General features: G+C 40.5%; 7 protein-coding genes, 2 non-coding genes and 1 gene segment (V, D, J or C); 6 read left to right on the top strand and 4 right to left on the bottom strand.

Moving 5' to 3' along the window:
• Positions 1-23,325: 23,325 nt before the first annotated feature.
• LOC141003940 (ribosomal protein S6 kinase beta-2-like) lies at positions 23,326-41,867 on the bottom strand. Its single transcript, XM_073475429.1, has 17 exons — positions 41,650-41,867; positions 40,660-40,681; positions 40,455-40,509; positions 39,162-39,199; positions 38,943-39,057; positions 36,908-36,976; positions 36,563-36,710; positions 36,252-36,309; positions 33,845-33,945; positions 33,228-33,318; positions 32,815-32,905; positions 31,334-31,441; positions 29,280-29,342; positions 26,275-26,352; positions 25,929-26,036; positions 25,657-25,769; positions 23,326-24,484 (listed from the first exon to the last, which is right to left on the bottom strand). Exons 3-17 carry the CDS (start codon positions 40,506-40,508, stop codon positions 24,307-24,309), a joined length of 1,413 nt encoding a protein of 470 aa, XP_073331530.1. The 5' UTR covers position 40,509; positions 40,660-40,681; positions 41,650-41,867; the 3' UTR covers positions 23,326-24,306.
• Positions 41,868-45,401: 3,534 nt separating this feature from the next.
• Positions 45,402-50,524, top strand: LOC141002467 (Ig kappa chain V-V region T1-like). The segment is given in 4 exon segments: positions 45,402-45,416; positions 46,683-46,877; positions 46,956-47,108; positions 49,197-50,524. Coding segments are annotated over 4 exon segments (513 nt in total).
• Positions 50,525-59,035: 8,511 nt separating this feature from the next.
• Positions 59,036-59,108, bottom strand: trnak-uuu (transfer RNA lysine (anticodon UUU)). Its single transcript has one exon. It is a non-coding gene; the product is annotated as a tRNA-Lys (tRNA).
• Positions 59,109-59,930: 822 nt separating this feature from the next.
• On the bottom strand, positions 59,931-60,003 carry trnat-ugu (transfer RNA threonine (anticodon UGU)). Its single transcript has one exon. It is a non-coding gene; the product is annotated as a tRNA-Thr (tRNA).
• A 903-nt stretch (positions 60,004-60,906) lies between these two features.
• LOC141003878 (E3 ubiquitin-protein ligase DTX4-like) lies at positions 60,907-100,624 on the top strand. 2 transcript variants are annotated; one of them, XM_073475361.1, is made up of 12 exons: positions 60,907-61,199; positions 62,261-62,487; positions 79,711-79,925; positions 80,947-81,842; positions 93,913-93,974; positions 94,093-94,254; positions 94,987-95,048; positions 95,187-95,353; positions 95,447-95,600; positions 95,720-95,809; positions 95,938-96,036; positions 96,661-100,624. In XM_073475361.1, exons 2-12 carry the CDS (start codon positions 62,277-62,279, stop codon positions 96,790-96,792), a joined length of 2,250 nt encoding a protein of 749 aa, XP_073331462.1. In that variant the 5' UTR covers positions 60,907-61,199; positions 62,261-62,276; the 3' UTR covers positions 96,793-100,624. The 2 variants fall into 2 exon arrangements, with proteins under 2 accessions (XP_073331462.1, XP_073331457.1); XM_073475356.1 differs by lacking the exon at positions 60,907-61,199 and adding an exon at positions 61,562-61,988.
• A 24,619-nt stretch (positions 100,625-125,243) lies between these two features.
• LOC140994877 (small integral membrane protein 26-like) lies at positions 125,244-127,138 on the top strand. Its single transcript, XM_073464708.1, has 2 exons — positions 125,244-125,455; positions 126,721-127,138. Exons 1-2 carry the CDS (start codon positions 125,332-125,334, stop codon positions 126,894-126,896), a joined length of 300 nt encoding a protein of 99 aa, XP_073320809.1. The 5' UTR covers positions 125,244-125,331; the 3' UTR covers positions 126,897-127,138.
• A 2,651-nt stretch (positions 127,139-129,789) lies between these two features.
• dtd1 (D-aminoacyl-tRNA deacylase 1) lies at positions 129,790-148,549 on the top strand. Its single transcript, XM_073477971.1, has 6 exons — positions 129,790-130,005; positions 130,386-130,476; positions 131,506-131,741; positions 132,738-132,835; positions 141,212-141,367; positions 146,348-148,549. The coding sequence occupies exons 1-5, from the start codon at positions 129,963-129,965 to the stop codon at positions 141,365-141,367; spliced, it is 624 nt and encodes a 207-aa protein (XP_073334072.1). The 5' UTR covers positions 129,790-129,962; the 3' UTR covers positions 146,348-148,549.
• Positions 148,550-155,854: 7,305 nt separating this feature from the next.
• Positions 155,855-241,318, top strand: LOC140998883 (sodium/potassium/calcium exchanger 3-like). Its single transcript, XM_073469298.1, has 17 exons — positions 155,855-156,050; positions 160,602-160,730; positions 208,955-209,031; positions 220,447-220,521; positions 221,010-221,094; positions 221,704-221,807; positions 224,488-224,562; positions 225,931-225,956; positions 226,055-226,108; positions 226,210-226,343; positions 228,497-228,657; positions 236,677-236,947; positions 237,042-237,208; positions 237,966-238,080; positions 238,241-238,353; positions 238,669-238,734; positions 241,166-241,318. Exons 1-17 carry the CDS (start codon positions 155,855-155,857, stop codon positions 241,316-241,318), a joined length of 2,001 nt encoding a protein of 666 aa, XP_073325399.1.
• On the bottom strand, positions 196,911-201,343 carry LOC140994567 (uncharacterized). Its single transcript, XM_073464271.1, has 10 exons — positions 201,276-201,343; positions 200,721-200,767; positions 199,777-200,119; positions 199,525-199,685; positions 199,081-199,217; positions 198,674-198,767; positions 197,888-198,223; positions 197,593-197,776; positions 197,321-197,445; positions 196,911-197,234 (listed from the first exon to the last, which is right to left on the bottom strand). Exons 5-10 carry the CDS (start codon positions 199,119-199,121, stop codon positions 196,911-196,913), a joined length of 1,104 nt encoding a protein of 367 aa, XP_073320372.1. The 5' UTR covers positions 199,122-199,217; positions 199,525-199,685; positions 199,777-200,119; positions 200,721-200,767; positions 201,276-201,343.
• Positions 241,319-246,458: 5,140 nt separating the features above from the next.
• On the top strand, positions 246,459-283,326 carry LOC141003775 (ras and Rab interactor 2-like). Of its 2 annotated transcripts, XM_073475238.1 has the most exons (13): positions 246,459-246,682; positions 258,146-258,299; positions 265,833-265,927; positions 266,202-266,400; positions 267,006-267,120; positions 268,428-268,500; positions 269,248-269,339; positions 272,867-274,285; positions 278,435-278,517; positions 278,800-279,025; positions 279,808-279,939; positions 281,631-281,794; positions 282,150-283,326. In XM_073475238.1, exons 2-13 carry the CDS (start codon positions 258,231-258,233, stop codon positions 282,474-282,476), a joined length of 2,994 nt encoding a protein of 997 aa, XP_073331339.1. In that variant the 5' UTR covers positions 246,459-246,682; positions 258,146-258,230; the 3' UTR covers positions 282,477-283,326. The 2 variants fall into 2 exon arrangements, with proteins under 2 accessions (XP_073331339.1, XP_073331346.1); XM_073475245.1 differs by lacking the exon at positions 246,459-246,682 and having other exon boundaries at positions 258,157-258,299; positions 281,631-281,834.
• The last annotated feature ends 5,032 nt before the right edge of the window (positions 283,327-288,358 follow it).

The following is a 288,358-nucleotide window of genomic DNA, read 5'->3' as shown; positions in this document are numbered from 1 at the left end:
GTTGGCCCTGCTGCTGTGGTCCTGCTTGACTTCTACTATCATTATTATTATTATTATTATTATTATTATTATTGTTGTTGTTGTTCTTATTATCATTCGTAGTATTGTTATTGCTATTATTATTCATATTATTATTATTATTATTATTATCATTATTGTTATTAATAATAATAATAATAATATGATATTTGTACGATTATTAATACTCATATCTAAATTAGTAAAGCTTTTATTACTGCTGCTCAGAGAGTTGGTGGTAACGTTAGCAAGATTCATTCCTTGTCTCTTGCATTGAGACAACACATGGAGCGATAACTAACTAAGATATTTAGGGCTGGGAGTGTGCCAAATACAGTCAAAGTAATGACTTAGTGTGACAGATAAACTGAGGAGAAGTTTGCTCATCGCCATTAATAAATTCTGTGACAGTGCTCCATAATTTCTCTTTATGATTTTTTTAAAAAAGTTATTTGACCTATAGGTTTTTAGATTAAATAACCAAATACATCTTCACTCCATCACTTGAAGTAGTAGAAATACTCCATGCTGTTGTGGACGAGTCCATATTTGGAAAAAGAGTTTCTTGTCTGTGAAGGCCACCGTAGGTTCTGGAGCAATCCAACTTCTTTGGAAAAAGAGGGGTGAGCGAGGGAATGTTGCAATCTAGAACCTCACCGCTAGATGCCTCTAAATACTCCATACACTGTACCTTTAAATGTTCAAAGTAAGTTAAAATAAACTGTATAAATAAAATGTTAACCATGTTGCTTGTTTGTTGTTGGTTTAGCACCTAAAAAAGCAAGGGAAATTGCAATTGAAGCAAAGATTCACTGCAAGAAAAAACACCTATGTGACAAAGTCTACTGTACTGTCCTACTATTTAGGGTCATGGAAGCTAACTGATACACTCAGACATGGTGTAATGCTGAAGACAAAGCAACAGATGGCGGGATGTCTATGACACCACCTGTCTTTGATGCTTCAGGGAAAGCAGATGTACTTCTCCACCTGAGAGAGCCTTAGAAAAGAAAGGAACAGAGAGAAAGGAAGGCCTTAGAAAGGGAGAACATCTGTGAGTAAAGAATGTAGAGATAACTGCAAGAAAAGTAAAAAAGAGAGAAAAGACAGGAGACAGGGAATAGTAGTCTGCATTCAATATCTGCCAATTGGCATTTGAATTTTGAATATTGTATATGTGCTGTAGTAGTGGCTGTGCATTGCCCCTATTTGGTCAGAACTACTACACACTACATTGTTCCTGGTTTAATCATGCAGAGTGCAAAAAGAAATAAAGATGCCAAAGACAATTAGTCACAAAATCAACTGAACAATCACTAAACCCCTTGACAGTAAAACAATAAAATGTACAATTATTAGAAGCAGAATAGTATCAAATTATATAACTTCAATTTTCAAAGGAACATGAAGAAAAGAGTAATTTCTCCAGTGAGTGTAACAGAAGAAATTGGCATGTATTCCCTCAAATATTTACTCATCTGAATGTTATGAAGAAAATAAACCAAAGTCAGATGACACAAAGCAGCTGCAAATGCCCCCATGTGTGACTGGAACACACTGAACTCTACATAGATGTCTTTTATATCTCACTGTACTCTATCAAAAGGCAGTGCCTGGACCCGTGGATTCATCACGTGAAGCTCAACTGTCATTATTCTCTATGAAGCAAAGAAATAAAATGCACCCTTGGCAAGCAGATGGTTTCTTCACATGTCTGCTGTTTGGATAAGATACTCTAATGTGTACACAAGTTCTGTGGCAGATCCTGCATCAGTGATACCTATTTGCTACTTTGTGTACTTTGTGTCACTACAACACTTGAATTTCCCTTTTCTGGCTCAATAAAGGATTATCTTATCTTATCTTACAAATGGATACAGAGAGCGGGCCCTCCGACAATTTCTTTGGTGGTGATAGGGCCCTTGTGATTGATTGCCAAGTTGGAAATGTGCCTGTGATCAAATTAGTATCAGTGCCATTTGGTATACAAATGCTAGAAAACGCAAACCCATCAATCTGTAACAAGATTGTATTCCTTGTCTACATAAACTATGAAACCTATTAATAAACTATGAAAAACAAACTATTTTATATTTATATATTTATATATTATTTCATATTTTCCATGATATTATTCGTCTTATACAGATATGGAATGGTAATTGCTGGGTAAAATGTATGTTGATGTTGTCCAATGTCAAGTTTCTATTTGAACATGTGGCGAGACAATTTGACGTGGTAGCTATAGGCACAAAATCTGTCAACACTGACAGCTGAGCACATCTGCGAGCAGAACAGGCTGTCATGCAGTTCAAAGTTCAAAGTGGCAGTAAGAAAAAAAAAAGAAAAGAACAGAGGAGAAAAATCTGTGAATCATTCGTTCTTTTAATTTTCATTTGGGGAACCAAAATTGGAAAATGAATAAACAATTGTTTATTTCGTTATTTGTTTATGAATCTGATACCAAAAAACAAATAACGGTTTGGTTTTAAATACTTCGATTTTATGCTCAGATCAAAAAAAGGGAAATGAAAAAATGTCAAAATAACAAAATAAGTTTGTCCGATTTATGTGACCCAGAAGTTATTGACTTCTTCATGTGTTGCTTGATAAGTGTGCAGCAAATTCACCCAGCAACAGTTCAGTTGGTCATATTGGAGTATTGGTTTCTTGAGACTTTATAATACAGGTAGCAGCAGGTAGAGCCACAGCAAATAGGTAGGAATAGAAATAAGACTGAAAATCAGTTTACCATGAGCAAGGACAATAAGAAAAAAATGCTAGATCTAAAATGATCAAAACTTGTAAACCAGTTACAGACTGTGTCATTGTATAATTCATTGTCATTTCATCTTCCCCATATTGATTACATTTCTCAGTCCACGACCTGGCTTGAAAATGACTGAACAACGGTATGTCACTTTTAAGGTGGACTGGAAAATTCCAATAAGAAACTGTGAATCAGACGCTAACTGCTAACAGCGTCGTCTGTTGCAGTGTGATGGAAATCTCTGCTTGTGTCTTCCCAGTTTCAAATCCGTCTTTTATTATAATAGCGTATGGTTCCAGTGCGGCCATGGTGTCGATTCACTGGCTTACAATCACTGCGTGGTTCTGGTTATTAAGGCTTTCTTTCACACTGAACTGTTGGTGCACGCTTATCAAGTGCAGCACACGAAGAAGTCAATATCTTCTGGGTCACACAAATCGGACAAACTTAATATCAAAATCAAGTTTGGCCCATGGCTCGTCTTTTCATTTCCCATTTAATGATCCAAGCATAAAATCGAAGTATGAAAAAACAAACCGTTATTTGTTTTTGGTATCAGAAACAACCCCCCTCTTAGCAGCAATGCAGCAGTTCAGCTGGCATCAGCATTGAGGCTGCCCTCAGTGGTGTGTCAACAACCATGCAAGAGATAATGTTAGGATAACAAGCTACATATAATACTGGTCCTAAAGAATTATAACTTTAGTTAGGCTTTTGTGTTAAACATACATTTCAAGAGGTTGGCTTACTTGACAACAATTTGGGTAAATTATTCTTGCTAACAGGTGGATAGCCAGCCTATCAATTATTATGGTCCACTAGCTAATGGGAGTAGGTACACTATTCCTAGCAGTGAGTGTGTGCTCGAGTAACTAGTGTGCACTGAAGCCCGTCCTTAGCCACTGCTAATTACTAATTGTTAAAAAAAAATGTAGCATATTAACTACTAGCTAACAGCGAGATTGTAATTATGTAGTGTCCCACTGAACATATCACCAGGGCTCAAATGCTTTTACAGGCATGTGGGATTTGGATGAACACAGTTCTGTGCTGTGGGCTGTCATTTGATACAGTAGGCTAGATGTTTCATAATAATAAATTGCTGAAAAAATAACCACCATGTAGCTCTGGGATGATAAATGACTCTTTAATTTGCTTTGAAAATTTGCACGATAGTCTTCAGAATACATGAGGTTAAATTGTGTACTTGACTGAAATATTCTATTATTCTGTCTGTATTGTGTGAGTTGCAGGTTTAAAGTGCACCCTTCACACAGCAGCATCCTTCACACAAAACGAAGGCCAGCCTTGATCGCAGGGGTAATTGCTCCAACCATCTGTAAAGACAGAAAAGGTGAAAGAGTTAGAAGCTGTAGGTGCAAAAATGTTCTCATGTTATATGCAGAGAACTGTTTTAAGTATGAAGAGTTTTGCAAATGTTATGCAGAAAACCCATACTGTATCTATTCCAACTATTAGATCTAATTCATACAGACTGGTGTTCATACAGACTGGGAGCATACTTGTTTGGATGAAACTAAGAACCAACTGTGTGAGTGTGTTTTCTTACCGGTGTTGTAAGTTGAAAGGCATGAGTCAACGCTGTCTGGTGACATCGCAGTAAAAAATCCCTGATAGAACCAGGAACCATCGACCCACAACCACTGGTCCTGGAATGAGACAGTGAAACATATTCAAATGGGAAGAGCCAGGCAGCTGTACAATGTTACTGTTATTCTACAGCCATGTTGAATGATACATTGGCCTTATGAGATGATTTTGGTTATTTAAAACCCAATACTACTAATACCAAAGTGAAGCATAAAATGACAATATGTTGTGACATGCCTGTTCAGTAAAGGAATGGTTTGGACCTTATATTAAAGTCTGAAAATCAACAGTTCAACACAGAAAATATGAATGTGTTGCTATGTTGTCTCACATCCAGGTAGAATCCGCCCAGCCAGGCTGAAGAGTATCCATAGTCACTGGTTTGCTGATAGAGGAAGGAATACTCTTCAAGGTTGTGGACGGAGACCAGGCTGGCCCCTAGGCCAGCACAGGTAGCCTGGTGGAGACAAAGGAGACAGAGAAGGATGATGCATGGAGTAAACAGGAGGTAGGGAACAGAAGGTGACCAAGGATGAATGAGAAATTGATGCATATCGAGAAGGAAAGAAAGTAACTGTGCAACTGTTTTAAAACACTGTGATGACTTGAAACCTGCAATAACTGATTTTTATTCAACAGTTATGGATTGTTTATTACCTTAACTCAAAGCTGAAAGTCAGCACTTGAACCTCATAAGTCAACATTTGGTGCAGGGTCCCACTCTTCCAGGCTAACATGATTTTAAGACGGGCTCAGACTACAGGAGTAATCTGGCTGATTTAACTCCATCTTGCTCCTCCCGACAATCGGAGGAGAAATGTGGTCGGGGAGATTTGTCAGTTTCGAAGGTTAAATTATCTGGTAATGTGAGGCATGTATAGATCAGCCTTAAACCTCCTGAACTATTCCAGGCTCATCGGGCCCAATAAATATCAAACGTGTTTAATGTTTAGGATTCAAAATCTGGATGACCGCGATTGTCGTTACATCAGTACTTTCACAACAGCCAATGAGAGAGACATCCTGGAGATGTTGACAGTGTTGCAAAACAACGGTAATAAACCCCAGCCCTTCAGGTTAATGTTAGCTAACATATATACTACTGCACTACTTGACTATAACAAAACTCACCCCAACCATTTTATCATCCAGACTCTTTTCTTCTGCTTTTTTAATTCTCACTGCAAAGTATTAGTTACTGCAGCAAACTGTCTCCATTTGTTTACATTTGAGATTACGCGAGACAGATCACGTAAGGTGCTGCAACTCTCCCTCTGGCACGATAATCTGGTTCTTGAAAAATAACATCATGTTTGAGATTCAACTTAAAAAGCTAACTAAGTCTGTATTTGTGCATTCTTAAGCTTAAGAGCCTGTGTCCACATAGCGTTTTTTCAGAGCGCCAGCGTCTTTTTTCAATTGTTCCCAATGAGGTATGAGCGTCTGCAGCTGTTTTGCCACTCCCAGCGCTTTGAGTTGAAATCTTTTCAGAAGGACGCAGGTGACTTCACTGTCACTCTTCTTCCTGGCCTAGGCGATAATATTAAGCGTATTTTTGTCTCCTACCGGTCATGTCATGCACCCACATCCTCCTTGCTCTGATTTCCCAATGTCAAATAAACAAACAAATAGATAGAAAAACTGCAAAGGGGCAATGTCAATCATACAGCGGCAGTTGTCACGATATTGTTGTCATATATAGACGAGATGCATGTGCAGTGTTTTTTTCCCTTCAGCGCACATCTTAGCACTCCTGAGCACACCGCCAGCGCTTTTCTATCAGAAAGAAATGTTATATGGACACAGGCCCTAAAGGTGTCATTTGCAGAAACTCGGCAGAATTTGAAGGAACCTCCAAAAACATAGGGGCCAGCATATAACCAGAGTACCCAACAACAGCTGCTCTTTGCTAGTTATCGTTAGCTGTAGCTGGCTACTGTTAGCTAATTAGCTCATGGCCCATTCAGTCATGCAGCCAGTGGCCCTAGAGTCTGTGTGTAGAGCCGGGATATTTTCACATTTTAGGAATTATTTCGACCAAACCAGAGGTGATTGTGGGTAATACAAACCAAGACTGTTTTGGTGAGTTTATTTTGTTTACGTCGAGTTTGAATGAAGTCTGTTTTCAAGGCAGTTCTCTCAACATGTTTTCTCTTATTTTATTTTGTTTACTTATAAGACTTAGTTGCAAACTCACCACTTTTACATCTCCCAGCTGAAACTATGGGGGCGATCAGACTATCACCTCTTGTGGAAAAAAGTGGTATTTCAAGACAGGTTGAGGTGGCGCTTAGCATGCTAACTTCAGCAGACATCTTTGCAACATAATATATAGCCGTCTTTGACACTGTTGTCTCTTCACTATAATAGCTCCACATAAATTTAAGACTGTTTTGAAGAACTGAAAAATATAGTTTTGTGTCATCAAATCATCAAATCCAGTCCTTAAGTACAGAGGAAAAACAGCAGGAAATGTGTCAGTGTCCTACTTGATAATGTAAATATTACAACAGCAAAATTATGTTCATTATAAATTAATGAATAAAGAATTGAATTTGTATTTCTCTAATCTGCATGTTTATCTAGTTGCATAATCAAACAATCTGAATATGAGTATACGCTCTAATGCCACTTTAATTGTATATTTACATCAGCTGCAGGCCATGTCAGAGTATCAGAGTTGTAGTAGTAACAGCGGCCCTGGAACCCCGTCCAGCCCTGAGGACACAGCATCTCTGGTGCTGTGAACGTCCAACAAAAAGAAGATTCGACATGTCATCAGTCATTTGTGTTCAAATGGCCATTTCACCTATGATAGCCTGTCTTTCTTTTCTTTTTCTACTGCTGCTCGCTAAGCTTTGGACATCTTAGACTTGTGATACAAAAATCCTCTCAAAGCAGAGAGAACTCACATTGTTTGTTTTTGAGATGTTCCACATTCAACCTAAATTGTTTCAAGCTGTTCACAGAACTCTAGTCATGTCAGCCCCATGACACACAGTGTTTGTGAAAAAAGCTTTGCAACATGAAGAATACTGTAAGTCTCTGTCTCTTTCCGAATGTATCTTCTTTTACAACTTCACAACGAACCACCTTTATATGTTTGTTGTAAAGAAAAAAGTATTTACTTACGGACATTGGAGTTCTTCATACAGATGGGCGAATAGCCATAAACATTGCATAGGGAATTGCTCCATCCCTCTGTGAAAAGAAAAGTTTTGAAGAAGGTCATGAGAATAATGGAGCAGAGAATTACGTGACTGTACAGGTAATGAAACCCACTGAAGTGTCTGAAAGCTTTGATTTTTCATTCTGAAAATGAAGTCCATGTGTGAGACAAGCTAAATCATGCTCAGACAGTCAATATTGTTTTCTGCTTTCTACTGGCCGCTGGCCATCAGGCATACTGATGTAGTCTGTAAAACCCACTTAAACAATGAAAAATTAGAGTCCCTGGACCTTCATGTGTGTGTTTTCTTACCATAAGAATTTAGCATCAGGCAGGGGTTGCTGCTGTCTGGGGACTCAATGCTCCAGCTGTTATTGTAGAACCAGGATCCATCAATCCATAACCACTGGTCCTGGAGGGAAAGCACAAGATCATCATCGGTGCTTTGCTGCAGTGGAGACTAATTTAAAATAACAATCAAAAATGTGGGCAGATAAAAATTAAATGGCAACATGTAAAAATGAGCACAACGGAAGAAAAGTTGCATTAGAGTGAGAGCCTTTTCTACAAAAACACAAAGGGAAAACACATTTCAACATTATTTTTTTATCTAATATTTGTTGGGCAAAACTCCATTAGCAATCATAACACAGAGCTGCCAATGGTGTGCTGAAAACGAGTAAAAAACACATCAGTGTGGAAACCTGCAATGATTACTTCCTAGTATTAAGCTTTTTTCTCTTTATTTTTGTGTGTGTATTGAATGAATGTGCTGAATGAAGTGAGTTTACAGGGGGTTTGACATTGAACTGTTTATTTTTGATTCAGTTTTTGATAAAAATGCAGAGGGAGTTCTGAATGGATGCAACAAGACTTGACACTGTCTTTAACGAAGAAAGAAGAAAAACAAACCTCTAAATGATAATAAAAGCATAGTTAACCATGTCAAAGGCTACACTGAGGTCCTATGGGAGTGCCCCCTTGCCCCTTAGAACAGAATTACAAGGATTGGTGGTTGAAATCTCCCTCTTTGAAATAGGACAACCCTTCAAGACCATCATATGTCATCAGTAGTCATCAATGGCGTTAGAGTTAACATGGGATTGATCCTAAAATACCTTTTGAGTTTTGTATTATTGTTTCATCACAGTGAAATATTCAATGCACAGAATTTGTTTTTGTTTTTTACAATAAGTCATGCAGTAATTAGCGAATGTCTTTGCATGGACATTATGTTCAGCATAAACATTGTACATATAACACACAGCAGGGTGTTCAGATCATCTAAGAAAAAAGTGAAGTGTAAGGTCTCTATTATTTATTGTATTGTAGTGTGTTCATAAAAGTGTCCACACAGATAGAAGAGCATACAAACATTGACAGAGACCATACAAAAATGGTCTGATTTTCCCTGACATCCTTCATTGTTATATGCCACTACCTCAGTTTTTTCTCCTGATTGTCTCTGATGCCTTTATTTCTTTATGGTGCTGCAGATTACTACCCCCATGGCTAATAATATTGCTTCATGACTGTACCTGTAGGTAGAAACCTCCCAGCCAAGCATTTTGATTGTCATTATTGATGGTGAGTTGCTGCAGGAAACCGTACTCTTGAGCGCTGTGGACGGAGGCCAACATGGACTCGAGTATGGCACAGCTCGACTGGTAGAGGCAAAAAGGACAGAGGGACAGTAAGAGACACGTTAAAGTCTTCCATTATAATGTGCACATACAGTAATGTGACCATGTGCACACGGTCAAGGTCCTACTTTATCAAGACAGACCATTTCAGATGTGAGATTAAAACAGGCAATCAGGACATTCTCTGCATTTATTATCCATTTCAAAACACACAAAACCAAAAGAAAAATATCTTTCTCATTCTAATTTTTATCTGTAATGGAAACATGACATATTGTTCTGGTGCCTTCTATTGGTGCTTCAATCAAAAATAAATTAAAATACACTGCTACCCTACTTGCACACAGGTTAAACTGAAAAATAAGGTAACCAGATACTATGGGTCCTAAAATATCAAGAGAGATGTAACACAATGTTTTGAGATCATATGCCATTATATTTTTAACTTTTTCTCTATATTATGAATGTATATTAATGTTTTAATATAATATTTAGTTATAATATTCATATTCATATTCATATTAATGGAAGCCCATTTCTGCCAGGAGAAGAAAAAATATTTAGGCGGGCAAAGTGAACCAAATACTGTATATGCTTGACACCAAGATAGCCAAATTGTCATCACCGCAACCTCTACCGAAAAAGTCCTCTCACTGAGGCACCCGGCAGTCACCAAACACACCAAACAAGGAAATAACCTCAGTGCGCCCCAGGAATCAACCAGCTCACTGGTGTGACACTATATTCCACAAACCAGAATAGTGCCATTGAATTATCAGAGATTGTGTCAAAAGTAAGACTTTATAGGTCAAAACTGACAAACAGATTGTAAATGACCATCTGACCATGAAGCAAGGAACCTCCGTCTGTATGCTATTTGCATATCTTGGAACCTTTTATCTGATCTACTTCACACTTGGCAGGTTTGGTGCTGAGCACCAAAGGACATGCAGTGTCTTATTTGGTGCAATTTGGACACACTACACATTTAATATTTTTAATAAAAAGCAAACACGGCTCGATGCAGCAGCAGGTGCGTGGCCTCAGCACTCTGGCTTCATGGCTCTGCAGACTGAAGCCGGGCTCACGCTATGGGATATCTAAAATATCTGAAGAGATATCCTAACCAATTTTGAAAGAGGGTTGTGTCACGAACATAAACAGGCACTCTGCAGATATTCTTCTCTTTAGTCTTAAACATACACACCCTACAAGATTTTAAAATAATGGCATGTCACACTCTACAGATAAGGTTATCATACCATGTAATCCCTCTCCTGTGATCTCATGGGGAAGCAGATGTACAAACAACAATATAGAGATAAGCATGGTGCAACAACTTGCTGTATAATGCAATGCAGTGAGAACAAAAACAAAAGCAGGAGAATAAATGAGCCTGGATGAGTGGGGAGACTTGGTCAACATGGATTTTCTAATCTTTAGTGAGGACTGGGGGTGAGATTTCCTGTCAACAGTAGCATGCTAGCTAACGTTAGTCTTAAGGGCTAGAATGTTTACCGTTGATTTGCAGCATCGCCACCTGCTCTGGGCTTGCCTCTCTAATCAGTTGTTGTCGTCCAGCTCAGAAAGTACTGATGTAATCATCCAGATTTTTAAATCGTAAATATCAGCCATGTTTTATGGTATTAGGGCAGCCATGATAATTCTCTTTAAAAAGACTGGATCAGTAAACCCTTCACATTACCAGAAAATCTGGGCTCAACAGTATGTTTTGAACGGGCAATGCACTAGAATTATAAATCAGAATTTTGATTTATTAATTGAAAATTATGTAAGTGAGTCAGAAGTATGACATAGTAAGTAAATCAAAGACTTTTCAAGTCCAGCCACAAATTCTCTATTGGATTGAGGTCTGGGCTCTGACTCGACCACTCCAGAACATTCACCTTGTTGTCTTTAAACCATTTCTTTGTAGCTTTTGCTGAATGCAAACTGAATCAGGTTGTCCCACAGGATTTCCCTATATTTTGCTGCATTCATTTTACCCTCTACCTTTAGAAGCCTTCCAGGGCCTGCTGCTGAGAAGCATCCCCACAGCATGATGCTGCCACCACCATGCTTCACGGTGGGGATGGTGTGTTTGTGGTGATGTGCAGTGTTTGGTGTCCGCCAAACATAGCATCTAGTCTGATGACCAAAAAGCTCCATTTTGATCTCATCAGACAAAAAAGTTGACCTTGGAGTCTCCCAAATGCCTTTGGGTGAACTCTTGTTGAGATTTAATTCAACAGTGGCTTTCTCTTTGCCACCCTTCCATAAAGCTTTGACTGGTGGGCAACAGTTGTTGTATGCAGAGTCTTTTCCATCTCAGCTGCTGAAGCTTTTAATTCCTTCAGAGTAGTCATAGGTGTCTTGGTGGCCTCCCTCACTAGTCTCCTTCTTGCACAGTCACTCAGTTTGTGAGGACGGCCTGCTCTAGGCAGATTTACGCATGTGCCATATTCCTTCCATTTCTTAATGATGGATTTAACTGAACTCCGGGGGATGTTCAGTGATTGGGAAATGTTTTTGTATCCATCCCCTGACTTGTACTTTTCAATAATCTTTTCACAGAGTTGCTTGGAATGTTCTTTTGTCTTCATGGTGTAATTGTAGCCATGAATACTGATTAAACAGTGACTGGACCTTCAGACACAAGTGTCTTTATACTACAATCACTTGAGACACATTCACTGCACTCAGGTGATCTCCATTTCACTAATTGTAAGACTACTAGGACCAGTTGGCTGGACCTCTGTTGAATTAGGTCAGTTAATTTAAAGGGGGCGAATACTTATGCAATCACCTATTTTACATTATATATTTTCAATTAATTGACATCAATTTGTAGAAATCTGTTTTCACTTTGACATTAAAGAGTTTTATTTTTTGTAAATGTTTTGTTTTGTATATTTTTTGTATGTTGAACATGATTCCATTTATAAAAGCAATACAAGGGGAAACCAATTAAGTGGCGAATGCTTTTTATAGGCTCTGTGCAGTATAGCCATAGAAGAAATGAATGCAGCAAATCCAACAATCCAGTAATTGATAATTAATTGTCCTTGGGTTTGGTTTTCTATAGACAGTGTGTTGGATGGTGCAGTCTTGTTCATTGTTTACCTGAGCCTGAGGCCAGTTCATGGCCTCATTCACAAAGTAGTAACAGCGTCCCTGGAACACCTCCCATCCCTCAGGACACATAATCTGGCTTGGTGACAGAGGTTGTGGTGTTGTTGTTGGAGATGGAAATGGAGATGTAGTCATGCAACAAGTTGGTGTTGGAGTTGGAGGGGTGGTCGGTATTGGAGTAGTGGTGTTGTAAAATCCCGTTTCTGTAGTAACCAAGACAGTAGTACTAGCCTCGAGAGAAAGAGGCACTGTGAAAAAAAGAGAGTATTTATTAGTTCAGAAAGATTTTTAAGTCAAACCCTTAAATGTACAAGATTTAAAATTATATCTGCCACACTTCAACACGTATCTCTGGCCAGTTTTGAAACTTGAAGGTGATTGATATTAGTATAAGGCTAACATTAGGCTAACCTGAGGGAAATAAAGAGAATTATATATTTTATTTATTTAATATTTATTTGTATAGGGACATGTACAGTGCCTTTAAAAAAGATTCACCCCCTTAATTGTTTTCCCGCTTCATTGTTTTTGTAGCAGACCAAGCTCAGCACTGTTATATTCACCAATAAAAAGGTACACGCAAACAAATCAATTCCTCCTCACTTAACAGCCATAGAACATCATTAATGATGCGATACAGACTGGAGAGTTTGCCCACGTCCAAGTAAGGACAGCTTTACACACCTCAAACTGACCACCACTGGCCTACCATTACTGAGCTGCTTCTAGTGAAAAGTCTGCTGGCAGACTTCCATCTCCGAACCACTGCAGGAGAAAGCTACACAGAAATGGTTTAAAGACAACAAGGTGAATGTTCTTGAGTGGCTGAGTCAAAGCCCAGACCTCAATCCAATAGAGAATTTGTGGCTGGACTTGAAAAGGGCTGTTCACGCCTGATCCCTGTGCAACCTGACAGAGCTTGAGCAGTTTTGCAAAGAAGAATGGAATAAAATTGCAGTGTCCAGATGTGCAAGCATGATTTAGACCCATCCACACAGACTCAGTGCTGTGATTGTGGCCAAAGGTGCATCTACTAAATACTGACTTGAGGGGGGTGAATACTTGCAATGCAATCACTTATTTTACACTATATATTTTTAATGAATTGACATTACTTTGTAGAAATCTGTTTTAACAAATCAAACTGTAATACAATACAATAAAACAATGTAAAACATGAAGCACCAGACCATTCATGACTAAATAAGGTTCCTATCATAGGTTACACAAAGTATAAGCATAGGAAGAAAGGACATTTAGTTGGGACTCACTCCATCTTAATGCATATTTGCTGACATGCTTAATGCCTAAAGAGAAAAACAGGACTTTCCACTTTCAAATTGTGTGCAATTGAAAGTCCAATTTTGCGTGCTGGAGATGCACCAATCCTTCCTGTTAACCCCTGTGGAGAGCCGATCGTGACCTTCATTGTCATCCATAGTCAGGTCACCTTTGTTGTAATAGTAACAAAAAAAGCACATTACAGTTGCAGTATGGTTAGGTTTAGACAAGAAAACTACTTACTGTAGATTTAGGAAAAGATTATGTCACATAAGTTAGTTAAAATAAGTCAATGATGATGTTGGGTTTCTCATGGGACATGAATATTGATATAGCCTAGTTATTAATCTTGGTGTGGACAGCTCTGTACAGTCGCTTGTCGCGGCACCAGAGGTTTGATCCCCGCTCTTCCAAACGTAGCCTACTTTATTCAGTGCCTTGTTAGAATAGTCAGCCGCACACACACTTAATACTGTTTTTGTCTGTATTTTCATGTCCCTACTGTACCTGCTATTCAAGCTCACCACAGAGGAATGGTTAAAAAAAAAAATCACAAAACACCAAATTTGTAGTGTTGCAAAGGTTCAAGTTTGAGTTTTGTTCTTTAAATAGCCACTTTTCAAAAATTAAAAATGTAGTATTTAGGAGAGCAGAGGAGAGGAGAGGAGAGGAGGGAAGAGGAGAAGGACAAGGAGAGAGGGAGTAGTGAAGAGAGGAGAGTGTGGAGATGGCTGCTCACTAAAGCAAGCAATGCTGATAATGGAGTGGACAATGCTGCCTCACATGAGCATCGCACAGTAACGTTACAGCGAACCCAGTCATTTGTTGGGAATACGTGAGTGAACACTAATCTGTGAAATAAACAACATATGGATGATCCATGTTGATATAAAGACAGTAGGTATTGCAAATGAACCGATTGTTTTCTTCATCCTGGCTCCAGGTTTTACTGGCCATACTGGATGCTGTGTGGCGTTACCTGTTGCTTTTCATTTTCGGCGTTCATATTAACAGGTTAGACCGGATATGGATGCATGAGTCGCACTTCTCACATGCATGTCAAGCGTGGCTGCTGCGTCGTTTCATCTAGAGATTCAGAATCTGGCCTATTTTTATTGCAATACGCGTGCAGCAAAAATAGACCTCAAAACGACATATCATATCAACACCATACCAGTGTTTCACAGGTATGGTGTTGAAGGGCAGGTGAAGGGCAGTTTTTTTCCTGTGCACTCTCTTTCTCTCCCTCACGCTCTTACACTGCTATTTCTCACTCTTTCAGCAGGGGTGAAGGAAAATCATGTCATCATATTCATTGATAATTATCAAAGGCAAAGTCCATGTAAACAGATAGGGCAGGCAGGAGCTGCGCTGCAGCAGCAATATGAACACAAACACGCGAGTGAGCAGCTGCAGCACAGCAACGCAGCTGCCACGCACCTAAACAAGCATCCTGTGTGGCCACCCTGTAAAACTGTGCACAAGAGCACAGTGACGCGACAGCTGTCAATCAAAGACAATCGACAGATTTCCTCAGATTCCCTATTGATGATTATTTTGACAGGATTCATAAAAGATCACCATGAATTGAAATTCTTTTATCACTGAAATGGCGTTCTAGGAACACTCCTTAAAGGTTATTTTTTTACAAAAACCTTTAGAGAACCCTCAGGGAACATTCCCTAAAGGTTCTCTGAAGGTTATTTTTGTGTAACCTTCAGAGAACATTTAGGGAACATTCCCTAACAGTTATATGAAGGTTATATTGGTAAAACTGAAATGTGTGGGTTAAGGGTTGAATTTGAACATTTTATTTCACTTCATAGTGTGAAGAGTTTTTATTAGTTATAATTAGTTTTAAAATAGCTCTGTATCTATATTTAGCTCTCTCTCTCTCTCTCTCTATGGCCATTTGATTTGCAATAAACTTTAATACTTATCATTATACACATTTTAAAAAATGAATTTGTTAACTGTTAATTTAATCAAAGTTATGAACAGCACATTCACTGCATGAGTGAGATTCTTAGACGCTCGCAAGAGTGGAGCAAGCTATCAGTGTCTGTGGAAACGGTTCAGTACTGCCTCAGGTTCATTGAACACGGGTCTGTCTGATGAAATTGTTGGCCTTGATCAATTAATAGGTAAATATTTATTTATTTGTACCCTCAAAACGCATTGTCTTTGAAGAATATTTAGCATTATTAATATTACGGTTTGAAGTGACACAGTTTGAAGTTTGAAGTTTTGAAGTGTAAAAGAGCTAGCTAGAGTTTGCTACTGATAGCTAGTGGTTTAGCGATAGCTAAGCTACAGTTAGCTTGTTTAACTTCAACATCAGTTAAAGTTACTGTCTATCTTGTTTAAAACTTGAATGTACAATGTGTGTCTAATATCACAAACAATAAAGCAACAGTAACCAATGTTAGCTAACTTTAATTTAACCTTACTGTAGTGTGTTAACATGTTGTGGGGATTAGCTAGCAGCTGCATAAATTAAACACCATCAGTTGGTATCGATTTTTACAATAGTTAAAGTTATGGACTGCTGAAAATGTAATGTCTGTGGGTAAACAGAGGTTGTAGTGTCTTTTGCATCAATCCACAAAATGTAGCTTCAAGAAGAAGCAAGAGCAAAGAAAATGAGTTGTCTAATAATAAAGCTTTGCTTGTATATGATGAACAACCATCTACCATTCTGACCATCATGTCTTTTTCTGTCTTTTGTTACAGATGGTGCTGATCAATCATGAAATTCCTCTCGGAAATGTTTTATTTGTTGTTAAGAACTGATGTTAACTGTTAGACCTCCACAGATTGGCTGTGGGTAACTGTGACATCACTATTACAGTATATGCTATCACTATACAATTAAGGTAACTGATTTAAACTGACACAAGAGCCAAAACTTGGAAACTAAGAATTGCATCCCTGCATGGAGGCCACCCCCCACCAACCAACCCAAATTTCACGTAGTCGTCCACTCCAAAGGTGATATTAGATTTTCGCCCGTGCAAATGTACGCGTATGTGACACCTCCCCTGCTACAACTTTATCCAAGGGGAAACACTGTATTCATAAACCTTTGTTTGACTAATTTATTACTGAACCTGCCCGTCGCTTTCACATTCTGTAACACACACCACCACAAATGAAGTCTCAACCTGAGGGACACACTGATCTTTCACAGCACACATAGCCATTTCCTTCATATCAATGTAATAAATACTGTTAATGCAGCTGCAAATCAGTTCTGAACTGTAGTTATAGTTGCATGTCTTATGTTAATTACATTTTTTCTTGCTAAACCTACAACATGTTTTATAGAGAGGACTGTGTGAAACAGAGCATAGAAAGGTGAGTTCATGTTGTACATACATGATGCAGCCCTGACAGACAGGATGACACCCAGGAGAAGGCAGAGGACAAGTGAGGACTTCATGGTGATGAAAGAAACGTTCCTGCCATTGAAGAAAAGGTTTATCAATTAGTGCTTGAAATATACCCCTATTATGGTTCTGATGTGGTGAAGAAGGCAGCATAGAGGCTTACCTGGTCGTTGTGAAGGAGAGATGGTTTTCCAACTTGGAGGTCCCAAACTGGGACTTTGGCTCTGGGCTTTATAGTCCCGCATCACAAGTCAACATATTTCAGTCAGATGTGTACCTAACGTGTACGTGATAAACTAATCAGCATGTTTGCATTCAGATTTCAATTTATCAGTGTTTGTTCAAGTTGTATGTTGACTTATAAGCAGTTTTATTTTTGCCATGTGGTTCTCAAAGAAACCTGAACCAACACTCAAGTACAATGTCCTTTGATTTGAGGTCAGTGGACAGTATGTTTTTTTTTTGTTTTGAGTCAATGCTGGAGTCACGGAACCTAAACTGGCACCTGCTGACTTTGGCTGCTCGGAAATGAAATAAATGAGCTGCTAATCAGTTAGTGAATATCAGAGAAGTCAGGTTGCTTAACCTTGAAGGTGCACCTGATGGTAATTACTGTATTTGTTGTAGATATATTAGTCATTTTTGTATCTTGGAAAATTCCGTAAGTGCTTAAGATTCCGTTGGCCATTTAAAGGTTTTTATCAGTTGTCCTTGACATGTTTCTGATGTTCATAATGTGTATAAACTTGCAGTTCAACTGTCATAATTAAAACCTGAAATAAAAGTCACTTCAAATGTCACCCAACTTGATTTGGATCATGTAAAATCCAACTTCTTTAATTATTAGCAAATGTCTAAAGTGGAAGGCAGCAGTTTAAAGCTGCACTAATCAATAGTTCCATATAAACAATGAATGAATTGACCATGTGTAATTTAATGGGTGAAGCACTTCGACAAAAACACAACTGTGTGACTCTGCTTGTTGCCCTCAACTAAGATGCATTTTAGCATCTTTCAGCCCATTATTGTGGTTTTATTGTCCACAACTTCACTGTTCTGGTTCAGTCTAACAGCTCTCATCAGCGTTTAATAGTGGTGTGTGTATCTACACATACATATCAATACTTCTCATCCCAGGAACACAGTAACTACTATCACCAGGATCTGGTCTAAATAATACCTGTTTGATATTAACTACTTATTTTTCATCGTATCACATTAACTACATTAACTACAGCCCGATAATGTGTCAGACGCCACTGACAGAGAGGTGACCTTGATGTTGGCTGACCTCCAACACGTGTGGAGCTTTTCCATTTCTCAAAGGTCTGTCAGGTACTGTGGCAAAACCACAAACCTTGTTAAGCATCTGAGATTCGATCACAATACAGAATATGATGAGGTTATGCAGTGGCAGTCTGAAGAGGAGGAGTAGAAAGGTGGTGCGAGGGCAATACAGACTTCAACTAAAGACGGCAAGTTCTGAAGAACTTGCGGTTGTGAATGCTGGGTGTTGAAAAATCTGACACCAAATGTCAAATACTGGCTGTAAAAACTTTGAATTATTGCAAAAAAATATGAAAAATGTGAAATATTTTAAGGTTTGTTGAAAAGCTGATGCTAAATGCACATTGCTGGCTATAAAAAGTGGAATAATACCAATAATTGATCAATGATGTGGGAAATTTTAAGGTTTGTTAAAAAAAACTACTGCCAAACTGAATTGGCGGCTTTAACATATTTGAAGCCACATCTGAAGAGTATGAGAAGGCCCAATAGTGGGAGGAGAATATAAACTATAGGCTGAGCCAAACTGCAATGCTGGCTTGAATTTGTCCAGAAGCAGATGATGTATGAAGAGATGTTACAGTGGGAATTACTCATAATGTATCAAAGATTGGCAACATTTAAATATTTAAATGGGGTTAGGCACCCCCACAGTTATGGTGGAAACTAAAATGGCTGCCATGGCTCCATCTCCAGCTATTATGAAAAAGTGAACAATTCACTTTTAACTTCTTGCATATCATCTGGACGATCAGTGATGGTAATTCCAAGGAACCGTGTGAAAAGTTAACCTGCTCCACCTCAGCTCTAATGATGCAGACAGGGTGTGTGTCTTTACTTCACTACAATCAACAATCAGCTCGTTGGTTTTGCTGACAAGCAGTAGCTTGTTCTCTGTGCGTCACTGAGGATTGTTGATGTCCTCCCAATATGTACTCTCATCGTTGTTTATAATACGGCCGATGATGGTTTTGTCAGCATACTTCACAGTAGAGTTCTCCTGAAGCCGGGTACTGGAGTCATGAGTGTACAGTGTGAAGAGGAGGGGGTTGAGCACAAAGCCCTCGGGGGCTCCAGCGTTGAGCACTATTGTAGAGGATGTGTGACTGCCAAGCTGAACTCTCTGAGGTCTGCTTGTGTGGAAGTCCAATATCCAATTGAGTGTTGTACTCTAGCCAGAGTGTTTCGCTTAGCTCTGATGCCGCTGCTTTTTCCTCTCTTCCTGGGGCGGTCACAGCGCTTTCAGTGACGTTTTGGTCTGGCCGGCTGCTCAGCAGATGCCACTGGTGGAGATCCATTATCATGCCTCTCCCTTTATGACAGTAACTGCTATCACTTAATTGTGATATAGTAGTAGTTATGAGAGCCTGCTGAGAACACTGTGAAATTTGTATGTGTGTATTGTCAAAAATGTGGCTAGTGGAGCATTTAAGAAAAGTGGCTGTGTTTGCATTTTTCCAGTTGAAGACAAGGTTTTTAGGGATTTGTGATTTTTTTTTACTGATGTTTTCAAAGAAGGCCTCTTCATGGCTTTGGGAACTTAGAAATACTGATGAACATCTCTTTGATTTCAATTCTACAAATCAGCATATCTGGTATCCACTAACTTAAGACCTTAATAACTAGAATCCTAAACAAACCTGTGTTTCCTTTATGTAAGTATTCATACATCCATTCATCAGAAATGCTTACATTTTAAAAACTGAAAAGCTAGATAAAAAAAATTCTGAGTACAAAATTTTGGCAATTAATGTTGTTTTATTCATAACACATCCATCAGTTAACAGAAGGACAACAAGACAATCTTTTTCATAGTATCCATCACTCCATAATTACTGTTAATTATATAAATAAGCATACAAAACTGAATACAACTAACAGCTGTTCCAGTTTCCCAACTGCTAATTTTGTGACGGCAACTTGGAGTTTAGACAAAGAAACAAAACAAAATAAAACAGATCCCATGTATTCGTCCTTTTTTTTTTCTTTTTTTTTTTTTTAAACTTGCATTGTACTTTGTTTGCAATTCATGATGTACCACAGTTTATATTATCACTGTATAGTTACAATGACATTACAGAAACAAACTGCAGTGTGAAGAATTACCCATTTCTCTGAGTATAATTCAAACAGTGGTGAGACAGGCATTTCACAACTCAGCATCAAAAATGTACACACTTTGTATCCAGTGTAAATGAAGGAAGGCTGGTGGAAGAAGGTAGGAATTAACTGGTGTGACATTATTTTTCCAGATTCCCACAGCTGTGAGCACAAGTGACCTGCAAACAGGCAGGAAAACAGAACGATTGCTTCTGAAAGAAAAAAAGGCTAAAAGGCTAGAACAACTATTCTGAAATAATCAGGTGAATAACAATTGGTCAAAAATTAATCTGACTCAATCAATAAATGCCTAAAACTGAGCTCATTATTATGATGTGTTTCTGGTGGTCAAATTCCAGCAGTTTTCATTTCAAAATGTCCTTCCTCAAAGTCTTATTTATTCCACAATGCCATGATCTGTCTGAATAAGTAAACGGCCAATCAATACTAGGGGTGTGACAATACACTCAGCTCACGAGACGAGACAATACACGGTATTTTAACGCTATTTTTAAGAAAACTTCAACGACGAAGTATGACTGGAAAAATAGTCTTTTATTCAATCGAAAGTCACAAAACGCAAAACAACGCAGGTCAATTTTGAAATGTTTTAACTGGTAATCACTTTGTTATGAATGTCACTTCAGTTCTACTTTCTGAATGAGTATGAGTTATCATATGCAGTAAAAGACACAAACAATATGCGAGCACTGTAAAAGGTTTTGCCACAAACTCAACTGACTGGCTTCTCTGATGTATGATTTCTCATGAGTCTCTTCAGACCTTATAACTGTGCATGAACTATGTGTGAGCTTCTAACTTCTAACTGAAGCTGTGTGTGACCTTCTAACTGATCTCATTTCCACAAATGGAGAGTAAAAAATAAAAACAGTATGAATAAAAAAGAAATTTTAAAATAATAAAAAATAAATAAAACTAAGTTTATCTTACTCTTATTAATCTTAGTAATTATTAAGTGCAAACCATAATCAAAGTAGCACTCTCTCAATACTTGAAGTGCAAACAGAGACTGAACAACTTTTTCTTCAAGCACAATACAGAGCTGAGAGCTGGCTACAACTACACTGCCCAGCCTAAGGGCGCACTCACACTAGGCAATCTGTACCATGCCCAAGCACGTTTGACCCTTCAGCTATGATTGCCTCTGTGTGGGACTTGGAAAGTGGGTGAGTCTGCAGTACAACATTTACTGTTTCCCAGGCATTTGTCAGCATTTTCTGGCCTTTCAGTGTTTTATTAACAGGCGCGGTTGATTTCAGTAGAGAGCTGTGGTGGGGTTCTGTAGGTGTCTTTGCATAGTGCTCGTGTTAGCTGCAGTGTACGGCACTATTTCCTTACAGTGCTTTCATACTGTTCGTGTCATGTCTGTCACTTTGTTGCCGTCTATCGTTTCCATCGGGTACCACAACTGCTGCAATACCAATGATTTAAAAGTAGCAGGGGCATCTTCTATGCTAGTTCAATGTCAGACTCCATCATGCTGGCTGCTGTTCTGCCTCTGTTATGTACTGCTATCGAGTGACAGCTTTTCACCTTGACGAGAAATATAGTCACGTTTTAATATCGCAAGATCTCATGGCATGAGATCTCGTCACACCCCTAATTAATACTGATGTTAGTTAACTACACACGAGTCTACAGCAGGGGACTTTAATATTTCTCAGGCCAAGGAACCCCTCCTACATATGCTGAATAAAATTATGTTGCATATAAAATTGGCGAGGTGCTGCATAGTGACTTAGCATAAAGTTAGGTTAACTTGCTCACATGACTGTATGAGGAATCCAGCTGCTCTGTGATGCTGTACTTCATCACAGCATTGCTCTGAGGTCAATGCTAAAGTCAGAATGCTCCCAATTACAATGCTAACATGCTGATGCTTAGCAGGTAGGTTTTAATGATTATCATGCTCACCATCTTAGTTGAGCATGTTAGCATGCTAACACTTGTAGTAACATTTAGACCTGATATTGGCACTAGATGAAAAGCTAAGTCATCACGAAAGTGTTTATGCTGATGGGGACATGACTGTGTGTACTGGCCAACCATTGACAGGCTGACATTGCCATCACTACAACCATGCTGCTAGTGTGGCCAAAGGCTTATATGATTATTTTTTGATTCCATGATGATTTCTTGTTTCTAGTTGTTATTTTTGTCTGCATATATTCATGTGGTTATTTATTTCATCATGTATTTATTAGATTCTTTATTCTCCAGTAAAGACAATGACAGACAGGCAACATTTTGAAGCACTGAAGCGAATGGATGATTTAGTCATTGGAGCCAATGAAACTGTATAGTTCACAGACTGTTCAACCAACAATTTAATATCTGTCATATTTTGTTAAAAATATTTTCTTTTCTCTTAAATTAATGTTTAATATTTACACTTATAATCCCTGCTTAAATCATGTTGTCTTTGCTGCCTTAAAGAGCTGCCTGTGTTTTAGTACCTCAACACTCATGCATTCTTAACCTAACATTCTGTTTTGATTGTACTGTGCTAATAAAAAATCAATTAAATTCAATTTAACTCATCTATGAGTCATTAAGAAAAGAAAATTAAAAGCTGAAAGAAGTCTGGCATCAAATGAATTGAACTGAATTGGTGTTTCACTGAGAAAGCTTGCAGTGACTTAACCCAGCATCAACATGTTAGGCAATGACAATTAAGCACTTTAAATATCTAAGATTTTACTTATCTTATTAAATACCATTTGAACTAGGTATCGTGGAAAAATAGGTTTGTTCAGTAACCCAAAATACTCTTTATATACAAGATTATAATTTGTTTTGTGAGAACACTGCTTTTAAAAGCCTGGTTTGACTGTACATAGTACTAATTATATGATTACTATATGTATGTGTTTAAGTGAACACATGTTAATACTGTAATTATTTACAGGGAGTATTTTAATAAAGGATTACAACCTCTTCATTCACCCAAATTAATAAATGCAGTATAATCCTCTTGTCAAGCACACTGCGACTGGTCCATTTGTACAATGTGACGATAGGATGTGTTAAAGCTTTGGCAGTAGACATTAAGACTCTGACATTATCTTATGTGTGCGATGTAGCATTTCATTCAGTAGATCTCTATATGATACAGTCCCATCCCAACAAATCTGAAAAAGTTACTTTATAACCCGACAACTGAAGGTCAGATTCACAGTTCAACGTTAATGGAAAAGAAATCAGGACTTCAATCAAGTGATCCTTCCTTCATCAGTTCTCTAATTAAAATGTCAGCCTGTGATAGTCAACCTCCTTGCACAAACTCTGATGAATTTATTACGAGCTGGTTAACTAATTAAAGCCACAACACTTCACATCACAGGATCTCTTTGCTGTAATTGCACTAGCATGTACATACAAAATGAAATCCTGTTACAAATAGGTCCATCATTTCCTGACCTTGACTCAACATGATAAATTCAGTAGAGTTTGTACAGAACAATCATTGGTTCTTTGTTGAAAATATTGTTATACAGGTCATTGTTTCCCATGTATTTATGCCATAGTGTAAAATGTAAGTAGACATATGGAAGCTGTACATTAAAGCTTTATGCAATAAAGTGACCATCTGAGACAGATGATAAAACTGAAGTTCTGTCTTCACAAATTAAAGCATGAAAATTCGATGTTGATCCAGTGAACCAGTGTAGAGTGATCTACCTGTAGATAGTCATACAGCAAACAGGAAGTCCTGAATAGTAGCCCCAAGTACACCTGTTATTTGTTAAACCACCTCAAAAAGCATGACACAAGCAAAAAACAAAACACTATTCAGCTCTATGCCTCAGTACTGACTGTGTACTATTAATATGTTATTCTGACCGCGGTCTTGCAGCGCACGCTGGCTCATTGAAGATTTCCTCCTCATCTCCGATGTCCCTTCTGCTTCTTGTTCCTCGCAGGCGTCCTGATTGGCTGACTGGCAGCTCCGTTTTCCAGTGGCACAGTAACAGGAGCTGCTGATGGAGAGGTGGGAGAGAAAGGGTCTGGCTCTCCGTCCATGCTGGATTTAAAGGGTCCAGCCGAGGAAAACTTCAGAGGACTGAAAGATATAGAAAGAAAAATCTGATTATTTTTATTGATCTTGTTGGTCATGTTGGTCTCTGTTGGGCCTTTATGCAACATTAATAGGGAGTTTGGGTTTACTCTGCCAATCAATAATAATGATTATCAGGGATAATTATTATTTATGATAAATAATAAGATCTAATTTACATTAGATCGCCTCAGGAGCACCAACCTTGAAGAAGGGAAAAGATAGCCAATTCAATAATTCAGTCTCATAAATGGTACTCACCTGTCAACTCTGATTAATAATTAACATAACTACAACCAAAATTACCATAACAGCTAGTAATACTGTGTTCAAACCAAACGCGAAGAAAATATTTGCATCATGTAACTTGCACAAGTTTGATTGTCATCATCCCAGGCAAGCACCATATACCAACTCTTTTGGTCAGATATTACTATCAGAAAAAGACAACACCAGGGACGACTGCTCACCGAGAGAGTCGGCGAAAAAAGGCAAGTGAGTAGCGTTATCTATGGGTGTGCCACATAGAGTAAACTCCGTAGCACACCTCAGACACAGAAGATGGCAGATCTTTCAGCGGATCGTCTTTCAACTGAACCTCCATTCACAAATGTCGGCCTGAATGTTTTCAGCCCATGGACGGTGTCCTGGCGGTCCACTCATACTTACACCAGCAACCCTCCTCACTCAGAAAGTGTGACTCAATTCTGCCCCAATCAGTGACTAGGTAAAAAACCTCCATAAACACCAGTGGCACCAGGTCCAACATCTGGCTCAAACCTTCTGGGATAGATGGAAGTAGCAATATCCTACTTTACTTCAGCCACGAAGGAAGTGGCAGTCTTACCAGCCCGACCTCCAGCCTCCATCGTGCTTTTTCAAGGACGACCAACTAAAGAGAAATTAATGGCCTCTTGGACTTATCACTCAAGGAAAAGACTCTCCAGGAAAGAGAAGACAAAGACAAGTGTTCTGTTACCGTGTCCCTTTAAGAAGAACAGAAAGTTGGCAACAGGAAGTCATGAGGAAGTCATGTTTAGGTAGTAGAGATCACCTATTGACCAACTGTCTGTTTCTAATGTAATACATAGCATCGTCGGTATGTAATGTCTCCCAGAAGTTTGTGGATGGCTATCTAAATCACCTAATTGAGGTGAAAATGGCCAAGGGACCCTTACCTGATGGGTGTGTGTGGGCTGCTGTTGTGTCTGCGTACAGGTCGTATTCTGGGTTCAAATGAGAAGCCTTCCTTTAGACTTTCAAGAACCGATGGAGCCACATAGGTGAAACCCTGTAGGAAAATGATATCAATCATAGATGGATAATGTTACCATGGTACTGGCCTTGCCTTATTACTGGAATTGAAACTGAGGGTTGTTTTCCAGTAGACTGTAGTTTCTAGAGCTTAAATTTAAAATGAACAAAAGACTGATAGGGAAAAGAATCTCACAGCGAAGGCAAGCTCTGCACTGTGGCTGAGTGAGGTATCATCTGGACTGTCCACCGGTGTCTGTCTGGTAAACCTGGTGTCAAACTGGCTCACATCCTCGTCGGATTGCTACAGAGAGACAGACAGGAGAGGTATGAAGTGATATGAAGGTCTGTAACTATGTAACAAAAAGACATTGAGAGGTTTGAAAACATGAAACTACAGAAGTTGCTGGTTGAGAAGGAAAAAATAGTGAGAGCACCAGAGTTTGCAGAATTAACTCTGCTAGCTCAGAATAACAAGTATAATATTACTGAATAAGTTATTAGACAATATAATGGGCATGCAAGGACAACTGATGACCTACCAGCTGTGGCTTGTATGGCGGCTCCACTGTCTTGTTCAGCAGGTCATCCCAGCTGATGTGCCTAAAGAATGGATGTTTCTGCAGTTGGACAAAAGGGCTAATCAATATATACTCCATTTCCATATACACCATTTCCAGCTAAATGAACATTAGTCCCTGAACACCAGTATCTGCATTCTGTACAACAATTAGTTGAATCAAATCTAATGTCATTGTCTAGCTTGACTGCTGTCTGTTCGGTCCACTTTTATAGCTCCTGTTGTGCATGTAATTTTGCTTTCATACTATGCACTATACACCAATCAGTCATTGATTATCGCATTACAGTGGCACCTGTCAGTGGGTGGGACATATTAGGAAGCAAGGGAACATTTTATCCTCGAAGCTGATGTTGGAAGCAGGGAAAATGGGCAAGCGTAAGGATCTGAGTGACTTTGAGACGGGCAAAATTCTTCTCGCCGACGGGGGCTGTGTGTTGCTTTGGCCAATGTTCTGCTGAGAAACCTCAGGTCCTGCCATTCATGCAGATGTTACTACACATGCCACCTATGCCACACATCCCATTATTGTGCTCGACTGGCCAGCCAACTCGCCTGACCTGAACCCCAGAGAATCTATGTGCAAACAACTGTTTTAAGTATAAAGTGCATGGCACAGTTGTGTCACTGCCACAATCAAGAAGAAAACACAAACTATCATCTGCTGCTAAAAGAAAACTGGTCAGGATGTTCAAGAGTCAACCAAAAACCACCAAAAAGAAAGTCTGCAATGAATTAGAAGCTGCTGGAAGACAGGTGTCAGTGTCCACAGTCAAGTGTGTTTTACAACAACATGGGCTGAGAGGCTGCTGTGCAAGACAGAAGCTCCAGACGTGGCGCCTTAAAGCTCAACTGAAGTTTGCTGCTGATCACATGGACAAAGAAAAAAACTTCTGGAGGAAAACTCTGTGGTCAGATGAAAACAAAGATTCAGTTGTTTGGCCACAATGAGCAGCAATATGTTCTGAGGAGAGAAGGTGAGGCCTTTAACTCCAAGACCACCAGACCCACTGTCAAGCATGGTGCTGGTAGTATTATGCTGTGGGGCTGTTTTGCTGCCAGTGGATCTGGTGCTCTAAAGAAAGTAAATGGAATAATGAAGAAGGAGGATTATCTTTAAATTCTTCAGGAAAACCTAAAATCATCAGCAGAAGATTGGGTATCTGGCACAATTAGGTGTTCCGACAGGAAAATGATCCCAAACACACATCAAAAGTGGTAAAGGAACGGCTAAATCAGGCTAGAATTGAGATTATGGAATGACCTTCCCAAAGTCCTAACTTGAACCCTATCGAGAACATTTGCACTGTGGTTAAGAAACAAGTCCGTGCCAACAAATTTAGGTTCTGCCAAAAGCTTGTGGATGGTTATCAAAAGTCCCTAAGTGAGGGGAAAATGACCAAGAGATATTTGACCAAATATCAGAATTACTGTATGTATATTTTTGGGCCAGCAGATTTGGTCACATTTTCAGAAGACCTATAAGACCTGCAGTATTTTTATGTGTACAGCGATCACACTGACTGTTTCACTTGCCAAAATGATCGTGACGATCAGTGTCATCCCCCACCCTGGGATATCATTTGAAAGTGGAAGTTTGATACATGAACACAATTTATTTATTTGTTGAAGTTTGGTTCTGGTGAACATGGCTTGCATTATTATTAGGATTCACAATGAGGATATGGACTGTAGAGATTGTGCGAGTGCTGTCACTGACATTACACGCATTCTTAATTTACACAATCCACATGTGCTGGTTATGAAGATGTACCGATGAGCTGACTGGAGAAGGCGGAGTGTGTGTGTGCCACAGTGCTGTCTCCAGTGCACTCAAAGTGGCGCACAGTGGGCGCCTGACAGCCCAGTCGATGGTGTTCACTGTAGTGCACTGATTTTACTCGGTTATATGGAAACTAAAATCATACTTATGTTATATGTTTACAGTATTCATTCTTTGATGATATCTGATGTAATCTCCGCTGCACTCCGGGGGTTGGAATGAGATGGTGAGACAGCGCTGAGGAAATATGATTTCAGATTTGGGTGTTTATGGAATAATCATACTTCACTACATGCGCAAGTACAAATGACACTGCTGATTTGAATGTTTACGATAACATGGATCTATAAATAACGTTTGCTATGAAGTGAAATTAATTGAGAGATGTATCATTATGCACTGAATAATGTCTCTCACGTTTCATTTCTATAGTCTGCTTCAATTCCCCACGTCACCATTTATGTCGCCAATTCCCCTTTGCCTCCAAAATGTCCGTACACATAGGTCAGAGTTTGCTTACAGGTGCGCACTTTCTCCCGTCAGGTTTGTTTTTATAGATCACAACTTTTGCATGGGAAATGGCGTACGCCTCTTTCACACCCCATTTTGTGTGTACGCAATAGAGATTTTTAACTTTTTTCCTTTGTTGAAATACACAGGCTTACATCCATTATTACTTCGTTGTTCTTTCACTACAGCACTTTTAATAATTACATGCTACAATAATAAGCATATCTAATATTTTTCTACATAGGCAGATTTCAAAAATACTATTAGCCTAAAGAAAATCTGATTAGATTGTGATCAGCAAACTATAACTAAAAGAATATTTGGTTGTTTTTTTTAATAATTTTTAATCGTTTTGACGTGAGATGTGAGAGGCAGGTTCATAAATTGATTAAATGTTAGCTTATTTTGTGATTGCCAATCATTCTGGACCCAAAATCTTGAATAAATAACAGATACGGACCTTTGAGTAATAGGCTAGAAACCATGTCCTATATGATATACACTACTTGGTTGTTTTGTGTTGTAATGTCTTCAATATGTCTTCAGATTTATTTTTAGCTTGTACAGTTGTAGTGAAACTATGTTAATACCAGGCAGAAAGCTAACATGGTCAATAGTCGTTGTAACCACTATTGGTGAATGTGAGTGAATGAAATGTTACCACAGTTAGTTACCTGAATATCAGCACAGTCTGCCTTACTGGAGCCAAGTCTCTGGGCTGGGTTCTTCTTCAACAGCTGAAAAAAGATACAGTGGGGTCTATAAAGATTCATTTTTCAAATATTCACTAAAATTGTTTTCATAATATTGTTTATAGTGAGCAGTCATACAAAGAAAATAATGAAATTAAAATAAAGAGGGAAAGATAGATACTTTCATTAGGTTACAATACAGTCAGTGGAGACAGATTAATTCATCTAACTAACTGATGTTAATTCATATGGAAGGACTAGTTTCATGTTAGTAATACCAATACTCATTATAACAATGGTGACATCATATAAGACCAAACACTGGCATACAGATATTATATATGTTCACATACAAAAGAAATCCTTTGACTTAATAATGATAATATTAATAACATTAACTAAAACATTTAGCATTTTCTGAAGAAACTGCATGGGATTGCGGTTGGCGATCTGCTGCCATTGCTCGTGGTGAGTAATGCACGCAATAATTGATGTCCTTTAAGTGGTAAAATTTTGCACTCATAGTGTAAATCACAGGGTGTTTTTAGCTAGTGGAATAATGCAACAGGTGGATCTTCCTCACTCAGAAGGAATACACTGTAATCCAGGGATTGAAGTCAACAGTGCTTTATTTACCACTACCAGGATGGAACAGCAGCCTTTAAAATAGTTAGATTACACCTGGAACATGCAGGTATGATGGGTTTTGGAATATCAGGGCTTTAAGGGTGTGGTTCTGCAGTCACATGAAAATAAGGTGCAACAGAACATTAGATAAATGCACAAATATCCATAAAAACCCAACTTACAAGAAATGTCTCTTAGACAGAAAGGCTGGCTGCTACAAGCTTAAATCAACAGTGTAGTGTGAATATTAGCTGCAGCACCAACATATTCCACAAGGTAGTGCATTAAATTGCTGCTTACTGAAGGTGCACTATGTAGTTTGGGGAAGAAATTTTAATCAGAAGCCGGATGCTGTCACTGCTCTAGCTTCAAACTGTGTTCTGGGGAGCTTATTTTGCTCTAAGAACAGCTTGTTTATTCAGTTATTGAAAAAATTGTATTGTTTGTATTTTTATCTCATTAATGTTGTAAAAATTAAAATTCTGAATTTGAATTTCTTCTCAAAAAACTACATAGTGCCTATTAAGCTATTTAGCAAATTAAATGTATGAGAAAAAATATGAATTCATAACAGTTTTTCACAATAAAAACTATGTAGATATGTTGTAAAACCTTCAATGAATACAAAAGAAACAATGATATGAAAGATGGCTGTGTGGACCGATGAAATAATAACTGTTTACTGTAAAGCTACAGTCAAATTAATGGTTATTTCAATCAACACTAAATGCAACCCTGAGGCACTTTTGTTGTCATTTCAAATCAAGATGTAAATGCAGAAGTTGGAACCCAACTGAAAAAAAGTGGTTTGCACAGACTGATCTAAATCTTCAGAAAATCTAAACTTTGATGGCTCGTGAAGTGCCACTGAGAAAAGGAGGGTTACCCTCATGTCAGTGTTGCTGCATTGCTTTAAAGAGGATTACTCTGCAGGGTTAAGGGCGTTAGTGATTATTTTATTTTGGTCAACAGCATGCATCTGCTTTGCTGTAAATATCAGAGGTTCCTATTGTTTGTCATGGTAAAATGAGAACGAGCACATTTTAAGCTCATTATTGGTGGTTAAAGAAGAAAAAGCATAGCCAGAGTAGTTTCATTGAGGGAGGAAACCTCATGGACAATGATAATTGATACACTAATGCAAATAGAAGAAATGCTGTTATTCACCCTTTTAAATTACTGGTGTAGGCATCTTATACTTTTGGACTGTAAAAAAATATGAGCATCAGAACACTTTGTACGATCATTTGAGAGTAAAATGACTCAAGGTTATTTCCATCAGTAAAAAATAACTCATTGCCATCTTTTCTGAATACTCCCTGTGGGTGACAAAACAATGTACAAAATGTTTCTCCTGCCATTCATCTATCGGTGTGTGTGTTTGCATGTGTGTGTGTATGTTATAGTACCTTCTTGATGATGTCCCTGGCATCGATGGTCAGGTATGGGGGAAGATTGAGTTTACACTTCAAAATCTTATCAATGGTCTTCTTCCTGTTTTCAGCTGTGAATGGAGGCTGGTGGAGAAACACAGGAGTGAGTCAGCAGTAACTAGGGGAGAACAGGCGAACTGAACACTTAGCCACGAGCTGCCCACTGACAGTGTAGCACATGATGCTGTTTTTATGACTTGGAACAGTTTCCACGATCTGTTTCAATTATTTAGTCGTTACAAAATACTTCTAAAAATGTTTCCTTAATCTGGCTGAAATTTATAAACTTTTTAAGTGCTTGAAGATCATTGGTTATGTATTAACCTGCGATTCTATGAGTATAGCCCCCTAAGAGTTGTCGCTAGGTTTATCCTGCGGTCTTCATCGTCCTCCTGAAGCGCCAAGAAGGCGTCCAGCCCCCGCAAGTTCTCTTCCATGGGCAGGTGTGCACAGAAGGACACGTGGCCCTGGGAATGAGAGCTAGCCTGGAGTGCTGTGGGTCAAGGCACGTCTCGCAGCGAGCAGGGAGGTCGTATTCCATGATGTAGCCAGCGGGGCAGGAAGTTTAATATAAAGTTTGGCTCTTTCAATAAAATGTCCTTTCCTCTGGGGCATTCATAAGCCTATGTTGTATCTTAAGTGCAGTGATATAGTACTACACTTGATATAGAACTACACTTGATACAGATAGTTAGAAAGGTTAATATTATCAACATATCCTAACACTGTAGTAAAAATCAACAAGTATTTTATGTGTTTGCATTGTGAATATTATAAAAACAGTGCAATGACTCAAAAAGGCCACAAGACAGCAGTAGTGTCAAAGTCAGTGTTATTAAAGCAACCTTGAGATTATAGGGATGTAAATGATGAAAAGTTGTGTATTTTTTCTCTGTAATAATGTTCAGTAACCAGTTGAAATATGGCATTCGTCATTTTTGTAGTAAGTTACAGCCAAGTCCCTAATACAACTACTCTACGCCTCACTAGTTTTCTTCCTCAGTAAAATAGATTCAGTAGGGTGAGACATGACATCACCCAGGCTATTCTCGGTTACAGAGCTGGCTGGACACAGAAAGTTTCCTTTTCTTTCCAACTCTCATTTATTGTCACAAGCTCTGAGTGCAGACCAAAAGAATGAGATCGACGATACAAGCTACTCAGAATGAGAACCGGGGGGGATTTTCTCACTCTCTGTGAAAGACTAAGCGGTTGCAGACCTCAGGCTCAGGCAGCTACTCTTTCATGATAAGAGGGGGAAATTTGGACTGGTTTATAGTCACGGTGCGTCTCTTTAGAGGTGTTCTGAGCATGGGTATGAAGGACAATGTGGAGCAGGTTCTTACTCCACAATAATCAGTTTAAAGGGAACAAAATGATAACTACGACAGCCCATCACTATCTTCAGACTGCTTCCTCACAATGAATTACTATTCTCTCACACAGTTCTAACTTACTGATCCGGTCATCATATCATACATCAGGGCCCCCAGGCTCCACCAGTCTACTGCTCTGTTGTGACCTGACCTGGTCAGGATCTCTGGAGCCCTGGCAGAGAAGAAGACATACACATCATGCACATGTGAATAGTTTGAGGATGTGTGTGGGCGGGGCAAAATGGTGGATTTGTATTTAATATTTCTAATGATTCAGAAAATACTGAAAACTCTAAATGTAATATATTATTACATTTGTTTAAATCTTTTGATTCTTATAGTCCTGCATCAACATGAGAATAACATGTTTTTATTCCAATAGAACAAACTGGCAGCAACCAGTTTCACAGGAGGACACAGATGGGTTCAAAGTTTCAGGAGTAAGAATTTGGCAGTGTGTGTGTTCGTATTAGAGCGAGCGCAGTATTACCCACATGTACTCTATGGTGCCACAGAAAGTGTGTGTGACGGTTCCATCGTGAATTGATTCCTTGCAGAGTCCAAAGTCAGTTAGTTTGATGTGTCCTGTAAAGAGAAAAAACATACTGAAGTCAGACTATTGTGGTTAACGTGTAATGTTGCTTTTTAAGAGGAAATAAAATTGTCACGCTATTGAGTTTCAACCACGATGCAAAACAGGAAACTGCACAGAGACACCAAATGGTGCTCACATCCACAGGGGCACTTACGGACAGTTTCAGTCAAAATGCAGCATTTAAAATGAAACATTCAAAACACATATTTTGGGGGAGATGAGACTGAAATTATAGCTCACACTTCAGACATTAAATTTTTTATTTTTAAATTTTAATAAATCTAGATATTTTACATTTCTAAACACATTCAGAGCTACACTATACTTTAGGGTTACAGGTCAGTTGATTCGGTCAATCAGTTTGTGCCCCAAAACTATTACAGACTACACATTTATTCCAAAAGCCAAATGTATTTACGATCATTCTGCATTTTAAATCAGAAATATGTATCAGCATTCAATTTCAATATTTGAAGACGTTGTATTGTTCACATTTACTTGCATGAGGAGTGTTACCTTGGTGATTAAGCATGATGTTTTCAGGTTTAAGGTCTCTGTAAATAATCCCATTGGAGTGGAGGTGACCTAGGGCCAATGTGATCTCTCCTAGATAGAAACTACACACAGACATAAATCATTTGAGTCCATGATATACAACAGGCAGACTGATCTGATCTAAACTGCAAAAGTGAGACTAAAGAATGTAACAATGTATCATTATTAAGGGTCATTTCATGTCAACTCCGCATTCAGAACTTTTCTAATTGCAAGTCATGCATTTTTTTTAAAAAGTTCATGTACAAATTCACTAGACCTTGCAAAATCCTATAGCTGAACTCAATTCTTTTCCAAGTTATGAATTTTTAAAGAGCCAAATGTCATAATTTCTGTTTCTCTTTGTATGTGTATTCAAGCCTCAGCAATTGCATATTTTTCACTGGATTGTCTTGAAATTTGTCCTGAACATCCAAGAAACACAAAGGATAACTAGGAGTTGCAGAATGTTAACAGTTATCAAATTAATAACAATAAATCATCTTTAAGCTGATCAAAGAAACTTTCATTTTCAAAAATTTACATCTCCACTAGGTTTCACTTACAATGTATTAATGATAATATCTATGATAAAAATATGAAATTTCTCTGTTAGTCCTTCATTTGATAAAACTAAAAAAGCTATTTTTTCATACTTTTTATTGGCTGTAATATTATATTCAGTGGTTTTATTTCATAGATAGATGTACTGTGCTGACTTCAAGGTTTTCTATCTTTGTTTGATACCTGTTGGGCCAGTTTTACATTGGGTACAGGACATTTACATGTTAGAGCTTGTAGAGGCTGTGACAGTACTGGCAGTAAAATGCTAGCCCTTTTCACACCTTTCACAAAGCCGGCGCTGCAGATCCAAAAGAGGCGTGACATTACACGTCATGATGATAGACGTCTGTGTTTCTTTCAAAATGTTTCCCCCGGTGTCCACCTGTTAATCTACAAATGTACCCGCTGACTGTTTATAATCATATTTTTTTTTATAAATACATTTCAACCCTCGCCACATCTCAAACTTTCGCACCGAGGAGGATGCAGAGAATTGTCGCAGGATACCCGCACTCATAGGGCAGTGTGAATGGGGCTGCTGACAAACCAGCCCCAACCTACATAAAAATATACACAAAAAATACGTATATCTACAGGGAATGCCAAATGTGAACTACTTGGATAATAAACAAATGCCTCTTCAGGGGATAATCAAACTGAAATGTGCTTTTACAAGCTCTCAAGTCCCCAATGAAATAAAATGGGAAAAACTGAAGGCGTATAGGGGCTTGGGTTTCCAGGGGTTCACTTAAGATAAACTAAAAATAAACAAGCAAAAGAAAACCTGCAGGAGTCAGGCCTTATTTTTGCAAGCATCACTTGCAAAAATAAGGATGGCCCTGATGCAGATAACCTAGTTTTGTGTTCACTCAACTTGGCGACAAAATAAACATAATTTCCCTCAACTAGAATGAAATGGGGCAGGAGAGAAATCTCAATAGGGGCCTAAACAGACCAGCGTTATTGGCTGGCAATCTATCGGGATGAGGTCTGCGGTGTGTCAGGGACGGATTCAGAACAAGAGTGAGTCCAACCTGGGTGCTATTCCTCACCTCTCTTAAGCCTTAATAAAAGGGTGTCATCACACCCTGATTGGCACTCATTAATTAGGAGTCAGTCTCCCCACCCTGTGCACAGGTGATCCGAATCCACTGCAATCAGTCCAGAGGGATTTTGAAATTCAGCCCAAAACAACAAAAGATAGCAAGTCTTACACGATGGGACTGCTACAAGGCTTTGTTAGTTGCATACAGATGATGTCATCTTGTCGTCTGTGGACAAAATATTAATCTTGATTCTTTAGCTCAATACCCATACAGTATTTCACAATTTCAAACTTGTCTGAACTAATTTCTGACATCATCTAGTATGCAACTAACCAAACACTTACAAGCTGTACTTCCCTGAACCCAATGAAAAACAGGCTAAATACGTATCACACAAAGATATAAATTACATTTATTGTAATCAATTTAATTGAAATGAATCCATTCTGTAAAGTATGCCTTAGGGTTTCTTGAATGATCAGGACAAATTTCAACCCAATCCAGTGACAAATATGTGATTGGTGAGGCTTGAATACACATACAAAGAATATGAAAAATGATTACATTTAGCTCAGAGGGCCAAACTTAAAAAAAATCATAGCTTACAAAATAATTGGAAGTACAGCTATAGGGCCTTGAGAGGTCCCAAGAATTAAATAGATGTTTTAACATGAGGGCCTAGGCAGGTTGATATGGGATAACCCTTGAGTGAAGAGAAAAAATAAAACTAACAACTGTTGCTGATTTTCAAAACCCGGAAGTACCGTATGAGTCCTTACCAAGCAGTATCTTCCATGAAGATGCCTTCTTTCTCTAGCTGCATGAACAATTCCCCTCCTGGTGATAAACAGTAGGGTTTGTGGGGTTAGTGGCATTAGAGAATCTTCTTCCCATGTATTCCTTAATTTCTCCATTCATCCCACTTTTATTCCCTTCCCCTTCCAACAACGTTATAGCCATAAATGCTAAAAATTAAGAGATCAGATAAAGGTGTGTAGGTAGCACAAAAGTTAGCCCATGGCATCGGTCTCTGCTCCTATGTCTTTATCATCCATAACCATCAGTCCATCCCTAAATGCCTCTGTCTTACCGCTCAGATACTCAAGTATAAGGTAGAGTTTTCCCCCAGTCTGGAAGGCGTAGAGCAAATCCACGATGAACGGGTGTCTCACCGTCTCCAGGATCTCCCGCTCGGCTCGTGTATGGGCAGTGTCTTTCGCATTACACACTATCTTAGCCTATAAACAAGTGAACAAGACAAGTGAGAAAATTAGAGTGTTAAAAGCAGAACAAGTAGAAGTAGGGGAAGAAATAAGATAAGGGGTGGTGTGGAGAGAAAAGAATGAAGAATCAATGGAAAGAGAGGAACACCTTCATGTATTGTTTATCTTCTAATTTCAGTCTTAGGACAAAGATGTGGGCTGCAACAATATACCTTTCTCAGGACCTTCATGGCAAATATTTTCCCCGTCTGTGCACCTTGAACCTTCCTCACCTGGAAAACCTGAAAAAAGACATTTCATTTAAATATTATTTTGTTTATTAACGTCAGACATTATCTGATAAACAGATATCATCATGGCATAATGTTTAAAGCAGTATTGGTATTAGTACATGATGATTAGTGGGTGTATCTCCAAGGACATTCCTACCCAGTTATAGAAAGTAATGAAATGTAACTAAATACATGCTCTTAAAGTACTACAGATAAGTACAATCTTGATTCTGGTATTTGTACTTAACATGAGTGCTTCCATTTTCTGCTACAACTTTTTATTTACTACCTTTATTTGCATGCTGAATCAGAGCCAAAGTAGCACATTTTAGAGCCCGACCCGCAACAACTTAATGGATTATATTAGCACGATTGTCAGGAATGACAAAAAGACAAAGTGCTCTCGCAGGCGCTGATCCCGCTGCTTGGGAAAGAGGAGTCTGTTACAGAGCGCTCTGTCTCTTTTCTCTTCTTCCTATTTCTCCCTGACTCATACTAGTGGGAAGATCTAAGCTAAATAAAATAGAGTGAATTAAAACAATTAAGGAAATTGCTCCAAATGGAACAATGCTCGAGTCAGCATGATGAGGAGAGGGTAACAGCGATCTCTTTAAAAGACAGGGACATTCTCCTGTCGACAGTGAAGTGACTCTGCAGGTAACACTGCTTTGTCACTCTTTGCAAGCCTGCCTGCCCCCATCCTTGAATATGATGATTGCAGTTAAACAAATGTGTGTATAATTTACTTTCACCGGTACTTTTGATACTCTAGAAAATGTACTCAGAAAAGTACTTTGACACACCAGTGTAGGGCTGGGCGATTAATTGAATTTCAATTTCGATTTCGATTTTGGCTTCCCTCGATCATGAAAACAAGATAATCGTAATAAAACGATCATTCTGCCGCACGCCGTGTCTTGTGTGGTAAATGCAGCGAACCCTTCCATCTCCACCTGTGCACTCCGCCCCACCCCCGCCTGAACAGTTTCGCTTTCAGCCACGCCGGTGCGTGTTGCCAGTGGGTGTTTGGAAAAAATGCGTAGAAGAAGACGGTAGAAGATGGCAGAAAGGAGCCTTTGGTTGGGAAGAAAGGTAAAGCGAATTCTGTGGTGTGGAAACACTTCGGTTTCGAGGAGTCTGACTCGGAACAAACGAAGATATTGTGCAAGATATGTCACGCGACCGTGTCTGCACCTCAAGGGAACACGACCAATTTATTTAACCATTTAAAGTCCACACACAGAGTAATACATGACCAAGCAGTGAAGGAACAAAAGAAATGAAAAGCTCCTCGACTCCTGCCACCGCCACACCGTTCTCAATTAAGGACACACTTTACAATACCACCGCATATCCACCCGGCTCCCGCAGGCATGAAGAAATAACGGATTCCGTCACATACATGATGCCAAAGACATGTGTCCTATCAACACCGTTAGCAAGCCGGGGTTCAATAAACTGATTAACACATTGGACACGCGGTAGTAAGTGTTACCATCACGTCACCATTTCAGCAGAATTGCGCTGCCTGCCCTTTATGACGAATGTCGCGGAAAAGTTGCAAGAGAAGTGTCAACAGCATTTTATTTTGCCACCACAACGGACCTATGGTTTTTTTATTTTTACATATTATTTAATTCATTTTATTAATATATTTTAATTATTTATTTGCATTTTTCTTGTTTTTCAGTTCAAACTTATCATGTTAAAAGAAATACCAGAGTTAAAAATTCAATAAATGCTTGTTCTCAAATCAATGAATAATAGTCTTTAATAATCGTGATTACAATATCAATCAAAATAATCGTGATTATGATTTTTGCCATAATCGAGCAGCCCTACACCAGTGTGCACAACCTCACACACAAAAATGACACACACACACACACACACACACACACACACACACACACACACACACACACACACACACACACACACACACACACACACACACACACACACACACACACACCTTGCCATAGGCTCCTTTTCCCAGAACAGTAAGAAGCTCAAAGCAGTCAGGTCCAACTCGCTCACTGTCTCTGTTGACACTTTCACTGGTCAACTCCACCTCCTCCGTCTGAACGCTGGGATGAGCATGACACAGAGAAGTAGCAGTATTGGTATAAAATAGTTTTTGTAATATATCAGCATCCTTTTTCTTTTAGATTAAATGGTAAATTCAACTTACTTCTCTGGTTCTGTCACAGTGAAGTCACAGACGTCATCCTGCAGATGGAGAACAACAAGCCAATAAGGTTAATCAAAGTTATAATAGTAAGGCAAAATTTTAAAATGGTTATAGCTAGGGATGCGCCAATCTGATATTCAGTATCGGTATTGATCCGATTTTGGCCAAAATCCCAGGATCGGATATCTGAGAGGGGAAAATGTATAATCCGATCTGATTAGCCTTAACTCTCCCATAAATGCTGAAACTATGCGTGACACGCCATAAAGAGACCAGCATGTGTCACGAGACTAGCTGGAGCAAGCTTGAGTGAGACTTTCATCATTTCAGCTGTGTGGAATTACTTTAAGCTAATGGAAGAAAAAAGTAAAACAGCTGAGTGCAATTTATGCAATGCAAGTGTTTCGAGGGGTGGCAGCACTGTTGGAAACTTGCAACACCATGAACTCGATACAACACTTGCAGAAACACCATGGGAAGAAATATGCCCAATGTTTTACAGGCGACGAGTGCCAAAAAGAAAAGTGCACTGCAACAACCAATGGCGTTTTTCCACTAGCACGTTTGGGTGCACCGAGTCAAACTAAGCCTTGCCGATTTGCTTTTCCATCACCAGTTTTACTGCGCCACGTTGAGCAGAGCCGCACCGGCAATGGACCTGCAGCCAACCCGTACTAAGCCCCTGTCTCCCCCTCACAACGAAACTGAACTCATGTCTGTGCAGGAAAACTGAAAGAAAGGCGTTTTGAAAAGTCAGTGTTAAGCTCTCAATACTTCTGTAGCTTCCAACAGAATCTCTTTTGTTCTATTGTCCTGTTTGTACTTTCAATCATCTGTTGTGTTTCACTGTTTCTCTTTTTCGCTTTCAGCTGTTTCAGGAGTCATGTTTAGTTACTGCTGGTGAAAACACAACATGCTTCCATACAGATGTACTATCTACAGCTTTGTTGTTTCAGAGAGGGAAAAGGCTGCATCGATTGATATTGGTATCGGCAGATGTTGTCTTAACGGAATCGAACATGAAAAAGTAGTATCGAGCCATCCCTAGTTTGGCCAAATATCCCACAAAAAATAAGATGTGTTCCACATTTTCGAAATTAACGCTTTCATGGCAATGTGTATAAAAGTGTGGCTTTAATCCACATTTGCAAGAATACTACAAGTATTATGTGATCAAAATGTGTTTAAACCTGAAATAAATGGTACCAAGGCAAATTAACCGTTTTCTCATTCTTGTGTATTTGAGTTATGACTATTCAGCAGTAGTGTTATCATTAACTGGGAGATACAGACCTCTGTGTCACTGACGTCCTCAGTCTCCAAGTCTATGTCAAATACTCCTGCCATCCTGCAACAGAAACTGTACAGTCACTCTGTTGTGTTTCGACCACAACTTCATTAAAACTTCCACCCTAATGAGGAATGTAGCATGGCTGGACAACTATGAAACTTACATATCCTGAGAAACAGGCAATGTACAGGCCTAGGTCATACGTACCTTGCTTTGTCTGCTATCAATTCTGTGGGAAAAAAAACATATAATCCACATAAGTGACATTATCTACAGACAATTCTCAGTTGAATTTCCACAATATATACTGTATGGATTTTGCTTTGCAAGAGGATTTGTCTTTATTCCATAACCCGTCAGTCTTTAATCTGAATGCTGATTGGTATTCATTATCCCAGAAATACCCGATTTATTCCATAAAGCAACATTGTTATTGTTTTACAGATTTGCAAATGAACTGACTGCAATTAAAGAAATTATAATGGTAAAGAGATGATTGGGCAATCTGGGATTCCGGTAAGTATTTTGTCTTTTACTGGATCTGAGATCTTTCCAAGGACCTAGGACCCTTTGATTTGCTAGCAACTGACCCAGTGATCTAGGCAATCTTGAGAGATTATACCCAGCACTAAACCAATCTACTGTAACCATGTTGAAAAGCAATGGCGTGCGTTAGTCTCAATTCAAAATACTTGCATCTAAAACCTAACGTTAGCCTAGCCTCCACCAGGTAAAAAAAAGTTGTCTTGGCAAAACATGACACAGTTAACCTTACATCTTTAAGTTTGAATGGGACCTTGACAACCGCCTCTGTGCCCTTATCCTAAAGTATGTGGTGTCAAGGGATATTACTTATCTCATGCTACTCTGGGATATTACACTTATCTCAAGTTACAGACGTCTCAGTATCAAATGCTTTGACAGAGCTGGCCTTAAGCTTTACTGCTCACGTTAGCATGCTTGTTAATCAGATGACAACCAATACTATACAAGTGAACAAGACAGCAAACGTTGTAGTTTGGGTTAATTAGACTGCTATAAAGTTAGACGGTAGGTTTGTTAGAGTGTTTCCTTTTCCCGCAAATCCCTCCACTGGTTAAAATTGACTCAGTACCGTTAGCAAGTGTGAGCTAACATCACGTTGAAAGCTGCTTTGACAGGTAGCGAGTCAAAGACATGCTAATGCTAGCTTGTCACCTGTGATAGAACCTCCGACTGTTCCTTCTCTCAGTTCGCTGTCCGATAGTTTTAAAAGCGGAATAGATATTACAAACAAACAGCAGTGTCCGTCATTGCTCTTCTTACACGTCCGTCAAGTTAACCAGCAACAACACAGAGAGCCGTTTCGGTTCCCTTCATGCTCCAATATCCAGCATGAAGGCAACGCGCTGTTGTTGTTGTCACTGACGCTGGTTGGACCCTTTAACCTCCTACGTCATTTAGGTGTCTGCTGTCCGCCTGCGTGGCCCTAAAAGAAAAACAATAACAGCTGGCAAAGTCGAGTCACATCAGTTTTATTTTAGATAACCCAAAATCACAATCACATTGCCTCAGTGGGTTGCCTCATCTGTACAGTGAACGACATCCTGTCCTTAAACCCTCGATTTGAGGGAAAACAAACCTTGTAGCAGCCAAAAAAAATGGAGGAAACCTCTGTGGGAGTCACATGGATCCCTCTCCCAAGACAGACAGACATGCAACAGATGCAAAAAATTGTGAAAAATTACACAAAATTAAAGAGTTAACAGATTCCAATGACAAATTATCATTAGTAGATGATATTAAAATATATGACAGGTGTGAATCCAGGAGGATGACTGAGCAGACCTAAGTGTCACCAAGTGATGCCCAAGCCACTTGACCTCGTTTCCACCATGGTGAACTGAGAGAGGACAGACCACACAAGATAACCACAGTCAGTCAGGGGAGAGAGGTTCCTGGCTGGATGGTCCAGCAGAAAAGAGCCTGAGTGAAAAGATACTGATGATCCCTGTGGAGCTCCATATGTCACATCAAGAAGTATTGATGTAGCCCACTATTATTACAGGAAGCACGTTATGTTCTTTCAGATAGAGGACTAGACGCTGAGACCAGAGTAGATAATATCTCAAGAGCGATACTTTCAAACTTTGGAAGAACTGGGCAGTGGCAGCTGGTGACATTTTTTGGGAAGGGGGCGTAGTATGTAAAAGTCATTTGTCAGATGTGCAATAACCAGCAGACGCACACCAGTCTATTTAAATACATTTATCCAGCAGTCCTCTGAAAACACCCAGATTTTTTGAGCGCTCACTTTCATCATTGCCACACAGCCACAGAACTTACACAGTCTATTGTTTTAGACAAGATGTGCCTGTTTTTGTCAACCTCCTGGTTGTCTTCAGATCCCTATTCTGTAGCTCACTCCATCGAGTGAATGCCCGTCTGTCCCTCACGTTTTACCTCAGTTTCTATCACTCTCCCTTTTCATCTTCCTTGCCTCCTCCATCAGCAGGGTTCTTTTTGCAATGTAGAGTTTCCACAGATATTCCAGTTGTTCCACCGTAACCTGGTGATAGCAACCAGGGAAAGCTATGCCTCGACCTGTTTTTGTTGGCTGGTGTGCTTTCTTTGTGCTGTAACGTGACCTTCATATTTGCAGGAAAAATCTATCCCTATGAGCAGAACGAATTGCATAGTGAAAGCGAGGTTTAAACCTATCTATATTCCAATGGTGTCATTTTTTTTATTATTTATTTACAGCCAGTACACTGTGCAATCAGCATTCACTTCAGAATGATAAGTTGAGGCAAAAAAGTTCTCTATTGCCAGTTTAATAGTTATTTTACTGTTGGCAAACAATAAACAGCTTTCTAAATCACTTATAAAGCAATGTAAAGTATAATTAACATCAGTTGAGGCATTACAATAACAATTACTTAATAAATAATTCATAAAGCATGTAATTGTTTGCTAACAGTGAAATAACTACTAACGAAAGTTTATTAAAGTTTAATTAACTATAAGTTTACCATTTATTAATGATGGTTATTGAAAAGATACCGTAGCAATAGTGGCTGTATTATACAGCCCATCTTCAAACAATCCTCCATATAAAGTGTGTAATTATAATGGAAGCTTTGATCATGAACAACACAATGTACTTTTTGTATGCTTATAGTGTATTTATTTGTTATTTAGGGCTTGGTTCCTCCAAATAACAAAAATCTGTATTTTCTCTTTGCAATTTACCTCCATTGTATTGAGTTGGAAAGAGACATTTCTAAGAGGCTATCAACATGGCTAGATACTGTAAAAAGTGATAAGAAGTAAGTGAAAAACATTTTGGTTGCCTGTGTGACTGTCACCCCAAAATTTAATGATGTATGTTTTGGGGTCCCCACAAAGCTGCGAGACCCAACACCTTGAGTGGGCTCCTGGTTTTGTATAGAAAAACAAGACACAAGCACAAACACACACAAACACAACTTTTTTTGGTCTGTGTTCTAAACTTTGAAGGTAAGGGGATTTTTTTTTTTAGGCCTGAAGGAAAGATGCACACCCTACTGTTAAATACAGGAAGTGGCTACTCAGACTGAAACAAGTACCTGCCACGTCATGGGGGGAAGCAATTTTTAATCAAGAGATTTTGTTTATTTCATTATATTCTATTAGTTTTTGTTACATTTGTTTAGGTTCATTGTTAAAATATGGAAACTGAGTTTTCATATTTGTTGTATCATTAGTCCCATTGGTAGTGTTTGTCTTTGCTACCACTATTTTCTAAAATGTTTTGATCAGCCATTGTAAAATTGTAAAAACAGACCTTGGCATGGACAAGCCAACTGGACAAGCTGTACTGTTTGAATGTATTGGCTCTTTGACAAGCATTTATCCTCCAGGCCTGGATGTAGTTCTTGTTCTTTTCACCCAAAAATTCAAAATAATGGGAATATTTCAACAATATTTGGAAAGTTAATACTGTCCTCTCCTCTATCATGCAACTAGTTAGGATGTGCAACCACATGCTAAGCAGCAGGAGAGAAACAGATACAGTGCAAATGCTTCTGGGATTTTGTGTGTGTGTGTGTGTGTGTGTGTGTGTTTGTTGGTTGGGGGGGGGGGGGGGGGGCACTGCTTGTTCTGGGTACAGTTCAGTGTGAAACAAACGACAGCAAGAGTAGATCATTGCAGCATCCTGTTTTCTGGCTAGCCGCACTTTCAAAAAGGCTACAGCTGGCATTTTTCTAGGATATATATTTCTTTTTTTCTTCTTAGGTGATAATCTACTGTATATTTTTTTATTTTCAGCCTGACCTAGCTTTTAAAGACATACAACATGTCTATAGTCATCAGTGGCCAGGAAATCTTGAGGTCTCTGAACACCCTCCTGTGTATCCCTGGCCCATCTTCCCGTTGTGTGTTTCTTGCTTTTGGTACCGATTCCTCGTGTTATTTCTTGTTTGTACTTTGTTTTGCTCTTGGATTTCCCCTGCTTTGTTGTTGCTACTATTTGGATTTTGGATTTAGGACTGTCAGCTTTCATTGAAGTTTGCTTTTTTTCCCCCTTTGTGTAAACCTGACAAGAGTACTCATGATAGAAATATCAAAACAGTAAGACAATTGGTGGTGAATGCTTACGTAAAAGATGAGATAAATAAAAGTGAGCTTAGAATAAAACAAGTGACACAATATTAAAGCAATTAATGAAAAAGTGAAGACAATTTAAAAAGAAACAGATGACCATATAATTATTAGACTACTGTTTATAGCTTAGTTAAATGGAAAACTTCTCTCATAGTAACACCAAAAGCCGTTACAAGTGAAGAGACCAAATTATAGAAGTGGGCTTTCAGTGGAAACTGTGACTAGGTCTTTAAAAGGAAGTCTTTGTGGTTTGTTAGATCAGATAGTCACTGCTGTCTATCACAGGAAAAAAAGACAGAAGAAGATGAGGTCGTTCTGGATTACGATGACTCTTGTTGGTGAGTGATGCACCCTATCATTTTGGATAGACGGGCAGAGGTCACATTGATTAATCGGCGAGGAAATGTCCCTTTTTACTTTATACTAAGTATAAGTAAGTGGTGTACTTACAGCACAATGACGAGCTTGATTTGTTTGACTGACTATGGTGACAGCACCATTACAGCTCTGTTTTATCTTGCTTTCCAAATGTGAAACCAGAGCACGTTGATTGTGTGATAATAGTAATCTCAAAAGGTATAATAAAAAAGGGGAACAAGATCAAGGCTACAGAAGGCTATAATTAATTTAAAAAATCAATTATAATAAATAGCTGAATATAGCTTTAATAATAATTAACTACAAAAAAGTTTGAAGAAGAGATTTGAAACATGTTGAATTGGCCAACTTTTGATGGAGTTTCAGAGTTTTGGGCAGCATGCTGAAAAAACCTTACCAACCTCGGTAATCAGGTGTGTTGATAGAACAACCAGTGTAATCCCCTGTCAGGAGCTTAAAGTACAGGGTTTCTCATAACAGGTTTTAATTTCTAATTTACATTTTACAAAGCATCCTAACTTTAATATTGGTGACATCAGATGATTAATGAGATTTAAATCTGAGAGTGAACTGAGTGTCATCTGCATAATGTTGTTATTGCATGTTGTACATACAAGTGACCCTGTGGAGGAATATGGCTGTCCCAGAAGGACACTAAAAGATGAGGAGGAGGTTCCATCAACTGCCACAGAAAACTACTGCCAGTATGGAAATATACCAATCTATCAAGAGCAGAATCTTTGGTGCCAAAACATTTTTAAGGCATGGGATTAAAATAGAGTGGCTTGCTGTGTCAATCGTGTGTGAATGATGGAACTTTTGGAGTCAGCAGCTAGTAGTTCATCATGCTAACCTTACCAAGTTGTTTTGGTGCTAATTAATCAAACCAAAAACTGGAATAGAAGAAATCATAATTTTGGGTAAGGACAATTTTCTATCGACTAATTAAAATGAGGATTTCAATTGGGAGATGATTGTTTTTCTTCAGAAGGCACCACTAACACGTACTCAAAATAGGTTAGCATTGCTGTAAAGGGAGTAAAATGATTTTTCAAGGATCCAGGTGTCACCAGCTCCAGCCCTGCTCTGTAATGATGCCAAAATGTGTTAGCTTGTAACTGACTTGTTTTCATGTAAGTTCATGGTATTTAAATCTGCAGCTAACATTTTTAAAGCTTGAACTCAGCATACAATTGTAAAGTTGATCTTCATTTCATGCACTCTAGGATTTATCACCATGACTAGTTTTTGGATGCCGTTTGTGCCTGCTGTTGATGTCCAACTTGTCAAGTTCGGTTCAACAGTCACTCTGGGCTGTAACATCTCCTACCTTTACGATGCAACATGGTTTAAGAACAACCCAGATGTCACCCCCACTATGGTTCTCTGTGCCAGCCTCAGAGAGGGACGGCCAGTCCAAGGTAGTACATGATTTCAATGAATGTTTTATAAAAATATGGAAAGATAAAAACTGATCTGCTGTAAACTACCTTCTTCAGGGTTTCAGATTGGGCCACGTTTCTCAGTGAAGTTGATGAACCGATCTCTGGCACTGAAGATCGCTGATGTTGAGGAAGGAGACCTGGGGCTGTACTACTGTATTTCTTATGTAAACACACGTTTAACAGTTGGGAGAGGAACAATGCTTCAAGGTAAGAGAATTTATCTTGCATAATGGTGCCTTTATTACATCAAAACATGAACTAATGATTATTTTACCAGCCTTATTACATATGTTCGAATTTCCAGTTATTCAGACAGGTTTACGTGCCAACTACAATCAAAGCTAATTTATATGACCTGATTAAGGCAATCAAGACCTCGATCTTTTGTCATGCTGCTGCTGACAACTGCTTGTAGGATGTATAATGACAAAAACAAAGGACTGACCACATGAGAGAGTAGTCTTTTCTTTATTCAAACACTTGCAAGTGGACACATCAACCAGTCAACAAGAAATATTCTGGCTGAAGATGTGAAAAGCCTTCTTGTGGTCTGCTTTTATCCAGGCACACAGCCTAAACTTATAGAAACACCTGTAGTTCATACATCACCACTCTTGACATAATTACCTCCTGGCTTCCCTTAACTGCACTCTTTGTCACCCATGCAATGTCCTACAAAGAGTAGGCATCCTCTGGTCTTGGCCAGCAGAGCACTCTTGTCTTGAATTTTGCGAAGGTTAATGTAGTCCAACTAATATCGGATTATGGTAAAGTTAGCTAATGAAATGTTGTTGACATTATCTAACTCTAGACTAGATTAACTAATTGCAATTTTTATTTTACAACAAACTGTAACTAAAGCTGGCTATGTAAAATACTGTTATTGCATAGATTCATGACAGGCCAATAAGTGTGCTGAAATGTCAACAAAATGCAGACATTTCATCATATTACCAGCCAGTGTGCTTGGTAAACACTGAAAATGAATGGGGTTCAGTGCTGGAACTATTCAATGTCTGGAAATGTCAGCTGGCCCATGACACGTTTCACTTCTGCATTCTTCTGCCAAGAATTCATGGAGAGGCGTGAGGAAACCATACCAGGGGAGAGGGAACCAAGGAGGAAGAGTCGTTATGTCACAGAATCTCGCTTTGGGGCCAGATTATGGTGACAGCTGTATTGAGGTCAATGGGAAACGCATGGAGAAACACACTTCAGCCTAACATATCTACGATGTTTGGCATTGTATGTTCTGATGTTCAAATGAAGAAATGTCTCCAGAAAATACCACACTTCAGAGAGAAGTTAACGACTTTTAAGCGACACGTTTTTACCTGTTCATGGTTTACATGCAGTCTGATCCGACTCTGGGAAATCAGTCTGGCCTGCCTCATTTGATCACAATTTAATCAGCACTGGGAGGAAAAATCAAGGGTTAACTTATTATCTGAAATGTGTTCTTTCATTTTCTGGAGGCATTTCTTCATCAGAAGTCACATGACGTAGATATGTTGGGTTGTAGTGTGTTTCTCAATGCATCATTGACTTCAATACAAGTGTCACCACAGTCTGGCCCCAAACCAAGATTCTGCGACGTAATGACCCTTCCTTCTTTTTTAGGTTCCTTGGAGGAAACAAGGAAATATGGGTGCATTCCAAATCGCATACTTTTTCTTTTTACTTTTAGTACCTACAGCAGCTGCCCTCACAAAGTAAATACTGTTGGCTGCAGTATGCATACAATTGGGACATACGTTTTCATCATGACAGTATGCCTTGAGCTTTGAGGAAATGGGAAAACTATCCCAGCTCTACACATAATTTTCACACGCTTTTCTGCCCCTTCATGTCTGTCCCTGCCTGCCACGTCTTTTCTTCACTGATGTGATAGTCCTGATCAGAGCCACTGTCAACCTTGCATCTGTCGGTCTCAGAGGCTGTGTTTAGTCCCAGTCTGGTGGCCTGTTATGTTCACTGGGAGGCGGATGAGCCCCCCCCCCCCCCTCATCCAAGGGTGCATTGCAGGCAGACTCCCATCAGCTACAAGGGCCACTTAGCTCCATGGATAACTGAACTACTTGCAAGCAGCAGCAGCTAATCCCTACAGCCAAGGATAGCTACAGCAAAAAGTACAATGAGCAGCAGTCAGTGCTTACACTTCACCCTGTAGTTTTGGAGATACCTTCAAATTCTGGACATTTCTTACAAATTAGACCTTTCATGTATACTAATTTTCCGCACAACTCTTAAAAAGTAGGAGTCTCATTTGCATTTCCTCTTTCTGTATTTCCTCAGTTTCATCTTCAGGTTCCTCGCAGTTTCTCCATAACCACTGGTACTGTATGGTTTTGGGATTTGGGCTGCTGATTTTGACGCTGGCTGTTTGCATCACCCACTGGAAAACCAAGTCAAAGTGGACCATCAAAAACCCCGAGCCCCACTACTGACAGCACCTAAAGAAGACAAAACCACTTCCAAACACACCATGAATACCATAAACAACACCACCAATAGACTTAATAGATCCTTTTCACAGCAAGCATTTGAACTTGTCACAGCAGGACAAGCACAACTCTCACCAATAACATTAATGAAGACCTTGAAACTGCATCATTTCACTGAATGCAGCCTTGAGTAAAGATCTGAATCACACCTGTGCCTCTTAAGATATGTTGCATATAGATCTGATCCAAGGGAGTCAGGGATGTTTCTCTCTTTAACTCAATAAACCTCCAATGATTATTGGTCATGTTCCACACAAAAGGAGGACACAGTAACAAAACCAATAACAATATCAAAGATATGAACAAGCTATGACCTCTCAGTTCATTAGGTTGTGATTTTCTGACTGTACCTGAAATATGAGTCAGATCTAATGCAGGTGCTTTTGGTTACTTTGGTCCTGCCTGCTGGAACAACACAACTGTGTCCATGTTCAAAAGCAAGGTCAAAACTTTGTTTTATTATTTGTTTTTATCTTAAATACTTATGTGTATAATATATGTGCATCTGTGTATCTGTGCCTGTATTCCTGCTTTAGGAGTAGATGCAGCTTTATTGTATTCTTGTTATATGCACCATCATGTAAAGGACCTGCAATGAAATCCACAGCTTGGTGTGATTAATGAAATATTGTGTTTCATGACATGTTGTCGTTTTTTCTTAAATGTCTTTTTGTTTTAACCTTCAAGGCCACTGTACACTGTACACATAAACACACATGTAACTTTTACATGTGTATTTCTGCTTAGAATGTAAGAATTATTATTTAATAGTTTCATATATTTCACAAAATGACCCCAAAAAAAGACCAAAAATGTATTAAGTATGGATGCACAATGTATATCGGACGAATAAATTAACAGCCCAACATTGAGGAATATATATTATCGTTTTTTGTTATCTGTATTGGTGAAGTTTTAGCTGATCAATAAAGCCAATAATAGGAAGCCAAAGTGCTTTTTAAAATAGAAAAATGTGAAATTATCAGTTATCATATTGGCCAGGAGAAGCAGGTAATTATTGTTTATCAGAACAGTCTAGTTAAGAATGAATGGAGTATTAAAAGCACTGCAAAAATTTAAATATCTTCTCTGAATGACTGATGAGTTTCCATGCTTGAATGCGATGTGAAACTGTTTGCAATACTGTTCTGATGATGTACATGTTTTCATCATTTCAGTATCTGCTTGAGTTTGCAGAAAGCTCAAATTTGCTTGACTCATGAAATGAATGTAAGACATAAAATAAAAGTTCTAAATAAACTAACAATGTTTTCTTGTGTTTTCAGTTCAGTATTTTCTGTTTCCTGTTTTATTGTGGTGCCTAACTCTCCTCTCGTTGCAAATCCCCTTCCTGTCCTTGTGTGTTTCCCGCCACTGTGAGTGTCTGCCCCTCCCTGATGTGTTACACCTGTGTCCAATCATCTCCCTTCCGTTGTATATATAGGGTGCTTCCCATTTCACCTAAATTGTTTCCACGTTCCATCCAGGTCATGTTAATTTTAAGTGCAAAGCAAACGGCATGCATCATTTTAGAGAAGTGCTCACTGAATACATGTTTTGTGCATGAATGCTAGGTGTGATTATTCTTGCTCGTTGTGTTTAGAATGTTATAGGTGATAATCAGTGATGGAAAGTAACTACAATAAGCTACACGTACTCAACTACTGTACTAAAGTACACTTTAAAGGTACTTTACTTGAGTATTTCCTGTTTATGTTACGCAATACTTCCACTCCATTACATCTCAGAGAGAAATATTGTACTTTCTACTCCACTACATTTTTTTGACTAGTCACTTCAAATTAAGAGTCTACTCAATGGATAATATAACAAGCTTTTAAAATGCAACACATTGTGCACCAAATACTTTTTATTTTAATACCTTAACTACATTTCGCTAATGATACTGAGGTACTTTTACTTCAGTAAGGCATCTGAATACCTCTTTCACTGCTAGCTAGTCCCTAGCTAATGAAAGGAAATGATAAATTGTATGTGTCTCTGCTCTCTACAGCTTAAACACTACAAACAAATTCACTACTTCATGATCTGAGGAGGAAACACTCTCTCACTTTGACTTCAAGCCCTCCGAAATCTAATGTGTGCACTTACTGTGCAGCACACTGGAAAATGACTCAACTGCCGGCTTGTTTTTTGAGCGCTGTTCGCTTTCTGCTGTTGCTTTCTGGATGGACACACAGACCGACAGATCTTTACACATCAAGAATCGTGAAGAATTACACTGGATTTTGGACAAATCTTGGTGCTTAATGAGGATGTTTCCTACTTTCATATCTCCAGTACTGTAAATTCAAGGCTTAAAGCTATGGTCTACGATCTGAGAAAGATTTGAAAAAAGCACCCCCCCACACACACACACCCCTCCCCTCCGAGCTCATATCGCTCTCCCCTCGGAGCCTCCCGCAACACACCACCTCCCTCAACAAGCACCAAGAGCAACAAGCCGGCCAGTGTCGTGCCAAGGTGCTTATCCCCGATAGGAAGTGTTCCCCCTGGCCGCGGGAGCGCGCGTGCATCCAGCGAAGGTGGAACTATGATACCGCACTTGATTTCATCTAAATAAAAGGAAACTACGCACATTTGCACTGTTTGATTCATCGTTTTAGTGTTCTAGTTTTATCAGCGAGGTTTTGCAAAGTGGCTCGTCTATCAAAATAAATGATTTAATCTGTACGTTTTATTCAACACACTATTCACTACACTGAATTGAGAACGTAGCCAACTGAAAAACCGAGGCAAGCACATATTTGTGTTACTATAACTTGACATGTAATGCGCTATGATGCACTATTTGTTGAATAAAATAAACTCCCCTTTTCAAAATCAAGATCGCTGTATTTATTTGCTGGCCTCATCTACATGATTTCACGTGATGTGATGGACAGGTGAACCCTGACCAAAAAGTGACAGTGTGACACATATAATTGAAGATCTTTTACGCATGCTGCGTGGACACTTGATGTCTTAGTCATTGATTATGCTAATTAGGTGAGCATTTCAGAGAAGGTCAGAGGTTAATAGCCTACAGACGATGGATCCGAGCGAGTTTAAGAAAATCATTTCTTATAAACAGAATGGAGAATACCCAGCGGGTTATACTAAGACAGAGAAATTTCTTCTTCGAAGAAAATCTTCTTTGTAAGACATTGAAGGTAAGATAAGCAACGTCAAACAGAAACATGGCATGACAAAACATTGCAGCACTGAGGAGACCCTGTTATCGATTAGCTCCAAGAATAGCCTACTTTGGGGGGCCTTAGGGCTTTGTTTGACCCAATCATTTCCCAATATTTCTAATTTATGAACATATGAAAATAAGTAAGTGAAGTATTAATACAGGTATCACTTCATTACAGATAAAAGTCCTGCATTTAGAGTACTACTTAAGTTAAGGTGGGCTATTAAAGTAAAATTATTCATGCAGAAATTCAGGCTGTGACTGATAATGAAAGTAGGTAATTAAAACTGATAAGTTGTTGCATTTTATTTTTGTTGATGCTTGAGGCGAGGTTTAGTTAGGCTATAAAAACTTACTTATTTCAAACTGGGAATAGTCTCTTTAGTGTAAATGCAATTTAATGCAATTTAATTTATATATATATATATATATATATATATATATATATATATATACATATATGCACTGAAACCAATAAGAGTTGTAATGTATTTGAACAAAACATATATAAAAATACACTAGTAATCTGTGTTTATGAGCTAGATAGATGTGATAGTTGCATGATTATTGCATTGAAAAATCCTTGCAAATCCTACTATTTTTGCTTCCATTTAGGAGGAGTGCTATATTATTGGCGCCACAAAGGGACTCCGAAAACAATTAAAACTAAAGTGGTCTGTGATGCCGAAGAAGCAGATAAAATATTCTGTGATTTTCATGCCAGTCCTACTGGGGCACACTGTGGACAGACCAAAACTCGAGAGAGTATCTCAAAGAGATTTTACTGGCCAGGGATGTCTGTAGACATCAACAAATGGGTAAGTCATCAATGCACAAAAACTGTAAATAATTGTCTGTTCTATGGTTCTATAATGCTATGATAAAGTTTATAATTTAATAGACAAAACAATTTCTCAGGATGTTCATTTATATCCTTCAAAATGATTTATGAAAAGTTTACCCTGGTATTTACATGTGTTTATTAATCAACTTTCCATTTTTACATAACATGCAATTATCAGGTTTCCCAATGCTCAGCGTGTCAGGCCAGTGGAATTTCAATCAAACAGCCAACAGAATTCACTCCCATCCAGGTTAGTTCATCCAAACACTGAATTTCTCAAATGGTGAATATACAAATTAGGCAGTATAATTAATCAGTGTCTGGAATAAACCAATTTTAATGTGAATATCTTTTTTTACATAAGGTTTCTCAGCCTTTTGAATTGGTTGGCATGGACCTTATTGGGAAACTGGCCGAAACAAAAAGGTGGGCATCAGTACATTTGTGTCATCATCAATTATTTCACCAAATGGCCACAGGCTTACCCCTTGAGGTCCAAATCAGCGCAAGAAGTCACATCATCAAATTCGTACATCAGTTTGAAGCCCCCAAAAGAATTCTCACGGACCAGGGAAAAGAATTTGTTAATGCTGTAAGTACTTCAGTCCTAGGCATTAATTTTCTTCATGTTCTTGATCTATTAAATATGATGTTTACCAATCTCTTTGATTTATAATCTTTATTATATATTATGTTTCAATTTAAATAGCACCTTTCTTTGGTTTGACATCTTGTTAGTTTTGTTCTGACAATATTTTGTGACTGTTATAGTTTTAACCTTCAGTTACTGTATTTATGATTCAGTAGTTCAGGCAGGCACCTCATGTTGCACCAGTCCTGATCAGCTGATTGGTCACATCCTCTGATTAGGGCAGGCTTTTTAAACTCTCTGCTTACCTGATCATTTCTGCTCTGCTGCTACTGCTGCCTGCAGCCGCTTGCTGCTGTCACTGCTGCTGCTGTTGCTCTGGCTGCCATAAAGTTCTCCATCCCACTTCCCTAGCATCCATCCCCGGGCTCTGTTTCCATGAGCCCCTGCAGGGGTTAGCTTCATTCCCTGTAATGTCTGTTAAACAGATCATTTACGACTAAAATGACACCAAACTTACTTCAGACATGCTAAAATGATTTATACCCTGCTTCAGTTATGAAAATGTTTATGCTCTCGACAATGATTTAAACCCAGAGTTGTCTGACTGAACTTCAAACTATTTTCCCTTATGATTGCAGATAAACAAGAGAGTGTGTGAGATTTTCAACATTCAAAGAAGCCTCTGCTCGCCCTACCACCCGCAAACTAACGGACTGGTCGAAAGAATGAATGGTACAATTCAGAGGTGAATCCTTTGTGTAAACACACAAGCTTTGATACTTATGTATCATAAAATTGCATGTGGTTATATTGCCTTTACAGTGAGGCTTTCCACCAGAATGTCATAGGGACTGATATAATATAAAACAATTTGAAAAATTATCTGGATCACAAGTATAATTATTTTGAAAATGTCCTTTTTTTCAGAGCCCTGAGCAAATTGGTCGGCCAGCATCCAGAGTACTGGGATGATTATCTTGATGGTGTCATGTTTGCATTACCCACCAAAAAACAGATGACCACAAAGTACTCTCCCTACTTTCTAATGTTCGGCAGAGAGGCTTGTTATCCCACACGAGTGCCAGAACATTACGAGGTTAGTTTACACACATGAAATATGTCAAGTCTTTTTTTTCCTTTTCATGTAATTCTAATGATTATGATTTAGGTACAATGATAACCCCAAATCCAGTATCTCAAGAAAATTGAATATTACAAAAGACCAATCAGGAAAAGCATTTTTAAGTATGTAAATTTATATGCACTCATTACTTGGTTGGGGCTATTTGAACTAAACTACTGAATGGACTTTTCCATGATGTTCTGATTTATTGAGGTATGCCTGTGTAATAATAACACATGCATAAAACTTACATATGTGCAAGCTTTTATTCCTTTTATTCCTAAGTTATGTTTATTCAAAGCTTGACAGCACTGTGGAGGACATAGCGGGACAGGAGGTGCTGTCACTGGACTTGGAACTCCAGGAAGAGTTGCTTGATCTTGTAAAAGAAAATCTAGCAAAGGCACAAGACAAAACAAGGGGCAAAACAAAGTTGACCGGCAAAACCACAGTCTTCAAAGTTGGGGACAAAGTTTGGAGACAAAACATCAGGAGCCAACAGAGGAAGGGTGGGAAATTGGATGCAAACTTTTTGGGGCCATATACTATTGTAGCAATTCAGGGCAAACATGCTGATCTTAAACATGAGAATGGGGCAATCTTCCCAAAGATCAATGTTGACCAGCTGAAAAAGCACATAGAGAGCACACCTAGAGTGCCTCACTGGGATGACAAAAAGAAAATGGTTGCTCCATCATCATCATCCCCATCATCTCCCCTATCACCACAACCAGCAGCCCCACCATCTACAACTTCACCACAACCAGCAGCCCCACCACAACCAACAGCCCCACCACCTTCTACCCCACAACAACTAGCAGCCCCACCATCTACAACTTTGTTTGTTTGTTTGTTTTTAACTATAGGCCATTTACCCAAAGGATAAGAAGTCCCTGTTCCTTGATCCACTGGGGGGGTCAAAACAGGACATCCAAACATGCTTGGAAATAACAAGGTAAACACAGGTGTTAAATGTAAACGTTACCATTTAACATGTCATTATAAGTAAGTAAATATGTTCACTGTCAATAACGAACATAAAACATGCTGCTGGCATTGACATCAACAAAGTTGACTTTTGTGAAAAAATTGCAATGACAATAATATCTTACTGTCTTTCTTTCTTCAGGGCATTCATGCGAAGAAAAGGATGCAGTGTTTCAAGATGGACACGGTGTGGCATGGTCCCACACCCCAAACAGCAGGATGCTACATCGTGTGGAGTGTTTGCCTTAAAAGTATGTTTGCTATCCAGTGCAGAGTCCTCACCTTCCATCACTCTTTTAAACCTGTATTGTTCAGTTAATCTGTTACCTAAAACAAGAACATAAAATGCTTTTTCCACAGTGACTAAAAGACTGAAAGACATTATTCTCTGACAGCAGATTTGTCTCTGAAAGGTGATGTGTAGGCTCAAACAGATCTCCTTAATGTACTGTAAATATCCTACAATGTCTTTTTCAGTTTGCCGAGCAACTCTTGAAAAGTGGCACAGTAAATTTTCTTGCCACAAAAGAGGGGATAAATGATCACAGGCTGAAAATCGCCATCAATCTCCTCCTACGGACTGGTAAGTATTATGCAATCAAAGAATTGTCCTTACAGCTGCTATAAGTCATCAGATATTTTCAGGTATTTTTTAGATTTACTATAATGTTACCTAAATAAAGTGGACACATGAAGAGAGAATGAGAAGGCATGTTCTTTTAATCTCTTTTTACAGATGACCTCACAGACACATGTCATTTCTGTGGTGAAGAGGAACACGACACAGACCAGAATTGGGTAATAAGATCAGTAATTGTAAACAACTACAAGTGATGAATATGAAATGTGTTCTGATATAACAATACTGGTAATTCTCTTGGCTTCTTCTGTTTTACCTCAAATTCAAATTTCTATTTAAGAGCCAACACTTAAATATTCCAGCTACACATGTATATAAAAAATGTAACAGCAATAACACTATTTTAAACCCTTTTCTTTGTTTACCAGATTCAGTGTGACAGCTGCTTGCGGTGGTTCCACCATATTTGTGTGAAAGGGCCTCCAGCTGAAGAAATATTTTTGTGTCTTGCCTGCATTTAGGTTAGGTTAGGTACACTATGGAGGAAAGTAAAGATGCAGCACACTCTACATAACTGTTGCCCCCCATATGTGTGTTTTCAGATCGTTGTTTAAAATTTGTGTTGGTTGTTTATTTATGTAGGTAATTGTTTGAGTCTGTAAGTTCTCTTTTATTATTGTTTTACTGTAATTTAATTTAACTTTATCTTTTATGTGTTTTGGATTTTATATCTTCTATAAAATCAATCTTAAAAAAAACCTGAAAGTCTGAAATAATATGTCTCCCCCCATATCTTTGGCTAGAAGAGAAGAAACTTGTTCATAATCACAGAGGTTATAGAGTAGTATCTGAAGTACACATAAAATAAATCATTCAAAGGTCAGGCTTCATCTGTCCATTTTGAAGGGGGGGGGGGGGGGGGGGGGGGGGTACAAATTCTGGCAGACAGGTTGACAGTCTGAAATAATATGTCTCCCCCCATATCTTTGGCTAGAAGAGAAGAAACTTGTTCATAATCACAAAGGTTATAGAGTAGTATCTGAAGTACACATACAATAAATCATTTGATGGTCAGGCTTCATCTGTCCATTCTATTCAACTGGCAGCCTGTTGGCCAACTGCCCTTTAACAACCTCAATTAGGCCTTTCGAACAATTTGTTAGTTGGCTAATTGGTCCATTTATTAGTTATTTCTGTTGCTAAAGATTTAAATTCTGAGCTTTACAGGTCAGAAATAGGGAAAGTCAGCTTAATGTCCGACCTCTGGGTACTTTACTTTGTTTTCAAATTTGGCCCCTCTGAAAAAGTTGCATAGGCTTGAGCCTATATGTATTAGAACAACCATCAACAACAAGAAAATTACATTGTTTGGTCATACAGTATGTGTCCCAGCCTCCTTAAAGCAACATTATGTAGAAATAGACAGCAATACCATTCACCCTTTTACAAGACACTGTACCATCAAAATGATTTTGAAGCTGTTATTTAAGGTAAAGAGGTTACGTACTGTCGCTTTAATACTTCACAGTATCATTTCGTTTTGACCACAACATATTTTTAGCCTCCCCAGCAAAATGGCTCTAGGTTGTAATGTCAGTCTGTTGGTAAGTAGGTCAGTCTATGTTTATGACTAAAAACCTACAAAACCATCAGCCTCAGCTCTATTTTATCTTTAGTGGTAATTAGCAAATCAGCATGCAAGCATGCAAACAACAGCATGCAAACAACACGCAAAACTGAAACAGTAAACCAGATAACCATCAGAGCTGCAAAATATCAGCATTTAAGCATTTTTATCATTGTTAGTAGAACACTGAGTCATTTACTTTTATTATGAGATAATATATTATCTCATTAAAAAAAAGGCAATGACTCATGATGACATAAAAAATACATGTATACATAACACATATCTCTCAATAAATCATGTTGGAAAGCCAAGTTAGCTTTTAAAAGCTAGCTCACTATGTTCAGGAATGGCCTCACAGAGTTGTTAGCATGGCTGTAGACTCTTATTGTTTATTGCTTACTTTTTTAACATTAAACATTTCAATTTATGTTTACAGAATGAAAATCACACCATTACCCAGGCTGGTATGCCTAGTTTCATTATGCTCTACATAATGTATTGCACTAATCACTAAAATGAAGCATGAAGTCATTTATCTATTTCATAAATGTTCTTTTTTCCCCTTCTATATTGTTGTTATTGTGTGTCTTGGGCCCTCATAAAATTGACATACATATGCTACCTGCTACAACGAAAGGGGCAGTCTAAAGACAGCACTAATACAAAAGGGAATTTCGCCCGAACAGGGACTTGAACCCTGGACCCTCAGATTAAAAGTCTGATGCTCTACCGACTGAGCTATCCGGGCTCACAAAGTAAGTGAGACAGCAATCAGATCTTATTCATACCGACGGAGCTGATAGAGGCTAATGAGGTAGGTAATGTGTTAAATGGACATTTTGTGTTTACATTGAGCTACCTCAGTAAATAACCACCGTACCAATTGTAAGTGCTAAAACCTTATGCTCGGAGCGATACTAACGCTTGCTAAATAACCTGAGTAACAGCTAACTGTACATGTTACATCAAATAGCCTATTAGCGTTAATACGTTAGCCAGCGTTAGCGTCTGCAACTGCAATGTGTAGCTACAAATTACAGCTCTGTTAGCTGTTTATATTAATTACAAAGCAGTACTGTAGCAATTCACATAAAGGACTAACGTCGAAAACTTCGCTTTTCTTCCTTATTTGTTTGCACAAACCATTTACAGCAGGCAGTAAAGAGATGGGAAGAAAACTCACTCTGTAAGTACAGATGTGTAAAATGAATTCATTGTGCAGGGATACTGTAACAGATTGTCACACATTATCTACAGAAAAGAGGTACTTCATGTAAAGTGTTGTCCAACTGCATGTAGCTACTTGTATGATGAGTAAACTGCTTTAATACATGCCTGAAAGGAAAAAGAAATAACCTTGTTAATCGTGACGTTATTTTATTAAATTCTATGTCCAACTTTATTTGCGTTGTATTATTTTCTCATTAATTTTAATTAACTGTGACTGCTGCTATGTGTTCTATACAGCTATATTTAAGTTGTTCAACTGATTGTTAGAGAGGCTTTCACCACAATGCATACTTTGTAGCGTTTTTTACCTGCTCTATTAAAAAAAACGAAAAGTATGTTTAGGCCCCAGCGAGATTTGAACTCGCGACCCCTGGTTTACAAGACCAGTGCTCTAACCCCTGAGCTATGGAGCCGGTGTGACATACTATGACGTCACAATTGCCTAAATTGTTGTTGAGCGGACTTTTCACCTGTGATGACATGTTTTTAATCATTGCTTGAATAATAATTGCAATAATAATAGTTTTTTTAAAAAAAGGAAAAGCTCTTCCCCGTAGTACACGCTGCGGTACCCTCCGGCACCCCGGAGTCGACGCTGTCCCAGAAATACTGACTGACAGAAGATTCGATCGCAAAATTATAAACACATCTAAAAGCTATTAGCATTAACTTACGACATGGTATTGTGTATATCCCAATAACTGCAAATGCTGCGCTTAACTTCCATGTAAACTGAGTGTAAACCACCCAAAAAATACGATTTGACATTTCCCATGTTTCCAGCAGGTGGCAGCACGTGACCACCTTCAGAAAGTGCCTGTAGCTCCCTCGGAGAGAAGCTGAGATGCCGGTTCCCCGATTACATCTGCCGGCCTGGTGATGGAAAAGCAAACCGGTTCGGTTCGTGACCTCAGGAATCATTCAGTTTAGTTTTATTACAACATAACTACCATGATTAGAAAATGCCTTCAATCATATTTTATGCAAATTTGCTAAAGTTTGGGGTGCAACCAAAGTAGACCGAAGTCAAACAAAAGCACATCAGATCTGTTGAATCAGGCCTGTTCTTGGGTCAACAGGGGGACTCTGGTTTGAAATGTGTCTGGGGCCCCTCTTTCTATTGGCTGAACCCCATCACTATGGGGCTTCTGGGCGTGGGGAGGGTCAGGCACCGTGGTGGCTGGTGTGTGTGTGTGTGTGTGTGTGTGTGTGTGTGTGTGTGTGTGTGTGTGTAGGGGTGGGGGGGCTCCTCGCTGTATCCCGGCACAAAGTTTTCACACAACAGGTTCGAAGATGGACGCGGAAGGATAGCGTCCGCACAAACATGGCAGAGTCCGTTTCAGCGCGTCATGGACGAATCATGTTCGTACCCCTGACCCATTAGAGGGAATCTACTTCTTTTCCGTTTGGATTTTTGTCATTTCACTGTTTTGTTACAAGAAGGGGGATTTTCATGTAACCACCTGGTGCAGAGGGAGAGAAAGAGAGGAGCCATGGTGGAGCCGAGAGGACGGAAGGGTAGATCCAATTCAAGAGGTCTGTGACGATCCTGGATTTGGCTCCGAGTGTCTTGGACAACGAGAGTGGACCCAGAAGTTCAGATTAGCAGGTGAATGTTTGATTCAACTCCTACACCGGAATTTCCTTCGGGATTAAGAAAAATTCTATGAAATAAAATATTATTGAGACACGTGAACACATCATATGGCCGAACCAAGTGTTCAGAGTTCTTCAACTAACATACAAGCACTTCATTTTGGACCAAATGCACATCGGATAGTTTGTTAATTACATGTGTTTGATAATGTAAAATCAAAAGCAGTCCAGTATTGTGTTCCGGGGATCCAGATGAGTTGAACCTGTTCTCATGTGACCCGTGGAGAGTCCTTACTACTGAGGTTGCGCTGTGGGAAGCCACTACTTTCTCAACATTTCGGAATGCTACGCCCCAAACTACAGGAGAAAAACACGCCAGTTATCGCTGTCCACACCCGGCCTGCCGAGGCTGGCTCTGTCGGGATTTATATGCAGACACACCTACCTAGCGATTTACACGAAATATCAACCGAAGCGTCATTTCTAAACGTATTTTCCCCGTACCGAGGAGATTTCCTCCACTGAGGCAACAATCTCACCGAGGCCGTCGCTGGAAATAACCGACTCCCCGGAAAGGCTATCGGTGTGTCTGGAGCAGGGGCTGGCAAATACAAGCCACAGTATTTAGGCCGTTTTCGTCTTCGTTTTATTTGCGGCGGCTTTAACATCGTATTACGGTGTTACGACAAAAGCAGTAGAGCGAGGACCGTGATTTCCTTCTCCGCCTGGCCATGCGAGGAGCCCGGATCTCCGTTGAAGAATGTGTCGCCGTCCCCCGGTGTTAGCTCAGCGGCAGCTCCATGTAAGATAAAAAAACTGGCTTTGTTTCAGCCCAGGGCTAATATCTGCCTTTATTCATTTATCACGAGGGAGAAGCACACTAGTACACTTCGATAGAGCTAGATTTAAACTAATGGAAACAAGAAAAGACTGTTGTTGTGTTTGCTGTGTGGCTGGCCTCTGCTTCCAGCAGACAGCCTTTATTTTGGCTAACAAATCCCTCCCTCGTCGCCGAGGACTGAGCGATACTTCTAGCTAACAAATAGGTGTTTTCTTGGTCATTTCCTTATCCAGGGCCAACAATAACAACATGCTCCTGGCTTCTGCCGTGGTGGTGTGGGAATGGCTGAACGAACACGGCCGGTGGCGGCCCTACAGCCCCGCCGTCTCCCACCAGATAGAGGCGGCCATCCGGAGCAGCGACCCCCGCGGAGGGAGCGTGGTCCTCGGCCAGGTGGACAGCCGGCTGTCGCCATACATAATAGATCTCCAGTCCATGCACCAGTTCAGACAGGACACAGGTAAGGCAGGGGAGGTGTTGAGCGTGACAGAGGGAGAGCGTGCACTGTTTGGGCTTTTAATTAAGGGTTCAGGGCTATAAACCCCCTTGATATATAGACGAGGGTTACAACTTGCTTTAAAAGGCCATTATGGCACCTTAAGGTGTCGTGCATTACTGTGCAATCTGCTTCTTTGGGATGTTGTTTGCTGCTGTTGTCTGATCACAGCCTTGGCTTTTTAACAACATCAGTGCCTTAAATCATTGTTGATCCCAAAACACACCACTGTGTAGCTAAGCTGTGTTTCTCTCTATGAAATAAGTGTCATGATTAATGAGTCATGTGAGTTATTCAGAACATTATTTGAGGTTCAGTTGAATCTGCCCTGGGATCTTGCTATTGTCCAACAGCAGTCCACCAGATGTTAACCTGAGAAGATTTATGTGGGTCATTTGCAATATGGGCAGATTCCTCTCAAAAGACTCCCAACCCATAGCGTTGCACTTTACATGTATAGATTGAGGTCGTAACATAACAACTAATCACAGCTAGGGGTGGGTAAAAAAATCGATTCACATAAGAATCGCGATTCTTGTCTCCCACGATTCAGAATATATTCACAAATGTCAAAAATCGATTATCTGAATGTCAATTAATAGCCTGATGTTGACGGAATGAAAAAGATGGAACCAAACTACGAGGGTAGTGCAGCACCTGGACAATTACAGTGTGTACATGCTAGAGTTACGTTGAAGTTCATCTTCAAACAAGGCAGCGGTTGCAAGCATTTGTTTTTATATTAATAGACTGGGTGATTACCTCTGCAAGATGAACATTGAGCAGGCCACCTGTTTGTGAAAAAGGCCTACTTTTTATGCCGTCAAGAGATGTTATGACATAGCGTTAACGGGGCGGAGCAGCGGCTAGCAGTAACACACAAGACTATCTGACAACTGCTAACAAACACACACCGCAACATTCAACACATTAAACGAACTATTTGGTGAACAAAATAACTAATTATTGTTACGACTACTACTAATAATAATAATCATTATGATTATTATTATTATTACATAATTATATAATTAATACATACAGTCGTCCTCAAAATTATTCATACCCTTGCTAATTTTTGTGATTTTCTATTTTTGTGATGAAATGACTGCATCTTTTCAAGTTTGTTTATGAGTTATACGTGACCAACAAGTGAAAGAATGACAACAATACACAATACAAGAAATTCGTCATTTCAGGGGTATTTTATTCAAGGATTCCCAAAAAATGCCATGTTCAAAATTATTCATACCCTAGTCCAATGTCTTTCTTTAATAGTCAATAGCATAGCCTTTGTTTTTTATGACTGCTTTGAGACGATTCTTGTATGTGTCCACAAGCTTCCTGCATGTCTCCTGTGGGATGTTTGCCCATTCCTCCTTTGCGAAAGCCTCAAGCTGGGTCAGGTTGGTCGGTTTCCTAGCCATCACTCTGGTCTTCAAGTGATGCCACAAGTTCTCGATGGGATTCAGGTCAGGACTCTGACTTGGCCATTCTAGGACGTTGACATCATTGTCCTTGAACCATTTCTTCACTACCTTGGCAGTGTGTTTGGGATCATTGTCTTGCTGGTACGTCCAGTTGTGGCCAAGCTGTAGTTTCTCAGCAGATTCCTTCACGTTTTCATCAAGGATCCTGATGTAATCTTCCTTTTTCATTATTCCTTGGACCTTGACTAGGTTCCCTGTGCCACTGGAAGAGAAGCATCCCCATAGCATTATGCTTCCACCACCGTACTTGACTGTGGGCACAGTGTTCTTTGGTTTATATGCTTCGCCTTTCTTCCTCCAGACATATTGAGCATCCATGTGGCCAAATAACTCCAACTTGGTCTCATCAGACCACAGGATGGTTGACCAAAAGCTGGGATCTTGCTTCAAATGACCTCTAGCAAAGGCCAGGCGAGCCTGCACATGTCCTCCTGAGCAGCGGCGTCTTCCGAGGCCTATGTCCATGGAGACCTCCTCTGTGCAAGACTCGCTCAATGGTGGACCGTGAGACCTTTGTCCCTGCCTGGTCAAGCATTTCAATTAGGGCCTTGGTTGTGGTCTGGGGGTTGTTGTTGACCTCTCGGCATATTTTCCTGGCAAGTTTGGGGGACACCTTATGCTTCCTGCCACGCCCGCTGAGGTTTTTAACAGTATTGAATTTCTTGTACTTGTTAATTATGCTCTGGACGGTTGCCACAGGGACATCATACTGCTTTGAAATGGCCTTGTAACCCTTTCCTTCACTGTGGGCACGCACAAGACGTCGACGTAGGTCTTCACTGAGCTCCTTCTTCTTGACCATGATGACCCGAAATTGAGAATGACCAGAACACTTTTCCTCTATTTATACTCTTCTGGAAAGATGCTATTTTTTTTAAATCAGTGTTTAACATTTGTTCAACAATGTTAATGGTATTTATTCCATTGTAACATTTTGAAATGACCACAGGACAAAGATTTTTGTTGAGATATTGTCAGGGGTATGAATAATTTTGAACATGGCATTTTTTGGGAATCCTTGAATAAAATACCCCTGAAATGAAGAATTTCTTGAATTGTGTATTGTTGTCATTCTTTCACTTGTTGGTCACATATACCTCATAAACAAACTTGAAAAAATGCAGTCATTTCATCACAAAAATAGAAAATCACAAAAATTAGCAAGGGTATGAATAATTTTGAGGACGACTGTATGTATGAGGCTGCTGGAAAGAGTCCTCTGAATATAGTCTCTGTGATAAAACTATCCATCCAGCCATCCGAAGTTTACATACACTTGTATGGAACTGTGTTCATTCATCACAGAAAAATGAGAGTTGTAGAAATATTTGGAACTCAAGCCTACCATGATATAGATGTTTTTTTACAAGTGTATGCAAACTTTTCACTAAGACTGTAAGTTGCTTGTGACAAGATGACTGTCATTTTAGCTCATTTCTAGCTGGTGTTGTAGTCTGGAGGGTCACACTCATTGGCTCTCCCCTGGCAGCCCGTTTTTTGCCTAGCCTACCAAACGAATCACAGGACATTGTATCTATTAAACCTATAGTTTTTTCATCCTAAAAGGTAGTTACAAGTACCAAAGTAAGTTCACTGGGTTTGAACTATTTCATACACATTGGAATCCTCCTGAACTCCTGAATAATGTCCTCATTACTGTTGTCTCTTTCTCATGTAGACTACTGAGCTAAACATATTGCAGTATTGTCATTGAGTGTCATATCAACGTAATAACAGGTTTTTCCCCCAAACATATTATTTTAGCCTATACAGTATGTATTAAAAAATGCCCATAGCATATGATTTTAAATTAGAATCGTGTAATGCACTGACAGATGTAGTGGTCACTTAGTAAGCTATATAATACACATTTGGGATTTTGGGGTCTATATCTTTGATAAGTCATCTGTAGTTTACAGTTTAATGCTGACAATGAAGCTTTACATGATGAGGGACTTCTTACTATATAGAGCCAGAAAGCCTGTCAAACATGTGGTTAATGTTCTGAAGGGTCTGTCATTTGTTCTGTTTTAACCCAAAACATCATATTGTCCTTAACCTTAACTGCAACAGAGAACTGAAAGTGATTGATTAAAATAAGTTAACAAAGTCTGAATCAAAATTGCCTAATAGCCCAATAATAGTCACACAGGACATGACCATGAGTCTCCTTTATTACAGTCCCATGTGTAACGCATTCATTACCACAATCACTCTTAATACTACCTCACCTTACTTCCCGAAGCTGAATTCTTAAAGGGCTTTCTTTAATTTTAATCTGTACCCCCTAAACAGTGGCAGGTCTGTGGCAGCTGCTCCAAACAGCAGCAGCTGCCACGGCAGGTCTGTGGCAGCTGAGCCTGCCGCAGGAAGTGTCACTGCTAGCGGCTGCTGGCCTGTTTAGATGTAATATGAGAAAGTTTCTGAGTAGGCCACCATTGCTTCAAATGGGACGAGCAAAACAAAGCAGCACCTTACTTGTAGTACACCACCCCCCAGTGGGAGGGCTTATTGGTCTGGTGCTGCACAGTGCATTCAGGTTGTTGTAGGTTTTCTAAATATTGAGCAAAATGGAATACCACAGCCTTTTTCCTCTGTTTTCTGTAGTCATCTAGCACCAATTTCAAAAATATTTGGATCTTTCCACTGCATATACTGGATACTACAGCGACAGGGTAAAGGGGCTTCCCCTTTCTTTTTCTGTTTCTCTTTTTCTACACTGATTTGTTTAGCTGAACAGCCAATCAGAGTGATTTCTCTCACCAGCCAGCCAATGGAACATGCTCAGTCGTCTGAAAAGCCCTCGACATGGGCTGCATAGTGCCAATGGTACGGGACAAACTGCGAAACCCTGGGCCACAGACACTCACCAACGACCGACTGTCGGCCTGATGTGTCAGGGTCCTTACAATACAAATGGTGTGTGTTCAGACTAACAGAGGTAAAGCAACAGGCCACAAGTGATTTTCAATGGAAATGGGTGATATGAAGCAACAAACTGACACCCTACACTTGGATGTGGCAAGAGGTACAAATCAGTTGAGCTGGCCTTAGCTTTCAACTGCGACTTGGTGACAATGTATTTGGACACGCTTGGCCATTTTGTAACTTTGTCCCTCATAGTGTGAAAATAACATGGGCCTTACCCTAACAAAGTTATTCCAATGGCTGCATCTTCAAGAGGAACAGACTTAAAAAAACACTCTGCACAGTGATTTGTGCTCTTGTTTATGTTTGTGAGCTAGGTGTCATCTTTCAAGAGGTCAACACGGGAGCCGCCATTATCCTGATATCTGCCGACAAATTACTAAAAAAACTGACTTTCCAACTGACTTTGCAAACTGGTGTGCCGAGCACATCATGTCAATCTCAGTTCCGTCTCCCAGTTAAACCAGTATGTACAGTCATGGTCAAAAGTTTACATACACTTGTAAAAAAATGTACATCGTAGCAGTCTTTAGTGCCAATAATTTCTACAGCTCTCTTTTTTCTATGATGAGTGGAATACATGGTGGAGTCAACCAAAAACCACCAAAAAGCAAGTCTGCAATGAATTTGAAGCTGCTGGAAGACAGGTGTCAGTGTCCACAGTCAATTGTGTTTTACATCAACATGGGCTGAGAGGCTGTTGTGCAAGACAGAAGCTCCAGACGTGGCGCCTTAAAGCTCAACTGAAGTTTGCTGCCGATCACATGGACAAAGAAAAAACCTTCTGGAGGAAAACTCTGTGGTCAGATGAAACAAAAATGTAGTTGTTTGGCCACAATGAGCAGCAATATGTTTGGAGGAGAGAAGGTGAGGCCTTTAACTTCAAGCACACCAGACCTACTGTCAAGCATGGTGCTGGTAGTATTATGCTGTAGGGCTGTTTTGTTGCCAGTGGATCTGCTGCTCTAAAGAAAGTAAATGGAATAATGAAGAAGGAGGATTATCTCCAAGTTCTTCAGGAAAACCCAAAATCATCAGCAGAAGATTGGGTCTTGGGCGCAGTTGGGTGTTCCAACAGGACAATGATCCCAAACACAAAGCAAAAGTGGTAAAAGAACGGCTAAATCAGGCTAGAATTGAGGTTTTGGAGTGCCCTTCCCAAAGTCCTGACTTGAACCCCATCGAGAACATGTGGACTGTGCTGAAGAAACAAGTCTGTGACAGGAAGTCGACAAATATAGTTGAATGTCACTGATTCCGTCAAGAGGAGTGGTTACAAATTCATCCAGAGGACTACCAGAAGCTTGTGGATGGATATCAAAAGCACTTCATTGACCTGAAAATGGCCAAGAGACATTTAACCAAATATTAGAATTACTGTATGTATATTTTTGACCCAGCAGATTTGGTCACATTTTCAGAAGACCTATAATAAATTCATTATTGAACCAAATTTCATGAATGTTTTTTGGTAGTAAAGTAGTAGTTTGTGTTCCACTCATTCCATCACAGAAAAATGAGAGCTGTAGAAATTCATTGAAACTGAAAACTGCCATGGTATACATGTTCTTTACAAGTGTGTGTAAACTTTTGACCATGACTGCATATAGTAAAAAATGGTTTAAGTTGGAATCCAGACTTCCAGTGTCTGAGCTCAGCTCATCTGTTCAGGCTGTAGCCTGAACATTAATGAAGCGACCAATAAAAACGGTAACTTTTCAATAAGACATTTGAAAGGACACAGAATTAAAGGGAGGCAAAAAGTTGATTTAGTATTGGATTAAGATTTAATGAAATGCTGTCAACGCCCCAACCAAAGATGCCAAAGCAATATCAAGTAAAAAGCTTGACAGATTTGTTAAAAAAGCAGTTGAAACATATAACCCACTCAGTTTCTCCCACTTGGAAACTAATAGGATGCTCACAGGGCTTTAGGGCTGTCAGACTGGCTCAGACAGTCTTCTTGGGTTTTGCATGTTGGAGTCTTTTGATAACGTGATTTGACCTCACTTTGACACAGCAAGCAACAAGATGCACACGTCTGTCTTTACAGCCATATATAAAAGGAAGTTTGGAGTGCCTGTAGTCTATCCCCCTCCCAGTGTCCTCATGAATTCTCCCATCATGCAAGTTCCTACAGCTCTTGAAGTTGTGGTTGGAAGAGAGCAGATTTCCTCATCACTTTGGGCCTCTTAGCAGAATCGTAGATGAAAGCCTTGCAGACGCTCTCTGCACTGTCACCACAGATAGCACAGGCATTAAGCTGACAACATGCAACTTTATGGAAACACTTCCAGTCCTCAGCGTCGACTCTCTAGGAAAGCTTTGCGATTTCTGTGCGACAAGTGGCAGCCCACGTTAACCGAGTCCTCCATATTTACTAGTGCTCAATAGTGTGGTGTCCCTGCCCTGCACTTCCCGGAGATCAGCTGTTGAACAGGATGGTCAGTACTGTACTCGTCTCTTGGCATGTTGAGCTTTCGTAGGTGTCACTTAAATAAGAATGTTGAGTTATGGCGGCATTCATTGTTCATTATTATAAGTAGGGATGTCAGTTTCTGTTATTTTTGCTTTCGATAAGCGGACACCCATTAACCGTTGATGAACCAAATTATTAGGAAAAAAAGCAAAACATGAAGTGAAACACAAGAGGTGCTCGCCATTTAATCTGGGCCTCAATTACACAATGAGCTCCAGCCCCCCATGTCAGCCAGCCGTTGAGGGCATCTTTTTTTCTGCTCCTGCAGCATGTTGCTCTTCTCATTCCAGCTGGTCTTGCTGAAGGAGACACATTCCCAGACCCCCACAATGCCCTGGGGCATTAGGGTCATGGTAGAAGGGGGGCAGGGGTTGAATGGGGGACTCCCCAGAGACGTAGGGGAGGGGTGGATCGTGGTGAGAGGAAAGGGGGAGGGAGTGGAACCAAACATTAATACTGACTACGTTTACATGCACACAACAAAGCAGGTTACTGGGACAATTCAGGTTTCGGCAGGAAATTACAGATCATGTTTACATGCACTACCCACATTTACATGATACTCTACAAGATGCATCCATAAGGCTTTTTGAATAATAATAAGAATAACAATAATAGTTGTCTGAAATCTTTCATGCACACTTACTCTAATCAAATCAAGTTTCTCCAGATGAAATCTAGCTGTGTAGTTGTAGGTTTCTCTGAAGTTTGGGAAATCAGCTTACATAGCAGACTGTAACCTTGTTAATGGAGTTGATGGAAACCTGCTGCCTGTAGGAATGCTCGCTGATTTGTCAGTCCCAGTAGAGTTTTGCAAGATGTTTTAGTGACTAACAAGATGTTGAAATGAAAGATGTATACAACCCTTCCATGACTCCTCTTTAGTTTTTATTGGAGATCAAGCCAGGCATTGTTTTGTGATAAGTGATTTGGGCTGTGCAGAAAGTGTTTGCTGTAATGGTGTTCTCATAAATTCAAAAAGAATTGCGTTACTGTAGTTAAGCAGCATTTCACACATTTAATAGGGGCTATTCAAATGTACGTGAATGATTGCAATTGCAAAACCAGTGCTTCCCGGAGTGGAGTTTTTGATCTTTTGTTTTTGGTCTTTGACCATTAAAGTTAGGGTGTCTACTTTTGTCTAGAAAGTCTCATACTTCCTCTGGTCCACCGGATGTGTCTCTCACTATCTTTCTCTTTTCTCCTCCATCACCCTTTTCTCTGCTTTTGTCTCTCACACTCTGTGAAGCTGAAAATTGACTCTGAGCCCAAAACTCAGGGGACTGGACTCTTTCAAGGTGAGACAAAGTAGAGACAAAAACCCCATTCACACTGCCTTTCCAAGGTGGGAATCTTGCACCAATCGTCCGCTGTCCGAGGCGGAATCGTGGGACAGTTTAGTTCCACCTCTGATCCGCCAGCGGAGGGCGACTCTTCGTCACATTGCGCCCGATAAACAGCATCTGTCCCGGGCAGCAAGAGCCAGGCAGCTCCCGCGGTTGACTAGCGAGGATTATGTGACAAGATTTGGAGCAAAAAACCTCACCATCTCTTTGTCGCCTTCCACTATTGCATTGTTGCAGTTACTGACTCTGGCAACGTGTATAAAAAAAACCCACCAAATTTAATATGGAGGAAGTTACCGCGACGGTCAGCCCTCCTGACCAAGTCTTCAGTTAACTTCCTCACAAAAAACAGCATCCCTCTATGGAGTGAGAGCCAGACAGGGTCCGCTTTTTACTGATGATGATTATGTGATGTAACTTAAAACACTTTATAACAGCATCCATGTGATTATAAGCAGTTGGCAGGTACATGTTTTAGATTAACAGCCGGCATGCTGTATGAAATTACACACTTGAGCGGCTTTATGCTTGCACTGCTTGGTTCAGTGTGAACAAACAAAGGCAGCGTAAAGGCGAGCCTTCGTTGCGGTGATATTGCGGAAGCTCTGTGTGAGAAGGGCTAAAGACAGAGAAAGAGCTGAAGGGAGTAGGCGGCACAACAAGGTTGGAGGGAAGAGAGGTGGATAAAATGTGGAGAGGGCAACAGAAAGTTCAACTGCAAGAAAGAATATTACTGAATGGAGATAGAATAAGAAAAGATGTCTGGAGAATCAAACGGCTTAAGAATCAAGACATAGAAAGGAGTAAGATAAAAGTGACAAGACCTGAGAGAGAAATTTAACATCGAGATGTTTTTCAGTCTCTATAAAAACTTTGTTCCATTGCTCTAAGTAAGCAGGAAACATTGTTTCCATCCAGCTGGTATGACAGATAAATGAAACTGAGAACCGAGAACCGTCATCAACATAAATCAAACCTTCAGAAATTGCCAAAAGTAAAACTAACTTAGCTTCCAGTTAGTGTACCGCAGGCTGCCTGTCTTGTCTGCTTTCTACATGGACACGTCATAAATCACAAGACAATAAAGGAACCCAGAGTAAGGAAGATGAAAGAGGTTTGTGTTTGGGTCAGAGGGTCAGCATAGTTGATGTTGTGAAACTGTGCGTGTTGGGTTACTGTGTAGGCCTCCTGAGGACATCATTTACTGCCTGTGCCGCAACTACCACATACAATCAACAGACTTATAAGAAAGCATGTGAAGGCATCAGTAAATATATATGTCACTGTGTCATTGATCCCACAGTTATGGGCAACAACAGCTTGGGTCAGAATTTCTTTGTTCATGTCCCTCGACTTTAAACACTCCAAACCTAAACTTTACTCTCTGCCTAACAACCTCACACTTAAACTAGACGAGTCAAAGTTTCTGGCCATAGTCAGGTGAAACTGACCAAGCATAAGCATTAAACACACAAACACACACACACACACTCAGGATTACCTTTGGCTGATGAATCTCATGTGATGCAGTTTAGAGGGGCTCACAGGGAGGCAAAGAATTAAATGCAACACGTTTTAGATACATAGTGTGGTGGTTTGAAGCTCAAATATTGCCTTGGCTTGACTCGTATTTTCACTTGAAGAGAGAAAAGTCTTCCACAGGACTCAGACGTGAAAAAGGATAAACAAAGTATATTTATTCGACAGTTTTGTTGTATCTTCTCACAAGAGCATTCAAAGTCAAGTTCTCCTGATCAGCAAACTGTACTATAGTTTACCTACCATGTGAATGTGATTTATTTTTTCTTTATGAAGGGGGATGTAAAATAGGATGTAGGATGAAAATATAGGTGTATTGAAGTAGATGGAAAACCAGAGGAAAAGGTTTCCAGGAAGCAAACGATGTACGCAAGAGAAGACAAATAGAGGAAAGAAGAAAAAGTGACAGTGACATGGGAGATGATATCAGACAGAAGGCGGGTGAGCCATCAAGATAAACAAATCACAAGAGAAGAAGAGGAAGGACGTGAGAGGATGCTAAACAAATGGGAAGTGAAGTGACAGCTGAGAGAAGTTGATAAAAAGAAAGAAATGGTGAAAGATTTTGCGTTGCTGACTCTCGACCAGCTTGACCTTGTGAGTTCATCCACTGTCTCTACATTCTTCTCTTATCTCATTTTCCTACTTCGTCTTTTGACTCTATTTTCCTCTTCACTCCTATCTTCTCTTCACATTTAAGAAAACCATTCCCTGCTTTTGTAAATTATTCAAGTTGAAAATCTTTACTGATGTACATTGTATAATTTATTGAGTACAAAATGACATGACAACAGTCAGTGGAAACCAAAATCTTCAACCCATTGAGGGCTGGATTCAAAATCACACTGAAAATCAAAGTAAAAAATGTAAATGGCAGGCTGATCCAACTTGCGTGAATCATGGCAACTCATAATGTGACTCAATAGTGTGTAAGGCCCCGGACTGCCTGTATGCACTCCGACAACGTCCGGGCATGCTCCTAACAAGTTGGCGTTGTCACGGTGCTGAGCTGTGAGCACAGGTCCCATTAGAGGACGTCGGGCCCTCATGCCACCCTCATGAGGTCTCTTTCTGGCAGTTTGGTCAGAAACATGCACACCAGTTGCCTGCTGGAGCTGCAAGAGCATGCTCTTGAGACTATGCTGGGAGACACAGCAAACCTTCTTGCGACCACACATATGGATGTTCCATCCTGGAGGAGCTGGTCTACCCGTGCAACCTGTTTGGGTTACAGGTACCACCTCATACTACCAGAAGTGACAAGGACACTAGCAGGACACAGAACTAGAGAAGAATCAGTCAGGAAGGATAAGGAGAGAGAGCAATTGTCTGTGGGCACCACATGCAAAACTATTCCCTTTTTGGGGGTTGTCTTGCTTTTGCCTCTCCACTGCAGCTGCTTCAAGTTATCATTAGAAAAATAGAAGCAATTTTATCCGATTTGCTCTGGGCTGGGTTCAAACAGGGACACATCAAGTTTCAGGGGTGAGAAATGGAAAAGATGGTGAAGTGTGTGTGTGTGTGTGTGTTTTTTTGTGTGTGTGTATGTGTGAGAGAGAGAGAGCCTCTCCCTACACTATCGTCATCATGAGCAGGGATAAGCGCTAGACTCGCTCTGCCACTTTGTTCTCACATCAGTAGCTTCAGAGATCTGCCTATCTGGTGTTCATGAATTGTTATAGAAGCTAACTAAGGTCCATTAACTTGACTCCTTCCTGAAGCTCTGTTCAGATCAAAGTTTGCGACAACACTAGGACTGCTACTAAACATTATTTTCAATAATCTCTGGATTATTTTTTTTCGATTAATTAATTACTTTTTTGGTCTATACTGCCCTACATAGCCAGAGCGCAGTGACTACAGTTTTGGTCAAAATTAAGCATTCTACCTCTTGTTGTTAAAATATTTGGTTGAACTCTGGAATCTTTAATTTTGGTGAATATTATTTTAATCTGCTCCTACCCCTAACCTGGAAAAAGACTAAATCAAGATAAAGTCAAGATGTTAAAGAATCTTTTTGTAAATTACCACAAAACCAACGATTTGTCAAGATACAGTTGTCTATTAATAGCATAGCCGTCAGTGCCAGAGAAAATGTGTTAAAACTGAATGGTGACCTTACAATGTAAAGTCAAATTGAATGTGATTAGGAGTCAAATTTGAAACTGTGGAGAGTAAATATCCAAAAGTGTCTGAGCAAATACAAAGAGGGTGTGTATGTGTGTGTGTGTGTGTGTGTGCGCGCGCGCGCGTGTGTGTGTATGTGCGAGTGTGTATGTGCGAGTGTGCAGGGAGGGGTTAGTGGTAGAGAGAACAATAAAGACCAGATGGCTGGTCTTTTTCTCCACCTGCCTCAGGCCCCTTTGTCCTCTCTCATTCACTTCACACACTTCAATTTCTCACACTCGTGCTCTTTCCCATCTACAACACACACATAATGAAAAGTTGTTCACCTTCCAGATGTATACAGTTTATTCAGCTCAAGTGTATATGTTCTTGGTTACAACTAACAACTACCTCAGTACTTTCAGTAGATTAAGGATATACCACAGCAGGCGCCCCAGTAGCTCAGTTGGTAGCATGTGCAACCCATGTACAGAGGCTGTATCCTCGCTGAAGTGACCCAGGGTTCGAGTCCGACCTGCATACCTATGCTGCGTGTCATCCCCCCTTATCCCATCTCTTAAGCTGTCCTGTCAATAAAGGCCAAGAAAATACTTTGAAAAGGGTATACCATGGGTTCATTTTTTAAATGTATTTATTTCCATCCCTGCACTTACACTTGCACACAGTTTGACAGGTGCTTAAATCCAGTTTGGCCATGCCTAGACATGTTGCACTTTATTTCAGCTGTGACTGACATATGAAAGCAGCAGCCCGCCTTCTGTTGATCCGGCTCTGACAGGAAAAATTCAGAAGGGGTGTGGTACTGTGAGAGAGCAGCAGGATTAAGGCATTTGCTGTTTGCTGTTAGTTCTGGTGAATATTATTTAAATCTGCCTAATCCTAACCATATGCACCCTCTTTGTGTTCAACACAAAAACACACTTTACTACAGCTGATACTGTAGCCAGTAACACTGTTTATCTGACAAGTGTTGGTTAATCTGTAAGCATGAAGCACACCTTAGCATACAAGTGCTTTTCTTTGCCACATTTAAAATCTGTATAACAGGACCTCATTGGGATTGAGTTGGTGGCCTGCCATCGTGAGGCTGAAAGTGGAGACGCAGATTTTTATGAAGACATTGACAAAAACTGCAGCATCGGTTTATCTGAATCGGTCATGTCACGGCATGTGTTTTTGACCTCTTAAGGTGTACACCTTTATTGTAATAGACTGTGTTTCCACAGCAAATCCATCAGGATAACCCTGACCCTTGGTTCACACTGCCTGCTTGTTTTGTGTGTGACGGCTGCGTTGCTGAGCTGCTGCAACTCACTCACACGTGTGTCCACGTAGGCAGCGTTGCTGCTGCAGCATGGCTGCTGCCACCCCTATCTTTTTACATGGAGTTTGCCTTTGACAATTATCCATAAACATGATGACGTGAATTTCCTTTAACCCTGTTGAAAGAGTGAGAAAGAGAGGGAGGGAGGGAAAGAAAAAGAGAGTGCGCGGGAAAAAAACTGCCCTGTGTATTCTCTTCATGTCTGTGACGTATTCTTTAGACACCATAATTCACACTGTAGTGAAATGCTTGTATGATGTCAATATGACTGTCTACAGGCTGTTTTCAGATCTATTTGTGCCGAGAACTGCACGCATGTCACAGTAAAAAATAGGCGAGACTCTGAATCTCTGGATGATACGTTCCTGCAGCCTCACTTGGCACGTGCATGACCCGTGCTACTCACGCCGGCAGTGTGGCTGCCCTTACCTGTTAACATGGATGCTCAAATGAAAAGCAAGACGTTCCATTTGTTACATCTATATCTGCACATCATACCAAAATTACCCAAAATTAACTATTTTATCCTTTTATCCTTTATCGTTTTGAAGAATTCAGAGTTTGAAAGTCCGTGTAAAATAAGTCATGAGTCATTCTGTGTCACTGTAGTTTAAACCAACCTTGAAGAGACAACAGCGTGGCATCATGTAAACTCTCTTGTAAATAAACAGCCTCTGTTGCCCATATCAGAAAAACAGACAGACAGCAGTGCAGCTTGGCTGCAGTCTGCAGTTTGTCTGGCTGTGAATGAACTTGTTCACTCTGCAGTTTGAGAAAGAAATAAAAAATTCACATAGTAATCAGATGGTCAACTCCTCCCTGCCACTAGAGTCATTCCACAGAGAGAGACAGAGGAGGAGGAGGGGGTTGTATACTTTCACAAACACTCTTTTTGACTTCATCTCATATACATTTTAAAGCCTCTTTGTACATGTATATGTCTTTACCTTTCACATATACTTTGTGCTTCAAAGGAAGTCAGTTAGGATCTTCTTGTTGAGTATTCCTCTAGCAAATGACAACTATAGACAACAAACGGTAGGTGATATCTCAGTTTATTTATTCACTTCCCACTCTGTCTCTGTCTCCACACCAAGCAAACGCAACCCCCCGTCCATTCAACCCCGTCCTTTTGATGTCTGTGTGCCGATGCCACGTTGCCAATATCACCTCTTTGTCCTGGTCTCTCACCCACTCTCAAACACACACACTCACATATGCCTTCCTCTCCTCTCTTGTCCTGGCATTGACTGAATAGCCTGTTACCCCTGAAGACTGAGGTAGTTTCTGGTTGGTTGGTTTAGGGACCCTCCTCCCAACCCTCAGTCCCACTGGGAGACAGAGAGACATTGTTGTGGTCAGGTTATTTATTTGTGTGTTTAATTATTTAAGACACTGCTTAGATTGTTTAGCATTGGGCTGAACGTTAAGACATATGTGTATGAGTATATGAATGTGAGTAAAAGGGCAAGGTGGATTTGTGCTCTTTAAAGTATGTAACTAACTGCCCTGCATCGGCAAGTATAACAAGGCTGGCATCCTCCCTCATTGGTGAAATTATTGTGGTGGATGTGTTTACCCACTCGTCCAAGTATTTTAATGAAAATAATGCATCTAGTGAGAAAGGCTACATCGTAGCTCTATCACAGGGGTGGGCAACATCTTTTTTCAGAGGGCCACACTGACTCACAAAATGTAAGCGCTTGGCCACAAATTGGGAAATTGAATAAAAACATTAAACATAGTGCTGAAGTATGATAAACTACATGAAGGATGAGGATATTTGCCAACGCAGAAGGTAACATGTTTAAAAAAACATGATCTTTTACAGCTGTATGTGTAAAACTTGGGTACTCTGAGGTTACAACTTAAGTGCAATACAAACTTTTAAATTGCGTATACCTTGCCAATTGTCTGATATGTACTAATGCACAGGTCACTAATAAAACCTGTTGCATTACATAATAGGTATGGACTTGAGGCAGACTGTGTAACAATGGTCAGAATGTAATGCTCACCATTAGAGGACATACTTACACCATTAAATGCAGAAAATATTAATATTCACAGACAGTATGAATAAATACATGGTCATATTCATTCATTTTACTCAAATCATTTATAACAGTCTAAGACTGTTGTTATTTGTGCAACTGACTCGAACTTAAGCACCACATGCAGAACAGACCTGCAGCACTGAATGAAGAAAAGACCAGGCTAATATTAACTATTCCTGAACAAGTGTGTGTTCTTACACTTCATGTAGAGACCATATTAACTTATTTTCAGTGTTACAGATGTAACTGTAACTAACCTATGAGAATGAATTATGACTGTAAGATATTTATGAATGGCAACATGAAAAGCGATGCCTACCCAGGTAATTAAGCCTGATGGGAACAGTTGAGACGTCACCTCTGTTTGCAAAAGCATCAAAGTCGAGCTTCATGTCTGATGTTGAAATGCTCAGGACAGAGGACAGATGTTTATCAGTCAGTCGTGATCTGTAATGTGACTTGTTGAAGTTCATCACAGAAAAAGTTTGTTCACACACGTGTGGAGCCAAACAAAACATCATCTGCAGGTTTTGAAACTGTGTTTCCTTCAGTGAGCAGTAAAAGTTGTCCAGTATGGATGTAGTGAACTTTTCTTTGAGGGCAATGTCGTACTGCATGTCAATCAGCTCTAGTTGCACATCTGGGGGCGTTTTCTCTCTGTCGAATGACAGGGGAGATGACATCAGCTCCAGTTCTCCTTCAATCTTAGCAAAGTCAGAGAAGAGGCGGTTGAACTCTGTATGGAGGTCTGTGTGAGTAGTGGGGTATCTGTCAGTGTGGCATGGTGGCACATCCAGGGTAGCCAGCGTTGTGCGACGCACTTGTTGGCCATTGAGACCCAACTAACTCACAGTGGGCCTCATCCAGCGACATTCTCTTAAATTTCTCTTATATAATCTTTTGTCAAGAGAAAAACTCCACTCCATATGCACCAAACGTTCTTACCATGCTACCGTGCTCCCCCTGGCCAATGGGCCATGACATTCAGAAGGTGGCAGTTTGCATCTGATATTATTTGGACGTTAATAGAGTGATACAGCTTTGAGGGATGGGAAGGGAGGGATTTTTGGCGCGACAGCAAAAAAAAGCGTTCTTAATCTCTACCTGCTGGTTAGCAGTGTACAGGAACGATATGTACTGGGGCATGAATGATATTATCACTGTCAGTACTCTCGGAGGCGCACGGCTCAAAGAGGACTGTGAAATGCCTGGCCTGTCTCCTATCTCTCTCTGAAATGAACTTGTGGCCACAACTCCGAGCTGGTACTTGGGAGGTGTGAAGGCAGGGGATTTAACCGGCGTGTGTTTCCCCTAAGTTGAGATTTGCCAAAGCATCTAGTAGCAGTAGGTAAGCCATGATTCAGGTGCTGAACGCATGCAGTCTTCCCAGGGTTTTTATAGTCTTAATTAGTATAGTATATTTAACCACAAATTAAATAATCCAATCATTAAAATTCCTCTAAAACATATAGGCTGAAAAATTTAAATATGATCTAAATTTGATTATATTAAGCATTTTTTAATGTTCCTATAATTTCAAACATGTTTCCATGCACGAGTTGATTGTTGAGTCTTATCCCAGATCGTGGGATACACTTTGGGTTGGTGTTCAACCTGCACTGCCACCCAAAGCGTCAGTCTGTCCTTCTTAGATTCATTTTTAAAAGCTTTTTTTCAATTTGATATTAGTCAATTGTAATTCTTTACTTGGTTGTCGTTTTTCATTTGTGAAGCTCTTACCAAGCTTTACATAAATATCGTGTTGTTACAAGTTTTGCTTTGCTTCTAAAACCTTGTGTCTTTTACATGGTGAAGAGGTTCCTGGTTAACTATTGTAAACCTAGTGGGACAAAGTCATTAACTAACACACATTTTTTTCTTCCACTTTCTAACTCAGGAACCATCCGTCCGGTGCGTAGGAGTTTTTATGACCCAGCCTCAGCCCCAGGTCAGGGCTGGCAGTGGGAGTGGGAAAACGATGCTGGTACGTGGACACCCTACGACATGGAGGTGGCCATTGCCATCGAGAGCGCCCACAACCGCAAGCAGCCCTGCCTCGATCTGACACCACTCGGCTTCTGCTACCTCATTGATTTTCAGAACATGACACAGGTGAGTTTAAAGTCTTTACACAGACATCAGTGAGATTGTCAATACCTTTAATACCTTTAATTCTTCTACCAAATGAGTAGGGATGCAATGATGTACCGAATTTCGCGATTCCGTCGTCACAGTAGCTATGGAAATTTTCAGTGGTGGTTCAGAGCTGTACCAACACTCAAGCCTCCCTCTTGGTCTTCTGCTGCTCCTGTATCCTCCAGAGCAGCACTTCGCTGCAAGGGGGTCTCTAGGCTCGTTAGGTGGAGTACACAGGCTGGCTGTCCGCAGGGCCCATAGGCACTGCAGCTGCGACAGCCAGTTGTCACTGTTATTTGTCGGCTGGGAAACTATGGCTCACAATCCGCTGCATCAGCTACGCTGCTGGGTGTTTGTTTTTACAAACCAACCATGACAAAAACACATCATCAACCCATTAACACCAGACAGCCACTGAACATGCATAAGGAAATAATAATGTGTCAGTTACGCTAACAGAGATTTTTGTGGGCCTGGTCATCTGCTGGAAAACAAGAGGGAGGAAGATAGGTGGGACCGGCGGTCGAATGCCTGTTCTCGGCTATCCTTCCTTGCTACATCCCCCTGGATGCCCTGGTAGTCCTGCTGTACAACTAGAGGGATGGAGGGATTGCTAGTGGCTACTTTTTACACATGCTTAGGTCATGGCAGGGTACTTTTATTAAACTACAGAAGTAAAGCATAAGTACCTTGAGTAAACAGTAAAAACAAAATTGTATACAAACAATAAATGCTGTACACATCAGATTTATCATCAAAGGGCATTGTTCAAGTCATTTTTTTTCTTTTCCTTTTTTAAATATTGTGATAAATATCGTATTGTGGAGCATTTATCATGATGATATCATACCGTGAGTTTTTGGTATTGTTCCTTATCCTTACAAATGAGTGATATTTAGCTTTGAAGCTGCAACATGCTCCTCATGTGATGACCCCATAAGGAAAGTTAACAAGCTACCAGAAATGTCATAAGCTCATGTTTTGCTCTGTCATGCAGGTGAATAGACAGAGCCAGAGGTGTCGTAGGCTCCAGAGACGTGCTGACATGGCGTACCCTTTAGTGTCTGGTCCTCTCCCAGTACCCAAAGGAGGAGGTGGAGGAGGGGGTGGAGGCCTAACAGGAGCCCTGCTTGGTGTTGGGGTGTCGGGGACCAGTTTGGGGATTGGAAGCTCTGTCTACCCCAATGGGGGCTTACCAGCTATTGGACTGGGCCAACCTTGTTCCTGCCAGCAGTGCATGCTGGTCCTTAGTGTGAAGACCAACACAGGAGGAGCAGGGGGAGGAGGAGCAGGCATACAGACTCTAGGTAGACGCTCACTAACCATGCAACGAACCAAGAACACAGCAGCCATCACCTCCAAACCTCTGAGTCCATCAAAATCAGCCACTCTAGGACCAGGACAGCAGCAGAACTCCAATTCCAACTCCAACTACTATCAGACGCTGCCGCACGGCCTTGCCATTTCCAGAAACACTGCCTCTCCGCGAAGGAACGCCCAGCTCTTCGCTCAGTCGTTGGCTGCCCTCACTGCCGGCACCTCCTCTCTGGGTATCTCCTCTGTTAACAGGCCGCCTCCGCCGTCCCTACCACCTCCTCAGCCTCCATCATCCAACCCGAATGTGAATCCTCCGTCCATTCCACCCAAGCACTCCTCGTCAGCCAATGAACCGGTGCCAACAGCCACATTAATTTCCCCTGCCAACAGTGTGACCACGCCCCCCTCTCCTGTGCCCTCTCCATCACCAATGGTGATGAAGCCACAGCGCACGCCTTCATCAGCGGCAAATGTGTGCCATGCTCCATTGCCACAGAGATCGAGCTTAGCTGGACTGAGCAGACCAACGTTACAGAGGATTGCAATGGCCCAGTCCAGAGCGCTAATAGCATCAGGGTGAGTAAATCAAACACACACACAAGTGACCATCTGACTGTAGAATAACACACACACACTGTACCGGGAGCTTCATCAGAGGTCTTCTACAGTTATTTGTACCAATATATAGGTTGGCAGATATTATTGCCTGATATTAGCCTATCACAGATATATCGGTATCTGCGTATATGTTGTCTGATATACACAGATAACACTTTTTTTCACAGATTAAAGATGCTTGAGGTTATTACTAATTATTAAATCCCCATTGTTACTCATGCAATTTATTTTTAAAAAGTTGATAACCACATTTGAGGAATCATTGCAAAACTATGCTGGGTATATGGGCTGATGTATTGATATTGGAATTTGTACTACCTAATATCAGTCATGGCATCTCAAAAATCAAGTATCGGTCAGGTTCTAGTTATTTGCATGTTCTGAGGAAGATGAAGGTGATTGTGGTTTGCTCCAGGGCTGCATAAGTTACTAATTTTTTTAAATTTATTTTATTTATATGAATTTCCACAATAAACATCACAAGGAGCTGTAGGATAAGAACAGTCGAGGTTCATAAAGCTCCTGCTCTGCGTTGCTGTTTCTTAATTCAGATTTAGCATCAACAACTGTTGGTGTAAATTTAAAGATAACCAACATTTTGTAGCACAATTTCTTTTTATTTTGATTAGAGCAGGATGCACATAATAAAATACTGGAGTGATGTGATGTTATTATTGTTAATCCGCATTAAAGTTAAAAATAATTGAATTACACAGCAGTCACTTTCAGGGATTTCAAATCTGAGACACTGAAACTTAACATTTATTCTCAGTTCATCACAATGTCATCACAATATCCAAAGTGTATCTCACACTGGATATTCTCCCATATCGTGCAGTTGTGTTGCAGTCACAAACATTTATTAAGTGTGTATGGACATGCAGTGAGAAATGCTGTTGACAAATGCTCATCAGCCTGTTGACATTTGCAAGCTTGCATGTTCAATCACGCAGAAACACTCACACAAGAATGCACGCCTGGGCTTGGAACCCTAAATATGTACACACATACAAACATGCATACATCCAACCTTTATAACGTGGGGTAATGTGGGGTTGAACCGCGGTTTGCGGGCAATTTACTAAGAGTGATTGCGTAAATGACAACAGGTGCAAACGTGTTGGAGACACGCCTATTTAAATGAGGGTTTAGCGTGTTTCATGGTTTTCAGCATGGCGAGTTTGAGAGAGCGAAAGCGCAAAGTGAAATTCGACCATTTGGAATTAGAAGTGTTGGTAGAGGAAGCGAATAAACATTTCAATGAGCTGCGGCAAAGGAATCTGACGGTCGCGCAAAGGAACGCCGTGTGGGAGAAAATCGGTTGAAAAGTTAATGCTGTTCGAAAAAACAGGCGAACAGTGGATGAAGTGAAAAGGAGATACCAAGACATCAGAAGAAGAACAAAAGAAAAATTGGCGTATAATAAAAGGTCAGCAAATAAAACAGGCTTCCATTGTTTCGGCGTCTCCTTCTTGCAACAATAACCGCAGCCATGTGTGCGCAATTACGCATACAAACCGTTTGCACCTCCCTTTGAGACGTTTTAAATATAGAAGCAGTTTCTATTAGCAAAATTGCTTTCAGGTTTGATAAATCACTTTGCGTGTGCTAAATTAATATATTTACATTTTCTCCACCCAGAACACGCACAATTGCGTGTAAACGCCCCATATTGCATATTCATTGCTGCAAACGTACTAACTGGATGCAGACGCGCTATCTTGCACCTTTGACAGACGCAACCCTTTTTGCGCACTGTTAGTAAATCAAGTAGTAGTAGTAAAGTTTGTACAATTTTTTGCGTGTGCAAGGAGTTCGCACATGTTTTAATACACGCAAACCTTTAGTAGATCTGGCCCTTGGTCTGTTGAGGAAAGTGTACCAAACAGAAGTGAAAGTGATGTTGCATGAGGTGACAGATTAACAGGCACAAAGCAGTGAAGAAGAATGTTACATAGTGAGACAAATGAGATTCTGTTGTACCTACCGTCTATTCACATGTCTTCTGTCAGCTGCACTGGAAGGCAGTGCATTCTGCTGACCTTAACATTGAAACACTTATACCCATTTTCCACTGGTCAAATCCCACTTAAACCCACTAAGATCTGGCTTTTCTGTGCAATGGGAATGTGTAAACTCTGCATTTACACCCGGGTCAAATGACTCTGCAGTAGATACAGGTTTTTATCACCTCAGCTCAGCTTTGATCTAAACTTAAGACCCAGGTGAACAAGCTAACTTCCACCGTGCGAAGTGATGACGCGTTATCAACATCCGAGCTGGCTAACTTCTGGTTTAGCACCCGGCTAACTTGAATGGGAATAAAATAATTTAATCAAGCTGCTCTTCTAGACTTTCCAAATGATATTGGACCGAATGGCTCAAATTATGATAGTGAAACGAGTTATTTCACGGGGGTTGTGACGCTCAAAATAATTTATCCACCGTTTTACAGACGCTTCTTTCACAATGGGTCTATTGTTGTTTTCTCTTCTGTTACAACTGTTTCCGGCGCATTCGTACCGTGAAACATGGCGTCAGTGACATACAACGTGGCGCCTCAGATAAAAAAATCACAGACTGGCTGCCTTGCCTGTGGGAAGTGGGAATGGGTTCAATAGATTTTTAGCGTGTTTAAAAAAACGTGTAGACCGGCTACTTTTGGTGGAAAAGCGGTATTACAATAATAAATGTAGATTAGGGACTAATTCAAAGAATCTTCATGACAAATGGTAGCAAGGCCAAACTAAAGTTGTGAAATGTTAAACTAACCTTGTTACAGTTTACTTGGAGTGTGTGTGTGTGTGTGTGTGTGTGTGTGTGTGTGTGTGTGTGTGTGTGTGTGTGTGTGTGTGTGTGTGTGTGCGCCATTAGTGTGTGTCAAAAGTCAGCCGAGGTCTCTGTGTGCTCTGCATCTGTGAAGTGGCATCTCTGGAGCAGATTGGAAGGGGATGGAGGGATTGTGGGAGAGGCCATGGGTCAGCCATGCCCCCCACTCTCTAAAGCTATTTTATGCATATAGCAGTATGCATGGAACAAAGGTCTGAGTGAAGAGCAGTTTTGTTAGGGGTCCACATAAATTGGAGGCCACTGTGGAGACCTCAGGAATCATGCGGACACAATTGAAATGTACTTTAACGCAAGAGGTGGACAAACAAAAACAAAACATTTGCAAACCTATAACCATGAGAATCACATTATGTGGAACAATTATGGTGAGATGCCCAAACAACACTTTCTAGATAACCCTGTCTTCCTCTGTCTTTCTAGGAACGCCTCTATCAATCTTTAACATCTTAAACTATGGGTGGGTGGTATCACCTAAAACTTCTATCACAATAGTTTATCTTCTGTAATACGGTTTATAATACCGTCACTGCAAAAAACAAAAAGGGATACTCCACTCCATGAGTTGTATGAAAATGATCCCAAGTTTGACATGTGTAAATACACCGGATTAGATTTAGTTTGGAGTAAACTGCCAGCCTGACCCACTCTCCTCCCCCACCGCTCTCCTCTCAGCCTGAACACACTCTGGCTCTCTTTCCCCCATGTACCCTTGAACTCCTGCTTCTTTTCTAATCATTCTCCAGCTAGCACCTCCTCCTCTTCTTCTCTGTAATCTCACTTTTATCTTGATGTTTTTCTCATAACACTGCCCCCACAGGCTTGTATAGTAGGCACTAGGCATGATGGGTGCATCACTTCATCCACCTCTCTTCTTACCCTGATGCCCCCATCACTCTGGAACAGAGTAAATCTGGACTCAGACCACATGACCCTTTTTCATTGCTCCAGAGTCCAATCTTTATGCTCCCTAACAAACTGAAGTGGTTTTCTTAAGGTTACACAGCGGTTTAGTCCCAATCCCTTGACTTCTCTTCACATTGTGTGTGGAAATGCTCTTACTTTCACTATTAAACATAGCCGTGAGTTCTACCGTTCATTTTTTTATGATTTGATTTCATCAAACATTTAAGTGATCTCCGATCACGATCATTCAAGGTTTTCACATTTCTCCCTCAAAGATGATTGTTCACCACTGTCCTTCCAGGTTTTAATAATGCGTTGGTCGTTGTTTTCTTTGCTTGGGCAATAATTTGACCCTTCTGAAACAGAGTAACATTTTTTCCACGACCACAGGAAATGTCTTAAAACATGGTTGTTTAAGAAATGAGAAGCAGCAGATGTCCCAGGGGATCTCCTCCCAGACCTGAATCAGGGCATCAGTGAGCTCCTAGACAGTCTGTGAGCGGTACTTGGCGGTGGCGTATGCACCGATACATAACGTCCCATAGGTGCTCAATTGGATTTAGGTCAGAGGAACTAGAGGGCCAGTCAATGAGATCAATGCCGTCATCATCCAGGAACTGCCTACACACTCTGGCCACATGAGGCCGGGCATTGTCCTGCACCAGACTCCTTCACGCCTGTCCCATGTGCTCAGTGTGAACCTGCTCTCATCTGTGAAGAGAACGGGCCGCCAATGGCGGACCTGACAGTTCTGGTGGTCCCTTGTGAATGCCAATTGAGCTGCACAGTGCTGGGCTGTGAGCACAGGTCCCACTAGAGGACGTCAGGCCCTCATGCCACCCTCATGGAGTCTCTTTCTGACATTTCTGACAGTGCAGTGCAGATACTGGTCCTGTAACAGCCGGTCTCCTGGTATCTCCTCCATGCTCTTGAGACTGTGCTGGGAGACACAGCAAACCTTCTTGTGACCGCACGTATGGATGTTCCATCCTGGAGGAGCTGGACTACCTGTGCAACCTGATTGGGCTGCAGGTAGCGCCTCATGCTACCAGTAGTGACAAGGACACTAGCAGGACACAGAACTAGAGAAGAATCAGTCAGGAAGGATAAGGAGAGAGAGCAATTGTCTGTGGGCACCACATGCAAAACTATTTCCTTTTTGGGGGTTGTCTTGCTTTTGCCTCTCCACTGCACCTGTTGTCACTTTCATTTGCACCAAAGCAGGTGAAAATGATTCACATCACTTGTGCTTCCTAAATGTACATTGATATCCCTGAAGTTTAACTGACTTGGTGTTGTACTGTGATGATTAAGTGTTCCCTTAATTTTTTTGATCAGTGCAAATATAAACAGCTAAATGCTGTTTACATGAGGACAGGTCCACAGTGACTGTAGACCCAGGAAGTGCTGACTGACATAGAACAGTGAGGAAAGAAACTTTTGTTTACCCAAAGTTTAAAGTTTACCAACTTTTTGGTTGAAGCAACAGGTGTGTGTGTGTGTGTGTGTGTGTGTGTGTGTGTGTGTTGACTAAAAAATGGGATACTCGCAGATAATCACTTCCAAACTGAAAGCAAGGTCAGATGGTATTGAGATGAAGATTTTTTGGCAGTGCCCCCCTCCCTCAACCCTGTTGCTTATTCCCTGCCCCCTCCTCTCCTTCCCTGGCTCCTCTCCTCCCTCCTCTCTGGTCGCGTCTCAGCAGCCTGTGCCCCTCAGAGCCTCATTGTTGGTCCACAGTAACCTTTGTTGGATTACCCAAGCCTGGGCCACATTAGCAGCACAATGCTGAGCCTCCACTAGTTTTCTCTTCTTTCTGCTCGCTTCTCCTTCCCCCTCTGCCCAGTACTTTCCATATTCTTTTCCTAAAATCTATTTCTTTTTCTCTTGTTTGCTCCTCTCTATTTCTATATTGTTTTTGTTTTTTTCATGAGTTCTCTCTCTGACTATGCTTCCTTTTAGCAGTCTGTAAAGGTTCTGAGCTGTTTAAAACATAACTCTGCAAGTTAGTAACAACACCTTTACTACAATCTTACACCCACAGCAGTATTAGGGTAGGTGGGATTTTGGGGGTTGAATGGGTGTGTTGGAATACTATATCATATTGATGTCAGTGCTGATCTAGCAGCATAATTATAATGAGAATATTTTTTGGATGGGGGTAGAGGTAGACAATGGTGCTGGTCCAGTCAGCATTGTTGCTAGCCCCAGACAGTCAAAGTTCTGTAGAGGGGAGGGGTCTGTAGATACATTTAGATATATATATATGCGTGTGTGTGTGTGTGTGCGTGTGCGTGTGTGTATGTGTGTGTGTGCGCGTGTGTGTGTTTGGTGTATTGAGACACAGTTTCAGACTCAGACAGCACCCAAGACAAAGCCTTATGGGAATGGAGACAAAGAAACGAGTAAGCAAACTGTCAGAGATTGATGACACAGTGGTGCAAGAAATCAGGCCAACACCAGAGAGAGAGAGTAAGGTGACACACACAATAAAACGATATCCTTGAATGTATGGGAAGAAAAGAAAAGAAAGAGAAGGTGAAAAGCACAGATATCAATTGTGACGCAAGACACAAATAGACATGAGTAAAAGTTCCTAGAGTAACTGTCTCCACTGTCTGTTGTCTTTGTTTTGGGAGGCTGATGGCTGATAAAAGAGAGAGGCAAAGTCACGCCCCTTCCAGTGGACTAACATCGGACCTTATTTCAGAAAAAAATATGTATGGTAGTGAATGAAGAGAGACAAATCATTTTTTGACCCTGTTTGAACTATGCTGTGAATTACCCATTTGTTTTTCAATTAAAGTAAACTTTTTTAACTCATGTTTAAATCAGCTTCCCACAATGCCAAAAAAACAGCGTTCTCATAATTTCATAATGAATCCCCACAGCTACTGTTGAACTGTTGCAGTGTTTATTCGTTATCCACAGAACAAACTTCCCATCTCTCATTTAAAAATTTAGTATGGTTTTAGGAAATGTCACAAACTTGTCTACCACTTTGTCACATCAAATTATGTTTTACTAAGGCAGAGGAAGTCTGCTTGAAACATCTTTATTAAGTGTGAGTAACAGTGTGTGTGTCCATAAGAATGTGTGCGAGGTGGTGGGTGCTACTTTATGTGCATGTGACATTATGTGTGTGAGAATGTGTGGGAGTGTGTTATTGTCTGGTGTCTGGCTGACATGCATCTGGGCCTGGGGTAATGAAAGGAGAAGAGGGGGACAGAGGGACTGTGTGAGACAAAGCTGGGGGAGTGTGTGATCTGGTGGGAAGTGGGTGGATGGGTTTGAGGTCGCATGGGGTCAAGAGACTGGAGTCCCATTCAGGCCCTTCCCCCTATGGCATAGACGGGATCTTCCTCTTCCTTGTGTTCTTCTTCACTCGGCTCATTTTCTGTCAGAGCTGCCTGGCTTCCTGCTGCTCCCAGAAAACTTCTTCCTTTTTGGGTTGTGCTTTATGGAGGACCAAAGGTGCCATATATACAAATACATGTTAAGATGTGTTGCTATGTAAACAATTGTAAATAATTTTATAAACAATTTTTATTTTGGAATAGTTGTGAAGTGGAAGACGCTGCTAGTTCCAAAAGTATTTTCTCCACTGTTAATTCCTGTTTTACAGTTTTCTTTTAGCCATATCCTCAATGCTCCCTGACATAAAATCATGAGAGTCCCAAAACAATATCATTTATTTAAATCCAAAAAGTGTAATGGTTTTTTAAAATCATTTCTGCATCAAACTGTATTCAGTAATTTTGCAATTATTTATACTTTTAAACTCAGGGTTCAATCAATTCCTAGTTTCAATAATAAATTCAAGTACTTCTCTAGCATTTTCAAGATGCATTTCCAAGCTTTTCCAGCACTGTACAGCTATGGCATATTACATATTATGTACACACAAAATAATTATTTGATATCCATCACATTAAATCAAAAGTTATTGTGCTGTCAACAACCAAAGTACACTTGGCACTTGGCTCAACTTCAACTTTATCCAAAATGTTTCCTGCTAAATTTGTATTTCCTACCAGCGGCGGAAGAGGAACTGTTATTGTTGCTGGGGGCTTCTTCAGTTAACGCTCCTTCATTGCTTTCCTTATCCAACTCCGCCTCGATGACAACTGTTTCAGTCGTTGTTGCTGTTACTGTCTTTGGCAACTTTGGCAAAATCACCAAGTTTAATAAGGAAAAGCAACGGTCAGCCCTTCCGACAGAGTCTTCAGTAAACTTCCCCCGCTGCAAAGCAATGGTGCAGCAAATTACACTATGGTAGGGCACCAGAGATTCTTCTATTAATGGGAAACACTGTATATATATATATATATATATATATATATATATATGTACGTATGTATGTATACACAAACACACACACTAATTGTGTGCACCAACATCTGAGATAATTATTCCTCTCAAATCCTAAGTCACTGTGATGCCTGACACACCTAGTGAGTCAACTGGATTAGCAAATGAGTGCGACACTAAGCTGTGTGTATACTGTATGTGGGTGTGTCATCAGCACATCAGTGGGGCAGCTGGAAAGTATATTAATGAGCGACATGAAGCTGACAAGAAGTGATTAGTGAGTGTGTGCGTGCATGTGTGTGTGTGTGTGTGTGTGTGTGATCCAGCACAGATTTAATATGGGTGTTTCCCATCCGTCATCAGCATGCAGCCTATCTATAACAGAGATGTCTGTCTGTCTGTTGTCATAAATAAATCTTCATGACAAGTTTAAGATCTTAACCTACTTTGACTGCATACGACAGCAGAGCACTACAGAGCAATGCTCGGTCTAATCTGGTCAATGTAGATGGACATCTGATGTGATGAAGATGCGATGGTAGCCACATTCAGCCATGCATTCTCACTACCTGGCTGTTTTGAAAGCTGTGGACGAGGCCAGAGCCAATCTTATCTGGGTAGTAGTCTGGCTAAACTAGAAAAACTACTGCTGCTTATCAGGGTTGAGATTTTGTAAGTGACAAGTTGTTACATTTGACATTTGAACCGGTGCAACACTGTGATATGCAAAGTGATTTTTTTATTTTCTGAATAAAGTAAAAATGACTGCTGTCACATACCTGCTATTAATGTGTGATATTCTGATGTGCTGGAAAAGTGGTGACAGGATTTGCTGGGTATCTATGGGACCACAGTCCCAGTGTTAGTGTAAGTGTGATATACAGTTTAGTATAATTATGTACACAACATAAACTAAACAGACACCACAGATAATTATCGGACATACCTTGGAGCGCGATGTGTGTGAAGGAGCACTGTATGCTCCTAGTCAGCCCTGAGTCAGCATCATGGAATATGTTGTGGATGTTGTTGTGGAGGGTACATACATTCTGACACACTAGTCTTTTTGTCGGGACTTTGTGAGGGCTGCAGCTAACAGTTATTTTCATAATCGATCAATCTGCCAATTATTTAATATAATAATTAATTTTCATGAAGAACCAATCGATCATTTTGTCTGTAATTGCAAAACAAATGTGAAAAATGCTGATAACTTACCAAAGTGATATCTTTAAATTGCTTCTTTTGTCCCACTAATCAACTAATTGAATAATCGTTGCAGCTCTAGTTGGGAGGCGTCCCAGATGCAGCATCGGATGTTGTCCTCTATGACACACTGCACAGGATAAAAAATTAATTGACACGGCCTGTTTTTGTTCTTGATGCCCTTTGTCTGCTCAGTCAGGCTATTATCAGGCTGATATTGTGTAGTCCGAACCTGATATAAACCTGATAAAAAAGACTTCCCAAGAGTAACAGGTAGAAACCTAGACAAGACAGAATTAAGCCCAAATGATACTTTCTGGATCCATATGACCACAAGGGCTCACATGACATCAATTTTGTCCTTTGCCCATGGCCATGAGGATCTGTGTGGACTGTGTGTGCAAGCCTAAAACACATGATTGTGTTTGCAGACATAAAATGTGTGAACATGTCCACCTATGCAGGCATCCTATGCAGGTACTGTGATTCTGTGGTGATCTGTCTTCACCCTGTGATTACTCTTAAGTTATTGGCGTATTATGGAAGCACACAATGTACCAGCATCACCTGGTGACATTATTCATTTGTATTGATTTGATTTGATTTAAACACGTTTTCAGATTTCACATGTCTCCACACTGCAGATCAACTGACAGTTTTCTACCCAGAAGTGAGTGTTGTTAGCACAATGTCAGAGTGATTCAGTCTATAAACTTTGCAACAGCCCTGTGGCTTTCTGCTATTTTTCCTGTGTGATTTTACTTTGTCTAGCAGTGAAGAATGAGTTGGACTTGGGTGTCTGACTTCTGCTATCCACTGGTGAAGCTGTGGCTGCATGGAATTAATCAGGATAATGAATTAGAAATGGTCAAAACTGATGATAACCGTGTCCTGAATTAATAACATACATACTTATTTTTGTAAGGATAATGAGTGTTACGATGACCTGACAACGTCAAGACAGCGGCATTTTTAGTTTGGGCCCATCAGCATTGCAGCCAGCAACAGTATGTCAGAATGGACTAATATTAGGGATGCACGATATGGATTTTTTGAGACGATACCCATAACCGATAATTACCTACTTCTCACGGCCGATACCGATAAGCGATAATAATTTCACATTTTTGTATTTAAAAAATAAATTCAGAACCTTTAGTTGATGCACTCCTGAGGATAGAAAGGCTAAGATGTAGCAGGCAAAGGTGGATGACTTATTATTCATTGCTTCCCTCCCCTCCGAACACTTGCTGAACACGTATTGCAAGTTATAATTGTGTTGTCACTCCAGCGACAATATGTGTGGCTCTTGTCTACATTGCACGACAACAGCATTGTTGTTGATGTTCTTCTTCTCTGTGTTGGCGGCTGGCAAACCAACTTCAAAGGTGCATGCCGCCACATACTGTGTGTAAATGCTGCACTTGTTAAGTCACCTGGAGCAATTTGGCTTGGTATTATCGGTTCTATTTATCAGCTATGATTTCATTATCTGCTGATAACCGATACATTTATCAGGACAATAATTTATTTATTATGACATAATTACCAGTAGCAGCAAAGTTTGTCCAGGAGCTTATCAATATTTTGGTACTGACCAGTCAGGATCCAGTTCCAAATTAGTACCAATCCTCCGTACCAGTCAGTAGTTATCAGAGACTTTAGTAGCTTGAACACAACCTCCAGACAGCCTCAATGTGTGTGTAGTCATTTTATGACTGAAAGACAAAGGATAGTCCTATGCCATGAAGACTGCAATGCCACACACAACCTCAACCTACAATGTGTGTGTGTGTGTGTGTGTGTGTGTGTGTGTGTGTGTGTGTGTGTGTGTGTGTGTGTGTGTGTGTGTGTGTGTGTGTGTGTGTGTGTGAGTGAAAGGCCTCTCATGCGTATATGTATTGTATATGTTCTATAGCCTAAGTAGCCTCAGGGTCTAGTGTAACTAGCGTGCCACTGACTCTAGCTGACTGGCTGTGTTGGTGCATACAGCTGTCAGCTGAGTACTTTATTAGCACCTGACCTCAGAGTTGAAGTGGGAGAAATCTAAATGCACAGAGATGCATATATAACCATAAACTGTACATATCATATCTGTAAGACTAAGACCATGACCAGCTGTATGCTCTGAATATAATAGGTATGCAGACATCTATCATCAAATATTCTAGTAAAATTCTACACAATTCTATAAGAAGTAATGATGTTAGTCTGTGTGTATGACACGTGTGTGTTTGTCACTTAGAGATTATGATGATGATGATGATAAACTTTGTGACGAGGCAGGTAATCTCCAGCAAGCAGCTGTGTGACGTCAGATCACTGAGCCGATGGAAACTCTGTGGATTAGCCCTCATAAACACACACACTGTCGGACTTAGTCATTTATACACTCTCTGGCAGCCAGGCAGAGTAGCACACTGTCAGACGAGGAGATACTAACAGAGGCTCGGAGACATAGAAGAGAAAAACACACAGAGGAACTGAGTCGCTTTTTGTGTCTTTTGATTATTATTTTTTTCTTGAACTTTGTCCCTTTTGGAAGTTTCTGCTTTTTGTCTTGGTGTGAAGTTTGGTTTGCTTAACTGGGACCTCTGTCTGTGAAAATGACAATCATCTGTTTTTCAAAGTGAGCATCTATTTTATGGATTCTCCAGGTTAACTCAAAGTATTTGCAGACCTCTCACGTCTGTTGGGATCTAACAGTCACTGAAGGAAACACTCTGAATTTAAAAAAAGTTTGTGTCCTCTCTTGCAGTGTGCCCACCGTCCCAGTGAAGAACCTCAATGGATCCAGTCCTGTTCACCCTGCACTGGCTGGTAAAAACACACAGTAACCATGAGCTGTTACAAGTTACAGATAGAAAGGGTTGAGAACTGTTCACGAGAGAGGCAGATCTATTTCTCCTCTAACCAGATTCACTCCGCTGTATTTCAGGGATCACAGGTATCCTGATGAGTGCGGCTGCTCTGCCCGTGTGTCTGACCAGACCTCCGAAACTCGTGTTGCACCCTCCGCCTGTCAGCAAGAGCGACATCAAACCCGTACCAGGCTTTGGCCACTGCTGCAGGAAGACCACCAAGAAACAGGCTCGCAAGGGTAAGCACTCAAGTGAAGATGAAACACAGAAAAGACACAGTTATGCTTCCACAAATGCATTAGTTTGATGAAAGGCCTCTGTTTGTACATCCCAATGTGCCCGGTATGAGTCAGGCAGGGTCTGTTTGTTTATCATCAGCTCTACAGAGTATGATGCATTCATGCTGACAGGTGTAGAAATGATTCACCAACAGGTGTCACTCAAAGAACGGTGACCTTTTATTTTATTGCTTAGCCTCTCTACATAAACAATCACTCAAAGCGTTGCCAAGTCTTCCGGAATATGTTTGCTTATTTTTATGGAGCCTCATGAAGCGAATCTCAGCTTTTCCATTGTAGGCTGTTGCGTGACATCATCGACGTAGTGTAAGTGGGAGGCCTATTTCCAGTTCAGTAAAAATTAATCTGCATGCCAAAAAGTGTTATGAGCCTTGGCAATGTGGAGATGAGTCCTGGGGACTGTCTTCTGCCAGTACCACAGATACAGCCAACACTGGATCAGGTGTCCCAGAATATCAGGCAGAATTTTAAATATAGAGTCCCTCAAACATGATCATTTTGGGCACAGCTAGAACATACGCCCCAGCGAGGCAGAAAATACCCCACAATGGTCACACACACGATCTATATTAGGATACATTTTGGAAAGCTTTACCGTTTACAACTCTGACTTTCTCTTTCCCTTTATCGTTTCCTCACTCTCTCTCTGGTTCCGCTCCGTTCTGTCTGTAGGTAAAACTCCAGAGGACGTCGTAAAGAAGTACCTGCAGAAAGTAAAAAGTTCACCAGAGGAGGTATGAACAGTATTTGTATCTCTATCTTTCACTCATATGACAAATAATGTTGTTTTCACATTCCATGATAAAGACCGACATGGTCTTCATAATGTTATTTGTAATGTTAATGTTATTTCCCTTTCTTGTCTTTCCTAGGACTGTACCATCTGTATGGAGCCGCTGGGGGGTCCGTCTGGATATAAGGGTCCAGGGGTGGGGCCTGTGTCTCGGGCGGAGTCAGTCGGGCGACTAACACAGTGTGGACACCAGTACCATTTCCAGTGTCTGGTGGCCATGTATAATAATGGCAACAAGGATGGCAGGTAAGTTAATATAGAGGGACAGTTTCTCTTTTTTGTCTCTCAGTTTTCCAGCAAAAAAGCTGATAATCAGTCAAGCTTGTCCTCTCTTCTCAGTCTTCAGTGTCCCACCTGTAAAACCATCTATGGCGTAAAGACAGGCAACCAGCCGGCAGGGAAGATGGAGTACCACGTCATCCCTCACTCTATACCAGGGCATCCTGACTGCAAAACCGTACGCATCATCTACAACATACCACCAGGCATTCAGGTACTCCAAGAGGACTGACAGCACTGTTGGTTTGATTCTCAGTTATGGTGTTACATGGTCAGAGTTAGGTTGATCAACACTAGTGCCTGCTAAAGTTAATCTCCTCTCTCTGTTTTCAGGGACCAGAGCATCCGAACCCAGGAAAGCCCTTCACTGCCAGAGGCTTTCCCCGACACTGCTACCTCCCAGACAGCGAGAAAGGACGCAAGGTGAATACAATCCACCATCCTGTTACAGACACCCTACATCCTGTGATCCATTCTTAATACAGCTACATCTTAAAGGTACCTTTTAAAATTAACCCTTTGTCCTTACCTCTACCCTAACCTGCCATCAGGTACTCAGACTGCTCCTGGTAGCGTGGGACCGCAGGTTGATCTTCTCAGTTGGTACTTCAAGCACTACAGGAGAGTCTGACACCGTCATCTGGAACGAGGTACATACAGAATACCATTATGGGGCTATTCAGTACACATGTGCTGGCTTGCCTTGGTTTGACTCGGCACATCAGCCCAGCACGGCACGGAGTTGCATTGCCATTAAAACAGGGCTACCTGCTCAAAGTTGTGCCTGTAGCTGATGATGCGCTTGTGAATAGTAGTGGCCAAAGGAGTAGCTGTAAATAGTCTCCCTCCTTGCATTACTATCAAAGAATAGCCACTAACATAGCTCTGCCAATTCGGTGTTAAACACATTTCATTTCCTATCACTTCTTCACAATAAAAGTTCCCAGTTATTTATTTATTCAAAAGATTTTATTATGAAGCAGCAAAATCGGGGAAATGTTGACTTTTTACCAGCAGTGAGTTAACACGACTCCTGAAACAACTAATGTGAACACGACTAAACAGTACAATACAGCCAATATCTGAAAGTGCAAACGGGCACCTGTAAAATTGGTAATAGAGAAGCAAATCAGCACGGCCAAAAGTGCCTGTGAAAAAGCCCCAGCAGAGACTGAAACTCAAGAATGAATTCAATTGACTATAGTTTTGTGATAAAGGCACAAAAAGTTTGCGGATATTGAAACAACAGACAACATTCTTTCTCTGTCTTCAAGGTCCACCATAAGACCGAGTTTGGCTCCAACCTGACGGGCCACGGCTTCCCTGACCCCGGACACCTTGACAATGTCCTGGAAGAGCTCCGAGCTCAGGGCATCGAAGAGGATGATGGACTGATGGAAAAGTGAAAAGACAAGCAACAAGGAGGAGATATCCATGTGAGAGCAGTAAAGGGTGGCAGAGAGAATGAGGAGTAGAGGAAGAGAATCTGGCCTAACCATGAAAATATGAGAAGCAGGAGACCCCAGACTGAGACACACTCTCTCTGCCAGCACTTAAAAGGGGGCAGGGGGACATTTTGGGTTATAGAAGATGTTTTCAAGCAAGCACATCAACAGAGGTGGGAGGGAGTCTGAGGAAACTGCAGCACAGAAAGAAAAGTCCCATGGAGCACGAGGAGGCGAAGAAACCAGCAGCAAGAATAATGACACTCATGGTTTTAGGTACTAAACAGCTAGGTACTAAATCTGGACAGGTGAGAATGAATCGGTACTAACCGTTAGGACAAAAACAAGTTGGCTTGACTGAGAGAAAGACTAAGCAGAAAAGAGATGGCAAGATTTTAGAGCAGTTCAATGAAAACTGGAAAAGAAAGGACAAAGAGAGAAAGCATTTGGAGCAGTGGGGGAGGGGACAGGAGAAAGGAGAGCAGGAATGACGTAGCAGAAAGAGAGAAAGATGGTGTACGAATGTAGCCTAGGATAGGTATAGAGGAAATCTAACTTGTATGGTACTTTAGCTATCACTAAAACACAAGGAAATGAAAAAGAATGATGAAGGGACAAAGAGACAGTCAGTGTGCTCATGTTCTGACCACCTGCTTGTTTGTGGGTGAAGTTTAGTGCTGCTACTCCCTCTTGTGGTGATAGTGGTGGACTGCACCTCATCCTGCACGCTACTGGGACAAATCAAAATATTACTATGAGTTATCCACCTGTGTTACTTTTTTATCATGACTATAATCCTCATTTATCATCATTCCATATGTTACCACTTACTTTTGACTTGATGGGTTTTATATGACCTAGACTTTGTATGTTTTTGACCAAACGAAGGCTTGTTATTTGAGCCTATTTGGAGTCTTATTATTGAGCCACTGTGGTACAAGTTAACATTAGATACACAGGTACCAGTATTTACTTGCATATCTAGATTTTGTTTTCTTTTTTTGTCTCTTTTGATGGTACATATGGTTTTCGGTGGATGGGGCACCATTGAGAGAGAAGTGAGATGTGAATAAAATGTGGCGAAGGTGGGCGGTGTGGGGGTTGCCTTGAATTTAAATGCTGAGGATTTGCTTTAAGGCCTCAGGTGTTTAGTTGTAGTCGAATGAGCTTCACTGTCAGTGCTTCAGAGAAATGAACCAATGTGCTGGTCTCACAGCAAGAAAGTCCCTCAGATTGAGCAGCGGGTCGGACAGTCGGGGAGGATGGAGAAGATAAGATGTAGATCTGAGGCAGAGGTCATGGCCTGGTCTGCCTAAACACACAGAGGAGAAGAATGAAACCCCTCAATTTACAAATACATTTTAGTTGGTCAATCTTGACAGCTAGTCAAGTCACTGGGATTGTCTGTCTCTACCATGTATCAATTTGAGAATTGAGACCACCAACCCCACAGCCAGCCCCCCAGACCACGACCCTGCCACCTATCAAATTCTGAAAAACATACCTAAACAGGCCTTTATTTAAAGGAACAGTTCACTCAAAACTGAAAATCCAGTCATTATCTACTCAACCCCATGCAGATGGAAAGTCGGGTGATGTGTAGTCCACAGAACATTTCTGTAGCTTCACGGCAAAACAGTGTTGCAACAGTCTTAAAACATAAAAAAAAAAAAAAAAAAAAAAAAAGATAAAGATAAATGGCTCCATACAGCTTCACCAGCATAGTCTAAGTCTCCAGAAGCCCCGAATTGATTTTGAAGGCGTTATGTATTTTCAGCATGGGGGTGAGTAGATAATGATAAAATTGTACTTTTGGGTGAACTTTTCCTTTAAGGTCCCATCTTATGTGTCATCAAATATGGTTAATAAGGACCTAATTGCTCCTCATTCTTAGCTGAGAATTTAAATTCCAAGTTCACTAAACCAGTTTTAGACCACAGGAGACGCATCACAACTGGAATGAAATCTTTCCAATCAGATTAGCTTGAAGCATCTGAACCAGAAGGCCAACATTCTGTGGATTTACCTCAATTAAATCAGATGAGCTGCTGTGTCGGCCAATTAGAGACAGCTAATGGGATTTCTATCTATGACGATGTTACAGTCCCTGTGATAACATTAATTCAATCAAGATGTATTAAAGTGGATAAGCGTTTTTAGGACTAAATACCATGAAAAGCATGATTGTGTGTCTGCACCAAAGTTTAAATACACAAAGCCAGATTGTAAAAGATGCACAACATGGGACCTTTAAATTGCCTCAGGAAGTAAAAACCTGGCATCATTCTGATCTCAACAACTCTCCTCTTCTTATTTTCAACCCTCCTGACTGATCAACACACTGCTCAGTCTCTAAGTTGGGTCTGTAAACGACCCCGTTACAATGTTACGAGACTGGTGTGCGTGCATGTGTGTGTGTGTGTGTGTCTGTGTATGTCAGTGTGTGTGTGAAAGAGAATCTGTGTACTGTGTATACTACCAACATGCTCCTGGTTTAGGGTATTATTTCGGTACTCCATGGGAATCACGTCATCCTTTAGCTCTGATGATGGTGAGTTCTTCATTTTGATTTTTTAATATGAAATATAGTTACATCTTTCCTTTTTAGTAGCATTTGTTTCTTGACACTATCATTGAGAAAAGAAAGAGCCTTTTTTTCATTTTGTACATGTATGTTTTATTCTATGCCTTTTTTCATTTGTTACAATTGGTTTAAAGACAGTGTTATTACATACAGAGTCTCTTTTTTTCACGTGTACAGAAGTCAAGCTGATTCACATCATCTTTTCTTTGGAAAAGGAATTTGATGGTAGACTTTTATCTGAGTGTGAAATATAATGAATTTTAATAGAAAGTCAAACCCTTGTACCCTTGCTTTTCTGTGAGGTAAAGAGTACTTCCATTTTCTACATATCATCTGCACTGATACTGTTCTGCAATAAGCCCTTTCTGTCTACTGGAGTTCTCAATATTTGTGACCCTCAAAGGTTTTTTTGTGGAAAATTTGGTCCGAGTCCATTGACCACCCTGAATTTAGCAGCAGAATTCTTCAAGTGCAGGTGGCATGGTGAAAAATGATTGTTTTAAATGTTGTAAAATATAAAAAAAAAAAAAATCACAAATTCCTCGTGTTGTAGCAGTTTGCTCGCTCTGTTGGCTCAAACACTGCACAATGAATTAGGAAAACAATAATTCTGTATGATCACTGACTTACTTAGGTTGGTTTCAATTTGTCTTTTTGTTATTAAAAGAATGAAATTGATTTCCAAGCAGTGAACAACAAAATTTGAAATAAATGTCATTGCTAGTTTAATTACTATTTTCTTGACATGCTGAATTGGATGAATTAAACCTGATGTGGTGATGATATCGCAGTGTTAAAAAGAGGAATTATTAACCTTGTACCTCAAGTGTCTTTGGAAGAGACTAATGTTTGACTTAAAGGTTATATGATCGATTGTTTGCAGTATCTGAAACCACGTGATCAATGTAGCGTACAGCTGCAACTAGTCATTCACCGTTTCAGCTCTGTACCATCTTTAAATGTCAATTTCTTTCCCATCACTGGTTCTCGTCCCTAGTGAAGGCAATATCTCATCCAAAATGTGTGTGACTAAGGGCCCTCTGTGTCTTCTTGTTTGTGGGGTTTGGGTGGGAAAGAGGTGATCATTGGTGCTGGTGTGGGAGAGAGTATTAAAACGTGATGAAAAGAAGCAAAGAGTAAATACTGCAAAATAATTGCTGGAGTATGAGTGATTAATACATGAAAAAAATAAAGAATGAATGAAACTTATTTACCTGTTGTGGTGGTCTGATTGTAATAGCTATAGAATGGGGGGACTGGAGGCCTTCATGGCAGTAATCCTTAGGTCACTAGTGAACACGAGTCTGTATATACATTTTATTTTATACATTTTTGACCCGCATCGATTATCTGCCATTACACCGATTATATTTAATAGCATGTTTGAGATATCAAGATAACCTCTGCAAAAGTAGATTTATAAGTCATTGCTTCAGTTGGCAGATTACAAAATGATTTCTCCGTAATGTCCACTTGGCGAAACTGGAAATATCCAATGATACCAGTATGGAGGACACCAAATTACTTAAGAATTAATAAATAGATGATTACAGGAATAAATAAACATAGATGCAAAGGCTTAAATAATGAATTGATTAATTATTGCATTGATTAAAAACTAAATACATGCAGAGATACATACAGAACCAAATAAATAATTGCTGTAATAAATGATTACATGCATTAAAAACAGTTGGTAAATAAATAGTACAAAAGTGAATGTATTCAGTTTATTTATACATTTTCATAAACCTAAATTTATCTATCCGGTCCACTAGTCCACCAGGGCTGATTCTATCATTGACAAGAAAAGCAGTATTTCAGTGAAATAAGCTTTTTCCTACCAAGGAATGTGTTTAGTTGGATAAATATTATGGCAAACATGGTTTCAATTGAGTTCCACTTCATGAGTGTGTAGAGGACAGTCACGTCAGTTTTGGGCTTATCTCTGTGAAATAAGTATAAAGTCTTTTTGCACAGTAAAGTAAATGAAGCTATAATCCAGTGAATAAAGGTTTTTCAAGCACGTTTCCTATCAAGGAATGTTTAAAGTTGGATATATAATTATGGCAAACATGGTTTCAATTGTTGTTTAATTCATTTTTGGTCCAAAATCACTTATAACAGCTGAGGTAGGAAAATCATCTTAACCGCTTTTTTTGCTGAAATAAGCCCAAAATGGCCATATTTATTTCAATCTCACCCAATTAATATTCCCAAAAACAATTGATAGCCTGGGACAAGATGATCTCTAGATTCATTTGGAATTGCAAAAAGCCAAGAACAAGATTTACAACACTGCCGAAAAATAAGAGAGGAATGGCTCTACCCAACCTGAAGGAATATTTTTATGCAGCCCAACTTAGATATCTGGCCTGTTGGTATAGACCTGATTATGAGTCTCAATGGAAAGAAATGGAAAGGGAGATACAGGGTTATTAGACCCAGATCCTGGTGGGGGGCAACTATCTAATAGGGGCTCTGAGACATGCTATGGACCCTGTAGTAGCATTTACACTAGAAATATGGAATGTTATAGTCGAAGAATACAAATCAAAGCTTGGGGTTCATACTCTGAGGTTGTTTGCCTATGACTCGAATTTTAAGCCTGGGGTGTATGACCCAACATTCAAAGAATGGGCACAAATAAGCATAACAGCAATATATACAGTCTCAGAAAGTAGGGAATTTATAAGCTTCCAAGATTTAAAGTATGGTCTAGAAAGATTTTTTTCGATACATGCAGTTAAGGGACTACTTTCAAAAAGAGATAAGGGAAAAAGCAGTTGGAGTTTAATTAAGGTGAATGGAGTGATTGTGGATGCATACAAACAGAAGACTCATTTCAGCTTTCTTCAACGCTCTATATTAAAGCAAAATGGAAAGCAGAGTTAGAGACTCAAATAACAGACAAAGGATTGTATCAAATGTGCAAGACACAATGTACACACACAAGTTCAGTAGTATGGGGGGAATTCTGCTGGAAGAATTTAACCCACTTTTAAAGTGGCTTTAAAGTAAACACCCCAAAACAGGTTCAGTGGCTGGAAAGTGTCCAAAAAGTGTTGTTATGGAAAAATTGACACACGGAGTCAGAGAGGATGCACTTAATAAGAACTGGAAACAATGGAACATCTAAATGGCTTATGACACAGACTTAATAAACGTCTAATTATAGTATAATAGTATGAATAATGAAATATCTCTTGTCTGTTGTTATTTTTGTTCTACTTTGTATTTGTTTGTGCATCTTACTGTTTATGTGTTGTCTGTTGCTGTTTATAACCTTGTGAAAATGCAATAAAAACGTCATGTATTAAGTATACTAATATCAGTATATGAGTAATGTACATGTAGTGTACTATTTCAATACTCCTATGGACTAAATTGACCCACTTTTAATTTCTAAAAGTATACTTTAAGTGTAAGAGTAGTAAACTGTTGGTCTTTCATCGTCCTCTTCCACATCATTCATCCACCTACTGTCTGGCTTTGTCTTCCTCTTGACTGTATGTCTCCAGATGTCTTGACCCTTGCTGCATTCCTCCCTCTTCTTGCAGAGGTCACTGTAGTTGTCTATGTGAAACAGTTTTGTGTAATGTAACACTGAGCAAATGGACTGATGCTATGTGGGATCCCACAGCTGAGCAAGCTATCTGATGACTCCTCATTTTTGGTAGTTGAAAATGGACCATCTTTCTTTTTCCTGCCTTTGTCCCACTTGACATTTATCCACCATCCTCAAGGTTGGGGCACTGTTGAATCATTTTTGAAGATGCTTGCTGGTCTTCACTACTCATCCAGTCATTTTTCCCAACTTCCATGCTCTTGTCCTTGAAATAATATATGGCAAATGCCATTGTGATGCATAAATATTCTTGCATTCCCTGTTATGGAAAAATGAAACATCTATATGGCTTATGACACCTCTTTCAAAAAGGCAAAGGTGTATTTATGCTGACGTCCCATCTCTTAAGGCATAATTTAACCGGCAAAGCACTTACTGGAAATGTTTAACAATGTTTCCAGGTCTGGAAGCTCAGCTGAATTTGAAGTTCACTTTTATTGTGAGAGCTGTTTAAAATACCTTTAGAGCAGACTGCCCCCCTCAGTGTGACTCCTGCAACACAGTATTTGACGCCGATGCAAACCTAAAGAATGGCTTCTATTTTCTTGTGTTGCCCCTGTATGCGCAGATTAAGCAACTTTTGCAAGAATGTGGTGTCAGTCTTAAAGAAATAACCAAAACCTTGGGGATTCTCTCTGACATACAGTCTGGTGAAGAGTATCATGTGACAGTGGAGTTCTTGGAAAAGATGACTTGAAGCTAACATCTGCCATACCAGCAGCATTGCGCGAATGAGAATCCACCACTGCATACTCTCCGTTCTGAGAAATGAGTGCACGTGGGCTATTCCCCACTGTCAAACACGTGTCATACTTAGCAAACATGTCTTCCAATCCTTTTAGGAGAGATGCATGTACACCAGTCGCAATAAGCACGCCATCGGTGTTAAGGTGAGGTTGTATCTTAGGACCCAAATGCAGACACACACACAGGAGGCAGGAAATGGGGGAAACAAAAGCAAGCTTTATTAACAAAAGCTGACTAAATACAAAAACCAAGGAATCCTAGACCCACAAGAAAACAAGACAAAATGCAAAGTAGCAACTAAAAGGCTCAAAAAGCAAAGTGCAAAGAAAAAGCAAAGTTCAAAATCAAAACAAGAAGTAGGAAACCAAAAACATACCAAATGGGAGACACCAGGAACAGACAGACTGATGGAGTAACAGGGGACATCACAGACGGAGGCTGACGGATGATGGAACGAACTGACAAAGACAAGAGGGAGGACAAAGACTATATACAGACACACTAATGACAAGTCGAGGAACAGGTGAGGAGAGTGAGGAGGGAAGAGGACAGGTGAGGTAACGAAGGCAAAAACACAGAGGGAAGAACACACAGGAGAAATTGAAAAGGAAGAAGAGACACACCAGGGCCTGATTCAAAATAAAACACAACAAAAAGACACTGAATCATAACAATCGACAACACCACAGACATAGTCACTACCATATTGAAACTGAAAATGCTGTCCAGCGATATCGTGCTGCTTTGGCAAATCTGGAACACACAACATGTCTGCTGAGGCACTGATGAGACTTCTATTTTTCAATGATGTGTACAAGTTGTCGCCCTCAACTACAACATCTTCTAGTGTCTTACTATCCCATGAAAAAACACTATCAACTGTATGTACTGCTAAGCCTACCAAACTTACAGCCATACACTGAAGCTCTGCATATGCAAACCTAGTACTCCCCTGATGAAATGTTTCTGTCAAACAGGATCGAACATTGCCTGATGTATAGTCCTCGGGGTCAGCTGCAACTACATTGTCATTGCTATCTGTACACACTGTAGCACTCTTCCTATCAGGATCAACATGACTTGTGTGCCCAACACTAACAGGCAGAAACAAGGTTTCCACACACACGTTAGCATTGGCATTAGAATCCATTTCAACTGTGCATGGTGGTGTGCGCAGCATGAAGCCATCGTCCATCAGAACCACGTCCAAAGCACTGGGAGATGCTGGCTCAGAAGAGAAGAACTCCACCACGGGTGCTGCAGCCTTCACCTAAAAGCAATAGAGAAACACAACACTTCAGTAATTGCATCCATATACATTTTTATTGTGTCACAATTATGGACTTGAGCCAACACAAAGAAATATCATAGAAACCCAACGTAAACTAACTAACTAACTAACTAACTAACTAACCTTGCCCTCTATCACTGTCGCAGCACTAACAGCTGACACGTTTGCAGACACCTCCAGGACTGGTGTTGCCTCCACCTGAAGAAATGCACAACAATTTAAAAGCAAACACTGTAATATGTGAACACAAATGGACAGCATGTACATATTCGACAATTGCGCAAAAAAAAAACATAGTCAGCAACCAATGTCCATCAAAATGATTAATAAATCATCATTATGATATCCATACCTAATGCTTGGCTATATGTCATTGTAATTTTGCCATTACATTATCAAGTGTCTTCACATATATTAACAAAGACAGGTCTACAAACTAAGTGTTGCATTATTATTAAGCAACAATAATAATGAGGTGATGTGTGTACATGCTTCCATACAATTAGTGATAATTGAATGGCTGTGCTCTTCACTCTTACAAAGTGCACAAACTGTAAAATGTACCAACCTTGCCCGCGATCACCGTCCCAGCAGTAAGAGCAGATATGTGAGCAGTCACCTCCAGGACTGGTGTTGCCTCCCCCTACAGAAAAGGAATAACAATTTATAGCAAACACTGTTATATGTGAACTGAGAAGGACAGCATTAACATATTTAGATATTTTCTTGACATGTATACACCTATATACATAGTTTCAGTAGTAAATAGTGAATGAACAAGTGACAATGCAAGATAACACATCATAAAATTCAACAAACCTTAGGCTTGCTGCTCTTAGTGGCTACAGCACAGGAATGTTCAGTATCACCAAGCCGGGTAACCTGTAATGTAAAATAGCTGTTAGACTTAGGCTAAAGAAACTAGGTAAATATAAGCACACACATCACAAAATGACAGAGTAAAGATTATATCCATATGTGTTCTCCAAGAAGTGTTCACTGTCTTTATTTTTAATGTGAATTTACCATACAACTACAATGTACAGATAGTCACCTTACATGTCACAATGCACAGTAACAAAAGGCATCAACTAATGACATCTACAACTTATGTCCTTCAAGTGCTGTACAACAATTGTCCGATAATGTGTTTATTTTGAGTGTCAATGTTATACATATACATAGACATAGACATGTAAAAAAAAAGTACATAAATTACATACATACGTCAGTGTGCAAACTTAATGACTACTGCATCACATCATATATCACAATGCACACTACCACATAATACACAAACCACATACCTTATGCTCAACAACTGTTGTGGCCACACCACACTGCTGGTGCTGATCAGGCTTCTTAGGTTGGGACACCTGTCATGACAAACAGGATAGCTTGTCTTAGACAATGAGAAAGCCATGATAATTATAAAAGTTGTTTTTTACACTAAAAATACTTTCTAAAACACACCCGGCACAATGACAGTGACATTATGTCTTTCTTCACTGTCTACAAATGTCCCTTCCATTCTTTTGTGTATACAAATATATGTACACACAATAAATTACATTAACAAGAATGACATGTCATTTTAATGTATAACCACAATGCATAGTGATGGCATATTGATTTCCCAAAAGGAAACAAGATACAGATCATATACATACCTATCACCATAACAATTACTACATAAAAAAAAAATTACAAACCTGATGGAAAACCATCCTTTTCGGCGCAGTGCAGGAATGTTGGGTTTCCCCAGCTTGGTGACCTATAAGACAATTGGCATACTAGGATATTAAGATAATTGATGATCTGCGATCATTATTATATTACAGCACAACAAATATCACTATGACTACTCAAAAAGGAAAAGGGCACCATTATAGTGTGACAGTATTCCCTCTTTGCCTGTCCAACAACTGTTTAGTCATTTCTTACACTACTGAACTTACTTATGTACATTCTACAAACGACAATAACATTTTATGCCTTTGCCATTTCTCTACGTGTATTTGGGGCAAGTTCCTTGACTATTCATTATGATCTGGAAAAGCCACAAAGTTAACCAAAGGCTTCAACCTGCTAAAACATTTTACATAACACTTACCCTTTTCCTTTGAGAGACAGCAGGGCCTACCACAGGCTCAGGAGGTGATGCAACATCCGCATCAGCTGCAGCCAAAAATGCGTTGTCAAATCGCACAGGTGATAGTGGAATGAAGCACTCTTGCAAAACCACTTGCGACAGGTCCACCTGTGAGTTAAATCACAATGACAACTATTACTAACAATGTATTTGTCCAAAAAAAATCTACACACTAATCCGTCAACATATCACAATGCTACTTTACACAAAACAAACAACACTAACCTGATGCTGGGCCCACCTTTTGGGTGAGGCGCTGGACTGTTCAGGTTCCCTAAGCTGGGTACCATTTAAAGAGAAATAGCAAAGTATGTCTTAATGAATACGTACTAATACTAGTCACACTGTCTACAGAAAACACTTTTTCATCAATTCATCAACATCAACTTAAAGAACTACAGTAAACATTTTATTACCTTTTTGTTGCCTCCAACAAGTGTCCACTTAAAAGGGTCTCGTGGACGTGACACCTTGACTTCCCAGGTCACAACGACTTTTGGCCTTACGTGTCTAATGGGTGCTGATGGCCTAGGGGACACCTCTGCCTTAAGTGCAGGTTCCTGCAACTGTATAGCTGCAAAAGAAGCCAGCAAAGACACGAGTCTCGGCATCCCCACATCATCACTCAGGTGGACATGCACAGACAACACATTTCAACAGACTTTTACAAACGATGTCCTATCAATGTGATCGGTCATGAATTTATCTTGTGATATTAATTATAACAACAAGTATAATTCCCTCTTCCACATATGCCTCTCATATACAATTTCTGTACTTACACCATCTTTGCTCCATAGGTCACGCTCGCCAAGAGGGTAGTGTGCTGCAATGTCATAGTACTTCACACCTACACAAGAAAACCAGCATATTCATTACAATGCTCATGTATGTAGAAAGTAGACAATGACAAAACCATTATGGCAATTATGTGACCTTGTAGATATAAAATAGTAAGCAATTCTATAGTAGTTATATAATTTCTTCAACACAGATTGTCTACATCAACATCACTTGATCTACATGCAACAGATGTTTCTCTTATACACATACCCCAAGTATGAGCGTGACTACGATAGACATCACTAAGGTGATCCTGCAGCTTCAGGTCAATGTTCCGACGTCGAGGAAAGTCGACAACATAGACCTACAAAACACAGAAAATTATTACAAAACTACATTCCTGCTTCAATGTATTACTTAATGAATCAACATAAAAATTTGTTCTACAAATCATACATCCAAATCACCTACAATACAAAGTCATATGGATATTTTTTCAAATAATAAAGAATAAATATATGTCACAAAGGTCTACCTTAGGCCACCGATTGCAGACACTGGCCAGGAGCCTGCCAAGATCTTCCCCTGCCTCGAAGATGGTCCTGCTCGCTGTCAGGTTGTTGCCCGGAGCCAAAACACAGACTGCGTCAGGGACCACAGGCACAATTGCCTGCTCCACCTCGATCCTCAAGTCAGCTACACTGGCGCCTGGTGTCGACATGAAACCAAAGGCAACACGACCCTCTGGAAGCTCCGCAATGCCATCCACACAGCTTCGCAGATGAGAGTCACCAACAACCAGCACAAACTAACACAACACAAAAAATAATATTAAAATTGCCATCATGGATCATTCACAAAGGATTCTGTTCACAGTTTCGCAATAATTCATACCTACTTATCAGGAGACAATGCTGGAATGACCAACTTGTGGGGGCATAAGACCTTTCACGAGGCATCTGGAAATGTCCAAATCAATGTATTACTTCTACATGCATGCTGTGTTCAAAATTCTTTCCAAACCAACTGTAACAGCTACATTTAAGAAGTAGTAATGTATACTCCGCTCTTACAAAAGGTAACATAGTGCTTACCTTGCCAGATTGGTAGATGAATGTCATTCAATGAAACAGCTATGCAGGTTACACCAGCAAAACAAAAGGTCCTTGGTCCTTGCCAGCTTTATACCTTGCTCGTGTATGGGTGGAGCATTTTTAAAAACAACCAATCAGAACTCTCTGGAGTCGACAGACGCGCCAGCGCGTCAGACTCACATGACAGATTTAAGGTGAGGTAGCAGCAAGACGCAGCCTCGCTGAGTCTTCGTTCCAACTTGTGTCTAAAGTGCAGACTTCAAACTATATACCAGTTTTTAAATTGTGTTGATAGGCCAAGTAAAACCAGACTTATGATAAATAATTTACACCATGCTTTTTCCTGAATATTGTCGTCACGTTTGGTGAGCATTTGGTGGAGGAAGAAATGGTAAAAACGGGCTATTCTAAGTGCTCGCAAGCGAAAGCGCATGCAGGCAAAACAAGATGGCTACCCCCTTTTCTTATTGGTGGAAAAATGCACTGTGTTCACAGTAATAAATCAAACTTTTTCCTACTCGGACTGTTTTTTTTTTTGTGTGATTTTAGGTCCAATGTGTTAATACCGTATGTCAAAATGAAACCAAGAAATAACTGGAAAGTCACACAAGTGAGGCTGTGCTGAAAACAATGACCCAAACAAGGCAAGGTAAACAGTTTGTAAGGAGAAATATAAAGTTGACTTTATACTTATAATACTTATGCTACAGTCCAACATCACAAAAATTGAGTTCCATCTTTCAGAAACACAAAAATAACTAATGGCTAACACATCTGGAATACTTTTTTTATTTTTGCCATACAATTTCAAACACCCTCAACACCATAGAACATTTATACAAAAGGAAAGAAACAGGCATCCAAATACTTTACAAGTCATGGGGAGACTCCATCTTCTGCCACACCTTGTACTACTACAACAAACAACATAACCAACACAGTCCAATAAATTATTACACTTCAGTTACACTCACATATAAAGGCAGGGCTTAAATGTAACAAACTACCACATTTAAAATTTACCATCAGAAGACACCTCCATGGCATCTTCTGTCTCCCTCACCATGGCATTAAGGTCGAGATCGCTTACATTTGCAAATTGCCACAATCACCATGCTGTTACATGAAGTCTTTGAGTTTTCCCCACACTAACTTTCCATATACTTATACTGCTGACTTGCACAGTAACTCAACGTACCAGCTGTAACAGGCTGTAACTTCAGCTGCAGCTGTTTCACTTCTGACCTCAACTGTTCAATTGTTCCGTTCTGCCTGGTAACCACCGTGCGCAGCCAGGCTTCCTCTTTTATTGCCGCCCTGCTTCTCCTGAGGAGCCGCACCGCAGTCCTCATACTCCTATCCCCCGTCCTGATGCTCTGCTCATAGCGCTCCTGCGCGGGGACAGCATCATCTAAGCACGAATACTGCAACATACACAACATACAAACATTTACGTAACAATACTCACAACTAAAACAACTTGCACACAAAAACAAGTTACATGACACCACTCTCACCAAATGCAACATTAAATACTTACAGAGAGCAGTTGTAACCCCTGCCTCATGTCCATTAGCTCAGGGTCATTCGATGGACACGAATTTGGCGGGTGAAGAAGAAGAAGCCATCGTCTATAGAAACACACAACCCATTCACAATCATTACATATCACTCAATCACAGCACTAACAACACAAATATTTTTACATTACTTGTAACATGCACTTTTTCATTTGTGTATTCACCCAACACTAACGTTGCCAGGTTGTAGCTGACGTTAGCTAGCTAGCTAGCTAAAAAAAACCACACACACGCTAGCTAACCAGCAATAAGTTACAACATCAGAACACACTTTCAACACAATGTCTGAATGCTAAAAAAGCTAGCTTGACAGCTATCAGTGCTAGCAATGGTTTGTTGTTTACGTTAAATATGAACATATTAGGTGTTTTCTTACAGGTGAGTGAGACATGAGGTAGTTATCTGTTGTTGCATCGGAAGAAAATGCTGCACTGGTACTCCATCGGCGGTATTCGGTAGTTGACCATTTAGCCATTTCAAAACAACCAATCAGAACTCTGGAGTCGACGGACGTGCAGGTGTCGTGCCAAAAAGTGATTGTCTGCCAGAATCTGACTTCCGGCCGCGGGAGCGCGCACAGCAGCCCGTTGAGCGGTAGCGCAAAACCGTCTGCTTTTCTCTGGATTAAACGGTCATAATATGCAGAAACACACAACTGCATTATAATGTAGGCCTAATTATAGCTTCGAAAGCTTAACGTTTATCACGTAACGGCAATTACGTGATAGACATGTCTCTGTGCTTGATATGTCTGATGACTTTGTGTAGCCCTGTCTTTGGAAATTAGACTGTAATGAATATGATTTAGGCTATTGGTGGGTTTTCAATAAAGATATAACTTTTGCAACGATCCTCGTGACTGCATTGTTTTTTATCTGATCTGGGCCCTTCATAGTATTTGCTTCCCATGTTTGGATGTGTTTTGCAGTTTTCAATCAGTTTTCACCTGTCAAAAACGGATTGAAGGCATAGTATAGTTACTGAGAGGTGATTTCTGCCTAAATATGACTTGATCTCATTCATAAGCTTCATAATATAAACATTAGAGCTCACAGGACAACTTGAAATTCTTTTAAAGGATCATTACAACACAAAACGGGCTTTTTCACCTGCCAAAAATTGATTGAAGGCCAAATACAGTTAATGAAAGGTGTTTTCTGCCTAAATATGACTTGATCTCATTCATAAGCTTCATAATATAAAGATCTGAGCTCACAGGAAAACTTGAAATTCTTTTAAAGGACCATTACAACAGAAAATGGGCTTTTTCACCTGCCAAAAATTGATTGAAGGCCAAATACAGTTAATGAAAGGTGATTTCTGTCTAAATATGACTTGATCTCATTCATAAGCTTCTTAATATAAAGATCTGAGCTCACAGGACAACTTGAAATTCTTTTAAAGGACCATTACAACAGAAAATGTGCATTTTCACCTGCCAAAAAGTGATTGAAGGCCAAATACAGTTAATGAAAGGTGATTTCTGTCTAAATATGACTTGATCTCATTCATAAGCTTCATAATATAAAGATCTGAGCTCACAGGACAACTTGAAATTCTTTTAAAGGATCATTACAACACAAAATGGGCTTAACAATGGGCAAACAAAAAAAAAAGTATTTTCATGGAGGGATTGCCTGTATGGTCGATCCGGCCATGCTCACACTGGCCCTTTTCACAGTTTACAAGTAGTGACAAGTAATGGTTAAGATATATTCTTCAAAATATAACTGATGAGTGATATGAAGTGACTTTGAGGCAGAGCACCCCTTTCAGTCCTACATCAGGAGCTGGAAACAATATTTGGCAAGTGTAAAAATGCTATTTATGCATTGCATTGGCCCTTTAACGCATGCAGGCTGCACATGCATCTACTATGTGCACATGCACACTTGATGAATTAACAGGCCTGCTTAATTGACGCGTGCATGCATAGGCTGCTAGATCCACTTGAGTGACTTGACTTTATTTCATCATTCATCATGGATCCCTGTCTGTTTGACCAGATAAAGGCTTTCTTGTATGATGGAACCCTTCCCCCAGGATTATCTACAGTCAAGAAAAGTAATTTTTGCCGGAAGACAAAGGCTTTTGAAGTGCAAGGTGAGATGGGTCCTCAAGCTGTATTCTTAGACCTAACCTGAGTATACATGAGGGGCGTCCGAGGGGCTTATAAATTATATTAATCTGACAGAGGTGGCATACATTAAATATATCATGTATAGTAAATATAGTAAGTATAAGTAAGTAAATTATATTAAGTAAGTATACTAATAAATATAAATGTATATATGTATAAATATTACGTTAAAGTAACTAACTAACTTAATTTACTTTATTTAATTTACTTTATTTAAGGTCAAACATTTTGGATGCTGCAGCTCTTTGGGCTCTATTTTGACGCAGGTGTATTTTCTAGTTTGACACCGAGGCAGTTGTCATTTTCTTGCTCTGCGCAACTATGAACATCAGTGTCTATAAGTGCAACTGGGCATGTTGGCCTAAGACTTTTTCAGTGTCCTCTTCTCCTTTTTTTATCAAGACATGGTCAGCTTGACATAGGCTATTTCGTATGTGAGAAAATATTTAAATATTAAATAGCTTCCATAGTAAATACACATCCATATCTTATTTGTAATTGCTCATAAATCTTCATTAACTTTTTTTAACTTTTTCATTTTTTATAGATGATCACTTGTACTATCTCAAACACAAAGGACAGCCTCATTGTCTGAAGGTAAAGGTGCTCCGTGGGAAAGAGGAGGCCGATTCGGTTTTTGTCGACTTCCATGCCAGCAGCACTGGTGCACACTGTGGCCAGAAAAAGACCAGAGATGCAATCTCAAAGAGGTTTTACTGGCCTGGCATGTCAGAGGACATTAATCAGTGGGTCAGTATGGACAGTCAGTATGTGTGACCTATGCTTTCCTATCAGATAGTTGTTGGTGTAAGTCACAGATTTGAAAGATTTTATATATATACATATATATATATATATATATATATATATATATATATATATATATATATATATATATATATACATATATATATAATGATCATAATAATAATACTTTGTTTTTGTTTTTATTTCAGGTGAATCAGTGTACTGCATGCCAGGCCAGCAGTGTCATCATAAAAAAGGAGGTGGAATACACACCAATCAAAGTAAAAAAATACATAAACATCTCATCGTTGTTATTGTATTATCTGTGTTTTTCGACTAAAATAACTTATTAACAGAAATTACAGGAAATTTGACACACCTTTAATCAGTAATATTTTGTGTTACAGGTTACCACACCCTTTGAACTGGTTGGGATGGATTTGATTGGCAAATTAAAAACCACTCCATCAGGAAACAATTACATATGTGTAATCATTGATTACCTCACTAAGTGGCCCCAGGCATATGCCGTTAAATCAAAGACTGCAGAGGAAGTAACTCAGTGCATCCTCAAGTTTTTTTACCAATTCGAAGCCCCAAAGAGGATTTTAACTGATCAAGCCCGGGAGTTTGTCAATGAAGTATGTATGAAAAACCACAAAAATTAAATATATTTATATATATATATAACATTTATCATATACTGATTTTTGGTAATCACCATTTTAACACCGCATAGGCTATCTCAGTCAAATTTTTAATTTGCTGTCTTCATTTCTTTTCAATCCAGATCAATTAAAAGGTATGCCAAATGCTTGGTATTAAAAGAAGCCTCTGCTCACCCTATCATCCTCAGACAAATGGACTGGTGGAAAGGATGAATGGGACAATCCAGAGGTATCACTTTGAAATATTAAATAATATATATTTATTTGTTGTCAAACCAAAAAACATTCAAAACATATTAAGAATTGTTCTGTCATTTTTTCTTTCTAGGGCACTGTCCAAATTGGTACAGGACAGGCCAGAGGAGTGGGATCAACATTTGGAAGCAGTCATGTTTGGACTGAGGACCAAGCGGCAAATAACAACAAAATTCTCACCTTTTTTTTTTATGTTTGGGAGAGAGGCGAGGTACCCGTCTGAAATTCCAGACGAATACAGAGTGAGTTGCACTTTGTACTTTGAATAAACAGACACACTTAGAAATAGTCATAATGTAATAATAATGTCACAATAGCCACAATGTAACATTAGAATCATATATGTATTAGTGTTTTAATTTAATTGTGATATAATTTCAAAGGTGGACAGCAGTGTTGAAGAGAACCTGTCTGTTGAGGAGCTTACGGAGGACGTCCTCAAATTAGATAGTGCTCTCCAGAGGGCTATTACCAACATTGCAGCCAAACCTCACAAAAAAAAGGAACAAAACCTGCTATGGACTTTCAGGTGGGAATGAAAGTTATGAGGCAGAATGTGCGAAGCCAACAGAGGAAAGGTGGTAAATTGGACCACTTACCTTGGGCCCTATACAATTTTGGCCATAGTGAGGAAGAGTGTGGACCTTCTAGATGGCCAAGGAATGTTGGTTCCGAAAATTAATAAAGACCACTTGGTTGCTTATGCAGAGGAACAGCCAAGGGTTCCCCGTAGACTCTCTTCCACTACCAGGCCCTCAGGCTCATCCACCATCCCCTCCACTGCCAACCCACCCTCCACTGCTGGTCCACCCTCCACTGCTGGTCCACCCTCCACTGCAGGTCCACCCTCCACTGCCGGTCCACCCTCCACTGCTGGTCCACCCTCCACTGCTGGTCCACCCTTCACTGTGGGCCCACCCTCCACTGCGGGTCCACCCTTCACTGCGGGTCCACCCTCCACTGCCGGTCCACCCTCCACTGCGGGTCCACCCTCCACTGCCGGTCCACCCTCCACTGCGGGCCCACCCTCCACTACCGGCCCACCATCCACTACCGGTCCACCATCCACTGCCGGTCCACCCTCCACTACCGGCCCACCATCCACTACCGGTCCACCATCCACTGCAGGCCCACCCTCCACTGCCGGTCCACCCTCCACTGCCGGCCCACCCCCCTCCACTGCCCTTTCAGGTTAGATGCATGCCTCCCCTGCATCCACAAACCCCAAACAATACACTGTATTTGCAAGCTTTAAATGCTGAAGCTGAAAAATTCAAATGTATGTTTGATAATCAAATAAGGACAGAAATTCATCCCTACAACTTTAAAACTTGTTTTTATAGATGTGAAAGATGCATGGGAGGGGAAGAATGTTTATGTGCTCCTCTCCAAAGTCGGCCCGTACAAGATATTCTTTCGGGACATTTTTAACACGGGTCCCCAAAGAGAGTTTGAAAGTGAGGTGAGGTGTTAACATTATTTTCTTTGAAAATGTTTTCCCTATTGGCCATACTTTTAAGTTAGACAAACCAAATTCTTTTAATTTCTTGACATACAAAATGTGTGTCTAAACATTCATTTTTAAATTACAGGTTATCAACGCATATCTGACCCTCCTTGTTCGAAAATATAATGAGGTGAACACAGAGAGGTCATTTGCAGTGGACTCCTTTGAAATGACCCACATGTGGGAGGGAAAAAAAAGGTTAAGGTATTAAACAATATTTACTCATGTTATTTTACTAATAAATACAGCACAACATATTATCATCAGTAGGCACTTTTGATTTGTTATCTTACAGATTGTCCCACAGATGTTCAGATACATAATGGGCATTGTGAATAAAAGTCATCACTGGATGCTGGTGGTAATTATTTTTTTCAATATGGTTTGGTGCATATGTACACATGTTCACATGTTCACTGAGCTGCACATGCAGTCTGCATACTATTGCTGAAGAACTGCAAAGCTACAGCATTTTGATTAAATTTTAACTCCATATGTAGGTGATCTTACCAGCTGAGGGAAGAACAGTTTTTCTTGATCCATTGGGTGAAAGACTAACAGCTGTCAATAACTGCAAGGATATCACAAGGTAATTTATTTTCCATTCTTTTAGGGTGGCACTGTAACTACAAAAGGTTAAAAATCATGGACAGCAAAGTAACATTTTTGGATTACAGTAAATTAGACACAAATAAAACTATTACTGCAAATACTGGCCAGGTCAAGTCAGTACAGTATAATGTTTTTTTACATCAGTGATACATTAATAACTTAAATGGATGAGTTAATACATTTAGCCTACTTTAGGTAAAGTATTAGATGTGGAGGTAAGCAAATAAAAGAAAAGGGTTATAGATTTCGAAAGAATTATAGGCCTGTCAGCAGCTGTGAATATGTGATCCACATACTGCTACATTACTTAAATAATAGAGACCTATCTTAGGCTGTTATTTCAGCCCATAATTTTCCATCATCCTTTCCAGCTATGTTCAGAACACTCCCTTTCCCTAAGTCTAACTTTATTGTATCCTAAAATTTGTTTTTCCTATCACAATTGTTATGCAAATGAGAAAAAGGTCAGTAAAAGGTTGTAATAGTATTTTTCACTGTACTATACAAAAAATGAATGCATTTTCTTAAGTCTTCTTAAGGTGCAATTCCAAGGTAATTATCCTTTCCTTTTGAATCAGGTTTTTACTTCCTCTTGCTCCACTGTCATGCTTTATTCCACCAGCAAAAGTGGTTGGTGTCACAGTTCATCTCTGCCTCACCACTCTGCACCTGCCTGCTTCAATCTGCCAATCAGACACACCCCTCTCATCAAGCCAACTCCACTCACCTGTGCTCTCTGCTCTGCTCTGGCTGCATTTAAGCCCCAGCTCCACTCTCACTCATTGCCAGATTGTTCTCGATGCTTGCACCAGACTCTCCAGCGTTTCTCTGCCTGATCTCCCGGTGTCGACCCTGCTTGCCTCTGACCATCCTGCCTGACCGATCCCCTGGTAATCACCTCAGCCTTCCGTCCCCGACCACGAGCCTCGCCTGTCCCTTTCTGGATTCTGCCTGTCTGCTCCCTGGGCTGTCCGGTGATTACCTGATTCAGCTCTGCAGAGTGAGTGTTACTCCTGTCTCCTCTGTGGCTTCCTGCAGCTCTGTGACTCTGATTATTCCTTCACTGAGTGAGTACAAGACTGAGCTTCACGGACGTTACTCACCAGTATCCTGGTTTGGTTCGGCTGAACCTAATCTACAATCCCCACCAGAGACTGTTAAAGGCCAGCGGCCAGAAGACAGACTGTTTTGCCTACTGCCATTAATTCCTGCAAAATAAAGCTTGTTACCAACGATACCCGCCTGTCGTTGTGCTGCTATTGGGTCCAAACCAAACCCTTTACAGTTGGAACCATTAAGAAACTGTTCATACTTTAGTTCTATCAAAACTGTAATGACCTTGATGCAGTGGACATTTTGAATGTTTACTTTATCAGAGGACTGTAAAAGTAATGCTGGACCAATTTATACTGCATATGTAGAAAATATGTATTTTTATTTTAGATCATTCATGAGACACATGGGGCTCAATCCTTCCCGATGGGGATGTGACACAATGACTCACCCAATTCAACAGGATGCAACATCCTGTGGGGCCTATGCATTGAAGGTACATAGCATGATTAAGATTAATGTTAGGACTGGAATGAAAGTAATTGTGTTTCTCCAGCAGCAAGGTACAACTCTTGTATAATCAAAATAACAAATTTATTTGGTACACTGCTACCCAACACTGGCTGTAATGATTATAGCGGCAATAAACATTGAATGTAATATGAATGAATACAAGATAATGTCAATCACATTTACTACTTCGTTGATTAAATGGTCTAAAACTAAGTCTGAATTGTTCCTTAAATGTTTGACATTCATGTTGGATAACATGCATGGATGCAATGGCATTACAAATACAAATTAATAAAATTGCAAAGAACAAGTGCAATGCCCTTTTTGGTCAAAGTTGAAGTACAGCTAAGAGTATTACTCTAAAGTCTGATTATTTGATATGTCTGCAGAGGAAGAAGGATGAAGAATATAAACTAGTTAAAAGTGTTCTGGCATGACATGTTTACTTGCATTGGGTTACTTTAATTAACTAAAATTACACAAAGACTGATGCTACAGTTAATTTTGGCCATTGGGTGCTTCAATAACTTTCCAACATTTCTCGTAAGATTACTGTTCATTATCTTAATGAATCCATTCCTACACCTCTTACTCACAGTTTGCAGAGTGCATCTTGGGTGGATTCCCTTTGGAGTTTGACAATTCCACATCTGGTGTAAACACCATAAGAAATCACATTGCTGTCTCTCTTCTTGAGAATACAGGTGTTTTTTTCTTCCTTTTTATAATAATGAATATAATAGGCTATCATTTACTCTGACAAACATAGCTCATAGTTAAGGGAAATTATTGTTGTACCTTGTTTTGCCAGATGACTTGAGTGACCTGTGCCATTTCTGTGGGGAGCAGCAAGGGGACACTCTTTGGGTAACTGTTTATGTTTTATTTTTCTTTCTGATTTATAAGTCTGAATTATATATATATATTAAAAAAACCCTTAACATTATTTAAATCTTTTTTTCTTGTAATTTAAAATTATGTTATGTGTTGTCATAATTGATTAACAATTTAATTATAATTTTTGGATTTCCTGTCAAATTCAGATCGGATGTGACATCTGCCCAAGGTGGTACCATAAAAGCTGTGTAAAGTACCCACGCAGAGGCCGCAGGAAATATATTTGTGCAGCATGCAAGTAGCAACTGCAGCTGCTATTGGTGGTATAAGTTTGGATGCACGTATGTATGTATGTAGACGCATACTTACGCATGAACAAATAAATGGTATCTGTGTGTGTGTGTGTGTATGTATGTATGTATGTATGTATATATATATAGATATAATAAAAGTATTTTCTGCCAAAATATTTGGCAGGTGAAAATGCACATTTTGTGTTGTAATGGTCCTTTAAAAGAATTCCAAGTTGTCCTGTGAGCTCTAGTGTTTATATTATGAAGCTTATGAATGAGATCAAGTCATATTTAGACAGAAATCACCTTTCATTAACTGTATTTGGCCTTCAATCAATTTTTGACAGGTGAAAATGCACATTTTCTGTTGTAATGATCCTTTAAAAGAATTTCAAGTTGTCCTGTGAGCTCAGATCTTTATATTATGAAGCTTATGAATGAGATCAAGTCATATTTAGGCGGAAAACACCTTTCATTAACTGTATTTGGCCTTCAATCAATTTTTGGCAGGTGAAAAAGCACATTTTGTGATGTAATGGTCCTTTAAAAGAATTTCAAGTTGTCCTGTGAGCTCAGATCTTTATATTATGAAGCTTATGAATGAGATCAAGTCATATTTAGGCAGAAAACACCTTTCATTAACTGTATTTGGCCTTCAATCAATTTTTGGCAGGTGAAAAAGCCCATTTTCTGTTGTAATGGTCCTTTAAAAGAATTTCAAGTTTTCCTGTGAGCTCAGATCTTTATATTATGAAGCTTATGAATGAGATCAAGTCATATTTAGGCAGAAAACACCTTTCATTAACTGTATTTGGCCTTCAATCAATTTTTGGCAGGTGAAAAAGCCCGTTTTGTGTTGTAATGATCCTTTAAAAGAATTTCAAGTTGTCCTGTGAGCTCTAATGTTTATATTATGAAGCTTATGAATGAGATCAAGTCATATTTAGGCAGAAATCACCTCTCAGTAACTATACTATGCCTTCAATCCATTTTTGACAGGTGAAAACTGCAAAACACATCCAAACATGGGAAGCAAATACTATGAAGGGCCCAGATCAGATAAAAAACAATGCAGTCACGAGGATCGTTGCAAAAGTTATCTTTATTGAAAACCCACCAATAGCCTAAATCATATTCATTACAGTCTAATTTCCAAAGACAGGGCTACACAAAGTCATCAGACATATCAAGCACAGAGACATGTCTATCACGTAATTGCCGTTACGTGATAAACGTTAAACTTTCGAAGCTATAATTAGGCCTACATTATAATGCAGTTGTTTGTTTCTGCATATTATGACCGTTTAATCCAGAGAAAAGCAGACGGTTTTGCGCTACCGCTCAACGGGCTGCTGTGCGCGCTCCCGCGGCCGGAAGTCAGATTCTGGCAGACAATCACTTTTTGGCACGACAACTGTCTATCTGTTCACACTGGTTCGGTTCACCAATACTGCGCCTCTGATACTAACCCCGGAGGCACATCAGAAGCCCCATTCACACTGCCGTTTGTATGTGGGGATCCTGCGCCAATTCTCCGCATCCGCCTCTGTGTGAAAGTCTCAGATGCGGTGAGAGGTGAAATTTCGATGCGCCTCCGAAGGTAGTATCAGAGGTAGTATCAGAGGTAGAGTCAGAGGTAGAGTCAGAGGTAGTATCAGAGGTAGTATCAGAGGTAGAGTCAGAGGTAGAGTCAGAGGTAGTATCAGAGGTAGTATCAGAGGTAGAGTCAGAGGTAGAGTCAGAGGTAGAGTCAGAGGTAGAGTCAGAGGTAGTATCAGAGGTAGAGTCAGAGGTAGAGTCAGAGGTAGTATCAGAGGTAGAGTCAGAGGTAGTATCAGAGGTAGTATCAGAGGTAGTATCAGACGTAGTATCAGAGGTAGAGTCAGAGGTAGAGTCAGAGGTAGAGTCAGAGGTAGAGTCAGAGGTAGAGTCAGAGTTAGAGTCAGAGGTAGAGTCAGAGGTAGTATCAGAGGTAGAGTCAGAGGTAGTATCAGAGGTAGAGTCAGAGGTAGTATCAGAGGTAGAGTCAGAGGTAGTATCAGAGGTAGAGTCAGAGGTAGTATCAGAGGTAGAGTCAGAGGTAGAGTCAGAGGTAGTATCAGAGGTAGAGTCAGAGGTAGTATCAGAGGTAGAGTCAGAGGTAGTATCAGAGGTAGAGTCAGAGGTAGAGTCAGAGGTAGTATCAGAGGTAGAGTCAGAGGTAGTATCAGAGGTAGAGTCAGAGGTAGTATCAGAGGTAGAGTCAGAGGTAGAGTCAGAGGTAGTATCAGAGGTAGAGTCAGAGGTAGAGTCAGAGGTAGAGTCAGAGGTAGAGTCAGAGGTAGTATCAGAGGTAGAGTCAGAGGTAGAGTCAGAGGTAGTATCAGAGGTAGAGTCAGAGGTAGTATCAGAGGTAGTATCAGAGGTAGTGTCAGAGGTAGTATCAGAGGTAGTGTCAGAGGTAGTATCAGAGGTAGTATCAGAGGTAGTGTCAGAGGTAGTGTCAGAGGTAGTGTCAGAGGTAGTATCAGAGGTAGAGTCAGAGGTAGAGTCAGAGGTAGTATCAGAGGTAGAGTCAGAGGTAGAGTCACAGGTAGTATCAGAGGTAGTATCAGAGGTAGAGTCAGAGGTAGTATCAGAGGTAGTATCAGAGGTAGAGTCAGAGGTAGAGTCAGAGGTAGTATCAGAGGTAGAGTCAGAGGTAGTATCAGAGGTAGAGTCAGAGGTAGAGTCAGAGGTAGTATCAGAGGTAGAGTCAGAGGTAGAGTCAGAGGTAGTATCAGAGGTAGTATCAGAGGTAGAGTCAGAGGTAGAGTCAGAGGTAGTATCAGAGGTAGAGTCAGAGGTAGTACCAGAGGTAGAGTCAGAGGTAGTGTCAGAGGTAGAGTCAGAGGTAGTATCAGAGGTAGAGTCAGAGGTAGAGTCAGAGGTAGTATCAGAGGTAGAGTCAGAGGTAGTATCAGAGGCGCAGTATTGGCGAACCAAACCAGTGTGAACGGATAAGCCAGCGTCGCGGAGTGAGGATGTGTCGGTCTGATGGTGTTCACTGTCTGATAACTGAACAGATCCTTCACTCAACAAAATAAAGAGAAATGTCCCACAAAGCAACGTTACAGGACCAAACAACAGTAACATAGTAATGGTGTCTTTGGCAACCTATATGAGAAAAAAAATACTGCAGTTATTCGTGAAGAAGTGTCTGTCCGACCGACTATTTCTGCCCCAAAAACAGCGTCTGTCCCCGGCAAAAACTTTAACTCACCAACTGTTTGTCGTGGTGGAAAAAATCCCCGTGATGGTCAGCCCCCCCGACCGAGACTTCAGTGAACTTTCCCCCCTAAACAGCCTCCCTCCCCGCGAGTGACAGAGTCAGACAGTGTCCCGTTTACTGATGGCGATTATGTAATTATGTAATTAAGAGAAAAATGTAACTTTGTCATTTTCCAGGATGTTTGATGGGTCAGGATCTCAATCACAACACATTATAACAGCATCCATATGATTATAAACAGTCAGCGGGTACATGTTTAGATTAACAGGAGGACACCGGGAAACACGCTGAAAAAAACACACATGTCATCTTCATGACGTGTACCGTCACGCCGGCGCCGGCTGCTGTGTGAGTTACTCTGGTTCGTCTTTTACGCCGGAGCTGCTCGGCTCTGTGTGAAAAGGGCTGCTGATGCAGCGAAATTTCACCCCTCACAGCATCTTCAACTTTCACACAGAGGCGGATGCGGCGAATTGGCGCAGGATCCCCGCATGCAAACGGCAGTGTGAATGGGGCTAGCGATAACGAGCAGCTAGCAATAGTGAGATTTTAGAGATTTGTGACATTTAGCATGTTTGGAGTGTATAGTTAGTGTGTAGTGTGTTTAGTGTGTAGTGTAGTGTTTTTTTTGTTTGGCGTGTCAAAACAATGAGGCGAAAGCCACACACACACGCACAAATTTAAGTAACTCCTACAGATTGAAGATGAAAAGTGTCACTGTTGTGTTTTGGGTCAGATGTATCCTATTTAGCTAGGATGTGCGTGCCCTTCCACAGCGCCACAGCCAAAGCAAGAAGTCATTACAACTTCAGCATACAATTTCCTATCTACATCAAATTGGTCACACATGTAGAGAGGTTCGCCCTTAATGCGTCTATGCATCAATACTGTGTCATATCCATAGCGCCACCCACTGGACACAGGAAATCACTGAAGATGTCACTGTTGCGTTTTGGGTGACACGTATCCCATTTAGGTAGGAAGCTTTCCACAGGCAACGGGCGAGCAGACATCTAGGCGCGTGCCCTCCGACGGCGCCATGGCCCGACATACGTGGGTCGAGGGCCCGTTCATCGCTGCTCGCAGCTTTAATTCATATTGTTATTATATCTCATTTACATGATTTGATTAAGTTCTACTTCATGCTCGGCTCAGACAGGGCGAGATTTAGCTGTTATTAATCACAGTGGAGGACATTGTGATCAGTATGTGTACAGTAAGGAGGATTTTAAAATGCATGAGGCTGTACAGAGGAAAGAATCAGTCCTCCTCCCTCTGGGGTCAGCATCAGTTCTCACTGATCAGCTGGAGGCACCGTGGATACAAGCTACCCAGCACAGCTACTGACAGCCCTGTCTTTCTACATGGAGTTTGCCTTTCATAGTGATTAATAATCAATAAAGATGATGACAACAACTCAGTTTGACTGTATATGAATAAACGCGTGCATTAATTATTCACCCTCAGTGGTGTAGTGATGAAGAGAGAAGCAGAGACCAAATCACGCACAAGAAACAAATTACTGATGCGATGTCTCAACCACAGAGGGTCTGCAGGTAAAAGTGAAGACATGAAGTCAGATGACTTGTCTGATATGAGACATTTTCAGAGAGATAACTGATGTGGACACATCTCTAATCTTACTGTCTTCATGTGATTGGACAGACCAGATGTGGGGGGTCACACTGCGACTTGGGACATCTGGACTGGATTCATCAAAGTTTCAGGACACTGTAACATGTTGACTCTCTTTATATTTATTTTTTTTTGGCTGTCAGACACGATCTATTACGCACATGACACAATTTGCTCATTTATTTTCCCGATCAATAGAAAATATATAATCCGATCAGTCAGATTCACATCAAATAAAACACAGTATTTTTTAAATTACTCACGACTCAAGTCATTTTTAGTACTGTCGTACTCTACTTGAAGTAGCTATTGTGATCACTACCTTTATTTCTACTTGTTTTTATAAAGTAACAGTACTAATACTTGAGTGCAGTGTTTGGCTACTCTACTCCACTGTCTCTGCATATTAAACTGACACAAGTACAAGACAACAGAGTCTTAACACATATTAACAGATAACAGCTCCATAAAAAATATAGCTCTATAAAAAAACAACTTCATTAAAAATAAATAAATAAATAGAAAAACATATCTGGACCTCACTAATTTCTAAACCCTGGCTATGGCCCTGGTCATGAGAACTATCATTCTGATTAATGGGATGGGGTGTGGGTGGGTGAAATAAGTCCTCTTTGATAAGGAACCCAAGCATGAAGTAGAACTTAATCAAATCACGTAAATGAGATATAATCTCATCTCATTTTCTTCACCGCTTTATCCGTGAGGGTCGCGGGGATGTTACCGCTTTTTTCAGGGGGTTGTACAATATCTATCTATCTATCTATCTATCTATCTATCTATCTATTTATTTATTTATTTATTTATTTATTTATTTATTTATTTATTTAGATAGATAGATAGATAGATAGATAGATTGTTTGTTTAGGGCTGTACAGTAGTTTTCTGTGTAAATACACTGAGATCCACAGGTACACACACTTGACCAGCAAAACTGACTGTGATTTCTTGACCATGAAAAAAAACGTCCCGGAAGTTTTAACCAGAAGCATATGTACTTCCGGTTGACTGTCATGGCGGCGCCCTGACTGCACCAGTCCGCTCCAGATATCCGAACACGGAGAAACAAACACAGCCGTCAGACTGCCGTCAGACTGCCGTCAGACTGCAGCCATGACGTTCAAAGATGTGACGAAGTGGAACACCAGGATGTCTGCAGTGTACGCTGCTGGCATCTGGACCATGATCGGTTCTTACGCCTACTTCAAATACACAGGTCGACTTGACGGAGTGCCAGGTGAGTGACTCCACACTGTCGTTTAAGAGGATGCTGTAAACTGACAGTACATACACATTTTTTATTTTTTTTTATTTTTATGTTTTTGTCAGTTTTAGTAGTTCAATAACTAAAACCAACCAACAGTTATGTAGCCTGCTTGTTTTCAGAGACAGTCACTGACACGTTCACTGTTGTACGCAGCTTTGCCTTATTCTCTATTCCAGTGTTAATGTTGGCCTGTTAAACACTGGCTGTCTATAGATCCATGCTAACAGCAGCTCCAGTGTTTTGCCTAGTAAAATAATAACATGTATTCAAGTACTGTACTTAGTACAGTTTTAAGGTACTTGTGCTGTACTTGAGTTTTTCCATTGTATGCAGAGAGTATTTATTTGACTTTTCACTCCACACATTTACATTTATCTGACAGCTTTATATACTTTGCAGATGAAGTTGCTGATATCTGATAATCTAACACTGACAGAGGCCATTTTGTCTGCATAGTAAGAACTGTAACTTCAGATACTTAACGTATAGAACATTATTCTAATACTTATGTACTAAAGTCCTATGTTGAATAAGGGACTTTTATTAGCACTGGAATTATTTCACATTATATTTCTAGGCTACTTTAAAAAGGAATCTGAATACTTCCACCGCTTGTAGTCAAGCCCCCTGGTAATCGCGTATCCTGCCGATTATTCTAGTAATTAATCGAGTAATCGGATAAGATATATTGCATGCTCAGCAATTAATATTTTTATTCAATAGTAATATACAAAACAAAAAGTAAGACAGGTCTCTGAAGTGAACAACTTTCCTTTTTTTTTAAAAAAACTACATTTTCATTGCTTAAATAGCAACATTCATGTGTCAATGCAATGTTTTAAATATAACTATTGTTTCTAGAATGGCAACAATAATAGTTTCACTGAGAAATTACTGTAAAAATAATAATTTCTCAGTGGAAATAGACTTAAACTGTCAATAAAATAATAATCCTGACATCAAAATACCGAGTGAAGCAAAGAATGAAGAAGACAGACATGTAAGTCAGTATCAGTGAGTCCTCCTCCCTCATCTCAGGTGATTCACAGCCCACAGGTACCGCTGGTAGAGGGAGGAGGGGCTGGTTTGTCTCAGCAAGAATTTGCTCGATGCTCTTTAGCAGTTGAGTTAGTTGAATTACTCGTTTCAGTCCTCATATTAACTGCTTTGTACCACGACTACTACTCAGTAGTACTAAGAGCTAAATCACTCCTTTCATTTCCCCTCAAAATTAGTGGAAAAAGGAGAAGAGGTCCAAGAGCCGGAAGATCCGAATCAAGTTGTCCACCAGACTCCTCACAGCAAAACTGTCATCATCTACAAGAAAGACTTTGTCCCTTACACCACGAGAATCTACAATTTTATCAAATCATTCAGCAGCGAACCTGGGAGTGGAGACAACACCAAATAAGACAATGGACAGAGAACATGTCGAGCTTTATTTTGATAATGCACTATTAATGCTTTTGTGTGAAGACATTATTTTTTATTTGTAAAAGAAATCCCAGCGCTATATCCACCTGTCCTGGTCTGTAGGAGATGCCATTGTGATTGCAGCTGATTATTTATTAAACTCGCAACAATTTTCAGTAATATTCCTGTTAGCTTTATCCACACTGTCGTCCAACAATACAAAGTTGCCACAACCACTAACGGTGTCGACTCATGTTCAAGCTCAAGTTTCCTCTAATTCTGTGAGCACAGCAGGTTTTGCACCAAACTACAGGAAGTTCGCTTAATCTCTTTAATGAATGACAGGCACAAATTCTCATAAGTATTGCAGTGTTTTGTTGTTGTTGTTTGACTGGTGTTAACATATAACAGTTCATTAATACATGCTGCTGGAAAGAACAGCTGGTATAATGAGTGAGGACTGAGACATCTGGCCTGAAATAAGGGGTACCTTTATGAAACTTTAAAGGTACAGTATTTAAGAATTTAAGTGAAAAAAAAAGTCAACAAAGTTGTTATCACAGTGTGAAGAAGTAACAGTTCTGATGTTTGGATGTAAATGTATTGTGTTTCAAGATATCTGCCGAAGTCCAGCTCACCCTGGCCCGTCCCAGTCCAAAGCTACTGTTCTAGCCATGTAAACAGGAACAGCCCCCCGGTGCTTCGAGCGCCCAGTCCCCAGTAGTGCTGAGATCGAAAAGTGGCCAAAGGTATGTCGATTGCTGCTCAGCGGCATAAACCACCTGCTCAGCGGCATATACCGATCCCTAGACTCTTATACTGTTCCTTGGAGTGGTATGCCGCTGATATTCCACTGACACATGACAGTATGTGCCGCTAGAGACTGTTATGCTTCTGAAAGACTGTTGGATGGGTACCGCCCCCTGATGGATATGCAAATATAATGCCACTGGGCTGGTTTTACGACAAGTACTGCTGTAAATGTATACATTTTTGTAGTCTTTTTTGACAATGCTAACTTAACACATTGCCGTAAATAAAGGAACGTAGGCTATGTATTTCTTTTGGATGTTATGTTGGTGGGATGTAGGCATATAGACAGTAATTACACGTGGGATTCTTGCGATATGATGCCAAAGTAATATGTCTAAATTTGTGCCTATAAACTACTTAAAGCTAGATAGAGAAAGAGATAGCCTTAGCTAACATGGCTACTGTTAGCCCAGCCACCGTAGCCAGTCTGACTAATCGATAGCAGAAACTTTGAGCCAACCAACTAAACAATACTTACTGACAGGTTTCCTTTATAAGGAGAACACAATAATACATTACTTGATATAAAATCTACTTCGCCGAACATTGACCATTGTGGCATATTATGTATCATGTTCACTGTACATTGAGATATTTTCTAACTATTGTCAATCTGTGTGTGTGTGTGTGTGTGTGTGTGTGTCCAACAGTCTTTCAGAAGCATAACAGTCTCTAGCGGCACATACCGTCATGTGTCGTTGGAATATCAGCGGCATAACAGCGGCATACCACTCCGAGGATCGGTATACCAGTCTAGGGATCGGTATATGCCACTGAGCAGCAATCGACATACCTTTAGCCACTTTTCGATCTCGGCATCACTCCAGTCCAGACCGCTAGCTGCACTTCTATCTGAGCTAACCAGCTATAGGCAGCTACAGATAGCAGTTACTCTGGTGATATTTTGTTTCCAATGACTCGAACAGGTGGCCAATTCTTACATATTGCCCCTTTAAAGTATTTCTAACACATTTTCAGACAGGTGTTTTAATTCTGTGGCCATATTTGACGCATTTTTTTCCTAGTATGTTTCTTTCATCGGCTATCACAATAGTCAATCATTCACAATATTCATTTTGACAGGTTAGGAAAAGGTATTGCTACATTAATAATGGGTCCGCTATGTTCGTTTCCCAGTGAACCATGACTCAAGCAACTAAATTGAATTTATCCATCATTCATTTTATTATTTACACCTGTGCTTTTCCTACTGTGACATGTGAAAATGTTTCCCATTATGAGATGGAAAATGTATTAAAAGTACTGTTCAGTATGATGCTGAATAATGCAGCACCAGCTGAGAGTTCAGCCCCAAAATGCACAACACAGTTGAGTCTAACAACATAAAAATCTTAATAAAACTGAACACTGTAATAAAAGATATATAATTTGCTTGTGTATTATATTTATGTTTTTCTGGTCAACCAGCCTTTCAATTAATGCAAAACCTGATACCTTCACTTTGTATAAAGTGAAGGTATCAGGGAAGGGAAACTAGGACTTATGCAGGCAAAATGACCTTTGTCAGTTAATATTATATACTGTACTGTTATCATTACTGATGCACATGTAGGCAGCATTTTAATAAAGTGGAGCTAATTTGACATGTTTTAACTGGTGACCTTCGGCTGAATGCGCCTGTGGCTGTCGTAGCCATAGACATATACATAAACTCTTTATATGTCTATGGTAGCTACAGCAGGAGTTAAAAACAGGAAGAGAAGACGTAGCTGTCCACGTTAATGCCTGTTTGTTTGGATTTTCATTAACCCGGTCATCTCTGGAGTCTTGTTTGAGGAAACGTGTCACTAACACTGTTAATTGTTACGGAAGATGGAAACGGGAAACAAGAAAGTTGCTCTTTCTGTGAATGTGTGTCTCCCTAATAACGTTTTCAAATGACACCTGTTTGTCTGTTGGAGTAAACATGTATAACGTAGAAGAACCATACAGCCATCATAGAAATAAAAAATGCACAGGTCCATATATTTACGGGATGTGTAAATATATTTCTAAAAGGCTGCCAGAGCAGCTTGTGACCACCCTGTGTCTGCACTGAAGACCTTATTTACTGTTCCCGACACAGATACGTCGTCAGTCAACATAGTCGCGTGTTAATCCGAAACACCGGCGAACCTCCGGAAGAAGCACAGGACGTGTGCTGCATATCTGGGCCGCTAGCGACGACGTCCCGTCCACGCTGTGAGTCCTCGGAAGTTGTGAGAGCGTGCTCCCTGTCACAACCAAAACAATGAGAGCCATTATTCAGAGGGTCACCAAGGCCACCGTCACAGGTAAGCGGCTGTCTTGTAATGAGCGGAGGGAGCTGCCATGCTTTGACGCCTTTCTGACCACGAATCCTAGCTAGCTTAGCTGGGTTAGCATTAGCACTCCCAGTGAAAGGGAAAGAGGCTCCAGGCACAGCCAGGCGTGTCTCTTACCGGAGTCCACATAGAGCACTGCTGCTTGTGTTTTTTCAAGCTCGGACGCAACCAGTGAAGGTTATGAAATGATGAGCGTGTCCTGTGGTACTGACAGCTGAATGACAGCCCTGACTGCTGGTTCCTTTGACCAACCACACACACTGATGTCATTCAGTCTGTCACCTGTCAGTCTGAGCTGCTTGTCACTCAATAGCAGCTCACTCACTCAAACTGTTCCCCTTTTCCTGCAGTGGGAGAAGAACAGATCAGTTCAGTAGGACGAGGACTGTGTATACTGCTGGGTATATCTGTGGAGGACACCCAGAGGGACGCTGACTACATGTGAGTGAGTGTGGGAGGGACACAAACATGATCTGAAATGACTGTTTAAACATTTGTGTTAGGAAAAAAAAAGAGTTGTTATGTGCAGGACCACACTGATGAATTTGAAATAATTTATTCCAAAGTTTATTTCTAAGTTTAATTTTAAAAAATAGGGGAAAAACAGCTCAGCTGGTATCAAAGTTAGATGAGGTGCTGCAGCTGTGGGAACGTCTGTGCTACTGGGAAACCATGGGTCCTAGTATTCATGTGAACGTCCACCCACCCATACACGGTTGCAGATTATATTAAAATACAAATTACAGTAAGTGTAAATAAGATCAGAAAAATCTAAATAATAATGGTACATTAGCTATGGCCCCATTTACATCAAAGCCATAAAAACACTGCTGTGTTTTATAACATTTTATGATGTAATTTAATGCTTTTCCAGTCAACTATTAGCTTCCATTAATTTCTGCACAGTATGTGAGTCTTTTACCACAATCTCAAAACTTGTTTGAATTGGGTAATCCAGCACACTTCACATCAGGTCTGCATTCATTTTTCTTAAAGTTACAATCCTGTAACGGGTAATGCAGCACAGACTATTGAGGTCAGTCTCAAAGAAATGATTGATACATGTAAATCGCTTCAAATTGTTACATAGAGCCCCTTTAATGTTCACCCTGATGAATTACAGAACTTACAAGTCTGCTTATGACATCCTGGAATTAACGGAAGCCAACGAGTGTTTGGAACAAAAATAAGTACAAGACTATATAGCATGCATTAATAGTGATCAGCAAAGACGTGAAGTCTGCACGATTTGTAGTCAAGGAGCTAAAACTCACACCAGCAAAATCATAAACTGCATTACTACACAATGATATTTTAACTGTTACACATCTCAGTCAAATGCAAAAGCCCAGCGTGGGCTCTTCAAATAAAGCCAGTTAGTTCTTGGCCAGAATCAACAAGATTAATCAGAGTGATTGACACGGCTACCGATGGGTTGATTTGTCACTGTTTGACTTTGTGTGTTTCCAGAGTACGCAAGATCCTCAACCTACGACTCTTTGAAGACGAGAACGGCCGAGCATGGAGCAAAAGTGTCATGGAGAAGGACTTTGAAGTGCTGTGTGTGAGCCAGTTCACACTGCAGTGTATACTGAAAGGCAACAAGCCAGACTTCCACTCAGCCATGCCTGCAGAGCTAGCCCAGCCCTTCTACAATAGCATCCTGGAGAGCATGAGGAGCGCCTACAAGCCAGAGCTCATTAAAGGTGGGTGAACAAATGACTTAGCCATCTTATCGTCCCACTTCAGAGTCCTGCAGTGGTGTGTTCCTGCTACTCTTGGACCTTAGAGGAAAGCTAATTAAAAACATTTTTTTTTTTACCATTTTTGCAGTTATTGCTAACCATTTTTGATGTCAGCCCTAGGTCAGATATTGAGTATCTGACCTAGGGCTGACATCAAAAATATGATAGGCATTGTTTATTTCTTTGAAGATGATGGATTTTGTGAAATCAATTGGAAAAACAGCACACATTTAAAGGGTCATTGTAAAAACTAGAAAGTCAAAACGAGAGGCTAATTTCCAGAAGGTCAAAGACAACATGGCTAAATAATGCTTTGTGATTTATAGCTTCTTCTTTCATAGCTTATTAAAAACAAAAGTGCTGAGGGTCATCGTTATCGCCACTCACTTGTAAGTCTGAATCAGTGCCCTGTCCCCCTGCCTCTCTTCCCATCTCAGTGTAAGGTTATGGCTTTTTTGGGGGTGGATTACCGGTGCTGTGACGCGCCGATGGTGACAGTGAATTGGGTCAGCCCACCGGGGAGCAGGTGCAGAGAACACCTTGTCCCAGCAAGGGAGGCATAAGGCTTCCTAATTAGTCCCCTTTCCTCCAGAGAGGAAATGTGATGATGCAGCGCTTTTCCACCGTGGCCCACAGCTTCATTGTGCAGATGGTGTCATTAATCTCGCGGACCCAGTGGAAGAAAAGAGAACATTTAAGTTGAAACTTCCTGTCCTCCTACAGCCCCTTTGTCTTTTGTCCCCAATGTCTCAAGGCGCCACGTTATCTTACATCCTTACGAAACATCGACTGCCAATGCCAAACAGATTCCACTTGTGTTTACTTCCTGTTAATATTAGAAGGTGTTGTCATTTAGGATGAACTTGGATAAAGTAAACTGTAGGCTAACTGTGGCAGTGATGGTCTTTGATTTGCAGGTCTCATCTGGCTTGTAAGATGTCTGTCTTGTGTTTCTAGATGGGGAGTTTGGGGCCTACATGCAGGTCCATATTCAAAATGACGGACCTGTTACCATCGAACTGACGTCACCTAAAGGTCCCACAGACCCCAAACAGGTACTTAATAGAGCATGAAGGTTTGGACAAAGTGGTTTGATGAAAACAAATCTTAATTCAAGATTCACCTATTAGCTCTTTGCTGGAGCTTTCAATTGTTTCACTGTCTTCAGTGGATGGTATTTCTCTGTTGTCAGATGCAATTAAAGGCTCCAAAAAAAGCTAGTAAAGGGACCTTAAATTTAGATGGTTTTGTCTAAGGTACATTTTTTACTGGCTAGTTACAAATGTAATACATTTTCAAAGTAAATATGTGAATTAAACTTTGGTTCTGACTCCACTACTCTGTACTGCTGGACTATAGAAACCAGAATTAGCTGCATCTCTCTACCCATCATTCCACTGTTCAAGGACTAATTTATTTCTCATTTTGAACCACTAGATGGTGATATTTACACTTCAGTTGTGTGCAGTTGTTCCTGTTTTTCATGTAATATGTTATATGTATATGTACATGGATTGTCTCAAGACAAAACACCTTGAAATTCTGGTTTATTTTCGACTACCACTGACCTAATCTATTTAATTGTTATGTAGGTCATAATGATGCATCATATTTGAGTCCATCAAATTTTTGAGGGGAATACCAATATTGATATGTCATAGTTTATAAAAACAAAAACCTTCATGAAAGCATTTTACAGTTGGAAAGAGAACCTTGGGTAACACTTTATCTAAACTATCTTTAATAAATGATAAATGGTAAAGTTGGAGTTAATTAATCTTTAGTTACTAGTTAGTTCATTGTTAACAAACAATGAAATGCTTATAAAACATTTACAACTGCTGTTTATAATACTTTGTAATGGTTAATAAATACTGTGTAGTTCATTTATCATTATTATTTCTATTATTATTATTATTATTATTATATATTATTTGGGTGGCCAAGTTGCAACTAATGGTATATAAACTATTTCATTGTTTGTAAACAGTCAAATAACTATTAATTTAAGTTTAATTAACTGTTAATATACCATTTGTTTATGATGATTATAAAATGTGACCAAACCCTGAAATATAACAGTAAATTTTACACTGTAAACTTGACTAGAAATGTAAGATGTATCCATAATCACTATAAACAACACAACAAAAACATCAAACACGTATCTAAGCTGAGATCTTAGACAAATGAGACCCAGGAATGTAACAATGGGCCATTCATAAAACAATTATCAGAACTAACTCTGCAGTTTCCTTCAACCAAAAACAGCTTTGTAGACTCTCCTCCAATCAACTTTGTTCACAGCCTCAGAATGCCGCTGTTGTTTGCACTAAAGCTCTGTACCTGCCCAGCACTTAAAATCAGATGGACAGAGTGACCAGCTGGTGAACATAGTGGAGCATTTAGCAGAAAGTTAGACATTATTTCAGTTAGACAGAGATAAAATGAGAGTGAACGTTGGAATTGGGCTTGTTATGTGGCCAGGGACTCCAAATAAATGCTAATATTGCTCTGTCTGCAGGGTACTTAAAAAGGCAACATGTTTGCCACAACTGACATGTGTCAATGCTGTACTTTCAATTGCATGCAGCTTTAAATACATTTTAATGGTTAGAAAGGCCTGTCATTGATAACAGATTAATTTTTAAGAATTTATTTCATAATTAATTTAGTTGTATTCAATTGTTTCAGTTCTATGAATAAGAAAGTTTTCCAACCATCACTTACAGTATGTCAGCACATATCTTAGAGTATCTAACACAATCAGAACGTCTTTTTGAAATGCATCCCATTTCACTCTTGCTTTTTGTTACTTATCAGTTTATCTGTGATGATAAGGCTCAGGCACATTTCTTCTAAAATAAATGATAAGTTGACTGGGAAGGTGGTTGGGTGTTGTCTGTTGTGGAGTCATAAACTCAAGGCCTTATTGCTTGTTTATTTTTTTGTTTACTTACCTATGACTGCATACAGTACTCGATACTGCAGACCTAATCCTTTGCATTGGCGCACACTGTCCCTTGGTGTATTTGCCCCTGAGATCAATAATTGAAGGCCAACTACTACAAGCTTAATACTGAAAAACCCAATAAATGTTGTTTTGGGAAATTTAGACTAAAACCAACTTTAAAAACCCAGACAGTGACCATCATGTCCTTGCCAAGACTGATGTCTGCCATTGCCACCTCTTCCGTAGCCTCGTGGCGTGGGACTGATTCACTGACTGTTCTCAATCAGTCACCCCCTTGTGAAGCTGAAAGCACCCCCGATTTGACTTGGTTGTGTGTGTGGGCGCTTGTGCTTGTGCTTGTGCTTGTGCTTCAGATGATGGGCAAAACAAGCCCATGTGCACAGGCTTTGGGGAGCTTGCTGTTACCACTTGCTCCCCCTCTGCAGTACCCGTCCTTGTGGGAGCCCACCAGGCCTGCCTGCTCCCAGCATGCTTGTCCTCTTCCTTTTTCATCTCAATATACTGTACGCTTCAGTGTCAAACCAGAAGTCCTCATTTTATATTGACCTTTTTTATTCTGAATAGGTGCACTGCAGACATGCTAGCTGCTTTGTGAGGCTGCTAAGGTGGATATTAACCATTTCTGATCTCAGTGCATGGTTTCAGAAGTTAAAAAAAAGCCAACATAAAAGAAGAAATCCTGGTTTTACACCAAAGCAAACAGAATATTGAAGGAAACAGAGAGATGAGCATGCTGGGAGCAGGCAGGCCTGGTTGGCTCCCACAAGTACAGGTACTGCAGAGGTGGAGCATGAAGTGGTAACAGCAAGCTCACCAAAGCCTGTGCATGTAGGTTTGTTCTGCCAATCATCTGAAGCCCTCATATAACACCCTGTCAGCCCCACACAGCACACACACACACACACACACACACACACGTACACCCAACTGAGGCAAGTTGGGGGTGCTTTCAGCTTCACCATGGGGGTGACTGAGTGAGAACAGTCAGTGAATCAGTCCCACTCCACGAGGCTACGGAAGAGATGGCAATGGCAGATGTCGATCTTGGCAAGGACATGATGGCCACTGTCTGGGTTTTTAAAGTTCTTTTTTTTCTACATATGCAAAAACAACTTTTACTATCCTTCATCAGTATTTAGCTTGTAGTAGTTTGCCTTCAATAATTGATCTCAGGGGCAAATGCACCAAGGGGCAGTGTGTGCCCCTGCAAAAGATAACATCTACAGCACTGGGTACTGTATGCACAGTTGGAGATGGGTAAATAAATAAACAAGAGGCTGGGAGAGGTGTATCCCTGTTATTGAGAGGCTAGGAATATTTGTCTTTCGTTTGCATGGTTTAATGTACTCATTACTAAGTTCCTGGTACTGGTGTGTTCAATGCAAAAGAATATGTAGCTTTTTAGCAAAAAGCTGTATACAAATGGCGGTTAATGTAGCTGGAACTAACTGTTATTGTAGTTTGCTTTTATTCTCTTAGTGACAGTGGCACTTAACAAGCAAACAGCTCAGTCAAATCTAAAATATGAAGCAGTTCATCTTGCTCTGGAGTCAACTGTCAATGTAGCAGGAGAGCTTTGTGTCTGTTGAGTGTAACACACCAAGGGGACATGGCACAAACTGTTTGTCAGTCTGTCCGTCACTTTACTCAAGATTGAAATGTCTTATGCATTTTTTACAATATTTTTGACTTTGATGATAAAAGATTAATTGATAATGAAAATAGTTGTTGGTTGCAGTTGGATCTGCACATTTAAAGCAACATTATATAACTTTTTTACCTGAAAATAACAGCTTTAAAATCATTTTGATGGTACGGTGTCTTGTAATAGGGTGAATGGTGTCTCTGTCAAAGCCACTCTGACCCCCTACCAGTGGTGTCTGCACTATGTAACTTCAGTGAGAGGGTAGGATCACAGCGTTACATACATGTTTACTTCAGCAAACAAGTTTTCAAGACATAACATTGTTATGACGTAATAAGTTTTGATTGTAGTTAGCAGCTATATTATGTCTGAGAAATTGTTACAGACCTGGGATTTGTTTTTCCGACAGTGGTGTTGCCAATTTCTACATAATGTTGCTTTAATCGAAATATAATCAAATTTGCAATATGACCAAGTGCAAAATCCAAATTACAAGATGCTGCAATTTTTCAATGAAGGTAAATTGTGTGACAAACGGCATCATGATAAAGTACTGTAGAGCTGCAAAGATGCCCTGGCCCACAAATCGTGTTCCCTCTAAGAAAACATGTTTGTTTAGTACAGACCACAGCATGTGTTACATCATCATGATTTTTATAATTTTCAGTTTTGTTTTTTTTTAAATTGTGATGCAAAAATGATCATTCCCACATATTGTGAATCATACAGCAATATCTGCCAAAAATAATCCCAATATTGACTTTTTTACCAAATCAAGCAGCCCTAGTTGCAGTCCTACTTCAAGGATCTTGGTTATTTGTAACCAATTTCATAGCAATCCATCCAATAGTTGTGAAGACATTTCACTCAAAACCACAAATGCTAGAGGATTAGTCAACGGATCACCCAAGACAGTTCCTACTTAGTAACCGTGATACACCTCTCTCAGCTTCTTGTTTCAGCCATTTGAAAGAAGTTCATATATCTGTCTTCCTCAATTCTACTCCCTTCAGCGAAACCCAGCCAACGTCCTTATGCTTTGGCTTCAGGCCGGCTTTGGCTGCTCTCCCCTTGGTAGGCTTGGTTGCTCGCCCAAAGGGAGGGCTTTTAAGCAGTCCTCAGAATTTTAATCTTGTCTGTTTGCGATGTTGTGCTGTGGGGGCAGAGGAGCCAAAGCCAAGGCTGAACATGAGGGATAAAAGGGCAGCCAATAGGCTAAGCTTGGCGGGGGGGGGGGGGGGGGGGATGAAGAAACAGCCAACCAGCAGTGTCCCTTTCTTTCCATGAATCAGGGATTTAGTCTACTGCAGGGTCAAGCGGCCAGTAAACAATGGTGTTATCCAGACCAATGAAAATTTTCCTGTTTGGATGTTCTCATTGGGACGCTGAATGGTCGTGATCAATGGCAGATGGCTCCTGACTTTTTCTGTTTGTTCACCTGACTGCATTTTGTTTTGGGGTGTGGGCTGAAACCCAACATACACAGGAATTATATAATGTACGATCATGTTAGGTCAAGGTTTTTAATCTGGTTGGGATTCAGAGTTTTGGGTTTGAATGCAGCTTTAACAGAGTTTGAAATGTTGATTGCTTTATGGCAAAAAGAGAAACATTTACATTTGTTGACAGTGTCCGGTTTGTATTCTGAAGTTAAAAGTACCAGATGTTATATCATCAACAGAGACAGTCAGCCTGGTTTGATACAACAGCGTGTTAATGGGTTCAAATGGGAATAACACAGACTTTTTTTGTGCTCTTTGAATAATGTAATGTCTTATGCAATGCTTTGGATCTTAAGATGACATTTAGTTCATAAATATTTACCCAGCAGCCATAAAAGTTTGAGCATCTGTGTATACAGGCCTTTTTCAGTTGACGGCTAGCATACCTACTTTATCAGTACTGTTGTGGTGTGTTATGGAGCGTAAAGAATACAATGAGAAAAGAAGTAGGGAGCAGATTTGATTAGAGCAGTGACTAGTCGTGCTGAGTGGCACTGGGAAGAGCTTTGGAGTGTGTGAGAGGCAGTGCATGCAGTCACAACAATAGACTCATTGAAGTGATCATATGACAGCCTAGAATAGCTCTAAATGAGGGGAGAATAGAAGAGGTCGTGTATCTACAAAAACAAGTGTTGTCTGTGGCGCTGACGTGTTTCTCCTTCTTTGTTAATTAATTATTCTAATTCGCATGCATTTTCAGACCTTTGAATACTGAACATACTGCAAAGGTCATGGTGCAGCATGTTTGTGGTTTGTGCCTCAGCTCACTGAGCATCCAGGAACCCCAGACTGTTGAGGTTTCAGTTAAAGTTCTGCCAGAGGTTGTATTTTCAGTATGTTTTACTAGTTGACTTGTCTTAAAGGAAAAGCAAGGAATTGCACACTCTTAACATGAGTGTCACACTTATTATTTGATATTTGCCAATATAAATTTAAGTGTTAAATATTTTTAAAAAACATGAAATAGTCATGACAACAATGGTAACCAAGTAACATTTTGAAAAGAAAAATTCTTTAGGTTTTATTTATTTAGCATTTACAACATGGTCTGGCTCGATTCTGATTGGCTGCAGGGTGTCAGTGGAACATGCAGAAGTAGTTAATGTAGAACTACTCAAGTAGTTACAGTGAAACGGTCTGTTTACCTTTCTAAATTAATGTGCTATAGCCTGTTTCTAAAATGATTAGCATTGGCATCAGCTGGCTGCAGAAACTTCAACATTAGAAAAAAAAATGTAATTAAAAAAATCTGAATATCTTATTACAACACTGACAATTGTCTTCATTTTTTTCTTTGGTAAGCGACTGTGGTGTGAGTGGGACAGGCCTGACGAGGTGTTGATTGTCTGCGGAGTTCATTCATTCCTGATTATTCACATCCAAAAACTCAGCTTATCTGATTCAGCAGGACTGTGTGGGTGTGGTTTCACTTTTTGCCAAGTTTGCCCTGCCCACTTCAAACCAGGGTGGATGCTAATTGACGCAAAGGTTATAGGGCCTATCATCATCATTATTATTATTATTATTATTATTATTATTAGTATGGGCTCTTATTTAAAGCAGAACTATTTTACTACACATGTTGGCTGACAAGGTTTGCATCAAAAAGCCCCCAATGTACAAATCTTGCGTGGATGCCGGCTTTTTTCCGGAGTTTAAAAGTATTATATAAAATGGATCGTGTAAAGATTGGGTTTCCAGCAATGGGTAGGGGATAAGATATTGGTTTCAAACAAAATGTGGTTTAATTTGTTTCCAAATATGCAGCGTGCTGTGAATCATTACATTGCAATTCTAAAGAGATTTTTCAATGGTGTAAGGAGACAGAAGAGTGGCTCCTATAGAGTAAGGCTGGCATGGATCTGCATTGTCATCTAGCCAGTTTGTCATGATTCTGATATTTGAGGCTCAGTAATATGATAAGAAATTTGGGAGCGTTAGACCCCCTTCTCTTTTAGATTTGCAAAGGTGTTTCCTGCCAATTCTGTGAGTTTTGTAGCCCCACAAAAAAAGAACTACAATTGCGTTTAATTGTTTGATGAAAGATTTGGCGAGAAACACCAGGACATTTTGAAATAGATACAATAATTGGGGTAAAAAGACCTTTTTGATAGCATTAATCAAATAATGACATTGGGAGTACCTGCCAGAACTGTATGTTTTGCTGTAATTTAGACAGCAAAGGAGGAAAATTTGCTGTTTTTGCTAAATTCAAAATATTTCTGTTTTGTGTACAAAAATGCCTTGCTGACTTTTGCTGAGAGTATCTTATTATATTCATATTTCAGGGATGATATTTTTGTATGTAGTTCAATAGATTAGGTCCGGCCATTCTCTTTATCTAGTTGGTTAATCTGGTGATCTAATTCCAATAATCCTGCCTATTTATCTGAAATCTAGGCATAACAAAAACACGTAACTGCTAACTGTACAGAACAAACAGTTCAAGTATGAATCACAATCGCTTCCCCTTGACTTGTATGTGAACAAGGCTTCATTCATAATGCATCAATGATCACAGAACGGTGACATGGTTACAATAGGCCAAGGCTCTCTGAGAATCTCATTATATTATGACAACAGTGGGGTGAAGAGCATACCTTGGTGGGTTGAAGAGGCTCAGGCCGCTTGAAAACAAATCAAACCAGTAGGTTAATAAAAATTAAACGTTGTTCCAGCTCACTCGGTTCACTTACTCAGTTTTTTTTGTATGATTTTGTATGATTAGTCTCTTGAGTGAGTTACAGACAGAGCATTCCTCGTCATATAAGAAAGGAGAAGAGAAAAAAAAAAACATGAAAAAGAACACAGTTCCCTGTTCAGCTGGTATTTCACCGATGCGTCTGTATCCATTCATCCTTTTCCCCAGTTGGAGTGGGGAGTCGAGCCGGACATCGCGTTGTCCGGTGAGAGTTTGTTTAATCAGTTGGATGCGTCTTTTTCATTATTGCAGTTTACGGTGGCAGACCAAAGTGGCATAGCTTTGAGCCTCCTTCGGGTCGGTAAGAGACACCTTCACATTTCCATGCGTTATCATCACTCTGGCAGGATACACCGGTCCTTATCTGATGTCTCGTATTCCTTGTAACATCTCTCTGACTTTGGTGAATACAGCTCTCCTTTTGACCGCTTACGGGGGGAAGTCTGGAAATATGTGTGTGTTTTATGTCTCACTCCTTCATTGTTCACCAGCGATTTTTGTCAACCTTTGACAGGTTTGTACATGTTCAGGGCAAAGATAAGTAAGATGAAGCATTTTTGTTTTTTTTTAATGATGAACCAAGCCTTCCTGTTTCTTGTGTTTCCTCAGCTGTCAAAGCAGGAGAAGCAGCAGCAGAGGAAAGAGAAGACGCGCTCTAAGGGCCCCTCAGAGTCGAGCAGGGAGAAAGGGGCCCAACGTTACCGACAGGACCCCAACGCCAGTAGTGGAGCTGAGGGCGATGTGTCGTCAGAGAGGGAGACTTAGGTCAGATGTTCTCATAAACACGTAGAACATGCTCATACACACGCCTGGTGTCTGCAGGTCCTTAAAACATCACACGTCTTCTGTTATTTCTTGTGTTTAAGAGTTACATTTGTGACCTTGAATCATTCACCATGTCAGACGGACCAAACTTCTCATCAGCTTCATTTTTGTGCATCTGGAAACTTTGTTTTATTCATTATACGTGATGATATTTAGGGTCAATACAAAATACCGGGTATGGTGTTTTTTCACTCCATCTGCTTTATTACCTCATGAAAATAATGTGTGTTTATACACTTTCAGAGCTGCTCTTCATTACCATAAAGGGATAGTTTGGGCCTATTGATGTGGGGTTGTATGAGGTACTTAACCCTAGTCAGTGTATTACCTGCATGTGATGACCGTCAGTTCTCCCCTTTGTGGAGAAGCAGCACGTAGTACTGACAGAAAAGCAGGGCATTGTACTGCTGTAAATGCTACTGGCAGCAAGATGTATTTTAGCCACCTAAAAGAAGGCCAACTTTAAAATGTGTATCCGTTTTACATGTACACTATGTTTTGAACATTTTTGGCACTTGAGACAGCTGCTCAAAGTCTGACCCAAACAGCTGATCTGCGGCGTAATACAGTGCACAACAGGCACAGTTGAGTTTGTGCGTAGGATTACAGATGTTGTCAGTTGAGGGGATGTAGTGCCAAAGGAAAGGCCTCTCTGATGGCAGTTTAAAGCACCAAAAATGTTCAAAATGTAGCGTACACTTAAACGGATACATGTATATTTTTAGGTAGGCCTTCTTTTAGATGGTTGAAATACGTCTTGTTGTCGGTACTGTTTACAGCAGTACAATGCTCTACTTCTCTGCCAGTGCTACCCGCTGCTTCTCCACACAGGGGGAGAACTGACCGTCATCTACTTTAGGTAATACACTGACTAAGTACCCTCATGCAACCCCACATCAAAAGACCTGAACTATCACTGTTACATGTGTAATATGTCAGTCTCATGTTTAAAACAATGCCAAAGTCACATTCCACTTGCAGCTAAAGTCTGAATGATATGTCTTACCTTTAGGGACAAGGCTTCAGTACAGATATTAAAAGTGCATATACAGTTGTGGTCAAAAGTTCACATACACTTGTAAAGAACATGTATATCATGGCAGTCTTCAGTTCCAATGATTTCTACAACTCTCATTTTTCTGTGATGGAATGAGTGGAAAACATACAACTACTTTCTTGCACAGCAGCCTCTCAGCCCATGTTGATGCAAAACACACTTGACTGTGGACTCTGACACCTGTCTTCTAGCAGCTTCTAATTCATTGCAGACTTTCTTTTTGGTGGTTTTTGGTTGACTTTGTGGCATTGTGGCAGTGACACAACTGTTCCATGCACTTTATACAATCTTGGAACCTGTAGCCACTTTGAATTGGCTCCAAGTGACTTTCCTGACATGTTCAAATCAATAATGTGCTCTTTCAGATCAATGCTGAGCTCTTTAGACTTTCCCATTGTAGTGTTTGTGGCTGAGTCTAATAGGTGTTCCAAATAGGCTCTATTAAAATGGGCCCAGTCAGAAGTCATCAGCTGTTATCAATCAGAATCAGTCAGAAGAAGTTAAGAGGCCATGCTACAAAGAACATTTGATTGACACAACTTTCGATAATCACTTAAACTGATCGTTCAAGTTGCTGTATGTATATTTTTGACCCTGCAGATTTGGTCACATTTTCAGAAGACCTATAATAAATTCATTATTGAACCAAACCTCATGAATTTTTTTTGTGACAAAGTAGTATGTGATCCTCTCACACAGACCTTCCATCACAGAAAAATGAAAGTTGTAGAAATCATTGGAACTCAAGACTGCCATGATATACATGTTCTATAGAAGTGTATGTAAACTTTTGACCACGACTGTAATTTTACAGGTCTCCACCAGAAAGATATGTTTGATGATGAGCAATTTAACAGAGCTTTATCGCTGAGAACATCCGGCCGCTTGAACCAGGTTTATGAGAGCTGCAAGAGTGAACCAAAAGAGTAAAGTAGTTGGCCATAAAACAGAAAAACATTGATTTAAAAGACACTATGAAGTAGGGCTGGGCGGTATGGCCTTACAATAATACCACACTATTTTTAGGACTTATCACGATATACAATATTTACCTTGATATTTTGAAATATACTTCATTGGTGTCAGGACTGAGTGACAATATCTACTTATTATTGTCTCTCTCTATTATTTTTTTAGACTTACTCTTGTGCTGCTACTTATTTCCCTCTGTACTGCTGTGTTACCTGTGAATTTCTCCCAAGGGGGATCAATAAAGGAACATCTTATCTTATCAAAATCAAATATCACAATATTTTTGACCAAATACGCCCCGCTTCTCGATATCGCATTAGTATTGTATGGATGACTATTGGTACTTTCACAAAATACTAACACCATGAGATTTTTATAAATAATCATCAGTAATGTGGATATAATGAAGAGGCTGGTGGGTTCAGAAAATGACATCACTTAACTGCAATGCAGCCTTTTAAACCAGGAAAAGAAAACAATTACGCCATATCACAAAATAACAATATCCAAAATCTAAGACAATTTATCGTCTTATATCATGATAACGATTATATATCGTTAATTTTGCCCAGCCCTACTATGAAGCTCCATAGAGCTGAAAGAAGAGGAGAGTTGGGTAATTATCTGTGGGTTCATTATTATGAGCAACACCTGGATTTCAGCATGAAATATTTTGCATACAGCATTTTAACACATAAGACTGTTACAAAAGGTAAGGGCTTCACTATAATTTTATATGTTTGTTCTCCATGTTAAATCTGACAGTTTGATTCTGAACCCAGATAAACATGAACACCTGAGTAAGAACAGTATTCAGAAAATGTACAGCTGGGCCCTTTTGCATGAGATTGCACAATTGTTTTGGGGATTTTGCACTGTCAACAACAGCTGCCCTCAAAAATAGTTCTTTCCCATTTATTATATGAGTGTGTTGTGTCAAGTACAACATGGCAGCATTAAATGTGCAGCGAGAGGAAAAAGGCAGCATCGTTCACATTCACCTCAGCATCTCTGTTTTTCACTTCTTCTGTCTTTGCCCGTCTGTTCTTTATTGTTAACATTGCAGTGAAACTCGGCAACGGACCTGTTTGTTTCTTGTCCTGTGGTTTATATTGCAGGGATGAGGAGGGAGAGAGGAGGGGTCGGGCTTGCTGTTTTTTGACGTCATTATTTGTTTACTGGTGCAAAAACAGGAGTTGTGGGAGAACGGAGAAGGGGAGGCATTGAGTCAGCTCCCTCTGTTCTCCTTCAGCCCTCCCTGCTGAGGCTGCTGCTGATGGCTCCTGTGGCATAGCCCTCGCCCCGTGTGAACTCTCTGGCAGCCACACACATTTACGGATATGCCGTCAAACTGGAGCTGCAATGGCACTTAAACAGCAGACATACTTCCTGTTCCTCTCATTACACGAACTTTCAGAAAGTTGCAGACAGACAGAAGCATGCCTGACATCAGTATGGACATCTGAAATTCACCCCTAATGCTAATACACAGTTTTGCCTGTTATATACAGCACAGAAACACTGTCCCATGTAGCCCGTAGTCCTATCCCAGACTCTTCTACAGCAGGGGGCCCTGCACTGTAATCCCCAAGTGCGTGTTGGATAAATATGTGCCCCAAGACATGGAGGCTTCAGTACCTCGTTACATAAGACCTCTTTGTCTGACAGAGAGCCAGAGCAAGGGAGATGGTAGAAAGAGGGGGAAATGAGAAAGAAGATGAAGACGAGAGTTATTTGGTTTTTCATCTCTGGGCGTGCAGCAGGCGAGTGCACGCACAGCACTTGTGGAAATGTGTGCGCTGTGGTGGGAGGAGAGATGGGAGAGGGAAATTTGGATGTAAGAGAGATGTCAGACAAGGGGCTTGCTTGCTTGGCTCTGTCGCTGCATATTTTAAAGAGGGAATTGGTGTTCCCAAGGTTTGCTTTGCATGACTTAAACATGAGCAGTGTGTGTGCTTTCCTCAGAATGCGCAATTTGAGACAGTCCTCTGCCATATCTTCTGTTCGTCCCTCTGTCCTATCTGTCGTATTCTGATTATGATATGACCAGCTTAAATGAAGGTTTCTGCTGCTTGTCATGCAGCTGCGAGCAATTTCTAGCAAACATTGCCAACTGATGTTGTAATTGTTTGCAAATAGGCTAATGCAGACCCGTCAGAGCTATATTCAGAATTATTCCCTTGGCTGTGGACTATTTTAGGCCCAAACCCAATACACCCCTTGCCCCTACCACTTAGCCCTACCCCTCCGTTTTGGGCCTTCACGGTCAAGGGTAGCGTGTCCTGATTCTTTTTGAGATAGAGGGTTAAGGAGAAGTGTTAGGGCTACACGGCCCTCCAAATGGAGATTTTTTTCAGAGGCAGTCTTCAAACTGAGGTTATTAAGAACTTAGAACTTAGGTGTTTTTCTTTATAACAAGCATAAAACAGGTGCTACTTGTTTGTTGATGTCGTGGTAGCTCACTAGATAACTAGTCCTGCATTTTGATGTGTTTCAATGTTGTATCCCTTTGATGGCATATGCCGCCAGAACACATTATTCCTCTTACATATGAAATGTTGAATTTACAACCCTTTTTTTTGTTTGTTTGTATGTTTTCACTTGGTTATTTGTGTTTGTTTAAATATTCAATAAAGAAGCAATAAAATGTTTTGAGTGCTACAGCCTTCCTTGGTCTGGGATGCCCAGTAGCTTACAGTGGCTAATGTTACCAAACTTTAAGTAGCTATCGCTGTGTAAGTGAATAAAGTAAAATTTTAATGAAGTTAAAGGTAGTGTGCCATCATCCTTAAAAAAAGTTGCATAGTTACACTTTGAATTGTTAATTAATTATAACACGAATGTGAAGAGCCAGAGACCAAACTGATTCTGTTCTGTTTGCTGTCATGCAGATTTCCTACCAGGGACATGACGGTGAGCTCAGTTTCCTCAGGAAGGCCTTAATCCTCAGTGACTCTCACACCTGATCGTGGACTGTCCTACCTCCTGTTTGGAAATCTGCAGGATTCTTTCGGCCTGTCGCAGAACATCATCCCCTTGCTGGTGTCCTTGGCTTCTCTACTTCACAATTATACAAGACTGGCTAGGTGTAAACAAAGTAGCTAAGTCTAACTATGAGACAGTGCCCAGTTTTCTCTGATGGGTGAGGGGAAATTGAACAAATGTCCATAGGAAGGGAACATGGGTTATATGGGATGGAGCAGACATCAACAGCACTGCACTGTGTGGCTCAGTAGCTTTCTGTGCTCTCTTACCGTCTCTTTACCACTGCCTTTTTTTTTTTCATGTTGTACTTCAATGTTGCTCTGTCTCTGTCTTTCAGTCTCCCTGCCTGCCTGTCTCACTCTCAGCCCGCTGTTCCCACTTAATCTCTGCTAAGAGACATGGCTCTGACCCTGAAGTATAACTCTGCTCCAAGTCCTTGGCTTATAGTACAGGCACAAGAACATCAGGACAGTGATGATGTAACACCCTTTCCATATTTATTGTACCAGTGACACCTCATTACTGGTGTATTTACATGTGTAAAGGTTATTGTACCTGTATGAATACACTGTTTCAAGGTCCAACTGAAAATTCTAGTGCACCCTGTCTGCTGTTTAAATTAACATGCCCTTTATTGACTATTGAGTAAAAATCAAAAGGTGAAAGGGAGAATTTGATATTTTGCAGCAGGACAGCAACTGCAAAAAACACAACAAAAAGACTCAGACTTTGAACACAACCTACATTAGCTTTCTAGCTAATGTCTACTTTTCCTTATACAAGAATGGACACATGTCCTGTGTTGCACCTTAGCTTGTTAATTTGCCAATCTAGCATCATCTAGCATGGGTATAGTGCACTGCTAACGTCAGTTTGAAGGCTAGATAGCTCATTAGCTGGTTAGCTGAACAGCTTTAAAACATACCTGCAAATTAAAAAATTGAGACAGTTGAGATGCTAAATGTTGGGGTTCTTTGTTGCTAACAAAAAGCTATCTGTCCTCAGTGTGCAAACTACAGATACCAACACAAGTTTGTTTACATTTTATCTCATCTGACTTTTGTCTTCAGTAGGAAACAGTACAATCAGCATTCAAATCAAATCAAATCAATTTTATTTATATAGCCCAAAATCACAATCACATCGCCTCAATGGGCTTTACAATCTGTACAGTGAACGACATCCTCTGTCCTTAGACCCTCGATTCGAGTAGGGAAAAACTTGCCATGTTGATGGAAAAAAACCTTTTAACAAGGAAAAAAAAGAAGATGGAAGAAACCTCAGGAAGAGCCACAGAGGAGGGATCCCTCTCCCAGGATGGACAGGCATGCAATAGCTGTGGCATGTACAGAAAGAACAACAAAATCACAGTTTACAAGTTGCATTGACAGAATATCTGATACAAATTATAATATATGTAAAATGTGTGGATCCAGGAGACGACTGAGCAGGCCAAGGTGACCTGGAAGAGGGCAGGCCACACAAGATAATTAGTAATAGAGAGATCAGAGTGAAGAGGCATCAGATTTTACAGAAATACAGATGTAAGGAGATAGTTAAACAGAGGAGAGCAATGATCCAGCGGAGCCCAGGGTGTGATGATCCGGATCTGTCAGTATGTGAGGCAGCAGGAGCCAGGAGAGGTAGATGGTCCCAGGGGCCCGTGGTCTATCAGAAGGGAGCCTGTGTCAAATGACTCTGCAGTAGTCTAGGGTGTTTCTCGCCTCCAGCTCCGATCGACTGTGATGGAAACACAACAACCAGGTGGACAAGCTAATTTCTCTGCCCTTTTCCAGTGTGATGCTATGACGTAAATAGTTTTTCATTTCGTCTCCCTTCCAGCAGAGCTTGAACATTGTTCAGTCGATTGTTGAGTTTGAAAGAGAGATCTAGGCAAAAGATATTAAAAAGTAACCACAGTAACATTATCACTGGCCTCCATGCTGCTTTCCACTGTTTCCTGTTTTCCAACATGTTCGTGATGTCAAATGTGACACACCAGAAAAAAAACCAGAATTAATTTTGGTGTAAAAATTGTTTAAAAGCCCTGATTTTCTTCCTTTCATATGATCTTAAACTGCAAAAACTGATGATTAATTGTGATTTCTGATCCTGAAAGATGACCTGTATGTCTCCTAAACGTCGTTAAGTCGCCCCAGTGGACCCACACAGAAGAAGTGATGGTTTGACTGCAGGGATGCTGCCATGCTGCTCGCTTCAGCTGCAGTCGATTTCTTGTCTCAGATCGAGTAGCTTTGGCTCAGTGACTAAGAGTCAGTTTGTCTCAATTACATGTACTGTGGCTGTGGAGAGGCCCAGCTGTGCTTTACCATCATTGAACACTGACACCAGCGTGGTCGGACAGACTGGCCTCACAAAAAATATATCTACTATTTATTAACGTTTTGGATTATTCCACTATCTTACCGTCCCCTCACAGATCTGAATGTACATGTTGTTTTATAAAGATGTTAATAAAAAAAAAGCAATCCATGCTGTGTATATGTGTGTATTTCTGCTTGTTTTATGTGATGCAGAAGCAGGGATGCTTGTCCTTATTTCTCCTTTCAGCATCTCCACCTGGTCTGTCTATACTGTCCCAACTCTTTTTAGTTCTGCAAGCTATTCCTATCCTCCCATACCATAACCCCCACCTATTTCTTTTCTCTCTCTTCAATGATGCTGAGCTGAGGTTTCTTCATGTTGTGGTGTAGAGCAGCAGGAGAGGGAGAGGAGATGCTGTAGCCCAGACTTGGGAGTTCTCAGAGGAAGACATGACCCAAATATGTCTGCTAGCTAGTAGCTAGCATTAGTACTGCTTGAAATTGGGCTGGAACTGCAGCTCTCCTCTGCAATGTCTGCATCGTGATCTCAATGCCAGGCAGGCTTTACAGTAAGAGGGGAGGAAGTAGACCACGGGGCCTTTGAGTATTGATGCACGGTACCAAACAAATGAGACGACTGCAATTGATCACAGCTGGGTGAGAACAGGGAGTGTTGAGCAGGGCAGATGTTTGAAGTTTGCCTCTCTGTGAATTCACCTGTGTATAGTTAAACTAACATGGCTGTTTGTATGTGTAGTGTGCGGGGCTGCAGGGCAGGGCAGTGGGAGTGGGAGTGGGCGCGGTGTCAGGCGGACACGGGAAAGTGGGTTAAATTCCAGGCATTCTCATACATCTGAAGGCACACTGTGTCTGGTTTGTCTTCTCTACAACTTATTGACCCACTGGCTATGGAAAAACAATTTAACTGGATTTAATTTGTTGCTCCCCCCTTCCCCCTTTCCTCCTTCCCCTGCCTTTGTGTGTGTGTGTGTGTGTTTGTGTGCGCACCTCTGAGAGGTTGGGAATTCATCTTGTTTGGTAACTCCATGCCCAGTCCTTTGCAAATGAGACAGACCAGGTTTCATGGCAGCTTTGAGCTCTCCAGTCGTGTGTGGACTGTCACTAGGTTTGCTTGCCATGTGTGATGCTAAAAAACTGTGTTTATCTTATTCAGGGGAAAGAATTGGATTTGGATTACATGGATTAAACTTAGATTATTTTTCTTCATAATATATTTGGGCAACTCTCAGTCACATCTCTTTCTTTCCCTCCCTTTCGTGTGTTATTTGATCAGTCTAAGCTCTGTGCTCCAAAGGGTTAAAAAGCACAATGAAACCAGTTGCCTAGAGCCCTGACCACTTTTTCCATTCTTGCTGGAAAGTTTCCAGTGCTATTTATATGAAACCTCAGGCCCGACAATCAAGAAACCCTCTTGGCCAGGATAGAGTATTAAACATTATGATAAAGTTTGTTTCACTCAAATTGTTATGTAGAATACATTAGAAATGAAAGACATTAACATCAATGGTCTATCTCTTGGTATACAGTGAGTGAGTAGTCAAACATGTTCAAGCAGGCTCAAGTGAAATCATTCCATCCAACACTGTACATCTGATTCATGTTAAGAAGGAATGGCATTCTTTTTGGCTGAGATTTTGACATATTTTAGAATGACAACATAACTTTTGTTATTGTTTGTTGAAGATGAAGTTGGCCTGGAAGCCAACAGTGTAGTTTTTGGCTGCAGCCCACAGGATATGTGTGGGTTTGAATGGCTGAGAGGTCCTAGTCCAACATCGTCGGGTAGGTTATTAGAAAGCCAATAGAGTCTCACAAACAAAACTTTATATTATGACTCAGCGATATAGTAAGATATTTCCTTCAAGTACATGCTGCTCCACTGTATATCAATAAATGACATTCCCAGAAGAGGGCAGTGAAAGACACACATCTTTTTTTCACATTAACCAAACAACAGTTTTTTCCAGTTCCACCTTACTTTCATTTCACATCATTCAAACACACTATTTTATGTCAAATACATTGAGTTTTAAGAGCCAGATCAAAACAAACTAAATGTATCAATGAACATCTGTTCTCAGGTTAATAAAAGGGCAGTTACGTTGATTTTTATGCTCAAGACTTGCTTTAATTTATTGAAATTGAAAATGTTTCAGGTATTTTTAGAACAGAATGGAACAGACTAAATCTTGTCCACCAGGGTGGAAATATGTCATTGGCTCTCCAGCAGGGCTGGACTGGGCCATTTTTTTAGGCCGGGCATTTTTTACTTAGGCCAGGCCACCACCTGTTTTTTTTTTTTTTTTTTGGGGGGGGGGGGGTATTTATTTATTTATTTCATTCATTTATTCGGGGTGGGTAATTTCATTCAGCTTCGATACTTACATCTAAGAATAAATAGAAATTATATAATAACATTGGTTATATATAAATACTGTAAATGATATATAATTGCAATCCAATTCATCATAAAACAAGAAATGGCTCGATACAAAAGGTGGAAATTTGATACTGCAATACACAAAAACGGTATGTTCACTATAGACAGTAGTAATGATATGAGTACACCGTACTTCACACCCATAAGTACAAATATTCCATCACCCCCACCTCTGCCATCTTAATGACAGATGTATGAGTGACCCCGGTAGACGACACTTCACCCCCTCTTAATGACAGATGTGCGAGAGAACTTAATTTCAGGTCAGAGGCGAAATAAATCCATCAAACTGCCAGTCCAACTAGCCATGATGAAACAACCTGCCTGCTAGCTAGCATGCACACCATTTGCCCAGGTTGCATTGCTTAATGGCTAGGTTACATGACTGGCAGAGTTAGCACCAATGAAATTAATATCCAATTATAATACATATCTGAGTGATGACAGAGACATGTGTGACAGATGTCCATCTCTGTCTTACACAGATATCTGATTTATGAACCAGTTAGGTTGCAGTTTATCAATTATACTCACAGTGATCATGGCCGTAGTGCTCCCCGGGTCCACCTGTTGACCTTCTCCGCCCCTTGAAGCTGCCGCAGATGTTGAATCTCCGCGTCCAGAAGATGCAAACATATCGAATATTTTTCTACATTTTGCAGCATCCACCTGGAGGGCCATTCTCTTTTGGTCCCTAGCTCTTTCAGCGCCACCCTTTCTCTTTTTGCCATCCATGGTCAGATAAGCTACTATAAACTACTTTTTATCACGCTCGGTCTTAGCTGTTTTTACAGGCACCTTGTAGCCCGAGAGTGAGGGGACCTGCCGGGCAGACCCTGCCCTCAGCTCATTGGTCCAGCAGCTACATCAGTCATGAACAATGGGCCGAGCTACCAGTTTATGCACCAATAGGAGGGCTTATATACCGTCATTCGCCTACAACGGTATGTTAAATTGTTATTATATTTCACGTCGTAAAATAAATAAAATAAATAAAAATAACGCAGGCCAGTAGGCCAGAAAGCCTCGCAGGCCACCGGGACAATGCCCGGTTTGCCCGTATTGCCAATCCGGCACTGCTCTCCAGATACAGATAACGACAACATAAAAACAAAAACTGCCAAAATATGACACTGTTTTGTAAATATATTTTAAATATTATATGTGTGGGTTGGCAGCTGAACTTAAAGGGTAACTCCACAAATTTTGCACATTAAAGTGTGTTTACAGATTTTGGGGAGTACTACTGCATATGTGAAAAAAATAGTAAAAAGCCTCTTGTGGCTCCAGGGGAAGCTGCATGTAATCTGAAAAATTGCCTCCAGTGATGTCACTCAGTGGCAAAGTTCCATTGTGGGTAATGTAGGCAGCAGGTTTTGAAAAGGAAGAAGAATGTGTGGAATATAAAAGGTGCTATCTCTGCTTCTGTTGTATTGATTTTGATCATTTGTTTTTAAAGTGTCCATAATGAGTTCAACAGTGTTATAGGAGTGCAAATGCTAGACCAGTGGACTGCTGTTGAAAACCTGGTGCTTACATTACCCACAATGCAATTTAGCCATTGAGTGACATCTCTGGAGCCGATTTATCAAATTAAATGTAGCTTTTTCTGGAGCCAGAAAAGTACATTGTTAACCAGTGAAGTATATTGTTACAACTGTATAATTTGAAGCTACTGAGTGTACTTACTGAATGCTTACATTATAGTAAAGCTGCACTAATCAATATTTTTGTATAAGCAATAGGAAAATCGCTACATGTGATGTGAAACGTGTTGCTCATAGTTGCAAATACAAGAAAATGATCACCTGACTACAGTTCCCTTCAGCTCTACAGAGCATCTTTCAGCTCATTGTTGTCAAGTCAAAAGTCCAGTGTGTAGGGTTTAGGGGGATCCATTGGCAGAAATGGAGTATAATAATTATGTTTTCATTAGCCTAAAAGCACCTCAAACTGGTGTGTTTTCATTATCTCAGAATGAGCCTCTTATTGTATATCTACAGAGGGAGTGGGTTCTCTGCCATGTTGCGTTGCCACCTTTTTCTACAGTAGCCCAATACGGGCAAACCAAACACTGGCTCTAGAGAGGGCCTTTTGCTTTTTTAGCAGCCACTGTAGGGAAGGGTGAGACGAAGTGTATTGCGTTGGTTGTAATCTGCAACCTACCTATATAAATCCTACAGACTGGACCTTTAAATGGCTCGGTCTCAACGCCCTCATCCACATTGTGTCCTGCTGTAGCAGGCAGCTGGTTTTGGTGAAAATGTTCAAATAATCTCACTGTACCAAACAGAAGACAGAGTTAACGCCTCACTGGTGAACAGAGTGGAGCATTTTGCTAAACAGCTATATGCTGAAAGTAGATAAGACTTAACTTAAGACCAGTAATACAACTTCAAATGAATGCTACTGTTGCTTCATGTCTGCTGGATGTATCAAAGGCAACTGTCTGCTTATATGTTCACCAAATAAAATGTCATTGTTGTGTTTACAGCTTGTTCCACTGCCCCACAGCCAAAAACTACACTGAAGAGTTAGGTAAGTCATTTATCTTAACGTACCAGCTTCATAATCACTTTAATGTGACAGTGAATTGTAACAGATTGAATGGTGTCTCAGCCATTATCACTTGTTCCTGCACTATGTAAGTTCAGTGAGTGGGTAACATCACAGTGTGTAATGCTTTATAGCAGCTCATCACACACAGCACCACTGATATTGGTGAAACTGGATCATATTTTATAAAGAAAATGTTGTCTGGTTTTCCCTCTGATCTCCTCCAGCTTCTCTGCCTCAACTCTGTGATTGTGTAAATGCTGCGTGTTGTAGCTACAAGTTAGCTCTGTTTGTGGACTCTGCTTGGAGCACTGCCTGATAGTGTAAGCGTTTACACCGCAATCACAGCAGCTTTGGACCACTGGAAAAGGGGGTTTTCAGATCAGGGGCCTGAATTGGCTCTATAACCAGAGCAAGGCAAGCAGTTTGTCCCAAAAGCACAGAGACAACATTCCACAGAGTAACATGTGTACTGTTTCCATCACCAGTTTTTCAGCTGTTTCGGGAGTCATGTTTAGTTACTGCTGGTGAAAACACAACATTTCCTGTAATACTGCTTCGATTACTAAATAATGGGGCTTGTAACGTGTTTCTAACTGTAACTGAAGAGAGAAGCCACTCAGTCAGCAGTGATTCTTTGATAGTACCGCGTCATTAGTTAAAGACACACCTTCAAGCAGGTGGCTCAGTTGTGGCAGAAATGCAAATCCCCACTGTGCCGAGTGAAACTAAGTAGAGCCAGGCTGCCAGTTCTTTATGGAAAAACGCCATTCGACTGCCGCGTGGCAAAAATGCCCGAGAATGCGCGTTCACTTCATGACATTGTTAAGACGTACTGAGTTTTGTTTGTGATTAGCAGGTAATGTTACCTGACATCTGACAAAACGTTACAGAAACCTGCAATTTGTATTCATGACAATTGTGTTGCACTCAGAGACAGTGGGGATGCCAAATCACACAAAATACTTTTTTTTTTAACATAATGTAGCTTTAATGGTGAAAATGAAAATAGATAACTCATAAAAATGAAAATAACAAAAAGTAGCTACATAAGAAGTATAGTATGGGTAGAAACTGACTCAGACACAGCATCACTTCAGAAGATGTTTCAAAGTTGTGTCACTTTACTCCCACCTCACCCAGTCTCTCTCTCTCTGACCCCCTCCCTGTCTCTCTCTGTGTCTCTCCATCTCTGTCTCTCCCCCCTCCCCCTCTTCCTGTATCTCTCCCCCCTCTGTCTCTCTCTCTCCATCTCTGTCTCTCCCCCCTCTTCCTGTGCCCCCCTTCCTGTATCTCTCCCCCTCTGTCTCTCTCTCTCCCTGTGTATCTCTCCCCCCTCTGTCAGCCCCTCTCCTCGTCTCCCCTGTCTCTCCCTTATCTCTCTCCCCCTGTCTCTCTCTCTCCCTCTCTGTCTCTCTCTCTCCCCCCCTCTCTCTCCCTGTGTGTCTCTATGTCTCTCTCTCCCTCTCTCTCTCCCCGTCTCTCGGTCTCTCTCTCCCTGTGTGTCTCTATGTCTCTCTCTCCCCCCCTCTCTCTCTCTGTGTCTCTATGTCTCTCTCTCTCCCGTCTCTCGGTCTCTCTCTCTCCCTGTGTGTCTCTATCTCTCTCTCTCCCCCGTCTCTCGGTCTCTCTCTCTCCCTGTGTGTCTCTATCTCTCTCTCTCTCCCCCGTCTCTCGGTCTCTATCCCTCTCTCTCTCCCCTCTCTCTCCCTATGTGTCTCTATCTCTCTCTCTCCCCCTCTCTCTCCCTGTGTGTCTCTATGTCTCTCTCTCTCACAGACGTCTCCATGGAGGGCTCGTGCAGCGGTCCCGTCTTACTACTTCCCAGAGCACATTTCAACATGACATAAGAAGCACAATCCGGCTCTTCAGCAAGAGGCTCAGCGGTTTTGCCCGGCATCCCTCGCAGCATCCTAGCGGCACCAATTTACAACTTTTTTCTTTTTTCTTTTTTTTTTTACATTCCCCTGTTACTCCCCCTCCACCCCCCGTACTTCTTCATCCGTTCCCGGGACACAAGTCAGTTTCCTCTGGAACTAAGGGAGGTTTTATCTTGTTCTTCGGGGATCCGCATGGATGTGGCAGCGGTAGAGGGGATGTCTCTGCCGGGTATCCGACCCTGGAATCGGCCGGCTCAAGTGATACCGAACCAGAGGAAGGTCAGAGCGAGACGGAAAAGACGAAAGGAGTTGGTGTTGATCCAGATATGCTTGTTCGGCGGCTTGCTGCTGGTCGTGAAGGGGTTTTCCTGCCTAGCGGAACATTCAGGTGAGGGTCTGTGTGCGCTGAGCTCCTGCTCCCCGGCGGGGCAGCCCGGTGCTTCAGCGCTCTTCATGCTTCCATCTGGTCCCTTTCTACTGGACCGTGTTCATGTGCTCCATGTGTGCACACAGGCTCACAGCTGTGCTGTACAGTGAACATTACCATGAACAGTGTTGGCTGCTGTAACGTTAACGTGAGGCTGCTTCCTGTCATCACTTGTTCTGCTCAGTGTGAGTGAAGGGACTCAGTGTGACACTTCTTAGACTTAGAGACTTACATGTCTGAATGACCGGTGTGCTCACGGGTTCATTATAAAGTGTGACACAGTGTATTTGTATTGGAGGACTGAAGGTTTGGCTCTGTTCCCAAATATTCCTGTAGTCATGTGTTTGGGAACATTAAAAAAAGTGTGCTCCGTAGCATTTACAGGATGTCATGACTTTATCAACACCGCTCCATTTAGTTATTCTGTTAAGACATATCAGAACCAGTGACCTACATCCACTAAACCTTTAACCCCAGTTTGACCTGAACAATGACCGTCAGGGTGTCTTCTGTTACAAAGGAACACAGGAGGCTGTGAGCTTTACCTCAGGGCTGAGGGATGCAGAGGCACCTGTGGGTGTAGGTGTAGGTGTTTTAGCTGCAGAGCAGTGAAATCAGGGCAATGAGCCCCAGGGTATAGGCCTACACCGCTCGGGGGCTACTGCAAATGGTTACACAGTGTCTCTTTCACTCTCTAACTTTACTTAAGTGCTGTACTGCCATGGTTGTTCAGTGATTAGTATTGCCGATGCATCCAAATGAAATCAGATGAAATCCTGATAATGAATGAGGGCACTGCTTCCTAACTGCAAACATCTGTACTGCTTGTGTCACTGCCTGCATGTTCCTCTCTTTCTCTTTGTATCTATCTTTGACTTAGCCCCCCAACACTTCACTTGATTACTGAGTCAGCGTCAGCTAAAGTGAGATGCATTTATCACTTTCCATGGACAGAAGGCCTGCTTGAATATTCATACTCTCATGATTTGTGCATCATCAGTGGGACAAAATATTTTTTTTTCATCTTTGCCTCCCCTCTGCATATCCTGGTTACATGGAAGTGCTAACAGTGCTGCTCTCTGCATGTGTTCGAAATTATATGCGAACAAGAGACGACACTGGGACGTTTAATGCACTTCCCTTGTCCCCATTGTGTTCTTGTCGACTCTTAATCAGCTTGCCGGAATATCAATTAAAGTTGATTATTTATGATGTGCTTAATGAGGTTCTGCTAAATTGGGCTTGATGTTGTGGAGCTGGAAGCAGAGCACTCAACGCCTCCTCACGGTGGCACATTAACCATTCCCACACTCCTCTTCTTCTCTCAGTGTGTAAGATAGCAAAAGATAGAAGGAAGGAGGGAGCAGTACAGCGCTGTCACGCAAACTTCACTGCTGCTGCTGCTGCTGCTGCTGTAGCTGCTGTGTCTGGTGTAGTGAAGGTGAGGCCAGGTGAGAAGTTCAGCCATGCCCTGAGGACTACTGAATAACTGGGGTTTTTAATTCTATCTGAATCCCTCTCTTTGGCCAGACTTGTGGTTGGCAGGATGGAAAGGGCAGAAAGCTCCTGCTGGGCTCTCTGAAGTATGAAATGAATTCATTGGTGTTGCTGCTTTCTTGAAGAATGTGCAGATGTAGCCACAGTAGAAGCCCCACTTTGTGCGCTGCGCTGTTGCCTCCACCCCCCCACGACTTGGAATCATGGAATTCCCCTTGAATGTATGAATTGGGGGGGGGGGGGGGGGGTGTACCCAACTGATACATCTGTGGTGTATCAACAAAGTTTTGTTCTCATCCTACTTTCTCTTTCTCACATGCTCAGCAAACACACACACACACATACACACACTGACAGACAAACACACAGAGACACACACTGACTGACTGACACACACACACACACACTTTACCTCGGATCGAGTACAGTTGCGATGCAGTAGAGTGTTTTTTTCCCGTGTCAGTGAAACGTCATTGTTTTGATGCCATGGTCCTCGTCTGTTTCTTTGGTCAAAAGTCTCTAAAGCACAGTCACAGCAGGAATCACATATGATGCCAAAGCATCAGAGCTCACTTTTTGAGTTAGTTCCTCAAACGGTTCCAGAACAGATAGTCAAGAAGTGTCCACTGGTGAGCGGTGAGATTGTCGGGGAGCTCATATTTGGACCCAAATACTCCCAGAGCCCACTTCTGCTCGATGAGAGACTGTAGCATGTAGTACGTAATACGTATTATTCCAGCGGGTCTGCACGTCTTGCTGGAGTCTTCTCAGTTGCTGGTTGAGCTGCACCTGAATGTCTTCCAGGCGGGAGTAGGCTAAGGCAGAACGTTTAAAATGTCCAACTATTTTATGTACAACTGCCAATGCATCAGCTACACTTCTCTGAGCCAGAAGACCCTCGTTGACAGCCAGCTGAAGGGTGTGAGCAACACACGGCAGGCTAGGGAGTCCAGCATCACTCATGGCCTTGATCTTATTTTTGGCGTTGCCCGGAGCACAACAAGAACAGATCTTTTTGGAATGGCCCGTCTGTAGCATATCATCAAACGCACCTGCTATGGCATGGCTAGTGTGCGAACACCGTAACTGATTTGCTTGTAGAGCGATTCTCTGCAGAGTAAAATCCTCATCAATACACTGTGCAGAGAGACATTGGGCTGACCCTGCTAGTCCAAAAATCAGTGGTGAAGCTGAAGGCCGAAATGTCCTGCAACAGGCTGTTGATGTGTCAAAGTCATGAACTCACCTAAATACACCTGATTTTTTTCATCAAGATCCATGCATTCCTGCCCAAGTAATGAATAAAAATGTCAAAAAACAACAACTCGCTATGTTATAGAAAGTGAAAAATTCCTGAATTCGTCCCTTTATCTAGATTGACACCAAAAGTTAATGGGGTTTATTCTGGGCCAAGTCCAGTCCTACACCCATTTTTTATGGAAATCCAGGCAGTGGTCAGTAACCAACAAACAAACGCACATGGATGAAAACATAACCTCCTTAGCGGAGGTATTTAGCTGGCACAGCTATCTGCTACACAAATAAAAGTCACTTTGCATTATGACTGGGTATCAAACTTCATTGGTCAGTACATTTTTGCTAATGACCAAAATGTCTCCTTGTAACAAAAGCTGTTAATCTTGCAAAATGCCGCAAAATTCATGTTTAGATTCATACTCTTCTTAAAAGAAATGTGCAGAGTTTGTAGAGCTGTAGCGACTAGTTAACAATCAAACACTCTATTAACAAAAATATTTTTTTAAAGGCCGGTTTTACGTCATTTTCCACCCAAAAATGCCAAACATTACGCTTCAGCTTTTAAAATGTGAATATTTGCTGCTTGTCTTACTCGTCTACAACCATGATTCCAAAACAATTAGTATGCTGTGTAAAACATAAATAAAACAGAATGTGATCATTTGCTAATCCTTTTTGACATATACTCAATTGAAAACAGTACAAGTACCTCATCACCTTCATTGATTTTTGTAAATATATGATTATTCAGAAGTTGATGGCAGCAACATGTTTCAAACAAGTTGGGACAGGGGTAGCAAAAGACTGTGAAAGTTGTGGAACGCTCCAAAAACACCTGTTTGGAAAATTTCACAGGTAAACGGATTCATTGGTAACAGGTGATCAGTATCATGATCCTTTTGAGGATGCCCCTTTCATACCCAATCAACTCAGCCTTTCGAGGCTTAGTCATTCACAAGCAAGGATTGGGCAATTCCCCACCTTGTCAAACACATGATTGTATAAAGGATATTACTACATGGGCTCAGGAACACTTCATAAAACTGTTGTCAATAAACACATGACTGAATTCTGTTTTTATTTATGTTTTACACAGCATCCCGACATTTTTGGAAACAGGGTTCTATGATGGTAAACTGAATATCTTTGGGTTGTTCATGTTAATGTTCAAACAGACATCACCTTGAAAAGCGAAGATGGAAATATTTCACTATTTGCTGAGACTTTGTACCCTAAACAATTAATTAAAAAACTGCTGCTATGATACTGGTTTACAAACAAACAGAGTACCTCGTGAAATGATGCAAAAGTGGCAAGCTAGCATAATACTCCTTGTCATCAGAATTTCATGTTGCCCTCTTCTCCCTGGCTGAGGAATGGTCAAAACTGGTTTATTGTTTTGTATTTTAGACACGTGAGAATGATGTAGTTGGATGGGGCGTCTTGATGTCATGATGTGTAGATGTTGTAAGATTGTTGTTATCGCAAAGGTTCGATAACAACAATCTTGATCGGACAGTTTCTTATAGATATCTTGATCGGACAGTTTCTCATAGATATCTTAATTTGATAATTTCTGGGCTGTTTTATTCATGCATGCTCATATTATTGAAAGTTATTGATAAAAATCAGCCATCATACAACAGTATCAGACTCAAGTGTATGACAAGGCCCCATCTAGATGCAGTCATTGCTGCACTGAGACGTCCTTGAACCTGTTTTAAAAGTACACTTTTCACTGTGACAAACATGTTCCAGGTTTCGATGTCTCCAGCCACAGCAGCAAGGACCAGGAGAGATGGGGAGGGAGGAGGCTACTGCAGGAAATGGACAACAGCAGCCTGGAGGAAATGGAGAGTGAAGGATCTAAGAACTGCACTGCTCCAGGTAAGACAGAGACAAGATGAAAGAAAGAGGACATCCAAGTGTTCTCTCCCTCCCTCCATCTTTTCCTCCCTCCCTACATCCAGAACAGAGAGAGGGAGATGGAAAAAAAAGTGTGAAACAAATGATCACCCCACATGTTCTGTCTTTCTACCCTCTCTGCCCCCCCCCTGTTTTCACTGCCTGATGTGGGGTAACCCAGATTGTGAGGTCAGGTGATTTCCCACGAGCTCGGGCTATAGCAGGCGGTGACATTCTGGCTGTCTCAGCGGTTTTCACTGTGGTTCTCTGTCACGTGTTTCTCGGATCCTGCAGGTTTCGTTCTCACTCGCTCTCTCCTTCTCTCTCTGACTCTCTCTTCATCACTCCCATTCCCTTGCTCTGTGTTTCCCTCATGTTTTTCCCCCATTGTGGCTAGATCGCAGGAAAAAAATCCCTGTTTCCATGGCGACCTTTTATCTTATCATCAACCAGCAACTTCTGTTTGAAGCACTCAAGGATAGCGTGTGAGGATGCTGAAGACTTCTTGTTTGTAGAGTTCAAAACCACTCAGTCCAAATAAATCAGATGAAATCAGGCATGTGTAGGTGACATTCAAATTAAGAAATATTTTCACGTCATATTAAACCATGTCTCCATGTTGTACTCCAGCCTGTTTCTCATTGGAGCAGTCCTAACGCATGCATGGACTCTCACCATCACCCATATCTGTTGCTATTTTTAGATTTAGATGGGAAGAAATTTGCTCCTGTTGTAATTCATGTGTATGAGGTAGGATGGAAAGAGATGACTTTGCTGCATCTCTGTCACTCGTGACATCTTTTTTACCCTGAGCCTGAGACAGTTTACCTCCCCTCAGAGGGAGGGGCGGTTCTCTTGTGAGCTCATTAAGCAAAATGGTCGTCATCAATCTCCCTTCTCACCCTCCCAAGGTCACTGCAGTCATCTATAAAGGAAGCCGAGGTCAAAGTTCAACTCATTCTCTTATCCTGCTTATTATACAGTAGCTGCTCTTTCCTCCTCCCATGCTAAAATTAACGCACATACCCCGGTGGCTTCAGCCCCTGTCACCCTCTCGAGGACTTTTTTGCTAAAAAAAACCCCCTCTATTTTCTGAAAGTCTTGGCCTGCTCTGGTGATTTCTTCTCCTGTCCCTGGCACAAGACACGTAAAACATACCTCTAAAACCTACCCTGGGGAGGTGGGGAGTCATTCTTCTGTTGACCTTTGAGAGGTGACAATCTTCTTGTTTTAAAAAGATGGTAGATGTGTGAAGGAAAGGTTGTCGGAGAAGTATGCATGGGCATGTGCATTTTGTTGGTTAAGAGCTGCAACTATTTGTTTTTTTCATTATCAAAAAAATGTTTGTTCCCTCACAATTCCCTCACAACATCCTCACTGGGAGATGAACTGTTTAAGTGAAAGCCTTATCTGGCTTGTGTCTGTCAGTTCTGAAGACTATGGGCTCTAGGCGGCGCACAGCGCAGTGTTAGTGTCATTGCTAGCTTCCGACTGAAGCAGTTGTCATTTTCACTCCCAGCACCCACGTTGTGTAAATAGCAAATGTACTTGCGGCCACCTGTGCGCCCTGTGCGTAAGATGCGCCTACACAGGTGGGTTCACACCGTGCATACACTCTGATATTTTTTATCTGAGAGGCTGCTTTTAGTTATTTAAAACATTTCCATGACCGCAGTAATGTACTGTTACAAATGTCGTGGCACATTTAATCAACAAAACTAAAAGCTGGAGAGGAAACTCTACAGAGAAAACAGAATTAAACTTTAAGCTTCTAAAATAAATATGTTGAGACAGGATCTCAGGATTTATCAGGACAGCCTCTTCACTCCAAACTATTTTACTCTATGAAACTGAACTGTGTGTGTGACCTTTCGATGTGTAGAAGAACACAGAACATAAATTAACATGAAATTGTGATAAACAAAGTAGCAGAGGGTCCAGCAGCCAAGGACCACATCCCTGTCCTTTACTGAAGACGAGTGCTACTCTTAATATGTGCCAGGCCCGGGCACACCTGACTCTTAAAGGGAATGGGAGACGACACTCTGATTGGTTTAATTTATGTGCCGCCCAAAACACACCCATGACTAATACATAGTCTAAATACAACCCCTTTGCTCCATGCACTGCACTTTGCACCCAGATTATACGCCGTTTAACTGGCAAAATGGACTTGGACACGCCCTAAATGCACTAGCGTTTTGTGCTTTAGACCATGCACTATAGACCGTTTAAATAGGGCCTTATAAGTTTGAAAGTGAAACAAATTTGGTGGTGCAGAATTAGAACAAAGTGAGCTCTGACCTCCATAACCTGCTCTGCTTGAGGCTTGTGGCTTAAAGCTACCTTAGCCACTCCAAGCATAGCACACCCAAATCTCCGATCAAACTGCCAGTAGTCAAGTTGCATTGTGGGCAATGTAGGTGCCAAGTTTTGACAAGTAAGAAGAACGCGTTTTACAACAACAACAGCCTCTGAGTGAGCAACCTACAAGCTTAAAATGGCAAGTTGCTAATGGCACGAACCTAAACAGGCTAGCAGCTGTTACCCTTTCTTTTGTCGGGATTTAACCATATTAATGCCAGGGTTTGCCACCCACATGCAAAAGAAATGCCCCACAACAAGATTTTGCAGGGATGTTTCTGCATCCTGGGTTTAGTGCTGCCCAAAACCATTGTGATGGGTTTTAAGAACAAACAAGCCAAAGGATTTTTTTCCCCAACACCAAAAAGAGAGAAGACCTTTCTCCAGCTTTGACGCAGCACTGTGAAAATGCATTGCCTATAAAAAGTATTCACCCCCTTGGATGTTTTCCTTTAATTGCTTTTATAAATGGAATCATGGTCAGTATAATTTGACTTTCTAAACAAAAAATGTACAAAAAAACTCTTTAATGTTAACGTGAAAACAGATTTCTATAAAGTTAGTAAGTTTAAGTTAGTTAATTAAAAATATATCATGTAAAATAGGTGATTGCATAAGTATTCGCCCCCTTTAAATTAACTGACCTTAATTCAACAGAAGACCAGCCAATTGGTGCTAATAGTCTCACAACTTGTGAAATGGAGATCACCTGAGTGCAGTGAATGTGTCTCAAGTGATTGTAGTATAAAGACACCTGTGTCTGAAGGTCCAGTCACTGTTTAATCAGTATTCCTGGCTACAATTACACCATGAAGACAAAAGAACATTCCAAGCAACTCTGTGAAAAGGTTATTGAAAAGTATAAGTCAGGGGATGGATACAAAAACATTTCCAAGTCACTGAACATCCCCCGGAGTTCAGTTAAATCCATCATTAAGAAAGGGAAGGAATATGGCACATGTGTAAATAATCTGCCTAGAGCAGGCCGTCCTCACAAACTGAGTGACCGTGCAAGAAGGAGACTAGTGAGGGAGGCCACCTAGACACCTATGTTTACTCTGAAGGAATTAAAAGCTTCAGCAGCTGAGATGGGAGAGACTCTGCATTCAACAACTGTTGCCCAGATTCTTCACCGGTAAAAACTTTGTGGGAGAGTGGCAAAGAGAAAGCCACTGTTGAAGAAAGCTCATTGAATCTCACAAGAGTTCACCCAAAGGCATGTGGGAGACTCCAAGGTCAACTGGAAGAAGGTTCTTTGGTCTCATGAGACCAATATTCCGTTTTTTGGCCATCAGACTAGACGCTATATATATTTTGGCGGACACCAAACACTGCACATCACCACAAACACACAATCCCCACTGTGAAGCATGGTGGTGGTAGCATCATGCTGTGGGGGTGCTTCTCGGCAGCAGGCCCTGTAAGGCTTGTAAAGGTAGAGGGTTGTTGAGTTGGTGCTCCCAATTATTAAATGTTTATGTGTTATTTTGTGTTTATGATGGGCAAACTTAATGTTATGTTATGTTTATTGATTGATTGTTTGAGTTGATTGAGGACTGATTGATTGACTGACAGGCCAGCTGTCTGATATCCATTGTGGGCGTGTTTAATAAAAGCCTTGCACCCGCAGCTGAGTGCAGTTGTGTGTAGGTGACCTGGGAAACAGCAGAGCGTCTCCGATTCATGTTTATTTCTTTCAGTATATTCTTTCATCCTTGTATTCGGTGCTTGATCTTTTAACTTTTGGGTTCACAATGCTGTGCCGCTGTATAGCCCTACTCTGTCAACAGGTTACGGGCCCAGAGTAATCCAGAGACAGTTTAGTGTGTTTCCACCGTGTGTGATGATTAGACGCTGTGATGAATGCAGCAAAATATAGGGAAATCCTGTGGGACAAACTAATTTAGTCTGCATACAGTGAAAGCTACACAGAAAATGGTTTAAAGACAACAAGGTGAATGTTCTGGAGTGGCCGAGTCAAAGCCAAGACCTCAGTCCACTAGAGAATTTGTGGCTACCTTGAAAAGGGCTGTTCACGCCTGATCCCTGTGCAACCTGACAGAGCTTGAGCAGTTTCGCAAAGAAGAATGGAATAAAATTGCAGTGTCCAGGCCTGATTTAGATCTATCCACACAGACTCAGTGCTGTGATTGCGGCCAAAGGTGCATCTACTAAATACTGACTTGAAGGGGGTGAATACTTGCAATGCAATCACTTATTGTACATTATATATGTTAATTGATTGACATTACGTTGAAGAAATCTGTTTTCACTCATTAGGGACACTAGACTCAGACGAAACATTGGTTTCTTATGATGTTACGTCACTTTTTACATACATTCCCACTCGAGAAGCTGTAAAGATGGTGAAGAAACGCCTGCTACAGGACAGCACTCTGTCCAGAAGAACCAACTTGATCCCAGACTACATGTGTGCCTTACTTGACCTCTGCCTGACGACCACCTCCTTCCAGTACACTGAAGGTTTCTACAGACAGAAGCATGGCTGTGCCATGGGCTCACCGGTGTCCCCAATAGTGACCAACCTCTACATGAAAGAAGTTGAGAGCAGAGCCTTGATTACCTTCACAGGAACTGCTCCTAGCCACTGGTTCAGATATGTGTACGATACCTGGATCAAAATCAGAACAAGGGAAGTGGAAGCCTTCACAGAACATATAAATGGTGTGGACAACAACATCAAATTTACACGGGAAGATGTCAGAGGAGACAGTCTGCTCTTCTTGGACTGTGCAGTACACACTGGAGAAAATAGAAGCCTCAACATTGAGGTGTACAGAAAACCTACACACACAGATCAATACTTGCTGTTCGACTCTCATCACCCACTGGAGCACAAGCTGGGGGTCATCAGAACCCTAAACCATCGGACTGAGACCGTGCCCACAAAGACAGAGGGGAAGGAGAAGGAACAGAAGCACATCAGGGGAGCACTTAAAACGTGTGGCTACCCAAACTGGACCTTTGTCAAAACCTCTAAAAGATCCAGAGCAGACAGAGAGGAGGAGACGGTTAAAAGGGACAACATTGTCATTCCTTATGTCGCAGGAAAATCTGAAAAACTCAGGAGGATCTTCAAACATACAACATCATATCCCGGTTCACTTTAAACCTACCAACACACTGAGGCAGAAACGTGTCCATTGTAAGGGCAAAACACCCAGACATAAACAGAGTAATGTAGTTTATGCTGTTCAATGCAGCCAGGACTGCACAGATTTGTACATTGGGGAGACAAAACAACCTCTCCATAAACGAATGGCACAACACAGGAGGGCCAACTCCTCAGGTCAAGACTCTGCTGTCCACTTACATCTGAAGGAGAAAAGAGTTGTTGATGTTATTATTGCAATTCTTGCTTGTTAGACAATCAGCTGATCAACAACAAACATTAATTCATATCACGGATGAAGTTACTGTTTTTCATGATACATCTGTTATTTCTGTGTGCCAGAGAGCCTAAATATTTAATCAACATTTAGGTAAATGTACGTATTGGAACACATTCACTATCAGCAGAATATTTAGAGGTCCATATCGCAATCATGGCCAATAACATACCTACAAAAAACCCAAAATGTCAACCTCGTGATGGCACTAGGGGAAAATCAGGGGATCACCAAGGTCAGTGGGATTCATTGTCTGGGGAACCATGAACGACTAAATATCATAGGCAAACCATTTTATAATTTTTGAAAATTTTCAGTCAAGGCTAAACTGATTTACTGCCTAACCGACAGACAGCGCCACCTGCTGTAATAAAGGTTCAACTATTTATAGGTTATCATATCAACATTATTTTTATGTCATTTCTGCCAATTGTCAGTTTACCTATCGACTAGTCTTGAGTGAAATCCCGCAGCACTTAAGCTTGCGCAAGTATTTGTGTGGGTGTGTATTTCCAAAGCTTGCCAGTCACAGAGTAGAACATAAGCCTGGCTGATGAGGAAGTATCCCAACATGAGCTCTGTGTTCTGGGGGGATGCAGCACGGCGGAGGCACTCACTGATTGTTGCCTGAAATTAGAGGCCTGCTGATCAAGAGCTTGAAAGACTGAGGATGAGAGACAGTCAGAAACACAGAGAGGAAGAGAGACAGGGCCTCGTTAGCTAACCCCCACCCCCTGACCCATCCCCCCCCCACCCCCGGCTACACATGAAACAAGCCATCATACCTATCATTACCTCGCCCTCCCTGATTTTAATTTGAGGACCCCACTGCTTCAATTAATTCCTGACACTTGTTTAGTCCTCCCACCCTCTCCCATCTCCATTGCTCTGTCATTTTTCAGTTAGAGGAAAAAGAGGGGAAGCATCTTTGTAACTTGAGTGTGTGTGTGCGTGCGTGTGTACAGTTGGGGAGATTTATATATATATATATACATGTAATCTTATACAAAAAAAGCCCTCTCTGTCCTGCCCTTGACCTTCCTTTTATCATGGAAAAGAGGAGCAGCCCAGATCTTGTGTGCAAGGCCACGCTGTGCTTTGATGCCCCAAGTTTATGATGGAAAATAAGGAAAATCCATTACTTTTGAAGATGTCTGAGCAATGGGGAGATTAGTCATACCTTAGTCTTCATCTGCAGTAAACTGATAAAATGCATTTTTTAACACACAGCTGTGCACACACACAAACACTCTTTCTACCTCCTCCATTAGCTCCATACAGATACACATACACCCACACACCACACAGATCCATCTTTTCTCCCAGTCCTTCTCTCCAACACATTTGCAAACACAGGTGGTTAATGTAACCCCCTGAGCAGCTCTGTGTACAGTAGTGAAGGCTGTGTGATTAGACAGGTAGCGGTGTGGGTACCCCGTACATGCGAGGGCTCTCTCCAGGGGTCTTTCCCCAGAGGCTCTCCTCCTCTGCTATTAAACATCCTCGCCTCTCTGCTCAGCTCAGCTCAGCTCCGACGCAACACTCCATTTTGGGAAAGGAGGCTGCTATGACTTAATCAGGGCTTCCCTGTGAGAAATTTGGTGTGTGCGGTGCATGCGTGTGGTTGCAAGTTGAACTGTTAGAAGGTAAACCTCGTTAAGAATAGTATTGATTAATGCGAGGGTGCTGGCCCTGGTTTCTTCAGCGAGTAGGTGTGTGTATGTGGTGGTGTGTCACCCTGTGTGGGTACTTATGTTTTTGTTCATGCCTGCCTCACTTCACGTGGGCAGCCTTCTGGCTCCTCCCCTTGTGCCAGACGCAAGTAAGTAGGCATCGCCATAATACAGCTGATGAATTAATCAAATCAGAAAAAATGATCACTCCCTAATACCTCGACTATAGACCTCCACTAATCAAATGCAAAATTGGCTAGGGGGGCTCCCACAATGATTTCCTCTGAGAAATTAATTCTTCCATATTACAATATTAGCTGTGAGTGGGCTGCTGCTGCCTTCCCAACACAACAACAATAACTGTATTAACAGTTGCATATGGTGGCAAAGTTCTTTCATAACTGCCTAACGTGCAGATTGGCAAAGTCATCTTGTTGTGTTATTGCAGGAGCCGGAGCTCAGCGCTCAGGGGAATAAGACCAATCCATCATAGCAATTAGCTCAGCGAGGCCAAGAGTCCCTTCTACAGCAGCTCCTGCTGATTCTCTACCTCTTTCTCCCTCAATTTCTCATACTTCTCTGTAGGTAGAACATTTAGCCAAAATTACTTTTTGTTTGTCTCGTTGCTGTTGTCCTTTATTTCCTTGCTCATTGATTGTCATGTTTCTTTGTCTCTCTTCTATCTCTCCCCACATACGGAGGAAATTCTTCCCAGTTCCCCTGCTGAATTATAGAGGTCAGGATGTTTGCCAGCCACAAAAGTGGCTCGACACACCTTTAAAGATTCATCCTGCTGGTGTGACTGTGAGTGATGTTGAGGCTGTTTACTGAGGGCCACGAACATCCTCCTTTACTGCCGCTTTCCACAAAGAGTTTGTAGGACAAAGTATTTTTCTGAACAGCATCTTTAGATTACAGTTAAACTACTTATTGGGGTGCAGGCTCCTCAGCATATCTCACTTGTTACCATTTAAATTGGATTTCCGATTATTGCCAAAAGTGAGCTCTGTGGCAAACACAAGCTTATGATACACGTTACGTTCAGCAAAATAATCACAGATGAACACCACTTGTGATTTTCGAAGCCTAAATTAAATCACTAGCATTAAAAGCTAATGTTAGGCTATAAACAGACTACACTGGGGTCACATGACTTAAAAGTCACCGCCACTAAGTGTCTTACTACACAATTACTATACACGTTTTCTGTTTAATTGAATTGATTAATTGAAAATGAAAACTGTGTCATTACCTAGTCAACCTAAAACCGATGGCAGGTCTGGTGAAGTTTTGCAGTCCACGAAACATTTCTGGAGCTTCACAATAAAACAGAGTTGCTGGGGACTTAAAAACAAAACAAACAAAAAACAACTATAAAAAGAAGCCACAAGAAGTGGGTGCACACTTGATTCAGGATCTCAGGGCTCATTTTTTATGTTTTAAGACAAGTCCCCATCTCCTTTAGTTGTTAAGGAAAATGCTGTAACACTGTTTTGCTGTTCAACTCCAGAAATGCTTTGTGGACTAAGAAACCTCGTCCAACTTCCCATCGCCCCTGCCTTTGCATGGCTAAACCAGCCAACATGCATGTGTTGCACAGTAGAACATAAAAGGTTTAAGTGCACACGAAATTGTGTTAACACCTGTCCAATAAAGCAACTTTATGTAGCTACTTTACCTTAAAATAACAGCTTCAAAATAATGTTAATGTTACAGTGAATGTAATAGGGTGAATGGTGTCTCTTCGGTGAGTGAGTAGGATCACCCTGCGTAACGCTTTACAGCAGTACATCAAACACCAGCAACTTTCAGTAGTTTTGGTGGAACTGGATAATGGAGAAAATGGTTTCTGGTTTTCCCTCTAATGTTCTCAGACTGCTCTACCTCATCTGTTAACTATAATAATAATAATAATATAATAATAATAATTACTAACCACGTTGGCCATTCCCACCTGAAGCTAGTGTCTGTAGCCTGAATAAGGAGGTGCTGTCACCTTTGCCATCCAACTGTGAGAGAGGTGTGTGCAGCCGAGTCATGTTTGTGATATTTGACACATTCAGTAAGTGCACTGTCTTATAGCCACGTGAAAGTGGTATTTTTGTAGATGTTACATGCTATCCCTCTGCTGGCCAGGACGGGCAACTGTGGCTGATGCTTGGCCTCCTGCCTTTCCAGGTGAAAGCGGTCTGGCTGATTATGGATAAACAATAAGAGGGGTAGGGCACTAGGCTCTGTCCCTCTCTCTCTCTCTCTCTCCATTCAACCTGACCAGAGATTTGGCCTGGAGGCCAGCTGTGGTATTATGTTCTGTTTTATGTTTATCTGATGGGTGCGGTAGTTCCGTTTTCGTGGCTTTGTTTCAGTTAGGTTTAGTAGTTTCTTTGTGTTAGGGTAGTGGTCTAGTCCCCAGCTCTGACGATCCTGGTGGGTTGGTTTGGGAAGCCGCCCTTCTTTTGTTTATTTTGGCCGGCCCATCAGTTTGTTTGTTTGACTGTTTTGGGGTTTCTCCCTTTGTTTGGTTGCTGTTCATTTAATAAATTAATCTTCTTTTAAACTGCAACTGGACTTGGTTGTTTGTGTTGGACCTCTTTAGGTGTACCTCCTGAAGGGAGTCGTGACAGTAGATTACAGCACACACATGTAATGCGCTGCCGACAGATTCATGTTTTGTTTCTGTAATGTTTAAGTAGCCTACTGAGGTGGGTCACACAGATACTGGTGCTTGAAAACATGCAGTTTCTATAATGTAGACTGTTGTAGTAGGGGTTGGCGATATATATCGTTTGTGATAATATCGTCATTGTTGTTTTGACGATGTGCAAATTTCCATTATCGAGTATTTAAATTACTTCAGCAAAAATATTGAAACGCAAGCGGAAACTCCTCACATCCACTTAATACATGGTGCAGCAACGCTCTCTGCAGCATGGAAGGGTTCGCCCCACCCCTCGACCTCTTGCCCTCGACCTCTGAACCCCGCGACGTCTCATAACAACAACAACAACAATGGCGGACTACATGCTTGTGTTCGTGTTTCTTGCAACTTACTCACCTTGTAGTCGAGTGTGAGTCGCAACAGCAGTTCGACCTCGTTATCGGTCCACACAAACGATTCTGGTTTCCTTGCACTAGCCATTTTTGTCTTCTTCTTGTTGCGTTCGGTTTCTCCGTCTACTGTCTGTTTGTTTACAGCGCGCTAGCTTTTTGCGCATGCTCGCTCCGTCTCTTCTTCTCGGTTTTTGGTGAATTTCAAGCGCCACCTATAGGCCTGGAATATGAACTGCAGCATTTTCAGTCGTTTTCAGTAGATCGGTCTGGACGCAAATATTCTTGAAACGATGCCGTGGAAGACGGAGGAAAAAAAGATCGTTTTCGTTTTTGCTAAAAACGCGTTTGGTGGACACAAGCCCTAACTCAGACAATTCCAATCACATTTTTAAAGGATATCGACTGATTATCGTTATCGCCAAAATCCCAAAAAATATCAAGATATTATTTTTTGCCCATATCGCCCGAGCCCTATGTTGTAGTCTGATTATTGGAACAGGAATATATAATGAAAAAGTAGCCATTTGCAATAATATAGAAAACTGATGATGCCGTATATTAAGATGCATCGAGAATCATTGACAGCCGTATCGTAATCGAATCAAATTGTAAGGCCAGTGAAGATTCACACCTCTAGTTTCTTGATGAACAGAAAGCTTTACTTGTTGCTAAAGTAACGTGTTACTAATGCCAACTGTATCTGCCAGTTAGTGCAGTCGCCATGCAGCTAGCTGAGAGTGACCGAGTAAGAGACAAGAGTAAATCTCAGGCTGCAGACAGACACCAGGCTGGACTTGTTGCTGTTCTACTAAGTAATATTAGCTGGCTTGCTATGTCTTGTGTTGCTGCACTTCCTCAATTTTTGGCTGTTTGCTAGGTTTAAATCACAAGGCAAGTCAGCCCTTTTCTACAGAGGTTTAGCCGGTAGCATGTTTTAGCCAGGTGTTTGTCTCTGGTTCATGTTACGTTAGCTTAGCATGCTGTTACATTTCTAAGTTGTATGCAAGATTTGTGCTGCACGGCAACAAAAGGTCTGAGCATGCATGTTTACTTCAAGACAACATTTTTATTATAATGCCACCAAGTTTTGTTAGTGGTTATCACTTACATTACACCTGACAATATTGTTACATAGAAATACAGAATTTGTCCGTATGACAGTGGTGTTACACTCAAAAACCAAGGAGGTGCCGCATTTTACAAAATGCCCATTGACCATAATGCTGCTTTAAATGCTACTGCTGACCTGATTTTACTTCTTGCCATGGAAAAGCAGAGCTGATGAAAAACACATGTCTTTGGCTGTAACAGGAAGGGATGCCCCAGTCAAATTCTTTTGGCTCCAGTGCCGGATCAGAGTCCTTAATTATTGGGTACCTGCCCATATCAAGCCCTGTCTGATACTTAAATTCACCAAGTGTTCATTAAATATGTATCTGACACATGTGTAGACAACTAATTCTGACACACCTTACTTTTCACCAGCTGCCTCATCCAAATATGAGGGTCCTGTGAGAGAGGTAATATTAAGATGCAAAATGTAAGATCCTAACTTCCCTTAATTGACTGACTTCCTGCACAAGGTTTCCATCTGCCCGCCATGCTCAGATTATGGAAAATAATTAATAAATTGCGATCCTGCATATTTCAAGAGCATTTTTATCTCACAAAAAATAACAGAACATAAACATTATTACTTGTTTTTCACTAGAAACATCTGGTGGGCCAAACTGAACCTTGTAGCGGGCCAACTTTGGTCCGCTTGCCCCACTGTGGGCAGCACTGAGGTAGAGAGATGTGTCACTCTGTTGGAGTTTTTTGATTCTCTTTTATTTATTTATGTATTTACTTATTTAACTTGCATTGGTTTAAACATGATGGGGAGTTTCTAGTTTGGCTACTGTGGGTTTTAGAAGTTTTTCATGCTTTTCTTTACTTTTCTCCTCCTCACTTTTTCCTCTTCCAGTTTCTTTTAGGGTCATTTTGCTGTTATCATTTTCACATTAAGCAGATGTGTCAGGTTCACCTCTAGAAATGATGTGATTGCATGATTTGTTCTCTGTACCCTTGTACGTATAGCTCTAAACTGAAGTCACAGGGCAGGTGTTGAGTGGTGCCCTCTGCACACGGTGCCTCACATTACAGCTTAAGAGCTCAACTGTGTTTGCAGCAAGAGCTCCAAGACACTGGAATATGTCAGCGTTGTCCTTGGGTCTTGGTTCTGTCCCTTGGCAATGCTCTTCTTGCTTGATCCACACTTCTCATGTGAACTCATTCCAATCTCTGTTCTAGGTTTAAGCTTCCTTATAGTTAAATCTCTGAATTTTAATGGTGGTATCAGATGGAAAACGTAGTAATTATTTTGCCTTGCATAATTCAACTGCTGGACCATTTATGTGTTTACCCGCCCCAAGCAACAAATGTACGGTACCAACTGTACAGACGTCAGCTGTAAAGGTACTAGCAACGGACGCACTTACCATGTGTATTGGAGTGTGTCTGTGTGTTTTTGTGTTCAGCTGAGCCTCTGGCTGATCTCAGAATTCACTAGGATCTCCATTTTTTTTTCTGTTACTTACCTCCAGTCTCTCCTTTTCTCTCTTGTCTCTTGTGGATAGATATACAGTTATATATGCACGTAGATCTGTGCGTGACAAATAAAGTTGATAACAAGAAGTGTTAATTCCAGGAGTTTGTTACAATTAGGCAGATGTTTTTTTAATCATGGTGGATACAGGCTGTTACACCATAACATTCTGAAAAAGCTGACCAGTTTCAAGAAAATTCATGTTAATGTAGTCAGCATATATTTGCACCAGCTGGATTCACATATCCAAACATTATCAGTTAAGTGGTGTGCTCGCCACCTACTTCAGCATGAGTTTGACTGCTGTATCATTAGCTTAGCTTGCATTAGCTATATTAGCTTGAAGATAGCAATGGCACGCACCAAGGGTGTGTGTGTGTGCGTGTGTGTGTGTGTGTGTGTGTGTGTGTGTGTGTGTGTGTGTGTGTGTGTGTGTGCTCAGGTCAATCAGTGAAATCAGCATTCACCAAAGACTCCGGTACTCTCCCTTTTTTCCCTCCTCTCCTCTCTGTAACATTACGTTCATGAAGTAAAGTACATTTCCCCTCCAGCTCCAGTCAGCAGTCAACATTACAGTACATAACACCAAACAATGGAGCTCACCCCCCTCTTCTCCAGACCCGGCCCGCTCTGAGCAGCAGCTCTGCCACTCGCTCTGCTCGGCCCTTTTCACAGAACTCTTTGCAAACGTCTTTTGTTTTGTTTTGATAGAGAGACCCCTAGTGGCAGAAATGATACAATGTGCAGTTTGATCATATCCAGATTTGCTTATTTAAGCGTACTCTTCTTAGGACTATGGTAAATACACTACAGATAATTTCAGCACACTTTGTCGACGGTGAAAGTGTGGAGATGAAAATTTGATGACTTGGAGATTTGTGATCTCTCAAATAATAATTAATAATAATAATAACAATTAAAACGATTAATAACAATGGCTGTAACAACAAAAAGTATCATTTGCTGAGAGGCTGTGGAGAACTGAAGTAAAACGGTGGTAATATTCCTATCAGTTTGGGCCATTAAGGCACAGTGTTCAAACCTCTGATGCAGTGCTGTGTCACCACACTGCAGATGTGAAAAGATTTTCTATTCACTAAGCTGGCCTCCTGCTGAGCTAATGGGAATGTGGGTACTTTCTATGGCTACAGTCACTCACATGACAAACGTCAGTGCAGACTAACAGTCATTCATTATTGATATTCAAATCATGTTCAGTAAGGTGCCTGCTATTTCTCGTAAGCAATATTTTATAACCGGAGAGGGCAAGTGTTATGGAAATGCTACAAACATGTATTCCTTCTATAATAAATCACTGTGTCCTGTCACACAAACACATTCTCTCATTCATCTGATCTGAACGCAGCACTGATGCTATTTTTCCGCAGAGACGACTCATGAGGAGTTGAGCTTTATACATGCATTCAATAGACTGAACTTAACCTGCTCCAAAGTAAGCTGCGCAGCTTGTGTTACCATGGTGATGTACACTCTTTAAAAGTGAGTCACCAGCATTTTATTGAAAGACCAGGGTTATGCCCAAACTTAGCCCCACGAGTTTGGTCACACTCATTGACCTTGCTGTGACATGAAGTGCGACACCGGATGTGATTACTGTCCTGCAATCGTTGACCAGAAGGGAAAGGCTTTCTGATATGACCACCTGTTACTGAATCATCACCAATATTCCAGGTCATCAGTGAGTCAGACGTGATAATTTCCAATTACATATTACCAGCTATTCACTAATAAATTCCCTGAATCTTTCCCTGAAAAAACAAGTTATTTTGATTTTGCAACATTACTGTGTCTCCTTCACCTTCATCTTATTTTTGAATCCCATGTATGGGTATATCTGTCTTTTTTTTTAGCTTTATTTATCCAGCAATGGTGAAATGAGCTTTTCTTTTTTAGCAACATCCAGCTCGGTGCATCATGTACATATAATCGTACAATCACACCTGGGAGCTGCCCATTATGACCTCAGCCTTGTACAGGAGGCCAATGAGCAGCTACAGTGATTTAACCCACCTGAAAACACAAGCTACTGTTAATGTATTCTACATTACTGAGTCATTTTTAAATCAGGGTGGACTAAATATTAGAAACACCTCTCATTGTAATGCAATACAATTCAACAGCACCACAAACAGCCTCTAAAATGACCATAGAATTGAATTAACACATTAACACAGTTTCAACATAAATGTATTTATGAAGAACTTTTGTGAGACTACTGTATATGTGGCATGTATTTCCAGGGCAGCAACAGTGAAATGTATCTTACTTTCTCAAATGATTGATGGTACTAAAATAACAGCTGGTGTGAGTTAAAATAAGTAAATGCTGCTCGCTAATGAAGAGCATTTAAAGCATCAGCACAAGAACAAAACACTCTCAACCAGGCATGATAACCTGTACGCATTTCGTGTAGCAGGTACACATTTTCACATCCAACAATGTAAAAAGCTTGTGATGCCTTTTGAATGACCAATTGTGCAGCATTACTAATGTCTAATAGCAAGACGCAGCAGCAATACACCAACAAGTGTGTAGCCTACCGAAAACCAAAAGAAGAAGAAGAGTTCGACCAATCATAACACCGGATTCTTTCCCTTTGCCTTCACGGGCCTACAAAACAAATATTTGTAAGCAGTGACGATTGACTAAATGCATATTGTAAATTCAAGAGACTATATGCCAATCGACAGCAGCACATGCCCCGGGGCTAAATCATGCTATATTATTAAAGACTTTTAGTTAGTGTTAGCTCTGTTAGCTCCAACGTTAGCAGCTCTTTTATCAGTCTTTTAATGTTTTGTGCGGCAGCCTGGGTTGTTGTCTCTGACACAGACTCCTCTGCCCTTCCTACCAGAGTGAAAAGCAATACATCATCAATACACCTGTTCAACGAGCATAAACATGTAGAGATATACGATATTTCAATCTGGTGTGTCCGCACCGCAAGCCGGCTTGGCAAATTGTTGTTAAAGGCAAAACAAAAGCTGTCTGTGTGTGGTCTAACTGTTGAAACTGATGTTTGTGTGTTCTTCATTCACTCAGTATTGTGATATTGAAAAATATTTATTTTGCTGACATTAGAATTGTTTTCCAGTGATAGATATTATTAGGCTAACTTATTCTGGTCATTATGCTATAAACCACCTACTCTCTCTGGCCAACAACTACTGCTTAGTGAACGCGCCACTAACTCTGCGCCGTTTGTGATATTTTCCGTTAAAGTCACCACCAACACCCAGTGTACATCTTTGGTATTACAGCAAATGCAAGGGCTTTCATCAGCAGGCCATAGGCTCGATCATCATTGTTTCACCTCATTCGGCGATAGATAGAACTGTTCAAGGTTGGCAGGTCTGCTGTCCACTAACAAAATACTGTGTTTTCTCACTTTTATTGTTGGAATTACGAAAAAAAGAAGACCCAAGTTGTAAAAAAATAGAATTATCCAATTGTGGAATCTGAATTTAAAAACTTCCTTCATAAGTCCAGTCTAGGTATTTCTCAGTCTCACTGTTCACTCACAATCCCTCCTCTGTAACCTCTGACTGCAGCTGTGCTTTCATCAGTGTTGTGCTAGTTACTGAAAAATATATATTAGTTACAGTTAGTAGTTGCCTTGTTAAAACAATAACTAAATTACCCGTGCTGATTACTTCTACAGAAACTACTGTGTTGCCTTGTTAAGTAATGTTTTAGTTACTTTTTAAATGTCTTCTTTGAAATGCTGCCATTGGTAATATCCCTCTAGCTCTCACTTCAACTGTAGTTGTGGACAGACCAAATGCTTGAGGTGGCCTTGAAGGTTTTCTTTAGCTCATATTTTTATTTTTGTATATTTACTGTGTAATTAGTAGGAAAGAGTTTTCTTGGCCTTTTTCTGGCCATCTGGACACTGCGTCTTGCTAAGTAGCTGCCTGAAAGTGGGTGACTTGACCGTAAAGAGAGACTATATTTTCCACAACATACTGTGCCATTACTGTAGTTAAAGAAACATTACATACAAATTGGCATTTTGTGCAATTTGGCGCCCCCCCACATTTTTTTAGTGCACCACTGTCCTAAATACAAAACCCAGGCCTGTGACAGTTTGTCAGACATGATGTAGGTGCTAACTACAAACAAAACTCACTACGCCATAACACTGTTATGTCTTGAAAACTTGTATCTTGAAGTAAACATATATGTAACACTGTGATCCTACCCTCTCACTGAAGTTACATAGTGCAGAAACAAGTGACAGGGCTGTGAAAGAGACACCAATCATCCTATAACAACACACAAAATCAACATGAAATTGAAGCTGTTATTTTAAGGTGAAAAAAGTTGCATAATGTTGCTTTAAGTTGTCTGTGGGTCAGTGAAGCTGAGCTGAACGATTTAATCTAGCCTCAGTCGCTTGGTTGCAGTGGCCTGAATGACTTCAGATGTGCCCGAGTCTTTAGTAACTAGCTTTGTGCAGGTGTGTTGTTGCCCAGGTAAAAGATAACAATGTAACAAGCCTTTCAGTATTGGTAATTTAGCTAATTAATTAAAAAAATAATGCATTAAAGTACAATTTGCTGCCAAAAGTGATGGAGTTAAACATTAGTTTACAAGGTCCCAACACTGGCATAAATAATGACTCTATTGTTATTTGTGTTTAACACAATTCATGTAAGATTTCCTGATTTTTTTTTTGTAGCAGTAAAACAGCATTAGACTCATATGTGTCTGCGTGCATGTGAGCACATCTGTGTGTTGTTGATGTTTGCTGGGCTGCAGTGTGTGTGTGTTCTCCAAACTGTGCAAAGATGGAAAAAAGCGCGAGTCCTTAAATGTCACATTACTCAGCACAGCAACTACGCTCACGACATGCAGTGTGTCAGCCCGCATCAGCATCGGCCACTGAGCATGTGCAGAACAGGCCCCCAGCCCTCCACGTGCGCCGAGGAAATGCACGAGATGAACACGGGATGAGCTTGGACGGATCCCTGCGGGTGGGAAATGCAACTTTAATCACCTTTTTTTTTATCCTTTGTTATGCTGAGTGCCATCATCCCCCAAGTTGTTTTTGTTATTGTCCTCACTGTTTGCTCTTTGTTGTCCCAGCGCCATTAAAGCATCGACAGCCTCACGTGATGGCTGCAGTTCCCAGGGGCAGCTGGGACTCAATGTGATATCAGTGAGAGTGAAACCTACATATCGTCTGTGTGAGAGACTGTGTCAGTGTTGAACTTAACATTAAGGTTCTCATCGCTCTCTCTGCTGTACCTCCCCACCACAGTCAAGTCAAACTCCCAGAGTGCTTTGCTTTTAGCCATATGGTTGTTGGCTGAAGCTATTTTTAGGTACTATAATATTTGTCATTTTCATCCAGCCAGCAGTGCCCACATCTCTTAGTGTACGTTTTTCTATCTTGACAATACAAGATGCAACGACTGAAGGAGCAGTGCCTAGTGTTAGTGATAAACAGCTGATCCCATAAACAGCCTCCAGCACACTGCTCTCGTGCAGACAGGTTCAAGGTCTCCCTGTTTTATAGTTCCGAGCTGAATGGATTTAAGTGCTACAATGTGTGCCGGATTGTCATAGACGTGTTTGTTTGCCCCACAGCTGAGCGGCTGTTCATCTCACAGCTTTAGGACAGCCATTTATAATGCTGTTTTCTAAATCAGGAGAAAAGTCTTTTTTTTTTTTTCAGGGTGATTACTCTACGCTTCAGTGAACTTATTGCCTTTGACGAGATACAATTTAAGTGTACACGCCAGCTGTGGCATATCTTTTTTTCCCCATTACCTAGAGATTTGAGCTCAGGTAGTGATTAAATGTAAGCAGACAGATACTGATTCTTTAAAGAACTGTTAAATAGCAAAACAGATGTAAAAAGATGGTGTTTGGAGTTTACCCGACTGATTACTCCCCTAAAGAAACAGCCTCCCCTTTTCTTTATCCCAATATCCTCAATCAACCTCAGCCCATCTCATAAAGGAATCTTCAACCATTTTTTCACCACTATGACACACACACACACACACACACACACACACACACACACACACACACACAGACACAGACACACACACACACACACACACACACACACACACACACACACAAACAGGAAAAGAAAACATTTCCCACTGTGCATAATTAGCCAGACGTGTGAGATGCAGAATCATGGTATTCATAATGGGCTGGATAGCTTCCAGTTGATGGTAGTTTGACAGGAGAGAACAGAGGGAGATATATTGCAAATCCATAGTGCTTCACACCCCTGTGTAGAGCGAGTTAGCAGGGAATTCATTAATGGCATATTTAACTGTTATTTATCACCGCCGCGGCACTCGCAGATCTGCTATTGGCGTTCCACTGTGGCTCTTTACTGTATAAAATTGTCCCCTTGTTTAATTCAACTTATCGTGGCATCCAGAGTATTTGTATGACAGTCTGATACGGTAAATGATTAGTTATGACAACAGGGCAACCCTGCAGGACTTCAAAGATAATTATGGTTTATTACAGCCTGAGTCTTATTTTTAGTTTACGCCATCATGTCTGTTGGTAATATTATAGACCATCTTGTGATGGGATCACACCAGCCCGTCCATATGTTGACATTCTGACCGGGGACCGATATGTTTTTTTTCAGGGTTGATAGCAATACTGATACTGTTGCCCATTATTAGTAATCAAGAAGACCAATAACTATATTTGGAACCAATATACAATTTGCAGTGTCAAAATGTAGAATGACCAGTGATGAAATGTAACTAATTACAGTTTACTCATGTACAATTTTGAGGTACTTGAGTATTTCCATTTTCTGCTACTTTATACTTCCACCATCCACTACATTTATTTGTTAACTTTAGTTACTAGTTACTTTGCAGATTCAGATTATTCATTGTTGATAGGCAACTACTCGTGATGTGTAACCAGTCAATCCAATCAGGCAGTGTTGAGGGCTATACACTGAGTGAGACCACAGAGTGGTGACTAGAGACAGAAGAAGAACCCACAATAGTGCATTTATAATAAATAAATCAATTTTATAAGACAGCAACCATACACATAAAACACAGGTACTGATAATTAAAAAAATGCTGAATAACTGCCCCGATACTCGGCCAGGCCTGTAATTGCTCTGTCCCTAGTTCTGACCCATGAGTGATGGTTCAAACATATTTCCTCGGTTTTCCCGTGATAATGAGTTAGATTTAATTTGTTTTCTTGAGACCACAAGTTATTTATGTCATTATCACGAGATAACAACTGTTGTTTTCCAGAGATATCGAGATCATTTTCCCAAGATCATGAGTTACTTGTCATGATCATAGCATAACAAATGTTTTCCGATAAAGAATAAGATAACAAGATAATTTATCATCAGAAAATGACTTCAAAAGATTCATAAGAATGAACCATTACTTACACACAATGTTCTGTGGCTTGGGTTTGAGAGTTTCAAAGCAAACCATATCAACTTTTTATGAACAAATGTTTTACCTATTGATTTGATATGAGGGTATTTACATTATGGCTAGAGTTTTTGTTATGCCATGTATGTAAGCCTTTGATGGATTTAATAACAGTCTAAGCAGCTAAAAATGCTTTAAGGTAATACAATAGTCTTAGATACAGTGATCAGCTCAAAGCAGATGGGTTATTGTCCAGTAGGCTATAACCTCTTGTTGGCCTGTGGAAAATAAAGTACCAAAATTGGTGCGTGTTTGAATGGTATGCCTAATAAATTATGTGTAAGATTAATGTTCAGTCTGATGCATTGATCAAAATTGGATACTCCTTAAAACAGTTGCTACTCTTGTCAAGACATATGCATGCTGGCATGGCACTGCTGATTTCTTCGACATTAGGCTTCAAGCAACGTTTTGTTTTCTCATGGTGACTGGTTAATGCATCTCCTTATCTCGGGACAACAAAGCTTGTTTTCTCGAGATTGCAATTATGTTGTTATCTTGGGAAAACAACATTTGTATTCCGTGATAATGACATAAGTAAAACTGGATCTCGACAACAAATAAAATTGAACTCATAATCATGTGAAAACAGAGGAAATAATATGTTTGACCCATGGCTGTTAAGGGCTTCCGTACAGGAGAAAAACAACAATGGAATGGTCTAAGATGTCATATTGACATTTAAGGTGTGTTGATTGATTCACGATGTCAAGTAATGCTGTAAGTAACATGCATAGGTGTCATGCTGCTGGAGCACACCAGAGTGCCACTCAGGTCATACAGTTTGCATAATCAGGTTGAATGTTAAAATGTGAATGTAAAAAGTGATGAATTGCTAAAACTACTTAGTTGTACGGTATGTTTTGAACAAAGGTATCTTCCTGGCAGCTTAGTTTTCGAACTAAGCTTGATGAAAAAATATTTGGTATACTCATGGTAAATCATAATTTTTAGAGAAAAAGCCATAATCATGAGATTAAAAGTAGAAATTATGAGATAAAAGTCATTATTATGAGATAGGAAGTCAAAATTATGAGATAGGAAGTCAAAATTATGAGATAAAAAAATCACACTCATGAGATAACAGTTAAAATTATAAGATGAACAATCATAAAAATATAAGATTTAAGAAAATAATGCAATTATGAAATGAAAATCATAATTATGTCTTCCATAGGAAGGATCATATCAGGGCAATAAAAAAGTATGCTAGAGAAGATAGTCTCTTCTGGGTCATTCTGCTGCTAAAGATTTTCTAATTCCTTTTTAATGCTGCTTCTTCTAGTAGGCCTATGTTTGACCTCTGTATTTATAAAATCCTGGCAACAGCCCTGCAAGCAAGAAATTATTCCACTTTAAAAGATGCTGGTAGTCTTTATGAATTAATTTTCCCCCCAGTTTATAGCTCGCTAACATGACCTAGTAAGAATGAAGGCACCCTTGGATTTTTTTAAATGAAATAGCTTAAAAGGGTAAAAGTTCACGATGGTGTTGTTAAAAATATCGTAACTGATTGCGTGCACTCGCACATGCTGGCGTGCACGCAATCAGTTACGATATTTTTACACACAAGCATGCATTTTAGGTGTGCTCCTGTACCTAAACAAATAGCACTCCACCCTTGGTCATCGATATAAAATTCAGTTCTCAGTACTCTTGGGTCAGACCACACCCAAGGCAAAAACAATACTAGCCGAACCTGTCACAGCTGGTCAATAACATTGAACTCACTAATTTAATTACTGAGTTCGGTCAGAGATTCGTCAAATAATTGACCATTTATTCCAAAAAGTTGCACAGTAAGATTGGGTGGAAAGTATTTCAAAGAATCCAAGTAGCAAGGAGGATTCTACTGGAAGAACTAATAAACACATGCATGAACTGCCCCAACGTCCCGAAATGTCAACTTTTTATGGCCCTGTTCCTGATCCAAGTCGAGGTATACAAGCAGCTGTAACACCAAACAACATTGACATGAACATATCATCAGATTAATGGTGATTAATGTCAGGCTACAATGACTGTGCTGTACAACTCAAAATGATTGGGTGTTTCTAGTTTCAACAGCTGGTAGCTTAGAGCTGCAACGATTATTTGATGAATCGAGAAGTCAATTGAAAGAAAATTAATTAACAACTATTTTCATAATTGATTAATTGTTTCAGTTATTTTTCAAGCAAAAATGTCATTTACTGGTTCCAGCTTCTTAAACATAAGGATTTCTTTGTAATTTATGATTTCTGATAGTTAATAAAGAATCTTTGGGTTTTGGACCTTTAGTTGGACAAAAAGAGCAACTTAAAGATGTCACTGTGGGCTCTAGGAATACATGATGAGCATTTTTCACAATTTCTTTTTAAATTTTGTAGACTAAATGATTAAACAGTTAATCATGAAAATAACTGACAGATTAAAAAAAATGATTGTGATTCACTCATGTGATTGAGGAGCCAGTTATTGTGAAGCATGAATTCAACAGCTGATGCTAATCACAACTTCAGAGCTATGTCTGAACTAAGTCTGGGAATCCATCCATCATAATATGCAGCTAACCGTAACCTCCCGGTTTAACTTGAACCTACTCTACTGTGTTGCACACTTTTTTTTTTTTTTAATAATGAGGGATTATTACTGACATGTTGTAGAGTGCTTACTTTTGGCTTTAACTCCAAATACATTTTAATCTGGTTAAAATAATTTTTTTCAGAGAGATTTTTTTCACCATCAGACTGGTTTTATATATTAGCAGTTACACTTACGAGGACAATGTTATCATATTCGACAGAAACAATGGTCAAAACTATGAATATAAGACACCAAAATGTAATAAACTGGAAAAATCTATCAAGGTGATGGCCTGAAAACATCAGCAATATTAATAACAGCTGCTCGGCGAATCAGGTTTTGTGTTCAGCCGGTGAGATGTGTCACCCAATAAGTGTAATTCATATTTGACTGATAGAGCCACGCTGTCTCACCTATTATGGCAATAGTGTTTCATCACATGGCTTCACATGGATCATAGTGTTTGTGCTGCGCTGTCAATCACTCTCTACTTTCTTTGTGTTTATCTTCTATCACACACACACACACACACACACACACACACACACACACACACACACACACACACAAACATGCACAGTGAAATCCTCTCTTGAGCCTTTACACCAGAGGTCGGCTCTGGTCTGTAGCAAACTGTATATAATATGCTTAGTCATCAGAACAGCAAAACAGCAACTGCGTGTACACACACACACGCACACGTGTACACACACACACGCACACACTGCAATCCAAATAAGAGCCTGCCATCCAAATCTCCAAATGCAGTTAGACAACCCCTTCCCCTTCGTCATCTTACCCCCAATGCCAAATCTAGCCAGTGGTGCCGTTCGTTTCCATGGCAACGACCTGAAAGTATTATATCATCAGTGAGAAGGGAGTGGGGCAGAATTTTGCACGCATGCACATACACACACACAAAAGTGCCCTCTCCCCAGCCCCCCTTGCGGAGCATACAGAGCCTTGCCCCATGTTATGTAAAACTCCCAGGCTCTTACTCGGGAGACATGACATCATTATTGGTAAGCGATGGCGAGAAAGGTAGGAGTAGAAATTTCTGGGGAGCATTTTCACTGTTTATTGCAACTCTGTAAAGTCCAGTCTCCTAGTTTTTCCCTCTGATGTTCTTCCACAATGTTCACAATGAGGTATGTGTCGATTTTTAACTTACCTTTGGGATGAAAAGCAAAGAAACATTAACAGCGGCCGCTCACATTAGCAGTTTCTGCTACTTGTTTTGACAGCTTCATTACAGTGAGTGAGAGGGCCTGCCTAGTCGTTTGCTCTCATTAACCAGCATATGAAGTGAGCATCCAGATATCACTTTTGATTATCACTCAAATATGCAGTAGCCAATTGTTTCAGCCTTCTTGCTCTTCATGGCAAAAGATCAGCATTGCAGAAGCATTGAGTAGAAAGTGGTGAAGGGAGGACATACCCGGGGCAGGGGGCTTCCTGGATGTATATTTTATATTTAAACAGCAGAGATTGCAGGAAATCCCTTAAGACTCTCAAGCACTACTCCACCTTTCACCCCCATCTCTGTGATGGTTATAAATAAATGTGAAAGATGGAGGGAGTGAGGGAATGTTAGGTAAAGATGACGAGAGTGGTTATCCACTGGGATTTGTACAGGAGATTTGTTCTAGTCAAGAGCAAATGTAAATCCACCATATGCATGTGTGCAGTCCTCCCACTTCACATCTCTATTTCCTTCTCTATAAATAAAGCCATGCCCTCGCCCACATACATGGTGGGTTACTTTATATGATGACCTGATGATCTGTAACCTCACTAGTGCTAAAGCGACTAGCCAATCAACAACAATTTTGATTGTTTGGATATTTTGCCATCTTTTACAACTTGTGTGACATTTGGAAGTTACTGAAGGATGAATGAGAGTCCACACACAAACACATTTTTATCAATCAAAATGAACCGTCAGTAGAAAGAGGGTGGTATACAGATGTGTGCAGAGGGCAATATTGCAACCACAGGTGTGACTGATTGGGTATAATGCTCCTGACTAGGGATGCAATGATAGTTAGCCCAAGGTTCGATATGTACCTCGGTTTTTGGACCACAGTTTTAGTTTGGTACGCATAGAGGTCAGGAATAACTTAACTGCTGAGTAATGTACAAGAGGGCACAATATTACATGGATCAGTTGTTTGGCATTACCTGCTTGACCTGATGACTTTTCTGGGCCCATTTTAATAGGGCTTGATTGATACACCCATTAGACTGAGCAACAACTACTATGGGAAAGTCTAAAGAGCTCAGAATTGATCTGAAAGAGCGCATTGTAAATTTGAACAAATCAGGAAAGTCACTTGGAGCCATTTCAAAGCGGTTACAGGTCCCAAGATCAACTGTGCAGACAACTGTTTGTGCGTGCATGGCACAGTTGTGTCACTGCCACAATCAGGAAGAAAACACGAACTGTCACCTGCTGCTGAGAGAAAATTGGTCAAAGTCTGCAATTAATTAGAAGCTCCTAGAAGACAGGTGTCAGTGTCCACAGTTAAGTGTGTTTTGCATCGCCTTGGGCTGAGAGGATGCCATGCAAGAAAGAAGCCCTTGTTCCAGATGGGGCTGTTTTGCTGCCAGTGGATCTGGTGCTCTAAAGAAAGTAGATGGAATAATGAAAAAAGGAGGATTATCTCCAAATTCTTCAGGAAAACCTAAAATCATCAGCAGAAGATTGGGTCTTGGATGCAGTTGGGTGTTCCAACAAGACAATGATCCCAAACACATGTCAAAAGTGGTAAAAGAATGGCTAAATCATGCTACAAATGAGTGGCCTTCCCAATGTCCTGATTTGAACCCATCAAGAACATGTGGACTGTGCTGAAGAAACAAGTCCCTGCCACGAAGCTAACAAATTTAGTTCAACTTTACTGATTCTGTCAAGAGGAGTGGCTAAAAATTCAAAAAGAGGACTACCAGAAGCTTGTGGATGGATATCAAAAGCACCTAGTTGAGGTTAAAAAAATGGCAGAGGGACACTTATTAATAACCAAATATTAGAATTACTATACGTATATTTTTGACCCAGCAGATTTGGCCACATGGGCAGCATGGCGGTGCAGTTATGTTCGGTTAGCGCTGTTGCCTCACAGAAAGAAGGTCCTGGGTTTGAGACCTGGCTAGGGCGGGGCCTTTCTGTGTGGAGTTTGCATATGCTCCCCGTGCTGTGTGGGTTCTCTCAGGACACTCCTCCCTCAATCTAAAGACATGCATGTGAGGTTTGACTCGGTCACTTTAAATTGCCCGTAAGTATGAATGTGAATGGTCCCTATATATCTGCCCAATGATGAACTGGCAATTTGTCCAGGATGTACCCCGCCACTTGCCCAATGTCAGCTGGGATTGGCTCCAGCCCCCCCGTGACCCTGCAAAAGAATAAGCGACGACAGAAGATGGATAGATAGATATGGTCTCATTTGATTACAATAATAAATTAATAATTATTGAACCAAGAATTATAGAATGTTTTTGTAACAAAGTAGTTTGTGTTGCTCTCATTCCATCACAGAAAAATGAGAGTTGTAGAAATCATTGGAACTCAAGACTGCCATGATAAACATGTTCTTTACAAGTCTATGTAAACTGTGTTAAGATTCGTGGCACCCCAACTCCTGACACCCTGACCTGAATGTGATGATTAAAGGTTTGACATCATTCTCTTTCGCTTTCGTATGTTTATAATTGTGCACAGAAAAGTGTTCTGTGCTTGTGTGTTTCAACATCACAGAAAATGCCAAAGAAGTTGTGAAACTAGGAAAGAAAAGGAAAAAAACTCTTTTTGTTTAAATGTCATCACTGGCCAGATAACACATTGTTTGTCTTCACACTAGATGGGACAAGCTAGACTTTTCCTCATACACATTGTGACGGAAATTCTGTAGAGCTCGTGGCCTTGTGGTTATGAAGAAGATGCCAAGACACCCAATGTCATAAGAAGCAGTGTTTCATTGACAGGCTTGATCAGGGAGAATAATAGAGACTGTTACAGTGTGCCAACCACTACCATGCTGAAGAGCATTCCAGTCAGTAGTCTGTTTAATCTATCGCTGGATGTTTACTGAACCATATGTTGGAGGCTATCTTTTGGTTGACGCACATGCATTCTGTACTGAGACAGAATAATCAGTCTAGCCTGAGATGTGCTGCTTAGTGAGAGACAAATGTATCCAGGGACTGATATAGGGGAATTTACTTCAGTCTTATCAGAGGTAGCTGCACTCAGCTGACAGACACAGCATAGAAGAAGGTCACCAACTGTGAAGGGAAGTTCCTTCACACACTTCATTACAAAAGACAAAACTATGAACACACATTTTACTGAGCATCTTAAACTCTCTGGGGTGTCTTCATGGTTTGAAAATGTTATCAGTTGTGTCCAACAAAACTTTAAAAGCCTCAAAGAGTCTTATCAGTTAGTTATTTGATTTATATGTTTTGGGAGCCAGCAGGCTAGAGTAGGTCTGTAATGCATATCCTCGCAGAAGCCTTCTCCAGTATATGCACCTGTGAGCAGCTTACCTTTGAATTATTGGGTCACAGTCTTGAATTGAATATTTCATGAAGCATATGCCATAAACATGTTCTCTTTTCCTGGTTTCTTTCAGTGCTGTGCATCCTACTGCACACTACTAGTGTCTCTCTCCTGGGCTGTGCCCCGTAGACTTCACACTGACATGACATGCCGGTAGAAAGCTATTTTTCAGCACTGGGAAAGTTTTACATTTATTACCTCCGCCAAGGAGGTTATGGTTATGTGTCCATTTGTTTGTTGATTGATTGGTTGGTATGTCAGCAGGATTACAAAAAAATACTGAACGAATTTCCATGAAACTTGGATTGACGATGGGTCTTGGCCCAGAATAGACCCAATTAAGTTTTGGTGCATATTCGGATAAAGGGATGTCCCCAGGAATTGTTCTCACTTTCTTTAAAGGTGCATTTTGTAAGATCTGGACATAACTTTAGTTTAAAAGATTTTAAAAAATGAACTAACCCTATCAACAGAGTGTGCAGAGAAAAGAAGCGACATGAAAAGAAGCTAAACAGGAGTACATTTTGTTGAAGCTTTCTAACACTGGAGACCGCTGTGGACAAGTTAAATGATGAACTCACAACGTTTCTTTAGACTGGTAAGTAACATCTAAACATGTCTTTAGTGTAACTAATGACAGCAAAAAGTGTAACGGTTAGCGTGATGTGACTATTTTCTAGGTACTGTAAGCTATAATGTAAACGTACTGTATACACAAACGCTACATGTGAAGATCATAAGATAGCAGTCTTATTTTGATTGGCTTTATTCTTGCTCTGTTGTCAGTTATTAGTTGCTTTTATTTGTGACAGCTGACTGTAAAACTGTGATTGTATGGACCCAGTAGCAGACCGAATATTGTCATTCAATTAATTCTTGCAACGACTTGGCATTATGGTTATGAGACTGTTATGTAACTTCGCTATACATTTTTGAGGACATTATAAAGTTAATTAAGTGTGTCTAACTGTAGCAGTGACACTGGTAGATATTGTGTACAGTTAGTAAATCATTAACTTCTTACTCCAGGAAAGAACAAGGAGCAGCTCTGGCTTCTACCCCCATGAAGAAACAACCAGGCCTGCAGAGCTGGTAGATCCTGCTGCATCAAGCATTGGACTGAGTGACAGTGACAAGTACGTCTAAAGGGGCTGAACATCTCAGTTAGTTGTTCTTTGAAAACCGTGTGTCCTGTGAAAACCATATGGCTGTCTGAGGAACACGTTTTTCTCTGCAGGGTTAGGGCTATATGACAATATAAAATCATTAGTCTTGTACACAACTGTTCCTTACTTTCCTCCTGAAAGAGTGCAGATGGCACTATGATGTATGAGTACTGACATCATCAGAGGGAAATAATGAATAAATCCTGTCTGTAATATTAAAATTAAAAATCTTACTAATCATATCTTACATGTACAGAAGGCTTTACAAAAAATATTCAAAACACTACAGAGTTCACACTGTATATATCTTAGCCTGGTCACATCACTGTTCACACTGTATAATAAACACAGTGCTAACATGTTCTAATAAAAACAATGTGTTTCAACTAAACTAACTGTCCTGCCACACCTGTGTCTTTTTAGGAGCAGAATTCCAGTCCAGTGATGAATTACTAATCTGCGCTTTATTCTCATCTGCAGCTCGTCTCATCAACAAGCCCCCCCAGTGAACGTCTGTCTCTATATATTACATCAGCTGACATTATAGACCATCATTCCATGACATACACTCTCCATACTGTGAACCTTTGCACAAAACTGTACAGCTTTGTGAGTCTAAAAAAAACATACATACTTGCTGTAGTATTTGTTTTAGTTTTTCCTTTTATTTTCATTGTAATTTTTGTGTTCTGTAATTTTGTTCTCGACTGTTGCAGTAATAAGCCTTCATTTTTATGCACCAGACACCAAGGCAAATTCCTGCCCCTAAAAAAAGGAATCGCATTTCAGTGTCTTTTGTAAACTTTGTAATAAATGTCAGAACATGAAAGGCTTTTTGTGTTGACAATATCTGAAATGAAACATTCAAACCTCCTGGAAAGGCTTTTGTGCCAGCTTTACTCAATTGTGGTGTACAAGGGTTGTGTAGTATGTCTGCTTCCACAGACCTGTGTTTGTTACACCCCTAGAATGAGTTTTTCTCAGAATTTAGTATCAATGTTTACCTCCTAAAGTTTTATTTAGCACTTATTGTGTAATAAAAGAATACAACTGAGCAATGGTGATTAAATTGTTACATAAATACAGACATAGTAGTCATTATTTCGGTCTTTATAATTTTAAAAATGTGCAATAATGAATTTGCATAGAGACAAATGAAATATATAGTATAAATAGCATAAAGGGTTTAAACTAAACCTTGAGAAAGGGGGAAAAACTGCCCCCTATTTGTTTGATGCAAGTGGCTGGAAATTACAAATAGCTCCTTTAACATTGTGAGATAGGGCGTTTTCTGACACTTTCATTAATTTCCCAGGGAATAATGCATGGATCTTGACAAAAAAGCGTATTTAAGTGCTGGTATTCGGGAGTGAGGACAATTTGAGGCAGATCCCAGATCTGGTGAGCTTAATTCATGGTAAAGAATTATTGGTTTAATATGATTTTGTTGTTGCTGTTGCAGTACCACTGTTGGCCACTGGAGCAATTTGGCAGCGAGGAAAAGTTGCTGTGCCATATCCAGCTCTTTGAATACATCCACACACTCTCCACAATATTAGCAAGTCAACTGAGGGTGACCTAGAACAGAGCCACGACCCCTAATATCCTGTACCTTACTTTGGTGATATGGCAATTCTGCTTAAGAGTGGGGGGCAATCTGAAAGGCTGGGTAATGTTATCATCATTATTTGTTGTTAAGTCTTACCTGTTGTATCTGCTGACCTTGAAAAATGTAATAAAACTGAAGGTAACATGACACAGTTGTTTTGTCAGGGAGAAGAATCAAATGAAGTAGCAGGATCAAACATAGTTCACATAGTCTCTCACACTAAACTGCTAGTAGAAATTATGCAGAAGAAAGCCAGAAAGAGCAAATATGAAAATAAGGATGCAAAAGACAGAGAGCAGAAATGTTGGAGCAGAAATGCTACAACACAGCTCCTAGCGTGCAGCTTGTGCATCCGAACATGTTCAGTGAAGCATAAAGGAAAAGCAAAGGTGCCACCGATCCCCAGCACAAGGAAAACTAACCAAAGAGAAGACATGCTATCTCGATTCAGATCCCCTCAGTGGCTCACAGTGCCTCCTTCCAAATTGCCTGCAAAATTAGACTGGCATGGGATGGTGCAGGCAGGCAGGCGGGCAGTCAGCTCCAACAGGAGAATGAAGCAGACCAAGGCAGAAAATGTCCCCCAGCAAGCCGAATTCTGATTGCTGATTGATACATTGACTGCCACTGATTGTACATAGTGAGGCAGATTGGGGAGACCAGGATGATTGCAGAAAGGGAAACAATGGAAATCTCACTGCCCTCTATGTGTGTGTGCGTCTCACATCTACATGTTCAGTGTGTGTGTGTGTGTGTGTGTGTGTGTGTGTGTGTACTGCAACTAGCAGGAGTAATTGAAGCCAGAGCACTATCAGCAGCTGTTAAGGGTTCATCCAAGTGACCTTACTTACAACTGTACTAATTACCAGGGCAACTACATCCCTTTTTCTTTCTTCATCTCTTGCTTCCCTTATGTGCAGTGTTCACACCAGCCCTCCTTCCTTCCATCCCTCCTTTCCTTATCCGTCCATTACCCCCTACACACCAACACCGTTCCCGTCATACATCATGTATTTTTTTTCCAATCCCCAAACATCATGCATAATGAAAGGCATCTCGGCCTGCGCTCTGCATGTAGTACATCAAACGTCATCGCTAATGGCAAGTGTGCCACGGAGCAGCGACATCAGCAGAGGAGTGACTCCCCTCCGGTTAAGACTAGCAGTCTATTATTTTTGCCCACCTCTCTCTTCTGCCACTTTAACACACTCCGCCTCATGGAGACACTCACTCTGTTGTTATGGAGTTTGTGTTCAAATGGATACAGTTGAGCACACTTTACAGGCACCCAGGCAGGAGTGCTGATATTGATGAAACTGATCAAAGTGGACTGATGTGATTGCACGCATTTGATCGTGCTAGTCAAACAATTTCACCTGCTCCGTAGACAAATTTGTTAATTAACTGATAGAGTATCCTAACCACAGGTCCAATATTTATCAGATCACCATCTCTAGTAGTTTCCTATTAAGTAACATGTTCAGAATTTCCTATTCAAAAAGATTAACTGAGCCAAAAGCAGCCACATTATTCTCTGTGCGCTTATCTAATCCTGAATCTTGAATTTGTGAGTGCTAACTGTACTTTGGTCATCAGATACAGAATGGGTAGAGTAATTTAACCTTGACAGTGGACGGAAGGTATCTCTGGGCAGTATGCATCTTTTGTTGAACCTGAAAGCGCCCTCCCTTCATTGGTTGTCTTGTATGAATATGTTTGAATAGGGTGAGGGTGGGTTGCTTCTGAAATGCAGCAGTTGCATAAAAGGGGATTTTTAGGTATTGTTGAAATAAACCTTTTATGTTTTTAGATAGATAGTCATGTTGGTGATCATATGCCCATGTGGTAATGCTTTAAGAGATTCAGTGTACTGTGGTATCTCCTTGCCTCACCTCTTGCTAAAATTAAAATTGGCAAAAACAACCGAAGAATGATTTATTTAATCTTAATTTTTCCAGACTTTTTATCTCCATATGTTTAAGATTTAAAGTCATCGAGCCTTGGGTTGAACTGTTTGTGCGGACGACTTCAACCTCAGTTTTCCTGCCACACTGCAAATTTGAAATCGCACATTTAACACCCTGAGAGTTGAAATTAACACTCCCCCAGAGTTTATATGTGAACCACTGTAAAAGTGTTAAATTAACACTTTCCAAAGAGTTATTTTTATTAACACTATGACAGTGTTATCTAACAAACTCTTATAGTGTAAAATATTAACACTGTAAAGGAGTACAGTAACACCTAACAGTGTTAAAAGTTCACTCATTTGAGACACTCCTGGAATAACTAGTTAACACTGCATTAGTGTTAACTTAACACTGGATGGTGTCAATTATACTTAAAAATTACACTACAATTTAACTCGTTTTGACTGATACCCTCTTAAGATTAACATTGTATGAATTAAAATGTAATAACCGTTAATCTAACTATCCTTCAACGCATGTGTAATAATCACTCCAGAAAGTACTGCAATGAAAGAAACATTTATTTTTCTTTAAGTAAGGGCTTCACATACAATTGGACAACCAGAGCACTCAAAACACTCTAAAATAAAACACTGTCCAAAACATGAGGTAGCCTGTAACTGTTGTTGCCCTAAATCAATGGTTCTCAACCTTTCTGAGTGGTGACCCAAGGAAAAACAGGCTGGTCATTCAGGACCCCTGTCCCCCCAGCACTGAGACTTCTGACTCTCAGTTTTTAATTGCAAAACATGAAGAGGTTTTTGCACATATTCAATCAGAATTCATGTACAATTGTACAAATCAACTCAATAAAAATGATTTTAAGGCAAATTATATATATGTTAAAGGCATTTTTCCTCAACATCCATTTGGAGACTCCTGGAAAGAATTATGTTTTATATCAGAATTAACTTTAAATGTCAGGATTGTGACTTTTATCCCAGAATTGTGTTTTTTTTATTGTAGAATTGTGACTTTTTATTCTTAAAATTTTGACTTCATCTCAAAATTATGAATTTTTTAATCTCATATTAATTTTTATCTCAAACTTGTAAAAAATTTTAATCTCAGAGTAGCAACTCCTTATTCATAGAACTGTTATTTTATCTCAAAATTGTGATTTTTGTTTTTTGTCCCAGAAAAATGATTTTTATCTCAAAACTGTGACTTAGAGACCCCTGAAACTTATCTTGGGGCCCTCTTGGGGGACACAACCCACAGGTTGAGAACCACTGCCCTATACAATGCAGCCATCGGGCACAACATAGAAAAATGAGTCAATACCATAAGACATTTGAATATCAAAAGGCTTAAAGTATCTCAAGTCATCAGGTCTGACAACAAAAAAATTGTGCATGTTGTCAACAACATGAAAAGCATGAAAATGTTCTACAAATGTAGTCTCCATCTCTGAGACCAAAAAATAAACTTCACTTCTCAAAAATATGCTAACAATCTTATTGAACACTGGCATTTCATCAATGAAATCTGTGCAAACAACAAGACCTGTGTGATATTCAGTGCCATTATGTTTAACCCAAGTAGTAACACTTATTTCACTTGACACATCAATTTGAAAATGCTTTGAAATCAAATCACCATTTTCAACATCAGTCAGTATTTTGGATTTGACAGGCCCAGACTCAATACCTTTGGCAGACAATGATTCCCAGTGATAGGCAACAGCTATCTGGTGTTTTTTTGCAAGCGACTTGGTTACGTTCTTGAAGTTTTTTATGCTTGACTTAAAAAATTTATGCTTGGCTTCATACCTCATACTCCAAACATGTACTAAGGGACCAATCTGACGTATGCATTCAGGATAATGGATCATGAAATGATGTTTTGGGATTAAATTATTTTGAGGATACAAGTCTGTGAATAACCTGTGATGCTCTTCAATAAGATGCTTCAAAAATACAGTCATGCCCTCGGTAATACTTGGAGCAAAAACAATGTTAATGATGTGCAACAAAAGCAACAACAAATGCCAATGTCTGTCACCTTCAGGAACAACATCACCAAAGATCAGAGGGAGATTCCGAACGAGGCATAACGTTTGACTAGCATTAAGCCCAATGCCACTACCAGTACATGTCATGTTTACACGTGTTGGACGATTCTTTTTATCCATGAAGCCATAGTTGAATGCATATACACGCTGGAGTATGTTTTCATGAGAGATGAAGTTTTGATTCATATATTCAAAAAGTAACTTAATTTCGTACTGTGCCACACCTTCTAAGATATCGTGCATGATGTCAAAAACAAAGTTATCTGTTACACTGAAGTATGACAAAGAATTGAGTATACTATCACGTTTGATCCCAAAACAAGAATTTTCCCTTGGATTTTCGACAAGATAACTGTAATGCTCCTTATTGGTTAATGCGGTGCGTAACGACACCCGTGGATCATTTCCGCTGAACACTGTTTGAGCTGAAGCTTTGTCAATGAGACACATCCTACAGTAGTAGTTTGCACTAAAAGACTCCACATACCCAAGAATCGAATTTAGACCTAAATTGTCACCTGTTACTTGGGCAATGGTGCCATAGAGAGGTTGTTCAGTAAATGACACTTTCATTCCATTTTGTTCTAGAACCTTTACATCGTCAACAAACGGAGTGAGTATTTTGTCAATGCCGTACTTTTTTGCATCATGGGAATGAAATAAAGAAATAAGATGTATATTCATGAGGGATGAATTTAAACGTGGCGGTAAATTGCGGAGTGTAAAATATAAACATCCTAGCTTATGAATGCCTTGTTTCGACCCTAGTGGATTTGATGTTTCAAAGTCATCATAATAAGCTTGAAGTTGCAAAGCATTTTTTGATTTGGAAAATAATGGGTGATGTTGGTAATATTTTCCATCAGAGAAATCCTTATACAAGTCACCAAGAGCAGCAGGGTTATTAATATGACGACATACTTCACCATTCTTGAAAATGAACTCTAATGTTTTGAACAAAGGTATATAAATGAAAGTGTCATTCACTGGCACCTGTTCATATAATCCAGTTACTTTGCTCCTCTTTGAATCATATCTGACCCCTAAATGAATTTCTATTGGTTCAACAAGATCCCATTTCTCACTAAAATACTTGGTCCATTTCGAGTTGGTGTTTAAGTCACTAAAGGGATTAAAAGTATTGCTGAAGACTTCTTCCACTGCATTTCTACTAGGATTATCAGCAGGCACTGCATCCAACACTTGCTCTTTAAGACTTTCATGAACTTGTCTAGGGCCATGTCATTTAAATTTTCTTGTGAGCTCTGTTCACCCATGTCTGACTGATGTGGTGTCTGGATATTAACATCGTCACTTGTGCCCATGTTAACAGCAGTATGACAATTATCTAAATGCTTTCTGAAACCTGCATAACTTTTAAACTGCAGTGAACATCCTTCTTGAACACAAACAACAACAAATTTTTTGCCAGGATATAACCCATGAAAAAACTTAAGGTGCTGAATTAGTGCACTAGGTGCATCATGCAAGGATTGGCAAACGTGGCACTTGTACATTGTTTGAGAACTTTGCTCTTGGATCACAATGATGAATGTGGCTCTTTGCTGTTAGGCCTTCTTTTACTGTGGCAACACATTTTTGACTTAAAACCAAATTTTTTTCGCGCCAAAATCATAAAAAAAAGAAAGAAAAGTGACCAATTAGGTACATTACGCAATGAACTACAGTTGTTGCACATTGTAGAACCTGGCCTTTAGCCGCTATTCATGAATTTGGCTCTCAGTTCCTTCACCTTTGGACTTTCTTTTGTGGTGTCAACATCAATACCGTAGACTGTTGTCTGGAGGAATGTGAACATGTTGTGGAGAGCGCTGTCGTAGGTTACACTAAAAACGAAGTGCAGTTTAAAGAGTTCATCAACCGCTGCTAATGATGTGGTTCCCTGGCAGGGGATGAGCTTCTTGTCCATTACCGTGTAGTAAGTGCTGATGGCCCGTTTGCTGGTCCCAGAGGCAAGAAGGTATGGCTGGCGATGACCGTCTTGGTTCTCCAGGTGTTCTTCTAGGCTCTTGCATGACTATGGGACAAATGATATATCAAATTACATTGTAATCTGGGGTTTGAACAATGGTTCCCTCTGACATATTGTGGCCCAGTATATACCTTGTGAAACACAACAAGATGGCCCATAGCCTGAGCTGCACTGATCTTCTGCGTTTTCTTTTTTGTAGGCTGAGGTGGCAGGATATGAAGGAGCAGTAGGAAAGATGCCATATCACTGTCCCATTCTGAAGAAAGAAAAAAAAAAAGAAAAAAAGAAAAAAAAAATTGTATAGTCACATGTTTCTTCAGTTGTGTAGTGTTAAGCCACATTTTCAGTATTATGTATAACCCAATACACTGGAAAACAAATGTTTTGGTCATTAACTGAATACCTGGGCGATCTTCAGAGGCTTCATCATGCCGATTCCTGGCAGACTTCAGCAAACTCTGGAGAACTGGGGTAGTCACAAGGCTCTCAGCTTCTCTGATCACCTTTCCTTTAAATGCTGTATGCCACTTTTCAAGCAGTTTGGCAGCTGTTTCTGGTCCAAAGAGGAGGTTAAAATCTTGAGGTATCTGCAGTACCAGAGATGAAACAGAAATATTGGTTCACTTTATATTTCTGACTACCAAATTGTAAGATAATGGCTATGGACTGCGGTCACGGAAACAAATAACAATACTTGCCAGCCCCTTTGTGTCCAGCAGCCTTGGGAACACAGAGAGTACTGTGTGTGATTCCTCAGAGTTGTGGATGAGACGCTGTCTATATTCAAAGGTCTCCTTCATTTTCTGCAGGATGATTTCTCTGTCACTGGTGTGGTTCATCAAGGATACAACCTCTTTGCAGCGCTCTTCATCCAACTGACCACCAATCTCAGGCTGGTTCCTCTCGTGTCTAGGTCCACCTCCCTCTGCTGTCTGTGTTTTCGGCTCCTTGAATCCAAGTTTTGTCTTTCGCTGAATTGTCTTGAGTCGCCATGCCAGAAATCCAGAACCACTTTGGCTGTCGTAGAAGTGCTCCTTAAGAAGGACAGAGAAATAACCGCATTCAGCCTAATGAGTGAATAGCAGGAAATGAGCAGAAACCCCCTGATCATAGTACACAGTTATGGTCAAATTATTTGAACAATTTTTTAAAATCTTTTTGCCATTTTACACAGCCACAATGAATTTGAAATTAAACAATCAAGAAGTGGATTAAGTGTAGACTTTCCACTTTAACTTAAAAGGTTACACAAAAATATAGTATTTGCCATTTTATGCAGACTATCTCAATTTTCAGTGGCACACAGGTACTTTGTAAAATTTATAATGACATTGGTTATCAGAGGTTTTTAACACTTTTTTAACACACGTATATCAATTAAGATCAACATAGGCACCAACTCCAGTATGAATAACCACTTCTCAAAACAATTACAACTGTCACAAAACAAAATAATGCTGTGTATTAAGAGACATAAAACTTACATATCCTTTCTTGGAAAGGGGATCTCTTAATGCAGGGAACAAGGTAACAATGCCCAGTGCGTATTTCTCTTTAGTTACACGCTGAGGGATTCTCCTGAAAACAGAATAAGGAGTATCGTTTGCTCACATTCAAAAGCACCTATGCATTATGGGGTTAGAATTACTTAAGTAATGCAAGTCAGCTAGTGCTGAATTGAGCTTAATATGACAACTACTGCTTTTCTCAAAACTCATTTAAACAACCACTGATGTCCTTCCACTATCTGACAACATTTTTGGAAATAGAAAATTGGTAACTTTGTCTCAAAATATTCACCTGCCATACGTTTTGCAATTATATACCCCAGGGAGAAAAATACAAGATGCTGAATGGCTGCCACCACACAACTTTTCAATCATAAACTTACCCTTCTGTCTCAACCATGTGAGCTGCAAGAATGTTAACCATCTGCCTTCGTCTACTGTCACAAAGAGTCCCAGTCTCATCATATTCTTCAAGCACTGTTGTCCCTCCTGGTTTGGTCTGCAGGATCTGCTTTATCAGCTTAACAAAATATGACCACACTGAATTAGAGCATTTATTGTTACAATGCAGAGATGCACATTTTTTTCTAAAAATAAATAAAATCAAATACGGCCAAGTGCAATATCCATACTGCAAAAGCTGCATTTTTTGGATAAAGGTCAAATGAGTGACAAAACAGCACATGAATGAAGTCCTAAAACACTACAGATTTTAAAATGACATCAAACCACTAGAAGAATAACAAAATTAAATAATTCAGAAAGGCGAGAATTACAACTCACGTGATCAAAAATATCTACATGTAGGAATCTGACAATAAACTCACTTCTCTGGCTGAAAAGCTGTGACAATCCTCTTCATCTCTTCTAGTTCGCTTGAGTGGTGGTCTTGATGTTTCACTGTCACTGCTAATGGACACAGAGAGGAAACTCCCACTGGGTGAAGATAGTGGCGTGGATGGAGATGATGAGTGAGATACGCCGAACTCTAAAAACAAATGACGGAATAAACAATTCAACTTACTTGAAGCATAATTATGGGTTAAAATAATAAGGAAAATAAATAAGCAAAATAATACCATCATCTTGACAATCCTTGATTACAAAGCAAATCCCCTCCACAGTGGACAATTCTGCAAACACTGTTTCGTCCACCTCAGTGCCAGAATCATCTTCCACAGAGACTTTCACAGGAATGGAGAACTTTTCTCTCACTGAGTAAAGACATTAAAGACAAAAATTGCAAATTGATGAAATTATAAAATATGACATCCTCTCAATCTGAGTTACTGCTTATTTATAATTATTGAGAAATCTGCCTTCAGAGATGAATTCATTGAAATCAGCAGCTTGGAGTTTGATGTATTTCTTCCGATTCTGATATTGCACTTTAATGATCATTTTGCCATACTCAGCAGGAGCCTGCACAGAGAGGGACAACAGGGCATATTTTAGATTTCACTTTTATGCTTCTTGAAAATATAACTTCCATTTTGTTTTTTAATTGCTTAAATGACAATTAAAATCACTACTCTGACATGCTCTCTGAAAGATCAAAATATACTTTTTGGAACTGGAGGTGGTTGATTTGTAGATGTTCTCTTTCTGCCTGACTGGCCTGGAATTTAACATACTGCTCTTCACACTTCTTATGATGACTGCGATATCTTTGCAGCCTGTCAAACATACGAACTGAAAAACACAGAATATGCCTCCCTTTATGCTTGCTCTCTAATTATCAGTTACTTGTGTGATTTTACTACTCAGATCCAAACAATTGTTTCACTGTAGCCAAAAAAGAGAAAGAAATCAACAATCCAACCATGATACCACATCTGCAGTTCACTCAAAACAAATACTACTCAGTCTGATTGGAAAAAATATAATTTGTTGTCATCTGAGTACTTACATAATTTAAAATTAATGCAGAATACAGGACTCTTTCACTAATGACCTAATCTTACAGTCACGTTTGCATAAGGAGGCTTTATAAGATGAAAAAATGCAGCTCAACTTTAGTCACCTGCAGGATGAGATTTTAAACAGGGACCCTCTGTTTCATGTGGATTGCTACAAGTCAAGACACACACAAATTAATTAAAACCACCGGAGAAGCAAATTAAAGCCAACAAGTAGGTTAAAGTAAAGTTACGTTGGTAACATTTTGAATGTGAGAGCAGCTAGCTGCTACAAGTATGAGATACAGCCATAACTGGCTTACACGTTTTCAGTGGGCTAATATTAAGTGCTCACTGAGGAGACAGTGCGCGTTTCTGCCGCGAATGGACGCAGCCACAGCTCAAAAACGGTTAAATATCAGTTAAACTTTCTGTCGGACCAAAACTCTGTTTTTAAAAAAGAGGTATGTTAGCTAACACGTCTCAAAACGGGCCAAGTTAAGCTAGTTCACGATCATCTTTATCGCGCCTGCCTGCTTGTAGATGCACGGCGTCAGGAACTCGTTACTAATGCCACAAATTTTCATCGTGTCTCCAAAATTTGAACCAAAAACTCATTACAAGCAAATTTTAATGCAATTCAGTTGTAAAATATCGAGCATTAAGTAAGAAATACTCACCAATCTTCTGTTTTCATGCTCGATGCGAGAGGAACAAAATGGCGGCTCTCACATTTCTCAACGAGCTGTCTGCACCTGCCCAAAGACACGCCCCGGATGTTGAGAAAGTACCACTGTAGGTGTTGAATACTTGAAACTCTGAAGATTAACACAGACAATGTCCTGCCCTCACTGTTTTTAACACTAATGCAGAGCTCATAGTAGCACAGACAACACCACAATCTCAACACTTAACTCTACAATGGCCCAACACTAGAATTTTAACTCTGGCGAATTTGCTGTGCAAGAGCAAATGTAAGACACTATGGTCTAAAACTCAACGTGCTAGTGCGTTTAGGGTGTGTCCAAGTCCATTTTGCTAGTTAAACGGCGGATAATCTTGGCGCAAAGTGCTGCACACGACACAAAGGGGTTTTATTTGGACTCTGAATTAGTCATGGGCTTGTTTTGGGTGGAACATAAATCAAACCTATCCAAGTGTCGTCTCCCATTCCCTTTAAGAGCCAGGTGCGCCAGGGCCTGGCACATATTAACCGGTGGCACTCTTCTTCGCTGATGGAAAAGGATGTGATCCTCGGCTGTTGCACCCTCTGCCCCGCCATTTCACAATCATCTGTCCCATCAACAACTCTGTGTGACTGCATATGAAAAAATACACTGTGATTTAACTGAGGAGGAGGAGCGCTGCTGTGTCCCTCTTTGTGTGTGCGATTCTCAGTCTGTGGATCAGGCAGGACAGGTCATAAAAGTCAGCCTGATCAATAACGGTGGGATGAGGGGGAAGGCAAATATTAATGATGTTACCTGCAGCATCCTCCAGCAGCAGAAACGATATTTGTATCTCCACATTAACATGCAAATTCGCACACGAGCTGATAAACTTTATTGATTATTAAAACTCCTGACTGGCCGACAGGATGGGTTAGTATGTCACGTGAATTAATGTTCTGTGTTCTTCTACACATCAAAAGGTTACACACACAGTTCAGATTCATACAGTAAAATAGTTTGGAGTGAAGCAGCTGTCCTGATAAATCCTGAGATCCTGTCTCAACATATTTATTTTAGAAGCTGAAAGTTTAATTCTGTTTTCTCTGTAGAGTTTCCTCTCCAGCTTTTAGTTTTGTTGATTAAATGTGCCACGACATTTGTTACAGTGTGAAAATGTTTAAAATAACTGAAAGCAGCCTCTCAAATAATAAAATCAGAGTGTGTGAACAGTGTCTTACTGTCTGAATAATGCACTCTTTAAATAGCAGTAAACAGACTGCGCCTTTGACTTTAGAGCAGCTTTTTGTTGGTATATGGTGCTGTCACTTTTCATTGCCTCAAGATAGCAGCCGCCATTAGTGCATCTGACCACACCTCACTTAAGACCAACACACCCAGGGGCGCACAGGTGGCTGCAAGTACATTTGCTATTTACACAGCGTGGGCGCTGGGCGTGAAAATGACAACTGTGTCGGACTGACACTAGCAATAACACCTGCGCTGCACTGTGCACCGCCTTGCACCGAGCTTAAGATAGAGCGCCCTGTACTTTTGCATCCACTTGCATCTTTTTATTAACTCTAATACAGATATGCCACCTCAAGAATCTGCTTTGCTTTAAGTCTGAGCCAGAGTTTCTGTTATCCAGTAATTAACCTATTAAAGTTCAAGTTATTTAAATGTTTTTGGTCACAATGTCCAGCCTTGTGTTCACATTAAACATGAAAGTGTACACAAAGTGTACACTTTCTCGCCAAAGGTGAAAATATTAAATATGAGCAAAAACTAAATTTGAGCTTCTGAACTGAACGCAGATGCAGACACATGGACTGAGCCAGCATCAGAATAAGACTTAATCAACTTAATCAGGCTTTTGACTCTCTTGATTTGATTGTTGAGTCTCTTTCCCAGGTCATCAAATACAGGCAGTTGTTTGGTGCTGCATGGCATCAGCAGTCTCCATGAAATGTTTTTACGTTCAATAAACACAGATGATATTTAACCGGAAATTCTCCCATTTGTCCAGGACATTTAAAACATTCAGAATATATGGACCAGCACCAACTTTTTCTCATGGAAAGACATGCAGGAAAACTCTGCATAGTGAGTGTATGAGGAAGGGTCTGCTCTCCCTCAGTTACCTCCAGTTTCCTACGGGCCCGTCACAACACGTGTCAGCAGCATCCCAGAAGCGGCTCTCTGCAGACAGCGCAACGTCATAGAGCTTGATTTTCAAAAAAAAACACCCGGTGCCAAAGTCAGAAATATCAACACTAAACACACTTAAAACAGACACATAACGAAACTATTTAACTATGTAGCCTACTCCATCACAGTAGAAGCACAAAAACCAAGGAGACAACAGTCTGAGCAAGTCAACAAAATCAGGCAGCCATGACGCTTCACTTCTGAAACGCTCCCGGTGGGATATGAAGTCACGTAGAGGGTGGAACAAAGCAGTGGCGCATATGCCAGGTAACAGAGACGTGCCCAGTGGAAACAAAGGGGTTACACCTGTCAGTGTGTCTGAACTGCTTCAGCCAGGACAGTGTAGCAGCTCACTGATCAGCAGTACACCATAAATGGGAGGCTCTCAAGAGTTAGTTTGTGTAACTGTATAACTGTGAGGATAAAGTAAGAACAAAAACAATAAAATAAAAACAATAGTGTCAACTGCTCCTACATGACTGAAGGTTTAAAGATGTGCAAGAGTAGAGTGGTTGGAGTGTTAGTGTATGTGTGTGCCAATGTAGGGTCAGTGCATTCTAGGTTCAGTTAATTTAGGGGATCTATTTACAATTCACAAACTAGAAATTTCTATAAAATCCTGCATACATGCATAATGAATTTATCAGTTTAAGACTCAGTGAACTGAGAGACTTAAAGACTCCATTCCTGAAACATAGAAGCATAGGGTTAAGCTGTGAGTAGCAAGCGTAAGTGAGGCAGGTGCTTGGTATGTGTCTATGCATCCTTGTTTGTGTAAACCAGATGAGGCAATGGGTTTGAGTGCATCTGCTGCCTGTATCTCCCCCTGGCACAGAGAGCATCAGTCTGGACATGGTTGTCTCCATCACCGTGTCCACTTGACAGGACTCTGAGGCCCCTGAGCCCCTTGTCGCACCTGCTTATATAGAGCGCTGTTAACCTCAATCTGGCTGCTTCTACCTCCTCTCTGACTGACCACCTCTCCCTGAGTTGATGTAAGATTTCCATTTCAGGGTGACCGCAGTTGTTCAGGTTTCGAAAATTGTGTTTAGAGGCCACACATCTGTCTACATTTCTTCTGCTACTCTGATCCTTGCACACAGCAATGTAATCTTCTGTCTGTTGCACACCTGTTATTGTGCTTTTACAGCTGTATGTAAGGTCATCATGTTACCTTTTTACTCAAGGTAACATATTGACCCTGTCAGCTATCGACCATTAGCTAAGTTCCTGTCGTGATTTGTTTGAAAACTCTGCTTCCAGCTGTCATTTAATTGTTTTTAGCTGACTGCTTGTGAAATGAGAATTTTGTAAAGGCGACTTAAGTAGCAATAGCATTGCATGAAATACTACATGGTGAATGCGCCATCTTAAATGTTTTGATGTAACTTGTAACGGCATAAAATGTAGTTATACTTCTTTACCTTGGAAGTACTGCAAAGTTACTACTAAGATACTGACTGAGCTAAGATTCCTTGTCAGAAAGACACTACTGAAGATGAGTGTTTCACTGATTACTGTACAAAAACCCAAAGTAGAATTGGGTGAAACTGGATCATATTTTATGGAGAAAATGTTTTCTGGTTTTCCTTCCTTTTCCTTTATTTCCCTGTGGTCTTTCCCTTCTCTGGCTGCTCTGCCTGAACCCTTGGTGATTTACGAAGTTTCCTGATGAACACATGGCTTGACTTGTTGCTAAAGTAACCACTAACAGCAGCTAACTGTATCGTACTCCAAGTGAACACAGCTGGTGTCGGGAGAGAACAGAAATTCCAAGACCAACGCAGACAGGGAATCCAGTACCGAGGTGGCTTACAGAGTTAAGCTGATGTTAGACAGTTAGCGCTTTCTTGTTTATGCATGCAGCTAACATTAGCAGTCCTATTAGCTGACTAATATTGGGCCCCAGCTTGTCAAAAGCCAAACTTGGCTTCCCTGTTGTCAAACTGGCAGCCGTTGGTCTCGGATGCCACCTCAGGTCCCACTCAGGTCATTCTTGGCCGGCTCTGTCATCACTTAATTGTCTGTGTTCACTGAAAGCTGCCGGTTATATGGACTTGGCTACTTTGACATGTAGTTGCATGGCAGAAGGCATGACTCACTAACACGATTGGCTACTGTCCATTTTCACAGGAAACACATAAATATAGAGAAGTAAATAACAGTTCGCCTTCTGTTTCATGTGGTTTTAAGGCCTGCCATATGCCAGGATATGATGGTGAGACAGTCACTGTTCAGGGGAGGGGTTCAATGAACAGTCAGTGACTTTGGTCATAACTAATGACCAAACCACAAGATCCAAGTAGTAAACTGGACTTACCCTTGAAGTGTATAATTCTGTTTGCTTTAAACAAACCAGTGTGACATGATGGACATGTTTAGTTCAGTTCAATTTTAAAAAGGGCTGATGCTGTGAAGCAGAACCTTTGACTGTAAATGTGTATAAAACACCTTGTTTACATGAAGGTTCAGTGGTCTTCTTGTGGGAGTGTGCGGTTCTACATCACATTTGCACATGTACACACCACCTCTCACGGGATATTGGGCTTCATGCTTCTTGGAACAGTAATTAGCAGTCGGGGCTTTTATCTGCAGGCTCTTTGAAGACTTCAGGACACAGTCAGATTAATCATTCTGCTCATTTTATTAACAGCCTTTCTGATTTAGGCTTGTCATTCACTCTAATGATGTATCACTAGCTCTGGTGATCTTTCTTGGAGCATTATTCCTTCAGACAGGCCTTATTGTGTTTTTCTAATCTACATTGAGCCCTAATTCTTGTCATGAGTGTTGCTTGTTCTTTACCTGCACACACTAGCCTGGCATTTTGGCTCAATCATTTGGATTGAGTTTGAGCTCGCTGACACCGGCTTGTAACAATAAATATTAAACACATCCAGCTGTCGCAGTGAGATGGCTGTCTGCTCTGCTGCTTTGTAGCCTCTGTGGCTTTTTACTGGCTGCTCTGCATTGTGTTAGGCTTAAGAAGTTATAGCAGCCAGTGAAACATATTGTAGAGGAGGACTGCAGCCACTCAAACACTACAAGATACTGTAAAAGCAAATAGGTCAACAGAGTACATGGGGGAGAGTGGGGGTGGGAGAAGACAGTGGGAAAGTAGTGAACTATTGTTTTTCCACAACATGTTGTGAAGTAATTGAGGCTGAAATAAGACAAAATGTAGGTGTAATGATAAACTAGTCAACTACTCCTAACTAACTAACTTTATTCATTCATTCTTTCACCCACTTATGGTTAGCCTACCTGCCTCTCAAGTGAAGAGCACCCTACGTTCTGTGAGATTTGACATTGATGTTCCTGTTTGAAACATTTGTCTCATGTCATACCCACTCTTTCTCTGACGTATTTCCTGTATCTCAGTACGGTCATATCATCAAGGTACAAGATACAATGTACAAGGTAGATTTACTGGTCAGCAAACCAGTTACTGGTCCTGCTAGCATCTCCATACTGTATATCTCCACACACCTGCCCACAGTGCCAAAACTACTAGTTGTGAGAACCAGCTATCTCTAGAGGGCTGTTTGTGTCTGTTCGACTGTATGTGTTTGTGTTTTCAGCTTTCAATTTATTTTCCAGCTAATCCAACAGGGTGTTTAAATTGTTAATTTAGTTTAGGGAGTAGAATAATTTACTCCATAAACCCATGAACACTTAATTCTTAGGTTTATCAGAAGACTTCAAATTCAGAATTACAACATTTGGACATTCATGGTTTTCACAGGACAGGAAGGGTATGGGAATTTGTAACTGGAAAAGAAACTAGTGACTAAACCTATTAGCTAAATGTAGTGGCATAAAAGTGTAGTATTTACCTCTAAGATGTCGTGGAGTAGAAGTATAAAGTTACATAAAATGGTACCTCAAATTTGTACCTTAGCACAGTACTTAAGTAAATGTACAAAACATCAGCATGTTAGCATTCTAATTTTATGTTAGCATGCTGAATTTGTTTTTTAGCTTAAACCACCACTGTGCTTTGCTCCATTAAAATTAAACCTTTTTCCCATCACATCAAACCCCTGCTTTAAATGACTTGTGCTGCCTGATGTGTTGTTGATAATGATTCATCAGTATCTGCAATTGCCTTTTTAAAAACAGTTGAACCCTTTTCACTAATTTGTTCACCATGTTGAATATATATATATATATATATATATATATATATATATATATATATATATATATATATATATATATATATATATATATATATATATATCTGTTGCAGTTACTGAGCATGCTGTCTGTGTAATCAGAGTACTCTTCTGAATACTCTTTCTTGCTTGTGAAGACAGACTCATTTCTTCACAAACAAGAATGGGGCGTGGTTAACCACTTGATGAAAAACATGATTGTATAAAGGATATGACTATATGTGCTTGGGAACAGTTTAAACTGTTGTCGTTAAACACAATTAATTTTATTTATGTTGTACAGTTTACCAACTATTTGGAATTGGGGTTGTACTAGACCTTTTTACAAGTTGTCAGTTGTTACCTCACCAAGATCCCCAAGACAATCTCTCCATGTTTATTGTGCCAGTCAATTAAATATTTCTGATTCTGACTTTGCCTTTTGTTGCACCACATGCTAGCAATCATTAGCATTAGCCCAACTCTCTGCGTGGTGCCTGGCTGGCCTTTCCCACTGAATAGTGTATGTTCTGAAATATGTAACAGATGTCAGTGGTGGCATGTGAATGGGCTCCTGATTTGTGTGGGAGGAAATGACGACAGTGGTGACTTGAGATGCAAAGGTTCCTCACTCAGCCAAGCACCTGTCATTGGTCTTGGCACTCAAGGAGGGACTGAGGGGCTGAGAGAGTGGAGGAAGTCAAGGAGCCATGGAGAAGGGGCAGAATCACTCAGGCCACCATTTAAAACCAAACTCCCTCTTTTTCCCTTCTTTCTGTTTTCTTTCACACTCTCTCCGTCTGCCAGCTTTCCACAGTTTTCTCAATCTTGCTGTCTCTGTCTTTTGCTCACACATAGCTGCTCTCTGTTGCTCAATTGAACCCGTTATTTCATGCAGAGAAGTAGAGTTTGCAAATTGCAGTTAAGCTCCCACCACCCATTCTCTCTCCTTTGCTCTCCATCCCACTTGCCTTACCCTAAATATCCCTTGCTCTATTTTTAAAATGCTCTCTCTCCTCTTTGCCCTCTCTTTGTCCTCCTAGTGCTAATTTTTTCTATTTCCTTATTCTCGTCTTGTCTCTCTCCCAGGAAGCATGCTCATACACAGTCCTTGGAAGGGCACAGTTAAATTGTCGCACACACACTTGGACAAGGTACTCGCTGGGCAAGGTTCTTTGTCCTTACTCATGAATTCGATGGGTTTCTGTGCTCTCTGCTGGGCATTGGAAAAATGTTCCCTGTAAACACACACAAACATATACAGTACACACACTCATATACTGCAAATGAACCGTTGTAACCATATGTGTCTGTCTCTTTCAGCCCTGCACGAGTTCCCTACAGACCTGTTCACACACAAAGAGAGAACAGAAGGAGCTGTGGCCCTGCACGTCCTGTGTGTAAGTCTACCTTTCCCTACACATTTCTGTATTCTTGTGCGTGTGTATGTGTGCGTGCATGCGCACAATTTTGTTACCTATTGGGAAACTTTTCTAGCATAAACACTAGGGGTCGACCGATATGTTTTTTTAGGCCAGATACCGACTATTAGTTACCAAGGAGGTCGATAACCAATATTTGGAACCGACTTGGAGCCGAACTCCAACACAAAGATTAGACTTTAATGTCGCAGCAGGTTAAGGGGGAGCTCATATTCATCTATTTTGTACTGCTGGATAGCTTAATCTATAACAGTACATCAACTTATTAGTTGATTTTTATTTTATATTAATCAGAATCCGCAAAGTAACTAATAACTAGTTAACAAATACATTTAGTGAAGTGAAAAGTACAATATTTGCCTCCGTAATGGTTGGGTCATTTATTGCAGTTCCGTCACTGTGGAGAGCGAAGGTTCGTTTCTCACTGGATTTGTCATCTATAAAGGTTAAAAAAGAAAATTAGCTGGGGTGCCCCTCACAAAAATGTGGGGAAATTTTGTGAGAGCCCTATATCCAAAATGGCTATCGTCAGCCAAGCTGGAAATTATCTTTTTAATGGTTTGGCCCACAGTGCTGCATAATACATGGTTTCTGAGACTAATTGGGTCAAGAAATTCATAAATTATGTAGAATTATTGATTTGACCTATTTTTGACCTTTAAATTCAAGATGGCCGCCAATCTTTGGCTCTTTAAATGTCAATTTTTCAAAATCGTCATAGAGCCTTAATATTAGGCTCAAATGAAAGCTCTGCTCATACTGAGTTCAGTTAAGGACAGTAAATTACAAGTAGGCCACGCAGAAGTCATCTCAGAGGTCAAAAAGATCAAGGTTTGTGGTTTCCATTAGTTACCTTAACTTTGTTGATCAATTGGTCCCATCATTTCATTGATGATCCATTTTGGATCATCAAGTTCAGGAAAATCCATTCTGCCATCTTCCATGAATTTTTTCACCTCTGCTCTTAACTCAAAAAATCTCTTCAAGACAGTTCCCCTACTGAGCCAGCACACCTCAGTAAAGTACATCACCATATGCTGACTGGATTTCTTCTAAAACAGCCCGGAACTGGCAGTGCTGTAAACTCCTGGACCTGATGTAATTGTTATATTTCTGGACAACAGACATGGCATGTTCAGATTTCAAGCATTTGCTGCACAGTGCCTGTTGAGAACAACTGCCAGCTCTACATTTTCCTCCTCTAACTTTCTTTGTTTCAGCGCTACCAGTCTGTATTTTTGTAGCCTGTCATTGACAGGGCTCCAGCAGTGGTAATGTCTACCAGTCTGTTCTACGGCAAACCAGCCCGCTCAGTTGCGCTCGCAGCTGCTGAAATATATCCTCAGCTGTGGTACAGCCATGCATTACACACAAACTCAGCAACTCTTCTGTCACCTCGGATTTGTAATTAATGCCACTGATGAAAATGGCTAGCTGTGCATTGTCAGTACAGTCTGTGCTTTCATCAAGCGTCACAGAGATGGCTGTTGTCCCGTAATTGTTCATAAATCAGTTGATAACTCGTTCATCTGTTCTGCCACTGTGTTTGTCAATAGAGAGATCTTGTTGAACAAGCTTTTCTTTTCTCGACATAGAATATACGTAAGTGATGTGCAACATGCAATCCTTCAGTGAATGGCTTTCCCGCTTTGCCGATAAATTCACTCACCACATGACTTGCTTCAACTGCAGCGTCAGCGTCCTTCACTTTATGGAAAAGACCTTGTTGAGAAGATAGTCCTCTATGTAGCTGTGTGGCTCGTTTTTTCCTCTCATCTCCCTGGTACTTCTCATATTGTTCTCCATGTTTAGTCGAGTAATGATGCTTGACATTATATTCCTTTAGAACAGCAAGTTTTTCCTTGCATATCAGGCAGATAGCATTTTCACTGAACTGTCTGTGTTCACCATCCACTTTTCTTTTCGGTTTGGAAAGAGACGTCTTTTGTTTTCACAGCCTAGCTGAATATGTTGTCAAGTCCCTGGATAAGTTCAGCTTCCTAATTGATGAGAGCACATTGACATCCAATAAAAACTGCCTCATTGTTTACATCCCCATCCCATTCCAAAATCAGGCCCGTAATTTTTCTTTTCAAACTTATTGAGCTGGAAACTGGAACCAGTGAGACAATCTGCAACACACAGCTACAATGTTACTATGAGCAAGGAATTAATGAAGATATTCTGCGGGCTTGGCTGCTCAGATTCAGTATGGATGGAGCTTCTGTCATGATGGGAAGATACAGGGGGTTAGCCACACTGATGCGAGAGAGAACCAACTCCGACCTGGTGATAATTCACTGCATGAACCACAAGCTGGAACTTGCTGTCCAAGAAACAGTCGAGAAAATGCACTCAAGCAAGTCACTTCCAGATTTTCATTGACTCAGTGTATGCATTCTTTTCTCAAAGTCCCAAACACATGAGAACTAGAAGCGATGGCTACAGAGTTTGGTGCCCGTGCAAGAAGGGTAGGAAAAGTATTCGATGTTCGCTGGCTGTCGTCCTAATGCATGTCAGTGACAGGTTTGTGAGAGAGCCACCCAGCACTGGTTAAACTGTTTCAGAACCTGCCTGAAAACAATACAGGGTCGACCAAGGAGAAAGCAAAATGCGCAGGAAATGACTGAGCAAATGACTCATTGGCTGTTCGTTTTGGAGATGACTTGTGTGGAAGATGCCCTAGAAACCCTGAAGGCCTTGTCTCTGTTTCCACAAAGAAGGGATGCTATGGCAATCACAGCAAAAGCAGAAGTTGACATCGCGCTGATATCCCTAAAGTCCACGATTAAAAAGGATGCCAGAACCCGTACCTTCAAGGGAGTGAAGTGAAACACAACTCAAGAAGTCTGAGGAGTTTCGATCAAACATCTTTCCGGCACTAACTGAAAACATCACGCAGAGACTGGTGGGTGCGAATGATGCTGCTGCAGAGCTGAATCCTAACACCTGGCCCTCTGAAGAAGACAATGCCCTGTTCAGTGACACTGAGGTACTCAACCTGCACAGAGTCCTTCAGATTTGCTGTCCCCACCTACAAAAGACCTGTACTGTTGCAAAAGGACTTCAGAGAGTACAAACACCAAGGCAGCATAGATGAGCAGCTTCAAAAATTGATGTCTACAGTCTCGACACTTCCTGTGTCCACAGCAGAATGCGAAAGAGGATTTAGTGCGATGAACGCTATCCAGACAGACGAGAGGAACAGGATGATGGGGGAGACACTGAATAGCCCTTTCTTCATCTCCGTGAATGACCCAGAAGTTTAATTCTTCCCCACTGAAAAATATGCAGAGATGTGGGTCAGAGAAGGGCGACACGCTGTTGGTGATGCTGCCACGGGGAGGAGGTAAAAATGTTAGAATATATTTACTGTTGAATAGAAGAATCTAAATTATATTCTAAAATCTAACAGTAAGTATATTACAATTACTGTTAGATGAATGAATGAATTATTTAATAGGCCTATTGACGTTATTTTACCTGTTAGTGACGGTTGTTTCAAGGAAAAAATGTATTCAATGATGTTCAAGTTTACCAGAATCTGACTTTATCCATTAAATTTTCTTTTTGATAGTGTCCCTCCCTTTTTTTTTGCAAAACGCACACTGCTTATCGGCAGTCGGGAGAATTAAATGCTAATACAGATAATGGGCAAAATGCTGGATATCGTCGGCGATAATCGGCCAGGCCAATAATTGGTCAACCCCTAATAAAACCTGACCATGTCAGGACCATAAGTCCTCATGGTGAGAAAAGATCAATCCTAATGTGGAAAAATGTGATTATCTGAGGTCCTGGTTCAGGGATGATAAGGTATGAATTGTGGTTAGGTTAAGGTTAGGCTTTACATATGAATAGAAGTCAAGTCCTAACAAGGTGAGCTGGGCAAACCTCTGTGTGTGTGGAAAACAAACAACCAAAAAAAAGCATTCACGTACGTTCATTCATAGGGTTGGGTATCGTTAAATGATCTGCATTACCTTGAGGTCGATACAGGCTCCTGAACTATACTTTTTTCATAACCAATTTTAAGAAATACATTTCAACAAAAAATTACATTACACATAACCGTGGTGAGCCTGTCTCTGGGAGTACCCTTATGTTTTTCCTGCATGTCTGGTGACAGCCAGTCACCAGCACTATAAGATCTTGTGTAGGACCTGAAAGACAAAGTTTAGAACTTGAACTTCATAGCATTAAAATAGTATAAATGTGAGCCTCCACCTGTGGCTACTGCCCTTTGATATTAATTAGACTCCTACCAACCTGATTATTTTCTTGCTCCTCTACAGGTTAAAATATAAATGATAGATCATAAAACATCTCAAAACCTTAAAAATACTACTCCAAAGTAATTATATATTCAAAAACGAAACAAACAACAGAGCAAATATCATGTGGTTTATGTCATCTGTATTATGCTGCACTGGTTGCAGCGTATGGTCTTAATTCAGGGATGTTGATTTGAACACTGGATTAGTTCCTGCTGTCCTTTTCTCCTTGAGTCCCATGTGATCACAAGTGAAGCTGCTGTGAGCTGATTCCACTCTCCCATCAGTCAGAGATCATCATTGATCATGTATGTTTCTGGTTTTGGTTTCAGCTTGGAGCCAGAAAACTGAAAAACACTTGTGTAAGAGTTTCAGCTGTGAATTTTAATATCAAAGTGTTTTACTTCCAACTGCTGTTCTCTTGATAGCTGCACTGCTGACGCCCCTCCAATTCAGCACAGCTCATTAATGCTGCTGGCATCATCACTTCTCAGAAAAACAAAACACAAAAGCAAACACAACTCAAAATTTAAGGACTTCCTTGTCTATTTGCAACATAAAACATGCACACATGTGTTCAATCACAGCTACAGGAAGCTTGAGATAGTGATGATGGTTTCCCTCAACCTCAAACCTGAATCAAGATTAAACCCAGTTATCAGGATTACATGTGAGCTTTGTGTTTGCCTTGAATTAACACATGCCTCTTTACCTCAGTGACTGTCAGCCTGGTGCTTATGGCACTCCAATTCTTCACAAACACACACGCACGCACGCACGCACGCACGCACACACGGACACACAAACACACACACACACACACACACACACACACACACGCACACACACACACTCCGTAAGCCACTTAGTGTGTGGGCTCTCATGATGTTCAGCTCAGCCTCACCTGCCTTTCAGAAACAGGAAATAGAAGAACTTTTGCGAAAGGTAAAATGTGACTCAGTGCTGAGCACAAAAGCAAAAAGGAATATTCACTCTCCATGCCAATTTTGCTGTAAGCAGAACTTTGAAAGGCTTTGTTATTACAAAGTGTAAAAATATTCATGCCTTTCCTTTGTTCATTTATACCCTATCAGTCTGTCATCACCACCTGACATTTTCTCTCTTGATCATCGCAATCTGTCTTTCATCTCAGCCCGGTCTCTTCTTCTCTCGGTGCTTTGTGTTGTATGTATTCAAGATTCAAGATTCAAGATTCATTTATTTGTCCCATTAGAGATTTGCCTTGGAAAGGGCTGCCACATTAAAATAGATATAATACAGTACATACATAGACAGACACAAGACATAAGTGCATAACACAAGTGCAAACACATGTATACAATACACTGAGTGCCAAATCATTCCACCCCTCCCCCTTGTCATACCCCCGCCTTATGGCCTGAGTTGAGGAGATTCACTGATATGGGGATGAATGAGTTTTTATATCTGTTGAGGTATCTCCTCTTATATGTAACTGGGACCCTATAATGTCGACCTGATGCGAGCAGCTCATATTGAGAGTATAGGACATGTGAAGGGTCAGTAGTAATATTCTTTGCCTGTCTGACTACTGCTTCCTCAAAGAGTTGTTGGAGGGTTGGATGCTCCATCACCACCACTTTCAATGCTGTGTGGACTAGTCTATTAAATTCTGATTTCAGCTTCACTGACAGATCCCAAACCAAGCTGCCATTCCATATCTTAGTATGCTCTCTATCACTGCATGATGAAATACCATCAATATCTTCTGTTCAACTCCAAACACCCTGAGTCTTCGCGAAAAATAAAGTCACTGTTGGATAATACTGCACACAGAATTCACATGGACATCCCAGGACAGATTAGAGTCAATATGTACCCCCAAGTATTTGTAAGAATGAACCTGAGTGATACAAGCATTATGGACCCATAGTAAAGAGTGATCTCCTAGTTGACCTAGATCAAAAATAGTTTCCTCTGCTTTCTTAACATTTATAATGAGATTACGGTCATCACACCATTGTACAAACTTTTTAACCTCTGAACTATGAACTGAAATGTCGGTGTCTGTGTCCATTAGTCCCAAGATGGCATAGTCATCAGAAAACTTAATGATAAAAGTACTGGGATGACTGCTTGTACAATCATTTGCCACCCCTACCTGCTGAGAGTGGACGGCCTTCATCCTACTGGAGTCGGCGCTGCTGTTTTATCTAGCAATATAGACAGGTGTTCGAAGCAAATTTGACACTAGGGATATAGCACTCATCAAGTCGATTAGATAGCCTGCTAGTGATACAGTTAGTGCTGTTGGGGAGTCTACTAGCCTAGTTAATATGGCTAGTCAGGGAAAAAGTGCAGAATACCAGACTGAGAAAGCTTAGTTTACAACACTGACACTGTCTCCTTTCTTTGCCACTCTTTCACTGAGTCATCCGCTAAATGTGTAAATCACAATAATCTAATTTGGATCTCCACCTCTGACTGTGGGGAAATGTCTCAGCAAGCACCTTACACAACATCATACATAACATTGTAACATTACATAACAAAATACCAAAACTAATCACAGCTGCATCCCATCATCCCTATCTGCATAGGCCAACAAAACATGCTATTACTAAAAAGGTACCTTGTTCCAGTTAAGATTACCATTACTGTTATCTACCATAAGCTCCACTGAACAGCCTATCATTGAAAACTGCAGCTCCAATGAGCTTAAAAACCATCAAATTTGCCTTCATTAATATTAGATCTTTGTCCACTAAAGCCTTGCTGATTAATGATTTGATAATTGAACATAAGCTGGACATGATTGGCTTATGTGAAACATGGCTGAAACCAAATATTTTTCTGCCATTAAATGAAGCCTCCCCTCCTGACTATAACTAAGCCCGTGTTGCTTGGGCCTCTAAACAGGGTGGAGGTGTTGCTCTAATCTACAAAATTTATTTTCAGTTTAACCTCCAACCACGATATTAAATTTACTTCATTTGAGGCTCTGGCTTTAAAACCATCTTCATCAAGTAGTAACAGCCTTGTCCAGGGAACTGGCTTTCACCTGGTGGTCATCTACAGACCTCCAGGACCTTACTCCAAATTCTTAGAAGAATTTGGTGAATTTATTGCCGATCTTGTCACTCGTTCAGATAAGATCTTAATTAGTGGGGATTTCAATATCCATTTAAATAAGCCTTCTGACCCCCTAAGTAAAGCTTTTCTGGCACTTCCTGATATTTCTGGCTTCATTCAGCTTGTTCATGAACTGACTCACTCCAGTGGAAACACTCTGGACTTGATCCTCTCCCATGGGATAGATGTGTCAGCCCTGAATGTCACTGCTGTCTCTTCTGCAGTGTCGGACCACTTTCTTATTACATTTAAAGCGTCATTAGCCTGTCCTTGTACTGGTGACACAAATATTTTTACTTCTTGTCATATCATCCCGGCAATCTTAGCGACACAGTGACGGAATCTGTTGAAAACTTAACTAATGATTGATTCTAACCTTGATTCTGTTGCACTGGTCTCTACCAAGACAAGATGATCAAAGAAGTCTACACCCTGGTTTACAAATGAAACCCGAGATCTCAAGCAGGCCTGCAGGGAAATGGAACGTGCATGGTGAAAATCTAAATTGAAAGTTTTCTATCTTGCATGGTGTGATAGTGTACTTAATTATAAGCATGCTCTTAATGCTGCAAAAACAGCATATTTATCTGGCCTAATATGCAATAATAAACACAACCCTAGATTTCTCTTTGACACTGTGGCTAAACTTACTCAAAAAACACAGTCTATGAGCTGTGCACCTTTACTGCAAATTATTTGTTAGATTTCTTTTGCAATAAAATTGATGACATTCGAATCAAAATGATCTCTTCCTATCTCTGGCTTCCTTGGCAAAGTTGATTGATTCACAGTTGGTCTTAGCTCTTAACATTTTTGAAAGTATCTCTCTCGAGACATTGTCTATACCGTCTCAACTTCAAAACCAACTACCTGCCTCCTGGACCCCTTACCGGCAAAACTGTTTAAGGATCTTTGGCCATCACTGGGACCTACAATGTTAAATAGTGTAAATTTATCACTCATGGCCAGTGCTGTCCCTGCTAGTTTTAAGTCTGCTGTGGTTAAACCTCTACTTAAGACACTACATCTTGACCCAGGATCTCTAAATAATTATAAACCAGTGTCCAACCTTCCCTTCTTCTCTAAAGTCTTGGAAAGAGTTGTGTCCCAGCAACTTTCAGGCTACCTACTTAATAATAATCTTCTTGAACCTTTTTCACTGAAACTGCACTTGCTAAAGTGGTAAATGACATTCTACTGACTATGGACCCAAACTCTACCTCAGTGCTTCTGTTACTGGATCTCAGCGCTGTATTTGATATGATAGATCATGGCATACTGTCAGACCGACTTGAGAGTCAATTTGGCATCCCTGGCCTGGCTTTTGCTTGGCTAAAGACTTACCTATCGGAGACAACACAATACATTTCTTGCAAAAATACTACTTCAGTATTTACTGATGTGAAGTATGAAGTTCCATAGGGCTCTGTTCTCTGCCCTTTGCTTTTCTCTTTATATATTTCACCTCTTGGCCAAATTATTTGTAGCTATGGAATACATTTCCACTGCTATGTGGACAATATTCAGCTGTATGTGCCCATAAAAGCTGAAGATAATTCTCAAATCACAAATTAGAGACCTGCTTGTATGAAGAAATGGATGTCAGAAATCATTTAACTTATATTATATAATTACTTAGATATTCTGTTTTCAATTCAATTTGTAAATTGGGATTTTGTTGTTCTATTTTGTACTGGCGACATCTATTGCATGTATGTCCGTCCTGGGAGAGGGATCCCTCCTCTGTGGCTTTTCTCCTTGTTAAAAGGGTTTTTTTTCTCAACATGGTAAGTTTTTTCTCACTCAAATCGAGGGTCTAAGGACAGAGGATGTCGTTCACTGTACAGATTGTAAAGCCCACTGAAGCAATGTGATTGTGATTTTGGGCTATATAAATAAAATTGATTTGATTTTAATGATCAGATTTGGACAGCAGTGGTTTGGCTCCAGCTGTATATGTTGATGAAGGTTCTCAGTCATCCAGGTCATGGTGATTCTAAGTGCTGTATTGAGGTAACTGGACGTGTTTCAGGTTCTTGAAGACATTTCACCTCTCATCCAAGAGGCTTCTCAGTTCTAACTAACTGGAGGGGAGTTGCGGGCTTTTAAACTCTGTGTGGGAGTGTCCTTACAGAGTTGTTAAGGACACGTGTGAGCTCTGAGTTTCAGAGTCGTTAGGGCCACTTGTGGGTTGTTGATCCAACCGGCCTTCATGTGGGTTGTTAAGACTTGGTGAGCCCAGGTGTGAATGGTTTTTAAGCTGTCTGGGGAGGCAGTTCAGTACTGCATTGTAGGTGGGTGATCGATAGTGTCGTAGGCCACCTCCTCTGTTCAAAGACGGTTGTTGCCTCTTGGATGAGAGGTGAAACGTCTTCAAGAAATTGAAACAAGTCCAGTTGCCTACGATACAGCACTTAGAACCTTGGCTGTATATGTGTTCTGGATATTTCCATAGCATTTGTCAAGTATTTTACTGTTCCTAGTGTCACATTTAACATAAGACCTTTCAAGTTTACAATGATTGAAGTCCCCCAAAGATTAACATGGGAGCATCAGGTGTACATTGCAGCTGTCTATGCATGTAGTCAACCACTCGAACGGCAGGTCTCCCTGCATTTCCACTGGGCAGCACATAAACAGAGCATATCACAATGTTCCCAAACTCCCTAGAGAGGTAAAACGGCCTGAGAGTCAAGCATAATAGCTCAATGTGAGGGTTAGAGGTGGTTTCTTGTGTAGTGTAATGTCTGCACTATTCGTCCTTGATGTAAACACATACTCCACCCCCCTCCTCTTACCCGACTCATTGCTCCTGTCAGAGCAGATCAGATCCCTCACTCGTTCAACTCAACAAGTGAGGGATGTCCAGGTGCAGCCAAGTCTCTGTGCTACCATGACACATGATTCACTGGAGCTCCTCGTCTGCCCCTCCGCTCCAATGCTTCTCCCCATTCTTGGGCCAGTTGTATCGCCATCATCTGGGTACTTTGTAATTCCTCTTGCAGGTTGTCCAGAAGCTGTAATCTTCCGCTGCTTGAGTTTTGCAGAGACAGGAGTATTTCCCTGTCATAAACATGCACTTCTAGGTAACCGTATGCGAAAAGCAGCAAAATCAGTCCGGCATAGAGGAATCTCCAAAAAATCTCCATCATGTAGTGTTACATAAGTTTAACACAAACGAACATAATCAGGGACGTTTTAATCGCTCAATCACAATTATGCAGCAGCAGAGCAGCGCCATGGGAAGCCTAGTTCCTGTGTGTCTGAATCAGGTATTATGATGTGATACCACGAAAAGGTGTGTGCAGTGGGTGTTCCCAAGGGTCAGTGTTAGGCCCATTATTGTTGTTTTGCATGTAAATGATACAGTTGTATTTATTTCCATGGTTTCCAGAACATTAACATTGAGGTTATTTACGTATGGTACAAATCTTATTTTGTTTGACTTTTGTAGTGTCATTCCATGTCAGAGATCGTGTTGCTTGTCTGTTCCGACAGTTTATTTCAGCAGGTGAATATGAAAAAGCCATATACATAACCTCCCCTCCTAAGCCTTTTCAATGCCACTATGTTTAAAAAGTGAAAACTAACTTCCCTGTTTAAAAATGTAAAAAGTATGGTCCCACAGTTATGTTTTTCATGAATTGTTAATGACACATCCGTTAATGTACTGCATTTGCATGGCATCAGATCTGAATCTTTCGCCCTCAAATATCAGACTCACTGTTTCATTTACATCTAAATTTAATGTAGCATTTAGAGCAGAGAGGTGCACTTTCTGTACCATTCAGGGTACATACAGATATCTGTCCTTAATAGCAGCTGAAATATCAACTGATAAATCACAGCTGGCTGTACTTTTAACTTTGCAGCTGGAACCCATCTCAGCATGGACTTTTCACCCTATGATATCATATGTATAAATCACATCACGCAAAAACTTCATACTTGACTGATCTCTATAATATTTATCACTCTCTCTTTGCAGGCCATTTACATGTTCTGTGCCCTGGCCCTCGTCTGTGATGACTATTTCGTCCCCTCTCTGGAGAAGCTGTGTGAGGTATGAACATGAGCTATTAATGGTCCTAAAATAAAAATCTTAAATATTTCTTCAGAAAAATACATCTTAGTTATTAAGAGATTTACACTCGAAAATGCTCACATGGGATTATAGTACACTGCTGCATATCAAACATAACAAAATACAACATCATTCAGTAACACAACTACAAATCAAACAGTAAGACATTGACTATGAAATCATATATGAGTCTAGATGATGTCAGGTACTATATGTCTATCTGCAAAAGCTCAAACACATTACAAATACCATACACAGAAAGGAAGACACTGCTTTTTTCCTCGTCTCCCATGCTTTCTTCAAGTAAGTGAGTACATGGGACATTATGTATTCTGATTGGGCGATTATTTTGATTTTTAGTATAATCAGCCACAGGTCAAGTGGTTTTGCTGTGTATTATCTTTTTAAAGCTGGGACATCCTGTTCCAATATGATCTTTTTATATGTCTCTTACTTCTTTCTCACAGCGTCTCAATCTCAGTGAGGATGTAGCAGGTGCCACGTTCATGGCCGCCGGCAGCTCAGCCCCTGAGCTGTTCACATCCATCATAGGTATCCACCACAAGCACTTCTTTACCTTCTCAGTGGAAGTGGAACACATGCTGTAGCACTGTAGCTGCATTAGGGAGGAGGCATGCATTCCTTTTAATGAATGCTGAACAACAAAGCTTTTACTCAAAGGCACGTGCAGTCAGCAAACATGGCTTTGCATATACTGAATCACATTAGAATCACATTAAAGTGGTCTCATGTAATGAACACTAGAGAATTGCTGGTGATGAATAAAGGCCATATGTTTTTTTTTTCTTTTCTGTTTTTTTTTTAACTTTATCATGGTTGTAAATAGAAATGTAATTACACATAGAGCCTTAACAGATTCAACTTTCTTCTGATTGGTATAGACAAATTATTTTCCATGTGTGCTCTTGCATGTGTATATTTGTTTGTGTGTGTGTGTGTGTGTGTGGGAGAGAGAGGGAAATCCATGGCCGAGTCATTTACATATGTTTTGACAGTTGTGTGACATCTGTTTGTCAACACTGCAGATGCCGTGCTGCAACTGGAAATGTCAAGTAGTGTACAAAACATCATCTGTGCTCTCTCCTAATGCTGTGTGTGTGTGTGTGTGTGTGTGTGTGTGCTTGCTCACTCTCTCCCCAGGGGTGTTCATCACTAAAGGTGACGTGGGTGTGGGGACCATTGTGGGATCAGCTGTCTTCAACATCCTCTGCATCATCGGTGTGTGTGGCTTCTTTGCCGGGCAGGTATGATGTCATAGCAGCGTTACACTGTTGCAGCTGACCTGATGGCATTTTCACAGAGTCTGACCAACAGCCTAATGTCCCCTTTAAATAAACACAAAGTGCTCATGCATGCATACATGCATATTTTTATGCAAAAATATGCAGGACAAAGGACACAGTGTATTTTTTTATTTCATAGTGAACCCACTTACATCATACATGTAAAACAAAACAGAAATATATTTACGGTAACACCCCCCCTCCATCCCAGTCCCATCAACCCAAACAACAACATTAACAACAATTAAAAAATCATTACAAATAAATACAGACAAATTAAATGCCCAGTCAATGCTCTGTAACAAAAACAAAAGCAAGTCCCCCGCAAGACGAAAGATCTCCCTAATGCTAAAGCAAAGCTTAAAAAACAAAAAAGGAGAGTATTTAGGTCATTGCCTTCTTTCATAATAAACAATCTTGATATATATAATAGAATATTTGGTAGAAAATTAGTCAGTCGAGGTCTTTCCAATCTCTTGTGGAATGTGATTAAAGAAAGGATTCCATATTTGACTAAATTTCATTTCATTGCCACTCAGGGCCGTAGACAGCCTTTTCAGGGAAATAATTTCAGTGTAGCCTACCGTATATTGCAGTTGTCCTTTATTGTAAAAAACTGGAACTATGCACTTGAGTCTTAAAATTCAAACTTCTTGTATATGTATAAAACCACACTCAAGATGGCCAGACTCTAAGCACAATTCAACAGTTTTCACTGAAATACCCATTCAAAATTACATTTCTGTAAAACTCTAAAGACAAATCACATCATTTAGTAAACTTTGTTCACCTGGAAAACACTGGCCTTCAAAATGCCACACCCCCATTACTAGTTGCGCCCCCTCAAAACACTTAAATCACCATTCAGAGTATAAAAAAAGGCCTCAGGTGAAAAAGATGGAGTGTCATAGAGAACAGAGAGGAAGAAGAAGAGTGATAGCAAGAGTTTCATTTTGCAAGAGATTTGTGTGTTGTGACAAAATGGTTAACTGTTCTCAGTGTTGTGTCTAGAGTTTTGAGAAACTCAGCTGTAAGTTCAGGAAATGCGTTTAAACAATTGGAAAAACTGTAACTGTAGGGGGCACAGACTGAATCCATTTAGATAATATGAATTTCCTTGCAAGTAAAGTTCCCCTAAAGTTTAGTTATATTATATTATACCAGTTATATTCACAGGTAGATGGAATAGAATAGAATAAAATAGGCACTTTATTGTATTGTATAAAAAAACACAATGAAACTTTGTTTGCAGCAATCCCGTTGTCCTCTCATTAACATTAAGAAGATAAAGGGATGGATTAATATTTATTTAAAGTAATAATCTCGAAGATTTTCATGTAAATAAATGTGTGTTAAGTTAATATCTATCGCTGAATGAGGTAACACAATGATGATTGAGCCTATGGCCCGCTGATGAAAGCCCCTGCATTTGCTGTAATACCAAAGATGTACACTGGGTGTTGGTGGCGACTTCCCCGGAACTGTGCACCGAGTGTAAGATAGAGCCCCAAGTGTGTAACTGCACCAAAATACTGCCTCAGAAGAAATCTCTTTGAGTGTTGGTACGGTCATAGTTATCTTTAATGTGACTTTCTTGTCTCATGAAAAATAACAATAATGAGTTCAGGTTTTAAACTTTTCATACCACAGTCATCCAGAGACCTGAAGACAAAAAAGTGTACAAAAAGCGAACCTTCTGTCGCTGGTACACATTGGAAACTTTCCATTCTATCTTTTTCTTTGTGTGGCTGTTCCTCTTATGTTCTCTCCGTGCTCCATCTGCTCAACCAGCCACATGTCTAACATCCCATCAGTCTGAACACAGTAGATAGTTTGCCTCTACTTTGTACTTTACGTCCTTAGTGCTGTGTGTTGCATGAGATACAGAAATAACATAATACAGTACAGCACTCTGTGATGTTATCTGACATGCCAGGGACATGGAAATGAGCGGTGTACAAGGATAAGCTCTCTGCTCTGAAAAATATATACACTGGACTCCAAACAGTGATGCGATCCCAGATTGTGCATTACATAATCATAGTGGGATAATGAGGCAGAAGGGCAGGCAGGGTGCAGTGAAATCATCTTCAAGTCTGTCCATTGCATCTCACTACTGTTTGTTACCTTTGGCTGGCTCTTCATAGCAGGCTCCCTCTACAAAGCAACATTACACTGTGAAACGGAGTACAAGCAAACATTTCAGAGCTTTGTTAGGCTCCGACTCTGCCATCTGCCTCGCAGCGGCAAACGATTCACAGCTGGGAGTGGCACATACAAGATGTGACTCCTGACCCTCCACTTACGTATATTCAGTGTGAACACTGTGTGTGGGTGGGTGTTACTCACCGTATTGTGGGCTCCTGCATTGTATCTGATTACATAAAGTAGATAAACATACGGGCACCTTTCGTACGTAGGATGGACCTTGCAATTGGCTTTTTCAGTCATTGTGATTCAAGAGGTCAACTCAGGAGCTCCTGTGTTTACATCAGTATGGTAATGATGTCAAAGGCATTTCTATAGCACAGTGCTGCATACACTCCAGCAAAGATAAGTGTTACTATAAGAGTGTATGAATTAAAGCTGCATACTTGTTTCTTGTGAGTGTGCTTATGTGTGTTCTCTTTGCTCTTTGCAGGCAGTGAAGCTCTCTCATTGGGCTCTACTCCGGGACTCAACTTACTACACGTTTTCTATCACAGCCCTCATTGTGGTAAGAGGTTAAAGACTCGCATGTGATACACAGTTCAGATGATCAAGTGTGGTTATTGCAGAAACGCGCAGATATACTCATACACTGTCACTTACAGCAAAGCACATAAGGCCAGTTTGAAAGTGCAGTTTATGGCCCTCAGCTTTCACATCAATACCCATTCTGCACTTTCTGCCTCAGCAGAATTGCCTGGGCAGTAGAAAGTCGATAAAAACACACAGGTAGTGTACATCCACTATAAAAGTGGGGTGTTTTTTTAGCAGTTTTTAAATCACAGCAGTCCCCCTAATAGTTAAGTGTGTGTTTGGTTGTGTAAAACATGTTGCACATATAGGGTATCATGTGGCTGTATGCTAAATCCAGAATACACTCTAGGTTTCAGCAGGTTTGGAGTATGCTCTTTATTCACAAAAGAAATGTAGCCGTGGTAAGAAGTAACTCAATATGTTTAAGTATTGTCCATCCTCATCCATCCAAGTTTTCCTGGAAATCCATAGTTTTGTCAAACCAACCAACAAACAGACATGTGAAAACATAACTTCCTTGGCATGGATTTGGATGCATGGATTTTGATGACAAAAATCAGGGTTATTTAGGTGGCTGGTGTCTATGACTGAGTTCAGTTGATCCTAGATCTGATGAGCTTAAATTATGGTTAAGCACTTACGGGTGGTTTAACTTTAGAGTAATACAGGGCTATCGAGTTTGATATTGGGTTAGGCATGATCGAATTAAAGGGGACTGTTGGACCTTGGCGGAGGTATGCGCTCTACTGAGTGCCATTCTAGTTTCTTTATGAAGTTTGATTGGCAGTGACATTCTAAAGTTGTTTTAAGTCTGGCAGTGCAAGTATTGTTTTATTTCCAGTTAATTAATTATGCTTATTTATTTCATACCAACTGCAAAAATAGTGTACTATAAATAACTGTATTTTGTACATACTGTATGCAGGCAGTATGTAGTGTGGAACTGGGACAAAGCATATGTCTGTGATAGAGATAGAACATGGGCTAGCCAATGTTTTCCTTCATATCATGCTAACCAAAACAGCGCAGTCAAGCCACAGTGAGATGACAGTGTGTCACAGTACGATTCATGATTTCACATATTCGGTTTTTGCAGCATGCAACAGAGGATACCTCACGAGTGATTTCAGAATTTAACAACAGTCTAAAACAGTTTCCTCAGCGCCGTCCTGTCTTTAAATGAGCTATAATGAAGCAAAAGACCATGTTTTGACCTTTGCTGGATGTCTGAGATCTGGATTTGTTATGCCCTCTAGTGGGGTTGATGTTAAATGTAGAATTAACTTTCAATTATTGCTTCCACCCTATGTCCTTTTGTGTCTTCTTCATCTTGCCTTTTTAGTTCATCTACGATGAGAAGGTGTGCTGGTGAGTAAAGATATTTTCTGTAGCAGCTTCAACATATTGTATATATATGGTTTTTGAAATACTGAAACACATTTTACTGACCTTGTGTGTGTGTGCAGGTGGGAGTCGCTTGTCCTGATCCTCATGTATGCAGTCTACATCCTCATCATGAAGTGAGTCTCATCATCAGACACTGTTAGTGCCTTTACTTAACTGATTAGTTGCATTTAGATGAAGAAGTTGTGTCCTCTTCTTATTCATCTGTCTTTGCCAGGTTTAATGGCAGGGCACAGCGCTACTTTGACCGTCGAAAGAAGAACTCTATGAATCTGGCCAATGGGCTAACAGGGAGCACTGATCTGGAGGATAATGTCACATGCGATGCTACTGCAGTCCTACTTAAGAAAGGTACGTAATCTGCTCCATTTTATACAGGCCGTGTCCTCTAACAGGACTCTGTAGGTGTTAGCTGCTCATCTCTGTGCACTGAAATTTACATAAATATAAAGCAGCTGGGGCATCACTCTCATCTATTTTCGTTCAGCTCCAGGATAAGACAGTCACGGATGACTTTATGGACAAAGTTCTGTCTGTTTTGTCCTTGGATGATTGTCAGCATGGATCCTCAATGCTAAAGCAGAATTATACTGTCTATACTGGGCTGTGTATGCTGACACAATGGCCACAAACAAATACCTGACTTACTGAAGCCCAACGCTAACATACTGGACACTGTGCTTCCAACACCCAGCCCTTCATACCGAAACTATTAGAGGAAACCTACAAACCACCTGCTGGGGTGTGTAGATGGGTCAGAATTCATTAAGTAGAATTAAGGGCAGCTACTCAGCGACACCTGCGCATTTATCTGCTTATTTGAGTGGTGGCTGCCCACCTTGCTTCTTGTTCTGCCAACTGGTCTCATACAGTATCTGACTGTAAATCCTCCTTGGGATCAGGAAGTCCTGCATATCATGATGCCCTACCTTTGATGTTGCCTCTGGCTATGCCATGGCTTTATTTATGGTCTGCAGTAGATTCTGTAGGGTTCAGTGGGGCCGGCCAACAGAAGGATAAGTCAAATCTCCTGGGTCCTAAGCTGTCTAAGGGACTCTTCTTATCATCCAGCATGTCCACACATTACTCTAGTGTTTGCATCTTCAGTGCTTCCACCCTCAAAATGTAGTATGCAACACAACAACACCTAACAGCAGCAGAAGATGCTGGCTAAGGCCCACACAAATCCATCCAGCTTCCAACTTGCTTCAGCACAGCTTGCGCCGTCAGCTTGTTCTGCATCTGGATCTCTGAGCGCTGCACCAGACAGAACCAATCACCCTGCTAATTTGTTCCTTGGGGTCTGCTGAGGTGGTGATGAAGAGAACCATGGTGGTAGGAAGCAGTTGGTTCAGCAGATGGTTGCAAGGCGGATGTCTTTGAATGTGCAGTGTCTAAATGGTCCCCACAGTACCCAGCAGGGAACCGGACTATTGGACGGCTCTTCACACTTTTGCAGAGGAGACACTGCTGTGGGAGATGTCCGTTTACATTTCTGTGTTCATAGATACCTCTGTGACAGGACTTTGGGATTACATCCTACCATAACTAGGTTGGAAGATGGTGTATAGTCTTGGGGGGAGATAATGACATGAACATACTATAGCTTACAGTACAGTTACAGCTATTGATACAAGGAAAAAATGCATTAGTGACAACAAAGGGGAGCTGTTGACAAATGTGAACCGACAAGGTAGAATCGATACTGCCGCTGTTGCAGACTTCTGAGAACATATGGGCACTGCAGATATTTCACATTTCAAGCCTGAAAAATACTCAGATCACATCGGAAAGTGTAACCCTGTGGATATATTGAAATTTTGTCCTGACGATTGAAAGTCGCAGATGTGTGAGAAGGTGAAAATGAGGCACTGTGCCTGTTAGAATATCCTTTGTTATGAGTGGTTTTTGCTTGAGGGTCTCGGGAGACACTTTTGCTCTCTAGCCTCCTTAAGTCAAAGGACACACTCAGAAGCCCTTCAAGCTTCAGTGTCTAAAGTCATGATCAGTCAGGACTGCATTCTAGCTTATTTTGACCTCAGCTGAGAGAGAAATGCTTTTGTGCACAGCCACAGACCATAACCCATATTCACTTCTTATCTTCAAACAAGACCACATCCTGTGTTCCACATTGGCTTGTTGAATATATAATATAGAATATAGCCACGACAAAGCCACAGCAAGGGGGATAGTGAGCTTCCAATTCTGACCAAATTACACTTAAAAACCTTTTACTACACAGTGTAAACTTGGAAGCTAGAGTAAGCAATGCAAGCGGACTAAACTATCAATAAAGTAAGTACTGAGAAGCTTGGAGAGTAAAGGAAGGTGCAGTTGCAAAGAAACTTTTTATTCCTTTCAATAATAAGCTTAACTTAATCAATACATATGTGTGTGTTCAAAATCACAGTCACGTGCATTTTGAAAAAGGTAATTGCTGTTCCTTAAAAAGTAATTAATCAGCACTGCAGTCAGATGAACATGTTTGTGTTGTTTCCCTCCAGCTAACTTCCACTGTAAGCCGTCGGTGCTGATGGTGGACGAGCTGCTGTCTGCATACCCCCACCAGCTGTCCTTCTCTGAGGCCGGCATGAGGATCATGATCACCAGTCATTTCTCCCCCAGAACCCGACTCACCATGGCTTCACGCATGCTTATCAATGAGGTACATAGACACTAAATGGATTCACATTTGTGTACACTATGCTGGACTCTCTGTTGAGTTATGTTGTTTTTCCTGCTGCAAGTCATTTCATATTGGAAAAAGTTGTAAAAGCAGCAAAGCCACCGTCCAAAGACAATAGTTTTGTCAAGTCTTGTTAAGTTACTTTAAAAGACCTGTGCCAAACTGGAGTCTTAGCATAAATACAAAGCAAACAACACTGTCTGCATTAAAAAGAAGAATGAGTGCAATGAATACTTATTTTCTGTTGGATCACACAGCCTACACTGTCTGTCAGGCATCTGTCTCCTGCAGACTCCAGTCTTGATCTAAATCCAAACCAAACAACCAGAAAGAAGGCATAGAGAAGAAAAAAGAACATTAACTTCTGCTTCAGACAAATATAAAGTGCTTTTTCTGATTTCTATAACATAACTAAAAAATGAAAACAAACCTGAATAGTTAACTAGGACTCGTAACGTTTCTTTCTTTCAAAATAGTCAAAATATAGCTGCACTTGTGGGTTGTCCAATAAAACCATAAACAGTGTACATACATCAACAGCAGCCCAAAAAAGGCAATACAGCAAAATATAGAAAGAACAGACAGAATAGAAAACAATAATCTTAGATAATCTTGCCCTGGTCCAGTGGACCCTGTGGATGACCTTACACTGAATGAGACAGTGTCGGGCGCAAATAGAAGAGGTACGTATCCTTTTAAGTGCCTGTTCCCATAGATCATCAGGTATTGTCTCACCCATTTCCTCCTCCCATGCAGCTCTAATATGATCTAAAGAGGTAGTTTGTAGAGAGCTAATTTCCCTATAAATTGATGTCATCATGTCTTTCAGAGCAGGAAGCAGAGTAAGAAAGGTGTCAAATTGTGTTTTGCCTGGGAGGGTGAGGAACTGAGGATCTATGTCGAGAATATAACTCTGGATCTGTAAAAGCCTAAAAAAAATTATGTCTGGGTAGACCAAATTTAACTGATAGCTGCTCAAATGTGCTAAACACAGACACAGACACACCATACACAGAAACAAAACAGACATAACAGAGGGGGATAGAAATGGGGAGGCCAGCCCATGAGTCCATGTCCATCAGGACCTGATCGAGAGCAAGTGAATAGTTATGTTTGACAATGTTGGAAAAATTTAAATGCCTAAGTATTTAAAATGTTGTACTACAGGAATCGTAACTGGTGATGTTTTGGCTGAGTCATTCGGGTGTAAAAGGGCAGATTTGGACCAATTAATTTTAAAACCTGATATATTTCCTAACTCATCACAGATGGACAGAAGATGTGAGGTAGTCTGTGCACACTTTTCTAAAAATGCTAGCACGTCATCACAATATAAAGACAGTTGATGTTGTGTGTTATGGATAGAAATATGTGATATCAAGTTGGATTGGTGAATTGACTGGGCTAGCGGCTCTAGGGAGAGAACAAATAGTGCAGGACTCAGCTACTCTAATCGATAGAAAGCCTTCAATAGCATCAAGTGAGAGCAGTAGATCTAGACCCCCAGCTGGTTTAGATCTCCGCAAAAACTGTTTTCGAATCCTTTCAGTCCATCCCATATAAAGGGCAGAATTAGGCTATCGATTTTTTGATTTTTTGATTTATTTTTTATTTTCTTTTTTAAAGGTACAAAGCCGGGGAGCGCACCCCTACATTCTGTTCACAAAAAAAAGGAAAACAAAAATAAAGAGGGCAGATTCACACAAACCATGAGTATAGTCATATAAAATCAGCTCTGATTGGTTTTACATACTCAGACCATTTGGTCCAGATCTTATAAAATTGATCTTTCTCGACCTTGAGGGAAAAAGAAACCTTTCCATAACATAAATCTCATAAACAATTTCAATCCATTCATCGATAGTGGGAGGTTCCACTTTTAACCATTTCCTAGTGACACATTTCTTGCTGGCTGCCAGCAGTATGGTCAGTAGTTTCTTGTCTTTTAAGTTCCACGTTTCAAACATTATATTTCCCAAAAACATAGTTTCACATTTTAATGGAATGTTCACATTAAATATATTTGTAACATGTTTGTGGATCTCTTCCCAGTAGGATTTTATTACTTGGCAGTCCCAAAAAATATGGAAGTGGTTGGCTCCATTAGACCCACAGAGTCTCCAACAAGCGTCCCCACTGCCCTGATGACGTTTCTGAATGGGTGTGATAAAAAATCTTGTTATACTTTTCCAACAGAACTCCCGCCAAGAGATTGACCCGGTTGAGATCCATTGTACTTTACATATTTTCTCCCAGTTCTCCTGAGTAATAACTATTCCCATTTCAGTTTCCCATTTCCTCTTGATGTATTCTGTATTCTCTGGTTTGGCCAATTGTATGGCATTATATAATTTGGAGATAATTTTGTTGCAAGATCTGGACTTAATTAATGATAAGAATACCTCAATAAATCCTGATTCATCTTTACTTTACTTACCTCTTTAATATTTTTGTTATAATAATGTCTCACTTGTAGATACCTATAAAAATCATCTTTCCCTAGACCATAATCCTTCTGTAGGGCCTCAAAACTCTGAAATGCCCCCTTGTGGATAAATGAATAATAGGTAGTTAGACCTTTTGTGATCCATGTCTTAAATCTACCGTCGGTTTTATTTGGCGTAAAGTCCGAATCATAGGCACACCACCTCATAATCTTAGATGTATCTTTTAATCTGCAAATTTTGACTATTTCCTGCCAGGACTTCAGGAAATTGCTTGTTATGGAATCCTCTGGGATCTCCTGTTCCTCTTGTAGTTTATTGTCACTTACTAAAGCTATTATTGGAATTCCCTTTAACATCGTTCCTTCAATTTCCTTCCATGCTGCAGTGTATGTAGGTGAGCATAGGCAGACTAAAGGCCTCAATTGAGCTGCATGGTAATAATCGTGTAAGCAAGGAAGCCCCATTCCCCCTTTTTCTTTTCTTAATTGCAATGTTTTAAATTTGATTCTGGCCCTTTTCCCTTGCCACAGATACCTCGCTATTAATCTGTCCCACTCCAAGAACTGTTTAGATGGAATTTTGACTGGTAAACATTGAAAAAGGTACAACATTCGTGGAAGAATATTCATCCTGATTGAATCAATCCGGGAACTTAAACTTAAAAAGGGGATAACATTCCATCTTTGTATGTCAGTTTTTATCTTTGAGTTTAGTGGGCCATAATTTATGTTATACAGTTTCGTGAAGTCCCTAGGTAATGAGACACCCAAGTATTTAATGGACTCCGCATCCCAATTCCAATTGTACGTGACCTTAATTGAAGGTGGAGGGTCATAATTAAATGTTAATGCTTGGGTTTTATTAATATTAATTTTATAACCAGAAACTAAACCAAATTCTTCTAACAATTTCATCAGTTTTGGGAGTGTCTGAGTAGGTTGTGTTATACTTATCAATAAATCATCGGCGAATAGGGCCAGTTTTTGTTCCCCAGATGGCATCGTTATCCCCTTTATATCATTCCTCTGCCTAATGAGTTGACTCATAGGTTCTATAAACAAGGCGAAGAGGAGCGGCGACGCACAACATCCCTGCCTCGTTCCTCTTTCTAAAGTAAATGAATCGGTTAAGTTTCCATTGATTTTGATTCTAGCTGTTGGTTTGTTATATAGTGCTGCAAACGTGTTAATTATAGTTGTATGGAAACCAAATTTTGAAAGTACTTTATATAAAAAAGACCACCTCACTGAGTCAAATGCTTTCTCAGCGTCCAAACTCAATATCAGTGTCTCCAGTTTTTGATCTGTGACTTGTCTCACAACGTGCAGTGTTTTCCTGATGTTATCTTGGGTCTGTCTTTGTCTGACAAAGCCAGTCTGGTCCTTGTGTATTAATATTGGTAATAATAATTCAATTCGTTTGGATAATATGGAGGTGAATAATTTATAGTCATTATTCAGAAGACTTACAGGACGGTAATTTCCACACTCCAACTTATCCTTCCCCTCCTTAGGTATGATTGAAATCATTGCCTCCCTCCATTAGGGGGGGATATTTTTGTTCTCCAAAATCCAGTTAAATGTTTTTAATAATGTTGGAATTAGTTGGTCTTGCATTGTTTTGTACCATTCAGTGGAAAAACCATCTGTCCCTGGACACTTGCCCCCCTTCATTCTCCTAATTGCTGTTTGAATTTCTTCCTTTGTTATTTTGGATATTAATTTTCCATTTTGTTCATCAGTGATCTTTGGAAGATTCACCTGGGCCAGAAAGGCATCAATCTGATTGTCGTTGCTTATCTGTGGTTGTGTATATAATATTCTATAGTATTTTTGAAAGCATTGTTGTATTTTCTCCGGGGTTGTTTCTATTACATTCGTGTCGGAGTTTCTTATTTTATATATAGTTCTATCTGTTTGTTGTTTTCTTAACCTATACGATAGAAGTTTCAGTGATTTCCCACCTGTCTCATAGTACTGTTGCTTTGTAAAAAGGAGCTTTTTCTGAATTTCCTGAGTATTTATCTCATCTAATTCTTTTTTTAACTCTTTAATCTTACATTTGTCGTCATCTTTGTGAGACTTTGCGTGTTCTTTCTGTAGTCTCTTCAGATCCTCTTCTAATTTTTTGAGTTTTTGCTCCCTAATTTTCTTCTCGTATGAGGAGATGGCTATTATTTTGCCCCTTAACACTGCTTTTAATGCATCCCAGAGAATGGGTGGGGTCACAACTTCATTATCATTGTTTTCCAAATACAATTTAATTTCGTTTTTCAATTTATCTTTAATAATTGGGTTATTCAGAATGTTAGAGTTCAGTCTCCAGAGAGTGGATTTCCTGTTATTATTCAGATGGATTGACATATAGATGGGGCCGTGATCTGAAATAGGACTAGGTCCTATTTCACAGTTACCCACCCTAAAAAGATCTCCTTTAAGCATAAAAAAGTAGTCGATGCGTGAGTAAACATTGTGAGCGTGCGAGTAATGTGAGTAGTCACGGCTAGTCGGGTTTTTCTCTCTCCATACGTCCACAATCCCCACTTCACGCATCCAAGTATTTAATCTTCTGCTAATGTTTTTTGCGTCAGATTTCCCGTTTGATGAGTCAATTCTGGGATTTAATCGGATGTTAAAGTCTCCACCACATATTAAAATCCCTTGACTTTTTGTTGTCATTAAATCAACCACATGTTTATAGAAGGACCAGTCACTGCCCGGCGGTACATACACGTTAAGGAGACTTATCACAGTACCTTCTATTTTCCCTGTGACCATAACAAATCTACCATCCTTATCCCTATGTTCTGATATATGTTCATAATTTACCGCACTGGATATCAGAATCGCCACTCCTCTCCGTCTCCCCGATCCATGTGAAGAAAAGTAAACATGTTTAAATCCTGATTTATTCAATTTAGCATGTTCGGAGTCACTGAGGTGTGTCTCCTGTAAGAGAGCTATTTGAATTTTATCTTTCTTTAATTTTGATAAAATTTTCCACCTCTTAACTGGATTGAGTACTCCATTTATATTAAATGACGTTATTTTTAAAGAACTGTTTTGCATCTATGTGATTTCCCCCTCCAACCCACTCAAAAACCCGGTGCGCTTCCCCCTCCCTGCGAGAACCAGCAGGGAATAAACAACTAACACACTAAACAACATCAAACTGAACACAATTTGTCCATATGACTCCCTATGTAGGGGTCTGATAGTCCGACCCTGTTGAGCCTCTCGAGGTGGCTCGAAGGAAACAGTCTCCCTCCTCAGTCCGGAGGAAGAGGTCCTTACCTGCAACAGCCGCATGTCGGAAAAGAAAGAGAGAAAGAAAAAAAACTCCAAAGTGGAAAAATTGGCCCCGAGCGAACCAACATGTATCTTCACCACTAGTTATAGTCAGTAAATTGTAAGAAATTTAACAATTTACTCCGCCGTCCTCTGGCGTGAGTTAAGACCCTCCAGTCCCGGAGGGGGTCGGTGGTGGTCTCCTGAAGGCTCGGAGCTTCTCCTTGTAGCTTTGGTCCCGTTCGGCTGGGCCCCTCTTTGCTCGTCTGTCCACTCTCGTCCAGGTGAGCCGCTGCACCTGCTCCATGAGCGTCTCCGGAGGTGCGGTGGTTGTCACAGCGTAGCCTCTTCTCAGCAGGTCCTCTGAAGCCTCCTCTACCGTCTCGTAGGTTCTGGTTCCGTCCTCGTGTCTCACGCGCAGCCTGGCAGGGAAGAGGGTCTGGAATTGAACTCTTTTTTCCTTCAGTATTCTGCGGATCTCTGTGTATTCTCTCCTTTTCTTGAGTATCAGCGGTGGATAGTCGTGATCCATGTTTATGCGGTTTCCTTGCCAGGTGAACCCCTTTTTCTGCCAAGCCTTGCGGAGTAATGTCTCTTTTGTTTTAAAACTTAAACACTTGATTACGATGGAGCGTGGCGGCGCGTCCCCCGGCGGCTGCGGTCCCAGCGACCGATGAGCCCTTTCAATCTGCAGGTCGGGCATGTCGTGCGTTAGCTCGAGACCTTCGCGGAGTAAATTTTCCACAAATGAGACCATCGTAGTTGATTCCTTCTCGGACCCCTCCGGCACCCCGTAGATCCTCATGTTCTCACGCCTGGAGCGGCTTTCCAGATCCAGCAACTTGTCCTCTAGCTTGGTGTGCAGCTTTAGCATGGCCGTGATGACGTCTTCTGTGTTTTGAATCCTCTCTTCTGATTTCTCAATTTGTCCCTCAGCCTCGTCCAGTCTTGTATTCGCCTTTATGATTTCCTCTCTTATTGTCTCTAATTGTCCTTTGTTTTCTTGGCAAAATCCTCTTAGTTCTTGCAGAATCATTTCCAAGTCGGCCATTTCTCCGCACTACACCGTGTTGTTTGCTAACGTTAGCTCAAACCTGTTAGCTGCTAATTGTTGCTGCGCTCCGTCTTTCTCTCCCACTTGTCTTCAGACGACGTTTACTGCTCAAAGTGTTGATATCGCTTCCTAACCCCTTTCTCTACGTTATTTGCGAAATGATTTGTTTGGTTTATATGGGCGGCTGTAGCTCAGTGGGTAGAGCAGGTGACCAGTGACCAGAAGGTCGCTGGTTCAAACCCCGGCTCCCCTGGGCGGAACTGAGCTACATACCGAAGTATCCTTGAGCAAGATACTGAACCCCAAAACTGCTCCTGGCGCGCAGTTGGCACCTTGTGTGGCAGCCTCTGCCGTCAGAGGGCCCTGCGATGAGCTGGCGACTCATCCAGGGATATACCCTGGCCTCCGCCCTATGTGAACTGGATTTGGCCCCAGTAACCCGCAACCCGCAATCCCCTGAAAGGGGCGATAAAGCGGCAACATCTCCGCGACCCTCACGGAAAAGCGGTAGATAATGAACTGAACTGAACTGGTTTATATGGGGTTATTTCTTTAATTGTTCTGGTTCAATCGGGAGCTCCCTCGCTATGCGGCCATCTTGACGGTGTTCCGACCGGAAGTCCAGGCTATCGATTTTACTAACAAAAATGTGTTAGTAAGAAGAATTGGTGGGCACTGAAAAAGGTATAAGAATTGGGGAGGATATTAATTTTAACAGAATAAATTCTTGCAACTAAAGAAAGGCAGAGCAGAGACCAGCCTTCCAAATCGTTCTTAGTTTTGCAGCCATAATAAATGGCATAAGCTTACTTTTACTTAAGTTTAATTTATACCCCTGAGAGAAAATCAAAAAAGATGTGAAAGTGGTAAGCAGCAGGAACTGAAATGGAGAGATCGGATGCATATAACAATAAGTCATCCGCATATAAGGATCACTTGTGTGGCATGACCATCTCACTCTACCTTTAACAAGGGGATTGAGCCCCAGAGCTATTGCAAGGGGCTCTATGATGAGAACAAACAACAAGGGACTTAGTGGGCAGCCCTGGGGTGTTGACCGTTGCAGAGGGAAATATCCTGACCCAAAATGTTTCTGACTGACTACAAATGATGTTACAAAACAGCAATAGAAAATGTCCAAATGTGTAAATAGAAGTATTGTAGTCAAAGCTTACTGTTGTCTATAATGATGTTTTATAATTACTTCCAGAGACAAAGACTGATCAACACTACTGAGACTCGAGTCAACCGCATCACCAACGGCGACTCTGACTCAGGCGCCAGGGCTCAGGGGAGGCGGGGCTTAGAAAATGGGATGGGCGGCGCTGAGCAGGGTCTGAACGGGAGGAGCAGACTTCAGCGACTGGAGTCTGGGAACGAGACAGAGAATGAAAATGAGGATAATGAGAACAATGAGAACGACGAGGAAGGAGAGGGAGAAGATGACAGTAATGGCCCCCTGGTGCCTTTCAAAGTTCCAGGTACAGATCAGATGAAATGAAATCATCACTGTTAGTAAGTGTTTGTAATCAGTGCTGTTACTGAAATCACCTTTGTTCTTCCTTCTCCTTCCAGCTGGGGCGTGTAACAAGCTAAAGTGGTTGACCATGTGGCCGCTGTCCCTGCTTCTGTTCTTCACTGTGCCCAACTGTGCCAAGCGTCGCTGGGAGAGATGGTTCTTGGTCTCCTTCTTCACTGCCACCATCTGGATCGCTGGCCTGTCCTACATCATGGTCTGGATGGTCAGTTCAGTCGGTCTCACCCACTAACATACTGAAAACACACCGTGATTTTTAAATTGATCCATGAAATCAATAAAACTAGGAGATGTTATCCATGAAGGCTTAAATTCTTGTTTTAGACTGTACAAAAATTATTTGAGCTTTTGATTTTTTATATATTGTAAAAAAAGAAATGATTAAATAGTTACAACAAAAAAACGTGTAATATGTGCCATATGCAGAAGACAATAATCAATAAATTAAACAAGTTGCTAATGCAGGACCAATGTATCGGTTTGAGAAACAAGAGAGATATTTATATATTTATAGTTATTAGCGGTTCAACATAATCCTTACATAATCCTTCCAAACTAGCATACAGCAGCTCTTACTTAAAGGTTAACTCTAAAAAATGTACACATTAAAGTGTGCTGACAGGTTTTGGGGAGTACTACTGCGTATGTGAAAAAGTAGTATAAAGCCTTTCGTGGCTCCAGTGAAAGCTGCATGTAATCTGATTAATCGCCTCCAGTGATGTCACTCAGTGGCTAAATTGCATTGTGGGTAATCTAGACAACAGGTTTTGAAAAGCTGTCCACTGGTCTAGCATTGCCCTCCTATAACACTGTTGGACTCATTATGGACTGAAAAACAGCAAAAGCAAAGATATCGCCTTTTTTATTGCACAAATTCATGTTCCTTTTTTTTATTTGGTTAACTATACCACTACTAACTACATATAAAAAAGAGTATTGAGACTAAATCTGTTTGGTTGCAGGTGACTGTGATAGGCTTCACTCTGGGAATTCCTGATGTTATTATGGGAATCACCTTCCTCGCAGCAGGCACCAGCGTCCCAGACTGCATGGCTAGTGTTATAGTGGCACGGCAAGGTGGGTACAACAAGAGGAAGTTACCATCAGTATTTATGTTAAGTGAAAAAAACAGAAATGCTGTTAAGAGAATGAGCTCCACAGCAGAGTATTGCTTGTCATAAGTGACTTGTCTCCTGACTGCATACAGACCTTGACAGTGTTGCTCTCCTTGCCTCAGGTCTGGGAGACATGGCCATCTCTAACTCCATAGGCAGTAATGTGTTTGACATCCTGGTTGGCCTGGGCCTGCCTTGGACACTGCAAACACTCTGCATCGACTACGGCTCCATCGTGAGTGCTTCTCAGCTCAGCCTCAGGAGATGCTGCTGGACTAAGACCAGAATAGAACAGAGCTGTGTTGAGGGGTGGCAACAATAGTCTGCAATATTCAGTGCAGAGTACAAATACAGCCACACAATATTTGTTGGGGCACTGCACAGTTTATCACCTTACACTGAGAAGATATTATGTGTTAATTGGCCTGCTGATTACTCTTCAAACTTGAAAAAGACATTTGGATTAGGTGTAATAAAAGTCAGTCCCTGGCTCCCTAAATACAGGAAGGGATTCTGTGTGTGACTTTGATCCTTCTGTTTGTCTCCTCAGATTCACCTCAACAGCAAAGGACTCATATTCTCTGTTGGACTTTTACTAGCCTCTGTATTCTTCACAGTAAGTCCCAGACTGTTACTGTTGGGGGTAAAACACATTCATATAACGTCTTTGTAGTTTTGAATCCACCCACAGATTTATGGTGAATTTTTGCTTTGATCACAACATACTTTTGATCATACAGTTTTTTTATTTTAATTCAATGAAGTCCTATCTGCACTGTTGTTTGCTATAGACAAGCACACAGTCAGCACACCGTGAAGCAAAATCGCAACACTGGAATAGTGACTCAACATCACCTTGTGACGTGATTCTGTTTGGCTTTTTAGCTAGCGAATCTAGTCTAATATGATGGGAGTCAAATCTGCAAACAGTTTGAGAGAAATGATAAAAGTGATAATATAAGTGATAATAGTTCATCGAGGTCAGGTGGAATAGCTGATCATTTGAATGCAATATTTGGCAGTGATACTTGGGGTCTAGGATCCCACTTCATCACTCCCCAAAAAAGAAACACCAATCTCAGCAAAGCAAGGAATGGGGAGTGTTGGTGATGATTATCGTTCTTTTAAGCCTCTGCGTCAATTTCAGGGTGTTGATTATCAACTGAGTGGGGAGTGATAATTTTAAACAGTGGGGTTAGCAGCAGCAGCTGTTGTAGCAGCGAGTGACAGTTTAGATTCCAGCGCTGTGGAACAGTAAGAGGGAGTAGAGCACTGACAGCTTAAAGGCGCAATGTAGAGTTTTCTTGTAAAAACACAAAAGTTTCTATTTAGTGTTAGTCCCCAAAATGCATTGTGTGAATCCTCGAGGTATAACCAAATGTGTTAAGAGCATTTCCATCAAGACATTTGCTCAGCATTTTATGTATTTTAAGTCTAGCATCCTTAACTTCTATGTTTACTAGCTTGTGGTCTTCTTCCCTGCCTTTGTTGATGCATTACCACCACCACGATGGCAGGTAGTGTAACAGAAAGTGAGCTTTAGTGAGCTTACAGTCCAGAATCCAAAAATCCCAAAGTGTGATCCATATAAAGCAGGCGTGGAGAAACACACTGAAACCTACGTCGTATGACTTCTGATGAAGGAATGCCTCCAGAAAATAAAATGACACTTCAGAGAGTAGGTTAACGACTGTTTTTTGATCTACACGTTGTTCTTTTCCTCAAATTCAGTGGTTAAGCTGCTCACTGAAGTGTGTTCTTTCATTTTCTGGAGGCATTTCTTCATCAGAATCATACAACGTAATTATTTGGGGTTTTAGTGAGTTTCTCCACGTATCTCCCATTGACTTCAATACAACTGGCACTGCAGTCTGGCCCCAAAGCGAGATTCGGTGACGTAATGACCCTCCCTTCTTCTTTAGGTTCCTTGGACGAAAACAGGTTGACAACAGATAAACCAACAAAGAGTGACGGAACAACATAGGCTTGAATACAAACTAAACTAACAAATGGATGAGGTGCAGGTGGAGAAACACTGGGAACAGGGCAGACTTAACAATCACTGATGTGAGACAGGTGCCGGGTAAATCATACTGGGGAGGAGCTAAGGAACACGGGTGAGAAGGAGGCACAGAAGGAATTTCTTCAAATTTGGCGCAAATGTCCACTTTGACTGAACTGATTAGATTCTGGTGGTTAAAACTCAAGAATTAATGCTCAAAACTGACAAAATTCCACACAAATGTTCAATAGGATAAAATGATGGAGTGATAACATTTTATATTGACATCATAATGTTCTGAACAACACTTTTCTGGCCATTATTCAAACCCATAACTCTGGAACAGAGGCAGAGATTGTGAACATATTCCACATTTGGTCAGATACTGAATCAGTGATGCTTATCTCCACCTTCAAACTGTGCTGATTGTAGAGCTCTTCTGTGCTGCTTAGTTGAACATGTGTGTGAAGCATCCATGTTTTAGGATTCTGATCTTCATGTTCTGTCAGAATCTGCTTCATTGACGAAACGTGAACACCTTGAAGGACTTTGGCTGTTTTTTTCCTCTCAATGAACTCAGTGAACGTGGTTGTCGTTGCACCATGTGCTGAAGCTGTCTGTCAGTCCTCTGTAGAAATAGTCTCTAAGTGAAGGCAGCATGATTCTCACTGGAAATTATCCACTGGAATCAAACGTGTTAATTTCTCCAAGGAGTACACTTCATACCTTTTATTAAAGTCTTCACTTGTACATACTGTATATTGAATGAGTTTGGACAGACATGGATGTAAAATGTATTTTGACTGGTTGGCGGAGGTGTACAACTATGAGGTGGTAATTGTAGTTTAACTTTTTGCCACCTGATAGTGCCTGCCCCGTTTTGTATTCCACCCTATCCTTGTGTCCCTACCAACTTTAAACCGCTCATGAAACAGAAATTGCTTAAATACAATGCTGCTTACCTCTAATTGTTTTGATAGCACAACATCCACAAGCTAACGTAGAGTAGTTAAGATGTCACTGATTCGCTCTCTCCTGTCTGCAGGTTCTCGGTGTCCATTTGAACAAATGGACTCTGGACTGGCGACTGGGCTTGGCCTGCCTCATCTTGTACGCCATCTTTCTATGTTTCTCCGTCCTCATCGAGTTCAACGTCTTCATCTTCGTCAACCTTCCTATGTGCAGAGACATCCACTGACCTCCCTTCTCCTCCTCCTCTTCTTCTACTTCTTGTTCTTCTTCCTCTGGTTAACGGAGGAAACCTCACCTGGCTTCCAGTTTGTCAGCGCTTTTTTTCCCGAGGTAGGAGTTTCTCAACTCCTACCTTTTATTTTTTTCAAATAGGAAGATAGAGCTCTCTATGATTTATCTTTGGTGCAATACACACAAGAGAAGAATGAACCAAAAGGTTGGCTGGAGTGAACTCAACAGTATTAATGCTACCAGTTAGGCTACTGTTGGTGAAGAAGCTGCTACTGTAACTGACTGACTGACTGACTGACTGGTAGAAAGAGAGGAAGCCTGTGCTAACAGCAATTTTTAGCTGGATTGTTTGTTACTCTTTGTAGAAGTTTGGATATAAGCACATTATTAAGATATTTTTAAGTATAACAGGCTTTCTCTGTATATATTTGAGGATTATATAAGTACTAATATTAGTTAATATATGCAGAACTGGATCAGTCTTGCAAAACTGAATGATCCAATGCCAGAGACAATATTTTATGTTTTACTGATTTGGTCTGCCACTCAAAATGCTTCAACATGTCTCCTATGCTCAGTACCAGCCAACATAGCATGCTGTACTAGCCACGGGTCAACTCTAGATATGCACTGTCCAGATATTAACACTTTTCACATAGAGTCTTGTTTGTTTTTCTCTCTCTTTACAGGTATATCTGAGTAGATGTGGGCTTTATTTTTTCTTTAATACAACCCACATAGGAAAGGGATCTCCCTGGAACTGACATCCAGCACTGTCACTTTATTGATTAGAGATATTATTCTATCATTACAAAGCCTCTACAGGTACTCTAAACATGTAACTACTGAATTTAAAGTTTCCTCTAGATGGTAGAGCTCTTGTACGGTATAAAATTATTAGTTTTTAGCCTCTGAGTTGAGTATAACTTTGTTACTTCTTGAAGCCAAAAGTATTTTTAGTATAGGAGTAAGAGTTGTAAATTTGGACTTTGTCGAGTGCAAAGTGTGTGTTTGTGTGTGTGTGTGTGTGTGTGTGTGTGTCTGTGTGTGTGCGTGCGTCCGTGTGTGTGTGCAGTCTCGAGGGGAACCAAGGACACCACTGTTACTGGGAAGACATAATCATAATTTATTTATGAATTAATTTATTCAAAGATCATGTCTAACCACCAGTTTCAGCCCTTTGGATCATGTACAGTGTATCAGATGGAACGTTCTCCGCTCTCTGACAGCAGAGTTGTACAATGTACTGTACCTAATATATAATCTAAGTACTGGAAACTGACTTGATGTTGTTTATATTTAAGAATAGAACTGAAAAATTTATAAGTTTTGTATAGTTTTGAAAGATATTAGAACATTTGTATTACCGGTACAAACACGGTGGTTTTTGACGATGACACACGGCAGGGGTACATCACAGTGGAGATGTTGTGATTGGGTGAGCTGGACTGAAAGTGTAATCCTTATCATTGTTTCTTACGTAGGTGGAAGAATGTTGAGTTAAAGTTGAATCTCAGAGGTAAAAGATTCACTTTCAGATTTAAAAAAAGGAAGCGCAAACAGATGGCACACCACCCTTTGAACTCTCACAACATATTGTCTCTTAAACACAGTGCTTGAACTCTTGTGCCGTCCCTTGTATTTGAGGCTTCAAAAGCAAAGCTTGTGGCCATTCTCCTGCTTGCATTTGAGCCAAAAATAACCCACCTTTGTCAACAGTATTGCCACTCTGTTTCAGCATGTGTTCAAACAAAATGTGGAAGTATTTTTATTTGATTTAAAGAGATGCTGATATATTAAAAGTATCCTCTGGAGGTGTTGATGGTAATCCTGCAGCCACGAGAGAGCGCTGTAGAGCTGTGCTACATCCTCAGAGGTGGCTGTAATTTTACACACTCAGTTGAAAGTGGTTTGCGTATATTTTCAGGAAGGCTACATAGAGACAAATACTGGTCGGTTTGCATGCCTCTTCATGATTCAGATTATTTTGTGTGTAATTTTAATGAATTTCCAAGATCAAAAGGCACTGTCTTGATTATGTTGTACATATCAGAGGGATATGCTATTATAAACACGGATGTTGGATAACTTCTGACGAGTAGTTAAATCTGAGATATATACAATATTTAGAATGTAGGTCTACAGCAGTTAGTTTTCAGCCAATTAATGTCGTTTTATGCTCATGTCTTTTGAATTGTTTGTAAATCCTCATTTTTGTTGATGAGGACCTCCGGGCAGAGCTCAGAGGGAGACAGAGATGTTGGCCTTGTTCCCAGTGGTCTTCTTGCAATAAACTGATTTACACAACAACATGTTTTCCCATGTCTTTTTAGACCAGTGACTTCATTATTACTTCACTGTTTACCTAGACAGCAAGTAATCTTAACAATAAAGTGAGAAACAGGCAGTATACTCAGCATATTTGACTTTTTGAACAGACTGGTATCTACACACTTTATTAATTATTCACAATGATTGGTACCAATCATGGCCAAAGCCAGTATTAAAATACAAGCTGCAGCAGGTGGATGGTTTTCAAATCCCACTGACTGCTAATATTTACAAATGAGTTAGCAGTACACAGTACAGCAGGCTGCAGAGAGCAGTAAGTGTGTCTGTTGTATTAAAACTTATAACACGTACATGCTTAAAAACTACCATTACGCTTGCTTTCTGCAGTAATGTAGTGAAATATTCAAGCTAACGTGTTCATTTTATCAGTCACCCTCAGTGGTGTAGTGATGAAGAGAGAAGCAGAGACCAAATCACGCACAAGAAACAAACTACTGATGTGATGTCTCAACCACAGAGGGTCTGCAGGTAAAAGTGAAGACATGAAGTCAGATGACTCGTCTGATATGAGACATTTTCAGAGAGATAACAGACTGATGTGGACACATCTCTAATCTTACTGTCTTCATGTGATTGGACAGACCAGATGTGGGGGGGGGGGTCACACTGGGACATCTGGACTGGATTCATCAAAGTTTAAGGACACTAACATGTTGACTCTCTTTATATTTATTTTTTGACATAACAGACACGATCTATTACGCACATATACACAATTTGCTCATTTATTTTCCCTATAATAATAATAATAAATAATAATAATAATAATATAGGAGATAACAAGCAAACAATATCATTTTAATTTTATAGAGTTGAATAATGATGTAATATTTAGTTTGCAGCCGAGATAAACTGTGAATATTGTCCTGATGTATGTGAGGCATTTGGTCTAATCAGGAGATGATCATTTGTCATTTCATCACAAATAAATACAGACACCTGTTCACCTCTTTACCTTTACCCATAGAAGACCATCTGTGGTTGAAATAATCAGATTCACATCAAATAAAAGACAGTATTCTTGAAATTACTCATGACTCAAGTCATTTTTCATACTTATTTTTGATCACTACCTTTATTTCGACTTGTTTTTAATACAGTGACAGTACTAATACCTGAGTGCAGTTTTTGGATACTCTACTCCACTGTCTCTGCATATTAAACGCACACTAAAAGTACAAGACAACAGAGTCTTTGTTACACTATGTTAGACGTGAGAAGAGGACCCAATTGCAGACATCACACAGGAGGCAGGACAGGGGGAACAAAAAGCGAGCTTTAATCAAATAAAAGCTGAAAATACAAAACACAAGAAATCTATACAAACCAAAAGAAACCAAAAATGAGTCACTAGGACCAACAACAAAGTAGCAACTAAAAAGCTTAAACAAAGTTCAACCAAAAGCAAAGTACAAATCAAATGAAAAATCAAGGAACCAAAATCCAAACATACCAAATGGGGATACACAGGAGGAGACACTGGAGTTGACACTGGAGGAAACACTGGAAGGCAACAGGGGGGAAGATGGACCAAGACAGAGAAACATCTACCAACACGGACCTCACAGAGTAACAGAGTAACAGAGTAACACAGAACACAGAAGAGTGACAGAGTAACACAGAGGACTGACGGAACGAACTGACAAACACATGAGGGAGAACAAAGACTGTATACACAGACACTAACGAGGGGATCAGGAACAGGTGGAGTGAGGAGGGAAGAGGAACAGGTGAGGAAACGAGTGGAAAAACACTGGGAGGGAAAAAACACAGGAGGAACTGATAAGCAAGAAGAGACACATGAGGGCATAATATTAAAATAAAACAGGAAAAACAAGAAGACACTGAACCTTGACAGTCTTAACACGTATTAACAGATAACAACTCCATTTAAAAAATATATATATCAAAAATAAATAAATCTGGACCTCACTAATTTCTAAACCCTGGCTATGGTCCTGGTACCAATTACTCTTTTAATCTGATTTGACCTGTAATACTCAGACAACCATGGTGTACATGTGTTAAAGTAGATAGCTCATCATGTTTTCTGGTTGGTTTTATAATAACATCAAATATTCAGTATCACTTTCTAATAAAGAATCAGTTATAAAAGGTTTTCACCATGGGTGCCCAAACATTGTCTCTTGAAGGGCCAAATATTAAACGACCACAGGCCAAAGCAAGCACCTATGGTGTATTGCTAAGATGTGAAATGGTACAATACAGAAGCCCAGGGAGGCATGTGATGAATATGATTCATTTTCTAAGCTCTAAATGGTTTCTCTCCTTTGTTTATGATTGAAGAACAGGTGTGCCAGGATAATCTTTCAATGTTCCTTAATTTTGTATTCATCTGGAATGAGTGACATCACAGGAGGCAGGCCTCTGGAGCCACAAAAGACTTTTATACTACTTTTTTAAATAAATGCATCTTAATATAATAAGTTGCTTATGAGCAGTAACACATGTACAACTATGTTTGAATGTATAATCTAAAGCTTTTAATGCCAACGCTTGACAAACTTCAGATTTCTGAGGTGCGTCCCATGTCTCTTCACACATGTTTCCTCGTTTCCTCTCTCCTCCCATGGATTCCTCGCGGGAGGAACTAGGAAAGGACCCAAGTGAGGGAAACATGGATGCAATTTTTGGTGAAATCGGATGAAGCCAAGGTAAAAACTCTCCACTACCTCCTCAGGCAGCCAGACAGAGGAGTCATATTACCGCTGCGTCTGTCCTCCCCCTCCCTCCCTCCCTCCCCCTTCATCCCTCCCCCGGCTCTCTCATCTCAGCGCTGTGGTCTAAACCCAGTGTCTGTCTCTGTCCGATATTAAAACCATGTAACCGAGCGAGTGGAGACACTGAGGCGCTATGGTTTACACCCGAAAACTACATGAAACGACGACAAAGCAGCGCAGCGGCCGTGAGTTGTGTGAGCGGAGCATGACGGGAGCACAGCCGAGCACAGCGCCAGTCCGCTGGTGCTGAAGGAGACGACTTAAAGGTGAGTCCAGCTGGCTTTTTCTGACCAGCACCTCCCAAACTTTGCGAGGACGAACGTTGTCCTCCGTCTGAAGGCTTGTGTTGTGTCTGCAGTGAGAGTCGAGCACAGAGAAGAAAGTCCCTGTAGAAACCACGGTGACTCCACAGAGAGCACAGTGTTCTCTCAGTAAGAGCTGGAGTCTGTAGCTGCAGAGGCTTTGTCCCAAACCCAAACTTTTTGAGACAGACTGAAGACATCAGAGACATCAGACAGAGACATCCCCTCTGATCCGTGCCAACTGTTATTTCTGTGTAGTTTGAGTGAGTCCATAAGACTACTCCATGACTCCTGGACCTGCAGGAGCTGTAGTGATTTGGCCCAAATACTTCAGAAATGTACTGATGACATACAGCTTTCAGTTAAAGTCAAAACATGTGTACACACAAAGTTCTGACAGGGACTTCAAAGTGGTGGGGTTCCCTTGGAAATACGACTTCCATATGGTTATATACAACCTGCGGGCCTTATACTAGAGTTTTGTAGTATTTTAGGATGGGTACAAAATGATTGGGTGTGGGCTTTTAAATACAGACTCTCCTGAACATGATGAGTATTTTCATTTGACCCTTTGATTTAAAAAAAAAAACCTGTCACATCCTTTTCACAAACTCTTGCAGAACTGAAACTGAATTTGACCAGTTCCTTATTCCTTATAACGTTATCAACAACCAAACGAGTTGTACCCGTGCTTAAATTGTTAATGTGTATGATGGAGCCAGCAATGTGGTTTAAAATATTCAAACAATGAACCAACATTATCAACAGAATGTGAAGAAACAACAGTGTGGAGGGCATTTCTACTGAAGTTAGCATGCTAACAAGGTAGCCCAGGCCTGTCCAGGCTGAGGAGTTTCAGCCGGATGATGAATATCAGTAGAAGTGGCTGGGTTCTGGGTTGCAGTGAGACAACACATGGAGCGGTAACTAACTCAGATATTTAGAGCCGAGTGTACCAAAGACAGTCAAAGTAATGACTTAGTGTGACAGATAAACTGAGGAGAAGTATGCTCATCACCTAGTTAATGCATTTTGTCAATATTTTTCACAGTGCTCCATCATTTCTTTGTATGATCCTATTTTTTTTCTTTTTTGAGTTATAACCTGTAGCTTTTTAGACTAAATAACTAAATACATCTTCACCCCATCACTTGAATTAGTAGAAACAGACCTCCACCAATTAGGCATAGGTTAGGCTCTTCCCCTTTTAAAAATGTCCATATATTGAAGGTATGTAGTGGCAACATGTTCCAGCACCCCTCCACACACACACACACACACACACATGCACACAGCTAACCCTAACTTCTCAGCGAGGTGAACTTTTTTTTTTCCCTCAGAAGCATGCAGAACCTGTCTGAACCTGATTATAGACAACACATGTTATCCTCCTCTGCAGCTTTATTCTTTCTGTAGCCCTCTATTTTTTTCGAAATGGGCACTACGTTGATGTTTATCAATGTAATGAAGGGGTCAGTTTCCTCATTTAAGCTTCTGTGGAATCTGTTAGAGAGATTAGCTTCAAGGATTTTTGGCACAAAGAGCCCCAGTTACTGCTGTGAGGAAATAAATCAGCAGAAAGGTATTTTTAATGAAAAATAACTTGCAGCTTGACGGTGGTTGATTAGCGTTATGAGGATGATGTTATTTTTTTCCACAGTGGCCATCTGCTTTCTTTTAGATGCTTTTATTTTTAGCATTTCAGAGAGATGTTTCAGATTTTTCTGCTTTACTTGTATGTGGTTTCTGTAACCTCAGATTTAAAAGTAAACTCCAGTCAGAGTCTTCTTCTCTCTGCAAGTTCACAGCAGTACAGAGAACTCTACAAGTTTATGAACAGTGATGTCATCCTGGCAGGATGAGGAAGCATCCACTCAAGTTACCGTTGTGAGAATAAACTGTCCCTGTGGGGGATGTTAACACTGAGTGCTTTCAAAGGAGCCACACTGATGTCTGCTGTAATCCTGCAGCAGGCCATGAAATTACACACACTGAATATGAGCTTTATTCATGTGTTCAGGTTGTGTTGGTGAGCTATGTATCTGCCCCAAACCTAAATTACAATAAGAGTTTAACCGGCCAGTGTGGTTTCTTCCTTTCCTGCCACATTTTGGGATTTAATAGTTAGGCGGTTGCAGTAAGGGTCGGATTCACCGGCTAGGGACCCGGGGGGCGGGGGCGAAAACGGGCTGTGGGCCCCAATTGAACACCCACTCCTCCCACTCTCAGTGCAGGAGCTCCAGCATCCAACTAAAAAAGTACTTTATGTGTCAGTTAGTTTGTATGTGATTAAACACAACTTTATTTAAAAATATGCATTATGTAAGTGAAATACCAACAGAAATAATCAAGGTATTAAAACTTGACCATGAAGTAGTGTAGAGAGTTAGAAGAGCCTTGAAGAATCGCGAATTGTGCTTATGTTTGGCGCTTACAGGTTAATCATTTATTGAGTGAAATTTTCAAAGAGGCGCACCCTTAGTTCAGCAAAATAAAATGTCAGAAATAGAACAAAATATCGACTTCAACAAACCAACCGGCGATGGGTTGAGCCTGTCGCCGGTTGACGATACATTCGTCCAATCACCCAGCACTAGTATCAATCATGTCTTCTAACTCTCGGCAAGAAAGCAAATAAACATATTTACCAACATTTCAAACCTTTTCTTTAAGACCCTCAGCATTTTTGTTGGTATTGTTCATTTGTTGTGCATAAACAAAAGGAATTTCACAATAAATCAAAATACCACAATCTACTTGTCTCAGAAACCTGAGGATTTGTGGTCCCTCAGGGTGACAGTAGCTCAGTTTGCCTGGCCGGTAGTCTGTCCTTGGCTGCAGCCAGGCTTGGGCTACTTCCAGCTGTATGTTTATCCTCTGCCTGTCCTCCGTATCTCCGCCATGACTCTACATGGTCATTATAATACTTTCTGTTCATTTGGAATTTCCCATCCTATCGGCACTGACTTTCCTCCCTCTCTTCCACTCTTCCAGTGTTCCTGGTAATAATTTAAAGGGGAGTAGCCCAGTGAAAACAGCCCAGGCTTTTCTCGGCTGACCTTGCATGTGGAAAGTTGGGCTGGGCAGTGCTGGTGCCTGACACAGTTTCTCACCATGATTTAGACCAGAGACACTCTTAACTGTCTAAGTTTGATTTATTCAGTGATGGTTTTTAGTGTTTGCATGTTGTTGGTTTGACTCGCAGAAGGTCCATCAACATTTAATGGAAATTTTTAAGTAATCGTAACCTTCTGTCCTCTAATAAAAGCATGTGAGTGATCAGATTCCTGTATGTTATAATTAGCCAAATTCTTTCCTCTCTAACCAACGTGGGCCAGTCGGTTCAGCTGAACTTACAGGGAACCACTGACCCAAATTCTAGTCTTGTGGCTGCACACACACATACACACACACGCACACACTTGTATGTCTGTACTTGTGAGGACCCGTATTAACATAAAACAGGGCCTCTACCAACCGCCAAGTCAATGCGGACCCAGCCCACAGCTTGTGTTATGAAGACAACAATACATCATGAACGTTCTCTGTTTTTTAATTACATTTTTTATTGATCAGCAAATTGGTAGAGACATGAAATACACAGTGTACAGTAGCTGGAGAGCTAATGTGGCTTATTTGCCAGTTGTTGACATTGTGTTGAGTTCACAGCTGGAGAGAGTGTTGTGTGTTGTTGCTGCTGAGTTCATGCACGTTACACCAGAGAATATGCTGTCGGCTACTAAATTGCAGATGATCTCTAGTTTTCTCAAGTTTCTACAACTACTGTAAATGCAGTTAGGCTATAAGAATATGTCTGAGTCAGACAAAGTCCGCCATGCTCCAAATGTGGGCATGTTTTCCGTTACAGTGCTCGTTGATATTCTGTCAATAAAGACTATCCACCGCACTGGCAGTGACCAAATGACCCAAAGGCATTTAATTAAAAATTCTTACTGCCACATTATGGTGTCTCCGTAAATTAACTGTCTGAGTTTGACACACTCAGAGGGACTCCACTGGCAGCTGAAAGCTGATGAAACAGTCAGTCAGAGACATTACAAAAACAGGACAAAACATAGAAGCTAACAAAAATGCACAGGGATAACATCTCAATGAGGATAAAATGAACCGTAAATATACTTTTATATTAGCTGTTGCACTAGTGACAAGCTGTCCCATCCATTTCTACATAGATTTTAAAGATTCTATCAGAAAAATCTCATCAAATTGTGTTTAGCAAACTCAACCATATTCTTGTACTACAGGCCCCCAAGAAGCCTATCATTTTCAAGTGGTTTTACTGCAGCACTTATAAATACTTAATTACTAAAGAGGTGAGATGTGAAGCTGTGACATTAATTAATTGAAAATTAAATGTTATTTCGTTATTGCCAATTGTTCCGGACCCCTGACCTTAGATACAAATCAGATGCAGACCTTTGAGGAATAAGTCTGAGACCCCCTTACCCTAACCGTAACCATCACAACTAACTCAAACCCAAACCTAACTGTAATGGTAAAAAATGCTTTGTGGTTAAAAACTGTCACTATGTAGCACTAAGTTTATATATATACACACACACACACACACACACACACACACACACACAGATTTGTGGAGCTGTTGACACTTCTTAATGAGTCAGGTCAAAACATTTTAAAGGAGTCTCTTTTAAAATAAACAGTCAAAGTCAGTGTATAAAAATCAAATACGCTCTTTCAATCCCTCCCTCTGTCTTGTGGACACACACATGTACACACACATCATCATGTTGCGTTGCTCAGGGCAATAACATGACCGACGTGTGGGAGTTCTTATCTGCTGTGGGTTTGTGCAGCTGCCTGCAGCCCCCTCTGACAGCAGCATGAACCCTGTCAGCCGAACACTCCTCACTGCAGGATCTCACAACTGACACAAGAAGCAGTGCTTCATGTTGTCTTGACTGTTTAAACAAATAGGGTTAAAGTTTGTTGGTTTTGCTTTGTTTTACAAGGTGGGACAGAGAGACTGTTGGGGGTTAGCAACAACAGCAGTCAGTTCAAAGCTGGAAGTCTCTCAAGTTTCTCAATTTAATAATGTGTGATGGAGGCTTACAGTAAAATGATGTGACAAATATTGTTGTAATTGTTTGATAAACCACCATCAGAGCAGGCTTTAAAACATGAAGACCACAGAGGTTAATGAAGTCCTGCTGTGTCTCCTCATTATTATTATTATTATTATTATGCAAAACACAATGAAGTCTGAATGTGTGTGTGTGTGTGTGTGTGTGTGTGTGTGTGTAGGTGGTGTATTCTCATCCTGTCTCTCTCTCTTTATGAACAACAGAATTTACTTACATAGGTGTCTCTTGCATTTTAACTGTTTGTAAATGTCTCATATGCTCGTTTCTAACATCTGAGGTATTAATATATGTGTCCGTGTGAGTGTGTTTACTTTATGAACAATGTGTATCTGTGCTGCAGTGGCAGGGGGCTCGTCTGTGGTTCTGTGAGGGAGGGCTGCACACTCAGACGTGTCTTTGTTTATTTGCAGCTGAGGCTCTTACACACAAACACACATAGACTACACACAAAGAGACACACACGGCAGTTCGTCTACGGAGGAAAAACTTATTTTATTGGTTGAGAGGTCGATGTGATTTGAGTGTTTTGTTGGGGGTGAGGGTGTTCAGGACATTCCCATGGTTGGTTTTGCCAAGCGCAAATAAAAGCTGCACTGTTGGGAGGTCATGTGTGTTACAGTACCCAGCATGCTTTCTGGTTCATCTCAGGTTCAGATGTTTATGCATGTGGAAATATTAGTTACCTTACCGTCAGAGTTTTCCTGGGTGCTGTCATCAATTTCAGATCTTTTACAGAATCAACAGCAGAAGAACTCACGGAGCTGTCGCTAACTGATTTCCAGGAAATATTCTTGGTGGGTTTCATAAAGCTCTTCTTTTAAAATCCCCCTCAGGCCCTCTGTGTCGTTGTTTCTCCAACTTTCATCAGTCTGTGGAAATGAAACCGTGGTGCCAGACTATCAGTTCTACTTTCAGACAGTCAGGAAATGGTACAGTCTCTGTACAGGTTGCCAAAGATGTTGCAGAATCAGAACTTACTTGTTTGATTGATTGAATAGATTTATTATTTGTCCTCTTTACACTCTGTGAAGGCTGCAGCTAACAATTATTTTCAGTATCGGTTAGTTGGTCATCTGTTTTTTTTTCTTCAGATTACTTTGTAATTAGTTACTCTATAAAATGTCATGAAAAACTTTCAAAAATGTCAGTTGTTTTTGTCCGACCATTATGGACAAATGACAGCATGACAGAAGCAAGTCTCCACATATGAGAAGCTGGAAGCAGAGAATGATTGAGATTATTGCTTGATTAATGACTTCAGTGATTGATCAATAATTCAAATAATTTCTGTAGAACTCTGTTGATCAACTAATTGATTCATTTATTAGTCCTTTAATTTCTACAGTTGATTTTTTAAGGCTTCCAACAGACGGCAATGCCAATACACAATGGCATATGTTAAATATTTTAGCTAGGACAGTAACATCAATGTTATGTTTTAAGGTATATTAAATGACCCAAGTGCAGACACACACAGGAGGCAGGATAGGGGGGAAACAAAAGGCGAGCTTTGAATAAACAAAGCTGAACTACAGACAAAGGAATACAGAAAAACTAAAATGAGTCAAGTATACAAAAAGTAACAACTAAAGGCTAAAACAAAGTGCAAACAAAAGCAAAGTACAAATCAAAAGAGAAACCAGAAACCAAAACTACAAGCATACCAAACTGGAGACAGGAGGAGACACTGGAGGAAACACTGGAGACGAAGCTGAGAAGCAACCAAGGGAAAGACAGACCAAGACGGAGGATGACGGACACAGGCTAACACAGGCTAGGTCGAGCGAAGTAGGGAACCAGGAACGGAACATCAAAGGATGGGGAACAAAGTAACACCGAACATCACGGACCAAGACGGAGGGAAAACGATCTGATGAAGACATGAGGGAGAACAAAGGCTATATACAGACACACTAATGACGGGACGAGGAACAGTTGGAGTGAGGAGGGACACAGACAGGTGAGGGAATTAACGGAAAAAACACACAGGAGGAACTGACAAGCACGATGTGACACACAAGGGTACAATTTCAAAATAAAACAGGAAACGAACAAACAGACACTGAACTATGACAATCAAGTTCACGCGGGACGATATCAGAGGAGACAGTCTGCCCTTCTTGGAGTGCGCAGTACACATTGAAGAAGACAGAAGCCTCAACATTGAGGTGTACAGAAAGCCTACACACACAGATCAATACTTGCTGTTCAACTCTCATCACCCACTGGAACAGAAGCGCATCAGGAGAGCACTTAAAAGGTGTGGCTACCAGAACTGGACTTTGTCAAAACCTCTAAAAGAGCAGAGCAGACAGTGAGGAGGAGACAAGAAAATGTAACACGGTCATTCCTTATGTCGCAGGAACATCTGAGAAACTCAAAACACCCAGGCATAAACAGAGTAATGTAGTTTATGCTGTTCAATGCAGCCAGGACTGCACAGATTTGTACATTGGGGAGACAAAACAACCTCTCCATAAACGAATGGCACAACACAGGAGGGCCAACTCCTCAGGTCAAGACTCTGCTGTCCACTTACATCTGAAGGAGAAAAATCATTCCTTTGAGGACAACAATGTCAACATCTTGGCAAGAGAAGACAGATGGTTTGAACGAGGAGTAAAGGAATCCATCAGTGTCAAACTGGAATGACCGTCTTTGAACAGAGGAGGTGGCCTACGACATGACTTATCACCCACCTACAATGCAGACAGCTTAACAACCATTCACACCTTGGCTCACCAAGTCTTAACAACCCACATGAAGGCCGGTTGGATCAACATGTAATAAGTCTGAGATCCCCTGGGATAAAGCATTTCTTTGCCCCTGACCCTAACCGTAACCATCACAACTAAATGGCTAACTCAAACCCAAACCTAACTAATGGTAAAAAATGTCCTTGCTTTGTGGTTAAAAACTGTCCCGAGTGGCCCTGATGACTCTGAAACTCAGAGCTCACATGTGTCCTTAACGACTCTGTAAGGACACTCCCACACAGAGTTTTAGGTCTGCAACTTCCCTCCAGTTAGTTAGAACTGAAGAAGCGTGAGAATGAGAGATGAAATGTCTTAAAGAAACTGAAACAAGTCCAGTTGCCTACGATACAGCACTTATAATTACCATGACCTGGATGACTGAGAGCCTTCATCAACATTTTGGCTAACAGTTTCTTCTTCACACATCCAGTAGATACAAAAACATTCAGAGCTGTGTTTCTGTCCAATATAACAATGGTAATAATGGTAATAATGACTCAAAGCAGTAAAGTGGTGGGACATGAAACCAAAACAGTGCGCTAAAAGAATCTAGAACAGGGGTCTCAAACTCAAATGAGCTAGGGGCCACTGCTGGCATTGTTATCTTGTAGGAGGGCCACTTCAGCGTTCCAGTACTACAAGTAACCCCAATATTTCTTTAGTTATATTTCTAGAGTTATTTCTGTTATTAACTGAATGATACTGTGCAAATGCAAACACCATTTTGTATACATTTTTTATTTTTTCTCCATAGAAATAACTTATTTAAAGTAAACCTTGCACTGAACTAACAAATGAAATCCCTGAATACATTTGTACTTTATTACATTTGCATTTCTGCTCATATTTTCTTCATACATAACAAAAACAATGCAAACAGCAGTTTCTACCTATTTTCTTTTCAATTCAGTTCAATTCAGAAAACTTTATTTGTCCCCGGGGGGCAATTCAAGGCAAGGCATGTGGAGCAGTTGTACACAACACAACACAACACAACACAACACAACACAACACAACACAGAACAGTCAGCTGGTTAAGATAAAAAAATAAATAAAATAAATAAGATTAAAATAGAGGAATATAAATGTATAAATAGAATAAAAAGAGATATAGGCAGTATCTACAGTTTTGATTGTCCATATAAATACTATAAATAGATAAAGATAAAGTGGGGATGTGCTGTCAAGAGTGTAGATTATTGTCCATTTTTTCCACAAGAGATCTGCATGTTGTGAAATGACAGAGGTTGTTTGCGGACAGCTGAGTTTTGTACAGTCTCAGTTTTGTGGAGACAGCTTTCACACTTTCATAAGCTGCTGTGATGAGATGACCCGGGCCCTGAAGCTTCAGGTTAAGGATGTTCAGCTCCTGTGTTATGTCCACTAGGAAAGATCCATCATCCATATTGGATCATCAAGTTTGGAAACATCCATTCTGCCATCTTCCATGAAATTTTTCACATCAGTTGATAACTCATTCATCTAGTCTGCCACTGTGTTTGCCAATAGAGAGATCTTGTTGAACAAGCTCTTCTTTTCTGGACATAGAATATACGTAAGTGATGTGCAACATGCAATCCTTCAGAGACGGCCCTTCAGTAAATGGCTTTCCCGCTTTGCCGATAAATTCACTCACCACATGACTTGCTTCAACTGCAGCGTCAGCGTCCTTCACTTTATGGAAAAGACCTTGTTGAGAAGATAGTCCTCTATGTAGCTGTGTGGCTCGTTTTTTCCTCTCATCTCCCTGGTACTTCTCATATTGTTCTCCATGTTTAGTCGAGTAATGACGCTCGAGTTTCTGTTCCTTTTAGAACAGCGAGTTTTTCCTTGCATATCAGGCAGATAGCATTTTCACTGAACTCTGAAAAATGTCATATCCACCTGTTTTGAAACTGTCTGTGTCCATCATCCACTTTTCTTTTCGGTTTGGAAAGAGACGTCTTTGGTTATCACAGCCAAACAAGTACAACTCCGAGCCTTTGCGATTACGTATTTTGCGTCATATAAAATACAAAATACAATACAATTGAGTTTTTTATTTTAACTGCATATGAAGGGGTAGTTCTAAGTGCTGTATCATAGGCAACTGGACGTGTTTCAGTTTCTTGTAGACGTTTCACCTCTCATCCAAGAGGCTTCTTCATACAGCACCTGACCTGGATGACTGAGAACCTTCATCAACATGAAGGGGTCGTATACATTTGTGTGAAACAACAGCAAACAACAGAGTTTGGTCTAGAAAATGTTCTGTGAGTTTGTCACTATGGATGAGCCCTTTCACATTACATGTATTCATTTGAGCAGTTGTTTATGTGATAATAGTATTAGTATATGATATAGTAACCTTATTTTGAATCGATTTGAATCAATTCCAGGCTTTTGCACTGTTCTTTAGCTGTTTACTTGTCTATAGAGAATATCATGTATTACTGTCACCCAGACATGTTGTCCTCTCCTGTGATGTTTCGAGAGACAAAAATGGCAGTCAGTGTGTCAGGATTTTGCTGACATTTGAATACAGTTGTATACAATTTCATAATAATACAATCTTTATGCAATGACAATGGCAGTATTTCAGATATGACCCAGTCATGTCCTATACTGTGTCCTGTTCAACACTAACCAAAGTAGACAGTTTTGAGTTTAACTGGTGCTTTCATTTTGCGAAAGGTTGTTTATAGAAATAGTTACTTTCACATTCAGTTGTCTGAAAGTGTGTCCTGCCTCCTGACTCTCTGCCATATCTGTGTTTTGTTTCTTTCCTCCCCCTAAGCCTGTGCTGGTGGGGGTGATAGCTTCCCTCCTGTGTCAGATGAAAGTGCATGTGTGGACTGTGACTCTGCCAGGCAGGGAAGGCAGGTCTAACAGTTATAACCCATCTGGAGAGAAAGGGGGAATATAGTGAGACAGAGGGAGAGGGCAGGGGAGGGGAGGGACGAAGACAAATGAATCACAGATAGACAAACAGAGATAAAGATGTGGAAAGAAAAACTGAGTTAGGAGAGAGGGAAACAAAAAATGAGCAGGCAAAGACTAGAGTACTGCTCACTATGGACTAATTTGGCGAGTCACCACAGCCCTAAAACTTTTTGTTACGATGTGTGGTGAGAAGGGCAGCTGTGCTGGCACTGAGGTTCCCCGAGATGGAAAATTAATTATGTATGTATGAGGACATGCAAAAAAAAATATAGGGAAAGAAGAGAGTGAAAATGTGAGAGAGGGAGGAAACAGGGTAGACAGGTAATGAGAGGACAGAGGTTCAGGCCAAGAATAAGATGAGGGTTGTCATGAGATAAAAAGGACTGAGGCGATTATCTGAGCTGAAGGGGCCGGTGGAAGGGGGGAGGAAGAGAGAGGAGGCAGGAAAGTGAAAGGAGATGGAGAGGTGAATGTGTAGAAAGCAAAATGAGAGGGGGAGAGGAGAAAGAGAGACTGAGAGTCAAAGAATTCTAGCAGACCAGCACCTCCATAATACTGGCTGTGGCCAAAGCAGGAATTTCCTCTGGCTGCACCACAGCTGAAGTGTGTTTTTTGACCCACAGAGCTCCGGCCCCTGCAGACGCTGTCCCATACCTCAACACACACCCAGACGGGAGAGTTACCCAGTCCTGTGGACAGGAAGACAACATGGCCTCCAGCACACCACCCAGTAATCCTCCCTGTGGCCTCACGGACAGGAGCGGTAGCTTCTTTAAGGTAAGGGAAGATGGAAGGAGGACTTTGCTGATTTTCCAAAGTTCGCCCAGACAAAGTAAAAGACATCACTTACTTCTGTGTACAAAGTGTTTGTTTTTTTTCTGGGAAAGGCTGACTCAGCATGTGTTTAAAACAGGAAAAAACTCACAAACAGCAGGGTGAATCACTTGCGTCATTAACAAAGCCAAAACCTAGTAACGTCATGTCTAGTCAAAATTTAGCCTGTGAGATAATCGCACTGCATTTAGCTTAAATGGCTAAATGTAAAAGTAATTTTTCTCTAAGTTGTTTTCTCTAGTTAACTGAAAATGATACATTTTGATTATCTCAGGTTTGTAATTTAATTTTCCATCCCATATAACGGAGGCAAACAATAACAACAAACTGTACAATAATCCTGGTAAAAGGAAATTATCTTGGTTTAGCTGAGTAGCAGTAACTGTTATGGGAGACTCTTGATGGACTGCTACGACCTGCAAGGAGAGGGTCACAGATGGAGACAGCCGAAAGCGTTGGAGGCTAGTTTTTGGTAGCCATGGTAGCTTGTCTACTTGTGGCCTACTGTATAAGAAGCTAAACGATGAAGAAGATACAGCAACTGTCTCTGGGAAGTGAGAATAACTCTCAACAGCAAAAGATCACAATGTACCTGACATGTTTGTTTTATTCTCTCACCTCTTTTTAGTTTTGACAAAATGTGATTAAAAAAAATGTGAGTGAAGCAAACTAAATACTGGTAGCTACCCATTCTCCAAAATCCCTCCAAAATATGATATTGTATCCATTTCAACTCTTCATGACAGTACCGTTAAACCACTTAAAAATCCTTTTAGAATTTCAGTATTACAGTTGAATTTTCCCTCACATTTTCAAATGTGTATATCTGTCACCCAACAACAGGCTCGTGAACTTCATACAGACTGTCTGTTTTTCATTTTTAAACAAATTCTCATACCCACAGTGTGGGACAGGGTGGGAACATTTTAACACCTTAGGCAACCAGTTGTGGTGAGAATACAGTAAACAGACAGACAGATTAGCTTGTTAGCATTAGTGCTATCTTGGCTACCCCGACTGTAATCATGGCCTGTTAGTTGAGAGATATTAACATGACTAGTGATATATAGTGTGGTTAAGCTAGCTTTACATGACATTCAAATGTACTTATTGTAGATTAATTGGTCACTTTTATATAAATCAGCTGCACATAGTCAACACTTAAGGTAAATTGATTAATCAATCTCTGTCTTTGTGACAGGTAGTATAGCTATTATCAGCTGCAAACATTACTCATATTAAAATGTCATGTTATACGCTACAGTACCTTTTAAATAACAATAATGGCAATCTTTGAACTCCTTGTCTCAGGAACTTTTTAAGCATCCATAAGAGAAATGAGAAATTCTTCATATTCTTAGGAAATACAATTGATATAACTGGATTGATTGATGAAACATTACAGTGGATTTGCCTTTGAACAGTTTTCCTTCTCTTTTTGCCATCAATTGTAGGAGTGTTGAAAATAAAGACTGGCAGCTGCACTTGTTGGCAGCCTGACAAACATACTAACAGGAGTAATAAAACTCTCTCTCTCTCTGCCCCCCCTCACTCCCCCTCATCTCTGGCCCTTCCCTCTTTCTGTCCTGTCTCTTCAGTTTCCATTCTTTTCCACTATCACTCAATATGCTCATTCATATCATAATGTTGTTTTAAGACACTGTTGTTTAGACACTTTGTTTTTGGAAAATTGTCTATTTCTATGTAAATAATGAGCTAAAGCTGTTTCCTCTTTGCAGATGCTGTCTGAATGATCCTTTCATTATCACACTACAGATTGTATGTAGCTGTATACATGTATTTGCTATTTGCAATAGCTTTGGTCACAGTTAATTAATCTTTTACTACATCGGTGAGAACCCAAAACAAAGCGATTTTGCTGTGATCTGACTGCAGTAAATGGATCAAAAGGAAGCCGATATAACAACATCATAGTACCGCCTTGTAAGAAGCCTGAATTCATGCTTCGTCAGGTCTGTTGGCTAGACGACAAGCAAACAACTTTTAAAATGCTTGTTCCCTGAATGGAGTTTGGATGAAACGCGGCTATGCTGTGCTGAGACATATTTCCATGACTTACCAGGTAGTCTGACTTTCTTGCTCACTTTCCTCCACACCAGCTCCCTTTTTGTCCTGTCTTGGTATGAGTAGATGTGTTATCATACAGCTCTGGGTGTCTGCAAACGGCCACGATTAGTAATTATTAACCTCTCCCCACTGCTGTTCATGAATGTCTGGATATCAGGGACGTTAATGCCATGATGTCAGTGTGAATGTCAATGCTGACAGGCTTTTGCAACACAGCATCATGCGAAATCCTCGCTTGAGTTCAGTATTTTCAGCTCACAAGAATGAGTGAATTTTGTGTGGTCACGTCATTCACGTCGTCCGGATCAAATAAACGCAAATTCACGTCTATTGTTGTATACCAGAAAAGACCAGCTATGATGGGAAGCTTCCACCCTGCTGCAGTATTCTTGAGCAACACAGTGAATTTTTGCTAGTTGGATTGACTTCTTGTTTTCATTTGTGCTATTTAGAGGCTCCAGCTGATCCTGCCAGGTTCAAAGACAACGCCAGTAGTCTTTAAGGAGAACATTGGTGATTTGTGTTGTGGATGCTGTAGCTCCTATTTTTCCACAAACCATGATGCATTTTTTAAATTTCAGAATAATGAAATTAAATGAGTGGTTAAATTTCTGTCTCCTGTCCATCTCTCATAGGCACAGAGACGTAAATAATATACTGTGTTACATGTACATTGCAGTACATTCATAAAGCAGCTACAGCTCTCATTTTATTGTGAAAAATCTTGGCAAGCAAGTGACCTAAAACTAGTGCTTCACACTGAGTCTCAAGAAGAGTTTCTAGCTTTCACCTGGTTGTGTTGTCTCAATTCACTCATTGTCTTGCCGATTGAGAAATTAAACCCACTTTTAAAGCTAAAAAAAGACACATTTAGACTTGGATCAGCAATAAACTAAGAAACAAACACTGAAAGCTGTTAATTTGCTGTTAATTTCCTTTCCAGTTTTTTCCATCCTCACTAACCCTGTGAAAGCGCTCTCTGCATGTGACTGTGCGTCAAAACCAAACACATAGTTTCCCATTGACTCCATCCATGGCTTTAACATCAGCCCATGCCGAGAATCATTTACCTCTACACACACGCGCACGAACACACACACACACACACACACACACACACACACACACACACACACACACACACACACACACACACACACACACACACACACACACACAAAGCTTCATTATAACTCTGCACCCATGTGTTGTGCAGAGAGAATAAAACCAACCAGATCAATGATGCCAGGGAGCTTTGTAAAAGTTAAACACAGACTCTTTTTTTTCTTGAATGTCAGTCATTTCTGTCTAAAAGTTATCAGTGTGAAAACCATCAGAGCTCCACAAGGCACTGTGGCCCGAGTCAGTCACTCAGCAACTGTTGTGTTCACTGACCTTCATTTCATTGCTCAGGAATTTCCCAGTCTTCTCCTCTGGCCCAGTTCCCACATTTTCATTCATATCATTCAGTGTCTGATGCGTAATAGAAGGCAATAATTATCTTTCTACTTCTTTCTATGGCCGGATTAAAACCCCTTCATTGGGCCCCAGGGCAAAAATAAGCTGCTGGCCCCCCTCCTTGTTCTATGTGCACCCCTTGTGTACAGTATTCATATGCAGAAATTGCATTGACTGTATTAGGAAAACAGGAGGATTTAAAGGTACTGGGTCTATTAAGAGCATAGCTAACTGTTTTTTCATGACATCTTTATGTGGGAAGTTTGTCAAAGCTGTAAGCTAAGCACAAGGTTAGCATTAACTAGCTTTGTGCTGTTAGCTGCTGTTAATGAATGTTACGGTCCTTAAAATACTTATATTATATATTGTAAGTATTATAAATACTTTTTATTATTATTGCACTGGTTTAAATGTATTGAGATTCTGTGAGCTCACACCAGCTGTGCTGCTGCACAACAGACTGAAACACAGATGTTAAATACAATTTAAGACTAAAGTTTGAGCTAGACATTACTAACCATTATGCTTAGTTTACAGCTTTGACAAACTCCACATAAAGACGTCTTTCTGTTTGTCCCTATGTTTCAAAAAATGACCCAGCATTACAATATTTAGGATCATTTTCCACAGTCCCTCTTCTAAAAATAGCATTTCTTACCTGTGCGCCTGCACCAGCAGGTTGTCCTGGTGAGGAGGACTCCATTGTAATCCAAGATACTGCGCTTCGTTCACAGTCTTATGTGGAAATCATAATTTCATAAAAACATATTTTTTTAAAGCATGGCTGTTAAACTTCACACTCTGGGATATTTTACTGCTCTTATTGATAATTGCCAAGAGTGGTTCTTAAACAGCTTGTTAAATGTAAACTTGTCCTGGGCATCACTTAATTCACTGCTAATTAGGTGAAAAATACAGCGTTGAATCAAATTTCTCAAAGTACACACATTTCCTGAAGGCAACATAATTGGGGGAGGCCCTGAGCCCTCTTTAATACACTGTCACTCACAATCCCATGCCCCTCTCCGTTGATGGCACGCCCCCCACGCCAGATCAGGGCCCAAACTCTGAAACTGAGAATATCCTCTGAAAACACAAAAATAAAGATAAATACTTTAGAATTGAATTGAAGTATTGATTTAATTCTGACATTCTTTTGAATAAAGTATTTAAGATCAAAACTTCAACTTTCACTTAAAATTTTATATTTCAATCAAATTTTATTTTTCTTCAAATTAACAAACCCTTTTAGCCTTGATCTGGCCCCATACACCTCCACATTAAAAACTTTAATGTTAATGTCATCAGAGAGTGAGGAAGGAAGTTGGCAAAAATGACTAAATACCTGTACATTACCTCATCCTTAAACATTTCTGCCTGAGTCTCATCAGAAACATGTTTCTCTGCAATGGTGGGTGTGATGAAGACAACAACTCCCATGATCCCACACTACCTCACATGGTCATCAAACTACATGTTTTGTTTTATTTGATCTACCACAAGTTTATTTAAGATTATGCATAATATGTTGACACACAGTGAAAGTGATGTTGGCGAGGGCAGGTTGGCAATCCAACCTTGCTTTTGTCCCTCAAATGACTCATAGAGGTCCAACTGCTTGACTTTCAGTTCCTACATCAGAATCAGCTTTACTGGCCAAGTATGTGACACGAACACAACACTGGACTAGACATAACTGCTAAGGACAAGGACAACAGAGCGAAACAAATGAAGGCAAATAATGGACAAATATGTGGAAGCAATAGATGTGTACATATGTATAAATGGTATGTGATATAAAAGTACTAGTGACCAACAACATAAATGAAAACTCCAGGTGTTCCAAGTGTTCAGAGAGCAGTAAAAGGCACAAATTATCACTCTGTAATCCAAAGACAAATCTCTGTCAACAGCTTGTAGGATCCTTTTTTGTTTGTCTAAAGGGGCTAAAGGACAGAATTTTTCAGATGTTTTCCCTCTTTGGGATGCAGCCATAGTGTAGCAGTACTAATTCAGGAGTTTACACTGACACACTGGCTGTTTGTGGCCTCTGGTTTGGGGTTTTAACTGCTTCTGATGCTAAATATGACACTGTGCTGCCTGAGAGTGCTGGCTGTTCCCCTAGTGTTAGTCAGCCGTCTTCACAGAGGTTCAAATTGAGCATCCCCGGTGTGTGAAGTGCAGTTTTCAGTGCTCCAGTAACATTGGAGCTAACGTTTCGACTCAGGCTGTGGAATAGAGTTTTGACCTGACACAAAGCTGGAGAAGGCTGAGGCTTTAACAGAGCTGGCTCCATTTAGTCCTGTGAGGGGGGATGAGAGGGGCCTGTGGTGACTGTGGTCTGGTCTGGAGCTCAGCTGGTGCAGGAAAGTTTGGAGAAGGATGCCTCCTGCTGGTTGAAGTGTATTATGAAAGCAGAAACTCTTAAAACTAGGATTTGTATTGAGTTCTTTGTGTTTGTGTGACATGGGCGGAGTTTACTACATCAAAGAAACTCTTTTCCATTTTCCATGTATAGTTTATATTGACATACTTTTCCTTGATGGCCTCAGATGCAATAATAGAATGCATAAATAGACCTGAAGAAGCCATCTTGTGTGTTTGACCCAGATCTTCAGTGTCAAGCATTCAGATTTCAACATCCCTGCTCAGATATGTTTGAGGAATCCCTGAGAGTGCTCTAAAATGTGGAATTACAGAATGTGGAAAAGGGGAAAACAGAACGGCAGGAAAGCAATTAGTGGCCTTGTTTATGCAAGTGAGCCATTTTTTGTCTTTGTTTTTAAGAATTCCTTTTGGGGCTAATTGGATACAACTGTGCTGTTGTAGGTTTAAATCCTGCCAGAATGTGCCCTTATATCTCAATAGCTCTAGAGCAGAGGTTTTCAGACTGAGAGTTGAAGGGAGAGTGGGGGGCAAAGTAGTGCATAAAGTCAAAGGGACAGTTGCACATCTAAAAGCAATGGGAAGTAAGTTATTGTCGGTTGTTTGCTGATTTAGCTGCTTATCAACATGGCTGACAGATCATGTATAAGATTAAGATACTTTTGCAGATTGCAACAATTTGTGTAGAAAAAAATACACTTCTTTTATAACTCAACTCAAATCTGGACACACAGACATGATGCCCATATTTTTCACTTCCAAAGGATATTATTATCTCCAAACTAACTTCTATAAATATGCATAGAAATCATAGAAAGGTTATGCTCCTGAGTTGTTGTCTTGATTTTGTCTACTCCACAGTTTGCTCCATCTTTAGTGTGTTACTTTTCTCCGTCATTCTCAAAAAAGAAACAAATGTCAAGCTGATTGGGCAGCCTTCTACAAAAGCTTTTCCGTATGCTTCGTGAGGTTGGTATCAGAGATTGTTCAACACATTCCATACCTGTGTCATCACAGTTTGACTACTACTGAGTAATACTATAACTTAATACAGCATCAAGACACAATCCTTCATTGTTGTTATTAGGTGTCCAGTCATCATCAACAATTCACTCTGTTGACTAATCGTGTTTAACATAGATTTAAATGACAGTACAACACCTTTATCTCTGTCAGCCTGAAAACAGTCCACCAGGATATTTCCAGATGTTTATAGTTGGGACACGTTGGGAAAAGAGTTGTCTCTGCAGTACAACTGTTTGGGTTCACTTCAGAAGTTAATGTAGGTCATTTTTTGACAAAGCTTTGTCTCTGTGCTTCCTGCCTGTAGGAAATGAGTTCCACGCACAGGAAAAATGACTAACTGCTTCCCTGCCCTTTGTTCTAGATGTGACCAGTACAGTCCCTCCATCCCCCAGTTTCATTTTTCTTTCTTTGAATTTATGTTTGAGCAATGCATTCTGTTTCATTTACTGCTGTTCCCCCTCCTCTTCTTCTTCTTATATTCCCTCGTCAGTCAACGCGACTCATTCTCTTTTTTTTCAGCTGATTGACACATTTGCGTTGGAGATCGGGGAGCTGAAGAAGGAGATGGTCCAGACCTCTGTAACAATGGACACAGAGCCCCTTGACCTACGAGGGTAGGACTGTTTTACACATTTGTTTTGCTTTTCCTCCCTAAAGTCTTACACTCTTCATCAAAACCTTCATCAACCTGAGTGGTCTTGGTGTTTATTCCTGATAATATCTGAAATACTATGTCAACTTGATGATTGTTTTGTCATCTGCTTGTCCTGTATGGCTTTGCATTTTGTTAAATCTGATTTCTTTTAACAATGTTTGTAAATGCTCCTGTAAATTAGTACTCATTGTCACCTGTAGATGGCAAAAGTGTTTCACTCTCTGTCTCTGCAGGCTGGAGAGTGAAGTGAGTGGTGTTTACCTGCAGTCCCCCCTCTGTGGTGGGGCTGGGGGTGAAAGGGATTCTGGGTACGATTCCTTATGGAGGAGGATGAGTGTGTTGGACAGGCTGACTCAAACCCACCCGGTGTGGCTGCTGCTGACAGTCAGTGAAGAGGAGGCCAGCCACATTCTGCTCAAACAACCACCAGGGGTGCGGGCTCACCATCCTGGACACAAACGTTAACATTTAATATTATCTAAGATTTTTTTTGCACAGATCATTTGCACTCCGCGGCTGTTTTTCTCTGACGTAATGCTTGGGTTTGGGAGGCTCAGATGCTGGGATAATGTCATACTGCTGTATATCAGGTTGCAAATCTTTACATTTGTTATCATTTCACCACCTCCTGATTGATCAGCAACTGAATTGATTGAATTGATTAGCTACCTGTGTTACATTAAGTCAAGCTACACTTCAAGCTTGATTACATCCAGTGTGTTTTACTCCCAGGCTTAAAAATCTGTCCAAGATGTGCGTTAATATTTCAGAATTAATTTACACAGTTCCTGTTGTATCGTGTAACAATGTCAACGGTAATGTTAGCTAGTAAGTGGTTAAATGGTAAGGTCAGCTGTTGCCTAACGGTAGCTAATGTGTTTTGCCTTGAGACGTGGCCCGATATCCCTGTGTTTATGTGACTTGCAACCTGAAACCACAGTATGACATTACCCCAGCAACTGACCTTCACACCCTGAGCATGTTGTCAAAGGAAAATGTTTCCCATTTGAATACAGTCTATTTCATGACTTCTGCAGGTGTTCCTGGTCAGGAAGTCAGTCGCTCTGCAGAGAAAGGTTCTGTCTGTGCGTCTCAGGGAGGAGCAGTCAGGAACTCCCATCAGCCACTTCGCTGTCAGAGAGAGCCAGTACAGTAAGTCACATGTTTGTTTTAACTGCTTGTACCTGGACTGCTGGATGGGTGGAGTCACAGAAAACAATTAAAAAAAACAAACCAATACACGAATGAGAAATGAGAGTAGTATGCCGCTGTGGTGCTCAAATGAGCTATTCTTTTAAAGTAACGGTGCCAGTTGATTGCTGTTATAAAGCAATAAAGTACTGGTCTGAACGTGATGTGGCAGCAGTAAAACCTTCCCTGCTCTTTGATGTCTCTTCTCGTAGGAAAGGTTTGCTGAGTAAACATCTAGCCAAACATCATTTGCTGAACATTAGGCCACATGGTCACGTCTTTATTTACACTGCCTCATGAGTGACATTGAACTGTGAACATACTGTAGCTTTGTGTAAGTATAAGTGACTTTAGGTAATGAAAGTCATTCAAAAAGGATTGTACTTGTTTAATTGTTAACCACTGTGATTGCTATAACCAAGACTGGCATTTAATTTGTAACCCTGCTTATGATCTTACTATAACAAGTCCTATGTTGAGGTGCTGTGCTTCAGTATTTGGCAGTAGTTAGGAGCTGTGACATTGCCAAAGTGTGATGACATACCAGCTGTGGATTTTTCCTGGCTGAAATGACAGCACACATGGGAAGCGCCTTTGGCCTTGTTTGGCCTTTCGATTTGGGTCAGCTGCGCTCCAGTTTGCCCCTCATACTGCACAGATTACTGTATGAAGCTACCTTTGTGCATGAACAGTTTGAGCTTAAATATATAATATTTACCCTAACCCTGGAGGATAATTGAAGACTTTGACCTGCTGATGGTGCTAGATTAAAAGTCTGGGGATCACCAAAGTAATTAGAATTCATCCTCTGGGAAGCTTGAATGTTGTACCAGGGTTACATTGCAATCCATCGTATGTCCGTCTAGACATTTCACAAAAAGCCAATTTTGATATGCACACCTACAACAGCAGATGTATGTATGTTCATGTATAACTTATCATGTGCAGAACCTTCATACAAATACATAGACACATCAATCAAAACAACATCATAAAAATACAAATACTGATGAGAAGAAAATGTATTCAGTCATTGTGCATTCGGTTGCAACAACCACATACATGCCCAATTGCTTTTCATGGTAACCATAAGCAAACACATCTATGTGTATATGTAAACTCATCAATCCAAACATCATCCAAACACAAATATTAACGTATATAGGTATATAGGTTAACGTATAGTATATGTAAGAGTAATAATGAAAATCACAGCGTTCCAGACTATGAATTATAATTCAATCTGCACATATTTACTTTGTTTGCAGCCTTTTCCCTCGAGGGATCCGGGATCAGCTTTGCAGATCTGTTTCGCCTGGTTGCTTTCTACTGTATTAGCAGGTAAACAGCCAAGATTTGTTTTTCTGTCTATCCATCTTTCACATCCCCAGTGTCTCCATGTTTTGCACTGTGAGGAGAGGGTCATTTTAAGATGGAAACTCCATGGAAGAAAAATGTTTGTCGAGTAAGCAGCCAGCTCTGTGCACAAGGCTCTCACTTCTTGTTTTAGCTCATGTCAGCTCAGGAGACTCAGACAGACGCAGGAAGTAGATTGAAATTGTGCTGAAGGCAGGTCAGCACTGGATTTCAGTAGAGGGATGACCGCTTGTCAAACAGGCCTCCTTACTTTAGCAGATGAATTATATTTTTGGAATGTTAACTTTTATTCTCAATCCCACCATGAATGTATTGTACATCTATATTCATATATGTACAGTATATGTCTTTTGTAATGGAAACACAGGATGTGTCAGCATGTTTATATTAATGATGGTTGAAGGTATTTTCACTTCTCTGTATGTCAGTGTCCAGGCTCTGTTGTGCCAACCAAACATATGGCATCATCACTTTTGTTTGGGGATATCACTGTCAAATGAGGACAATGTGCATTATAACCCTGACCATAAAGCTCTGCGTATTGAACAGTATTGATGATGCTGAATCACTAACTCTTTTGTCACAAGTATATAAACATACATAGGTACATAGATATATCAGCATTTTAAGTTTGTTTTCTCACTTACAGAATATTGTTTATTTTCTTGTATCTGTTTTCAGTCACATTTGTTGCCTGTTCATCTTTCACAGGGATGTCCTGCCTTTCGCACTCAAACTCCCAGAGGCCATTGCATCTGCTACGACTCGGAAAGAACTGGAAGAGGTGGCTCAGCTTGGAGCAGGTAGTCTCATTTATGACTTGACTGGTTTGAAATTCTGTACAAACACACAGCTAAATTAGACATCTAATAAATTGGATGAGAAACTTGTTGCTGCTTATGACTGGGCCTTACGTGCAAAGCTGACGATCCGCCTTCCTTAACATACAGACTGGAAGCAGGGGGAAAGAGAGAGCCTGGTTCCCTCCAGTGTTTAAATGCTCCTTCTAACCCCTCTAAAGCTCACTAATTATCAAGTTATATGTCCTTAAGTTAGTTAATACAGAAGAGAAATTAAAGATTGCAGATTACAATTTGAGGTTTAATGGTGAGCTAAGTGCTGTAACTGTTTCTTGGCAACATCAGCTGGGCGCAGCGACCTCCTGGAGTCATATATGCGATAGCCAGGTCTGGTACCTACATTATAGGAGACACTAAAGCAAAGTGCTGGGTCAATTAATAAAATGTTTTTCATTAAGTGGGCAAGTTACATTCTTTTATTATTCTTTATTTTATTTTTGTGTGTACAAATCAACCATATGAGAGACAACCTTTCAGTCAGTAAGTTGATTTGTGAGTCAGTAAGTTTTATGAACTGGAGAGAGTCTGGCTAGGTGTTTCTGACTTCCAGTCTTTATGCTAAGCTAGGCTAATGACCTGCCAGCTGCAGCTCTATAGCAGAAACTGTAATGCAGAAAAATGATCCATGCCTGCTACAACATGGAAACAGTCAGTCAACTAAGCAAGCAGGTGGAGATAAAGCAGCCAGTGTTTGTGTGACCAGGTTTTGTTTGATTTTCCTTGTCGACTCAGGCTGACTACTCTGGTCTGTTTTCACATCAGATTCAGTCACTTAATTTCTGTTAAGTTATTCCAGACTCAGCTGCTGTGAAGCTGCAGTGAGTCAGCTTCCTACAGTAGAAGCCTACAACATAGCTCAGTGCTCAGTGTGGGGGAGAAGGGAGTGGCGAGTGGAAAGCTACAGTAAGCTGTGTGCTATCTGAACACACACATACCATCACACGACATTGAGATATATTTGAAAACACACAGAGCTGAATGCTAACATCACATGTACAGTATACTGTGTCATAAACACCTACAAACATGAATTATGCTTTTGTATTTGCAGCCTGAGTTTTTTCTTTGCTAACTCGTACAGTCATTGAGGGAAACTCCCCTTCTCCACTGGCCTCTATTTAAAGATAAAAAGCAGACTGCCATATTCTCTGTTGTGGAATCTGGGCACACACATGTGAAACATAAACACGTGCTATAGATACTTCAGAGACATTTGAATATTGCGGTGACTTTGCGATTGATTTGCCCTCCCTGCAGGCATGGAGACGGTTGTTATGCTAGAGAGGCACACTTTCAGCATTTTGTATAGGCAACTTTTACTTACCAAGTGTGTTGTAGTAGTTGATAGATCATTATCATAAATCATAAATGATAGATCATTCTGATGAGAGAATAGGATTCAACTCGTGTTTTTAGCCAGGCGAGAATTGTGACTTTGGAGTTGTTTGTTCAGTCTGTTTGTGTGTCGATGCGCCACTCTGTTCTAGAACGGCATTTCAGGAGTTATTGGATGGATTAACATAATATTTTGCACACATATACCCTTCCACAGGATGAACTGTAACTCTGGTGATTCTTTAACTATTCAAGTGCCATCATCAGGTCAACATTTGAATTTCCCATATACTGTACGTTGGTTTACAAGTAAATTCCTGCAAAACTACTGACATTCCCATCAGGCTTATTCTCTTTACTGCCAATTTGTGATTGTTAGTATGCTTACATGCTAAACTAAGATCGTGAACATGCTAAATATACCTGTGAAAGATATCAGCGATTACATTGTCCTTGTCAGCTTATTAGAGTTCTAATGTTAGCTGTCTCTGTCAGAATGTTGTCAGTGGACATCACTGGTATTGTACACTTTTTATGATAGTAACCTAATCACCAGGGTGCCATATTACCTGCAAAACTACATCTTGTAAACTGCTGAAAAGAAACATTTCCAGAGCTATTGTGTGTTTTAAAAGTTTGAGTCAATCATAGAGAAAGCAACTAACAAAGCCAGCCAATCAGAAGCGGAGTAGGGCAGGTCTTGCAAGAACATAAGTGGGATCCATAATAACGCTTCATTATCAAACTGTCATCCAGCAGTTGTAGACTATGTCTTTCCTCCATTCTCTCCTCTGCTTAAGAAAGTCCTCCTCCCTTCTCCTAAAATAAACTATAACAGTTTTTCAGCTTTGGAGCTCTCTGAAGGGCTATGATGCACTGTGAATAACTTTTATCCTTACCACGATCTAGGGAGGGGAAATTCTTCCTAGAACTTAATCGTCTGTTTGGAGCAGAAGTGTCCAGCCTCTATTGGTTCATACTAGTCACAAACATGTCATTTTTGAGAAATTATTTGAATGATCTAGCTTTTATCTGAGAATTTATAGCATGTTCTTTTCCAATCAGTTATCACTGATTAATATTAACATAAAGCACGGCATGCGTCTTTATAGCCACTTTATGTCCCACTTGGAGTAAACAGCCTGCTGCAGTCTTGCTGTGCAGACAGACTGCACAGTGTCAGGTGGTCATTGCTCACATGGAGCAGTGAGAATACCACAGGCAGATTTCAGTCTCCAGACACTGGGGTATCATCAGACATATGAAACTGCTCCATCAGCTGGACCCTGCTCCTTCACTGCCCCAGGAATGCCCGAGTTTATATTTTTAGCCTGCAGGAACAGTCATCACTGGGCTTACGCTGCAGTCACTGCATAGATATTTTAAAGTGGTATTCTTTGTTGCCTGTTCTTTACAGTTTGGTAAAAATCAACTGCATAATTATGCTTGGATACAGTAGAATCTTTGTTTTCAAGTGGTTATTAAAGCTGGTGTGTGTTAGCATGAGAACTCACTTGCCAAGTAGCTGAAAACAATGGGATGATTCAATGGAAAAGACCACAAGAACTTCAAAATGGGAGCACATCCTCTACATTTGCACTGTAAATATAAAGAAAAAAAGAAAAGAGGAAAGTCACATGAATAAGATGTGAAGGCGGCAGTAGATTCATTTCACAGAAAATGCTGTACACGGAAATACTGCACAATGTAGAAGTGTGAGAGAGGAAAACAGAGCAGTAAGAGGGAGTGGAGGAACTGGAGCTGTGTGTTGTGTGGTGCGTTTAGTGCCCTCCCACTCTGAGATTAGCATGGGTGACTCCCTCTCAGTGTCTCCGGTTGTGTGTCGGCAACCAGTGATTCAGAGCAAAGAGTTGCAGGGCTGAGCTCACCGCACTTCTGCCACCAGCAAGAAGAAAGACATGTAAAGAGAAAACTTTGAGGGAACATCTGAACTGCTGGTGAGAAATACGGAGAATCTTGTCTTTGTTTGTTTTAATCTCTTCTTTAAATGTGAAGACTCCTGATCTCAGTTGGTGTCTGAGGATATTCCCTTTCAGGAAACCGTGAATTGACCAAGGAGAAGTGTGTGTTTGAGTTAGTTAATATTTGCCTCTGAGTGTGTCTTTGTGTTACAGGCTTTTGGGACTCTGCCCTCTGCAGTCAGCGTCACTCCTCCCCCCGTCCCCGTCGCCCTCTGAGTCGTACCCTCAGCCCCCAGCGAACTAACAGGAACAGCGAGGTCGAGGGGTCGCAGCAGAGACACACCGGGGTTCACTGTGACAGTGCACCCCCAACCCTACGCTCCCACGCTCCTCCACCTTCCTTTCACCTAGAAAGGAGACATTCCAGCGGCCCTCTGTGCTTCCTTAACCCCTTGTTTCTCCAGACTCATCACCACCACCACCACTGTGAGGACGATCCACTTTTGCATGCTGTCAAGTCTGATACCAACCCAGAAAATGCTGGGATAGCATCCGTGGAGCCATTAAGCAGCAGTCAAGGTAGCGAGAAGCACCTGGACAAGATAAAAGTGAACGGCAAATCACGCTCCCCTCCCCCTCGCCCCCCTCCCCCACGCTCGATGCCACGCCGGCGCCCTGCCCCGCCTCCACCTGGACCTCCACCAGCTACCACCAGACCCAAAAGCATGCTGGAGACCGTTGCTGTGTCTGCAAAGCCACAACAGTGCTCCATCAAGCGCCCAGCACCCGCTAGACCACCAATGGGTGCCAAGCAAAGCAGCCCATCCAAAACTGCCAGCTCACCGATCCCTGTGTCTTCAAACCCACCACCTCCGAGGCCTAAGAAGCCTGATCTGGAAGCTCATCGCTGCCACATAGCCCTGGATGATGAGACCATAGCTAAGGCTCTGTCCCGTGCCAAGCTTTCACCCTGCCAGCCTCCACCTGCTGTCCCTGCTGATGTGCTACTGGAGAATACCGCTGGGAGTCCGTCCAGTCCTAATGAGAGGGGACGCCAGCGACTCAGTGACATGAGCATGTCCACTTCCTCTTCTGACTCACTGGAATATTCTCAGTCTCCTGGATTCTCCCTGGGACTGGCCCCAAGTCCATCCCGACACCTTAATCATCAAGACCCAGTGGAGGACAGCAGTGACGATGATGAGTATGGGGAGGAAGACGAGGAGGAAGACTACGGCGTCGGCCTAGAGTCGGACCTAGAAATGCGCCTTCGTACATCCTTTAAATCACGGCGGCAAAGGGTCGGTGTGAGCCTGAGCGGTGGCTCTTTTATCCTCCCCAGGGCCCTGAAGGGACGTTTCCGCAAGGTGAGCGGCATGCTCAGCTCCCTCATGACCCCAAAGAGACGGGTGGTGAAAAGGATCACCGAGGTCTCCAGGGACAAAAGCTCATACTTTGGCTCCCTGGTCCAGGACTACATCAGCTTTGTTCAAGAGAACCGAGGCTGTCACACATCAGGGATTGACTTTCTGCAGACACTCAGGCAGTTTATGACACAGATGAAGGCTTACCTGCGCCAGAGCTCTGAGCTGGACCCCCCAATAGAGTCACTTATACCCGAGGACCAGATAGGTAAGTTGACTAAAAAGATTCTTTAAAACCATGAAGTTGAAGATACTCATGAGATTTGTTGTTTGCATGGTGGCATCCTGTGTCCTGGCTTTGTGACACATCTACTCATTCATGTGTGGGATGTTTTAGTCATATCCCATCTCTGACAGCATTTAGTTCTCTACATGTTTTAATTTGAGAAGTAAAACCTCTTTAGTGTTGCTTCAGGAAAGGATTTCAAAATGACTTCATTCATTCACAATGTTCAGTGAGAGCTCAGGCGTGCCATTGTCTTGGGAATCAGACATACTAGTTGAGGTTTTCCATATTAGTCTTTCTCATTACTGGTGTTGAGTTACAGAAATGTCAGCATGCTGTAGTCCATTGAGGTATTCTTGGCCTCTGTGTGGTGGCATTAACTAACAGTGCAGTTGAAGCTCCTTTGAAAGGCATGTATTTGTATTTTTATCCGAGCTGTTTTGCATTCAAAGGAACAGTTCACCCAAAAACAAAAAAATCTGAGATTATCTTCTCACCCTCATGCCAATGGAAAATAAGGTGAAACTGAACAACTGAAGTAGATGGGGACTTGTTTGAGAACGTTTAAAATCACAGCCGAAAAAAAAAAAGGCTCCATACAGCTTGTCAAGTGTAATCCAGGTCTCCAGAAGCCCAAATTGGTCTAATATGATATTATTCATACCTTTTTTGTAGGTCAAAATCTTCACTGTTGCTGTTAAGTTGAAAGCCTGTCTCGGGGCTTCTGGACACTGGGATTGAGCTGTATGGAGCAATTCATGTTTTTTTTTTGTCAGTTGTTTCTCAACGTTTTAAACAAGTCCCCAAATACAGTAAATTCAGTTGTTGAGGAGAATGCTGCAATGCTGTTTTCCTGTGAAGCTTCAGAAATGTTTTGTATGCTACGAACCTACAGCTGACTTTCCACCGGCATGGGAGTGGGCAGATAATGACTGAGCTTTCATTTTTGGGTGAATTATTCCTTTAACCTCAATTTGGCATCTACCAAAACAAGTCTGTAGCACAGAGCAGAGTCAGGAGCCAACAGCTTGCTTTGAATGATATCTCAGTTATGTCGTCTCTTTGAATTTATTGAGGCAAAATTCCTGTGTGGATGCTTGTATTAAGACAACAATTAATATTTGAGAAGTTAAGCTTCTTTAGTTGCGTGAAAAAGGGGTTTGTGGAAATAAAATCAAAGTATTGTTATTGTATTAGTACTGACATTCGTACTCACTGAGGTCATGATTGTAAAAATAAAGTTTGCAGCCTCGAGCAGCTCTATCAAAGGGATGCTTCGTTCCAGTCAGATTATTCTGGACTTTGCATGAATATGTATTTCGGTCTTTGCACCCGTCTCACTTCCCTCGTTTATTATAAACAACCGACAACAGCGAAGCCTTGTTGAGAGACAGAGAAGTGAGCCATTCTGGTTGTACTCACAGACCACAGATACACATAAAACGTCGCAAATGTTCCCTTTGGAGAGAGGAAATGTGAAGAGATGTTTTTTTATGCAGCGACCACAGAAGCATAAGGTTTGATAGTTTTATCTGAGACACTGTCATTAGAGTAGAAGTAGTAGTTATGTAGAGTTTTAGAAGTTTAGAAGATGTGTCAAAATTACAGCTGTTTATTTTTACCCTGGAAAATCAAAATAGAAGTCAGGACTACACAGCACAGTCTTACTGACATCATGTAATCCCACATAATATTTTAAAAGGAAAGGAGAAGTGGAGTGAAGCTGATGTCTGTGATCTGTGTTTACAGAAAGATTCAGAGTGTGACTATGTAATGACTCAAAGCTGACGTCTTGGGAAAGAAATGTTGTAGTTTGACATTTTGTGTTTGTAGCAAAAGAGGAGCTAGAAGTTCAAACTTTTAGAGTATTTGCAGTGACAAATGCTAAAATCCTTATTGAGAGGTCAAGATATAGAATGATCAACTGTGTGGTGTCAACACACATCCTGACTTATGACCATGATTAGATTAGGAGCAAACAGACGGAGGATGTGGATGATGAACCAGAACACTGCACTGATTTAACATTTCACTTCATGTACATTACTTTGAAAGTTTTTCAGTGTATGTTGCCAGTGTGTACGTGGTTTGTGTGTGTGTGTGTGTTTATATACACTGTTTATCATAGACTCTCCTACGGTTTATTGCATTTGAGGGAAGTCTTTGAACAGGTTGTATTCGAGATAAAGCCCAATAACAAACATTGCTCAATATACAAAGGAAATGAGGCAGTCCAGAGGGAATCAGGAAGTCCACCGTCCAAAAATGTGCGTGCGAGTGTCTGTTTGTGTCTTTACATGTACATACAACAGTGTCCAGTTTTGTTTCAAGAGTAGCCTTTGTAGCCCTCCTTGTGTACACATGAGGATCTGACGGACTCCTCCAGCCTCTGTAAACACTCCCCTTGTTCATGACTTCAGATTTATTAGTTTTAGCAGTGTGCAATAAAGGGCTGCCAAACCATTACCTCAAGCGACCCACAACACTTGGACACTCGGCTCTTAGATACAGTGTGGAGGCTTGTACTGTAGTGTAAGTGGGACACATTCACAATGTGCCGTTCCTCTGACTCACCATGAAGGCAAAAATGTCTCCACAGGATTCTTGTATCCGCACGCTCGCATGTTTACGCAAGTGGCAAAACATGCATTTGGTTCTGTGTTGCTCATTTCATAAGCATGGTATGAGCACTGGGTGAAAGGCTGTGCATGAATGGTTGTGTCAGTGCTGCCAGTGGACAATAAGACACAATTGTGTAAATGCGGCATTCTGCACATAGTTGTGGTAGGCAGGGAATTATTGGTAGCATATGTATGTAGGTGAGGTACAGATGAAGCCATTGTAGAGGTCCTGCACGTTAGCTGAATGAATGGTATAATTATGAATAGAGTTGACTTTCACGGTTGATCAGCGCCCAAGTTGGATCTATCAATGTCAGACTTCAACAAATCTGTCACTCTTTAACTCTTTAAAGTAGCAAATATGTAATCTATCTGCTAACACCTGACTGAGTTCTTGGAGTGTCACACTTTGAGGTCAGTCAAAGTCATGTCAGCACCACAGTTGCAGTTAATAAATCCTGTACTTCCTGTACTTGGCGTTTGGGGATTTTTGTATTCTTCAGTCAGACAGATAAGGTTATGTATTTTTAGACGATTGTCTTTAAATGTATTGATTACGGCAGAATCACTGTGTAGTGATGCTGTCCTTATCATGGGCAGCAAATTGTGAATTGTATCGTGTCGTGAGTTACTCTGTGATTCTCACCCCTACTGTTGATTAGAGCCTGACTGATATATATTGACCTGTCACAGATATGTCTGTATCTACGTTTATGTTGTCTGATATGCGCCGATATAAAAGCTTTTTTTTTTCTTTTTACATAACATAATGTAGAAAAAGTTGATTGGAGTAATTTGTAATTATTACATTTCCAGTGAGGTTTACTCTTGATACTGGCGCCATTTTGGACGTTAAAGTTTATTGTTGAGATTTTAAATGTCCTGCCTCCATTACGTACATATCTTAGTGAAACTGTCTTTATAGAATATCAGCCTAAATATTGGTAACAGAATTTTGTACTTTTATTTTGGTATCAACATCAGCCCAAAAAAGTCTAACTTGCTTATAATTACTTAATTACATTTTTAATAAAATGTAACCATTTACAGTATGTTTTCATAGAATGACATCTTAAAGAGGCCTGAGACTGAGAGACACACATGAAGTTAGAAAATATGAATCGATCCACTAACACATTATTGTTTTTTGGTGTTTTCATGGGACTTAAGTTGGACAGTTAGAAAAATCTGAATGACAACCCTATCTTTTAACGGTAACTGTTATAAAAGATTTCTTCTTCATCTAACAGATAAGACTTTGGTTCTCTGAAGTTAATCACACTTGTGTTTCTGACAGTGCTGTGGTTTGATTGAGGCTGTCAGCAGACTTTGTAAGACATAGTAAATGTAATTTATGATGCTGTACAATGATGCTCATTAAGCTATAAAATTTGACTCATTTGTTTGCTTGAGAAATTAATGATTTATTCATCTATTGTTGCACTTTATGGGTAAATGTTGTCATTAACCCATGGCCTGGGTGTGTCTGTGTTACTGTCATCTGCTACAGACCAGGTGCTGGAGAAGGCCATGCACAAGTGTGTCCTGAAGCCTCTGAAGAGTGTGATCGATGCGGCTCTACACGACTTCCAGGTAAGAGATAGGCAGGATCTTGTTGTTTATCTTTTTTAGGTAGATAAGAATCGCTTTATTCAAAACAAATGAGACACTGTGCACTGTAGAAGAGAATTGACTTACACAATTTCCCAATCTTCCTTACTTATCAACAATATCTAAATAAAAAAGAATAAGATCAGATTAGACGTAGACGTAGACATTAAAGATAAAGACACAATATTAATGATCTCTTAATGATCCTACCTGGTCTAGTGGTTAATGAACCTGACCATTAACTCAGTCTGCTGCTGTCTGCAGGTGAGCAGCGGAGCTTGGCAGCAGCTGAGGGAGAACTTGGCCCTTGCTAAGACCAAGAAGCCCCAGGAGCTCGGGGTGGACGGAGCTGTGCCCCCTGACCCCGTGGCCATTGAGAAGATCTGCCACAAGTTCCTAAACATGAGGAAGATGTACTCCCCTGAGAAAAAGGTGTCAGTGCTGCTGCGTGTGTGTAAACTCATCTATACCATCATGCAGGATAACTCAGGTACTGTTTGAATAAGTGTTGGATAAAAAATTTTTGCCTTGCATATATTAACAGAAAACCCCATTCACACTGCCTCGCCATCTGTGTCAGGCAGCTCCCGCAGGTCACTGCTGGCATTTATGTGATGTGATTTTGAGCAATAAATATATAATCACCACATCTTAGTAACTACAACAACACAATAGTGGAAGGTAACAGTCTCTGGCAATTTATATAAAAAAAAAAAAATCACCAAATTTAATGAGGAAAAGTCACCGTGACGGTCAGCCCTCCCGACAGAGTCTTCAGTGAACTTCCCCCCAGAAAACAGCCTCCCTCTCCAGGAGCGAGAGCCAGACAGGGTCCGCTATTTACTGATGACGTAATGTGATGTCCTTTAGAGCAAAAAACTCAACTTTGTCACTTTCCATGATGCAAAGTGGGTAAGGATCTCAATTACAGCACTTATATAAAGTCGGCAGATACATGTTTAGATTAACACATGGAAACTGGGTGAAAACACTAAAAACACACAGATCTCAACATTATGATGTGTACTGTCACACCTCTTTTGGTGTTGCAAGCTGTATAAAATGACACGATGGAGCGGCTTCATGTCGGTGCTGCTTGGTTCAGTGTGAACAAACAAAGGCGGTGAGAAGGGGAGCCTTCGTTGCGGCGATATTGCGGAGTCTCTGTGTGAAAAGGGCTTCAGTTTCAGTTCACAGTCATGTCTGCTCCCTCTGTCTAATCTGTGTGACCAGAACACCTACATCCTCTCTGCTCCGTCTGCTTCCTTCCAGGCAGGATGTATGGTGCCGACGACTTCCTGCCTATGCTGACTTATGTTGTGGCTCAGTGTGACATGCCTCAGCTGGACACAGAGATCCAGTACATGATGGAGCTGCTAGACCCATCTCTACTGCAAGGAGAGGGTAGGTCCTGTCGGTTTGCTCCATTTCAGATGATCCATGATTCATGACTATATACAGTGAGTCGAATTTCACAGCCTGGCTGTCCATAAAGTTAAAAATAAAACTGTTAAAACCTCTAAAGCAGTAAGACATGTAGATATATAGATTCTTTGTCACCCCCATGAGGAAATTCAACCTGTACTCTTTGCCTGTGTAGCTCATGTTAAAGTAGAGAGGATAAACACTTCAGAGGAGAGGACATTCACCTTCACTTCCATTTATCAGGCCAGGCAGAGCACAGTGTGGTGTGAGGTTAATGAACATTCCAGTGTCTTGTGTAACCTGGTCAATGGGAGGTCTGTCCAGGAAAAAGGGACTTAACTCGATGTCAACAGAAGGCACGCCTCCGATTTAATGGCTGGAAGTGGTTGATATCAGCAGAGATCAAGGGTGGGGTCAGTTACAGTATAGGAAGTCTTTGCCATCTGAGGATTTTTTCAGTTGTTGTCGTGATCAAGATCAATATTTGTATCCAAACAATGGTTTGAATTATAATGAGTAACGTCAAAGGCTCTGCTTGTCGTGACAACTCCACAGATTATTGTCTCCAAATTCTACAGTTCCCCTCACACTACCTGCCCAGCACCAAACAACAGAGAGACAACATTAGCAACTAGCTGGTGGACATAGTTAGCATTTAGCCACTAAAGAGGTTTTAACAGTTTTATATTTCCCTCAGGAGTTGGTGGAAACCCAGCAGAGTTGACAGGAGAGTGAATGTTGGACTTTTATTCATAAATCTGACACGAAGATGACTTCAAATGGATGTTGCTCCATGTCTGCATGATGTGTAAATAAGCCCTTTTTTGCTAACGTGTTTGCTGTAGCAGCTTTATAAGGTGATTATATATCAATGTTGTGCTGTCTGATGAAGTTTCGAAAGTTCAAGCCAGAAAGTTTAGTTTTGTATATTTTCATGCTTTTATGCTTCAGGTCGAACGGACATGTGAAGAGAAGCTTGCATTCCCTTTCATTTCTTTTGAGATCTGACTTACACACAAACTACTCTGTTACTACAGAGGTACATCATTAGTCAGCTTAAAGCTAATTAATGTCCAATGTAACCCTAACCCCCTTTTTTGTTCCTAATCACTGCAGTCTAGCCTCGATTAAAGACTTGACTGTTACTACTGCAGAATCATGTTCAGCAATGATCAACATCTGCTGTAAACCCTAAGAAGACCTTTCTTTAATCTGCTGATGGAATAAATGCTTGAGAGTTTCCTTGTGTGAGATGAAGTCATTTTCACCAAGAAGGTTCAGTGAGAGCACTTGAGAAATGTAGACATAGGAAGGGAAGTCCTTGCGACACTGAAGGAAATTCCAGTCGGTGTTTGATATGAATGGGCTGTACAAGGTTCAGAGGAAAAACGAGGTGGAACCCTCCCAGAATGAAATATTTTCCTACCAGCGTCAACCTGTCTGGCACATAAGCTCATTGTAGAACCGCTCATTCAACAAGACGTATGTGCGGTTCTACAACAAGTGTTCCCTTGGAAAAATACCAATTCTTGTTCTGACTTAACTCTGTGAAAAATTAGGTGTTTAACCCTTCTCAATAACTTCACGTGAGTCTATGTAGTGCCAGCTGGTTTCACGTCTAGATAACTAGCCCTTTAAGTTCTGTTTCATTTTCTCCATCTGTCCCCCAGGAGGCTACTACCTGACTAGCGCATATGGAGCCATGGCCCTCATCAAGAACTTCCAGGAGGAGCAGGCAGCCCGGGTTCTGAGCTCCGAGGCCAGGGACACGCTGCACCAGTGGCACCGTCGGCGCACCACTCAGCGTTCAGTGCCGTCTGTGGACGACTTTCAGGTATCACGCCTGACCTGAGCCCACCTTGAACATCCAGGCAGTGAGTCTAAGTTGTACCAATTCCAAAATACATCTAAACTTCAGCATTGGAAAGGTGCATGAACAGTGCTTTGACCCTCGTCAGTGAAAAATAATATATCTACAATTTCTACTAACATCCCAGCATATGGATCTGGATCTTTGGTTTTATATTTTTGGTAGAGAGTGCCCACTAGTGGAACATTTAACAACTGCATGTGGTTTCTGACTATGGAGAAAGCTGTTTATGTTTTTTCTGCCTCCCAGCGTGACTCACCAGTAATACAGAGTTTGTCCTGCCAAACGCTAACACATGACTTTTTGTTTCTCTCTGTAGAATTATCTCCGTGTAGCCCTGCATGAAGCAGACTCAGGCTGCACGGCCAAAACCCTATTTGTCCACCCTTACACAACCACAGAGGAGGTCTGCTCTCTCTGCGCTTACAGGTTCAAGATCCCCAACCCTGAGAACTACGCACTGTTTCTGGTGACTGAGGACACCAGTCAGCAGCTGGCCCCGGACACTCACCCTCAACTAATTAAGGCCGAGCTCCACAGCCGGCCCTGTACACAGATCTTCCACTTTCTCTACAAGAAGGTGCCTAACCTTAACCTCTGCATCCCTGCTGTCGCTCACAATGGAAACTGTCTTCAAGTTGAATAGTGGAGGAGGATGTAACAGCTTCCTGCACTTGATCCTAAACTACAGTAATCTTTGTGGTATTTTTGTAGATGTTTGTTCTGCAGATAGGTTTGAGGATGTCTCAGTGTGGATAGAAGCAAAGCTGTATATTGACATGCTGATGCAGATATAAGATGTCTTTGATCACATATGATGCTATTCAGTTAATGAGATGAGGAGCCACCATGGGGTAGGATGGGCTCTAGAAAGTGGCAGTGTTCTGGTTCGGATTTGGGTCAAAAAGGAAAAATAAAATCTGATTTGTTGATGCTAGATTAGTTTAGGTTATCTATAGTTCAACCATTTAGAGTCCTTTTGGCCCCGCTGAGCTGAGCAGAAATAGTCATCATGTATAGAGGCTGGTTTGCAGGTTTTTTAGTATGTGAAGTGTTATACAGAGGTGAAAAGTTCAGAGGTCATTCAGTTTAATATTGCTTTCTAACTAACATTTGCCTTAACTGCTGTTATTCTAAGTGCCTTAATATGAATTGAACATGCTGTATGCTACTGAAAGCTTTCAGCTGGCATCCAGTGATTAGTCGGCTTTCATCAAAATAACAAAGATAAACAACTTCATGCTAAAACAATGATTTAATAAGTAAAATGAACTATTGTAAGAGTTATGATTGTTTTTATTGCTCTTATGTTTATTTTCTGCAATTGCTGGTCAATTGTAGCTTGTATGTCTGTAGAAATATTTTTATATGCAAATGTTTTCTTATTCATAGCTAAAGTGACAAAGATTTGTACTCTGATTTAATATTTCTGTACTGGACTCAATAGTGGACTTTGGATTTATGCCAGTTAATTCTTAAAAGTCAATTTGAACCAACACTGTTTCTACTGTTTGTTTATGGAAAGCTCAATGCTGACGATGGAAAAGAAAAGATTCTCTCCAACCGACGCTACATGCTGACTCCAACATGTTATCATTTCAAGTGTTGCTACATTATTTTGCAGAGGAAGTGTCAATTGTTGGGTGTGGGATGAGATTTATTTGTGGCACAGTATTATGCTGACTGCACAGGAACAACGGAGGATTTCTAGGATGTCATCAACATCCTATAAAATGCCCCATTAACACATGTCTATGCACAAACTGTGTACATATACAGTAGAAATTAAACGTTTTTTGGGGGGCGGCTTTTCAGGTCCAAATCAAACCTCCACACATGGGACACACACTGAACTAGGTGAGTTATTACTGTAACTAGCTATAATTAAACTGATTTTAAATGATTTTCAGAACCTACTTCAGGGTTCTAAGCACAAGTTGGTAAGGTATTGGAATATTTGTGGAGTACAGTTAGTTTCATTTATTAACATTTCTGAAATCATTTTTGTGTCCTTGGTAAGTGTAAAATAAAAAAACCACAACATCACTACAATTACCTACAAAGCTGGGCATTAAACAACAAAGTGCTTCACATCATCATCGACAATATGTACTGTACACCGATCAATAAAATGACTCCTTAAAATCAACTCCTCACAATAAGGTATTTTGTAGCTCAATAGGTTCCAACCAGCTTACTAAATTCCTGGAACTGTAACTGGTTTATAATCATCAAAACTCTGCAGTCCCTGTGGTAGTCATAATAGTTTAGTAACAGTAATAATATATTTGACAGCGTAATGAGTGTCAAACAGTTACTGACCCCAGTTCACTGTTACTCCTGATCTTACTTGGGTTTATTCAAAGAGTTTTAGCTGAAGGCCACAGGTATGGCTTCTTTACTGAATACATGAAGTCTGGTAATGTCTGCCAGAGTAAAGTTTATAGTGTGACACAAACAATGTTCTAGCTGCTAAGCTTTGAAATGGTCACTTGTGGTCGGGAGTGGAACAAAGAAGGATTGTGTGAGGTATCCATCAGTCTTGTTCTGGTCAGTGAGCACTTCAGATAATGATGTTGGAGGTGAAGGGACAAACAGGTCAGTGGGTAAAAGCAGGTGATCAAATATCAAGCACTACTGGATAAACACTGTCTTAACTATCTAAATAATATGGTAAATAATCATGTAGGTTGAATTAATTAATTAAGAATAAAATAGTATAATATGCACAACGTAATACACATGTATGGGGCGACACAAATCACCGGCAGGTTTTCTGACATTTGCAGTATATTTTGGAGGAATGCTTTGATGAGCCGCTAACAGAGATGGAGGTCCTCCAGAGAAATAAGTCCTGTCAGCTTGTCCAATGTATCTTATCAAATGCCGGTAACCCCCGTGCTCACACTCACATCTTCCTGGGATACTCTCCATGCATGAAGAGAATGAGAGTGGTGATACATTTAGAGGTCTGACTTTGGTAGCAGTTGGAGATTCACCTGAACAACAACATAGGCCTAATGGTGAATCTTGGATAGTGTTAAAAACAAATGGACAAAGAGAAGTAATGTTCAAGAAGTCAGTGTGAGTATAGGCACACCCAACAGACCACCAAACTTCCTGCCTTGTTAGCTACATCTGTCTAACTTTTTCTTAACCCCCTCACCGTGGGCCTGACAAAACAAATTAGCATTGTCAGAAGTGACAGTATGATATATTTCTTTATAATCAGTGACCACATCTGAGTTTATTTTGACTGGTGGGGATCTAAATTTAACACCTGATGAATGGCAGGATAGATTCTATATATAGTACCAACCAATGAAACACTATTTCACTAGACACTGAGATATATTGACAATCTTTGCACTATTACATCATTAAATACTGATTATAAATTATTTACACATGTAATCGCTGACAGGCTAAGATGTGGTTTGACACATATTATAAGTGACACCCGGTCCAGTTTTTTAAGAGACAATATATATACATAAACATAACAATATAAGATTGGTATTAGACCTGTTGGTTTGTAGGCATTAGATTGAGGATGATGGAGTCATTCTGTTTTGGACTTTTACAAGGCCTTTGACATGGTCCAACATTTATCATAAAAACATTGGAGTGCTTTGGTTTTGGAGAAAAATGTATTAACATAATTAAATTGTTATGTAAGGACTTTAGTAGTTCAGTTTCCCTGTCAATCAGAACATCAAAGTGCATTGACGTAAAAAGAGGTATTCACCAGGGTTGCCAAACCTCGCCTTTATTATTTATTATTGTGACTGAGTTATTAGCAATCCTTGTGAAAAACAGTCAAAACATCCAACCACTAAATGTCATGGGAAGTTCATTGGTAATTAGTCAACCAGCAGATGACACCACTTTATTTTTAAAGAGCAAAGCACAGATTCTGGCAGCATTAAAAGAGATCTCTTTATTTTCAAAAGCATCTGGTTTAAACTTGAATATGAAGAAGTGAAATATTGACTATTCATGACCATCCTTTTACTGATGTGATTTTTAATCAAATATTTAGGTATTATTATCACAAAAGACAAAAAAGTTAGAGAAACATCCAATATAGAAAGTGAGATATAGAACAATACAACTATTCTCAACAGCTGGCTTCAAAGAGACTTATCTATTTTTGAACACATTATATTTACTAAGATGGAAAGTTTATCTAGACTTATTTATCCAGCCTATTCACTGGATATACCTGACAAATTAATCAAGAAAATTAATCAAGATAACTTCAACAAAAATAAGTATCATTATGTAAGGAGAAGTGAAGAAGAAGGGGGTCTAAACGCTGTTGACTCTGATCCAGTGAAGTTAAAATGGTTACAAAATGTTATCAGAAAAGGTGATTTTCTGTCTAAAATATTCAGGAATTTTGGTCGCATAGATTTCTTACTAAGATGTGACTATTTCTAAACTCCCCATGTGTCTATCAGCTTTTCATCAACAAGTTCTCCATTACTGGAAACTCATATACAAGCATGACTTTACCCCACACACGGTCCCAATATGGAAAAACAGAAACATTTTAATTAAAAGAAAATCTTTCTTTTACCATGGAGATGGATGGAGAAAGGTATCTGGTCAATTATACATTTATTAGATATTTTTTTAACATATGATGCTTTCATTGGGAAATACAATGATGTGTACCAACAGACAATATAATGCAGTAATTAAGGCAGTCCCACAAGCAATGATTCTTTTAACCAAAGGCATGCTAACCTATTCTGTGGTTACTCCACAAGAGCCTTCATCAGTCATAGAGGGAACTAGCTTTTTAGATAGAAAATGTAATAACAAGTTATTAAGAACTATCCTCACTGCAATCTGTTTCCCCTCGCCCCTTAAGAAGAAACATATTTTCCAAGAATTAACCAATAATGCTGTAATAAAAATATGAACCAGCTACCTCTCTTTTCCTGTTCCACCTAAGGTAAAAGAAATCAATTTTAAAGTGATGACTGAGATCTACTCATGTAATGATTTCTTACATCAAAGATTTAATCTAGATTTGAACGTCTGTACTTCCTGTAGTTCAGACGTAGAAACCACAGAATCATCTCTTCTTCTCTTGCAGTTTAACTAGGACCTCTCGAGTATAACTCATAATGACCAACATATTCCTATTCTAACATATGAAAACATAAGACTTGGTCTTCAAATGGAGAACAAAAAAATGGAAATGGCCACAGGTCAGACTTGAACCCTGGTCTGTTGCATCAAGGGAAGAGCCTCTGTATATGGGCACATGCTATGCTGACTGAGCTACCAGAGTACACTGCTGTGCTGATATTTTTGTAAACTTTGTAATAAATGTCAGAACATGAAAGGCTTTTTGTGTTGATGATAACTGAAATGAAACATTCTAACCTACTGGAAAGGCTTTTGTGCCAGGTTTACTCAAATGTAGTTTACAGTGGTTGTTCAGTATGCCTGCTAACACAGACCTGTGGTTGTTACACCACTAGAATGAGCTGTTCTCAGAATTTAGTATCAATGTTTACCTCAAAAGTTTTATTTAGCACTTATTGTTTAACTAAAGAATGCAACAATGCAACTGAGGAATGATGAATATATGGGTAAATGAATACATACATAGTAGTAATTATTTCAGTCTTTAAACAACTTACAATGAATTTGCAAAGAAACAAATGAAATATATAAAATAAATAACAAAAATGGTTTAAGTTTATAATCACATGGATGCTGTTATAATGTGTTGTGACTGAGATCCTGACCCACCATACATCGTGGAAATGACAAAGATACGTTTTTTGCTCCAAATAACATAATTACATAATCACCATTAGTAAACAGCAGACCCTGTCTGGTTCTCACTCACGAGGAGGGATGCTGTTTTCTGGGAGAAAGTTCACTGAAGTCTCGGTCGGGAGGGCTGACCGTTGTGGTGATTTATATGTATACAAGTTGCCAGAGACAAACTACAACAACACAGTAGTGGATGGCGACATGGTGAGTTAATGTTTTTTGCTCTAAATCACGTCACACATTCACCGCCATTCAACAGTGGGCCGCCTGGCTCTCACTGCAGGGGATAGATGCTGTTTTTCAGGTGGAAATGTGACCAAGAGTCGATACAGACAGGATGACAGAGGCTTTTCCATGTATAAATTCAGTATTATTGCTTGCTTGCTTAAAGACACCACCTGCTCCCACATTACTGTTGTTTGGTCCTGTAACTTTGCTTTGTGGGTTGAAGTGTGGGACATTTCTCTTTTATTTGATGAGTGTAGGATCTGTTTAGTTGTCAGACTGTGACTGGCATCAGACCGACACACCCCTGTCCACTGCTGTCGGCTTCTCCATTCACACAGAGGTCGTCTTGCCTCTGTTGTGGCTCTGTTACTACCTCCACTGTTGGATCAGAGGTGGAACAAAACTGTCCCCCCATTCCACCTCTGTAACTTTCACATACACGGCGATGCAGAATATCGGCGCAAGATCCCCCCCTTGAAAAGGCAGTGTGAATGGGGCTTA

This window comes from Pagrus major, chromosome 1, assembly GCF_040436345.1.
Source record: "Pagrus major chromosome 1, Pma_NU_1.0".
Lineage (NCBI taxonomy): Eukaryota > Metazoa > Chordata > Actinopteri > Spariformes > Sparidae > Pagrus > Pagrus major.
The sequence above is the reverse complement of the archived record's forward strand: the minus strand, read 5'-3'. Positions and strand labels throughout refer to the sequence as shown.

What these genes read in the sequence shown, in the direction of transcription:
- LOC141003940 (XM_073475429.1), bottom strand. Translation starts at nt 40,508, where the DNA reads ATGGCAGGAGTATTTGACATAGACTTGGAGACTGAGGACGTCAGTGAC. An exon ending in GAAAAGGAGCCTATGGCAAG is followed by an intron (nt 36,977 to 38,942) that starts GTGTGTGTGTGT and finishes GTCTTTTTTCAG; the next exon opens with GTTTTCCAGGTGAGGAAGGT. An exon ending in CCATGAAGGTCCTGAGAAAG is followed by an intron (nt 36,711 to 36,907) that starts GTATATTGTTGC and finishes ACTTGTTTATAG; the next exon opens with GCTAAGATAGTGTGTAATGC.
- LOC141003878 (XM_073475356.1), top strand. An exon ending in CCAGTTCAGACAGGACACAG is followed by an intron (nt 62,488 to 79,710) that starts GTAAGGCAGGGG and finishes TTTCTAACTCAG; the next exon opens with GAACCATCCGTCCGGTGCGT. An exon ending in AATGGCAACAAGGATGGCAG is followed by an intron (nt 95,354 to 95,446) that starts GTAAGTTAATAT and finishes CTCTCTTCTCAG; the next exon opens with TCTTCAGTGTCCCACCTGTA.
- LOC140994877 (XM_073464708.1), top strand. Translation starts at nt 125,332, where the DNA reads ATGACGTTCAAAGATGTGACGAAGTGGAACACCAGGATGTCTGCAGTG. An exon ending in TCGACTTGACGGAGTGCCAG is followed by an intron (nt 125,456 to 126,720) that starts GTGAGTGACTCC and finishes CCTCAAAATTAG; the next exon opens with TGGAAAAAGGAGAAGAGGTC.
- dtd1 (XM_073477971.1), top strand. Translation starts at nt 129,963, where the DNA reads ATGAGAGCCATTATTCAGAGGGTCACCAAGGCCACCGTCACAG. An exon ending in CAGAGGGACGCTGACTACAT is followed by an intron (nt 130,477 to 131,505) that starts GTGAGTGAGTGT and finishes GTGTGTTTCCAG; the next exon opens with AGTACGCAAGATCCTCAACC. An exon ending in GTCCCACAGACCCCAAACAG is followed by an intron (nt 132,836 to 141,211) that starts GTACTTAATAGA and finishes GTGTTTCCTCAG; the next exon opens with CTGTCAAAGCAGGAGAAGCA.
- LOC140998883 (XM_073469298.1), top strand. Translation starts at nt 155,855, where the DNA reads ATGGATGTGGCAGCGGTAGAGGGGATGTCTCTGCCGGGTATCCGACCC. An exon ending in GCTGTTCACATCCATCATAG is followed by an intron (nt 221,095 to 221,703) that starts GTATCCACCACA and finishes CTCTCTCCCCAG; the next exon opens with GGGTGTTCATCACTAAAGGT. An exon ending in TAGCCTCTGTATTCTTCACA is followed by an intron (nt 238,735 to 241,165) that starts GTAAGTCCCAGA and finishes TCCTGTCTGCAG; the next exon opens with GTTCTCGGTGTCCATTTGAA.
- LOC140994567 (XM_073464271.1), bottom strand. Translation starts at nt 199,121, where the DNA reads ATGGTTAACATTCTTGCAGCTCACATGGTTGAGACAGAAGG. An exon ending in CACATGGTTGAGACAGAAGG is followed by an intron (nt 198,768 to 199,080) that starts GTAAGTTTATGA and finishes TTCTGTTTTCAG; the next exon opens with GAGAATCCCTCAGCGTGTAA. An exon ending in ATCTTGTTGTGTTTCACAAG is followed by an intron (nt 197,235 to 197,320) that starts GTATATACTGGG and finishes TTTGTCCCATAG; the next exon opens with TCATGCAAGAGCCTAGAAGA.
- LOC141003775 (XM_073475238.1), top strand. Translation starts at nt 258,231, where the DNA reads ATGGCCTCCAGCACACCACCCAGTAATCCTCCCTGTGGCCTCACGGAC. An exon ending in TGCTCAAACAACCACCAGGG is followed by an intron (nt 266,401 to 267,005) that starts GTGCGGGCTCAC and finishes TGACTTCTGCAG; the next exon opens with GTGTTCCTGGTCAGGAAGTC. An exon ending in TATACCCGAGGACCAGATAG is followed by an intron (nt 274,286 to 278,434) that starts GTAAGTTGACTA and finishes CATCTGCTACAG; the next exon opens with ACCAGGTGCTGGAGAAGGCC.